The sequence below is a fragment of the Urocitellus parryii genome, chromosome 9, assembly GCF_045843805.1.
Source record: "Urocitellus parryii isolate mUroPar1 chromosome 9, mUroPar1.hap1, whole genome shotgun sequence".
In the NCBI taxonomy this organism is placed as follows: Eukaryota; Metazoa; Chordata; class Mammalia; order Rodentia; family Sciuridae; genus Urocitellus; species Urocitellus parryii.
The window spans coordinates 26443036-26720441 of NC_135539.1; the positions used below are offsets into that span (position 1 = coordinate 26443036).

Consider the following 277406-nt stretch of genomic DNA (forward strand, 5'->3'; position numbering starts at 1 on the left):
ACTGCTGCTGTGACAACTGCTGACCAAGTCGGTGGCCTCAGCAACACCAGTTAGAATTGAAAACATATTCAAAAAACACTTGTCCCCTCGTGTTCACTCGGACAATAGCCAAAACGTGGAACCAGCCCTGACATCCGTCAGCTGATAAAGGAACGAATAAAAGAGGAGTCTGTGTTTCATAAATAATGATATCATGTGGGATTGTTTTATCTGTTGTGATTGCACAACATGGTGAATGTACTCGCTAAACCGTGCACTCTCAAATGACTTCCATGGTCTATAAAATTGACCTCAATACAAAACAATATGCACATTCAAATTTATCACCCAACAGCACCGAAGGTCACTGTCCCAAGTTCATCTCACCAGCTCACCACGTCGAGAGGTCAACAGGCTGGTTCTTCCTCAAGCTCCCGAGACAGTTGCTACCTGGTCTTCCCCAGCCTCGAATGTCACCTGCGCCCTTCCTTCCTCAATGCCACCTGCGCCCTTTATTCCACTCCTCCCTCTCAGGAGTCTGGGCAGAGCCTGTGACAGGCCTGGCCTCCAAGGGCTGCTGAGCTTTCGGGAGCCCCAATACTCCTGAGAGCCAAACATCAGGCACCATCAGACCTCCAGAACCCGCCTTGCCAATCTCTCACCTCCCAAGCCAACTTAGCGGACAGCCAATTGTATGTGAGCTCAAGGACATTAGGAAGGATCTGCAAACATCATTTTACCCAGCTGTGTGGTATTTCACCTCTTAAAAAACAAAAGTCAACAACCGATAACTCACAGGACTCTACTGCAAATTAAGAGACTGGGAAATTTTTTTATTCCTATTTGGAATCTTCTTTAGACATACAGTGTGCACAGTGCTGGGCAGCTTCTCCAGCCTCCGCGAGCTCGCCTTTCAAGGCCTTTCAAGCGAGGACAGCACTGGTCCCCCCCCCCGCCCCGCCCACCGGATCTCGTAAGGATCAAAGAAAATATTGAATGCAAAAGACACATGTGCACCCAACTTCCTTCGTAGAGGTGGGATCTCAAGCAGAGTGGAGACACAGTTCCCAGGGTCCTGTGTGGCCTGGGCAGTGCCCACCTTCTTCCTGCCCTTCCCCACCACGAGGACAAAGAAAGAAGAGGCCAACAAAGGAGTAGAAAACAATGCAAATATGGTAGACATTAACGCCATGACGTCACTGATCGCTTTCCACATCCGTGATCTCAATACTCCAATTAAAAACAGAGGCTGCGGGTGCATTCTAAATATAGACCGACTCTAAAAGAAACCCACTTCAACCATGAAGACACACACGAGGAGCTGGGAGCGTGGCTCAGCGGTAAAGGGCTTTCCTTGCCTGCGTGAGACCCTGGGCCCCGACCCCAGTACTGAAAAAGAAAAGAAGAAGAAGAAAGGCAGAGGTGAAAGGGGATCTGCATGGGTTGACCTCTTCCCCTCCCCACACCACCACCCCCACCCCCCGTAACCACTATTCTACTCTCAACCTCTATGAGACCCACGTTTTTAGATTCTGCTTGTAAGTGAGATCGTGCAGTGTTGGTCTTTCTGTGCCTGATTTATTTTGCTTCAGAGAATGTCCACAAACACTCTGTGTCCATCAAAAAAAATTTTTATCATTTTTTTTTAAAGTAAAAGAAGGACTACCCGGGGTGATCCGCATAGTCCATATATTCTCTACCCAAGTCTCGAGGGTATCGGTTACAGAAATAGAAAACACTATCCGGAAATTCACATGGGATCTCAGGGGACTCCCCATCGCCAAACTGATCTTGAAAGAGAAGATCAAGCCTGGAAATCCCCCTACGGGGTGAACTGGAAACGCAGGACAGGTCGCCAGCCATCGAGACGGCATGGTGATGGCATAAAGACCGACCGTGGACCAGCCGAACGGGGAGGGAGCGCCCGGAAAAGAGCCCTGACCTTATACAGGAGCTGGACATTTTACAAAGGGGAAAGGACAGTCTTCAAACATGGCCTTGTGGAAATTCCATGTCCACATGCAAAAGAATGAAGCAGACCCTTGCCTTAGAACAAATAAAAATGAACTCAATAGGGTCCACAGCCCTCGGTGCCAGACCCAAACTAGAAAACTCCAGATCATAGCGGGGAAGATTCCTTATGTTGGATTTGGCGATCCCTTCTGGAACATGATACCGAGAAGAGCACAAGAAAATGCAAAAGATAAACTGGACCACATCAAGATGACAATGTCCAGTGGGCATCGCTACCAGTGGCCACGGAAGTTCTCTCTGGGGTGATGACAATGTCCTAAGATGGACCGTGGACATGGTCACACAACTCCTTGACCACATTCACAGCCAGCAGCCTTGTACACTTTAAATAGGTGAATTACATGAGATGTGAATGAATCAATGTCTGTTTTAAAAAAAAAAAGATCTTATAATTTTTTAAAAGTTCGCCTGTGTAGCCAAAATCACAACCCACACAATGAAAGTGCCACCAACAGAATAGGAGAGAATATTTGCAGAGCACACCATATTAGGATGGATATTAAAAATACACAAAGAACTCCTATAACGGACCACAAAGAAACGAGTCATCTGATTTTAAATGGGCAAAGGGCTTGGGACAGACAATTCTCCAAGGAAGACACTCAGTGATCAAGATATAAACTCTTGATTAGCAAATGCCTTCAAAGTCACAATGAGATACCACCTCACGGCCATCCGGAGAGCTCCTGTCAACCAAGTCTTGGCAAAGATGTGGCGATACTAGGACCCTGGCACCTTGTTGGTGGGAATGTAAAATAGTCCGGGAAACAGAAGGACAGTCTTCAAAACATTAGAGACAGATCACTGTGTGATCAGATAACTCCTTTCCATTCTGGATGGATGCCCAAGTAACAGAGGGCAGGCTCCTGAAGATATCTGTGCCCCCAGGTTCATATCAACTCACTCACCATAGCCAACAGGTAGAAGCAAATCAAGGGTCCCTCAGTGGCAAAGAAAGAAGCAAAATGTGAGATACACCTATATAAGCACTTGAATATTGCTGTTGAGGTCAGCTTCTTTGCTGCTGTGACTGAAAAACCTGATAAGAACAATTGGAAAAGGAAGAGTCAAATTTGAGACTCATGGTTCAGAGGTCTCAGTCCACTGAAGGCCGGCCTTAGGGCTGGCGGTGAGGCAGACCACCATGGCGGAAGGGTGTGGAGCAGGAAAGCCACTGGGAACATGGTACCAGGAAGCTAGCTTCTCCTCCTCAGCAAAAAGGCTGAGGCAGGAAAACAACACGGTCAGACCTAGCAGCTCTGTGAATTAGCTGGATCTAATGGCTATCACCGAACACTCCATCCAACAGAAGGGGACCACATGTTCCTCTCAAGCTCACACCACGTGTTCAGCAAGCCAGGACACACCCCAAGCCAGGAAACACACTTGACAAAGTATGCTCCCAGACCACCATAAAGCGAAACTAGAAACGATAGCAGAAAGACAGTTAGAAACCCCCAACAGAACAAAACAACAACAACAACAAAAAAACAAACACACTTCAAAAAAAGTAAATAACACACAGGTCAAAGAAGAAGTCTTAAAAAAAAAATCTGAAAATATTTTGAGCTAAGCCAGGCATGACTATAGTCATTAAAATCCCAGTGACTCTGGAGGCTGAGGCAGGAGGATCACAAGTTCAAGGCCAGCCTCAACAACTTGGCCAGGCCCTATCTTTAAATAAAATAAAAAGAGGTCAAGATGTAACTCAGTGGTAAAGTACCCCTGGGTTCAATCTCTAGCACCAAATTTACATATGCATATATGTAAACACACACACACACACACACACATATATTATATGCATATATAATATTTTTATTTTTATATATGGGCTAAATGCCAATGAAAACTATCAAAATTTGTGGGATGCAGTAAGAGAAGTACTTACAGGGAAATTTGTAGTATTAAATGCATATATTAGGAAAGAAAAAAGATCTAAAACTAATCATGTATGCTTGCACTTAGTAAATTAGAGAAAGAAGGATAAATTAAACACAAAGGGAACATAAGAAAAAAAATAATAATAAAAATTGGGGTAGCAAAAATTAAATGGAAAACAAAATCAACAGAGAAACATCAATGAGATCAAAAGTTGTTTCTCTGAAATGAAAACAAAATTGATAAAGCTCTGGCCAGGTGAGCTAAGTCAAAAAGCAAGAAGACACAGAGTCCCGGTATCAGCAATGAAAGAGGCCGAGTACCCGTCTCAGGGGCACGGAATGGGAACTAAAAGGACATCGTGCACAAGCCATGCCCCCAGATCTGGTGTCATCGATGAAGTGGGCAGATTCCCTGAGAGTCTCCAAACTCACATAAGGAGGGACAGATCATCTGAATACGCCCCTGCTGGAGAGATTCACCAATAATTAATAATGTTCTAAAACAGAGCCCAGCGCACCCAGATGGAGCCACAAACATTGAAGGAGGAGATGATGCCGATTCTCTACCATCTCTTCGAGGAAACAGAAGCAGAGGAAATACTCCGTTTATGAGGGCAGCGCTCCCCTAATACCAAATCAAACAAGCCAAGACAGGCAAGAAAGAGGAAGTAGAAGCCCCCCATCTCATAAACACAAATGCAAAGATCCTCAACAAAATGTGAGCAAGTCAGATCCTCCAAACTGTATAAAAATAATCACACATCATGACGCCTGTGGTTAGTGTGGTTCGTCCCCACCAAAACTCACGTCAGGGCTGGGTCGTCAAAGGGATGGTGTTGCAAGGTGGTGACCTTGACAGGCCTTGGGGCCTTCTAAAGGGACTCATGCTGTTCTCATGGGCAGGTGAGGATGAGTTCCTGCAAGATCCGGTTGTTGCAAAGGAGCAAGTCTGGCCCCTTCCCTGGGCTCTCGCTTCCCCTCTCCTTATGGGATGCCGTCCACCATGTTGTAGGATGGCCAGGGAGTCCTCACCAGAGAACAAAGCCACTCAAACCAATGGAAATCGGGGAAGAACTTAGCCAAACGCCCCAGTCGGGGGGGGGGTGAAGAAAGCCATCAGGAGGCAGCATGAAGAAGCTGAAGATTTCTCCGGCCAGTGCCACCAAAGCAGGTGCAGACACGTCAGGCCAGAAGAGATGACATCTGGCCACGTCCACCGCAGAGCTGCTGTGGGAAGTGAGACGTATTGCATTTTCCAAAGATGGCCATGATGACCTCTCCCGCCTCCCCCACCAGGAAATGGGGTCCGCCAATAGAGCGTGGTGGAAGTGACTGTGACCCTCCAAGGGTGAGTCAGAAAACGCCATGCAGCTTCCTCCTGGCTTTCATGGACGCTCAACCCCAGGGAAACTATCTACTAGGCAAAAACTGGCCCCACGAAGACTGGCACACTGGAGAGGTCATCCGTAGCAGCCTACAGCCAATCAGCATCGACTGCCAACCGTGTGGGTGCGCCATCTTGGATGACCCCTTCCCAGCCCATGTCAACCCCAAGTTGATGTGGAGGGGAGAGGCCAAGCAAGAGAGGCCCAGCTCAGCCCTCCTCCAATCCCTGACCTACCCAGTCGTGCGCAAAACAAGAACAGTAGTTGCTGAGGCTGATTTTGAACTCTCGATCCTCCTGCCTCAGCCTCCAGAGCTGCTGGGATTCCAGGCATGCCCAGCTCCAATCTTTCCTTTCTAATCAACCTTCCCATCAGGCAGTGGGCGTGGCCTGTTCCTTTTGGTTAGGCACCTGGTGCTCTTTTTATATCCTGATATTCATTTTATTTGGAAGGGGGATGCATTTTCTGGCCCATTTTCTTTTTTTCAATCCCTTCCTCCCTCAACAAAAAACTTTACAGAACCCACACTCCCCGTGGAAGCCGGGAGAGACAATTTCCACTCCCCTGGTCACCCTGCTGGCCCCCTGGAGGCGGCCAGGCCCGGGAGTGGACACAGGCAGAATTCCAGCTCCTTCTTCCCCTGTGTCTGCATCCATGAGCACATGGACAGCAGGCATTCTCCAACACGCACAAACCCAAAGCAAGGACAAAAGCTGGATTAGAGACGATCAGAGAAGAGGAGTGGAGATGGGTGAGAAGGTTAAGTGGGTCTTTGGACAGCACAGAATGGGTGAGGTTCAAAAGATGCCCTTTGCAAGTTGAACTGCCACTTTAAAATCCTCGGGGCTCAGGGTGGGGCTCTGAGTCTGGGCACTTGCTTAACAAGCCTGGGGCCCTGGGCTTCATCCCCAGCCCTGGGATGAAAGGGAAAGACCACCTTCTAAGGAAGGCCGGAGCCCCGTCTCTGGTGGGAGCCCAGCAGAACACAAAGGAGGTCAATCATTTGGAAATGGCATTCCATATTGTCATTGTCGTACTGTTTTATTTTTAAATTTTTTTCTTATGATATGTCTGCAATTTGCTTTAAACCGTCCCAGCCAAGAAATGTCGGTGGAGGGACATAGATGAAGTGCTTGGCAAAATGCTCCCCAGTATTTAAGCTGGATAATGGGCCTTTGGGGGTTAATTGTACTCTTCTCTCAACTTTTATGAATGTTTAAAAAATTGTTTTCCATTATAGAAGACTTTTAGCAGGGTGCAGTGGCCACTGCAGGCACCGAGAGTTCCAGCTGCCAGGGAGGCTGAGGCAGGAGGACATCTGGACCCCAGGAGTTCAAGACCAGCCTGGGCAGCATAGTGAGATCCCAGTTTAAAAAAAAAAAAAAAGGCAGGAGGGATATTTTTCTTTTCCTTTCGCTAGAAAAGAAGAAGATGTTTGGTTTTAAATGTTAAAATGTACAAGCTACTTTGTTGCAATAGAACTAAATGTATACACAGAGCCACTGACATCAGAACCTAAGGCAGTCATCCCTCGTATCCACTGGACACCAAAGGCCAGATGCAGGCACTTCCTCCAGTGTACTTTAATCCTCTCTTGGTGACTTATGATACCTGATACAATGTAAATGCTTTGTAAATAGTTGTTACAGGTATTGTTTAGGGAATAAGGACAACAAAGGGGTCTGTCCATGTTCAGTGCAGATGCAACTGGGTTTAAAAATGTTTTTGATCTGCAATTGGTAGAATCCACAGCCGCAGAACCTGCAGATCTGAGCAACAGTACCTCAGGCCTTCTTGGTGTGATGCACTTAATAAACACATACTAGAACTTAATATCTCCAGTTCTAGTACATTCCTGTCCCATGCACATTGTCAGTGACCTCTGGGCCACAGTTCTGGTCTAACACAACCAACACAAACCCTCAGTGGGTTTAGTTCACCTGCAGTGACATCATCCATACACACAGCTCTGGGATACCCCCACGGTTAAAATTTAGAGCTTGATTTTATATTTAATGTTTATCACAAATTGACTGCTTAAAAATGGGTCCTAGTTGGGTGCTGTGGCTCACACCTATAATCCCAGCATCTCAGGAGGCTGAGGCAGGAGGATTGCAAGTTCAAAGCCAGCCTCAGCAACGGCAAAGCCCTAAGCAACTCAGTGACACCCTGTCTCTAAATAAAATACAAAAAAGGGTAGGGGGTATGGCTCAGTGATGGAGCGCCCCGAGTTCAATCTTCAAGGAAATGACACCAGTGTGTGGAAGAGATCTCTGTGCTCCCAGGTTGACCTCAGCATTATTCACAGTAGCTGAGAGACGGAAGCAACCTGGAAGTCCATCAATAATGAGTGGAGAAAGAAAACATGGCAGACATAGACATGGGGGATCTGGTCAGTCTCTACAGAAGAAAAGCACTCTGCATGTGTGATGGCAGTGTAGGTGAGAATGGAGGACATGCTAAGTGGAATGACCCAGGCCCAGGGGACAAGCCGTGCCTTTGCTGTTACACATGGGGTCCAAACGCGTTGAACTTGGAGGTGGAGAGTATACTGCGGGCTCCCAGAGCCCAGGCCTGGGGTGGGCTGCACGGGGTGATGTTGGCCAAAGGGTAAATGAAGTTTCCACTGACAGGAGGAATAACTTCTGGGGACCTTTTGCACAACATGGTGAATACGGTTAACAATAATATATCACATATTTCAAAACTGCCGCAGAAGTAGATTGTAAGTATTCTCCCCACAGAATTAATGAGCGTGGTGATGGAATGCTAGTCCAGTCTACTTCCTCTTGGTGCATTGGCTACATATATCAAAGCAGCATATTGTACCCCATGAATCTATATGATCTATTCATCAATTCAATCTCTTCTTTCTAAGTTCCAGAGGTCGCAGGCTGAGGGTATAGTTCAGTGGTCAACCCTTTCCTAGCTGCACAAGGCCCTGACCCCCATCCCCAGCACCAGGGGGAAAAAAATCCTAAAGCCCCATCGTTTTTACAGCAATGCACATAGAGTTAAGAACACCCTGTCGTACACATAAAATGTTGTCACATTACGTATTCTTTACCATGATAAAAATAAATAAATAACTAAGCAGGCGATCGGTTGTGCATATGGAAATGGTAAAGTCCACCACCAACCCAGGGAGCTGTCAAGTGCTCGAATGCCTGGGGACCATCGGCCGGCCGTGTGCTGGAAGCTCTTTTGCACCCAAAGAGATAAAGAGACTCTCAATAACAATGGCGGAGCCCAGTGGGCGTGATCATGAGCCACCTGCTCCCAGGACAGACAGGTGAGGGCTTTAGCCATGGCTCCAAGCAGTTGGGCATCCTCACCGCCAGTTGCCCTAAACAAGCAGATGGTGATCCTCACACTGATGCATCCGCTGACATCTCCTATGGTCAGGCCCTGTTGGAGGTGGGGACGTCGGGAGGACAACGGGCAGTGGGCACAGGTGGAACCCGTGCTGTGGGGCTATGAGCAGGTCCCCACCTTCAAAGAAGACTTCCCTGGGGAGCCCTCAAGGGCTGTGGCCACCTGGATTCTTCAGAGTCACTTAGTTCAGCAACTAGAGGACTAGCTCAACCAGAACAGTTGAAACTCAAAGCGGTCGATTTCCAAAAAGCAAAATAATGAACGGCCACAGATGAAAAATGTCCTTTTTACCCATTTTACTGTTCATAACTATGCAGCCTCATCTTGCTTATCGTTTAAAAATCAGACATTTTCCTGCAGCATTAAGTTAGCTTAAACAGGACAATGTCATTGCCCTACTCCTGCTACCATACTAAAAAGACGAATCCTAAAAAAAAAAAAAAACAAGGGCCAAAAGTTCTCCCTGATAAGTGGGTGCTGCTCCCTAATGGGGGGCAGGGGGCAGGAAAGATGGCGGAATGAGATGGATGTCATTACCCCAGGGACAGGTGTGACTGCACACGTGGTGTGACGCTGCATCGTGCACAACCAGAGAAATGAAAAGTTGTGCTCCATTTGCGGACAATGAATTGAAATGCATTCTTTATGTATAACTAAATAGAAAAAAAACTTTTAAAAAATAAAAATACTCTTACCAAAAAAAAAAAAAAAAGAATCATTCAAAAATCCAGGTGTTTTGTAAAACAAAATGTTGATTAAAATGAATCACTAGAAAGATTTAAAAAGAGGGGAGTCTCTCAAGAGCAAAGAACTATGGAAGAATTGGGATAAAAATTCCTTTTGTTCTTGATTAAGTGTTAGTTATCATGCGGAAAGCAAAGCCAGATGGGCTCACCCCCAGGCCTGGTTGGAACAGCGGGCCTCTCTGGCCAGCAAAACGCCCCTGTGTGGCCACAAAACCCTTCAGGGCAGGTGCTACCACTCGTGACCACGGAGAGCTGCAGACCCAGTAGCTGAAGTCCCATGTCACTTAACGTTGTTTTAGAGAGGTGCATGGACACCCATTGATTTAAGGCTTTTAGGGGCTCAACTGCATCTCCCCAAAATTGACATCTTGAAGTACTAAGCTACAGTACTTCAGAGGAAAGGTGGACCTGGGCTCACGGTTTCAGAGGTTTCAGTCCATGGAGCTTGGCCCCATTGTCCCTGGGTTGTTGAGCGGGCTGGGAGCCAAGGGGAAGGAAGAGATGGGACTCGGGGTCCCAGGGCCCCTTCAAAGTCCTGCCCCCCGTGATCTGAGGCCTCCACGAGGCCCAGCCTCCGAAAGTCTCTACCAACTTTGAACAGACCACACTGAAGACCAAGCCTCCAATGCAGGAGAGTCCGGGTGCACAGGTAGCCTGAGAGGGTCCAGGTGCACAGGTCGATCGGGAGCCCAGGGAGACACTGAGGCCTCGCTGAGGCCATGAGGGTGGATTCCCATCGTGGGAATGACATCCTATGACCTAGAGGGCTTGTTCTCCTCTCTCCCTGACCATGTGAGGACACAGCGAGATGCTGGCCACCTGCAGACCAAGAATCAAGCCCTCTTCAGACTGGGTCTGCTGGCACCTGGGCCCTGGCACCCCAACCTCCAGGAGCCTAAGAACAAATGTGTATTTTTGCCGTCACCCCATCTGAGATATTCCGTTACAGCCACCCAGTCACCCCTGGCCGGGGGGCCTGGCCACCAAGCTCGCGTGGCCAGCCTAGCGGACAGCAGAGCAGAGAGCGTTCCCCTCACTACCCGCAGCTCGATGGGTCAGCGCCGCTCTCAGGAGTCTAAACGTGGGGGTCACAGCAGCGGCCTCTCCAAGGCAGGGGGAGCTGGACAGACAGAGAAGTCTGGGACTAACAGTGGGGACAGCTGCCGCCACCTCCCACTGAGCATTTGTCCCCGCAGGGCAGGAGTCAGAGGCCTGTAGGCCTCCGGGGCACCCCCTCATCTCTGTGGGGGCCACACTAGCATCAGCTAAGGAACCTGAGGGTCAGGGGTAGAGGCCCCGAGCAAGTGGCCACAGGGAAGGGAGCCCGCCAAGTCTCCCAGATGGCAGGAGGGCGGCAGCACCGGGGGAAGCCAGACCACCAAAGGGCAAGCTGAGGCCAGAGCTGCTCCCCAGGCCGCCAGGGGAAGGGGGGTTCACGGGTGCCAGGACCCCGCAGGCCCACTGGCCACTGCACCTGAGGTCAGGAGACCAGGACCAGCACTGGCTTCTTGGGGAGCTGAGGCTGCTGCCCAGCGCTCCACCCAGGCCAGGGCTGGTGCAGCACTCCCAGCAGAAAGGCCTCAGTGACCCCAGCTGCAAAGGACCCAGAGCACCAGGGACAGAGTGGCCCGGTGGCAGGGCACCCTTGAGAGCCAAGGACAGCATCGCCTGAGCTTCCCCATCGAGAGCCACTCCTGGCCTGCTGCCCAGCTTCACGGTTTGTGGGTGACATTCCTGGGCCCCGTGTCCTCCTGGCTGCCAGGGGTCCCCGCATCCCTGGACAGGAAGCCCCCAGCCTCAGCAGTTCTAGGTTGTCTCCTGAGACAGTCGTGGGAGGAAGAGGTGACGATGGCAGAGGTGGCCCAGGGATCTGTCACCAGAGCTCCAGGACAAACAACTGTGACTCCAGGTGTGACCCCAGGAGCCTCCCTCGGCTGCAGGGTGGGGGTGGGGACATTCTGCCCCATCTGGAGCAGCCTGGGGACCTGCCCTCACTGTGCCCTGGCAGAGGCCCTGAATGTGCCAGACAGCCGATGGCAGGAGACCGCGAATCTGCCCGAGGTGTTACATGTCTGTTTTTAGAACCAGAACGTCACATCAGTAGGAACCAGTGGCCAGAGCTGGGAGGACGGGGGGTGCCAAACGAGGTGGGTCAGCGCTGGCCCACTGCTGCAGGTATCTGGGGCTTGTTTGCACAGTGCCCGGGGCCCCCAGCCTCACCTCGAGGAGGTCCCTGCTCCCCAAAACTGTAGGGCCCCCAGGCTACGCTATCGGCCTGGAGCATTGTCCCTGCTTTGCAAATGGAGCACCAGCGTCTGGGTCACGACCGGAGCCTGGGCCACCCTCCAGGCCAGCCTCACAGCTGGCAGTAGCCTCCGCCCGCAGAGCAGGAACAAGCACCCCAGAACTAAGGCCTCCCACTCCTGGGGTCACCCTTACCGATGACTGATGAGAATGGCAACTCTGAGCACTGACGGAGCCACTCCAGCCCACAGGTGGGACAACTCGGGGCCCTGCCACCTGCAGTGTCCTGGAAGTCCCCACGGTTTAAGCTCAGCCGCCTCCTGGCACTTGCTGGGCATGGCTCCTGTCCCCCCCCCACCTGGGGCTCTAGGCTGCCTCACTGGGGATCCTGGGAGGGACCCAACCAGGCTGTGGGAAAAAGAGAAACCTGAGAGCTGCCGGGCCACCACTGGCCACCTCCACTGTCCCGCCTGGGGTCAGGGTGGGGGTGCAGGGATGCAGGAGCCTGGCGGCAGTGGGCTGGAGGTGACATCAGGTGGACGGGTGGGGGCTGCACCCAGCAGCAGTCTCCAGGGAGCAGAGCAGCTGGACTGTACTCTGGGCGGCCTGTCCAGGCTAGAGAAGGACCTGAGGATACGGAGTCAGGGTCCAGCCCTGGGAGAGGGGTCAGGGTGGACCTGGGCACCCAGGCAGGGCTCGGAACTGAGGTGGAACCACAGCATTCATCAGGGCTGCAGCAGAAACCCAGAAGGATCTGCTCAACACGGGTCAGAGGGGAAGTCAGAGGTGCAGGTCACAGGCTTCTCCAGGTCTCCGACTGAAAAGGGTCCCCAGGAGTCCACCTGACCTGGCCCAGGAGGGGCAGTCCTGGGCAGGGCCATCGCACTGGACAAGGATAAGCGAGACAAGGATTTGCGCCCCAACCTCCCCCCTCCAAGTGGCAGCTGAGCCCCAGCCTCCCTCACCCCTCCCACCATGCTTCAGATGGCCAGGCTGACGTCAGTCCCCGAGAGAAACCCCTGCGGACCCCATTCAGATGGACCCTCTCTGTGCCAGAGAGGTCCTGACCTACAAGAGGCACTTCAAGAACTGAGTGATGAACTATGCAAGAGCCCAAGGAGGAGAAGGGGGGAGGGTGGGGGTCCCGGGGGGTCCCTATCACGGTAACACGGGTTCCAGACCAAGAGGAAGGAGGAAGGTCGGCAGCAACGGGAGCAGGAGAGCCAGCAAGTGTCTCCAAGAACCAGAGAGACGGGAGTCCTCCCTCCAAGAGTCCTCCCACCAAGTGGCCCTAGAACAGAGAGCGCTGTCACATGAATGTAAGGCCCGTCACTGCTCAACCATGTCAAATCCAGGGCAAAACGGAAATCTTCAAAGTCATCCAAAATAAGGCATACCCACAAAATAAGAGAGATACGATCTAAATCTTCCAAACCAGCAAAGGTTAAGTAGATTTCAAAATATGTGTGTGTAGCCTGATGTGGTGGTGCACACCTGTAATCCCAGCAGCTCGGGAGGCTGAGGCAAGAGGATCGCAAGTTCAAAGCCAGCCTCAGCAATTTAGTGAGGCCCTAAAATAACTTAGTGAGGCCGTAAAATAACTTAGTGACAGCATGTCTCTAAATAAAATATATATTTAAAGGGGGAAGAGCTGGGGATGTGGCTCAGTGGTAAGCACCCATGGTTTAATCCCCAATATATTAAAAAAAAAAAAAAAGTGTGTGTAAATATATCCAGAGCTGACAGAAGACAGAGAAGATAAAAGGAAGGAGAAAAAAATAATGTGAATAAAAAACATACAAGGAGATAGTATAGTACATCTAAATGCATTTCAAATAGTAATATGTCATATGAACTTCACAATTAATATATTTTATCATATATATGATGTGCTATCCTGAAAATTAAGAATACTCATCATCTTCACATATACATTAAAGACCTATAAAATAAATCATGCATTAGGTCACAAAGGGAGGTGTGACAAAGTTCAAAAGTGTGTATCCTACAGACCAGGTTCTCTGACCACGATTGAATTAAAATGGATCTCAACAATAGAAAGTTGTTTTTTTCTTCAAAGTTTGGAAACCTAAAACTTCATCCTGAATAGCTCCCAGGTGAAGAGGAAATCATACTTGGAATTGCAAGTATGATTTTTATAATTAAATGAGAGTCGGCTCGGTCCTGTGTGACGCAGCCAGCACCGTTTTTAGAGGTCAATGTGTAGCCTTTCACGCATGTATTGAAAAAGCAAGAGAGGGCTCAATGAATTAAACATGAGTTACATGATCAGATATTGGAGCTATAAAAAGGAGATAGAATATTCAAAGATGGAAATAATAAAGATGGATCCGAATAACAAGTTAGAAAAGAAAAAATAAGAAGGAAAAATTTTTTAAAAGCTTATGGCAACAGTTGCTGTTGTCTGCAGTTTTCATTTTCTTCTTACCCACAAAGCAATAGACCCTTGGGGGGGGTGGCCACCCAGTCACCCCGCAGCCAGACGAGAGACACAGGTGTGAGCGTAATCCTCCTGCCACTCGGGGTCCAGGCTTTAGAGTGAGTTTCCCTTCCCTCCCTCAATTCTGCTGGCTGGATGCAGGCGTGATGGAGGTAGACCAGGGTGACTGGGCAGAGAAGGACAGAGGGGACCTGGGTGACAGCAACCTCAACAGATGTTTGCACTTCTCTGAGCGACACTGGGCCTGTTTGTTGGGGCAGCCGCACTGAAACAAGGCCACTGGTCGGCTGGAACCACAGGGCTCTCTGCTCTCTCCGTCTTAGCTACAGGAAAAGCATTTGATAAAATGTTACCCTCATTTACACCGTTAAAGGGAGAAAGAGCGATCTAGAAATAGAGAAGAATGTCCTTCCCGTGATAAAGGGTATTTGTTCAGAACTCACTGCAAATATTATATTCTAGAATAAAATTTAGAGGCAACTCATTACACTCAGAGTCATCAAGAGAATCCACACCTTTTAGTATTAGACCAAAGCACCTCACCAACGAAATAAGGCAAGAAAGACACTGAGCACAGAGAAGATAAAATTCCCTGTATCCAAAGAAAGTCTGTTTTTGTTGTTGTTTGTTTGTTTGTTTGTTTGTTTTGTTTTTTGAGGGATAATTGTTTGGTTATTTTGGTACCAGGAATTGAACCCAGGGGTGCTTAACCACTGAACCACATCCCCAGCCCTTTTTATTTTTTGAGACAGGGTCTTACTGAGTTGCCTAGGGTCTGGCTAAATTGCTGAGGCTAGCCTCTAATTTGCAATCCTCCTGCCTTAACCTCCTGAGCTGCTGGGATTACAGGTATGTGCCACTGCGCCCGTTGAAAGTATATTTGTCTACACAGAAAATCTGAGAGAATCTACACATAAACTTGTCACCAGCAAGACAGCTGTACACAGACTGGCAGGTAAAAAGCAATGGCATCCCTATGTACCACTAATAACTACAGCATGCTGCGTTTTCTTTTTAATTCCATTCGCCATAGCAAAAGTAATAATATCAAATTTAAAACAATAAGGTGCTTAAAGTGAAACCAGCAGAAGTTACACAGGCTTTTCTAATGCAATTGACACAATACTCTGAAAGATTCAGAAAACCCTCTGAGTCAATAAAGAGATGCCAGGGACAGGAGACTCTGATGTGACAAAAGTGCCAGTTCTATCCAAGTTTGTCTACAAATTAAATAGAATTTTTAAAAATCCAAAGGTCTCTTTTGGGAACTTGATGAACTGCCTCTAAGATTTATTTAGAAGAACAAAGAGCCAAGAATAAGCCCAGACAGATTTACTGGATAAAGATTTACAATAAAAATAAGAAGTATACAATAGATATAAGAAAGATCAGTAGACCAATAAAAATAGAATAGAGCCCCAAACAGATTCAAGCTCATATAAGTCAGTGGAGAAAGGATGGGATTTTCAATAAATGATATGGAACTACACATATGGAAAAATAAAATGTACATCATACAGAAAGATCAGTTCTGCATAAAGAGTTAAGTATTTGAAAAGCAATATACTTTCAACAGGCACAGTACGTGCCTGTAATCCCAGCAGCTCAGGAGGTTAAGGTAGGAGGATTGCAAATTAGAGGCCAGCCTCAGCAATTTTAAAAGTTCATAGGGAAATATACTTTATGACCTTGTAGCAAAAAAAAAAAAAAAAAAAAAAGAGGATTTCTTAGGACACAGAAGTACACTGGGTTTGGTCCCCAGAACCACAGGGGGGAAATGTGACAAAAATAAATAAATAATAGTAAAAGAACAAATTGTAAAGAAAAAAAAAAAAAACACCTACTAAATCCAATCACAGTAAAGCTACCAATCTCTATCAAGAGCCCAATAATTCAGAAGCAGAGGAGGGGAGGAGGGAGCTCGTAAAAATCAAAGAAAATATATAACTCAAAAGAGGAAGGGAAAAAAAATCAGGCAAGAAGAGGAACAGGTTGCCTCCCCAAGGAAAGACCCATAGGGTTGGGGCCCAACTTCACAGCTAACCAGGAAGTCACAAAATAGAACAGCCATGAACCAGACTCTTCCAGCCATCCGCGGGGCCAACCCGCCTGCTGGTACCCACAGTGGACAGGATGTGCAGCCGAGATGCTCAGGGGCTGGCAGCGCAAGCAAGCCGTCTCCATCTCTGCTCCAGCCTCAGTTAAATACCCACCAGAGAAATCCCAGCGAGGCGGGTAGAACAGGTCGCCAGTCTGTTTATTGCAGCCTTGTTTAAAATAGCAAGGAACAGGAGTGAACGACCATCAGGAGACTGGAGGAGCAGGTTAAGATACAATGTATACAGTTGTAGCAGCTGAAATGCATGAACCAGGGCTCCACCCCATAACGATACTTGTCCTCCACACAGTATCAACTTGAACCTTTGAAAGCTTCATGGTGAGCCCCCAAAGCCCACAGCAGAAGGATGTGATGATGGCAGTCAGACAACATGTTGTGATTCCATTTATTTAAGGTCTGGCTTTTTGAGGTGTAATTGGCAGAGAGTAAAATGTACCCACCGTGGGGTCCAGTTCTATGAGTTTTGGCAAATGTATATTGTGCAGTCATCATTACAATCCATGCAGAATGGTTCCATCGCCCACCCCAAGTCCCTGGTGCCTCTTTGTAGTCAGTTTCTCCCCCCTCTCCACCATAGCGTGCATAATCATACCACGCATGGCCTCTTGAGTCTCTTCTGCCATTTAGCATAGTGGCTTTGAGATTCATTCATTTTTAATGGCTGAATAGTGTTCCATTATATGGACATATGAATGCTAACCTTTCCACTCACTAGTTGTATTATGTTCAACTATACATAATATACATACATAATCTACAACTATACATAATCAAGGAGCTTCATCTGCTGTAAACATTTGTGGGCTACTGTTTACCTTTCTCTATAAATACAAATCTCCCTTTCTCCTGGGTAAACTTATAGAAGTGGAATTGCAAGGTCATGGGGTAAATGTATGTTTACTTTTATCAGAAATACCAAAGCATTTTCCAAATTGTCTGAGCCCTGTAGGAGAGTGCTACTTGGCTCTGCATGTTCCCTAGCACTTGATATTGTCAAGTTTGTTTTTTAAGTCACTGTAGAGGGTATCTAGTGGCTTCTGACTGTGGTTTCAGTTTGCATTTCTCTAATAATAAAGTCCCGATGCTAAGCAACCTTTCCTGTGTTCGTTTGCCCCTTCCATGCGTCTTCTTAGTTATAGAGTTCTTTGGTCCATTGGCCATTTCTAATTTAGGATTATTTGTTGTCTTATTATTAAGTTTTCCAGATTCTTCTTTGTATTTTGGATACAAATCCTTTATCACATATGTGTTTTGCAAATATTTTCTCCCAATCTGCAGCTTGTCTTTCTATTTTCACAAGATGTTTTTCATTTTGACAAAATCTGATTTAGCATATTTTTTGCATTTATAGCTCATGGATATAGATGATGCTATATATAAGAAACTTTTGCCAGATCTAAAGTCACAAAGATTTTTCTCCTTTCCTTCTGGAAGTATTTTAATTTTAGGGTTTGCACTTAAGTCTGGGATCCATTTGAGGTAATTGTTTGTATAAATTGTGAGGATTAGGAGATCAACATTCTTTTTTCCTTATTGATTTCTTTTTTTTCCCCTTTTTTAATGTCAGTCATTCTAGCACCATTTATTGCAATGGCTACCTTTCTCTATTGAGTTGCTTTTGCAATTTTGACCATGTAGGTGTGAATCTATTCCTGGTTCATAAAGTTCCAAACCCTAAGAACACGATAGGACTTTGACTGCTGGGGAGAAAAAGAAGGAGAATCTAGACAGATGAAATTATTCAAATTTTTAAAAAATATTTCAGCCGTTCTAAGTTGATGTGATTGTCATTAACACCTGTCCCCGCAAAGCAGGGAGTGAGATGGATTCCACATAGAGTATTTACCAAGAAATGAAAAGATCATCAGAATAAAGAGAAAATAGCAGAATGGGAGAAATTATTTGAAAGCTATTATTCAGACAAGAGATTAATATCTAGAATATAAAAGGAACCCAACAGCAAAAAAATAGAAATAATAATAATATGATTTTTTAAATAAATAAAGAGAGGCTGGGAATGCAGCTCAATGGTAGAACAATTGCCTAGCATGCCCAAGGCCTTGGGTTCAATCCCCAGCACTGATGATGATGATGATGATGATGATGATGATAAATGGGCAGATGATCTGACTATAAATTTTTCAAAAGAAGACATACACAAATAGCCAAGAAATATGTAGAAAAAGTGCTCAATATTATTAGCCAGGGAAAATGCCAATCAAAACTACAAAGAGTTATCATCTCATCCCAGTCTGAAAGGCTGAGGAACGAGGATCCCAAGTTCAAGGCCAGCCTCAAAACTTAGTAAGGTCTGAAGCAACTTAGCAAGGCCCTGTCTCAAGATAAGAAGAGCTGAGCATGTGGCAAAACGTCCCTGGGTTCAACCCCGAGGACCGACAAGAAAGAAAGAAATCCCATCATTGAGACAACACAGGTAGGATTTGAGGACATTAAGTGAAATAAGCCCAGCAGAGAAAGATGAATACTTCCTGTTCTCACGTGGAAGTGGAAAGCATCGCTCTGTGGCAGGACAGTGTGGAATTGTGGTCACTGGAGGCTGGGCAGGGGCAGAGAGGGAGGTGGGAGGACCGACACCGAGGTCCAAACAGACGGTAAAGGCCACGGGGCAACTGCATTTTATAAAAAAACCTAGAACAGAGGCGTTCAAAGGTCTCCAGCACACACACACACACACACACACACACACACACACACACACGCACGTACACCCGCACACACACATACAACATGCACACACACATGTACACACACATACACATACACACGCACGTACACACGCACACACACGCAGGTACACACGCACACACACGCACGTACACCCGCACACACACATACAACATGCACACACACATGTACACACACACATACACACACACATGCACACACACGGTCACACACACACACAATCATTAAGCCGACAGAAGGCTGATGACCCCGTTTTATCGCCACACGTCGTCCACACGCAGTGCGTTGTCACAGCGTCCCCCATAAATATTCACACATGAATCAATTAAGATGTTTTTAATTAAAAAAGAAGAAGGAGGAGGTGGCGAGCAGGAGGGGGGGCAGGGGCAGGGACGTGCTCCTGGGAGCAGCAGGACAGGAAGCCAGAGGGAGCAGGGGAGGCGGGTCTCCACGGACCCCAGAAGCAGAACCAGGGTGGGGACAGTCCCTTCAGGTGTCCTGAGTGGGCCAGGACAATGAGGTGGGACGTGACCTTGGGGAAGGAGCGCTCTGCCCTTGAGACCATTCCCGTGGTGGGCACTCCTGCTCCTGGGGGGGCCACCGTCCTTCCTGCAGGATGGCCAGCCCAAAGCTCCGTCCTCCGGTCCCCAGCATGCCGTCCTGCGGACAAGCTGCCACCTGGATTTTGAGGGGTGGGGGGAGAAGCCAGAGCTGTGTCCTGCCCCACAGCGGTGTTCCCTTAAGGCCACACGCAGAGGGAGACCGGCCCCTGGGGAGTGTCCTCGGGCTGAGAGTGATCCAGATCAAAGTCACCCGAGGCCCCTCTCGGTGGTCTCTGAAGAGGAGCCTCGCTGGGACATCTTTGGACACTGAAGAGTCTCCCTTGGTCTCTTGGAAGGACTTTTCTCTTCCCACCTGCTCCAGGCCTCGGGGAGAATTGCAGGGACCGGGACTCGAGGTGGGGGGCAAAACGGAAGGGAAGGAGGTGGCCCCACGAGATGCCCCCCCCCCGGGGGTCAGCTTGCAAGGGTGACAGGCGAGCCGAGGTCACGGACGACAGGGCCACCTGCGCCCCAGGGCCTGGGGCGAGCATGTCACCGACTGGCTCCCTGGGCCTGGAAGTGGAACAGTGACGTCACTGGGGAGTGGAATAAGGAGCTCTGGGACGGCCCTGGTACCGACCGCCATGCCGTCCTGGAATGTCCCCCGTGGCCGGGAGGAACGTCCCTCTTCACCATGAGGTGGCTTTGTCCCCTGAGCGATCCCAGCTGCACCAGGCAGAGGTTGTCTACCTCGTCACAAAGGATTTTGAGAGAATAGAAAAAAAAAAATCACCTTTTCAACACCCAAAAGATGCCCTGAGTCACTTTCCTCTGCAGAGACCGCCCACCCCCGCCCCAGAAGGTCCCCGAGACGCGTTGACCTGGGGTTGTCGGAGCCTCAGGAGACTCCCCAGTGGCCGGTCACCAAAGTCCTTCCACAAGCCTCCAGTGAGTAGCCTAGGGGCTGGGAATGCGGCTCAGGGGCACAGCGCTTGCCAGGCCCCGGGGCCCATCCCCAGCACCAAAAAAAAAAAAAAAAATAAACTAAACTAAAAAACTAACATTTGGGGGGGAAACCACAGCTTTGGTTTGAATATTATGCCCCCCTCAAAAAAAAAAAAAACTCACGTTGCAGCCTCTCCCCAAATAACAGTGCTGGGAGGTGCGGGGCCTTTGAGAGAAATCAATACTTTTCTTTTATTTATTTTTTTTAAGAGATCAGGACTATGAGGAGAGGAAGTTATTTTATGGTTTTTGAGAGAGAGAGAGAGAATTTTTAACATTTATTTTTTAGTTCTCGGCGGACACAACATCTTTGTTGGTATGTGGTGCTGAGGATCGAACCCGGGCCGCACGCATGCCAGACGAGCGCGCTACCGCTTGAGCCACATCCCCAGCCCCCATACTTTTCTTGAAAGAGTGAATCCTTCTGGACTGATCCAGAGGAGGGCTAGCCTGGGAGCCTTCAAGGTGGGTTGTTATGAAGTGGGGCCTCTCCACACCCACCCCAGCCGCTTTCACAGGTGTCAGGGTGCAACACGAGCCTTCGCCAGAGGAGGCAGCCTGCCCTTGGACTCCTCAGCCTCCCAAACCATGAGCCAACAGAAACCTGTTTTCTTTATAAGGTGCCAGCCTCACGCGTTTTACTAGAGTGACACAAAATGGATGGAGACCGTCATACGTCACCCCGGTCCTGCTCTCCCTGGCTGACAAGCTCACAGGACTCCTTTCTGATTCTCCTGTCCTCATGATTTCAATGACCAGCATCTTACCACCTTCCTGGTGGGCAGACATGCAGAGACCTGCGTGGTACTGACCACAAAATCAAAGCCCAATTTACCCAAAATCACTCCCTTGGAGTCTCGGCCCTGCCCTCTCCCAGATTGGAGTCAGCCTCTGCAACAGGCAAAATGACTACAACAGCAGTCACCTCTGTGGGGCTCTTCCCACTGGCCAGGCCTGTACTTGGCCTATCACCTCACATCCTTACGACAGCCCCAGGACTGAGGCACGGGGTCCCAGAGAGTGGCGAGGAGGCCCCACAGCCCCTGTCATCCACCGTGTCAACATGTTGGTCCTTAAAAGTTTTGCAGTCTTAACCCTCGGTTATAGATGATGACCAAAAGGAAGGGGACAGGGCAGAAGGTCACAGGCTGAGGTCACAGCATGAGGCAGGTAAGGCCACAGGCAGAGAGGGCAAGAGGAAGGGAACATGGTGGCCTCTTGTCCTGCCATCGCCCAGCCCAGGGATGGCCCAAGAAGGAGGCTGGGGCTCCGGCACTCACTGCACAGTGCTCAGGTTGGATTCCTCCCGGTGCTCCTTCAGTGCGTCCGTGGCGTGGCTCTGGAGCAGGCCTTTGGGAGACCCCAGGGCAGACCTGTGTGCACCGGCCCCTCTTCCTCCAGCCCCCAGCTCTGGTTTCCACATCTGTAGGAAGGGTGTGTGAATCCCCACCCTCCAGGGGATCAGATGTGACGTTGCATAAGTGGGCAGCAAGGAGAAGCCCCTGGACACGCCCCTCTGGTGTGGATTAGGCCGGGCCTATTGACCCGAATCCAGTCCACTGCACTTTGAGAACCAGTAATCCTTCCCCCAGGGGGAAGCAAAGGGGTGTCATCAGAGAAACGACTACTTTCTGCGGCCCTGGAGAAAAGTGTGGGGAGGGGAGGTGGCTGAGGCCTGGGCTCCCTCCGAGGGGACAGAGGGGCATCCGTTCAGCTGGTCTCTCCTCTGCTGAAGACCAGGACTCCCGTGGTGCTCGGCATTGACCAAACCCAGGGAAGGAGCTCATCGACGGACTAGAGGAGGATCCAGAAAAAACCGAGCCCCAGAAAAAGACACCCCTTGGCCACACAGAGTCCTCCTGACCCTCCTCTCCTCTTCTGTGCCCACCTGATCAGCCGATGCCTCCTCACCCAGCCCTTCCCAGGAGCCCGGGGGTCTGGGGATCTTCAATCCCAGGCAAAGCCCAAACTAGACCCTAAGGACACACAACTTGGCTCCATCCCCCTCCTGCTGGAGACCCACTCTGCTTGCTGGCCACCATTCAGCTTCCGTGGCATCCTCCGGGCCACGGGGAGCTCACTACCTCAGAAGGGGGTCCGGGGCTCACCACTCTGTCTACCTGCAGACTCTTCTTCTAGACCTCTGCAGGGGGTCTCAGCTCCAATGTGGCCTCCTCCACCCACCTGACCTCACAGCACCCTGTCGATGTCTTCAGAGCCCGCATCTGTCTTTACGGCCTTCTGGACCATCCCCGGCCCCGGCTGAACTGTCAATCTTGCTCTCCTAGAGCCCCAGCAGGACCTCTCGGCTCCAGCCTTCCTCCTGCCTCCCAGAGCGACCTTCTCACCCAGGACGGCAGACTCCATCCAAAAGGTGTCCACCTACACTTGTGTTTCACCAGGGTGGCCACACACCTCCGCCCTGACCTGGTGCCACATGCCAACGCAGTCCAGCTCTCCCACACCAGCAGAACTCACCGGCCTTTCTGTTCTGTCTGTCTGTTTTGTAAATTTGCACAAGAGGTGAAGAAAAGTCAAAATAAAGTATTTCTGATTCCAAAGGCAAATCCCCAGAATGGAGCTCAGATTAGTTTTGAGCAATAGGGATGCGAAACTGTAGACCTGGAAGGAGGGTTCGAGGTCATCCAGGGGTGGGGAAAATGGGTCTCAGAGAGGAGAGTTGTAGAGATGGGCGTCCTCCCCCCGCTCCACCCCTGCCGGCTCCTTCTGCCACCTCCAATCATCTCTCCATTCCATAAGCATTCACTGAGGCCGTATCTGTGAACTAGGCGCTGGGCTCCAGCCCCCTGTGCAAGACAGACAAACCCAGCACCTCCCAGGCAGGTGACCCGGCCAGTCACTCACCTTACAGCGCTCTCCTGTGGCCATTTTGAAATCCTTAATAACTTTCCAAAGAGGGTCCTCAGGTTTCCTTTTGCAGCCAGTCCTGAATGTCAGGCCAATCTGACAGGGGAGGAAACCAGGCCCAGAGGAGCAGACAACCTAGAGTTCACTCAGCTTGCAAGCAGCGAGCCGCATGGGACACCTAAGCGATGGCTCCAGACATCAGAGCCTTCCTGCAACCCCATGGGCTGAGAGAACAGACTCCTGGAGATGCGTTGTCCTAACTGTCCCCAAGGAGAAAACTTAGCCTCCGAGGAAGCAAAGCTTCCCCAGCACGGGACTCTGAAAGAAGACCCTCATGTGGACCCAGGTGGCAGGAACGTATGAGAGATGGCGGGGGTGATCCGCTTAGGAGACTGGAGCCCACTTGGACCGTCGGGTCAACTTTGAGAACCCAGAGATCAAGAGGAGGTGGCCCTGGCCCCCTCCCGGAGCAAACCAGCGAGTGGAGATGAAGGGGCACTGTGGTGTCCCCTGGAGTCAGGCAACTCCAACCCCACAGATGACGGCAGGTAAGGCTCCGGGGCCTGGCGGTGGGAAGGTCTCAGCTGACGTGCCTCGGGCCTACTCGGGGTCCTGCATGGCGTGCGTGATTCCCAGGGTTACGTGCAGTCCCGGTGACAACCCAGGATCGAGGAACTCTCCTGATCCTACTTTGCACAGAGGGCAACGGGCACCCAGAGATACCCAACAATCTGCCCCAGACCACACGGCTGGAAGGAGACGGAGCCAGAGCTCAGATGAGTGGAGTCTGCCATCAGAGACCGCATTCTTCATGAGCGGTCACACAGCCCTGGCTTGCAGAGCACGGTCATGCAGAGAAGGACACAGAAGGCTTCCCAGGGGACACGGTGAAGTAGGGGGGGGGTGTGCAAGGCAGAGGAGGGGACCTTCTGGCTGGGGGAGGGGACGGCAGATGGACGGCGTGTAAACAGAGCCCAGGCCACAGGCGAGCTCTGAATGCCAAGTGCTTCCATTATGGACCTTAGTTACAAGCAACAGACTCCACTCTCTTCCGTTTACACAGAAAAGGAATTTCTTTTTAAAATATTGAATTAACCATCACGGCCAAAGAGAAGCCCAAGGAGATGTGACAACGAAATGACACCGGGTGTCATGGGTGGGATCAGGGGACAGCCAAAGGACGTAAGATAAAAACTAAGGGACGCGGATAAAGCATGCCCTTCAGTTAATAACAATGTATCGATTTTAGCTCCTCAAATGGAACCCATGTGGAATACTGTCAGATGTTAATTATAGGGAAAACTGAGGGCAGGGTCTCTGGGACTCTTCACAACCTCTCTGTAAATGGAAAACTTCCCGAATGAAGAGCATATTTTTAAAACAGTGGAGGTAAATGGCGAAGAACTAAGCACGTACGAACTCACAATTACAGAATTGACAAAAATATGAAAAAGCTCAGTGAATGGTAACCCAAGAAAACGTGCAGGTTGCGAGGTTAGACTCTGGTCTTAGAAGTGGTCACCCCAGGAAAACTGGGCGCAGGATCCAGGGCCGGCTGCCTGGGAGCCACAGTCATCTCAAGACGAAAAGCTTCCTTTAGAAAGACTAAGTGGAGAGCAAATCTTGGGGAGGCTGGAGGAATGGGTCCTGGCTTACACTTCCAGACCCTCACCCAGCACAGGGCAGCTCTGGTCTGATGAGAAAAGGAAGTTCCTCAGCTTCAACAGGCCCCACCCTCTAAGGCCCGCACATGACTTCCAGAACTGGCTACAAGAGTCACTGCTCCCAACAGCTCCCAACAGTCCCAAAGGGGACTTTGCCACGCCTCTGTCAGGGGATGGAGGCCATGACCCCACTCCTTGACACAAGCTAGGCACGTGACCACTCCCACCAAGAGATTACCATGGAAGCCACGCCCTTGTGATTTCTGAGGTTAGGTCATAAAAGGCCCTGCGGCTCTCACAGCTGGCCCACTTGGAACCCTTGCTCCTGGACCCTCTTTGCCGTGCCCGCTCTGGAATCCAGCCACCACGAGAAGCCCAGGCCACATGGAGAGGCACACCAGTCCCAGTCCCAGCTCAGTCCTACCAGGCTCTAGTCACACAAGCAGAGAAGTCTCCAGACGATTCCAGTCCCAGTGTTCAAACCTCCCCCAGCCTTCACATCTCACCAGGCAAAGGCCAGCCACCACGGGGCCAAGACAAACTGTCCCCACGGGCCCTCTCTGAACCCACGACCTGCAGAATTCATGAGTGAATTTTTTTTTTTTTTTAAATGTCACTTGACTCCTCTACACGTGGGCTGCGTGTTACTTGGTAATAGCCACCACAGCGAATTCTTACTGCCTCCTCTGGAAGCCCAGCACTCTGGGGCCACACACACCCTGCGTTCACTCTTGACCCTGAGTCCTGCATCTCAGCCCCAGGGGACTGAATAGACTCGGGGGCCCAGGAAGCAAGAGGTAGCAGGGGACTCTGGATACCCTCACCACCACCACCAAGCTACTCTGAAGGTGCTCAGTTTGTTGACTGCTACTTAACACCCCAGAATGTGGTGGCTTAACACAGCAATCATTATTATTCTTGCAAAGGCAGGTCTCATGCGTGGGAATCACCACTATAAGTGCTGGGTAACCACTGCGGACAGGTGGGACCCCCTCGGTCCCAGGAAAACCAGGACATTTGGTGGCTTCCTTCCAAACACACTTGGACATTTTCTGGTACCTGAATTTTATATCAGGTTCTAACATAAGTTAATAAAAATGAAGCAAAGTTTAAATGTCCATTGCTCATGGCACTAGCTATATCTGAAGCACTCAGCAGCCTTATTTGTGTAATGGCTACCATATTGGAGACAGTGGCTCTTGGAGCCAGGAAGCCCCGTCTTTTGACACAACCTGGGAGGATCTGGGCTTGGTTTTAGTTTGTGTTCGTGGTGCTGGGGATTGAACCCTGTGGCACTCCACCACTGAGGTGCATGCATCCCCGGCACTTTTTAAAATTTTGAGACAGACAGGGTCTCCCTAAGTTGCCCAGGCTGGCCTCAAACTTGCAATCCTCCTGCCCCAGCCTCCTGAGTCAATGGGATTACAGGCACATGCCACTGTGCTGTGTTGAGCTTGGTTTTCTTGAGATGATGTTTTGTCTCCTGGGGAAACGGGCAGAGAGTTGTGGGTAGGGCCACAGTATTCAAGAGCTACCCTGGTGACACAAAGGAGATGGAGCAGGCACTTGGAGGCCACGGTAACCATCTAGGACAGGAGAATTATGCCCTGATATGGGACTGTGGTGGTCAAGGTGGAGAGACAGACCAGAGATGTACAGTGGATAAGTCATTAAGACCTGAAGACTGAATAGACTCAGGGGCCCAGGAAGCAAGAGGTAGCAGGGGACTTCGGATACCCTCACCGCCACCACCAAGCTGCTCTGAAGGTGCTCAGTTTGTTGACTGCTACTTAACACCCCAGAATGTGGTGGCTTAACACAGCAATCATTATTATTCTTTCCTGGGGCTCTGAGGTCTGTGAGGCTCCGGTGTCTCTTGCTCAGTGTCTATGGTGAGATGAGCGTGTCCCCACTCCTCATCTGGCACTGCTGGCTCCCAGTTGGCACCTCAGGTGGTGAAGCCGTGGTAGGACTTCTAAGAGGTGGCCTCTGCTGGGTGGTTAACTCATTGGGGGCATCACCCTGGAAAGGGGTTGATATCATTCTCTCTGGACCTTGGTCAGCTCCTGCCAGACCGAGTTGTTATAAAAGAGCAAGATGGTTCCTCCCTGTCTCTGGCTTCCTGTCTCACCATCTGATCTCTTCTATACCTACTCCTTCCATTGCAATGCCATCCCCCAAGAGGCCCTCAGCAGAGGCCAAACCAAGGGGGCTGCTCAATCTTGGACTTTCACCTTCCAAAACTGTGAGCTAAATGAACCTCTTTTCTCTATCCGTGACCTAGCTTCAGGTTATTTTGATACAGCAACAGAAAATGTCCTAAGACAGCAGGGTACACGTTCGTGCAGTTGCCAGCTGGAAAGTCCAAGATGGCCTCACTCACATTTCTGACAGTTGGTGCTAGCTGTTGGCAGGGGCTGGGTCCAGCTGGGTCCCTTTGACCTACTTTCCTTCTCTACATGGCCTTCCACCCAGACTTCTTGACAGCATATGTGTCTCAGGACAGCATTTCAAGAGGGCATGTTCCAAGGCACAGGACTTCCAAGCACATATTCTGATATTTCATTGGCCAAACCCATGAAAGCCACAAGGTTAAAAGCAGAATCAGTGTGGGAGGACGGATCTGGAGCCATAACTATATACCATGGGAAGGAACACCAGGTGGGCTTTCATTCATCTTGGAGTTTGGCAGAGAAGAAACCAGTTAGGAATCCAGAAACCAGAGAAGGACCAGAAGAGGGGACCAAGAGAGAAGGGAATTCTGGGATATCAGCTACCCAGCACTCGCAGGGTCCAGGGCCCAGGGCACCCCACAGGCCTCACTTAATCCCAGCCTGAACCCACTCTCAGGACTTAGGAACCTGAAAGACAGTTCCTTTAAAATCTGAATATTAATTTCAGTAACTAGTTTCAGAGAAACCTTAACCACCCAATACAACTCCATGAGTGCAATTCTGCAAGTCAAAGCAGTAGGGTCTAAATTTGCAAACTCTCTGAGGCACTGAGTTGCTACATACTGATAAAGCCCACAGTGTTTTCAAATATTTTTGACCCAGACTCATGAAATACCTTTATATCACAATTCAGTAGACACCCCGAGTTCAGACATACACCTACATGCATGTGCACACACTCCCCCAGGGTCCAAACAAAAGTCTCTTGAGACACAGAAAAGAGAATAGTCCCATTTCCTTATATGCAATGCTCTGTGCTTTTTGCATTTGTTTTACTGCTGGCCCATTCATGGGTTGTAGCCTGCAGTCTGGAAAGTACTGACTTGGGCAGAGGTCAGAAAACTGGCCACTTTTTGCCTGTAGCCTTGTTTTTTGTTTCGTCACCTGGGTTTGACTTCTTCTTCTCCTTTTCCTTCAGGCCTCAAATGCTGTGACTTCAGACGGGCTTCTTTTCTCCTATAACATTCTGACTGACTAACACCCAACTGCTTCACACATCTGTCTGTGACTGGTCTGGAGTTTCTATTTGGTCCTTCCAGAATCTATACATTCTAAAGCATGGATGGATGCATTCCCCGAATATTGAACGAGTGCCTCTTGTGGAGGGTGGCTATGGCTGATAAGGAGAACACAGCAGAGGACCAAAATCACTGTCTATGGAGTTGAGATTTGGGGTAAGGGGGGAGCCAGACAAGTCAATAAATAAATCAGTAAACGGACAAATAAATGAATTTTGTATTAGGGATTGATAAATTCCTTAGTGAAAATAGACATGCCCAGAGATCTACCCCAGACCACAGGCTTGGTTCATACTTTTTGTGGAGTAGAAACCACCTGATATGTTCCTATCTAAGCAGAAGAGGCTTGGGAGTGTGGAAGAGAATAGCCCAGATTTTCCTCAAAAAGCTCCCAGCCTGCCCCAGCAAGTGGACCTGACCCATCATGTCCCCAAATCACTGTGCCAAAGGGCAAAGCACCAGTAACTTTAACCTAGGAAATTTCAAAATCGGCCATGCCGCGGGGAATGTTGCGGGATAGGGTCCAGCACACTGGCCCTGGGGTTGGAAGCACTTCCGATGTGGTTCATGTTTTTTTTCCCCCACTCAGCGTTCGTGGTCGCCATCACCCCTTCTCCCGGGGGATAAATGGCCACCTCATTAGCTCTGCACACATGACCCTCCCGACCCGAGTCCTGGTTACTGTGCCTGCCTTATCTCTCGCCTCTCCTGCCTCAGATTTTCCGCTGCAACAAAGCCAAACACAGCGTCGTGGGGGCTTTCACGCTTCCGTGCCTTTGGACACGCTGTTCCTTCTGCCTGCAAGGCCGCTGCCCTCCACCCGCGCGCCCCCACCCGCTTCCTGCGGGCTCCCATTCACCCTTCAAAATCCAGCCTGCCTGTCCTCTGCCGGGGCTGCCCTCTGAGACCCCACGACCACCTCTCTGTGCTCCACACCCTCCTTCCGTTGGACTTCCCTGCACTGTAATTACCTATTTCCCTAAACCTCTCGCCTCCCAGACTCAGGCCTCCACTAGGCGCTGGAGTTGTTTGGGGGACACTCGCTGGGTACCCCAAAGCGCTTTAGCCCGGAGCCCGAGTGAGTGACAGAGCGTGCACCCAGGCTCGGGCGGGCTCCAAAAGCCGGGTGGCTCCCCTCGGCCTCCTCTGCGGCCCTAGGGGACCCCGCGCTGCTGCATTTCCCGTGCACCGGTGGCGCAGCCGCCCAGCTCCAGACAGCCGCAGCCGCGGAGCGAGGACTACAAGTCCCGGCAGGCCGCGCGCGGCGGCGCATGCGCAGCGGACCTGCGTTTGAGTGGCAAGTTGTTTGTTACAGCGAGCACCAGCTGCTGCCTGCGCCGGGCGCCGCGCGCCGCTGCCCCGCCGCTCCGCCGCTCGGCCGCTCCGCCGGCGCTGCCTCCTTCGCCCGCCGCCGCCGCCGCTCGCGGCCCCTCGCAACTTGGCGGCCTCCCTGCCCGGGACGCGGCCGGGCCCGGCGCCGAGCTCGCGGTCCCCGGGCCGGCTGCCCGCGGCGGCTCGGTGCCGGCTGGGCGCGGAGGGGGCGGGGGCCGCGGCTCGCCCCCCGCCGATGAGCCGCCGCGGAGCGCGGGCGGACGATGGAACTCCACATCCTGGAGCATCGGCTGCAAGTTGCCAGCGTCGCCAAGGAGAGTATCCCGCTCTTCACCTACGGCCTCATCAAACTTGCCTTCCTGTCCTCCAAGACCAGGTGAGCGCGCGGGGACGCGGCGCCGGCCGGGGACAGACAAAGGGGCGCTCCCGGCGCTGTCCTCGCCGCCGCGCTGCAAAACAACTTCGGCCCCGAGCGCCCCCCCGCCGGCGCCCGCCCGCCGGCCCCGCGGGTCCCCGCGGGTCCCCGCCGCTGTCGTCCCCGGCCTCGGCCCCCTCTCCGAGACCCGGGCCCAGGGACGCAGGGACCGGGCGGAATGAATGAGCGAGCGCACGAACGAATGAATGGAAAACAGGTGTGGGGACGGGGCCGGGGGACCGGCTCGGCCCGGGCCCGGCCCCTGTCGCCGCGGCCGGGGAGGCGTGCGCTGAGCGCGGCCACCGGGGCAGAAAACCGAGAAATCCTTAGTGGACGCTCGTCCCCAGGTGCCGGCGAGGGTCGCGCGCCGGGGGGCAGGGCCGGGGAGGGGCTGCCGGCGAGGGTCGCGGCGATCCTTTCTCCTTGGGGTCCAGGGAAGTGGGGGGTCGAGCCGCGAAAGGGGAGGAGCTGGCGTGTTTATGGATCAGCCTCGAGGCTGGGCTTGGAGGCTGCAGGGGGAAGACAGTTGAAGGCCTGGGAGGTATAAGGAGGAAATGGGAAGACCGATTCTCCAGGGCTGGCCGAGGGTTGGCTTGGTGAGCCCCCACAGGGCTTCGGATCAGGGTTTTTGTTTTTCTGTTGTTTTTGGTTTTTTGGTGTTTTTTTTTCCCCCTAGGAGTCTGAGCCCGGTGGAGTGCCAGCTAGCTGCTGTAACTTAAGTCTCTTGTTTGCCTACCATTGTGACAGTTAAAAGGGATAATGAAGTTGTTGCTGTTTTGTTTGTTTGTTTGTTATTTGGGCAGGGGAGGGGTTTGGGGGCAGAGATGGTTCTCCCTCTCTGCAAAATGAATGAATACGTTACAGGTCAAGGTTAAGTTGAAATGACAGCTCCCCCCCCCCTGCACCCCCCTCCCCCGGCTGTCCCCTTTGGCACTGAGCTCAGGGGACACAGGGAAATAATTCATTCCAATCCTGTTATTTGCCTGTTAAAGTTCTTGCTTGAAAATCTCACTTTGATGTGACTGAGCCCGGAGCCCAGGCCGGCCATTGTTTGGGAGACAGAGCCAGATCTGCCCGGGGCCCTGTTTACTTTCTACTGGGCTGCCTCCTTGGTGGGGTCTGAGGTTTGGGAGCCCTTTGCCTGTGGAGAGGCTGGCTTCTTTGATTGCAAAAGGTAATCATTAAACAGGTCATTTGAAAACAAAAGCCTGCAGCTCAGACTCCACACACCCCCCCAGCACACAAAGCCCCCTTTGGCTGTTTGGATCCCGCATCTACCTGCCCTGTGTCCCCCACTCCTGGCCAGTCTTGAAGGTCCAAGAAATCTTTGTTTTTTCAACTCCTTCCCCAAACCCCATGTCCCCCCCACCCCCCGCACCCCAGTAGCCTCCTGGCTGATTTCCTGGCCACCATTCTAAAGGGGGGATGGTATCCAGGCCTGGGTGCTGGGAGGAGGGGCACTTGGGAGCAACAAAAGGTGGGCTCCCTCCTGTCCCTTTCCCTTTGTGGAGGGACTGGCCCGGTCCATCACTCCCCCACACGGGGTCCAGTTTGGAGGACTCAAAAATAGGCCTTGCCCAGGGTGAGCCTCACTGGCCTGTCTGACCACAAAGAGACCTTCCCTCCCTGGGTCCTCCTTCTCCCTCTCCTTCCAGAGGCAGGCAGGCAGAGGAGGCCCAGGTGAAGGGTCTGGTCTCTAGATGACTCAGAGGTCAAAGGTCATCTTCGGGTCTCCCGGGTCTGGCTCTAGAAGGTGCTGAGCACACTTGTCAAATGACTGAGGACCTGCCAACGCTCGCACTCTGAACCCAGGCGTGGCTTCAAGCTTGTGGCCAGCCCTCCCTGCCGAGTGGCCGAGGCCAGGTCTTTCTCTTTCTTTGGCTCTCGCTTTGTCTCTCTGGGTCCACTAGTTTCCACAGAGCTGCTCTGGAGGGCTCTTTAAATGGCTTCTTAGTGAATGTAAAAGGGGTGCTGGGGTTTGGACCTATTAACTGAACTGTTTCCAGTGATCAGCCACCCAGGTACTACTTTTGTTCCCTGTGAGTCTTCCCACAGTGCCTGTCCCCACACGGTGGCCCAGAACCCTGTCACCACCCCACTCCTCAAAACCTTTTTAGCCCGAATTAGTACAGCATCCACTGAGATCTCTGAGCTGCATGTTTAAAATTTTTCAAGCTAGGTGCTGTGGCACACACCTGTAATCCCGCTACTGGAGACCCAAGCAGGAGGATAGCAAATTCAAGGCCAGCCTCAGCAACTTAGCAAGACCCTGTCTGAGAATAAAAAAAAAAAAAGACAAGTGCTGGGATGTGTCTCAGTGGTAATCACCCATGGGTTTGATCCCCAGTACTGCAAAAAAGAAAAAGAAAAGAAAAAATTTCAGTCACTCTCTATAGGATCAAACCCTCAGCGTGGCACTCAAGGCCTTTGGGAATCTGGATCTTCAATCCTTGACTTTAGCCACCCCCCAGCAAATACTCCAGTGACCCACAATTCACTTCCTTTCCCTTCACACTTCCATGCTTCACACCTGAACATCTTTCTTCTCTTCCTGTTTCAACCCTTAAGATCTAGCACACTGTCACCTTCCTGATCCCTCCCCCCTCTGGAGTCTGCCCAATGGGGAGGAAAACGGCATGGGGGACCCCACTTTGTGCTGGGGTACAGCTGGGTCCTTGAGATGCTGAGCTATCCTGCCCCTGCCTCTGCAAGACCCAGAGCCTGGTTCAAAGAAAGAACTAGGCCCTGCAGTAGAGTGGGGTTGGGGGCGGGGCCTAGCAGGGTTGGGAGGAGCCTGGGAGGCTTCCTGGAGACAGCTGAGCCTGAATCTGGACTGAAGGGCTTTCATTGAGATTAGCCAGGTGGCAAAGGGTTTGGTCCAGCATGCCCAGGGCAGGACAGTCGGTGAAAGAGGTGTGATACCTGCTTTTCAAAGAAGGGACCTGGGGCTCAAAGTTACGTAACTCACCCAAGGTCACATAACAAGCCATAGAGCCCGGGACTCAACCTGCATCCAGGTGGCTCAAGCGCAAAGTTTTCATAATTGAAAGTTGCAGGTGGCACCCAGGCAGTGATGGCCAGTCCCTCTGTTTGCAGTGCACAGTTTTGAAAGATTAAGGAGCGCAGACTTGAGGAGCTGACCCTCCTCTGTTTCCTAGCCCCAGCACCCACAGGGCTGGTCTCTCGTCACCTGCAGGTAGACGCAGGACCTCTCTTGCCCCTGCCTCGCTCCCCAGCTCCGGCCCTGGGCGTGTGTCGCCTGGTTGTCTTATCCTCCCCCTGAGATGTGCCTCATTGTCCACTCCCCCTCCGTGGTGGGCGATGATGGGGGCTACCCACTTTGCTGTGCCGTCCACGGAGGTGAGGACACTAGGTCGGGAGGAGAACCACTGCTCAAGGTCTCAGGGCTGGGGAGAAGCAGAAGTGGGATTTGAACCCGGCCCTCCTCCACTGCCCAGGCACCGGGCTTTGTGGGCACTTAGTGAGTGCCTGGGGGGTTCCAGCTCACACCCAGGGACCCTGGTCTCAGCCAAGTATTTGCCGGAGTCTCTTATGAGTGCCCAGGGCTGGAAGCCCCCTTAAGGCAGGTCACCTCGGGAGCACTCCCCGCCCTGCCCCACTCTGGACAGCTGGCCCACCGTCATGGTCGCTGGGTGCACTCACTCTTGGCCTGAAGTTAGGGGTGGAGACCAGGGGAGGGAAAGCAGAGCCGTCCCCAGATGGCCCCCTTGCCCTCAGTGGCCCTCTGTGGCCCTCCCTGCTGGGCTCTCCAGCCCCACGATTGTGCTCAGAGCCATGGATCCGCAGAGTCCAACCTCTGTGGCCTTCAGGCCTCCATCCCATCTGCCTCCTGTGCCGGACACTGTGCTCCTCGCGCACCCCCTCGGCCTGCCTGCTCGTCCTTCAGGTCCCGGGTAGCCCCTTCCTCTAGGAGGTCCCCTGCACACCGCGGACCCGGCTCCATCTCTGGAAGATGAAAGGCAGTCTCGGAACCTCAGTGGGAGGCCCTGGCTGGACTGACCTAAAAAGAAGTTGGAACCTCGAGTGACAGATGAGACACCGAGAGCCAGGCTGTCCTGGGGGCCATGGCTTGGATCTTCCCACCTCTCCACTTGGCCAACCTTGACATGGCAGCCGAGCTCTGGGGTCACAACTGGAGCAGCCTGTGGCGTCAGGGACCATCGGGAGGAAGCCCCACCAGGGCAAGGGCTGCTGCCCCTGAGAAAACCTCTCCAGGGGCCCTGTCCTGCCCAGGCTTCCTTGCTCATTGGTTGGAACCAGGTCATGTGAACTCGCCTCAGCCAATCACTGGCACAGGGAATGAGACCATCGTGGGCCAATCAGGGTTCCCTGCTGAAGGGGGGGCTGCTCCTGGGAACCTCTGTGGCTGTGGCTGAGGCGGGCTGTGTGTGCCGCTGTGGCTGAGGCGGGCTGTGTGTGCCCCCGTGACAGAGACCCCGTCCCATTGAGGCCGAGCCCGAGTGCTGGCACAGAGAAGCCTCCACACTCAGGCGGCATGCGAGCTCCTGACCAAGGTGGGCCCACAGTGCCGCCCCTCTGCCTCACTTCCTGGACCCCAGCCTCACCCAGGCCTGCAAGTCCAGCCACCACAGGGAGGGCCTCAGAGCCTGGGGACCCGCTGGAGGGACTGGAGATGTTCAGCCTGGATGCCAGGCCCACTCAGTCTTCATGTGGAGTAAGGCTCTCTGGAATTGGAAGTGCTCTCTGTACCCCATGAGGCAGGTGTGAGGACAGGTGACAAGACACAGCAATGACAGGCACTTAGTTCAGCTGGGCGCTACTCTGTTGCTCCTTTAATCTTTACAGCAGCCCATAGAGTGGGGGTCCCACTTTACAGATGAGGAAACCGAGAGAGTCAAGGGCCCAAGGGCACCCGGATGTGGCAGGACTGAGACTTGATCCCTGGAAGGAAGCCTGGCTCAGGACCTGCCCCAGGACCATTCGGCCCAGCGTCCAAGCAGAGTGGACTGGACTCCCGTCCAGGAGCCTCTTGACGGAGTGTTGTGGAGAAGCCATGGCAGTGTGGCTGGGGAGACTGTCACCTCCAGTCCCATCCTAGAAAGTGTGTCACACTTGATTGGCAGGAAAGGCAGGTGGGCGGCTGTGCAGGGAGCTGTGCCCTGCGAGCCCCTCGCATGGGCTCCTGTCTATTGCGGCCTGAGCTTGTGCCCCCTGTGGCTCCTGCGCCCCATTGTGCCCTCAAGCCAGAGTGAGCGCTGGCTACTAACGAGGCCTTTGTGGGAGAGAAGCTGAAAGCTGCGGAGAGTTTTCCCAGATGCTCCTTGCTTCCCCAGGTGCACAGGCCAAGGCCACCAGCCACCGTTTGATGGCTGTTGAGGGAAAGACGAGCTGACAGGGATTTGGGCTCCAGGGAGACTTCCGGGGAACCAGCGCTGCCGCATCCCGGCACTGGACCTTGAGCCAGTTACCCGTCCTCTCTGTGTGTTCAGCTACCTATAGCACAGGGATGGTGACCGTGCCCCGGGGATTTGATGAGGTGCAGCCCATCGACCGCGTGGGGTGGCACCTGCTGCTGTGTGCTCCAGTTAGAGATGGCCCAGAGAGAAACGTCCCGGCTCAGCTGGCTGGCGCCAGTCTAGGGGGCAGAGCTGATGCCACGTTCTGATTCTAGGAGGTAGACATTCTGTCCCTTCCCTGGGAGGACAGGCTCATTTTTAAGCAGAGGGGCACCAAAATGCTCTGGGACCTCAGCGCTGCCAGCAGGAAAGGCTTCCTAGAGGAGGTGGCGCCAACTGAGCCGAGCTCGCGTTGGGATGGGAAGACATCAGGGTGCGGGGGTGAAGGGAGACAGGCCTGCAGGGGGTTGGAGGGAGGGGGTTGGAGGGGTGGGCTGGGAGGGCCCAGGCAGGGGTGCAGATGGGAGAGCATGAGGCTGGTCCCACATGGGGTGGCTGTCTGGTCAGCCCACCGGATCCTTGTGATGGGAAGAGCATCGTGAGCAAAGGTCTGGACGCTGGAAAGAAGGGGCCTGTGGGGGACAGGTGGCCAGCCCAGGGTTGGTGCAGATGGAATGTTCATTCAGGAAGAGACCCGCAGGTGGCTGCTTGCTGTGTGCAGAATGAGTTCCTGTCCAGGAGGCAGAGAAGACGTGTGATCCCACCAGGGGAGGGGAGCAGACACCCAGGGGAGGCACTCTGAGGGCAGGGCCCGGCAGGGCAGGGCAGGGCGGCCCACACGGAGGTGGTGCGGGACCGGGCTTCTGTACTCTGTCCAGCTCCCTGGCCGCATCGCTGCCTTGCTCCCATCCTCAGGCCGCCACTGCTCCTGGGTTGCAGCCCTGCGTGGCATGTGAATGTTCTTGACGTGATGTCTTCTGTCTTCTCTGGCCTTATCCTGCCCCTCCCCCAGAACGTGCCTCATTTTAGGACAACCGTGGGAGTTTTAAAATACCCCAAATTCTGCCAATGTTGCCTTTAAAGCTAGACCCCTCCTTTTCCCCTCCCACCTTAAATGTCTGCCTCAGTGACTCTTATAACAGGAGAAGGTGGCAGAGTGATACCCACAGTCCCCGGTGGCTCCGCCTGGTGCTCTCTGTCTCTCTGTCCCTTGTCCTATAGGAAGCAGCCGCCATGCTGTGAGGATGCTCAAGCAGCCCTGTGGAGAGGCCCAGGCTGCTGCCCCAGGCAGGCCCTCGGTGGATCATGCAGCCCCATCGGCCTTGACTGTAACCTCCAGAGGGATCCTAGACCAGAACTTCCCCCACTGAGTCACGCCCAAACTCCTTACGCCTAGGAATTGAGAGATTAAAAAACCTGTTGTTTCCAGCACTGAGATTCAGGACAGTTTGTTATGTCGCAGTAGATAACTCAGGAAGTGACTGTGTCATTCCTCTTTCAAATGGGGCCATTTCAAGAGCAGCAGACAATAACAATAACTGCCCCGGACGGACAACAGGGCAAGCCAGAACGTGTCCTGGCCCCACCATCCATCCCCCTGGTCCCCTGGAGTCCTGACGCTTAAAGAGTCACCTACTCTGGGGCTGGGGATGTGGCTCAAGTGGTAGCGCACTCACCTGGCATGCGCAGGGCACTGGGTTCGATCCTCAGCACCACATACAAACAAAGATGTTGTGTCCACCGAAAACTAAAAAGTAAATATTTTTTAAAAAAGAGAGAGTCACTTACTCCAGGGAAGCCATTCGGGGTGGGGACCATAATGCTCAGAATGTAAGCTGGGACAGCTAGTCCCATTCCATCCTCACCCAGGTTCCTGTCCAGGCCCAGGACTGGTGTTCCGTGGTATCATCTCCCAGGGATCCAGAGCGGTCACCGTAAAGGCTGCGAGGTCTCTTCCGCTGGTTTCTGTAGCACCAGAGCAGTCAGCTTCTTGATGTCCCCAGGCTAACCTTCTGCGGTGGCCCAGCACCACACCTTGGCACAGAAGATGGGCCGCCGAGGCCCACAGAAACTGCCCACCCATCTCTGTGGCCACTCAGTTTGTATTGGAGGAGACACGGGCCTCGGCAGTCACGCTCGTCCTCCAGCTGACACTGGGCAGGCCTGAGCCCTGGGCTCACTGGCCCCGCGGGTCCTGTTCTGCAGCCACGTTATCAGCATTACTTTAGTCACGGGGACCAAGAGACAGAATGGCCCTCCGTGTGCCATGACTTGAGCACCTGACCCACGAGGGCCAGGACACGCCTGCACCTACCACACCTACCACGAGGGCCCGAGGAGTCCGAGTGCAGAGATGGGACTTCGGGGCCACCGACCGTCCAGCTGCGTGGGCCTACAGCAGTGCCTGGCAGGAGGGGCCTGGAGACAGTGGTAGTGACGTTCCTTGGCAGTGCAGACTTCTGGGTCCACAGCACTGGACGCCTCGACAGCAAGGGGATTAGCGCCTATGCGTTTTACCATCATTTTTTTTAAAAATAAGAAATTAATTTTTTATTTTATTTTTTTTAGAGAGAGAATTTTATTTTAAGAGAGAGAGAGAGAGAGAACTTTTTAATATTTATTTTCCAGTTTTCGGCGGACACAACATCTTTGTTGGTATGTGGTGCTGAGGATCGAACCCGAGCCGCACGCATGCCAGGCGAGCGCGCTACCGCTTGAGCCACATCCCCAGCTCAGAAATTAATTTTTTAAATGAGTGTTCATTGAACACCAGTTTTGGGGGGGGTGGTACCAGGGATGAACCCAGGGGCCCTCGACCACTGAGCCCCACCCCCAGCCCTATTTTGAATTTTATTTAGAGACAGGGTCTCACTGAGCTGCTAAGGGCCTCACTTTTGCTGAGGCTGGTGTTGGACTTGGGGTCCTCCTGCCTTGGCCTCCTGAGCGCTAGGATCCAGGTGTACCCACTGTGCGGCTATTGAATGCCATTTTATGGGTGCGTCCCAGGGCTGAGGTGCACGGGTTCCTCGCCACTGTATCGGTGGCCCCAGAGGACAGTGGTTCCTGCGTTTTCCTCCCCCCGCTGTCGAGGGGCTGCCCTGGCTTCTGCTGCCGCAAGGAAGGGCTGCAACTTGCAGCTATCAACACTTTGAGACCCACAAGAGCTCTGGGTCTAGACATGCTCAGGGGGACGTCCTGGCACTGCCAGCCTCGCCCTTCATCTGAGGTTTGCTGAGACACAAGGACCAGGCACTGTCCTGGCCCCAGTGGATACCAGAAGGAACCAGGTCACAGTTCCTGAGTTTACGGGGCTTGTCTTCTTCTTGCCTAAGATAGTGGACAGATCAGGGAACCTCAGGCAGTGGCCAAGTGCCCTGACGTCACTGCAGCAGCGAGTACCAGGGTTGGGAAGCAGCTGGTTGCTGCTGGACCTCCGGGCCACCTGCAGTGGTCTGTGAACTTCCCAGGTGACAAGCAGGAGCTGGCCATGAAGATGCAGGGGAAAGGTAACGGCCAGCACAGAGGCGGGAGCCTCCTCCCGGGTCAGGACAACTGCTGCCCGACACAATAGCCTGTGCTGGTGGGGAGCAGGGCCGGGGGCGTGACTGGCCCACCCGCCGCAAGAACAGCACGACAGCTCCCCTCGAAGCTGAGGGTAGACCGACGTGGGGTCCAGCAGCTCCTTCCACGCGTGAACGTGACCCCAAACCAGGAGGCGGCCTCGAAAGCCCCGGGCACACCCATGCCCTGGCAGGACACGCACAGCAGCCAGAGCCAAGGCTCCCCGCCATCCCTCGGCGACAAGCGGATCCTCAGCGGGCGGTCCCCGTGCACCCGAGGATCATCCAGCCTTGAAGAGGACCTGCTGACCTGGGCCACGTCGGGACAATCCCTGAGGACACTGTGCCAGGCACTGAAGGACGCGATGCCCGGTTCCACGGTTGTGGGGGCCTCAGAGCGGTCGGATCCACAGAAATGGAAGCAGGTGGCGGTGCCCGGGTCGCAGAGCCGCGTGGAGCTTCAGTTTCCTAAGACGGAAGAGCCCCAGAGACACGGCAGCCACAGCTGCCCAGCGGTGTGAAGGGCTTCACGTCCCTCAGGGTGGCAACTATGGCGGTGCCCTCACGATGGCGGGTATCTCTGCTCCGCACACTTTGCCTCGATTTTGAGAACAGCGCAAAAGGGAGCCTGGCAGGCGGGCAGAGCCAAAGGGCCGTGTGGCCACCGCAGATGGAGCCAGGGGTTGCCCGGTGAGGCCGGAGCCCTGGGCGTGCCAAGTACGCACGGTGACCTGCCCTGCGTCACCTCAGGGAAACCGAGGCACCACATGCTTTGACAACTTGTCCGAGATCCCAGAACCCGGTAAGAGGAGGAAAGACGTTCCTGTAACAGCTTTACGAGGTACAAGTTGCCGCCGCGTCCCCTGCCTCTCAGCCTTTTCAAGTCTGACTCGTGGCTCCCAGCAGTCAGTGCTGCACAACCAGCTCCATGTCTAATTCCAGAACATTCTCACCACCCAAAAAGGAACATACCCAGGGAGCAGCCATTCCCCATCTCCTCTCCCCAACCCAGCAGCGCCCATCCACTTCCTGTCTCTCTGGGCTCACCCATTCTGGAAACTTCACGTGGGTGGAACTCTATCAGATGTGGTCTTTTGTGGCTGACCTCTTTCCCTTGGCAGGGTGTCCTCAAAGTTTGTCCATGTTGTGGCATGTGGCAGTACTTTTTATAGTTACATACTACTCCATTACGTGGATATACCACGTTCTGCTTATCCACTGGTGGATATTTAGATTGTTTCCACCTGTGAGCTGTTGTGCTGTGAATGGCCATGGACAGGTTTTTGGGTGGACACACTTTGTCTTTCTCTTGCACACATGCACATGGCACTGCTGGGTCATGTGTGGTAATTCTGTTTAAATTTTGAGGAACTGAGCATCCTGTTTTCCACAGAGTCCCACGTGCCCAAGGAGTGTGGATTTGAACCCACATCTCTGGTTCACAGCCCTTGCGCTAAGCCAGGACCACCAGGAACTTGGAAGCCCATGGGGCCTGGGAGCCTTCCCAACTGAGGGCCCCCAGTCTGGGGACTAGACTCCTGTGGGACCCCATGGCCCTGCCCTCTGCCCTTAGCCTCCTCGGCCTTCTTGTTTCTGCCTCTTCTCCCCCTGCAGTGCCCTTACTCACTGGCAGTGTCACCCGCCACCACCCCTCCCCAGAGGGGGAACCCCCTAATGCAGCTCCCAGAGGCACAGGGGCCCACTTACAAGGAAACCTGTGGCCCTGAAGCTTGGGGACTGTCCCTTCTAGGCACCTGCGCAGGACTGGCTCGTGGGACAGGCAACCCAGCCCTCATCCACAATGGACGTCCCGAGGACCAAGGAGGGCGCTGGAAGGGGACGCAGACCCTCACACAGTGGGCCCTCGGGGCCCTCAGACTGGGCCCTCGCCCCGAGCCCATAGAGATGACTGGCCCCAGGCGGGAGGGCGGCTGCCCCACTCCACGACCCTGGAGCCTGGGGAATGGCAGGGTCCGGGGCCCCGCGAGGAGGTGAGTGAGGCAGCGTGACCTCAGGCCAGCAGGGTGAGTTGGCCATACTGGGGAACCAGCTGGGAACGGGAGCCCAGGTCACCAGCCCCAGTCGGATCTGGGGCTCAGCCACAGTGTCCTGGGAGAACTCAAGTGCCGGTGACAGAGAATGGCAGGCCGGCCACCATCTCCGCACTCAGGGAGGCACCCCTGACTGCGGATCCCGGGAGCAGAGCCTCAGCGTCCCTGAACCCCCTGCCCTCCCTGGTCCTCGCTGTGAGGGTGGCTCAGCCTGCTCAGGCCACAGGCCAGCCTGTGCCAGGCGCTTCAGACAGGTTCTCAGCTGAGGTGCCATGTCACCTCCCCACTGCACAGACGGGAGCTGGGGCCCCAAGGGGAGGGACCGGCCGTGCACCTGGCAAGAGGAGGAGCAGTCTGCCTTAGGAGCCCCGTGCCCCTCTCGCCCTACAGGGGGACAGAGACCACAGCTGGCCAGCTGTGCTCCTGAAGTGTCCCGAGTAGAGCTGGCCGTCAGAGCCCCTTGGTCACCACCTGGAGGAGCACTGTTCCCAAGAGATGGGACCCTGACTCCTGGCTGGGACAAAGGTCCCCAAGTCCCTCTAGGCCTGCTACACACATCCACATCAGCCTTGTCCCCTCTCCCACAGAGGGTGGGGACGGGTCAGGGAGTGCCCAGGGTTCAGGCCCCGGCATGGCCTGGCCTACCAGGCTGTCCCTCACCTGGGCTGGTCCCTCACCTGGGCTGGGTTGGGCGGGCCGGCTGCCCGGGGCGGAGCTCCGTCTTTCTGTCTGACTTCCCCTGGTGCAGGCCTGTCTGGATGCCCACCCTGTGCTGGGCGCTGGTGTCCGTGGGGCCTGGACCCTGCTGCCTGAGAGGAGGGCAGCTCCCCAGGCCTCAGGATGTGGCAGGAGGTGAAGAGGCTTCTAGGAGGAGGTCTAGGTGGCACGGGGACGGTGTCCAGGTTCAAGGAGGTAGAGCCAGGCTTGAAGCCAGACAGGAGGGCCGTGTCCATTCAGAGGAGGGACAGGTGCAGCACCAGGGAAGCCCCTGTGGCCACTCGGGGCTGGACATAGGTGTGAGAGGAGGGGACTGGTAACCACGTGGCTCCCGGCTCAGGTCACAGTGGGCTGAGGGGTACTGTGGCCTCCACTCCACCCGGCCTCCTGTCCGCTCTGACCCAGTGCTGCCAAGGGTGCCTTACCCTGAGGTCCCCCACCTCCCGTGGGGGTGAGAAGGACACCCTCGCCTGCCCAGCAGGGGCCAGGAGACTCACTGACCCTTCCGCTGGCCAGTCACACGAGGTACGTCCTTCCTGCCGGGCAGCTTGTGGCCCTTCGCAGAGAGTTGGGCTCTCAGGCCTCGGTTTCTTCATCTGTAAAAGGGACAGTGACACCGGCTTGGCCGGGCTGGCAGAACCTCATCTGTGGTTCTAGGCTGGTGACTTCATCTGCCCCTGTGTTTCCCTTCCTCTCGCCTTTCCTGTCTGGGGAACGTGGTGGCCCTGGGTGAGGCCCGGGGTGCTGGCCACGGGCAGGGGACACTTCATAAGACGGACTTGCTGTCTGGCCTCCTGGACCTCCTCCCTGCGGGCAGAGCTCCACCAGGCTGCTTGGGCAGCTCGAGGGGACGACAGGTGTAAGCCAGCTGGGAGGTGCTGGAGGGGACACTGGGTCATGAGACGCGGACTCAGCCAGCAGGCAGCCGTGTTGACTTTAGGTGTGAGTCCCCTGCTCCAGGCAGCTGAGGCCACCGTGGCCAGGAGTCCTGGACCACAGGACAGTGGGTCTCAGCCATAGCTTCACCCCAGGCCAGCAGGTGACCTCCCCCTGGCCAGTAAGCAGAGCCCTGCTGCCAGGAGCCCACTGTGGCCTGGGAGGCAGGGGCAGCTGGGGCCCAGCCCTGGGGACTTGAGGAAGAGGAGGAGGCACCAGGCTAGCGGTGGCAGGAGGCCTGGCCCTGAGGCCTGTAACAGGACCCTGGTCACTGGGGGCGAGCAAGCCTCGCCTACCCCGTCACCAACACCGCATGCTCGGGCCGGGTGCCACCACACTGGCTCAGGGGCAGGCCCTTGCCTGGTGTGCACAAGGCCCTGGATTTCCTCCCCGGCACCAGTACCTCAAAATTAAATAAATGCCCAGTACTTGTCCACTGCGGGCTGGACTGAGCCCGAAATAAAAACCAGCATTTTTCTTTCATGGATTAGGATCAAAAGAGGAAGGGACTCTCCAAGGCCCTGGGCCGGGCCCTGGTCCACGTGGGGCCCAGGGCCTGGTGGTGGTGTCCACCCACGGTGGTGTCTGGTGGTGGGGACTTTGCTCTGTGAGGAGGGACCTGTGGCCATGGCAAGGGATCTGGAGCTGCTGGCGATGGCTTGGGACGGGACCCGGCTTCTCTTGTCACCTGTGCTCTCTTGACACCACAGTGATGGGGGCAGGGACATCTGGGCTTCGACTCAGACGGAGGCTGCCTAAGCTGGAACCGTGGGTTGGAAAGTTCTAGAACCGCACTGTCCGCCCTGGCAGCCTCGAGTCACGGGCCGCTGTTTGTATTTGAATTAATCAAGATTTCAGACCCCCTTCCCTGGCCACGCTGGCTCCGCCTCAGCAGCCAGCACTCGTACTGGACAGTGTGAGTGCACACGTGACCTTCCAGAAGGTCCACTTGAGCTGTCCGGGCTCAGGGATGGGTGGGACAGGGGCCCACGGGTGCACCTGGGTTCCTTTGGGCAGAGCCGTCAGGTGCGGGGTGGTGAGGTGGCCTGTGCCCACAGGAGTTGCCAGCAGGCTGCCATGTGAAGCCCTGGCCCTCGGGCTGGCTGTCCACCCCAGCCCAGCGCCCCACCTCCAGGTGCCTTCCCATCCCGCCTCCTCTCATCACCACACCTGCATCCCCAGCCAGCCCAGAGCTGGACACTGTCCTGCCACAGAAGTGGCCTGGAGCGCAGGACAAGCCCTGGCTCGCCAGGAGCGGCAGGGACACTCCCCCCCTTCCCAGACTCCTGGGAAGCTGCTTCCAGGAAGGGCCTGGGGGGCAGCTTGCCCGGGCATGGACACTGCTGGGCGCTGCTGCCCAGGCTCCTGGCTTGCCTGCCGGAGGGTTCCGGAAGTAGCCCTGCAGGTCCTAGCTGGCGGCTGGCCTCATCCACCTGCGGTGCAGACAGGTGGACGCGGGCCACTGAAGTCTTTCTGGTCAGCCCTTTCCTGACCCCCACCAGCAGGCAACACAGGACCCTGGGGTTCTGCAGGCCACGGCTTAGGTCCCCTGGTGCTGCTGACGCTGTCCCCTAAGCAGTCACACAGCTGCTTTGCCCCCAGGAAGTTGCTCCTAAAGCCAGCAGAGCCCCTCTGGGGTCCAGGGAAGGAAAGCGGGGCACCAGGAGGCCGCGTGTCCCCGGGTCCACCCAGTGGGTTCAAAACCTCATCAGCATTTGAACAGGAGGGCAGCCACAGAACCGGCCTCCATCTTTTATGAAACATCATGGGACGGTCCTGCTGTCCAGGCCCACACAGCGGCTGTCCTGGCTGGGACGGGGGCTCCCCAGGCACCGCCGTCCCTTCCCCTCCCAGTGTCCCCCAGCTGAGGCTGGTACTGGCTGACTTCTCGGGTACAGGAAAACGTGTCCCTGTTACAGTGTCCCAGGAGGGCAGGGAGGGAAGGGACTGGAGGCCCGGGGTTCCTTGGTGGAGGGGAAGAGTCTTCCCGGTGTTTGGGGGACAGAGTGTGTCGTGGGCCTGGAGTGTCCCTTATCCCGTCTGTCCCTGCAGTGAGCGCTACGCCCTGCTATGACCATCCCCAAGTTCTTCCCGGACTGGGTCCTTCCAGGAAGGACACGTTCGCCTCCCGACTCTAGCAGACACTGGGACTGAGAGAAGTGACGGTGACAGTTCCTCTCGGTGCTCCTGAGGTCCTCTCAGGAGGGGCCCCTCCAACGTGACAAGACATAGGCCTCCGTTGCTGGTCCTGCGAGGCAGTGGGTGGGGCCTGTGGTGGGGATCGCGGGTGTTGGGCTAGCCCGGTTTTTTGGGCGTGTCAGGGCGTTCACATCAGCAGACTGTGTAGGAATGTCCATCTCAGCATGGCCAGCCCCCATCCAGTCAGCCGAGGCCTGGAGGGGGCAGAGGACAGAGAGCAGGTGCAGCCACAGCCCTCCTGTCCTGGAGTGGGGCTCTCCACCCTTGGTGATGGAGCTCCAGGCTGCCTGGCCCTTGGACTTCAGGACTCACGCCAGTGGCCCCAGGTCCTCAGCCTTCAGCCTGGACTCAAGTTCCACCCCCAGCTTCCCTGGGTCCTCATCCTGCAGAAGCTCACCATGGGAACCCTCGGGGCCACCAGCCCGGGAGCCAGTTCCCTTCACAAACCCTCTCGGCTCAGTCAGCAGCTCTGTTGATCATCCATCCTGTGGGCTCTGGCCCTGGAGAGCCCTGACCAGTGCCCAGCCTGAAAGAAGATGGGCCCAGGCAGGAGCGGAGAGGGCTGCCCAGAGACGGAACAGCGTGTCCTCCTCTGCGGCCAGGGGCAACTCCTCCACGCAGCCAGGGCAAGCTGCTTACAAAGTACAGGTCAGGCTGGGCACCAAGGCACACGCCTGAAATCCCAGCGCTGGGAGGCTGAGGCGGGAGGATGACAGGTTTAAGGCCAGCCTCCGCAACGTAGCCAGGCCTGGTCTCAAAATAAGACAATAAAAAGGGCAGGGTGTGGCTCTGTGGCTCAGTGCCCCCCCCAGTCCCTGGTACCAGGGAATAAATGTAATGAGACATATTTGCATATGTAAACGTGCACATATGACTCACCCCCAGGGCTGGGTGGAACTCGGGGTACACGCGAGGCCCTGGGTTCAGTCCCCGGGTTCGGTCCCCAGCAGCACCAGCCACACACACGCAGGTCTCATCCCGCGCTCCAGCGTGCTCAGGTGCACAGTGACGCACTTGCCATCGTGATCCTTGGCAGTTGTTAATCCTGCTCTGACTCTATTTGTTGGAGTGACAATGTCCCTGGTGGCTACCTTGACAGGACAGAAATCGCTTGTCCCTGGATGTTTGTGAATGGTTTTGTTCCTTGGAGACTCTCCACTCCACATCACAGGACACAGTGTAGCCCACGCTCCTTGTCCGCGGGGCCCGACACCCTGACTCACCATGGCAGAGGAGTCCTCATCCTTGGCTCAGGGACCCTCTTCTACCAGGTGCCGCTCTGGGGGCCTCTTGGTTCAGGCCTGGGCTTTCAGTCCCTCCTCTGAGCCCTTCCCTGGACACTGTCCCAGGGCGGCCTGCCGTCCCCCGCCCCCCAGCCCTCTGTCTTCATGCCTCAGATGGGGAGTGTACACACCGAGGGAGTTTCTTGGGCTCAGGGCTGGAGGCTGAGAGGCTGGGAGGCCTTGGGGCTGAAGGCTGGGAAGCCTGAGGGCTGGAGGCTGGGAGGCCCGAGGGCAGTCATGGGCGCTGCCTGAGAATGTGGCGAGCTCTGGTCTGCCGCAGGAGAAGCTGGGCCGCCCACCCCTTTTGTCAGGAACAGCCCCCTGAGGTAAAGGCATTAATCCGTGCAAGGGACAGAGCCCTAGTGACTTGTCACCTCGTGACCTGTCACCTCGTGAAGGTCCCCCACGTCAGCGTCTCTCTTGGAGGGGACACTGGAACCACAGCTCTCTCCCCAGCTTGTTGGCCCAGCCCAGCCTGAGGGCCGCTTCCTGGCTCCCCTGGAATCCAGCGTCCGCACAGGGGGACGGGGCTCCGGTGGCCTGCGAACCCCGGGGCAGCACACAGTTCTGCAGTGAGCATGGGCCACTCGGGTGGAATTACGGGAATTTGGGGCGAAGGAAACGGCCGGGGGGTTTAAGGTCATCGCCGTGGTTTTCCTCATGATGGTCCCAAACTGTAGGCCACCAAAGGAAGGACAAACAGGTGCACCTATGGTGACGGTGTGGAGGGGCGTGTCCAGCATCGAGGATGGCGGCAAGTGGCACGGAATGAGAGGAGCGCCTCGGAAACGGCGCACCGAGCAGGAAAGGCCAGAAACAGGAGCTCACCTGTGTGACGCCGTGGCCCTGGAGCGGGAAAAGACCTTCACAGGACAGAGTCGGTCAACGAATACATGAAAAAATGCTCATCATCGCCAGCGATCAGAGAAAAGCCAATCAGAACCATCTATCATCTCACTCCAGTCAGAATGGCAGCTATCATGAAGACCAACAACAACAAGTGTTGGCGAGGATGTGGGGAAAAGGGTACACCGTACACTGCTGGTGGGACTGAAAATTGGTGCAGCCAATATGGAAAGCAGTTTGGAGATTCCTTGGAAACCTGGAAATGGAATCACCGTTTGACCCAGCTATCCCTCTCCTCGGTATATACCCAAAGGATTGTGGAGCCAACCTAGGTGGGTGAATGGATATATTACACACACACACACACACACACACACATTGGAATATTACTCAGCCTTAAAGAAGAATGAAGTGCTAGCAATTGCTGGTAAATGGATGGAGCTGGAGAATATTATGCTAAACAAAGTAACTAAAAAACCAAAGGCCAGATATGAGGACGCTAATTCACAATGGTGGAGGGCACTAGGAAAGAATAGAGCTGCTCTGGATCAGGCCGAGGGGAGTGAAGGGCTTCCACACTCTGCTGGTGACTGCACAACCAGGGGGATTCTATATCATGTGCTATCAGAAGAAGGAGAGACCCTGCTCCACCCGTGTGGTAGCCAAGTGCCTTCTGCCGTCACGTACATCCAATCAGAACAAAGCTTAAAAATTTTAAAAGAAGAGAATCTGGGGAGACAGCAGAGCAGCGGTCACCTCCGGTCGATGGGAGAGGGGTGAGAGGCCGGCCCCCTGCAATGGTGGCTGCGCCCCACCTCTTCCCAGGCCGGGGCTGACGTTGGCGTGTTTCTGCACCAGGATTCCAGGTCGTCCTCCCAGACCCTGCCCTCTTTATTCTAATAAGTTATGGCCCAGTTTTTAAAGATGAATTTTGGATTTAAAAAAACTTATAGACCTTCCTAGTGTCCCTGGGGAGTTGGTCCCAGGACCCGCAGGATACCAGATCCTGAAGTCCCTGGAAGAGGTGTGGAGTCCACGTGGAACCCGGGTTGGTTCTGGTCCCCTACAGTGCAGTGTCACACCAGGACTTGCAGGATGCGTCAAGTAGGGAAGACGACTCCGTGTCAGTGCAGGGGACGCGGGGACCCAGGACCCAGGCTTGGGTGCCAGCACCTTCAAAACGTTTCTCACCTGCGACGAAGAGCGCCACCTGGGGTCAGCGCCGGGCATGGCGTGGTGATGGCGCAGTCCTTCCTTCTCCAGCCCCGGTCAACTCCAGGCCCCTCTCCCCTCAGCCTTGGCTTCTGGGGACCCTCAGGGCCCACCCTGGAGCCCGAGCCACATGGCCACCAGCAGAGGACTGCTCGACGAGTCTGGCTGAGGCCCAGAGGAGCCCCGAGAGAAGGAGGAAGACCCGGGGACCGTGACCCTGCAGCCTTCATCTTCATTCCCAGGGGGCAGGCAGGTGACGTGGTGGGTGGTCCAGGGCTCAGCACAGGGAGCCAGCACACAGACAAGACCTGCCAGAGAACGAGGCCCGTCTCTCCTCCCCCACCCTGGCCTGTGTGCGATTCCACCTGAGTCCTTTTCCCCGGGCTTAATGTGGCTCCCAGCCACACCTTGGTGACTCGACCACCAACAAGACCTCACCAGGCTTGCTGAGTTGGAGGTAGTGGAACCCACAGGCTCCGGGGGCCGTGAAGGCACCTGCCTGACTCTGCCAAATCCTCCACACCACAGCCCCCACACGTCCATGGGGATCGAGTTCCAGGCCCCCCATTGGATGCTTGAAACCATGGAGAGAACCAGTTTAAATGGACACAGTTTTCTTAGATATGATAAGGTTTTATTTATAAGCTAGCAACAGATGACAATAACCACTAATAAAAGTAAACAAATATAGCAATCGACTGTAATGAAATTGCCAGCGTCGCTCCTGTGGTTCTTCAAAACCATTAGTGAGTAACATAGGGGTTACTTGAACTGTAACAAGGACAGCAGTGTATCTGATGACACAGACGGCCACTAAGACTAGCCAGGTGACTAACAGGCAGGTTGTATAGACAGCATGGATACACTGGACGGGACGATTCACATCCAGGGTAGGACACAGGGGGACAGCATGGGATAGCATCATGCTACTCAGAATGTCGTGCAACCTAAGATTTACAAGCTTTTCGACTCTGCCCTCCTCCCGTGGTGGACTCGGTGGGATGTTGCCGCAGCCCTCTGGACCCTTGGAGCTGTGAGTGGGGGTTGCAGTGGTGAAGCAGCCTTGGTCCCCACCCATGTAAGCACCCAGTATCGGGGCAGGGGCAGTAAACTCAGCAGAACGGGCTCTCGTTCTGCGCATCCCACTCACTGAGCAGGCGCTGGCCATCAGGAGGGGAGGTATGGGCGGCACTGAGAGGGCTTCCCATGGAACAGAGGGCGGCCCACGGCAGGGTCCACCTGAAACGTGAAGTTTGAGGAGCGCAGGGCGGAACATCCCAGGCGGGGAGCAGAGTGAGGGGCCATCCCAGAAGTGGCCCCGCCGAGCTCTCCGCCACCCTCCCAGCTGCGACACCCACGTTCAGGTGAGCATCGGGGGCCCCGAAGGACAGAATGAAGATGAGCCAGGTGAACCCTTACAGGAGGCCTCATTGGTGGAGCGTCTAGAATCAGCTGCCCCAGAAAGGAAGGGTCACCTCACGGAGGGGACGCTGGCCTCCTGGGGTCTGAGTGCAGCCTCACCAGCCTCCAGGGTCTGGAAGATGGCACAGCTGGCCTCCCAGCCCTGCCTCTCCCTGGCCCTGCTGATTTTATCTGGTCCATAAACCCCAAGTCTCAGCTGTGGGCCTGGCCTGACCAGCTCCCCTTCAGCTGCCCTCTGCTCCACTCCTGGTGAAGGGGTGTTGCTGGCCGGGGCTCGGGCTGGCCGGGGCTTATGGCCCCGGTGCCCAGGGGAGGCCGCCGAGGGCCTGCCCTGCAGAGTCGGGAACTCAGAGTAAACAGATCGGGTTTCTGGTGCCGCCCAGCGGCCAGCGCGCCTGCAGATGGCACTGTGCTTCTTGGAGGTGACTCAGCTTCCAGGCCTGCACAGGGCAGTCCCAGGCCTTGGCTCTGCCCTGGCCGTGGGCCCTGATCCAACCCCAGGGAGGCAGGACAGGATTCTAGGGTGGCAGTGGGCATGTGGCTCCACCTCATCCTCTGGGGACAGGGACAAGCCACCCTTGGGGCCCGCTGCAGCTGGACCCGTCTGGTCACTCAGTCTCCCTAGGCCTCGGTGTCCTCGTCTAGGGAATGGGGAGAAGCAGTTCCCATCTCGGAGCAGGGCTGTGAGGAAGGCGAGGCTGGGGGAGGCTGGACCTGGAGGGGGAGTGGAGTCCGTGGGGCCAGGCAGGCCTGGGTGCCCTCGAGAGCGGCCACCGCTGGAGGAGTCCCTGCAGGAAGCAGAGCGATGGCAGCAAGGACCAGCCGCCGGCCAGGGTCCTGCCCCCAGGTCTGGCTGGTGGAGCAGCCAGGGCAGTGCTGGGCCGGCAGAGGGCGACGGGGGGGGAGGAAACTTGAGCCTGTGAGAGAAGCTGAGGTGACAGTGGCCTCAGAGAGGCGAGGGCAAGACAGGAAGGAAGGCCCTGTGAGGACCCGGCTTCCTGAGGCCAGGACGGGGCGGGGACATGGCCCTTGGACGTCTGAGGACGGCCCTCGCCGGCTCCTTAGGGAGCCCGGGCCCTGGGCCAGCCGGCCGGGGACAGGAGAGGCCTGGGGGAGAGTGGCCAGAGTCGTGTCCAGGACGTTGCCAGGCTGGAGGTCATTTCTTCAGGGGCATCTGAGGATGGGGTCAGCCGTGGGGCTGCCAAGGACACCCTGCCCCATAGACGGAGGGGTTGGGGTGGCCGGGGCCCTGGATCGCCAGGCAACAGGACAACACCTCCAGGTGATGTCCCCACTGGGCCCTGAGGCCTTGCAGTGACACACTCAGGGGACTTGGGCACAAGAGGCTTTAGACCAGGTGTCCAGCTTATGTGTTCTGGTTACAGGACTTGGGCAGTGGATGGGCTCCCAGTGTCAGGAGGAGACCAGAGGTGGCTGCCACGGGCACCTGGTGGTCCTGTTGACAGGACCAGCTCCCCTGAGGGAGGGACATGCCCCTCTTGGAAAATGGGCACAGGCTGGGCTGGCACCTCCACCAGAGCCACGTCGGGGCTGGAAACTGGTCCAGGGGACCAAGTTAGGGGCTGTAGGTCCATCTGTGGAGCCACAGTGAACACCCACGTCGCTGCCCAGCCCTGGCTGGAAAGAGTGACCCAGACCCCGTGGGCCTGGGTGGGGGCTGTGGCCTTGTCCGCCCGGGGTCCTCCTGACCCTGTCCCTCTGGCCTGCCCTCTGGTGGCCAGTGCCTTGTCTCCTCTGCAGCCGGCAGCAGCCCTGGTTCTGTGGCCCAGCCCTCCCCGCCCTCTGCCAGACCCCAGGGCCACCGCCTGCCCCTCCAGGCTCCCCAGGGGACCAGGCAGGCCGTGGTTCCAGCTGGGTCCTCGCACGGCCTCCTGGTCCTTCAGCTAAGGGCAGGTGTTAGGGGTACGATCAGTGTCTGCGGGGCCAGAGAGGAGGGAGGGTCCACTCAGCAGCCTGCCCATCACCGGCCGGTGTCCAGGGCCCTGTGGTCACCTCCCACCCAGGGTGACTGTGATCTCGGTCCCTCGGGGACAGTGACTAGAGGGACCCTCAGGGGCGTTTTTCAGCTGCCTTAACCCTGCAGGCTCTGTGTGCACAGAACCCTGGGGACGGTCCCCTGTCCTCGCAGGATGCTGCTGAGGCGGCCTCCCTGTCACCTGGGCAGTGATGTCCCTCTGCCGTCGTTCACCTCTCCTGCCATGGGCCTCTGGCCTGCAGCCAGGTGGTCGTTACTGAGAACAGGCCGTTGGGACCGTCCTCCTCCTGCCTCCCGTTACATCAGTGAGAGGGTGGACGCCCCTGGACGGAGGCTCACGGAGCCCCCATGGGAGGCAAGGTCGGGGTTGGCCGCCTAAGCTGCTGTCCATATGCCCATCTGTGGCAGGAACAGGGCAGGGAGGGACCCAGAAGTCCCCAGAGCAAGACTTGAACCTGCTGTGCACCTAGTGCTGCGGGTGTCGTGCAAGTGAGGAGGCCACCGTGTGCCACCGTGCGCCCAGGGGATGTCCTCCGGTGTCCAGAGACAGCGTGAAGCGAGATGGGCGCAGACTCAGCACGGGTGCCAAGCCACTCTGTGGAGGGCTCTTGAGCATCGAAGGACTTGGGTGTCCGCGAGGGTCCCATGACCAGTCTCCCAGGGGACTGCCATTCTACGCCTTCCTTGTGTAACGGACCCTGTGCCAGGTGCTGTGTGGCGTCGGGGCACTGGGGGCCGGGCTGAGAGAGGAGAGGCCGTGGCAAAGGCAGCCCTGGAACTGTGACCTCAGCACGGTGACGGAGCTCCTCACAGGGAGGTGACCGCTGGCAGGCGCGGGCGCTCATGGGGAGGGGGATGGCGAGTGGCCTGGGAGCCCCCAAGTCAGCGAGCACCTGGCACCAGAGACGCCACCAGAGACCCGGGGCCCCCACAGGGTGGGAGTGGGCCAGCTGGGTCCCCGGGCATTTCCAGATCTTCCTGTCCCTTCTGCCATCCGCGGTCCTGCCCCTGCAGGTCTCCCCAGGTGGCCACGTGCCTTCACTGATCCCCCAATGGCCCCCGTGACACAGCAGGGTCTGTCTTCCATCTTACAGAGAAGGCAGTGCCCGTCGGGTCCACCCTTTGGCTGGCAAAAGCCGGGCAGGGCTCGGGCTCGGCCACGGCTCGAGCTGCCCCCTGCGCCTCCCGTGGCCAGGTGCTGAGATGAGGTGTCAGGGACGCGGGAGGCGGTGGGGAGGGGCTACGCCCGCCAAGAGCAGAGCCCGCCTGCCACCCGCCAGACTCTGCCTGGCACAGGAGGCCCTGTGGACATGGCCAATCAGGGCCCCTCTGTACCCCAGCGACCTGGCGGCCTGAGTGGCCAGCAGGGGCAGTGTGTCCCCGGAGGAGGCTCAGCTGGTCCCTCCCTGGTGGCTGCAGAGATGTGGCTGAAGCCCTTCTTTCAGACTGCAGGGGCCGCGCTTGGTAAGAAGCCCCGACTCTGCACCGGGCCGGGACCTGCGTGGGTCGTTGGCAGAGCCGCGTCCAGGCCCTGGGCTCCACCCAGCCACCCTCCCTGAGCCCTGCTCTTTGCAGCATTGGGGGGGGGGGGCGCATCAAGCCCTGCGGTGCTCTCAGGCCACCTGCCTAGCTCTGCTCAGTCCTGCCGAGAGGCTGACGACTTCCTGAGGTCTTGGCCACAGCTGTCGGGAGCCAGGGACCAGCCTGGGTCATGCTCCGGACTGCGGGTTTGGCTCGGTTCCTGTTCTGTTATAAAGGAGCGTCCCTGTCCTATCCCCAGCCACCTGGGGGCAGCTGGAAGGTGAACAGGCACCTTGCAGCTGAAGGGTGTGCTCGGGGCAGCTCGGGGCAGCTCGGGAGAGGTGGGTGTTTAAGGAATAGAGGGTGGTGGGTGCTCGGTGGTGCAGTGTTTCATCACATCCGCGAGGCCCTGGGTTCCATCCCTAGCATGAAAAAGAAGAGAATTAAAAACCCTTGTCCACCAGGCATGGAGGTGGCTTAACCCATCCGTCCTCCCTGGAATCTGCAGCTCGCCTACCCAGGGCTTAGAGTGGACGACTCCACCTCCAAGCCAGCTGTGGGGTCAGCTTCTGTTACTGTTACGAAACACCTGAGACCATCAGCTTAAAAAGAGGGAAGGTCTGTTGGGACTTGTGTTTTCAGAGGTTCAGTCCATGGTCCTTTGGGCCTGTTGCTCCCAGCCTGTGGTCAGGCAGGAGCACGTGGCACAGCCCTCACCCCCTGGACCCAGGGAGAGGAGAGGGCGGGAAACGTGCCTGAAGTCACACAGCTGGCGTCCCATGGTCCCTTCAGAGAGTCCACGGTGTGACTGGAGCCTCCCCCAGGCTGGTGGGGACACAGTATAGGGTCCCTTCGGCCCCCCTGGGCATGCTCTGTGTTGACTGTGATGCCCTGAACAGACCTGGGCTTCCTCGAGCTACCTGCCCTCCCCCAGGACCCGTGTTCTCTTCCTAGAACCCCAGGGTGCTGTGGTGCCCCTGAGCAGGGGACCCTGATTCTTGGGGTGTGCCCTGAACCACAGTGAGCCACAGCTGCTGTCACCGTGGTCTCCCTCTCGTTGCTCGGGGCTCTTGGGTTCGCGTCGACCTGACTGCTTCTGCGGAACCTGCCAAGTGACCGTCACACACAGTTGCACGGGGTGTGTACTGCCCCACACGAAGGACACTCTCCACTGAGACATGACAGTGCCCTCCCCTCCAGAGTCGGGCTGCGCCCCCGTCCCGTCGTGTGGGAACAGGTCTGTCACTCGTCCAGTCCAGTTTCCTGGGACTGGATCAGCACTGGTTGGGGGATTTTCCTGTTCTTGGGAGTTTTCCGGACAGACTGGCTGGTTCTGGGATGACCTGTCTGGTCCCCCCCAGTGGCCAGGGCTGGGGGTCTGCCTGCTGGGGGGCTGGCAGGGTCCCTGAAGGCTGGGCACTGCCCAGGCTGGAGCTGGACAGCACCTGGGCCACCCTGGGCCTGTCCCTCGTGGTGCAGGATGAGGCAGGTCTCCTGCAGCCCCGAGCACCAGGCCTGGTGACAGGTCTTGCCCCTCAGCTCTCTGTAGTCAGGGACCCGTGGCCACCCACACTGGGCTGTGCGTCCAGCCGTGGCTTGAGAGAGGGCAGAGTAGGGACTGGAGACTGTGGCCTCCCCCAGAGGAGAGGGGTCCATGCAGACAGTGCCACCCGGGGACGGGCAGAGCTGGTGCAGGCCACGGCTTCTCCAGCTGCCAAGGTAGGTGTGGGCCGGGCCCGCCTGGGATCCCCGCAGCTCAGGAGGCTGAGGCAGGAGGATCGCGAGTTCAGAGCCAGCCTCAGCCATGGTGAGACGCTAAGCAACTCAGTGAGACCCTGTCTCTAAATAAAACCCAAAATAGGGCTGGGGATGGGGCTCAGTGGTCGAGGGACCCTGGGTTCAATCTCCAGTACAAAAAAAAAAAAAAAACCCAGCAGTGTGTGACCCTTAGCTTAGCAGTCACCAAGTGCTGATTTTATACCAGCCAGGGGTGGGTTCTGGATGTGTGTCCAGAGGACCCACTGCCCTAGCCTCTGAGAGCTTACAGCCTCCTGGGAGAAGCAGACCCCCCTTCTCCTACAAAGTGTCTGTAATAAGTTGTGGACAGCACTCGGAACTGTTATGTGCAGTTGCCCGGGTTGTGTACTGCCCAGCTGTCAGGGCGTATTTCATGTAGACCATGAGGAGAATGAACTCTTAGAGTTGGGAAGCAACTCTAAGCCATCCATAGTGTCCTAGACGTCCCCTCCAGGACAGGGGCGAGAACCTGAGGCTTTGGCCTCCAGGAGGACCACTCTGGGGTAGCTGAGGGAGAAAGTGGCTGGCGCTGACTGGGAAGGGATTTTCCTGAGGAGAGGCTGGGACTGTTCCCGGAGGCTGGGCAGGGAGTCGGCAGCCAAGGAGGAGAGGAGGACGTGCCGGTCAGTGGAAGGAGCCCTTGCCAACCCTGGAGGCGGGCGGAGCATGGACGGCGCGCCAGGAGCCAGGGCAGGACGGGCCAGGACAGGGGCAGGACCGGGCAGGACCGGGCAGGAGGCCGACGCAGCCTCCAGCCAGAGCCGCGCCGGGGGAGCAGAGCTCGGGGACCCAGGGTCACGGGGACGTGGAGAGCCCGTCCGAGAGCCGAGTCTGGTCACCCGGGTGATGCAGCTGGTCCCTCCACTGCTCTGCCCTCCGGGGCTGCCACCTGTCCCTGAGGCGGGTGTCCCACAGCAGGCAGGCCGCGGGCACTGCCCGGTCGGCTCACCCAACGCCTTCTTTATTCAACCCTGAGTGCAGGGGCCTGGTGGCCTTCTGCCGCAGTCTGTGTCCCGCGGAGCCATCTGCATGGTCTCTTTCTGGAGTGTCCCCAGCCACGAGGGTGACAGGAGCAACCACGGGGTCCCTTCTCCTTCCTGGGGCTCTGGGACGGCGGGAGGCTCCTCGCAGCATGAGGGGTCCCCGGGAGGGCCAGGCCGGGCCCCTGGTGGCCACTTACAACTGTGACCCCTGGCTGTTGTCCAGGAGCCGTGAGGGCTACCACCTGTCCAGGCAGCCACGGCGATTGGCCTGGACCTGGGGGGAGGCTGCTTTAGGGAGTGGAGGCTCCGCCCGGCCTCCCCGGGGTCGGGCTCCCAGGCGTGGCTCAGGGCCTCCTTTGACCTGATGGACAACAGGGTCTTGCCAGCGGCCACCCTGGAGCAATGGAGCCGTCCCGGCCCCACAAAGGCTCGCTGGCCTGTCCTCTTCCAGAAGTCACGAGGACAGACTCCCAGTGTGTGACCCCACAGGGGCGCAGGGTCACTAGCCCTCCTGCACGTTGCGTGGAAGGAGGGTCGCGGGGCCTCTGCAGCTCGGGCCACGAGAGGCGGTCAGGAGACACGTGCGCACGTCCTGGTGCGGAGCTTCTGTCCTGAGCAGGTGGCGGCCTGGCGGCTGGACCGCTGGGCCTCCAGGAGCCACCAGAGGCCTCTAGGGCCCTGTGGAAGGTGCCACGGGATGTGGCCCAGAGGACCACAGGGTCTGGCTCGGGTTCTCAAGGACCGGGGAGGCCAGGGGACATTCAGCATCTGTAGGCCTCTCTGTGACCACCCCCAGCCAGTACTGGGGGTCCGTGGGGACATGGAGGGTGCGAGTCCCCACAGCCCAGGGTCGGGGCTCTGGGGAAACAGAGTCGCACCCCACTGGGTCCAGCCAGGACTGACCACCGTGTCCCTGTCTGTCCCCAGGTGCAAGTTCTTCAGTCTGACGGAGACACCGGAGGACTACACCATCATCGTGGATGAGGAGGGCTTCCTGGGTGAGTGGCCGCCCACCCCGTCCCCTGCCCCTGAGGGGCCCTGAGGTCGGGGACCTGGGGGGAGGAGCAGCGTGGCCCTGGTGAGCGTGACCTGGCTCCGTGGAGGACGCCCTCCGTCCCCCGTCGTTCTCATTTCCGTCCTTTGAGAGGGGTGTCGCTGTGTCCTGAAGCCCCCGGTAGGCACCTCGCCCGAGTGGCACCCCAGCCCCAGGGTCACCTTTGTGCGGTGTGTGCCTGTCACTCGATCTGATTCCAGGCCTCGCCCCCTCCCCAGGACGCCCGGTCCCCACTCCCTGTCCCCAGGTCCCTCGAGCTGTGCTCTGAAAGCCTAGGCTGCGCCCAGCTCTCGGCTGCAGGCAGGACACCGACGGGCGAGTTCACTTTGTCACCTTCTACCCTGCAGTGACAGGCAGAGGGCAGCCTGTGCCTTCCCACGGGCGGGGGCTGGACCCCTGCAGGGACCCCCAGCTACTCACCCCCACGCTGTGGAGGGGCCGGTGCAGCCCAGCAGCAAGGCGAGGGCCCGGTCCCCCAGGCCCGTGGACGCTGCAGGAAACGTGGCCAGTGGACGTCCGAGAGTCCGCAGGCTGGCCCAGAGGGACGAGTGGCCTCGCCTTCCGTGTCCGGGCCCAGGTGGCTGCTCTCAGACTGGAGAGGAGCTGCCTCTGGCGCCAGGCCCTGTGGTCAGTCCCTGCTGACCCCCGGGTGGACCGAGGAACCCACCTCAGCACACGAAGCCACTCAGCCGGGCCCCAGAACGGCACCAGAAAGGGCGCCCATGGGAAGCTGGCTGCGTGGCCGTCTGGTGGGGCCTCGGGGCAGCAGTGCAGCCTCGCGCCACTGATGAGAGGGTGACGGTCACAGGAGGGGACAGGCCATTTCCCCCCCTGGGTCCTTCAGAGGCTGGAAGCCAGGGCAGGGAACCCGGCCCACTTCCCCATCTCGGGCGCAGTGTCCCTGGCCACCTGCAGGGGGCAGTGCGTGGCCAGGGCAGGGCCAGGGCCTCCTGCTCCGCAGGGAGGGGCGTGTGTGTGCAGAGGGCAATCGGGCACCCGCCGCCCACTCCCGGTCGTTGTTTCCGAGCAGAGGAAACAGGAGCTCCCGGGTTGACCACAGAGCGCGCCCTGGGGACCCTGTGCCCTGGGAATCCCGAGCCCGGCAGCTCAGACGCATTCTCATTTGTTTGATTTATTCACGTGACGTGACCGTGGAGTGTGCCTAACGTATTGTGCACACGTGGAGTATGACATATTCTAATCAGGATCCCACCCTGTGGTTGTAGTGACGTGGAGTGTCACCGGTCACGTGTGAACACAGGAAAGTGGTGTCCAGTTCATCCACCGTCTTTCCCAGTCCCACCTCCCTCCCCTTTGTCTAATCCAGTGAACTTCTTTCCCCTTCACCCCCGGTTGTGGATTAGCACCCGCGTATCAGAGAGAACGTTTGGCCTTTGGTTTGGGGGGGCTTGGCTTATTCACTTAGCGTGACAAGATGAACCTGTCTGTCAGTGCCACGCCTGCACGGTCATCTCCAGATCCAGCCATTTACCAGCAAATGCCATGATTTCATTCTTCTTCATGACCGAGTAATGTTCCGTTGTTTATGTGGACCCCAACAGTCCCATTTCTTCCGCCACTCACGGACCTTTCTACCCAGAGCTGCAGCTCGCAGCACCCCAGAGGCAGAGGGAAGTGGCGGGGCCTCGGCTCCCTGGAGTAGATGGTCATTTTAGTCCACCCCCAAGATGGGGCCAGGCAGTGGGGGTGAGAGGCCAGAGGAGCAGGGAGACAGGGAGGCTCCCCCCCCCCGGGGGCCACATTCCAGGGACCATCTGTGGCCGAGAAGATGTCCTGTGGCCAAGGCGCTGCTCACCCGAGGCCACTGGCCTCACAAGATAGAGGCAGCGTTTACTGACAGCTGCTGTGCCCAGCCCTGGACCAGACCAGGGAGGGGAGGGTCCAGCCCAGCTCCACAGGCCGCCGGCCAAGTGCACAGAGTCCCTGAGCCACAAGAACTCCCCACAGGGGTCCCTGTGCAGGGGACCACAGGAGGGGCCCGGGATCTGGAGGAGGAAAGTCACACCCGGGTTCTCGTTCCCTCCGAAGGGACCGCCCCAGAACCCTGTCGTAAGTGGACACAGCGCACGTCCCCAGCGGGGCAGCCAGCAGGGCCCACGGTCCCCAAGACCAGGGTGACTGAGCCAGCCTGCCGCTGGGCAGAGTCCCCAACCCAAGCCTGTTTCGTGCTAAGCGTCGAGCGCCTTGGCGTCCAGTGGACACAGTGCTGACCTGAGCAGCCAGGGAGGTGCTTCCCACCTCGGTGGAGTCAGAACCGGGAGCAATGTCCCCAAATGTCCACCTCTCTCCAGCCTGGCACGCTGCCCTCTGCAGACGCCTGGAATGGCTCTTGTCACCCAGCTGTGTGGAGGAGGGTACCGAGGCCCGGAAGGTCACAGCTTGCCCAGGGCCTCACACCTGAGTCTAGATGCTTCCGTGGGCCAAGCCCTGGGCAGAGAGGAGAGGTAAGGGGTCCAGCCTCGGCCTCTAAGAGACTTGGGAACAGCCAACCGATGATTGCGTCAGAGGGCAAGGGTGCAGTCCCAGAGGGCTTCCTGGAGGGAGCAGTCCACAGTGAGCCCTGCAGGGGTGCCACTCGGAGGGGCTCTCCAGACAGTCCTGGGCTTCCAGAGACGGGGGGCTGGCCGGCAGCCCCAGGGAACCTGGCAGGAAGAAGAGAGGGACAGCTGAGGCCAGGAAGGCTGGGGCCAGGGAGTGGGGGGCCTTTATTCTGAGCCATCAGAGGATTCCCTGGCCCTCGGCGCTGGGCACTGAACCCCAGGGCGCTTGACCACTGAGCCACGTCCCAGCCCTTTTTACTTTTTATTTTGAGACAGGCTCTTGCTGAGTTGCTTAGGGCCTCACGGAGTTGCTGAGGATGGCCTTGAACTTGAGATCCTCCAGTCTCGGCCTCCCAAATAGCTGGGATCACAGGTGTGCGCCCCTGTGCCCGGGAAAGGATCCTCGTGGTGCTGGCGGCCTGCGCGGAGGAGGAGAGGGTGTCCAGGTCTGCGTTCGCCTGGAGGCTTTCCCTGACCTCTCCGCCTGGCCAGCAGCAGCCCCCGCCCGAGCTCGCTGGGGTGTGGGAGAGCAGTGTCTTCCCTGGCCCTTTCTGGGGGCTAGGAAGGCTGCTTCCAGTGGACCCACGGTCAGGGAGGACATCTGGAGGAGGGGGCACTTTTGCTGGCCCTGGAGGGCTGGGAGGCCGGGGAAGGGGAGGGGGAGTCGTGTGAGTCGGTGGGACTCTGCAGCTGGCCGAGTGCTCCAGCCGCCCCTGGGGCTGCGCTTGCTCAGAGGTCTCCTGCAGGTGTCCAGCGGGCTGTGTCCACTCTGAGGCCTCAGGCCCCTCTGAGGCTCCTCACTGCCCACAGAGGGAGCCCCGCAGCTCCTCCACCACGGCCTCTCCCCAGAGCCATAAGGGTGCCCTGAAGGCCCCGGGCGCAGGTCCTGTAGGCCTGGCCTTACTCCTCTGCGGCCCTGGTTCGACCCCAGAACTGACCCAGGGGCTCCCTGAGCAGCCTTGCGGGCCCCGGGCCCATCCCGGTGGCCGGAGCAGAGTGGGGACGACATGGGGCCTGGGCTCAGTGCTCTCTCAGAGAAGGCAAGACAGAGGGCAAGCAGGCGAGGCGTGCCCCGCGGGGGCCGGGAAGGGCCAGCCCTGGGTGATGGCCTCCTGTCCAGGCCACAATTGCTGGGCCGCGAGGGTGTCCGTGACCACCTGAGAAAAGACACTGGGTGTGTTTAAGTCATAAATGTCCCTGGCACCGTCACCAAGGAGCCACAGGTGGGGGAAGTATGAGGAACAGGCGCCCAGTGACCGCCACCAAGAGAGCTGGGAAGCCACCTGGGGCCAGCCCATCGCTCAGGTGAGCTTCCCTGGGGTCCCGGGGGGCAGCCATGGGGCAGTGTGGCACCTACAGACCGAGGCTCCAGAGCACCTGGGGGCAGGGGTGGCTGGTGTTCCTGGGTACGGTGGAAGGTTCTGGAAGGACTGAGGGGAGTGTCTGTGGGTGAGGGTTCTGGCCTGGTGGCCGCCCCGAGGGACCAGGGGCAGTGGTGGCCCCGCTGTGCTGCCGAGAGACAGAGTGGGGCACCCCCAGCTCCGAGAGCTTTGGTTGTCACCCAGGGCCACCTTGGCCCCTCTTGCCGTTGGCCAGAGCATCTGGTGACCGACAGCTGTCTCGGCAGAAGCCAGCCGCCGTCTGCAGGTCGCAGTACGCAGGTCGCTGAGCCCCCGGAGGGGCTCAGATGGTGGCAGCAGGAACCAGCGCGGTTCTTTGTGACCTGGAAGTCGTAGGGGCTCCTGGCTCAGGTGGGCGCGTGTGGGCTGGGTGGCAAACGGCGGGTGAGCTGTGCGCACCTGATCTTCTCTGTGTCTAGCAGGCGCTGGCCACGTGCTGTGCGTCCTCAGGGACCACTAGAGCAGAAGCAGCCCCCGGCTGGGGGCACCCCTAGGCCAGGTGCTACGGGGCCAGGTGCCGAGCTGGCTTCACCCATCACCGAGCAGTGGTGTCCACGTGACCCGTAGCACACATGGCCAGGGAGTGGTCAGTGGGTGGAGGTCAGACAAAAGTAGGAGGAAGGAGGACACTGAGCTTCAACTCCTGCCGGACGCGGTGGCACACAACCGTAATCCCAGCTACTCAGGAGCCTGACACTAGAGGATCGCTTGAGCCTCAGGAGTCTGAGGCCAGCCTGGGCAGCAGAGGGAGACCCTGGCTCAAGGAGTCACCTGCGGGTCAGGTGCGGCCTCCTGGGAGGGTGCTGCTTAGCGGGAACAAGACCTTGGGTTCCACCCAGCACCTCAAAAATCAACGGCAGCCGTGACTCCTGCCTCCCACCCAGCCGGGTCACCCAGGCTCTGCCGTGCTCCTGACCGGGGACGAGCTGCCCAGCAGCATGGAGCCAGTGACGGCCCCCTAGCCCGAGGTCCGCAGGGTCCCTGGGCGCTGTCTGTTGCGCACCTGCCCAGTCAGCAGCAGAGCCTTGGCTCCTGCCGTCTCCTTCCCGGCTCAGTGCGCAGTTTGCCGTCTCCGTGAGCCAAGGGGCAGAGGGGTCCCCCAGCGGGGAGTCACCTTCGCCCCCCGTCCAGCACAGTGGAGGAGCTGGTGTCCTGGTTAAGGTAGAGGCCCAGCCTCGGGGCACGTTCTTCCCGCTGTCCCCGCACGGCAGGCGGCCCAGGCACCGTGCACCCTCACACACGTCCCGTACCCCAGACTTTAACAGAGCAGCTTGGCCCAGAGCTGAGGCTGCGCTGCCCAGAGTGGGCAGCGGCTGGAGGACAGCGAGGGACAGGAGGGGTGGACCTGAGGACCGGGACACCCGGCTCCCACCCACCCGCTCCCCTGCGGGCCTCCCCAGGGTGGCTTTATGGACGGCTGTCCCTGAGCCACCCCACCTTCACTCGTCCTCTGTCACCATGTGGTGCTGGCTGGAGTGGCCCCAGGGTCAGGGCTCAGACTTGCAGAGAGGTCAGGCCCACCGTAGGGACAGCCGCGCAGCCTCCCCGAGGCGGGACTCGCTGCTCACCTCCGAGGACAGGTCCTCCCTCTCCTCCATAAACACTGAGCCCTAGGACACAGGCAGGTCACCCTGAGCACAGGGCTAGGGTCCCCCACCGAGACGTCAGAACGTCACCTCTGACATGAACGTGACACTCGGGTTTTCTCTGTTGTCTAAAGAGATGTTTGGTGCATGTTTTGACCCACGCATGGCATTCTGCCCGGGTGTCTGTTGGAAGCCCTCTGGGCCGCGTGCTCCTGCCCGCGATCCGCACCCCACAGAATGAGCCCTCGAGACCCTGATGGCACCTGGGCACCCGGGCACCGGAACCAGCAAGGCGGGCAGAAGCCACGAGGTCACAGAAGCTCTGTGGTGCTGGCTGAGCCCTGGGGTGACGGCACTTAGATCAGCTGAGGGACTCTCGGTGCCCTCTGCCCTCAGCCCCTCACGTTGAACACAAAGGAACCCGGGGCGGGGACCTGGCCATGTCACACAGCTGGATTCAGCCCACCCGCCTGACCTCAGGGTGCACCCTACACTCCGAGCCACAGTCCCGGGGCCAGGGCAAGATGGGGAGAGGCCTCGGCCCCGGGAGGTTACTTTGGGGTCCTGGATGACGGGAAGCGGCAGGAAGAATGCACTTGGCCTTGGAGTGGTCTGCTCCCCGCAGGAGGCCTGGCTGGCTGTGGCTTATCCCCAAGGCCCCAGAGTGACACCGTGGGCGCCCTGAGGCTTGGCCCGGGGTGAGGAGGGGGCACAGGAGGACCTCCCCTCCCCAGGGCCAGGCAGTGTTCAGGTGGGGGCAGCGAAGCCCAGGGTCTCTGTGCCTGTCACCTGAAGGAGCTCAGTGGTGTCACCTGGGCTGAGGCTGAGAGCAAGGTGGGCAGTGCCCGCCGGATGGCAGGCCTTTCAGATGGCAGCTGCTGGCTTGGTCTGAGCTCTTCCTGGCAGTGTCCCCCTGTGGGCTGCCAGACGTCACCCCGAACCCTGTGTCCCCATTTCTGGCTGTCTCTGGCTTGGACTTCCCCTAGAGACCCCCCCCCCGCGACTCCTCCAGGCCCAGGAAACTAGTGGCACCTCAGTGACAGCAGCATCTCCACAGATGACATGTCCTCCCGTCTAGGAAGCAGCAGCCTCTGGGGGCCTCTGTGGGGAGGGCAGCCAGGGCCACACCGTTAAAGCCCATGGCCTGGGTTGTCGCCCTGCCCCCGCACCCTGGGGTACGGGGAGACACCCAGCTGTGAGTGGTCTCTGGCTGAGCGTGGACGGGCCGTGCAGGCCTGGGGAGGGGCCATCCACAGGTGTCCAAGCTGACCTCCCCCTCAGTTCTGGAGCTCAGCCCCCACCGCAGGCTGGCAGCCAAGGTGGGCAGGGAGGGCTGTCCTCGGTGCCTGGGGGACCCCCTCACCTGTGCCATGACCTGTAGCCGGTCAGCCTGCCTCTGGCCTGTTCTGTGACACCGGGAAGGAGCGGCTTCTCGGGGCCATCAGCTCACCCGTAAGCAGAGGGTGACGTTCCCCCTGCCCTCCCTGTGGGTGGAGAACTCAGAGAAGGTGGCCTGGGTCAACTGCCAGACCCAGAGTGGTGTGGCTTGGATGTCACCCCTGACCCCAGCCTGCCAGGCTCAGGAGGTATGGCCACAGAAAGCTCCCCGGGCAGCCCTGGGCAGCACTTCTGTGGACCTTGGTTTCCACTTGGAAGGAGACGGAGCAGCTGGTCAGTCTGGGACTTGGAACTGACAGGACAACCATAGAGGGACTGGCCAGCATGGACGTGGCCTCGAGGTGTGAAGAGCCACACCAGGATTGTCCCAGGAAGGCCCTGAGTGCCCTGTGCTCGCGGAGAGGGACACTTTTTGACTCCATCAAATATGTTGACATGGCATCTGTCGGTGACTCGCCCCCCGCAGGAGAGTCGGGGTTGGCCCAGGAGCAGAGGGCCAGCTGTGGGCCAGCGTCAGGGCAGCCCAGGTCCCAGGCCTTTGTCCTTGTGCACGGCTGAGATGGCAAGGGGCCCCCAGTACCCACACCAAGTGCCTCCGTGGCCAGGTTCAGGCCCCTCGGGGTCCCACCCTGAGATGAGGCTCTGGCTCTGGTCCTAGAGAGCAGGTGAGGTGTCCCTCACCAGGACAGAGGGCCCTGTAGGCCACCGCCAAGCCCCTGCGCTCCTCCCCACGGAGGCTGGCCGCTGGCCCTTCCCAGCCAGCAGGACCAGGGGGGCTCCCGGGCTGCGGTCACCATAGCAACCAGAGCTGGGCTGGCGGGCCTCTTGCCTGAGCCCAGCACAGCCCCCTTCACTGGCCAGTCTCTGAGCCCCATCTTCCTGGGGACCTGGTCCTTCTTCTCACAGGTGCCCAGGCCCAAGTGTGAGGCCTGGTGCTGTTCGTCCCCACCTCGGTGACCTTGGACAAGTCCCCGACCCTCGCAGAGCTTCTGCATTGGGGGATGTCCAGTGAGAATGACCTGTCCCCACTGCAGGGCCTTGCAGGGCGCAGAGGCCGCCTCCAGGTGCCTGTCCCCCCTCTGATCCCAGGGCCTGTGAGTCTGTGTCCTGGAGACAACGCCTGTGCCACACCCCATGTGCAGGGTCTCTGGGTGCTGTCTGCAGGACCAGCAGGGTGGCCCTGGCATCTGGATTCCAGGTCTCCGCAGGCTAGACACATGGACGTGGTGACTCCTGCTGTCAGAGCTGTCCCCCCGCCCATGCCAGAGTCACCCTGAGCCTCCCGGGGCTGCGTGCTCTTCCTGGGGAGCCCAGGGGAGGCCTGGCAGCAGGGGTAGCCTGCAGGACCCCCGCCCGCCCTGCGCCAGGCCCCCACCTGCCCAGGGTCCATTGCAAGGCCCCCTGGAACTCAGTTTGAAAACCTGGGCGAGTTACCCTGGGGACAGGGAAGATGGTGTGACAGCACCTGGCAGGACAGAGAACTGGGGGAAGGCCGAGGTGTCCCTGCCCACGTGACAGCCAAGGAAACCAGGGTGCCCACAGATGACCTCTTGCCCGCAGAGCTGCCCGGTCCTCCCTGGAGGGACCTCAGAGGCACATCCCATTCTGTTGACCAGTGGGGAGGCCCAGAGGGGGGCAGAGCTGGCCAAGGCCTAGAGGGAGCTGCGGAGGCGCAGGGTCACAGGCTGCCCTCTATCCCCACAGAGCTGCCCTCCTCGGAGCACCTGAGTGTGGCAGATGCCACCTGGCTGGCTCTGAATGTGGTGTCCGGTGGCGGCAGCTTCTCCAGCTCCCAGCCCATCGGAGTGACCAAGATCGCCAAGTCCGTCATCGCCCCGCTGGCCGACCAGAACATCTCCGTGTTCATGCTGTCCACCTACCAGACGGACTTCATCCTGGTGAGCCGCGGCCAGGCCTGCCGGGCAGCCACAGGCAGCTGCCCACGCCCCAGCACCTGGTGCAGCCCACCCCCCTGTCCTCTCCAGGTCCCCCCCCAGAGGCCACCCGGAGAGGGAGGGAGCTGGCTCTGGGGCAGGGTCTCGGCCCACGGCCCAGGGCTTCCAGGGACTCAGGGCCCCGCCTCCCATCCCCAGGTGCGCGAGCGAGACCTGCCCTTCGTCACCCACACCCTGTCCACCGAGTTCACTATCCTGCGGGTGGTCAATGGCGAGACCGTGGCCGCCGACGACCTCGGCATCACCAATGGCTTCGTGAAGCCCAAGATGGGTGAGTCCGGCCGGGGCTGTGCCTGGGGATGTCCCAGTCCTACTTCCCACCAGCCCCACTCAGAGTGCATGGGCTTCCGTGGGCGCCAGGCGTGACGTGGGCCGGTCCTGGTCATACCTTGCTGCTGAGGTCTAGCAGAGGTGGTGGCCCTGGATGCAGGCGAGGTGGCCAAAGGCCACTTCTACCCTGGCCTAGGATATCAGAGGGACTTCCCTGGGTCCAGAACTGTGGGGCAGAGGCTTGGGCACAAAGGAAAGCTGAGCCAGCGTGAAGGTTGGGACGGCCATTCCACAGCTGGAGAAGCATGTACAAAGGCCCTGAGGCCGGGGTCAAGCATGGAGAACTGGCAGCTCGGGTGGTAGTGGAGGCTGGAGAGGCTGCAGGGCCTCCCACAGCAGCTGCCCTCTCCCTGAGCCCCCACCGTCCATACGCCTTAGCATCATGTCTTGGTGTCCTCACAGTCCAGAGGCCGGTCATCCACCCGCTGACCAGCCCAAGCAACAGGTTCTGCGTCACCAGCCTGGACCCCGACACGCTGCCCACCGTGGCCACCCTCCTCATGGACGTCATGTTCTACTCCAACGGGTAGGTCCCCGGGGCGCGCTGCTGGCAGACCGTGGGAGACGCAGAGTTCCGGGAGGCTGTGGCGCAAGGGCAGGGGTTGTCCAAGGTGCCCAGTGGGGGGCGCCACAGCAGGGCAGGCCGAGGACGTGGGCGAGACTCTGCGTCCTTCCTCAGAGTGTTTTGCTCAGGTCAAGGCAGGTGGGGCAGGGTCTGGTGGGTTGGCAGTGGCCCTGGCCTGTGCCCTGGGCAGCCTGTGACACGGGCAGAGAAGCCTACGCAGGACACCCGTGGCCCGCGTCGAGGGCCGGCTGGCCTCCAGCACCGTGCAGTGAGGTGCCCGCCTCTGTGAATGCAGCGAGGCCTCCCAGGCCCTGGCAGATGTGAGGAAGGGTGGGAGTGTGGGGGCCCCGGTTTCCCAGGCTGAGCTCCCCCCGCCTGGGCGGGGGCTGCTGGGTAGGGGGGGGGCAGCAGGACCCCGCTCACAGCTCCCCGTCCCCAGAGTGAAGGACCCCATGGCTGCCGGTGACGACGGAGGCCACATCCGCTTCTTCTCCTTCTCCCTCATCGAGGGCTACATCTCCCTCGTGATGGACGTGCAGACCCAGCAGAGGTGAGCCGGCGGGGCAGACGGTCAGCACGGGGGCTCCCGCTGTCCCTGCTGCAGCCTCCCGGGGCAGCCCCTCGTCCCAGGTGCCTGGCAGGCGCCACAGTGGGGACCTGAGCCGCGGCGGTGCCTCTGCTCCACCCTCGCCCACCCTGCACGACCCCCCCCCAAAAGGAGGAGGGCGCGAGCAACAGGTCGAGGACCCTGGGGGGACTGTCCCCGCCTGCCCTGCCCCTTCCTTATGGCTGCCAGTGGGCAGGGAAGGTCTGAGCCGGTGATGCCCGCCGGCCTCCTGTCCCCTAGGTTTCCTAGTAACCTGCTCTTCACAAGCGCCTCCGGGGAGCTCTGGAAGATGGTGCGCATCGGAGGGCAGCCCCTGGGATTCGGTGAGCCTCCCGGGCGGCACGGGGCGGGGCGGGCACTGCCGGGCTCACACAGGGTCCTGGGGGTGGGTGGGGGTGGGTGGTGGGAGGCTGGGAACTGCCCCTGCTCTGGCCAGTCCCCGGCCACCACCTCTGGTCCGAGCCGTGGTGTGGCTGCTGGGTGGTGATGTGACGCGAGGGCCAGAGCTGGGGTTCCTTGTGGCCCTCTCCTCGCCCCGCCCTGGGCCACCCAAAGGAGCAGCCAAGTGTGGACGGGGCCACGGGGCCGCGAGGCCCAGCTCCGGCTCTGCCAGCCGCCCTCCTCCTCGCCCTCCACCGACTTCCTGGCTCTGCGCCTCCCATGCCGCGGGCAGGGTGTGGAGAGCCTCTGGCGACCGGGCTGGACAGCTGAGCACAGCACCCTGTCCTGCCCCCTGCCCGGGCTACCTCCCCGCCCATGTGCTGCTGCTGCCCCCTATGGAGGGCAAGCTGTGGGGGCCCTTGGTCTGGTGTCAAGGCTGGTCCCCTGCGGCCATGAGCTGGCGGTGCCCCCCACCTGTGGTCTCTGCGCTCTGGCCCAGCTGCAGGAGCCATCTGGAGCCGTGGTCACCAACACATGGCTGGACAGGCTCCACAAGACCACGCTCCTCCTGCCTCCGGAGCCTCGGCCTTTCCCTGGTCTGTGCCACGTGTACACGCTGGTCACCAACCTTCCCGGCTACGTCACGGCCCACAGTTCAGAAGGAGCTAAGCCTAGGGTGGTGGCACATGCCCATGATCCCAGCAACTTGGGAGGCTGAGGCAGGAGGTTGACACGTTCGAGGCCAGCCTCAGCCACTTAGCCAGGCCCTGTCTAGTGACGTGGCTCGGTGGCAAAGCACTCCTGGGTTCAGTCCCCAGCACCAAAAAGAACCCTCCTGGGCCTTAATCCACTGCCCGCTGTTGATAGGAGGCGCCGTGTCTGCAGCTGAAGGTGTCTCAGGACCCAGCCAGGCTGCACCGCAGGAGGAGTGGACGGTCACCAGACACACGGGCCGAGGCCTGCACAGGGCCAGGGGCTCTGGGTTTAGCAGGAGCCCCCCACCTGCACAGATCAAGCAGAACGCAGGGGACTTGCCCGGCCCTTCCTGCCCCAGTCAGGCATGAGCTGAGGATGCAGAGTCAGGGACGTGGCCAGGGCCACAGGGGTGGGTCCCAGGTCCGTTCCCAGATGGGGCTTCAGGATCTGTGGGGACCTTGTGGCCAGACCTGCCCCCACCTGCTGAAGAAGCAGGCTGCCCCGGTTGACCACAGCGGGGTTCTGGGGGATCGTCCAGGAGAGCGGCCCCGGGTCCTGGAGGCCTCCTATAGGGGGTCCTCCGGTGGGATCCTCACATCATGGTGGGAACAGAGTCGAGGAGAGGACGAGGCCGTGGTCGCCCCAGGGTGTCTGCAGAGAGCTCGCGGCTTGGCTGGGAAGACCGTGGTGGGGGCGGCTCAGCATGGGCCGGGTGGTCAGAGCAGGCAGAACCGGCCACGGGGAGCCCCTTGGCGGAGGCGCTGGGAGCCCGGCCCCAGGGCGTGGGCTGGAGCCTCCCTGCAGTGGCCTCCCGGAGGCTGAGCACAGGCCTTCTCCCCAGATGAATGTGGCATCGTGGCCCAGATCTCCGAGCCCCTGGCCGCGGCGGACATCCCTGCCTACTACATCAGCACCTTCAAGTTCGACCACGCGCTGGTGAGAGGGGGCCCCAGGACCAGGGCCGGCGGGGGGTGGGGGGCAGGTTCCTGGAACCTCAGGCCTTTGCTTGTGGCCTGCAGGTTCCAGAAGAGAACATCACCGGGGTCATCAGCGCCCTGAAGGTCAGTCAGGCGGAGAAGCACTAAGGGCTCCTGCCCTGCGGCCGCCGGGCCAGCCAGCCCCTCCCTGAAGATTGTTCTGCAGTATTTCTCCACGGACTTGCCTGGACCCTGAGCACGGGGCCTCTGGACACCCTCATTGCCAACCCCTCCTGCCTCCCGGAGCCCCCAGCCCTGCCAGGAATGACCGGCCTCCTGCCCCCAGCCCCACCCCAGAAAATGGTTTCTGAGGCCCAGGGACCTGGACGTGACCCACTGCGCATGTGGCCTCACAGGGCCTGGGGCAGGCGCCCGAGGAAGCCAGCATGTCCTAGGGGGTGCGGGTGTCCCATCCCCAGAGTCGCCGTGGGGGCGGGGGGAGCGCGGCTGAGTGTGCGCAGCTCGGGGAGACCCCAGGGGACGGGGACAGGTGTCCTGGCCGCTGGTCCCTGGTCGTGAGCTCAGGGCTGGTTCCCTCAGATGGACACCTGTGGCCCAGCGGCCGGAGAGGCTCGGGCAGGAGCAGGCCGAGCCTGGGGGGACCCGAGCCGCCCGGACCCGCCTGCCAACACAGGGCCTGCGCCCAACGCCCAGCGCGACTGCCAAGAGGGGCCCCGGCCCCACAAGCACTCCCTCCTGGGGAGGAGGGGTCCCGAGACCACCAGCCGCCGCCCTGCCCTCCCTGCACCCGGCCTGGGCAGGTGGGGCCTGGGGCTCCCGGAGTCGCCCACCTCCCCAGCAGCCGACTAGACCAGCACAGGGCTCCCGGTGTCCTCCCTGCTCCCCTGCCCACTCCTGGGGGCCTGGCTGCCCGCCCGCCCCTGGGTGGATGGCGGCGCCCTAAGTACTTGACCCGGGAGGCAACGCAACTGAGCCTTAATAGAGAAGCCGTGCTTTGTTTTAGTTTTATTTAATGTATTTGCGCCCGGGCTGCTGTCGTGTAGGGTCCATCCAGAGACGGGGCCTGTGTGCGTCCTGTCGGGTCTGAGGCCAGGGACAGGGTGAATGCCAGGCGCTGCCTGCTGAGCGGGAGCTGGGCCCTGGTTCAAGACACCGCGCCCCATGGCGCCCATCAGGGCCTCCAGCCAGCGCAGCTCTGTCTGGGCATCCAGGGGGCAGGGGGACCCGAGGGCAGCCGCGTCCCAGGGGCAGGGCCAGCAGGACCCCAGGCTCGCTGGGGCTTGGCTGTCAGTGCTGTTCCCAAGCAGGCCAGGAGCAGGACGTCAGCGTGTCCTGACAAGGGGTGGTGTGGACCCTGCTCCCTGCTTCTGTGATCCCAGAACCCACCCCCAATCATGGAGGAAGTTCTGGAACCCGGGTGGACGCCCAGGGCGGGGCCAGCACACGATTAGAAACACCCTGTTTTTTGAAGTTAAGTCATTTTGCACAAAACAACCAGATCTTGTAAATGGCTGGTCCCAAGAGGGAGGCGGCCAGGCGTCAGGGCCAGGGTCAAGGCCCGAGTCCCCTCCTGTCCCTGGAAGGCCTGGTTCTCCGTGGTGCACTCCCCTGCCTGTCTGCTTCCTGGGTCCTCTCCCCGGGCCCCTCCTGCGTGCGGGTGTGTGGCCCGGCCCAGGACCGTCCGTGTTCCCCCTATAGATACCTGTGTTCTGTCGGTAGAGGTCCGGACTGTACCTGGCACATAGACTGCAGCAATATCACGTAACAGATTCTCTGTGCGGCCGTGGGCACGGACACGAGGGCCCCACCCTGCCCGCCTGGGCCTCCGTGTATCTTAACCCCAGTACATAGGGCAGCGCGACAGGGAGTTGCCGTCTCCAGGAAGGCAGAACCAGCAGCCGGCAGAGCCAGGGACGGCTGCGGGGGTGGCCCTGGTCACTAGTGGTCCCTGACCCAAATCCCACAGCCAAGGGCCCTGGACACCCTGATTGGCTCCGGGGACACAGGTCCAGAGGCAGAGGAGGAGTTGGATTCCTTGCTTTTTAAGAGAATGGCCCCTCCCCAGTGTCACCCTGAAGACGGAGGCCAGTGGACGGGTCACACTGTGCCTTCCTGGGTCCCTCTCTGGACGGCTCTTGTGCAGGCGGCTGCCTGATTCAAGCTTAGCAATCTCAGGTTCTTCTCCCAGGTGTCCCCTGGGAACCGGCCCCTTCTGTCCCAGAGAAGCACGGGCGGCCTTGTGTCCAGGGAGGGGCGAAGGCAGTACCCTCCAGCCGCCTCCCCAGGAGCCCTGCTGCCTGGCCGCAGTGGCCCCTTGTCCCCCATAGTCCTGCTTGTGTCCGTGTGTGACGAGGGTGTGAAGTGGTCTCTTGCTCTGGTGGATGGGTGCCATTCCCGGTGACCGTCTGTCCCGTCTGCCCTTGTCCTTTCCCATGGCCACCACCTCTCCTGGTCTGCTGGTGTGAGGTCTCTCCAGACCCCACCTGGAGGGCCACGCGTTTCTGGGGGCCCACATGCCTGAGCTCCCTGCCCACTGCCAGCCTCCGCCGGCCCAGCCTCGGGCAGCCTGAGGAGCCTGCTGGTCAGCACCAGGTCCGCTTAGCTCCAGCCCATGGGGCTCTAGGAATGCAGCCCGGCCACCCGGGCAAGGCGGCCACGCAGCAGGTGAACAGGCCCAGACCCACCACCCCAGCTCCACGAGTGTCCGTGCCCCAGGAGGCCACCTAGTGCCCAGTGCTGCCCAATGCCGCTGGCCTTGGCCCACCCCTGCCTGATCCCTGAACCACAGACCGTGGGGGAGCAGGGACCACCTCCCCTGGGGACAGAACGCCCTCCAGCTCAGTCCCCAACATGGGGCTGCCCCACTTCCCACCAAGCCCCTTTGCCCCCAGCCCCGTCCTGGCCCTGCGGACAATGGGCCTGGCCAGCCCTCCCCTTCCTCCATGGGGGTCTCCAGCCCCCTGAGAGGCGCTGCCTGCCCACCGTCCTGCCCTCTGCTCGCCTTTGCGGAACTGGAGAGTTGACCCTGTAACAGCCCTGTCCCAAATTCAGGGACCCAGGGCTTCCCGAACCCCCAATTCCCAGCAGGCAACCCTGGTGGGAAGGGAAAGAGCTGACCCCACACTGCCATGTTGGGGGCATCAGAGGACACCTGGGGGTCAGGAGAGAGGACTCGGGGAAGGTAGGGAGGGCCAGGGCACTGAGCCACCAGCCCCTGCTGACCGCGTTCCCCAGGCAACCGTTAGGAGTCCAGGGCCACCTGGGTCCTTCTGAGCCTCTAGATTGGACATGGGGACAAGGTCTGAAGGACTCTTGGGGAGCATGGAGCACCCTGGCCCAGTGGCCAGGGGTGGAGGGCCCTTGCATGGTGAGGCCCAGAGCGGGGGGTGGGAAGAGGGGCCACATGCAACAGCGTCCACAGCGGGCAGGTGGGCAGACAGGGCACCCGGCGCCCACGCAGAGGCTGCCCTGGGGCCCCTGAAGGTGTCAGGGTGCTGTGGCGGGAGTAGGCTCAGCCTGGAGGGGAGATAGCCAGGGTGGCTGCCGGTGGCCCGAGGTGGCCCCAGGACAGGCGGGGGGGGGGGGGGCCCTGGCTGCTGGATGACCTCTCCTGCCTCGGAGGCTCATCCAGCTCTTCTTCCACTTTCAAGTTAGAAGTGATGTCCCTGTGACCTCTTTCCACGGGCGGGGAGGAGGCCAAGGGGTGGCCTTCCTATGAGGGCTGCTGTCCTTGGGAAGGCAAAGGCGGAGTCGCCAGCCGAGGCCGTGGCATGTCCTGGGCCAGGGCACCAGGTGTGCCTGCACTGGGGTCCCCTGAGCAGCCTGGGGGGCAGCTGGTGGCTTGTGGGGACTGTCCTGTGTGTGACCCTTCGTGCATGTGTGTGGGCGTGTCGCGTGGGAGCCCTGTGCGCCCGTGGACGGGGCCCAGGTCCCAGCCAGGCTCTGGCTCGGGCAGTACCGGGCCCCAAGCGTCCCTGCCCAGGGCCATGTGCAGAGGCAGGAGGGCAGCAGCCCCCCATGGGCCCAAGCTCCGGGCGGGAGCGGAAGCAGGACTCCCTGGCCCTGGTATTGAGACCACTCTGCAGGGAACCGGGCGTCCCTCAGGCCATCCGTGCAGCTGGCCTGAACTGGACCCTGCGTCATCAGGACCTGCAGACGGTGTCCACAGGGAGGCAGGGGTATTTCCCCTCACCATGGGGCTCGTCCTAGGAGAGGGTCCAGTGAGGTTCAAGGCCCGGTGGGGACAGGGGTGCCGGAAGGCCACACGGAGACATCCGGACAGTGGCCTCCTCCCTGCCTTGGTTTCCCTGCGTTCAGAAGACACCCAGGAAGAGCAGGCGTCACATGGCAGGGGCTGCCCACAGAGGACCGGCCCTCCTGCGCTATGCCAAACCATTTCCGTTACCTTGAGGTGGGCGAGTGGGCATGGGGGGGGCGCTGCTGGCCTCCACCCCGGGCCTCACTGGGGAGCCTCGCTGGGGAGCTGGGCGTCCTGCCCACAGCCCCTTCTGGGCTGCACCTGGCCTGTTGTGCCCGGGTTACCAGCAGTGGCACTTTGTCCACCCAGAGGCCTGGGCGGAGGGGAGAACTGGAAGCCCCGCCCCAGCCCTGGGGCCTCACGCTTACTTTCTTTGTCAAAGAAACACAAAACCCTCGAGATTCATGTACTGTATGGCGGAGAGAAAAGAGTACCTAATGTTCCCCAAAAGACAGTATATTTTGTACTTTGTAAAGTGTTAATTAAATGAAGGGAAAAAACAACGTCCAGGTCCGTGTCTCATCTCTTCCCCTTTCTCCATATTGGGTCAGGGGACACAGTCGGGCTAGAGGGCAGAACAACCCTTTGGGTATTACACCCCAACTCTTGAGAAACTGCCCCCAGCGTGTATTAGTTACCTGATGACCATGACAAGTTGTCCTAAAACAGAAGATACATCATGGTTTCTGGGTCAGGAATCTGAAGGTACTTGGCTCAGCAGTGCTGGCTGAGTCCCTGTAAGACAACAGTTACCTCCAGTCTTGGTGTCTTAGTCTGTTTTCTGTTGCTGTAACAAAATACCTGAGGCTAAGTGCTTTACAAATAAAAGGGTTCATGAGTTACAATTTTGAAGACTGCAAGCCCAAGAATGGACAACCCATCTGCTTGGCTCTGGTGAGGGCCTTCTGGCTACATCACCACATGGCACGTGCAAGCGGGAGCAATCATATGGCAGGACGGGAAGCCAGAGGGACTCAAGGGCCAGGCAGAAGCAAAGTGGCTAAACTAACAAGGGTCCTGAGAAGTGCACTTTATCAGGACAGCGCCTGCGACCCAACCTCCTTCCTCTGGGGCTCCACCTGCTGCAGCCTCCCCACATCACCACACTGGGGACCCCTCCACTGAGGGGGCACTGCTTCCACGGGGGGTTATCCCGGGCCTGGCTGTTGGCAGGGCCTCGGTTCAGCCCGCGGGCTCCCGGGGCTGCTCGAGTAGCCTTCTAAGCAGGAGAGTCCAGGGCCACGCAGAGGCGACACACCCTGCCTTCGCCACGCTGCGGCCACCACGCTGCGGCCGCAGTCCAGCTCTGAGTCAAGGGAGGAAATGCACAGGAGCTGGAGGCCCGGGGCTGGGGACTCCTGAGGCCATCCTACAGGCCAGCCAGGTGCCCGCCGTCCCCTCCTGGCCATGGAGCTTCTGCCCTGAGCATGAAGCCTGCTCTGGGCTCGGCTCCAGGACGGGTGCCTGCAGAGCTACCCAGGCACCCCTCCCACAGGCTCTCGGGCCTTTGGCTCCTGCCCTCCTAGGTTGGCGCCATAGGGCTGCCCGGGCAAGAAGCAGGGCTGGAGCCAGTGTGGTGGCCGGCACCCGTAGTCCTAGCTCCTGTGGAGGCTGAGACAGGAGGATTGTGAGATGGAGGCCAGCCTGGGCAACACAGCAAGACCTTAACCAAAAAAAGGAAAAAAGAAGAGAAGATGGGTTTGGCTGCAGGTTCTGACCTTGAATGCCCTTGGCCCTGCTCCTCTCTGCTGTCCTCCATGGGGCCAGGTGGAGCTAGGCCGGGGCTCACTCCAGGCCCCCTCGCTGCAGGAGATGGGGGCAGACCGCGAAGCACCAACCAGCCCACACCAGGCGCGCCCGGCTCCATGGGGAGATTCCCTTCTGGGGTCTGCAGACAAGGTCAGCCCTGGAAGTGGCCCAGCAAGGACGAGACACCCATGGGGACTCAATCACTTCAAAGCCTTCTAAACAGCCCCAAGGCCCCCAGAGCTTAGCTCCCACTTCCCACCGCACACTCAGCCCACTGTGCTGGGTTCTGGGGACCCAGGGACCCACCATGGCCTCCACATCTGGGCCTGAAGCCATGGGCACCAGCCACCAGAGGGAGTGCAGAGCCAGGACAGACCACAAGGGGGTGCTCTGCACCTGCCCAGCAGCGGGGGACAGACCTCAAGAAGCCAGGGCATGGGGAGGAGCCTGGTTGGACCAGAGGGACCCAGGAAGATGGACCAGAGGGACCCAGAAAGATGGACCAGAGGGACCCAGGAAGATGGACCAGAGGGACCCAGGAAGATGGACCAGAGGGACCCAGAAAATGGACCAGAGGGACCCAGGAAGATGGACCAGAGGGACCCAGGAAGATGGACCAGAGGGACCCAGGAAGATGGACCAGAGGGACCCAGGAAGATGGACCAGAGGGACCCGGGAAGATGGACCAGAGGGACCCAGGAAGATGGACCAGAGGGACCCGGGAAGATGGACCAGAGGGACCCAGGAAGATGGACCAGAGGGACCCAGAAAATGGACCAGAGGGACCCAGGAAGATGGACCAGAGGGACCCAGGAAGATGGACCAGAGGGACCCAGGAAGATGGACCAGAGGGACCCGGGAAGATGGACCAGAGGGACCCAGGAAGATGGACCAGAGGGACCCAGGAAGATGGACCAGAGGGACCCAGGAAGATGGACCGGAGCGCAGAGGCTCAGAAGCAGAGGGAGCCAGGGCTGGGGGAAGAAGTGGGGGGTGGGGAGACAGAGAGGCTGGGCGAGGCCGAGACTGGCATCCAGGGGGTGACCCAGCCAGCTGACCTCCTCAGGCTTCTGTGCAGAACAGTGGGTTCCAGGTTGCTGAGACGGATGAGGGGGAAAGTGGGATGTCCAGGTCCGGCGTCCTGCCTCATTTCTCAGGAGACAGGCTCCGACTGGCTCAGGGTCATCTCCTGGCCCTTCCCAATGCAGGTCAGGGGTGGCAGGGCCTGTTCTGGAGGCAGAAGACCAGCGGGCGTCCAGCCAGCCGCTCAGAACCATTATTTGTGCTTCCCTCCCTGGGTGGGGTGAACTCTGGGATGGAGCCTTGGCTGCTCCTTGGCAGGGGCTCAGCCACAGCTCATGTCAGAATCCCTGGGGAGGCCAGGCACGGTGGCCCACGCCTGTCATCCCAGGGGCTCGGAGGCTGAGGCAGGAGGATGGCGAAGTTCAAAGCCAGCCTCGGCAATAGCGAGGCGCTAAGCAACTCAGTGAGACCCTGTCTCTAAGTAGAACACAAAACAGGGCTGGGGACGTGGCTCAGTGGTCAAGAGACCCTGTGCTGGAACCAACCAGAGACCAGATCTGCTGGCCTTGGTTTCAACCCAGTGTTTAAAGCTCCCCAACTTCTCTCAGAAACAGGAAGCTGAGGCCACGGCAGGAGGGCGTCGTCTGGATCTTTTGCTGTTACATGGCCTTATGTGGCCACATCTCAACATCTCAACAAAGGGCTGTGTAGGGAGAACAACAGGCCTGGACATGCGGCATGGGGGCGGTCTAGAAAGCAGGGTTGTCCTATTAGGGACACAGCGAGGGGAGGGCAGCGCAGAACGGGACGGAAAGATGGAGGAGCCCTACAGCGGTTGGTGGAGGGACATCACATCTTAGACGGTCCCCAGGACTCCACCGACTACAGGGGACGCAGCCAGCAGCTGTCCAGGGGCATCTCCGCCCACGGGAAGCCCTGCCGGGAGCTCCCACGTGACCTGGGCACCTCCTGGTCACCACGGGGCCTGGCGTGGAGGCAGGGGCAGGCAGTCTCCCGCCAGCCGTCGGGACAGCCGGGGCTGCAGTCAGGGGGGGCCGGAGCGCTGTGGACCCCAGAGGCAGATGTCAAAACTTCAGGGACAGACAAGGGGCCCAGCAGTTGCCCTCTTGGTGCACCAGAGTGGGAAACAGGTCACACGAAACCTGTGTGACCCAATGGGCAGGGTGGGGGGGTGGCTGAGTGGCAGGTCCCTTGCCAGGCAGGCACAAGGCCCTGGGTGCCATCCCTGACACTGGGAAAAAATGCCCAAAACAGGTGCTGAGCGCTCAGCCAGTGTGACACAGACAGGGGCGCGTGGCACTGTCCATGTCACCACAGCTGGAAGGGACCCGACTCTCCACTAAGGGACGAACGACAGAGGAGCTCCCAGACGTCCTGTCACCAGATGGTCTGGTGCCAGCGCGCAGCAGGGGTGAGCACCCAGGGTTCATGGGCACACTCTGCCCGAGGCGCCCCAGGGCACCGCTGTGCACACCGTTCCCGTGGCCGCTCCCAGGGCAGGAGGCCGGCTGGTCAGAGGCCAGCCACCCAGCGTGTGGGCTCCCAAGACGGGCGGCTGCCCACCCCCTGGAAGCACGCGGGGCATCCATCCACTTCACCTTGGGGGTCCTCCCACTGGGTTGAGGTCTGGCTGCTGCAGCTCTAGAACCAGCTTGTAACCATCAACCTCACCTTGTCCAGTTGTCACCAAAGGGGACGCAATGAGGGCCCTTCCAAGATGGGCGAGGTTCCAGGTGAGCTCTGCTGGATTCCTGGCATTGGCTGCCATGCTCCCTACCAGAGCCCCAGCAGGACCCTCGATGGTCACCAGGAGTGTCCCCCACCAGGGACACCTGGACTGTGCCTTACCAGCAGGATGGCCAAGGCCTGGTCAGAGGTGACCAAGGGTCTGGGCTCACCCTTTTAAACCTGACTACTGAGCCAGGTGCCGTGGCGCACCCCATAATCCCAGCAACTCGGGAGGCTAAGGCAGGAGGATGCCGAAATCAAGGCCAGCCTCTGCAACTTAGCAAGGCCCTGTCTCAAGATTACAAAAATAAAATAAAAAGGGCTGTGGATGTGCTGGTGGTGAAGCAGCCCAGGGTCAGTCTCCCGGCCAAAAACATCACCTCAACCAGACAGCTGAGCGGGCACGTTGGTGCGCCCAGACCAAGAGGGGTGTGGCCAGGGAGGTCCAGTGCTGTCCCCAGCAGAGTCCACTTGGCCGCTGCTGATCCCGTTAAGCCAGCTTGTAAGGAGTCTGGAATCTTTGTGCAAGGGCGGGACTGGGGACTGAACCCAGGGACACTTTGCCACTGAGCTACACCCAGCCCTTTTTAAGCACCCCTGCCAGCCCCTGAGCAGCAGGGCCCAGACTGGAGTTCCTTCATGGGTGCAGCACGAGTCACCGAGGGGGCCGGGAAACGCACCTCGAGAGGAGGGGGCAACATGGGGTCCTGGGCAGGGCATGCTCCTGGCACAGAGGGCCGCCTCAGGGCTGTGCCAGTGCTGGGTGGTCCCCCAAGGCCATCTGAAAGGGCCTGTCACATGGGGCTGCGGGGGAGAAGCTGGGACCTGGGGACGGGTTCAACCCCAGGACCCAAAGCAGAACACACACGCCAGCGACACTCCAGACACAAGAGCCTCGGAGGCTGCCCCCTGGCCCCTGCGGGAGGGGCTCTGTGAGCTGATTTCAGTGTCGCCCGCGTGGAGCAGGGCCAGCATAGCGCTGGCCTGAGGGGGAGACCAGACGCCCAGGAGCCACTCTGCCCAGGAGGGATGACAGTGGCCCTGAGCAGCTGAAGCAGGACACACTGCAGCCCCCATTCCAGCTCCCCCCTGGCTGCTGGCCACAAAGGAAGGACAGTCTGGCCCTAGAGCGGCCAGAGGGCACAGGGCCGGCACGTGGCTGGGTCCCCCAGGTGTCCTTCCATTGCTCACTGACCTCCGGGTCCCCCAGTGTCCTTCCCTTGCTCACTGACAGGAGGTTGTAGCAGGAACAAAGGAGATCACAGCAACCGCCCAGGGGCATGGCGGAGGGTGCCTCCAGTGTGGGAGGGGATGGGAGGGAGGGCAACGCCAGAGCGGGGCAGACAACAGTGGGGCAGGGCCTGGCTCCCCGCAGAGGAGGCCCAACCCACCAGGGCAGGGCTGCCCAGAGACCCTGATACCCTGGGCTCAGGAGACCCGGGGGGCCACCATACACTGGGGCTGCAGCCAAGGTCATGCTCAGGAGCCTTCCTGACTCTAGCGCTCACCTGGCCACCCTTGGGACCCTCCAGGCCCTGCCCTCCAGATGTGCCGCCAGCCTGTGTCACCACCGAGCGCCTGCCTGTCACTGCAGCAACCTGAGCCAAACCAGCAGGGCATCAGCGCAGAGAGTCACACCACTACCACGGGCTTCCCAGTCCCCAGACAGCAGGGGCAGCTCGGCCAAGGAGGTCCCTGAAGCTGCGCTGGGCACTCCCCACACACTAACCAGCTGGTTCTCATGTACCCTGGGTGAGGCCAGGAATAAGCTGCCCGGTGACAGTGACACTCTACTTCCACCTGCAACCCTCCCACCCGTCCCCTCCTCCCCGCTGCTCCCGTCCCTGGTCCCCTCTCAAGGTAAGGCTCCCATCGGCACGTGTCCCAGAGCACAATGGCCGGGTCACAGAGGACTTGCCACAAGTATCTGCGCAGCGAGTTACAGCAGCAGCCGGGCGTCGCGGGTGGTGGTGGGTCCCCACCTGACCACGGCCCCAGGACCTGGGAGCAGGACTGGCTCGGAATGTCCCAGGCAGGGCCGTCCACAGGCCTGTCCGCTGGCTTCCATCTGCCTCTTGACCCAAGTCCTGCTCGTCACCGCTGACCTCTTGGCGGTAAGAGAGACCCCTAGGAGACCTCAAGAGGCAGAAAATAGACTTTATTCCAAAAATATCTGTAAATACTGTTCTAAGGGAAAAGGCCAACAGTGACCAGGGCGGACATGGCCGTGACTTCAGATCCTCGTCCGCTGGCCTCCAGCCAGGCTGAGCCCCCCGAGTCTCCTCCAGCAGGCGGTGAGCGCGGGGTCTTGGAGGCTGCTCACTGTCCTCGGGCTCAGTGTGGCAGCGGGCAGGTGGCTGTGTGCACGGGGTCATCCAGCACAAGTTTCACAGGAGCCCGCCTGGCTTACGACCTAACCGAGGCTTACCTGGGTCACTAGGACACACCCAGAGCCCCTGGTCGCTGTGTCCTGGCAGGCCACCGCCTGAGACCAGACACATCCTGAGGCTGAGCCTCCCTGGACAGCCGTCCTGGGCCAACCGGGCCCCGGAGCCCTGAATAGGTGGGTGTGCCAACAGTCGCCCCACACCCTGGCCAGGACCCCTCGGGAGCGTGGCCTACAAAGGGCAGTGGTTCAACATCATTCAAGAGCCCTACCAGGCACTGTGTCCCCACCCTGCTGGGCTGCCTCCGACAGCCCTGGGAGGGTCAGGCAGGAGGTCAGATGAAAGACTTGGCCAGGGTCACCATGTGGTCCACACCACAGGCCATGTCCACGGGCTCACCGGGCATCGTCACCTGAAGGAACAAGAGCAAGACACCCTTCAATGTGGGCAGCGGCAGCAGGGCCACCAGCCTTGTCAGCCTCTCGGGAGGCCACTCCCTCACTGCACCCTGCCCACAAGGGCGGCCATCGCAGCTCACGTCCACACCTGGGACACCTCTGGGGAAGCGAGACGTGTCCTGCACATGTGCATCCCAGAGGCTGCGGCCCTCAGGCCGGTGTCATGTCTGTCCTATCAGAGCAGCTCAAGAGGCCCTCGCTCCTACCCTGTGAGTCCAGTCTGGGGCAGCCCCGCCAGCCACTCCACCCAGCGACCCCACTGCAGACACAGGCTGTCCTACTCACAGGTACCTTCAGGGTACACACGCAACACATGTGCATACGTGCACACACGCACACACACATGCACACACACATACGCACACATGCACACAGCTCTGCAGAGACTCCCAGAGGGAACGGGAGACACCAATACGGGCCACTGTGCGGATGGGGGGTGGCGCAGGAGGCCGCCCTCCACAGCGCGGCTGTAGTGACTTTCGAGGACACCTCCTAAGCTGGCCGTGAGCCACAATGAGACAAGCTACAACTGAAGAAGGACCCCCGCCCCTTAAGATTTGAAAACGCCTCCTGCCTGCTGCATCCCCACTACAGAGCCTGGATGCCCCCAGCAGCTGTGGACAGGCCGTTGACCCTCTTGGACCACCTAGAGCGCACTCCCGGGGCCACGGGTGAGGACCTGCTCCAGGCCTGGTAGCTCCCCTGCCCAGGACAGGCTCTGACGGAGATTCTTGCAGGGACAGGAACACCCGCAGGGCCACTCCCTCCAGCCGTGCCCTCACCAGGCCCCCACAGAGAGCTGACCTCACGGGAGCCGAGGACAGCGAGCCCTGAAATCTGGGAGCCTGGCCTGGCCCCAGCTACCCCTTCACTGCAGCAGGGGGGACAGCCCCCAGCCCAGCCCTGCCCTGCTCCAGGCCCAGCCCCTCTGCATGCTGGGCAGGCACCGGCTCAGGCACCAGGCACCAGGCACCAGGCACCGGCGGCACCGAGGCTGCTCCCCGCCCGGCCTTACCCTCCAGGGGAAGTACTGGTCCTCCAGGCGGCCGATCCCCAGGCACCCGCGGAGGTTCTTGCCCCATACGAACAGCTCGCCCTTGTCTAGAGGAAGAGGACAGCAGCTTGGCAGGAGCTGGCAGCTGGCAAAGAGCCCGTCCCAGGAGCCCGGCCTCGAGGACAGACCTTCTGCAATCAGGCACAGATGGCCTGTCCCCACCTCGTTCCCTCAGTGCTTCCTGGGAAGGGAGAAGCCAGTGTCTTAGGCACCGTCCCCACCCTGCCGTCTGACCCCCGGGAGGCAAGTCTGAGGGGTATGTGGCCCTGCCCAGCCCTGCCGGGCCCTGGTGACCCTGCCACACACCCAGGCCACTCCTGGCTTCCTAAGCCACAGAGAGGCTGCTCTTTCTGGGTCCCCCGGGGCCTGCCTGAGCCAGGCCTGGGCCCATGTGCTGTGACCTGGGGACAGGGCGGTGACAGGACACAGTGATGGGACCCGACCTAGATGAAGAGCTAGAACTAAACCGCCCAACCCACCCATGACTGCAAACCACAGAGGCCACAAAGGACAGGGACGCAGTCCACGGAAGGGACCCGTGTACTGCTCAAATACAGTTTGTCCCCCAAATCCATGTGGTGGACACCTGGTCCCCCAGGGTAATGGTGAGGACAGTGGAGGGGCCCGGAAGGAGCAGGCGGTCACCAGGGCCTGGCCTCATAAGGGGCTGGTGGAGCTCCCACGAGGGCTGCCACAGACGGACTCAGGCCGTTCCCCGCGTGTGCCCCGCCAGGGTCTCAGGGACCCGCCTTCTGCCAAGTGACAGTGCCAAGCCAGGGAAAGCCCCCGGGTCTGGCTCTGCGTGGCGCCGGGAGCCACCTGTCCTGCCCAGCACTCATGCTCACGGCCACTCTCAGGTCATGCTGCCACTGGGAGCAAAGAAAGAAGGACAAAGGAAACTGCCCAGGCCTGGGGTCCTGTGGCTCGGGAGGCTGAGCAGGGAGAGCACGAGTCCAAGGCCAGCCTCAGCCACTTAGCGAGGCCGCAGTGACGTAGTGAGACCCCCTGCCTCTAAATAAAAACCCAAAGGACGGGGTGCAGCTCAGCGTGAAGCACCTGATGGCACCTCCCTGAGGAAAAGGGGCCTTTCCCAGGAGAGGACTGAACACAGGGGTCATCGACAAGTGAGCCGCCTGGTGCAGTCATACTGCCCAGGGAAACCCACAACCGGGGCACCCAGAGGCCATGGGCTGTGCCAGCCCGGAGGCCCGTGGGAAAACTCGTCTCTGACAGCTTGTCATCTGGCCAGGCCATCCTGTGATGGCCCCCAGCACTTTGGAGCAAGGAGAGCTCCACCTCCAGAAACCACAGGGGTCTCCAAACTGCCTCTGGCCACTGCGTGCCCAGGGCCGAGCGGGGTCTTGGCCTGCGGGGGTGGCCCACCCACACTCTCCATGGACTCGCCCACCTCTGCCAGGGTTTCTCGCACAGCCAACTGGTGCCCTCGAGAGTCACCCAAACATCAGCCTCACCACAAACCACAGAAACCGAGCCCAGTTCCAGGGGAGGAAGAGACGAGGTTGTTCACCCGCAAGCCACGGACGGCTGCTAGCTGTTCCCGGTCATCCCGTCCTGGTCAGCCCACCAAGGCACCACGGGCACACAGAGGGAAGGGAGCATGCGGGGGAGCACCTGGGTCCTGCCAGCCGGCCACTTACTAGAAAGGGCAGCAAAGTGGCTGAGCCCACAGCGGATGAGGGAGACCTGGACGTCCGGGTTGAACTCAGTCAGGCCGAAGAGCGTGGGCGGGATCCTCTCCGGAAGGGCAGTTTCCGCGAGGCTGGGTCCTTTGCCAAGGATTCCATAGCCCCAGACAAACACGTGTCCTTCCCCTGCGCACAGCAGGACAGGGTCAGCGGGCCACCCAGTTAAGGCTCCCACACACCCTGCTCACTGTGCCCACAGGGACAGGGGTAGCCTCCCTGGTGGCAAGAAAAGGCTGAAAACACTCCTCCTGTCCTGGCTTCAGTTCCTGCCTCGGCATCCGCCCAACTGCTGGCCACCCTCGGAGCCCAGAGCCCATGTCATGCGGCAACCTGGGCGGGGGCAGCCCCTAAATGACCCAGGAAGCCCACATGGCCTCCTGAAGCTTGGAGACAGCTGTCCCTACTAACGGACCCAGGTCCTCGCTGAGCAGACACATAACACAGACAATTCCTGGCCAGACCCTTAAACTTTAAGGAAAAAACGTTTTTGTTGGTACCAGGAATCAAACCCAGGGGTGCGCCCCCATGGAGCCACGTCCCCTGAGATGGGCACTCTCCAGGTCCTCTGCGGTCTTGCAAAGTCGCTGAGGCCGCCTTGAGCCTGGGATGCTCCTGCTTCTGCCTGGATATGGTTTTCTGACACCAAGTTCTTGCTTTTCTCCCCAGATGCTGAGAACCGATGGCTCAGGCCAGGCAAGCGCCCCTCAGGCCTGCAGCTGGGGTGCAGCTCGGAGAGTGCACGGCACAAGCGAGGCCCCAGGTTCCAGCCCTGATACCCATGCCAAGGTTGGTGCTCCTCGGTGTGCCACACACTCACTCTCAGGGCACAGACCTCGGTGTGCGACACACTCACTCGCAGGGCATGGATCTCGGTGTGCCACACGCTCACTCGCAGGGCACGGACCTTGTGTGCCACACGCTCACTCTCAGGGCACGGACCCTGGTGTGCCACACACTCACTCGCAGGGCAGGGACCTCAGTGTGCCACACACTCTTTCACAGGGCACACAGTGGTAGTGCCTACTCTGTATTTACTTCCTGGCCGGAGAGGGGATCTGGCCGGGATGAGGGAACAGGGACCCTGCACCCTCGAGGTCTGCTGGAGTGACAGGCTGAGCAGCTCTCTGGCCACATGTGTCACAAAATTCACCAGGCTCAGTCCAGCGGATCATCCCATGGCCACGTGAACCTGACAGCCTGGTGGACATGCCCACCAGTCCCCAATGACTACCCAAGGGGGTCTCACCGTTCAGTAAGGCACAGCCGGTGCCCCCGCAGGCCGCCTGCTTCACAGTCCCCACTCCTGAGAAGGGCAGGCACCGAGGGACGTTCACCTGCAGCGAGAAAGGGCTCCAAGTAGGACAGGCTACGTGGGGAGTGGGCCGTGGGCAGGGCCACACAAGCTCTCTGTCTACTCCAGGGCCATCTCCTGAGTACCGCACAGGCACGAAGCCGGGACCTAGGGACCTGGATGCACAGGGGCTACAGGACCAGCCCACCCTCAAAGAGCACTGGCTGGCCCAGGGGCAGCAGTCAAGGTCAACCTCAGACCTCACGAGCAAAACGCAAGGGGGATCCAGGAGTCTGAGTGGCAGAGCTGGGCAGGCGGGGGAGAGGCAGCCAGGGGGGCATCCGTGCCTGAGGCCTGAGGAGAGGCAGGAACCAACCAGGCCAGGGCGAAGCGGGGAGCAGGGCGTCCAGCTGAGGCAGGAGAGGACAGCTGGGCGTGAAGCCACGAGGAGCTCACGGGAGGCCAGAACAAAGGGCCCACGGCCGTGAGTGGCACGGGTGGCCGAGGAGAGGCACTCTGCACAGGCCGTCCTCTGGAGAGTGCACAGGCAGCGCTGGAGGAGCCCAGGGAGCCCTGGGGAGGCCAGGGAGAGCAGCACTCAGGAGCCCGGGGTCAGGGGCAGGTGAGCGGCAGAAACACTGAAGCCACAGGAGAGATCATCTAGTGGGAGACGCAGAGGCCAGGAGGGGCGCCCACACCTCAAAGGGCCAGCGGGGGAGGAAGAGCAGGGGCCAGACCAGGGAGGATGGGGAGGGCAGGGGCACGAGGACAGCCGGGAAGGAGTGCGTCCCAGCAGCGCCACGGCCAAGGTCAGAGATGAGGCGGGAAAAGGCTGTCCAGTGCCCTCCTAGTGCCTCTGGCCCCAGGGAGGTCGCTGGTGGCCCTCACGGGAGCCATGGACAAGCTGACAGGCAGAGGCAGACTACAATGGACTGGGTCGAGAACTTGGGGACAAGGTTGAGAACTCGGGGACAAAGACATGGGGACAGGATGCAAGCATGGCTGAGAGGCCCCCTGGGAAGGGCAGGCCAGAGGGAAGGAGGGAGGGAGGGAGGGAGGGAGGACAGGCACAGAGTGGACAGGACCCAGCAGGTGCACTGAGGTCGAGGGGAGCCAGCCCCAGGGCAGCCCCTCGGGGGCTGACACAAATAAATAAGTACAAGTTGTCTCAGCCACTTGTAAGGCGGCTTGGTGACCAGGTCTCCTGCTGTTCCAGCCCCCCCCCCCCCCCCCGCACGCACCTGAGTGGACTCGGTGACGGAGGCCAGCTGCAGGTACTCCGAGTTCCCCCAACCAAAGAGGCCTCCGTCCGCTGACACAGCCAGGCAGCAGTCCCCATAGGTGGCGACCTGCACGACCTTCACTCCGGCAAGGTCCCCTCCCAGCTTGGTGGGTACGCTGGTGACATCGTAGTGACCGAGACCTGGCAAGGGAAACGCGCACCTTCAGTTACTCGCCAAGCACAACGCTGGCCCCAACAGCACCCGCACAGAAAGCCTGGCCTGCCCTGCTGGCCGCACCCCTGCTCCCACGAGGGAGGACTCGTCACACACAGCTATTCTTCTTTTTTCTGATTTCTTTTTAATATTTTTCAGGTGATGGAACTTTACTTTATTTGCTTATCTATATGAGGTGCTGGGAATGGAACCTGGTGCCTCACACGTAGGAGGCCAGCACTCTACCACTGAGCCACAACCCCAGCCCCACAAATGGCATATTCTTAAGACCCAAAAGGCGGGGCTGGGGATGTGGCTCAAGCGGTAGCGCACTCGCCTGGCATGTGTGCGGCCCGGGTTCGATCCTCAGCACCACATACAAACAAAGATGTTGTGTCCGCTGAAAACTAAAAAATAAATAAATATTTAAAAATTCATTTAAAAAAAAAAAAAAAAAAAAAAAGACCCAAAAGGCATGTTTTTAGGGACCCTGGAATTTTTTAGGTCAGAATCAAGTTAGAAATTTTGTAAGATAAGCACCGGGCAAGTGGCCCACGCCTGTGATCCCAGCGACTCAGGGGGCTGAGGCAGGAGGATGGGGAGTCGGAGCCAGCCGACTTAGGGAAGCCCTAAGCAACTCAGCAAGACCCTGTCTCTAAAAAGACGTAAAGAAAAGAAAAAGGGCTTGGGATGTGGCTCCGTGGTTCGGTGGCCCTGGGTTCAATGCCTGGTGCCCCAGATACACACAGACACACACAGATACACGTAAGAGCAGAGGCTGGGATTGGCCCGTAGTAAAGAACCCTGGTTTAGATCCTAGTGAAGCAAAAACATGAAAAAGGAAATTCAGAAAAATTAACATTACTAAACACCTAAGGAAGGGAGCCTCCACACACAAGTCGGGGCCTCAGGAGCGAGTCGCCCTGCAGGCCCAGAGCAGGACCAGCAGTGGGGGTCAGGGCTGGCCAGCTGCAGGCTGCATGTCCATGGTCACAGGCAGCAGAAAGGGGGTCACAGGCAAGTGCAGGGGACAGCACTCCCCAGGAGCAAGGGGGTCACAGGCAAGTCAGGGGACAGCACTCCCCAGGAGCAAGGGGGATGGAGCCCAGTGGGAGGCGGTCCTGGCCCCCAGGGCCACACCACGGCCTCGCATCACGCACCTGTCTGCCCATCGGCACCCCATCCACAGGAGTAGACCTCGCCTCGATCCGTGAGGAACAGGCTGTGATCCTGTCCGCAGGCCACCTGGAGGACACCAGTGGGCAGAGGAGACCCTCTCTCAGAGAGTTCCCAGGCCTGCTCTCCCCTCTGCGCAGCCAGAGCAGCAGCTCCTGAGGCCAGGAGGGGGCCAGGAAGGGGCAGGGGGGCAGGGAGGGGATGAGGGAGGGCCAGGGAGGGGGCGAGAGGGGGCAGGGAGAGGGGCCAGGGAGGGGGCCAGGGAGGGGGCCAGAGAGGGGGCCAGGGAGGGCCCACCCTCACCCCACCCCCCACCCCACCCCTGCGTCCCCCCCACCACCACCACGCCCCACCCTGGCCAGCTCCAGCTCAGCCTCAGCCCCAGTCCCCTTCATCCCCTTCACCGCTGGAGCCCGAGCCTGTCCTGGGCCTCCTGCCTCTCCCTCTCCCCACACCTGGCTGCTCTATTCCCAAGGCCCACTGCCACCCCACGCTGGTCTCCAGACCTGGTCTCTAACTGCCTCAGGAGAAGCAGGCCACAGCAGGACCACCCAGGACAGACTCAGGAGGTCTGGTGACACCCGAAGCCACTCATCCATGGGTGGAGGACGGGGACTTGAGCCCACAGGCACCTGGGGCTGCGCAGGAGGCTCTGCCTCTCCCGTGACCCCTGACCAAGCCCCGCGTCCCCCATTCTGCTGGCCAGTCACTCTGGATCCCAGGGTGCCCTCCCTGCTCCTCTCCTGACCCCGAAGCCTGGCTGTCCTGGGGGTCTATGCCCCCACCCTCCCAGACTCCCCTCCTGGCCTCCACGCCTCTCCCCTCTACTTCCCACCAGGGCTAAGTCGTCTTTCTGGAAGGTCACGACTCGGCAGCCACCTCCCCTGGAACACATTCCTTCGGAGACGCTGGACATGGACCTGGGCCTGGCACACACCACGCACCCCCCGCCCTGCTGAAAACCTCACAGCCCACTGCCCAAGGACGAGGCCCTCAGGGCTCCACTCCCCACCAGTGCCCAGACTGTGCGTCATCCACTCCCGCCTGCCCTCCTGACCGCTGCAGAGCGCACTACCACGAGCACAGCAGTGACCACCAGCCACACCCCAGGCCTGCTTGGGCCTCCAGGATGCCCCTCCCCTCCTGCTGGGCAGCACCCCAGCCTCAGCAGGAACACCCGAGGCTAAGTGTTTATCCTAAGTGGCCATCGGGTGCCTGGGTACCGCCCCACAGGCCCCCACTCCAGGTGGACACAGCTGAGCAGGCAGCCTGGTCTCCACGGGAGCCTCACCCCCGCCCCAACTCTTCTAGACCCCCATCCCAGGGTTCAGCAGGAGCCTGGTCTCCAGCGCAGGCCAGGAGTCCTGACCAGAGTAACCTGACCCTTCAGGAAGTTCCCCTAACCGCCTGCCAGCACCCCGCCCAGTGTCGATCCTTCCAAAGCATCCGGGGACAGGAGGAGCCCGTCTCTTACCTGGACCACCTGCCCATCAAAGTCCTGCATCCTGTGGATCTTGTGACTTTCACTAGAGCCAAGAAGAGGAGACGTGGCCATCAGCCCTGCACAGGCCGGGCCCCTTCACCCTGGCCGATAGCCCAACCCCATGTGCACAGGGCCACCTTCAGAGCACAGCAGGCCTGGGGGGGACAACCCACACAACGAAACTCAAGGCGTCTCTTCCTCCCCGCGGTACTGAGGACTGACCCAGGGGCACTCTGCCACTGAGCCCCTTCATTTAGTTATTTATTCCGAAACCAGGTATCGCTAGGTTGCCAAGGCTGGCCTCCAGCTTGCGCTCCTCCTGCCTCAGCCTCCCACACAGCTGGGGTTACAGGCGTGGCCACCGCACCAGCTTGATGTGAGGTTTTTTAAATATTTTTAGTTGTTGGACAATAATTTAATTTTACTTATTTTTTTATGTGGTGCTGAGGATCAAACCCAATGCCTCACCTGTGCTGGACAACGCTCTGCCCCTGAGTCACAGCCCAGACCTCGACATGACTTTTTTATGAGGCCAGAGACTAGCACTCAGGCCACCAGCATCAAGCAAGGAACTAGTGGAATTTTTTCTTTTTTAATACAAAATGAAAAAACTGAAATGAAGGTGAACTTTTTAAGTTAACCAATTTGAAAACGTGGTTAATTTAAATAATTCCCCTTCATTTAAAGTAAAAAGGTTATAAAAATTAATTCGGCCGGGCACGCCTGTGATCCTAGAGGCTCAGGAGGCTGAGACAGGAGAATCAGGAGTTCAAATCCAGCCTCAGCAATTTAGCCAGGTGCTGAGCAATTCCGTGAGACCCTGTCTCTAACAAAATTCAAAACAGGGATGGGGATGGGGCTCAGTGGTCAGTGCCCCTGAGTTCAATCCCCAGTACTCCTCAAAAAATTAGTTCAAAAGGTTTGTACACATGACGACCAAGGCTCACCCCTCACCCCCAAGCTCATGGCTGAGCCCACCCCCAGCAGAACCGCCCCAGGGCTCCCCCCAGGGGTACGGAGCCCCGGCTCTCACCCTGCGGCCACTCAGGTCTGGGGGCAGAGCTCGGCACGCACCTGTACACTTCATTCTCCACGACCTTCCGGCCACACTGCCCATACGAGTTGTTCCCCATGCTGAACACTGGAAGGGACACAGCCGACCCAGTCCACCCAGGCCACAATCCACTGCGCAGGCTCATGGGATCCCAGCAGGCCAGGGCCACCAGGGTCTCCGGAGCCATCCCCCACAGCTGCCCATCCCGACTGCCACGGGCTCCCTCCTGCAACACCCGCCTCCAGGGACACCTCAGGCCTTCTGGGTCCCCGTGCCCTGGTCCCACCTCCTGGGAATTCCACAATGTGGGCAAGTCCCCGTCCATGTGCCTGTGGCCAGGCTGCACGGACACCAAAGGCCCTGGTGAGGGCCTCCTAAGGCCACTTCTGCCTTCCCCCATCAGGCACCTTGGCCAGGAAGAGAAGCGGGAACAAAGCGGCTTTGCTGCCTCTCCCTGGACACAAGCCCTCTGCAGAGGGACCTCAGGCACAGGGACCTTGGCCTGAGAGGCCACACTAGGGGAGGTGCAAGCAAACAGACCCTTTGTGCGTGCACACAGCCCAGTGCAGAGACCTCCCGAGGAGCTCAGCAAGCCCACCAATGGCCCTCCCGCAGGGAGGGCACTCACCTCCCTCGCTGTCTGTCAGGACCAGGGAGTGCGCCCTGCCACAGGACACCTGCAGCACCCGGGTCTCCTGAGGCCTGTCCAGGGGCAGCGGGATGGGCGACGGCTCCAGGACGTACTCGTAGCCCCTGGCTGCAGAGGACCGCAGGTCAGAGCGAGGCAGCGGCCAAGGCCACCTCCGGCAGCAGGAACCGCTGTCCACCCCGTTCCCCACAGAGTCAGGCGGGAAGCTCCCAGTGCCCGTCGGGGCCAGGAACCCAGTGGTCACTGAACCACACGCTGGGCCTCCTTGGGAATCTCCTGGGGCTCCAGAGGCTGCGGCCGGTCTGGACAAGTCAGTGATCCGCTAAGGGAAACTTAGGGTGGGGAGGCTCAGGGTGGCACCTGCTCTGCATGCGCCAGGCCTGGGGTCCCCCCAGCGCCGTTCAAGGCCTAGTGGGCCAGAAACATGGAGGGCGGCCTCTCAGGGCCAATGAGGCCCGACCCTGATGCCAAGCTTCTCTGATACAGAGTCTAAAACAGCCCAAGACAAAACACAAGTGCGCTCTGACCCAGGCAGAAACAGACTGCAGGTAGACGGGGACACGGGAGGCCGCCTGCTGTATAGGTGGACAGGGACTCGGGACGTGGGAGGCCTGCCCGCTGGCGTCGGGCTGATGGCTCCTGTCTTAAGAGTAAATCTGGGGCTGGGGATGTGGCTCAAGCGGTAGCGCGCTCGCCTGGCATGCGTGTGGCCCGGGTTCGATCCTCAGCACCACATACAAACAAAGATGTTGTGTCCGCCGAAAACTAAAAAATAAATGTTAAAATTCTTTCTCTCCTCTCTCTCTCTCTCTCTCTCTCTCTCTTTAAAAAAAAAAAAAAAAAAAAAAAAAAAAAGAGTAAATCTGCTCTGTAGTGGCACCTCAGCTCACAGCCACCTTGGTTCCTGTGGCTCTCGTGACAAGGCCTGCTTCCTAAACGTCCTCGTCGGCCGTTCCTGACCCTTTACATCTGAAGCCCCAAACGCGGGGACAAGCCCGGGGTCTGGAGGGCCCACTGGTCTCCTCCCAGGCCACGTCCAGGCATGGGCACCCGGGGCCAAGCGGGAGCGGCCATTGCCCACCCCGGTGCCCACCCTACTGCCGAGGGTCCCCGCTGCTGCTGACCAGGGTGAGCTCCAGCTGGCCGGGGTCACGAGCCAGCCTCTCAGTCCCACTCCGGCCAGAGGTGCCCACGCCAGCGCAGGCTCCTGTGGCCCCGCACCTTTGTCCCTCCGGCTCCTCTGAAACCCGAGCTGGGAGTCCTTGTTGAGTCCCATGCCCCACACCTTGGTGACATCCTTGGTCCTGGAGGACAGCAGTGTGAATCCATAGCCACAGGCCGCAGAGGAGATCTGAAAGAAGCCCCGAGCGCAGAGTGGTGACAAACCACAACCATTTGACCGGCACTGCACCTCGTTCACCCCCGAGTCACCCACAAACCAGCACTCCCATCCCACCCAAGGCCATTAGAGGCCTCGGCCTGCTCTCGGCCTGCCATCTGTGTGGCCGGGGGGACGCTGCCTCTCCAGGGACTCCGGAAGCAGGTGTCCGCTGGGTGGCCCTGAAGACAGGTGCCACAGCAACTAGGGTCCCGCAGCGACAGCACCTCCTCAACCATGGGGCACACAGGTGACCGAGGCCCTCAGGATTGGGCCCCTGGAGGCTGCCCCTCGCCCTAGGCTGTGCTGCGACCCCAGATGAGCAGAGGGGAGGCTGCCCCAGGGTGTCACAGGGACAGAGAAGACAAGATCCAAACAAATGGGAGACAGTCCCGCCCACTGAGGGGAGGAGCACAACAGTTTCCACGGCAACTCCGCACACTGAACCCCCTCAAAGCCCCAGTGAGAAGGCTGTGGAGGGATGTGGCCCAGGGTCAAGTGCCCGGGTCCCATCCCCAGCACAGCAAGACACACAGGGCTGGCTGGAGCCCACGGTCAGCACCTGCCCAGCAGGCACGAGGCCCGGTTCAACCCCAAGCACCATAAAAATACCTAAGAACCCCAGAAGGGATTTCTGCAGAAACGGACAAGCCAAGCCTAAAATTCAAAGGACCCAGAGGAGGCAGATCATTTTTTTAAAAGGACAAGGACCAGGCCCAGTGGCACATGCTATAACCTCAGCTACTCGGGGGCTGAGGCAGGAGGATCACAAGTCCAAGGCCAGCCTCAGGAGCCTAGTGAGAACCTGCCTCAGAAGGGCAGAGGGTACAACTCAGTGGTAGGGTGGCCCTGAGCTCCGTCCCTGTCCCCCACACACGGGGAGGACAGGGCTGGGCAGAGCTCCCACCTCCAAAGAGTCTGAGGGCGGCCTCCTGACTGCAAAGCTCACCACAAGCCATAGCCATCCAGACAGTGACCAAGACGGGTCATTCTGACGTGAGGGTGGACACAGCTTCATGAAGACAGCTGGGAGTCCAGAAGTCAATCCTTGCCTTCAGGTCACCCCGTTTCCCACCAAGGGAAGGGCAGGTACGGTTGCTTGGACAAGAGACCTCGGACCCTGCCTCACCCCACAGGCCCAAAGCAGCTCACAGGGGCTCAGAGACTTAAATACAAGAGCCAAAGCCACCCAGTGAACAAGGGCACAAACTTGGGTCTGGCAGATCCCTTGGATGAGCCACTAAAGCACAACCTGCAGCAGAAAAACCGGTTGAGGAAATTCATCAAGATGGAAAACATCCGCTCCTCAAGACACTGCCCAGAAAACAAGCGCTGCCCAGGAAAAGCCAGGAGAACCCTGCGGTCCCGTGCCCAGGGCCCAGGACTGAGGACTCAACATGGCCAATTCGCCAGGGGGTCAAGTGGGGAGGCTGAGGCAGGAGGACTGCAGGTTCCAGCCAGCCCGAGCTTGGCTCAGCTCCCATCCCCAGCCCCTGGCTTTTCACCGGGTTGGAACAGAAGTCCCCCTTTCTCCGTCCCCCGTTTCTGGTCCAGAGCTCACTGGCGGACTTGGCAGAGAAGTCAGAAGCCCAACTGGACAAGGTGCCTCCTTTTCATGGCCTACCAGGGCCTCCACAGCCACACAGGCAGGCCCAACCTCATGTCAGCTTCAGGGTCCTCTGGCTGCCACCCCTCCAAATCTAGGACCTGCCTCCTTCCCAGGTCAGTCATTCCACCGTCCCGCTGGGCTCGCTCCTTCTTAATGCCTTGTCCCTAAGGAGTCCCCAGCCTGCCCCCAGCAATCCGTGCTGCACGCCTCCCGGTCCTCCCTGACCTCCCCGGCCTCCTCCCTTCCTCACTCCTTCTCCCCCGCCTCCCCCTCCAGTTTTTCCTCCCTCCCCAGTCTCCCTCTCCCTCCTCCTCGGCCTCCCTCTCCCTCCTCCTCCTCGGCCTCTCCTTCCCTTTCCTACCTCCCTCCCCAGCCTCCCTCTCCTGCCCCCCCCACCCGCCTCACTCCCCGGGCGCCCCGCGCACCCTCTGCGGCAGCTCCAAGCGGTAGGGCAGCGGCTGCACTCTCCGGCGCGGAGGGCGGCCGCGCGTGGCAGGCGCGAGTCTGGGCAGCACGAAGCTGGGCACGCCTAGCGCCCCCGAGAAGCTGAAGCCCCACACGAAGACGCGATCCGCTCGGGCCGCGCGCTCGCCCACATACTGCAGCACCGGCGCCTCGGCCTCGGCCTCGGCCGCCTCGCGCCGGCTCCGGGAGCGCCCGGCCGCCGTCCAGTGCCCGCGCCCCTGCCCCGGGCCCGTCAGCCGCCGCCCCAGCCGAACCAGCGCCGCCGACGCCATGCTTCGCTTCACGCCTCAGCCGCCGGCGGGCGCCGCCATCTTGCGTCACCCTTGACTTCCCGTGTGGGCGGAAGCGGCCGCCGCCATGTTTGCTGCTGGCGGAAGGCGGCGAAGCGGACCAGTTCTTGAACCCAGGGCCCAGGGCCACTCATCCGTCTCGTACTGCTCCGGGCGGCTCGTCCTGCCTCCTGGGCTCCCTGCCCCTCGTCCTTTCTCAGCTGGCTCCTTGCAGCCGTCCCCACTCCCGTCGCTCTTCTCAGGCTCTCACCTTTAAAATGAGAGGCTGAAAAACTGCACCGACTGCGCGGGCCGCGGCGGTGCAGCCTGGAGTCCGAGACTGGAGGCCGGCGGGGCGGAGGCCGGCGGGTCCTGGTGTGCGCTGCGCCACCGAGCCCAGCCCTTATCTCGCTTTCTGTCTGTTGCTGGTCCTGGAATTCACCCAGGGTCAATGTGCTCCCAAGGCCAGTTAAAAGGATTCCCCTGTGCGGGGATGCTCCTTGTACTCCTCCTGTGAAGCATGAGCCACCTCAGTGGGGCTCAGACCTCAGGTGACAAGCCAGCGGGGACAAGCGTCACGGTTTTCACTGTTAATGCAAGATAGAAAGCTCAGCCGAGCCGGGCGCAGGGACTCGGGAGGCCGAGGCAGGAGGATGGCAAGTTCAAAGTCAGCCTCAGCAACTTAGAGAGGACCTGTCTCAAAACATTTTTAAAAAGACTGGGGATGCAGCTCTGTAGTTAAGCACCCCTGGGTTCAGTCACCCGTAGCAAAAAAAAAAAAAAAAAAAAAAAAAAGTCTCTTCTGCGAAAGAAGTCCCATTAGAGGGTAAGGGTGCTGAAAGCCCTCTTGGAGCACAGCGGGCTGTGACTCTGGCTTTATCCAAGTACCTGCTTTGGTGCCACCACAACAGAATCAAGCCTTTCTCAGAACGTGACCCACCTCTCAAGACTGTAGGCAGGACCTGGTCCCTGGCTCTGGGACATGTGGATAAGGGAGACTGTGAACAGGGCTATGGAACATACATGTTTATTAAGTGTATGTTGGAACCCAGGGCCCCCCACACACCAGGCGAGCCTCTCCCGTAGAGCCCCCCAACCTGTGATTTTTTCGGTCCTGGGTATTGACCCCGGGGCCCAGGGGCACTTATCCACTGAGCCACATCCCCACTCCTTCTAATTTTTGAAGCAGGGTCTCACTAAGTTGCTTAGGGCCTCACTAAGTTTGTTTGGGTTTTTTGTTTTTTTGTTTTTTTGTTTTTTTTTGGTACCAGGGATTGAATTCAGGGGCACTGGACCACTGAGCCCTGCCCTCAGCCCTATTTTGTATTTTATTGAGAGACGGTCTCACTGAGTTGCTTAGCACCTCACTGTTGCTGAGGCTGGCTTTGAACTGTGATCCTCCTGCCTCAGCCTCCCTAGCTGCTGGGGATTTCAGGCACCACCACACCCAGCTAGGGTCTCACTAAGTTACTGAGGCTGGTCTCCAACTTGTGATCCTCCTGCCTCAGCCTCCCGAGGAGCTGGGATTACAGGCGGCACCACCATGCCTGGGCAATTCTTCATGGTCCTTTGGGAGCAGGACTGTCCTTTTATCTGTGCTTATGTTTTTTCTGATTCATTTGGTCTTAAATGTCTGTTCCTTCACAAAACTGGAAATGATGGAAAATAGTAAGCTTTTTGAAAAATCTTTGTCAAAATTTAAAATCAACAGCCCTAGATAAGACTTCCAAATTTCTAAAACATTTTGCTTTTAAGGAATATCCAAACAAGAAAGCCTTGGTTTAGTAAGATTTGAGGACTAAAGGACAAACTGCAATGTGAGCCCCAGCCACCAGGTGGCAGTGTGTGCCTGCGGATTCTGTGGAAAGGATCAAAAGTCTGGGGCCAGTTGAGATTGGTAGTCACAGCCCGGATTTTATATTTACTATTGAAACTTAGTGGGTTGATCCCCCGTATGTCTAAATAAATAAATAAATTTAAAACTCTTGTTGGCTTTATAGACGCTCTATGGGGGGCAGGGACTTCCATCTTTGTCTAAAATTTTGCTTGGAAAAGTTGATTCCACAGCAAAACATCAGATTTCGAAATGTCTGCTAATGTCACCCAAGCTAAATTTTACCTCCCACACCGAAGGGACTTTTTCTTGTACGTTTTCTATTTTTTAATTTATTTTATTTGTATTTGTGGTCTGTTTTGCTTTGCTTTGTTGAGATGGGGTCTCCCGATGTTGCTCAAGGCTGGTCTCCAGCTCCTGGACACAAGGAATCCCCCTGCCTCAGCCTCCCAAGCAGCTAGGACCAAAGGCTCCTACCACTCTGATATTTTGAGGCAGTTGAAATTCTTTAGTCTCCCAAAGAGGGAACTTAATTAACCTTACGTGTTTTCATGGTTTACTGGGGATTGAACCCAGGGCCTTGTGCATGCGAGGCGAGCACTCTACCAACTGAGCTGTATCCCCAGCCCCATGTTTTACTTTTTATTCATTAACTTTAATTATACCACTGGTAAACTAACAGTTCCTTTGTTAAAAAAAAATATGGATAAGACCAAAAGCCCCTTTACTCATGTAACTCCACATATGCATTACCATGGAAAAACATTATTTTTGTCGTGTGTTTAAAGAAAATGTTGTAATATGTATCCCATATTGCAGTTTCTTTTAACTCCAAATTAACTTGGAGACACTTCCCTAACTGTTCCTTTGGACCTGTCCCCAGCTCTCACATTTTTGCACATTAATGTAAATTAACCACTTTTTGGGGGGGACGAGGGGTACTGGGGAACCCAGGGTCTTGCACATCCGAGGCTCGCACTTTAGGACTGAGCTGCACCCTTAGCCCTGAGCTAACCGCGTCTCATTTAGCCATTGTTTTGGTGAACATTTGGTTTGTGTATGAGTGGTGTGAGGCCAGGCTACATATTTATTGATAATTCCAGAGGTTGTCTGAGGAGCCAGGCGCTAAGGCGCACCCTGTAATCCCAGTGGCTCGAAGGATCAGAAGTTCAAAGCCAGCCTCAACAACAGTGAGGCACTAAGCAATTTAGTGAGACCCTGTCTCTAAATAAAATACAAAAAATACGCTGGGGATGTGACTCAGTGGTCAAATGCCCCTGAATTCAACCCCAGATACCAAAAAAAAAAAAAAAGGTTGTCTGAATTTATGATAAATGTCCAATACAGCAGTTTTGTTTTTGTTTTTTCTGTGCTGGCATTGAACCCAGGACCTTGTGCATGCCAGGCAAGCCTCTGCCCCAGAGCTGCAGCCCCAGCCTCACAGTGAATGTGCTTGAACATGATTCCCTGTGCATCTCTGTGAGAACATCTCTTGGGTTGATGTTGATAAATAGTAATTCAGGTTTATAGAAAAGGTTAGTTTTAGAAATTCTTAATAGACACCTTCAATTTGTTTTACATGAAATACATCAATACAATAAGATTTGCAGGGCACGGTGGGACACGCCTATAATCCTAGTGGCTCAGGAGGCTGAGGCAGGAGGATTACAAGTTCAAAGGCAGCCTCAGCAAAAGTGAGATGCTAAGCAACTCAGTGAGACCCTGTCTCTAAATAAAATACAAAATAGGGTTGGGGGTGTGGCTCAGTGGTCGAGGGCCCCTGAGTAGTTCAATCTCCAGTAATCCCCCCCCTGCAAAAAAAAATTATTTTGATGTAGCCTGTTTTACTAATCATATCTATTGGAACTTCTGGGTTTTTTTTGTTTGTTTTTTAATTTACATATGACAGCGGAAGGCATTACAATTCTTATTACACATGTGGAGCACAAGGAACTTCTGTATTCTGCCTTGTTTAGGAATACTATCTTTACCCAAGGTACAGTGTTTTATACAATGTAAAACATTTAATGTAACTCTTTTCTTTTTGTTTTATATTCATTTCATATTAACTCTTTAGGTTTTATATTTAAGTTGATTTTTGAGTGGTTGAAGCCAGACTACATATTTATAGGTATTTTTTTTCCAGAGAAATTGCTGATTATCCTTAAATATTTTTTTGGCTAGCATGGACATTATCTGAGGATTGGAAATGTTGTTTTTAGAAAACTCTTTTTAGAATATATGATAAATTTCCATAAATTCTCTGGTCGGTTTCTGGAAGCTCCTTGCTCCTCCTGCCCTGTTCTTGCTCTGCTGTGACAATGTCTCACCTGTGGTGGCTTCACGATCTGCTCTGATTTTTGTTCAATCAATTCTCTTTGCATTTCTTCCCTGTTCTTTTTACAAAATTGACTTTGCGATTCATAACATTTACTGCTATATAAATTTTAAAAATTGCCTTGTCAGGCAGCATAAAAAATCCCACTGGGATTTTGAGTGAAACTGCATTAAATTAATGAGCTAATTCAGAGAAATCAATGAGGAGAAGTGACATTTACAATGGCAAGTCTTCCTATCCATGAAGGTGGTACTCTCTATCATTACCGCTGGCTTCTGTCACTGAACGGAGCCAGCCCTCTGCGTGTGGATGATACTGTGCACTGTTGAGAACATACTTTTTGAGATCCCCACTTTTCAGGGCAGTGGTCTCCAAATTATTTTGATTACATATCCATATGAGTGAAATTTGTAAGCATGAAAAAACATACATATTGATATAAATACGTACTTTATGAAAAGTTTTAAAAACTTATATAATGAGGTAAGAATCAACAATACTTTTTTTTAGACAAATGTTTTGTTATTTAAAAACCATTTGTGCTCATTAAAAATAGCAGTGGTTCCCAAGCACGGTGGCACACACCTGTAATCCCAGGGACTCGGGAGGCTGAGGCAGGAGGATCACAGTTCAAGACTAGTCTCAGCAACTTAGCAAGGCCCTAAGCAACTCAGGGAGACCCTGTCTCTAAATAAAATATTAAACAAAGGGCTGGGGATGTGGCTCAGTGGTAGACAGCCCCTGAATTCAATCCCTGTTACCAAAAAAAAAAAAAAAAAGAGGAAACTTGATCTGAGGTGGGGCTTTGGGGAGGGCTAGATGATGTCACTAGGGTGGAGCCCCTTGACTAAATACTGGTGGCTTCCTAAGAAGAGGGAGAGAGACTAGAAGAGAGACATTCATGCACTCTGTCTCTTGAAACGGGATGATCTGCTCCACCTTGGGACTCTACCATTAAGAAAGCCATCCCCAGCTGGGCATGGTGGCCCACACCTGTAACTCCAGCAGCTCGGGAGGCTGAGGCAGGAGGACCAAGAGTTCAAAACCAGTGTCAGCAACAGCGAGGTGCCAAACAACTCAGTGAGACCCTGTCTCTAATAAAATACAAAAAATAGGGCTGGGGATGTGGCTCAGTGGTTGAGAGCCCGAGTGCAGTCCTGGTACAAAAAAAAAAAAAAAAAAAAGAAAGAAAGCCATTCCCAGATGTGAGCCCTCTCCTTGGACCATAAATATGAGTCAAAATAACCTTTTTCTTTGTAAATTCCTCCACGCACGTGTGACGGTTTGGACAGGAGGTGTCTCCCCAGAGCTCCTCTGTTAATGCCGAAGTGTTCAGAGGTGAAGTCACTGGACTGAGAGCTGTGGCCTGACCACCCATCCTAGTTTTAATGAATTGACTGCAGTAACTGTAGGCAGGTGGGGTGCTGGAGGGGAGGGTCTCGGGGGCTGCCCAGTAGGGGCGCATCTTCCCTGCAGCCCCCTCCGGTCTCTCTGCTCCCGGCTGCCACGAGGCCAGCAGCACTCCCGCTCCCCCATAACACCCTTGCACCACGATGTTCTGCCCAGTCACGGAAGCAGAGAGCTGGGGACTAAACCTCCGAAACCATGAACCAAATAAACTTTTCTCCATTTAAGTTGCTCTTATCAGGTATTTTGGTTAGAGTGATGAGGAGCTGACCGGCACAACAGAAAATGGACCAATGCAAATGTCCCTCTACAGGGTCTTGATGGAGGGAGTCACCCCCTTTTCTGCACCTCCATTCCTTCTCCACGTGAGCACACAGCATTTCTCCCCTCTGAAGGAGGTGGCAACGAGGCACCACAAAAAAAAAAAAAAAAAAAGAAAGAAAGAAAGCCACAAGCGTTCCAGAGAGGATGGAGCTGGAGCCATGGGTTACACAACAGACAAAGTGACTCACAGAAGACTCAGACTACAGGATTTACAATAGGTGGCCCTTGTGACCCTGGGAGACTGTTACCCAAGTGGTGGGGATTAACTCGAGTGAGCTCATGAGAAAGACAGGAAGTCGAGGTCGTGTGCACACACTACCTTCCTGGCACCAATTAGAGATTCTAACCACTCAGAAAACATGTTTTTTTTTTTTTTTCTTTTTAATGAATGGGTTATCATGTAGATTTTAAGGCACATTAGGCCATCACGTCCAGGTCTAAGTAGAGAAATATAAGAGTTTTGTCCTCTCATAACTTTTGGCAATACAGTTCATCCTCATTATTCCTGAATTCTGCATTGATGGGTTTGCCTACAGTTTATTGGTGCTTCCCCAGGCATTCGAAGACCTGCCCAGGGGTGAGGTGCTCGCCTTGCAGGTGCGCAGCAGAGGTCACAGAGGCGAGGCTCTGTCTTCCTGTAAACTACAAACAAGATTTGCTTCTTGGTCTAGTTAATGTTACATTTTCCCACATACTTTTCTTGCGTGTATGTGTGTGTGACAGAGACAGACAGATTTCAGGGCTTTGCTGCGATGTGGCCTACCGCCTACCGAGAAAGAGATGGACTGGATGTGGCATGAATTACAGTGCTTTGGGCTCTAAGTTCAGGGTCAACAATGCACATCGACTAGAGTCCTTCCATAGAAACCCACAAACACATGTATTAGCAGGTTCACAGAAAGGCCCCATCCAGATCTGACGCCCAGATCTTTAGGAGCAAGGGTCCCAGGACTTCAGGGAACAGCTGTGAATCAGGATGGACTGTAACTAATAAAAGCTTTGCAAACAGCTCTTGTTAAAATGCATAAAGAGCAGACACCTTCCCCGACAAACTGCTCGGTTGTTGTCTTTGCTTTGAAATAACTTTTTTTTTTGGGGGGGGGGAGGGCATCTTCTAGTAAATAAATCCTCGACAGCCACTAGAAAGAAATGCTAGCAATGCGGGAGCCCCTGTCTCTTTGCAAAAGAAACATGCACCTTAGCACGTGCACGTGGACCTGGGAAGCTGCCGCCAGGGACGAGGACAGGAGGAGCGTCGTCGCACGGCCTGGGGGGACGCCTGCGGTCCTGGCCCCTCGGCAGGCTGCGGCGGGAGGATGGCTTGAGGCCACCGGAGCCGCACAGGAAGACCCCATCTCTCATTTGGGGGGGACAGTTCCGTTCAGCTGTGCACGCATCGTGAGGTTTCCTGAAAGTGTCAACGAGGCGCGACGTTACATCTAGGCAACGGGTAAACGGCCCGCCGACCCTCGGGGACCGCAACCTAATCCGAACGCCGCGACTGCGACGTCGAGCGGAGGGGCCTGGCGGGCGGCCGAGGCCTGGCGGGCACGCCCGGGCCGAGACCGACAACCGGCGGCCTTCCTCAGGGTTTGCGGCCGGGCGCCAGGCAGCGCGGTCGGGCAGCTGGCGGGACGCGAGCACCGGAAGCGGCGCCGCCCACTTGGGGCGCTGCGGACACGCGCGCAAGGCCGCCTCCGGACGCAAACAAAAAGGGGCGCGGGGAAGGGGACGGACGCGCACAGCAGCGCGAGCCAGGGCCGCCGCCCGCACGCCTGCCGGCCGCCGCCCCCGGTTCAGGACCCCGCGGCAGCGCGCATCCCGCGTCCCCAGGTGCGTATCCAGCCTCGCCGCCGCCGCGGAGCGCGCGCCCGCCTCAGTCCCGCTCCCGAAGGCGGGGGAGGTCAGCGCACGGCGGGCGCGAGCCCTCGGCCGCCCCGGCCCCCAGGCGCGCCCCGAACCCCATCCCCGCAGGCAGGCCGGGAGTGGGGGTGGGGCGGGAGCCCTGCGGCGGGGACGCGGCCGCACGCACGCACGCACGCAGCGCGCGGCCCTCTCCTCTCTGATTGGCTGGGCGAGGGCGGGGGTGGGGGTAGAGACTCGCCAGGCCGCGGTGCGCGCGAGGTCACGCTCCGCCTGGCGTACGAGGGGCGCCTGCGCTGCGTGCCGACGCGCCTGATTGGCCGGATGGGGAGGCGGGGCCGTCGTCGTTGCTCGGGCTCCGCCCCCGGCGTCAGTTGCTCCCAGGTGGTTTTGTCTGGGTCTGCTGCACGCCGGTCGACCGGGGAGCTGGTTGACGGCCGCGAGCCTGGGCCGACCCGGGAAGGGAAAGGCTCAAGCCAGGAGCGGTTCCGGCTTCGAGTTTCAGGGGGACAGAAGCCTCCGGGGCTGTGTTGTCCGCTCCAAGCCCATGCTGTTTGTCCTTTGTGTTCCTTTTGTTTGTTTTGTGGTGCTGGGGACGGAACCAAGGCCTGTGCCTGCGGGGCAGGCGCTCTACCAGCTGCGCTGTATCCCCAGCCCTGTTCTTAATTGACGCATAATTGTATTTGTTTAGGGGTACAGTGTGACCTTTTCATACGTGTCTGCAGAGTGTGGTGATGACCAGATCAGGGTGAATGACTTCACCCCAAGTACTTATCCTTTCTGTATTAGGAACATTCGGGATTCTCTGCTGTTTTAAAATACACAGCTGTTGTCAACCGTAATTAAGCTTCTGTGCTACAGAGCATTGGAAGTTATTCCTTACATCCACCTACTGTTGGCCGTCCCTCTGTCCCTCCTCCCACACTCTTGCCAGCCTCTGCTGTCTACTGTGAAATCTAAGAACATTCCTTTCCGTGCTTGGCCCATTTCACTTAACATAGTCTTCCAATTCCATCCGTGGTGCTGCAAGTGATGGAACGTCCTTCCTCATGACTGAATAATATTCCAGTGTGTATATGTGCCCATTTCCTTTATCCACCATCTCCTGTTCCACATCTGGAAGGGTTCCTTATTCCAGTTATTGCCAGCGGTGCTGTAGAATTGCAATACAAGTGCAGATTCTGATCTTTCGGATGTGCACCGAGCAGTAGGATTGCTGGAGCATATGGACCATATCGGGTTTCTGTTTCCAGATTTGGGGGGAGCCTCCATACTGTTTCCCACAGTGGCTGTACTACTTCACAATCCCACCAACAGTGTATGCGTTCCCCTCTTTTGGAATTCCTACCAGCATTGTACATTTTTCTTCTTTTTTAAAACGTATGTGTGTCCTGGGGTGGAACCCAGTGCCTCACACGTGCTAAGCAAACGCTCCACCACTGAGCGCCACTCCCAGCCCTTTCTTTGTAATTTTATTTTGGAAGCGCTTCTTCCTCCTTTGCCCAAGCTGACCTCCAACTTTCAGTCCTGCCTCAGCCTCCCAAGTAGCTGGGATTACAAGCCTAGCTATTTTTGTCTTTTTGATAATAGCCATTCTATAAAAGCATGTGAGTCGACCTTTGTGTGTTTTAAGGAAAAAAAAAGATGTTTTATTTTTGTGCTGATAATTTTAAAGTTAAACAGATGTCTGGGTATGAAATTGGAAATTGGCCAGTTAGAGACAGCTCACAGCTGCAGCTGAACGACTTGAGCAGACTTTTTCCTTTTTTCTTGGTGGTGATTTGCAGTGATAAACAATTCAGAGTGCATCCTGGTTCTTCCGGCCTTCCTGATTTTTTTCCCCCAAGTGCTGGGATTGAACCCAGGGCCTTGGGCAGGCCCAGCAGGCACTCCCCTGCTGAGCTGCACCCTGCCCTGCCCTTCCTGTGTGTTGCTTAGCCCCTGAGGTCTGCTGCCCTGAGCCCAGGGCCTCAGCCTGCACAGTCCCTTCCCTCCTCCTCGGGCTGCAGAGCTTGGAAGGTGCCTTCATTTCCCTCGCCCCCCACAGTTGCTCACTGTCCCCATGTGCCCTGGACGGGGTGTCCCGCTCTCTCTTGCCTCTGTTGCCTGTGATTCTGCCCTGGGTATGCAGCCTGCCTCGCTCGAGAGCACAGGAGTTGGATTCTATCCTCCTTTGTGTCTTGAGTCCCCTTCGTGCACCCAGTGTAAGTTGTCACCCATTTTAATCGAGTGGTGAACAGGTGCACTTGAGTTTGTAGCTTCATACCCTGTAGACCTGAGCTGAGTGGGAGAAGGCACCTCCAGAACTTGGTAGCTAAAACCAAGCCCTCAGAAACCCGAAGAATGGAGCTTTGGAAAAGAAAACATTGAAATAAATGTTAAAGACTCAACCAGGCTTCTCTTTCAAGATCTCAGAGATTTACTAGATGGAGCAGATGACCTTCCAGGGGTAAGTGACAAACTCAGTTTGTGTGAACTGTCAGTACTTTTGACCTCGGGCCATGGGGTCCTTGACACATGGCTGCAGGAAGGCAAAGGAGTGAGTGTGGCCGTGTTCTAGTGACATTTTATTCACAGAACCAGGCGGCCTCCTGATTTGACCCCCATGCTGCGGAGGGCTGACCCTGTTCTGGAGGTTTGCTTTGCTCCAGTGAAGTATCGCACAGAGGAGGAGGGAGTCCTGGGACAGCTGGGATGTCCAGGGGGCTGGCGAGTTTGGGTTCTGTTTATTTTTATTTTTATTTAGTTTTAGTTTTAGTTTACATTTCCAGTTTTAGAAGAGCAGAAGTTGGGCTAGGGCTCAGTGGTAGAGCGCTTGCCTAGTATGCAAGAGGCACTGGGTTCGATTCTCAGCACCACATACATATACACCAAATAAAGATCCATCAACAACTAAAAAATATTTTTAAAAAAGCAGAAGTTAATTACTATATAAAATCTGTGATCTAAATAAATGCACTGGTACCTTAGAGGTGATAGGAAAGGAGGTCACCACCGTAGCCTCCAGCAGATTTTATGCTGGAGTACAGACTCATTCCCTGCAGTCTTTAGCCTGATTAGAATGTGGGGACTGCTTCTTGGGAGAATGTTCTTGGGATGGGCATTAGCTCCCTTCAGTCATGTCATTGTCTCCGAGCTCTGTCAGGCCTGGCGTGTGCCTCATCAGAACAGAAGAGATGGGCTTCCCTCCACTTGTGGCTCTGCTAAGACTGCAGTAAACCCCAGGGATTAGAGCACACTTGTTACTTATTTATTTATTGCCCTGCTGGGATTGAACCTGGGGTACTTTTTCACTGATAAAGTGACCCAGCCCTTTTTTATTTTATTTTTGAGACAGGGTCTCACCAAGTTGCCCAAACTGGTCTTGAACTTGAACTTGCAGTCCTCCTGCCTTGGCTTCTCAGTGCTGGGCCTGCAGGTGTGTGCCACCTTGCATGGTTTGTTTTGTGGTACTGGGGTTGGAACCCAGGGCCTGGTGCGTGCCAGGCAAGACCACTACCACTGAGCCACACCCCTAGCCCTCTGCTTTTCTCTCTCTCTCTCTCTCTCTCTCTCTCTCTCTCTCTTTCAAGGATTTTTATTTTTGCTACTGGATATTGAAACCAGGGGCACTTTTCCACTGAGCAGCACCCTCAGTCCTTTTTATTTTTTGAGACAGGATCTCACTGAACTGTTGAGGATCTCACTAAGTTGTTGAGACTGGCCTCCAACTTGAGAGCCTCCTGCCTCAGCCTCCTGAGACACTGGGATGAGCTTGTGCCACCATGACTATATGTTGCTTGCCTGCTGGGTTTGGAACCCAGGGCCTTGCACCTGCTGGGAGCTGCTCTTACACTGAGCCCAGCCACAGTCCTCTTAGGGATCACTGTGATATCATTAGCAGAAAGTGGGGTCCTTCCTCTGCTGCCAGCAGGTGTCCATCAAGCAGCTTCCCTCTGTGTCTCAGAGGAAGGCTTTGCTGAGTTCGACAGGCGCCCCACCACACAGCTGTTAAGCCATGGTCACCTGCAGAGGCGAGGAGAAAAGGCTATGTCCACCCTGTGGGCGGTTCCCACCTTCAGCCTCAGGCACAGCTTACTCAGGGCAGGGTGAGTGGGGCCTGGGACATGCCATTCCCTTGATGGTCTCAGTCCTCCCGGGCTTCACGCATTGCAGCTCCTGACACCCTGCCCGGATGAGGAGTGGGAGACCCCGCTGGGTCAGTGTGGCAGCAGGGCTGGCTCTGGGGTTGCTGTGGACGCAGGCTCACATCGGCAACAACTGGTGGTCAGGCTGTGGCGTCTAGCAGCCCAGGACCTCTGAGGCCACCAGCCAAGTATGTGACGAGGTTTCAGGGAGCCTGAAAAGTGTCCGAGTCACCTTGCAGGTGAACTCTAGGGGCGCTTCTGTCAGTGACACCAGTCCAAGAGAGGCTGGGGTGCGGCTCTTTGGGGGGGGGTGTGTGCTCAGCATGCCCAAGGCCTGGCTTCCATCCAGCACCAAAAACAGACAGAAAATTAAACCCCCAATCAAAAATCCAGCAAAGGTCTTAGAGAAGAGCCAGCTGCCTCTCCAGCCGCCCAGCAGGGACAGGTGTCTGGCAAAGGCAGCTCAGCAGCCTACACCGGTGCTGAGCAGGGTGTGTCTTGCCCCCAAGACCCCCCCGCTGGAGGCCGGGCTGCCCGTGATGGTGGGACCCTAGGAGGGGGCTGTAGTGGAGGTGGGAGGTCTGCAGGGCGCTGCCCTCAGGAGGACTCCCTTTGTGTTCTCAGGAACTCACTTGGTTCCTACAAAACAGGTGGTTATTAAAGGAGCAAGGCCACCCTCTCCCTGCTTCCCACTTCCTGTCTTCCCACTCAATCCTCTGCTTATGCTCCCACCATTGTGATTACCATTCGCCATGAGGCCCTCATCAGAGACTGAAGCGATGGGGCCACCTGATCGTGGACTTTCAACCTCTAAAAATATGAACTAAATAAACCTCTTTTTTTAAAAATGAAATATCCAGCCTCAGTTATTTTGTTATAGTAACAGGAAACGACCTAATTCAGGTGGTTAACAGATTTCAGAACTAGTTTAACTAGTTTATCTGGAAAAATGCACAATGATGACAAGTTGTATTTACTGATAAAGGGCTAGAAAAACCTCTCTGAACAATTAAGGATCATAGAAGAAAAATGCTGTCCCTGAAACAGGTATCAGGTGCTCCCTAGGAGCCTTCCCATTCAGGGTCTCAGCCAGGCTCTCTGCGCTCTGCAAGGGTGAGCTTCTCAGTGCAGAAGGATGGTTTGGGCCACCTTGGTGGCCGCCTCACGGCTCTGAAGTGTGCTGAGTCCCTGGTTTCTGTCACTCATGTCCTTGTTGCTTCTTTTGCACAGGGATCATGGCCCAGGTAGCGATGTCTACCCTGCCCGTTGAAGATGAGGAGTCTTCGGAGAGCAGGATGGTGGTGACCTTCCTCATGTCTGCCCTTGAGTCCATGGTGAGGTGGTCTGTGTTTCTGCCACGTCCCTTAGTGGGTCCTTATTGACACAGAATTGAGGGGCACTTTCCTGTCATTTATTTTTGCAGGGGGGGGCACCAAGGATTGGACTCAGGGGCACTCAGCTACTGAGCCCCACCCCCAGCCCTATTTTGTATCTTATTTAAAGACAGGGTCTCACTGAGCTGCTTAGCACTTTGCTGTTGCTGAGGCTGGCTTTGAACTTGCGATCCTCCTGCCTCAGCCTCCCCAGCCCCTGGGATCACAGTTGTGCACCAACCCGGCCCGTGTCACTTTTGATGTTGACCTGTTTCTGTCTCTTTTGCTGAAAAGTATAATCCAGCCAACTTCTGAAGACGGAATTCTGACCCAGTGTTTACATTTTGTGTGTGAAAGGCTGTTCTCCGCAGAGGACGGCAGGCTGTCAGATTGCGACTTGTGAACGTGGGTGTGATCGTATACGTGTGGGCTTTCTGGACGGGAGATGTACTTTTGTTGACTTTTTTTGTATTTTGGTTCTGAGGATTGCACCCAGGGATTCTTAACCACTGAGCCACATCCCCACCCTTTCTTTAATATTTTATTTAGAGACAGCGTCTTGGTGAGATGCAAAGTACCTCACTAAGTTGCTGAGGTTGGATTTGAACTCACAATCTCCTTCCTCAGCCTCCTGAACCCTGGGATCATAGGTGTGCGCCACCGTACCAGGGTTCTTATCTTTTGAAAAATATTTTTCTTGTCTAAATTCAGAGCAAAATTGATGCCAAGTGCCATGGCACATGCCTGTCATCCCAGCGACTTGGGAGGCTGAGGCAGGAGAATCAGAAGTTTAAGGCCAGCCTCAGCAATTTAGGGGGACCCTGTCTCAAAATAAGAAATAAAGAAAGCTGGGGGTGTGTCTCAGTGGCAGAGCGCCCCTGGATTCAATCCCCAGTATTGCAAAATAAATAAATACGACATAACTTTGCCTGGGTGGTTAAAATTGGATGAGGAATTTATAAACCTCCGCGTCTGACAGAGACACTGATTTAAAAGGCAGAGTCAAGAGCTCACAGTTGAGAAACCTGACAGCCACCACCTAGGCAGGGATCAGAGGTCTGCAGTGCTGGGACAGAGGGACAGGGACACCAGCTGCCTCCTAAGCTGGTGCACCTAAGGGGAGAAGCACTGCCGTGGTTTCTGCAGCAGCAGGGACCTGACCAGGAGGCCTCTTATCAGCCCGACTGAGGGGCGTCCCACAGAGTCCCAGGGTCCGCAGGACAGACGGAGAGAAGAGAGCTGCCCGGGTCCCAGGGGGCTGAAAGGGGACAGCCAGACAGGAAGTGTGGCCTGGACTGGATCCTGGGCCAAAATACTGAGTTCAGAAAACAGAAAAAAATGCTGACTTTAATGTATGTACATACACTTTCCTTATCCATTAGGGACATCGGTGGGTCAGTTGGCAAAATACCAAATATGGAACTCCCATGTCCACAGGTGTGCGCACGTGCGTGCACACTCCCACACACACACACACACACACACACACACACACACACCCAGACCCGTCATCTTTAATCTGCTAAAATCAAATTAAGGCCTCAGAAGCAACCTTCAGTGGACTGACCTATGGCCCCAGAGATAACCACCAGGTGCTCGTCGCCAGGTCCCATGAATGTCCCCTCCCCTGGCCACAGGCACTTCACAGATGTGACCAGTTAAGGATCTGGAGTGGGGACCCTCGGGATTGGCCGAGGGCTTATTTGACACCCGAGGGGCGAGCTCCTGGGCCCTGTTCCCAGAGGGCCAGAGGTGCCCGACAGGCGCCAAGCAGGACTGGCCCCTGCTCCCATCCCGGGCTCCGCTGCCCTGGCCAGGCCCCCGCAGGGATGGTCCTGCAGCACTTGAGAGGACGGCGAGGCCCTCCCAGATCTTGGCTTCTGTGTGGGAAGGGGACAGTGATCAGCTCTGTGTGTGTGTGTTACCCAGGAGAGGCAGGGACAGGCTCAGGGGAGGGGCAGCCAGGCCACCACGGTGGGGTAGAGCAGGGGACGGCCGCCTGAGGCCCGAGCTGGAAAGGACATGGAGAAGGTCAGCCAGCTGCAGCAGAGCGAGGGAAGTGGTCAGGACAGGCTTGGGAGGTGCATGGTGGCCGATCGCCAAGCTCTGGGTGTGTGATGCGAAGCCCCGGGAAGTTGGGTGAAGGAAGTCCAGGGGCCCAGAGGCAGGGAGGCCGGGGGCAGACTGACCGCAGTTCATGTGGGGACTGGGTGGCTGGGGTGATGGAAACTGCAGAGGCGACTGTTGGTGATTCTGTAGTTCATCCTAACATTGGGTAATAGACATACACACAAGTTGCCATTTTAAGACTGCAGTTTAGCGGCTTTGGGGCCTCCACCATGCGGTCACCTCATCCATCTCCAGGACGTCCTCTTCCTAGGCACAAAGTCCACCCCCAGGAGGGGCAGTTGTGCATTGGCTCCTGCCCTAGGCGCTCCTGGTCCTCAAGCCTCCGGACCCAGGCTGGCCTCCACACGCGGGCTGTCCAGCTCTCAGGCCTCCGAGCCACACACTGGCCTGCGCTTGGCCAAGCAGCCCTGGACAGCAGATCCCTAGCCTGTGGCCCCAGCCCCGCCCCCGGCTGTGAGTCAGAGCTGCCCTGCACTCACCTAACCTAGGGTCGTTTCTGCCAGGCCGCACCTACACGGTGGGCGCAGGTCGTGCCCTGGGGATCAGGAGGCTGGTCCTGCCCAGCTTTGCAGGAGAGGAGGGCCCTGCCTCTCACCAGCCGGAGAGAAGACAGGACCCAAAGCCGCCCCCACACCATCCTGACGCTGGGAGATGGGGCAGGGATGTCTGCGCACCTTTCAGGGCTCCCGTCCATCTGTCTGCCTGCACCTTTCTTCACGGAAGCTGCTGGTCTTCTCTTTCCATGTTCTGTTCTTGGCCCACAAGTACTGGATCTCAGTGCTGGTGACCGCAAGGTGGCAGGTCTGTGATTGGGATGTGAGGCACCCTCCAGAAGCTCAGATGTGAGCCGGTGTAAGAATGTTCAGCCGGGTGCGGTGGCGCACACCTGTGATCCCAGCAGCTCAGGAGGCTGAGGCAGGAGGATGGTGAGTTCAAAGCCAGTCTCAGCAAAAGCGAGGCCCTAAGCAACTCAGTGAGACCCCCCCCCCCAAAATAAATTACAAAATAGAGCTGGGGGGGGCGTGGCTCAGTGGTCAGTGCCCCTGAGTTCAATCCCTGGTACCCCCTCACCCCAAAAACAGAAACGTTCAGAGGTGAAATGATCAGGTCACAAGAGATGCGACCTATTCAGTAGACAAAGCCACTGTCCACCTTGGGGGTTTATTAGGGTGGTAACTATAGGAGGCAGAGACGGGGAGGAGGTCATGGGCGGGGTGGGGGGCCACTGGCTTTGTGGTCTACATTTTGTCCCTGGGAGCAGAGCTCTCTGCCCCCTGGTTGCCGAGGCCCGAGAGCTCCTCCTCTCCACCGCCCTTGTCAGTGATCTGGTCGGAGTGACAGCAGAGCTGACTAACGCAGCCTCTCCCCGGTGTTGGCAGGAGTCACTCTCCAGAGTGCTGTCAGCAGTGTGTTTCAAGAACCTTTGTGTGCAGGTGTCCTGCCGGGGAGAGTCTGTCTCCTGGAAATGACCAAACATGCCCAGAGTATTTACCGTCACGGCCCTTGGTCGTAGCGCTGTTATTTATAACAGGAACAAAACCCCTCAATGATGTTACGGCTAAGCCAGGGTGTGCGTGGCGTAGAATATCATGTATTCACTTAAAGGTCATTTTTTTCAGGATCATTTAGTTGTATTTTGAGAAATGCTCAAAAATTAATGTTGGCTGGGGACGTGGCTCAAGCGGTAGCGCGCTCCTGGCATGCGCAGGGCACTGGGTTTGATCCTCAGCACCACATAAAAATGAAATATTGTGTCCACCTAAAACTAAAAAATAAATATTAAAAAAATAATGTCAAGGTAATAAATCTGAACACCAGCCTATGTTCAGTAGTACAATCCCGATTTTGTTTTTAAACATGTGTATGCTGTTCTTGACCAGCCTGGGCAACACAGTGTGGTCCCATCTCAAAACAAACTCGCATCTCTGCATGTGTGCATGTTCCCAGGTGTGTGTGGTGGCTCCTCTTGGTAAAGGGTTTACAGGTGATTTTTCTGCCATGCACTTAGCTGTGTCTGTACCAGGGATTGAACCCAGGGGTGCGCTACTACTGTGCTACATCCCCACCCAGCCCTATTAGTGTTTTATTTTGAGATAGTGTTTCCCTAAGTTGCTGAGGCTGGCCTCCAACTTGAGATCCTCCTGCCTTGGCCTCCCACCCGGGTTGCTGGGATTTTGGGTGTGCACCACCATGCCCAGCTACAGGGTATGGAGTGTAGAGGATCAAGGAGGTTTCCGATGCACAGAGGCCGAAGCTGGCCCAGAAGATTCTCCAGCCCCTAAGATAAAGTATCTGCAGGTGGAGGATCTGTAGAATCTCTGGGGATTCTTGTGTCTGTTGGGACAGGAACCTGCAGCACTGCCCCAAACATCGAGCGTGTCTGTCTGAATTCTCACACCTGGCGTCTGGGTTGTGAATGATTAGCGTGTTGGGCCATGTTGGAATAGTAGGTGCTCTCTCCACCGTCCATGCAAAATGATGTTGTGAAATTGTTGTTAAAGCAAGAGTCTGCGTCCAGAGGGTCAGGAGAAGCCCTGACGGAGGGACGCGTAGCACCTTAATGTACCTTCCTTTCCGGCTTTCGTGACATGGTATTTGCTCCATAATTTTTTTCATGGTGATTTTTCTCTTTCCAAACAGATATTCCTCTTGGAGGGAGGCAGTGACCAGGGGTTGAACTCAGGGACACTTGGCCACTGAGCTACACCCCCAGCCCTATTTGTGTTTTATTTAGAGACAGAGTCTCCCTGAGTTGCTTAGGGCCTCACTGTTGCTGAGGCTGGCTTAGAACTGACGATCCTCCTGCCTCAGCCTCCCGAGCCTCTGGGGTCACAGGAGTGGGCACCGCGCCCGGCTCAGATACTCCTTCCTTTACCTACTTTTGGTTCCTCTCCTGAACTCCAGATCTGCCCGTGTCTGGACAACGCCATTCGCTGCTTCTCTTGCAGTGTAAGGAGCTGGCCAAGTCCAAGGTGGAGGTGGCCTGCATCGCCGTGTACGAGACAGACGTGTTCGTGGTGGGCACCGAGAGGGGATGCGCCTTCGTCAACACCAGGAAGGATCTGCAGAAGGACTTCGCCAGATACTGTAGGTGTTCACGCTCCCCCTCGTGTTTCCCAGACCTGAACATGCGTGGGGGCCAGGCTGTGTCTTACGATCTTCTGAGCTTCACGTGTTGTCCTAAGCATGTTTGTTGTCGTGTTGTGTCATGTTGTGTCATGTTGTGTTGTGTCATGTTATGTTGTGTTTGTGTAGTGTTGTGGTGCTCGGGACGGACCCAGGGCTGCGCTACCACGGAGCCACTCCCCCAGCCCTTTTATTTGTTTTATTTGAGATGGGGTCTTGCTAAGTTGCTGAGGCTGGCGTGGAACTTGCAACCATCCTGCCTCAGCCTCCTGGGTCACTTTGATTACAGGTGTGCGCCACCGCATCGGCTCTTTGGGACTTTCAGGGCCTTGAGCAGGCCACGGCGTATTCAAGTGCCTGGGGAATTAGTGAGCACTTGTGGCCCTTGTCAGGACGACTTCAGGTGTGAGATGAGAGCTGACACCTATGCAGTGGCCATCTCTAGGAGGAGGGAGGGTCGAGTTGGCAGGTCGGTATTCCTTGGAATCAAAAAAGGAAAAACCCAGGTGTGGTGGCGCACGCCTGTAATCCCTGTGGCTCAGGAGGCTGAGGCAGGAGGACGGTGAGCTCAAAGCCAGCCTCAGCAATTTGGTAAGGCCCTAAGCAGCTTACCAAGACGCTGTCTCAAATAAAAAGTGAAATAAGGGCTCAGGATGTGGCTCAGTGGCTAAGCACCCCTGGGTTCAATCCCTGGTGCACAAAAAGGAAAAATATTCATCAGTTTTGTCAGAGGTCATAGGGTGAGTGTGTGTGTTTGCACATCTGTGCAGTTCATATAGCTGCCTCCAAAGGTTGGCCAGGGGTATGTGTGTACGATTTTACTGCAAAACACTTATCTATTCATCTAAGACATCCTGTCTGTGTTGTGTCTCCGTGTTTCGTAATATCTCTGCTGTCTTGTTTTAATGCCTGTATGTTGGAGATACATATCAATATTTCCACTTTTGTTTCGATATTAATAATTTGTTTCCCTTTTTTTCCTAAATACATCTTGCAAAAGATCTAACCACCTGGCTCTCCAATAGCCAATGTTTGGCTTGTTTATTTCTCTCTATTCCTTGTTATGTCTATTCTCCTCTTTGTTACTGACATACTGTATTTTTAATTGGGTTCAATTGCTTTTCTTTTCTTGGTTTGGTAGCTTAGGTCACTGACTTTTTCCCATTTCATGTGTTTAAAGTTAGGATTTTCCCTCGAGGTAATGTTTTAGCTGCCTTCCACTTGGGATAGGTTTTCGTGATCAGGTAGCTAAAAATATTTTCTGACCTTCACACTCTGGGGGTGGGGGCACCCCTGAGCTACTGGAAACCTCTACTCGGCCTCGGGGCCTGGGAGATCTTGGCCAGGCATGGCAGGTCATTTTGTGGCTTCTTTCACTTAATGGATCATGCAAAGCACATGGTGACCTCAGTCTTCCCTCGGCTAGAGAGGCTGCTCTTAGCTCTGGACCCCGGTGTTACTGCTGGGCGTGGACGGCCCTCCTTCTATCTTATTTGGCAAAAGAACATTCTGTGAAAATCCCTTGAAGCCCCCTTGTATAAATAAAGCAAATGCAGGCTCTTCTCTCTCTCCTTCCCGTTTGAAGCAGGACGCTAGGTCCTAGAGCCGTCCTGCCCCCACTTTTTGAGAATTACTTTCTGGGTCTGTGATTTTCGCCGTGTTTCTCAACTGGTACACTTCCCACAAGGGGAACCCAAAATCCATAGCCCTCACAGGCCGTGGGCAAGAGGAGTCTTCCTTTTTGACTTGACCTAGAAGCATTTTGCTTCATTTCTGACTACATGGGGCCTTTCTTCAGGATTGATTTCTAATTAAATTCCACTGTAGTCTAAAAAGGTGCTTCAGGTGATTTCAGTTCTTTTGAATTTATCAAAACCTGAGGTCTGGCTCAGCATATCATTTGTATTGGCAGACATTTCATGTGCACTTTAAAGAACATTGGCTTGTGCAGTTAATGGGCCAAACAGGTCAGTTGTCGAACATTGTTCTGCACTCTTTCTGGTTTTTGCCTACTTATTCTGTTCCTGACCAAGGGAGGATTAAAATCTCTAACCTGGGTGTGTGGCGCCTACCTACAATCCAGCTACTCAGGATCACGCATGTTTCCATTGTTGTGAAACAGATCTCTGATCTCTGAATCTTGCAAGTCTGAACCTCATACCCAGTAAACTACCCCTCTTCCTAGCGCCCCCAGGCCTGCCGGCTCCCAGCCCGCTCCCCATTCCTGTGAGTTCTGCTATTTTGACATCTCATACAACAGAATCATACACTAGGTAGAACCCTAACTTTTGAAGGGTAGTTTTTCCAAATACTAGGTTTGTTTTATTTTTTTCTTCTTCTTTTGGCACTTTGAAAACATCAGCCTGTTCTTGTTGGCCTGCAGAATTCCGCTGAGAAGCTGCTGCTGGTCTTATGGAATCTCCTGTGTGTGCTAAACCGCCTTCCTCTCCCGCCTCCGCCCTCTCCTGTGCCTTTGAGTTCAGGCGGGGCTCTCCAGTGCACCGGGGAGGGGCTCTTGGGTTCATCCCCACTGGAGTTCATGGAGCTTCTTGAATTTGAAAAAAAAAATATCTGATTTTCCTCCTCAGATTTGGGAAGCTTGGGGCCATTATTTCTTCAAATAAACTCTGTCCTTTTCTTCTTTTGGAATTCCCATTGTGCATGTGCTGGTCTGCTTAATAGAATTTCTCAACCCCCTTAATCTCCCTTTCCTTTCTCTCCTTCTTTTGCTCCGTTACTCGATGATTTCCAACAGCCTGTCTCCTTCATGCTCCCCCTTGTTTCTTTGGACCGGTCGTGTCTGCTGTTGAATACTTCTGATGAATTATTCAGTTCAGTTACTGTATTTTTTAACTCTAGAGTTTGTGTTTGATTCTTTTTATAAATTCTCTTTCTTGGTGTTCTATTTTTTTCATGCATTATTTACCTGTTTCTGTTTGTTTATCTGTACTCTTAGCTCATCTAGCATCATTATGATAATTATTCTCATTTCTTTGTCAGGCAGCTCATAGATCTGCATTTCTTTTGGATCTAGTTCTGAAATTTTATGTCATTATTTTGGGCCATGTTTCCTTGTTTCTTTGTATAGCTTATCAATTATTTCTTGTTGTTCTGGTGTTTAGACATTTTAAAAAACATCAACTTGTTTCAGTCTTTGCATGTGGACTTTGTGTAGGGAAGGCTTCACCAGTTAGCCTGGCTGGAGGTTCCAGGACCTCTCAAACCTTATTTGACCTTGCTCTCCCTATCACCAGATGGTGGAACTGCTGCTTTAACATTCTGCATGTTCTGTTTTCAGTGGCTTCAAACTCTGGTGCAAACCTCATCAGTATAAATCTAAACCAGTGCCTCAGGCAGATCCCAGACAGACCAGAACTCTGGGTACATAATCCCTTCTTTCACTTCTGTCCCAAGGAAGGAGCTTCATTACTGGGGTGGGGTCCTCCAATTGTTCTGTACTCCACCACGTAGAGGTAGGGGTACAATAGGTGTCCCAAATACTGAAAATTTTGATACTTCTTGCACTGGAATAACTTCCTTTTGGTTTGGTTTGGTTTGGTACCAGGGATTGAACCCAGGAATGCTTAGTCACTGAGCCACACCTCCCAGCCCTTTTTATTCTTTGAGACAGGGTCTCACTAGGTTGCTGAGACTGGCCTCAAATTTGTGCTCCTCCTGACTCAGCTTCTCCAGCAGCTGGGATTACAAGGCGCACAGTGACACTAGCATCTGGGATGCCCGGTGGCACTCCCCTCCCAGGGCTCTGCGGGGCCTTCCTGCAGCTTCTGCGGGTTCCCAGCCGGCCCCCCTCACATCTCAGGATCCCCAGGCACTCCAGAGCGGGCCTCCCCGAAAATCCCTGCAGCACAGAGCTAGCTGCCCAGGCAGCCTCCCAGCTGCGCCCTCAGCTGCCATGACTGTCCCTCACTCTTGTCACCCCTTGGCACTGATTTCTTATCACTAGTTGATCATCCTTTTAAGCTTTCCCTGCCCAAATGATTTCGCAGTTTCCACCCCCTGACTTCATCTTGATTAAAACAACCAGCTGTAAACTTGTGGAGCAGCGGTGGCTGGAGGCCCAGATGTTCAGAGGGGTGGTCTGCCTCACAGTGACCGCCACTTTCCACAGCATGGTAAACAAATTTCTGGGATGAAAATGTCTTCAAACTCTAGTCTGTCTTTCCAGGTTGGATTTACAGGTCTCTGTATCAGCAGATTCATTGCAGCGTGCGCTGTGTCCTGTTCATAAAAGTCTACACTAGTTTTTTTGTTGTTGTTGTTTTGTTTTGGTACCAGGGATTGAACCCAGGGGCTCTTAACTCCAAGCCACATCCCAGCCCTTTTTATTTTTTGAGGGAGGGTCTCACTGAGTTGCTGAGGCTGGTCTTGAACTTGGGATCCTCCTGCCTCAGCCTCCCAGTCCCTGTGATTGCAGGTGTGCATTTCTGCACCCGGCTCGCTCTTTTCTTTCTTTCTTTCCTGGTTTTGTTTGTTCCTTTCCAGCTTTCTTTGAACACCCACGGGGGGGGGGGGACTGTAGGTGGGCGCAGTGGGGACTGTAGGGTGGGTGGAGTGGGGACTGTAGGGTGGGCACAGAGGGGACTGTGGGGTGGGCGCAGAGGGGACTGTGGGGTGGGCGCAGTGGGGACTGTGGGGTGGGTGCAGTGGGGCCCACGGCAGGGAGCCGGTGGCCCCGTGTGCTGACCTTGCCCATGGTCTGCGGCAGGCCTCGTGGAGGAGCCGAGTGAGGCGAAGCCCCCCCGCCCTGCCTGCGGGCCACAGGCGTCCCCAGGAGAAGCAGAGACGCTCAGGAAAGCAGTCGGGGACCACTTCTGCCTCTGTTACGGTAAAGCCCGCCTCGAGCACGAGCCCTCTGGTCACTAAGGGATAGGGTGTGACAGCCACCAGCATGGCTCCCAGGGCGTTGTGGGCATTTTAAACCCACTTTCTAATCAGGTCCTGGCTGAGTGTCCTTCGGCAGCATCTGTCTCAATCCAGCCCCTCTGTGCTGACCGGGCTTCCTGCCCTGGTTTCCTGCCCTGGTCCCCTCGCAGAGCCCCCAGCAAGACTGGGTCCAGGGCCCCTCTCCCCCCGCTGTCTCTGTACCTCCCGTGCCCCCCAGGGTCCTTAGGACAGCCCAGCAGTGCCTGCAGGAGGCCCTGGGCTCAGCCCCCAGCACACAGGGAGAACCCTCGGCAGGCGCCCCCGCAGCTCACCTCCGTGACCCCCAGCACCCCAGGGCCTCGTTCCTCCTCCAAAGACCTCAGCATGTCCGTCCCCTGCAGGGGTCTGGACATTCAACTTTGGGGTCCTCCAGGTGACATCCCTCTATGAGGGGTCTCAGGTGACATCTCTCTGAGGAATGGGGCTTCATGCCTGGGGGCTCACCGCCCCTTCGGAGTCCGACACCACCCCAGCTGGGCGCCTCCCGGAGGTGAAGGCTGAGGGTAAAGCACTCGGGAGGGAGAGGGACAGGGGCTTTCTGCTTTTGATGTGTGATCAAAGCCAGTGCCACCAGCTGGGCTCACTGGTTACACCAAGTCCAGCCGCGGGTAGCGTCCTCACGCCGTCCACGGCTTGCCCTCTAGGGAAGGCGCTGGGGACCACGGCGATGGTGCCCGTCCCCTATGAGCAGATGCTGCGCGACCAGGCGGCTGTGGAGGTGCAGGGCCTCCCAGAGGGGCTCGCCTTTCAGCACCCCGAGAATTATGACCTCGCCACCCTCAAGCGCATCCTGGAGGACAGAGCGGGGATCTCGTTCGTCATACACAGGTGACCCGCCCGTGCCCTCCCCGCGGTGCACTTAGAGCTGCCTGGATGGCTTCGCTGACTGGCTGTTGAGTGTCCTGTGGCCCTGACGAGGGGACCGTCCGCGGTGCGACGTGCTGGTGTGCTGCGGTCGGGTAACCGGTGTTGGTTTTCTTGCAGACCTTTCCTAGGTCCCGAGAGCCAGCTGGGTAAGTGACAGCTACTGTCCCTTGGCTTGGCTGCACTGACCGGCCGAGCACCTTCTGCTTCTCCTTAAAACTTGCACCTGGGCACATCTTGTGCTTCCTCCTCGGCGAGCAGGGTCAGGGCGCCGTCTGTAGGGACTTGAGCTTAGGGAAGGACATGTGCAACCAGGAGAGCTGTGACCCTGCCCACAGGTCCCCGCTTGCCTTCCCAGAGGGCAGTAAGGCCACCTCTTCCCTGTCCACAGAAGCGTGTGGCGCAGGCACCCCCATATTGGCACTGCTGGCTTCCAGAGGGGACCTAGGTGTGCTGCTGTGGTCCAGAGGAGTGCAACCACCTAGCTGAGCCAGGGACAGCCTCTGTGCCAGGAGGGGCTGGAGAGGAGCTGGCCCTGGCCCTGGCCCCTTCGATAAGCCGGGGCTGCACAGGTCGGTTCTCGAGGGAAGCCACCCACAAACCAGCCAGAAAACTGTGTGGGTGCCTAGCACCCACTGGCACCAGGCCCCAAACGGCTCCTCGGCCTCAGGCTGAGGAGGGGACCATGTGCCCGAGCAGCTCCAGGCCGCACTTGGCCACCTCCCAGTTCCTCACACTGTCCTTCCGGGGCATAGTCGAAGCCCTTGACCTGGGGCTGTCACGGAGGACCAGGACTGAAAAGGGCGCCACACAGCCTCCACCAAGGCAGGACAGGCCAGCCAGGTTGGCTCTCCTCCCCTGAGCCACGGACAGCATGTCGGGGCCATCGTGCGTCCTGCTAGCTCATGCTAGAATAGGGCTGGACGAGGGGTGGCAGGTGACCAGGTGACCAGCCTCCCGGGCAGCTCGGATCTTCATTGCAGGACAATACCAGAGCTTAGTGGCTGGGCACTGTAAGTCCCTTCACGTACATAGGGTGCCCTGGGGTCCGTGAGGGATGGTGCCAGGACCCTCTGCCAGAGAAGCCCTGCAGAAGCTCAGCTCTTCCCCAGGCAGTGTCTGCAGAGAACCCCCTGGTGCTCACGGCCACCCTGGGCAGTGCAGGTGGTGGCTCTGCTGTGACGACCCAAGTCTGGGCCTGTCTGCTGCCGAATCCACAGCGATGGGTCTGGAGCCCGTGGCCTCGAGGGCTGAATGTGATCAGCCTCCACAACCACCATTTTCCCCAGGAGGCAAAGGGGAAGTTCAGGGCCTTGTCCGAGCACCCAGTGGCGAAGGGTGAGGCCAGCCCATCTGTCCCTCTCGCCCCAGAGCCTCTGCCCAAGTCCGTGGTCCTGGACACAGGGTCTGACCCGAGGGGGCCTCCTTCCCCGCCGCCCTCCCATGATGACTTGAGCCAGGAGTGTTCTGTTCTCCTGCATTTGCTTTCATTGATAGGACTGTTTTTTGTTTTTTGGGGGTTTTTTTAATATTTTTAGGACACAATATATTTTTAAAATTTTTTTTAGTTGTAGATGTACACAGACCTTTATTTTGTTTTATTTTCTTTATGTGGTGCTGAGGATCGAACCCAGGGCCTCACACTTACTAGGCAAGTGCTCTTCACTCAGCCCAGCCTCAGCCCTGTGTCTTTTTTTTTTTTTTAGAGAGAGAGAGAGAGAATTTTAATATTTATTTTTAAATATTCGGTGGACACAACATCTTTGTTTGTATGTGGTGCTGAGGATCGAACCCGGGCCACACGCACGCCAGGCGAGCGCGCTACCGCTTGAGCCACATCCCCAGCCCTCTTTTTTTTTAATATTTATTTTTCAGTTATCGTGGACACATGCCTTTATTTTACTTTATATGGTTCTGAGAATCAAACCCAGTGCCCTACACATGCGAGGCAAGTGCCCACCACTGAGCCCCACCCAGCCCAGGTGACAGAGCTCTGAACCCTGGTCACAGTTCCAGGGCTGAGAGGGACCAGCAGGTCTTTTTATTCTTGCACAGGTGCCCATGGGACGGTAGCAGACTCTGAGAGAGCAGTACTGTCACCAAAGGAAAGGTAAGGGACAAATGGCATCCATATCCAGCCACAAAGTGGTAACTTTTTAGAAGTCATAACATTTCCAGTCCAATACGAAGGGCTGTGTCGCTAGTTTTATTCTGAGTGGTTTCATCCAGGCTAGGTAACGGGCACCTCTGACTCTGCAGCGGGTCACCAGCATGTTTGTGTTAAGGCAGTTCCGCATTCAGGGTCGGTCGGACCTGGGGGCTGGGGATCCAGGGCGCTGGGGCTCTGTGGGCCCAGGAGCCTGTGGCCAGTCCTCACGTGGCCTGTTTTGACCAGACCCCTTCTCCTTTCAGCTGTGGTGCCATCAGCGTGAAAACCGAACCCATGGACGATTCTGGTAGGTCTTTAGAATCATGTGTGACCACTGGACTCTCTTTGGTTTTACTTTAAAAAGAGGAGGGGGCTGGACACTCATCAGCCTCGACCGAGGCCCTGTTTGAAGGATCCAGGTGGAGTGTCCCTTACTGGACATGCTGGGACCACAGATGTTTCCGACTTTAGATTTTGTGGGATTTTAGAATATGTGTGTATGACTGTGTGTGTGTGTGTTTGTGTGTCTGTGTCTGTGTGTGTGTGTACATGCACGCAAGCTGAGACAGAGAAGAGATATCTCGGGGACAGGAGCAGAGGTGAAACAGGAAAGGCGCTTCCGTTTTAAGAACATCTTTGCGTGTAGCCGAGGTGGTTTTACGTGGTGTCTCCGGCACGCCTGTGTTTCGCGTGTTGCCATCACGTGGGGTTGCGTGTGGAATCTGCCACCAGGGAGCTCATGTCAGCGCTCAAAATCCTCTGGATTCTGGAGCTTTTCAGAGTTGGATGTTTAACCTGTGATCATATTTGACCCAAATATCTGGAAGAGCGCCTTCAAGGTCAGTAGACGCAGCCACTCAGGTGTCCTTGAGCAGGTGTGTCTGGGGACAGAGTCTTATTTTGTCTCTACTTAGATGAAGCCTGAGTGGGGAGTGAGTGGAGCCCTGAGCAGGCGCTGGGAACCCCAGCCTGACCGACCGGGAGCAGCATCCATTTCTGGAAGCATCTTGTCTGCCTCGCAGGCCTGGCATCTCCAAGTGTTCTGTGACGTAGGAGCACGGAACGTTCTAGTGCCTGTGTGTATAGTGGCAAAGCCCCTCTGATGGACGAGGAGATGCCCCCAGCTCCTCAGGAAAAGACAGTCAGCACAAGTTACAGGAACATGTTAAAGACAGAAGGGAGACTTGTTAAGAACCCAGTGTTCAGTCCAAGGGTGGGAAAGCACGGAACGCCTTAAACATGGGAGTCAGAAAACTTAGACCAAAATCTCAAAAAGGGCCAGGCCTGGTGACGCACGCCTGTCATCCCAGGGGCTTGGGAGGCCGAGGCAGGAGGATCACGAGTTCAAAGCCAGCCTCGACAATTTAGTGAAATCCCAAGCAACTCAGTGAGACCCTGTCTCTAAATAAAATGTAAAAAGGCCTAGGGTGTAGCTCAGTGGTCCAGTGCCCTGGGTTCAAACCCTTGTGCTCCCCCCAAAATAAAAAAATAAATAAAGGAGGGGGAGGAGGAGAAAACAGGAGAATGGAGGCCTCAGTGGTTCTAAATGAGAAGTCAGCACTCCAGCCTCCCCCAGAGGACAGGTGTGTCCCTGAGAGGGACAGAGTGGCCAGCATCCCTGGCCAGGCTCCCCGTCTGTCATCACCAAGCGTCCTTTCTCCGTGAGGGGGCCCTCGTGTCCTGTCCACACGTAGCCTGGGCTGAGCTCCCTCTTCACCTGGGTCTGGAAACAGGCATGGGTCCCGCTGGTGGCTGTGAGAGCCTTTGTCATGACAGAGGCCTGAGGTCATCAGTTCCTGAGAAGAGACTTACGGGGTGCACAGTTCTGAGGATTTGGGTTCATGATCCCTTGGCCCCATTTCTTGGGCCTGTGGCAAGGCGGCCCAGCGTGGAGTGTGGTGGGGAGACGTGGCTCGTCCTGTGGCCAGGAAGCAGGGAACTGGAGGAGGACAGAGCCCAGCCCACGGCCTCCTGGGGCACCGCAGGCATCCAAAGGCCTCCCAGGTGGCTCCAGGGCCTCCATCTCCAGTGGCTCCTCTCAGGCCAAGCCTTTGACACTGGGCTTTGGAGGACATTGGAGACCCAAGCGCAGCAGGGGCTCTGGGTGAGGTCAGCGGAGGGACATGGAGGGACCCAGGCGAGCACAGTGGCTGGGCAGCACTCGGCCAGTCCCAACCTGAGAGCGGGACAGGCTCCTCTGAGATCCAGGAGGACCCGCAGTGGGAGTGGGGCCTGTCAGCTGCAGCGAACAACGTGGCCACTAGCAGATTCCAGCAAGGGGAGAAGGGGCACAAGGAAATAGAGACTCTCAGGCGCAGATGACAGCTGGGCTCAGGCGGAGCTGAGTGCTGCGCTGCTGGAGAAGCCAGCCTCAGGGTGACACCAGCCGTCATGTGTGTCTCACCATCAGCTAGAAGACTGACTGTCTAGCGTCACGAAAGCTACAGAGCTAGCAACAGTGGGCTGCTTGTCCCATCTGCGTGGACAGTCGCAAGTGTGCAATGTCCGGAGCTTGTGCGCCTCTCAAGGAAGCCCATTGTTGGAGTTACTGCCATGCGGGCAGGTTCAGGAGCAGGGAGCTGGTGAAGCACTGTGGTTGACGAGCAGGAAGTCCCTCCGTTCCCAGGAGCTGCGCCTGAGATCAAGGTCCCGCTGATGAGACTCCAGCCAGAGCCTCCTCCTACAGGCCATGGCCACAGCAGCTCGGCACCCTGCACTCTTGCACAGAGACTTTCCCTGGGCACCAAGCATGCCGCAGGCATGAGGTCATCCGAGACCCTAGTCTCAGACCCTGCTCCCCACAGTCGGCGTCTCCCCAGGCCCTGAGGGACCCTGGCCCCAGCTCTGCTGCCTCCTCCTCCCCACCTGCCTGGACGTGGGCCTCCTTGGTCGAGGCCTCTCCTTAGAGATGTGGTTCGACTGAGCAAATTCCGTTCCCTGTCAGTATCATCTGACTTTCCACCGAGGGTTCCACGGTGCAGCGAGAGTGGATCCGAGAGCAGGCCTCAGTCTTTCCCTCTGGGACATTTGTGCAAAGGCTTTGGCAGCTACAGTTTTGCATTCCCCTCCCTCCTGCCCTCCTCCCTTCCCTTCCTCTCTTGGCTGAATGAGCTTGTTCCTGTCAGCATCTCAGACACTCACTGTCAAGCGGGTTTCAGTGCTCTGGGTCAATTAGAAAGGAATTTTTCTTGGCAGCAGAGCTAGAACACACAGGTTTATTGATTGCTTTTATTAGAATTGTCTAATAAAAGTGTCTGATAACTTGGAACTTTAAAAAGTTTACTACCTGGGCCGGGGTCGTGGCTCAGTGGCAGAGCACTTGCCTAGCACGTGTGAGGCCCTGGGTAAATAAATGAGTAAAATAAAGGTCCATCAACATCTAAAAAAAATATTTTAAAAAGTTTATTACAAATACTGTGCATGTTTGAAATGAAAACCATTCAGGCTAAAATGCCAGCAAGGGAAGAAACACCTTCCCGTCACTAGGTTCATGGTGGAAGCTTCAGTAACAGAAGACAGATTAACACGAGAAAAACACAAAGTTACTCAGCACCAGGAGCCTTCAAAACTGAAGGCCCAACAAATGATGCTGTGTGCGTAGACAAGTGCCCTCCAGCGGGTCCCCCACAGTGTGGAGTTACCCGGTGGCCTTGACCCCCACCTAACCTTAGGTCTCCTTGCACTTACAGGGATTTCCCTGAAGACAGAAGCTGTGTCCGTCAAGAAGGAGTCGGAGGACCCCTGCTACTGCCAGCACCGAGTGCCAGGTACCGACCGCTGGGTGAGGTGGTGAATCGTAATTGCCCCCTCTGAACGGCAGGCAGAGGAATGGAGGCCTGTGTTTGCTGACCTAGGACCCAGCATGCGGCCACTCGGGTGAATAGCCTGACTTCAAAGATGGGCCTGATTTCCCCTAAGTGTACAGCATGGAGGTGCCTCAGGGCATTTCGCTTGAGCTCATTGTGAAATATTCTCTGTGTTCCAAAATACTTCCCACATCACCACTCAATCCTCTCTCTCTCTCTCTCTTTTTTGTCACATCCCCAGCTCTTTTTATTTTTTTAATTTGGAGACAAGTCTCACTAAGTTGCTGAGGCAGGCCTTGAACTTGTGATCCTCCTGCCTCAGCCTCCCGAGCCTCTGGGATCACCACTGTGCACCACCCCACCTGGCCGATGGCTTCTTTTTAAATTCGCATCTCTCCCTTGGTCATAGTTTTCTTTTTTCCTTTCAGAAGGAGACTGTTCTTCCACAAGCAATGAAGAAATGGAAACGGAATTACCAATGGAAGGTTAGAAAAATGAAGCATTTTCTTTTTTTTAAAGTCCTCCCTCCCCTCCTCCCTCCCCCTCCTCCTTCCCCATTGAGGTCCCAGGTCCCTTCGTGCATTTCCCCCAGAGGTGACGTGCTACATACCTACAGTACAGTGCCAAGTCCGTGGCACTTGTGTTGAGTGCTAGCCTTTCTGTCTTTAGTAAGAATTAGTATAATTTTAGGCCAGTCCTGCTAGAAGAGCCTGAGTTTGGGGAGCTAGTGTCTAATGTCTAGCCAGGTAAGGATTTTATCCGCCTTCTGCTCAGGAGGACTGGGGGGACAGTCCCTTTATAAGATGAGCCCTTAGAAGGGGATCCCATCTCCCCATGTGGACGATGCATGGAAGACACTCTAGATGCCGGGATCAGCCCCGTGTTGCTCAGGGAGCCGGGACCATGGGGACACCTGGAGGTCACTAAATAGTGAAGGTCATTTTAGACATTTTCCTTTCCAGAGTCTGCCCAGCTGGTCTGTGCAGACACAAATGAGGACCCCAAAGGCCACGTGAAGGTCGAAGGTGAGAAGCCTCGTCGTGGCCACACGTGGTCTTCATTCTTCCCAAAGGGCTTCCAGGGAAGACTGGAGGACACCGAGACGGGGCGTGTCCAGGCAGCCCACCCGGAGCCCCCAGGCACTGTGGGCAGCACAGCCAGGCCACGCACAGTGGCACCAGCCCTGGGCAGGGAGGACGGCTGGGGGCCAGGTGCAGGCGAGAGGGCGGGGGTTGGGCGGAGTGTCTCGGGGTCAGATTCCTCCAGAGCATGGGGGCTGCTTCCTATCCCAGCCACCGGGACCCCTGCGGTTTCCACTGGGGGACTGTGCTGCTAGCGCACTGGCGCTCGGTGTCACCGGGCCCGAGTCGGTCGGCTGGTGACCCAGAGCATCAGGGGCCCAGTCTCAGGCACTGCAAGGTGTCCACGTGACCCACGAGCTTCCTACCCACCGGTGCCTTGAGATCCGCTGCCCTCACCATGCTCAACGCCCTGGGTTTCACCCCAGCACCTCAAAAGGAAGAAGGGGAACCTCTTCATCACCCCAAGACACGCCATGAAGCAGCTGCCCGTTCCCCTGGCCAGCCCCTCCTGGCCTCCAGCTCGGGTTCCCTCGCTCTGAACCGCGCTGTCCTAGATTTCCCATGTAAATGTGACTAAGCAGCGTGTCTGTCTGCTGTCACTAATGTCTGTCCTCACGGTTCATCCACGTGGTACCATGTGTCAAACTTTTTCCCTCCCCCACCTTTTTATTTTATTTTTTTAGCTTCTTTCCTTTTTAAGGCTGATACATCACAGTTGGCCCCCACACCTTTTGGTGGACACATGGGTGTTTTCCTCAATGTACTTTTAAGAACGGAAGGAACAAAATTGAATGTCAAGATCCAAGTCCCACACTTACGTATTTATTCATGATTTTTCATTTCTTTACACTCAATGGGGGCGGAACCCAGGGCTTTGCACCTGCTAAGCAAGTGCTGACCACTGAACTGCATCACAGCTCCCAGCACTAACTTAAGTGGAGGCCCGTGGAAACATTCTCCAAGGCGGCTGTGTGCTAGGCTTTGGCCCTCGGGGGCATCGCAGCTGTACAGCGAGCACAGGCCTCAGCACGTGCTAGACAGACAGGAGGTGCTTGCGGTTTTTTTTTTTTTTTTTTTTTTAATAAGAACTAGCCATGAGTTATTTGCTGAATAACTTAGCCCCTATTGAGCATACGTCTGTGGAGGGTTGGAGCACTGGGAAGTCCATCTGTACGTGGGCTCTTGTCCTCTGTCTGACAAGGATCATGCTGGTGACTCATGGTCTGTGGAGCCCAATGAGTTGTAAACTAGCCTCTAAGGCAGGTGAGCGGTCAGCTCAGGGAGTCCTTATTGGGCTGGAGTTGTGGCTCAGTGATGGGGCACCTGCTGCCTTGAGGCACTGGGTTCAATCTTCAGCACCACATCAAATAAATAAATAAAATAAGGCTATTGTGTCCATCCATCTACAACTTTAAAAAGGTATATTAAAAAAGAGTCAAAATGGCATTATTTTTTTATGATTTCTTTTTTAAGGAAACACAAATTCATTCAGTATTACAAATTCTGCAGCTGGTGTTGAAGATCTTAAGATTGTACAGGTGGCAATTCCAGGTAAGGACACTGATCTCACTTTATCATAATTTGTACTGTACCTTCCATTCTGTCTTCACTGTTTTATGACACAGGTTGGTCTTTTGGAGCTGTTGATATTTGCTTATTAGTTCACCCTGACCTCTAAGGAACAACAATTCAGGAATATAAAATAGTGCAGGTCACCACACACCAAGTGCACTCCTATTATCATGATTACTGGGACTATAGTTTCACCAGGGTAGGGTAGGAACTTCAAGTAGCAGCTGTCATTGAATTGGAATTGGCCACAGAGGTGTAATTTATTTACTGCCCATCATTAAATAATCTTTTGTTCTAAATGTGTTGTAAGATGTATCTGAAAAGATAGCAAAGAATCTAATAAGATAGTTCCTCTAGGGTAAGAAACTGAGAGCTGAGGTAGGGATTTCTATATGCTGTTTTAAAATAGCATACAATTTAAACCATTTGATTGCTTTAGTTATTCAAAATCAAATAGAATAAAATGTTAACATATTGAGAAATAGTTCCTTCTAGTCCTACTATCTCTTATTCCTTTTTCTTGTTGTATTGCTTTGGCTACAATTTCTACTAATTAAGATTTCTAATTATTGAAGCGTGTTAGAGTTCACATCCTTGTCTTGTGTGATATTGAAAATGTTCCCTAAAAGTAGTATGGAGTGTATTTATATAGGATTATAGTCTGGAAAATTCTCTATTGTCTATAATGACTTTATTTACAAATTTCCAAAATGCCTGATTACTTATGAAAGTAAACTGATCAATAAATCAGGTGAAGTGCTAATGAGCATTTTCTCAGCAGCTTTCTTGGGGGAAAAATACACTAATAACCCTGGCTTATTTATGTACTTAATTATTTTTAGATAACGAGAAAGAAAAATTATCAAACATTGAAAAGACTAAACAGCTACGAGAACAAGTCAATGACCTCTTTAGCCGAAAATTTGGTAAGTTTTTGTATAGAATATTTATATGCTTGAAATGCTTCTTTTTAAAAGAATGTCTTATAAGAAATTGATCTGTGAAAAAGCTGTGATCGGAATCAGTCAGTATTCTCTTTTGTTGTTGACGGTGTCTTTTTTGTATGCTGGGGATTGGGAACAGGGACCTGTGCACACTGTGCATCGAGCTACATCCCAGCCTGTCAGTGTGTATTTGTAACCAAAGAGCTTTTCCATGTACCACTGGAGAATAAAGTAGCAATAGCTAGTCACCCAGGGTCTCATTCGAGGAGGATGAGTTTTAAATCCTGACATTAAAGATAAAGGATGGTGCCAAGCACCTTGGCATATGCCTGTAATCCCAGCAACAGGAGAGGCTACTGCAGGAGGATTGCAAGTTGGAGGCCAGCCTCAGCAATTTAGACCTTGTCTAAAAAAGTAAATAAAAAGTTCTAGGGCTGGGATTGTGGCTCAGCGGTTGAGCACTCACCTAGCATGGGTAGGACCCGGGTTCGATTCTCGGCAGCACATAAAAATAAAGGCATTGTGTTGTGTCCATCTACATCTAAAAATAAATAATAATTTTTTTTTTAAAGTACTGGGGATGCAGCTTGGTGATAGAGTGCCTCCACATTCAATCCCCAGTACCCCCCACCAAAAAAAAAAAAAGAGAGTAAACATGGTTTGGGAAGAGTAGATGAGGCTCAGCTTTTTATGTTGCTCATTGTGTCCCAGGTGAAGCGATTGGCGTGGACTTCCCTGTGAAAGTTCCCTACAGGAAAATCACCTTCAACCCGGGCTGTGTGGTGATCGACGGCATGCCCCCGGGTGTGGTGTTCAAAGCCCCTGGCTACCTAGAGATCACCTCCATGAGAAGGATCCTGGAGGCTGCAGACTTCATCAAATTCACAGTCATTAGGTGAGCGAAGTCTCCACCGTGGCAGGGACTGTGCGGAACCCAAGGGGCAGCCCAGGGAGCTCTGTCCGAGGGTGGCCCGGGGGCTGCTGGGATTCCAGGCCAGGCTGGCATCTTGCCACCTGCTCTTTGAGGTGTGAGCTCGTGCCAGCCTCTCTGCCCTGGCCTGCAGCCCACCTCAGCTTCCCGCCCTCTGCCCGGGCTGCGCCCTAATGGGGGACTGCAAGCTCAGTGGCCTTCACTAACACTCTCTCTCTCTCTCTCTCTCTCCCCCCAGACCGCTTCCAGGCCTCGAGCTCAGCAATGGTGAGTATCTGCATGAGGGGACATGCCGCGCCAGGGTGCCCTGGCTGGGTGGCAGAGACTCACGCGGGGCCTTTGCTTTTGGAGGCTAGAGCCTCGGATCGTACTTCACTTTTCCTGGCACAAGCTTCTAGACGCTAGTGCTTAAATTTTTTTATGTGTTTGCAGCACAGGGCGTGGCACACAGACCCCAGTCCTACTTGCTAAATATTTTTAATGTCCCCTGCAGCCCTGGCAAGGAAGTCCGTGTCCTATAGAGTGATCAAGCAGGAGGTGTAGTGATATTCCCCAGCTCTCTGGTCACTGGGGAACCTTCTGATTTAAAATTTGAAAACTAGGCCGTGTGTTTAAATGTTCCTATTCCTTAAACTCATCTGGCAGCCAAAAGATGTCCTCACTTTACTGAGGAACCATTTACACTTCATCACGTGGACTCAGTGGTCAAGCACTTTCCCAGGCTGTGCAAGGCCCTGGCTTCAGACCCCAGCACCACCCCAAAATCCACTTGTATTAAGGGAATTCCTTCATCCCTCACGTTGACAGCTGAGCTGCTGCTGCTCTCCCACGGGAGCATTCGGAGGCGAGGCTCCACCACTTTGGGTGCATCTCCAGAGTTGTGCGAAGGTCACCACACCCAACATCAGAACGTCCCCCCATCCCCCAGCCCATGCGTCCCTCCCACTTTCAGTCATTTCCCCTCTCCGTCCCCAGCCCTAAGCCACCAACACTTGATTTCTGTCCTGTAACTTGCTGGGCTTCTGTCAGTGAACCCTTCCCTTGTGCCCTCTGGAAGCACCTTGCTGACCTGCCCAGGGCCAGGCTCCTAGATCTAAACACCGACACAGGGAACAGGTGTACATGCATGAGCCCTGCAGGTCTGGGGCCCTCTGGTAATCGGCCTTCTGCACTCAATGCTCCTTACTTCAAAGTTCTCTTGGGGTTCAAATGAGAAAGCATATGTTGAAATGCAAACAAGAAGGCACAGTGGGGGCTGGGGATGTGGCTCAAGCAGTAGCGTGCTCGCCTGGCATGCGTTCGGCCTGGGTTCGATCCTCAGCACCACATACCAACAAAGATGTTGTGTCCGCCGAGAACTAAAAAATAAATATTAAAAAAATTAAAAAAAAAAAAAGGCACAGTGGCACGTGCCCCTAATCCCAGCTACTTGGGAGGCTGTAGCAGGAGGATCACAAGATCAAGGTCAGCCTTAGCAATTTAGCAAAACCTTGTATTAAAAAAAAAAATGGGCCACTTGTCGTGGGGCACACCCGAGATCCCAGCAATTTGGGAGGGTGAGCAGGAGGATTGCAAATTTGAGGTCAGCCTTAGCAACTTAGCAAGATCCCTTAGCAACTTAGCAGGACCCTGTCTCAAAATAAAAAGAACTAGGGACGCAGCTCAATGGTAAATCATCCCTGGTTCAATCTCCAGCACTACAAAAAGGTTAAAATGTAGACATAATACTCCAGTTCATCCTGTTTGAAGCAGGTGTAGCAAACACAGCTATGCTCTGAACAAAGATTTTGTGTGTGGTGCTGGGGAGTGAACCCAGGGTCTCACACGTGCTAAGCCTGCCCTCTTCCACAGCTCCGCCCCAGCTCCTAATTTTGGCCCATATGCCTTTTTATGTTTTGTTTTGTATTTACTCATGGGCAGCCTGCCTTTATTTCATTTGTTTATTTTCACTCGGTGCTGAGGATCCAGCCCAGTGTCTCGCATGCCAGGCGAGCCCTCCCCAGACCAGCCCCTGACCCTGCCCCAGCCCCTGCCCAGGCCCAGTCTCACACCAGCCCCTGCCCCAGCCCCTGCCCCAGTCCCAGCCCCAGCCACATCTACCTTTTAAAATGGAAGTTATAGGTCATGGTGCAGCGCGGGTGGAACCGTATTTCATCCTTAACACCACACACAAAGAAAGTCTCACAAAAATCCTTCCCCAGGTTTTCTTGAGACGTGACCCCTCCGACCACAGCGGGCGATGTCCACTGGGCAACAGTGTGCACGTCCCCTCTGCAGGGGCCATTCCTGCCCCAGCCCCTGTGTCTCTCGGTTCACCATTGTGCTTTGATCCCGGTGGTACCACGAAGTCAAAGGGTGACCTAGTTTTCTTCCCCCCACCCCCTGTCTCCCGGGAAGTGGGAAAGCGGAAGATCGACCAAGAGGGCCGCGTGTTCCAGGAGAAGTGGGAGCGCGCCTACTTCTTTGTGGAGGAGCAGAGCATCCCCACGTGCCTCATCTGTAAGCAGAGCATGTCGGTGTCCAAGGAGTACAACCTGCGGCGACACTACCAGACCAACCACAGCAAGCACTACGACCAGTACACGGAGCACATGCGTGACCAAAAGCTCCGTGAGCTCAAGAGGGGGCTGCGCAGATACCTCCTGGGCTCCCCCGAGGCCGGCGCCACTGAGCAGAAGCAGGTGCTGCCCAGCGCAGGGCGCCTCGACAGTGCGACCGAGCAGCCTGCTGAGGACGTGGCCGGCAGCTTGTGGGGGAAGCTGCGTGAGAAGCTGCGCTCGTTCGTGGCCTACTCCCTGGCCATCGACGAGATCACGGACATCAACAACACCACGCAGCTGGCCATCTTCATCCGCGGGGTGGATGCGGGCTTTGACGTGTCGGAGGAGCTCCTGGATACGGTGCCCTTGACGGGTACCAAGTCCGCCAATGAGGTCTTCTCGCGCGTGGAGAAGAGTCTCAAGAAGTTCAACATTGACTGGTCGAAACTAGTGAGCGTGGCCTCCACGGGCACCCCCGCCATGGTGGATGCCAACAGCGGCCTCGTCACCAAACTGAAATCCAAGGTGGCCACGCTGTGCAAGGGCTCGGATCTGAAATCAATCCGCTGCATCATCCACCCGGAGTCCGTCTGTGCCCAAAAGCTAAAGATGGACCACGTCATGGACGTGGTGGTGGACTCGGTGAACTGGGTCTGCTCCCGGGGGCTGAACCATGGCGAGTTCACTACGCTGCTCTACGAGCTGGACAGCCAGTACGGCAGCCTCCTCTACCACACCGGCATTAAGTGGCTCAGCCGCGGGCTGGTGCTCAAGAGGTTCTTTGAGTCTCTGGAGGAAATCGACTCCTTCATGTCCTCCCGAGGGAAGCCGGTGCCCCAGCTGAGCTCCAAAGACTGGATCCGGGACCTGGCCTTCCTGGTGGACGTGACCATGCACCTGAACACCCTGAACGTCTCCCTCCAGGGCCATTCGCAAGTCGTCACGCAGATGTACGATCTACTGCGCGCCTTCCTGGCCAAGCTGTGCCTCTGGGAAATGCACCTGGCCAGGAACAACCTGGCCCACTTCCCCACACTGAAGTCCGTGGCCAGACACCAAGGCGACGGCCTCAACTACGTCCCCAGGATCGCGGAGCTGAAGACGGAGTTCCAGAAACGACTGTCCGACTTCGAGTGCTACGAGAGCGAGCTGAGGCTCTTCAGCGCCCCGTTCTCCACCGGGATTGAGAGCGTGCGCGAGGAGCTGCAGCTGGAGGTGATCGACCTGCAGTGCAACTCGGCACTGAAGGCCAAGTACGACGAGGTGGGCGTCCCCGAATTCTACAGGCACCTCTGGAGCACCTACCCCAGGTACCGCAGCCACTGTGCCAGGGTCCTCTCCATGTTCGGCAGCACCTATGTCTGCGAGCAGCTCTTCTCCATCATGAAGCTGAGCAAGACCAAGCACTGCTCCCAGCTGAAGGGCTCGCAGTGGGACCCCGTGCTCCACGTGGCTTCCTGAGGAAGGGACAGCTGCTGGCCAGGCCCCAGGGCAGGAAGCTTAGGATGTCCCTGGCCCTGGACTGGAAGACGAGGATATGAACTATTAAGCATTTTGATTATTCCAGGTTTTTTTCTTTTCCACTTTGAAATGGAAGTGTAATTTGCAGCATCATACCTGTTTGTACGGCATTTTATGCTTCCCTGTAGTTGAGTAAAAGCCAACCAAGTTTTACTGAATTTCTGCTCAGTGACTCCACTGGCCTGGCCTGCTTCACCCACGAGCCTGACCTGCCCTTCCCCCCAGGCACTGTGGTCGGCATCTTCAAGCCTCAGAGAGTCAACAGGTAGAGGAATGGGTGACCTGCTGAGGCTACTTGCACATCCACTGGTCATCCTGCCTGTTTGCATGGTGTCCCACGTGGCCTGACACATTCCCAGGCATCAGGAGGACGGCTGGTGACCTAATTACAGAGTATAGCCCTCCTGTGCAGGATGCCTCTGTGAAGCAAGAAAGGTCAGGCTTAAAATGGAAACTGTCCAAACCAGTAACACCCATAGCCAAGGCAAAATAAGCTGAGCTTTGGAGGTTGTTTTTTGTTTTTTTTTTTTTTTTAAAAAGAGAGAGAGAGAGAGAGAGAGAGAGAGAGAGAGAGAGAGAGAAAAGAAAAAAAGGACTTTATTTTGAATAATTTCAGATTTATGGAAAAGTTTCAAAAATAAAAATAGCATGAAGAACACTCTCGCACCCACATTAGCGGCAGCCCACAGTGAGCCTCTCAGCCCGGGGTCCCCCCCCTTCCACTCATCTACAATTGGTGCCTGTCAGCAGGAGGAGTGACTGTGCCTGCACAAACACGCATTTTTAACTAAGCCATTTGAGAAAAGGTTACATACATCATTTATCCCTAAATACTTCAGGGAACATTTTCTAAAAATAACAGTGTCCACTTATATAACCATAATTGGGAGACCGAGGTCAGTAGGTTGAACATTGGGGTAGCATTTTATCCAGCTCTCCACGATCCTCCGGGTCCATCTGTTAACCGGGTGACCACCTTTCCTTTACAGCACTTTCCTCCTGGCGTTGACCTTCGAAGTCAGGTAGGTAGGTAGGTAGGCGTGCATCTGTGTCCAGAGTCTCTATTAATCACTGGAATTAGCGACCCCAAACTCAGAACTCTCCAGATCCGGAGGAAGGCACTTGAGTAAGGGGGGCCCCCAGCCTGATGGCCGCCTGGGGAAGCTGTGCAGATCGGGCTTTGACAGAGACAAGGCAGGAGCTGGAAGGAGAGACCACGCCCCACACTGCACCTGCTCCCAATGGAACCCAGTGCCTGTCCTCATGGGAAAATGGGATGGGCAGAGAAAAGAGCTAGTCACGCCTCCAACACAGGCCCTAGGACTAGGGGTCTTCAGAGGGCCATGAGGGCCAGGCCACCTCCCCCAGCTTCCCTAGCCCAGTGCCCACCACAAGGCCTGACTCGCCTGCATTTCCTAGCTTCAGTTCCCTCATCTATAAAATACCCACCTGCCAGGTTGTTCTCAGAACTAGAGATGCTGAAATGAGCCCAGCACTGCATTCAGCTTTGAGGAAATCGTTGGCCGACAGATAGTGCAGGCCCGACTGGAGCGGGCCCTTATAGGATGCAAGTGCAGGCTTGCGGGTGACTCCCTGACCACCCCACACACACAGAATGCTACTGCTGACATGTTACTTGGAGGGGGCCAGAAGTATGGAAGAGATGAGGTCAATGTTTAATCAGGATTTCAACTTAGGGGGTCTACTATGAAACTTAAAAAGGATGAAAATAAGTAAGATATATTTAATAAAAAGATAAGAGCCACTGAACAAGCAGGGGTTGGGGCTGCCGTTGGATCTCCCACAGTGCGTGTGATAGTGATTGAAGCCAGACTTTTCCAGCAAATAAGATCTGCAAAATTCCTAACCAGGTAGGGGCTCCGGTGGCTTTCCCAAGGCCTCTGTCAATCCTTTGATGGTCGAATGGTTCTAGAAAGATTTGTCCTTCGTGCACGCTCATCTCCAAGGGGACCAGCTTTGCCCCTCCTCAAGTAGCCACTGCCCATGTAGGAGGAGCAGCTCTCCACACACCCCATGGCCTCTGGACAAGAGAATCTTATGCAAGATTTGCAACTCCACTCGGCCCCACGGTGGCTTTGCATTTGGGGAAGGACCCACCAGGAGAGACCTGGAGGCCGTGGGCCAGCAGCAGTGTTTGGGGAAGTGGTGAGGCCGTGTTCATTAATGAATTTAGCCTTCTGTTACACCCTCTTAACTGGGACCCGTCTCAGGAATCATCGGAGGAGCCTCCATTCCTAAATCACCTTTTTTTTTTTTGTCCCGGGTCTGCATAGGCACACTTCACCCTGGGCTGCAACCCTTATCCTGTCTCGAAGCGGGGCTGCATCCACCCACCTTTAGGACTGTTCTGTGTGTAACTAGAGTCAGAACGGGAGGTTTCTGTACAGGCAAAAGATCAGCGAGGGACTCAGGGTTCCTCTTGCATTTGGCCTTCTGCAGACCTGTTCTTGGCCAAGGCCAAGGCAGTGGGCCCTTGGCTCTTGAAACTTCCACCCAGCAGAACTCACTGCCTCCTCTCCGCGTCCTAGAAACACCCTTGGGGCGGAGCCTATCTCTTCGGAGCCTCGGTCCACTCTAAGCAACATTCATGCAGGATGGCGGATAGCCACGTGGGGAGGGGGCCAGGGCTGCCCCAGCAGACACCAGGCTATGTACACACACAGACAGGGTACGGGACGGCTGCCCCGCCTCAGACGGCGGACGCCAGCTTCCTCTTGGTGCTCTCGCTGCAGCGGTGCAGGATGAGGTCGGCGCTGGGTCGCGGGGGCACTGCGGGCTGCGGCTTCGCACGCTGACTCTGCGGATTCTCCCCTGCAGGAGGACCTCAGGCGGGTCAGAGGCCCCGCCCTGCCTCCCAGCCCTTGGCTTCGCCCTCCCTCCGCTCCCGCCTTCTCGCCCCCACACTCCATTTGGCTCCGCCCCCTGGGTCGCCCCGCCTATCGCGCCCTCGGGCCACGCCCCTAGCCCCGCCTCGTCCTGTAGAGCTCGCTCCGCCCTCTAGCCCCGCCCTGTCTGGCCCCGCCCATGGCTCGCGCCGCCCCAAACTCACCCCGAGGGCTCCCTGCACTCTGCGGCCCTGGTTGCGCCAAGCGGCGACGCTGCTGCAGGAAACGGACGCTGTTGCGACGATAGGAGTCCTGGCTGAGGCGCTTCCGCGACCGCTGGTGGATACTGTGCGCGTTGCGGATGGTCGACCTGGCCCAGCAGGAGGGGGCGTCGTCAGAACGCTGGCCCCGCCGCGCCCGTGTCCCTGCTGCCAGGGACACCTAGTGGGCACCTCCCCGCCCCGGGGTCCAAAGACTGGCTGGAAGGAGTGGGGAGCGGCTGGAGGTCCCGCACGGCCCGGGCGGGGACATGCACCTGCCTGGGTCTTGAACACTTAGCCCTGACCCGCTGCAGAGCCCAGGCCACCTCCCACGCACCTTGCTGGCCTTCCCCTTCCCCGGGAAGCCCTCCGGGGCTTCCCCGTGTTCACCGACCACCCCTAAGGCCAGTGAACATCAGCGACGTCGCCTCTATCTCAAGTTCCCGGGGCCCTCCCCGTGCCTGCCCCGCCCAGCCCCACGATCCTCGCACACCTGCGGGGCGGCGCCCCTCGGCCCTTGATCTGGCGCTGGGCCTGGGCGGGGTCCTGTCCCGACTTCTGCAGGTACATGGACGGGAAGTAGCCAGTGACATCCTCCTTCCTGCAACAGAGGCAGCCCTTGAGGCCGGGGCAGAGGTGGGGGGCTCCGGGAAGGCGGTTTAGGAGGCTGCGGGCAACCCAGGGCCCCGGCCCGTTTCCCCACCCGCGCTGCGCAGCCCCCTCCAGCTCTTCTTCCAACGGGGAAGGGGAACGACGTTAAGGGAGGGTGCTGGTCCCCCAAGGGTCTGGCGCTCGCTATAGGACATCTGCAGAACTGTATGGTCAGCGTTTCCTTTTGTGGTGATGACCTTTTGTGTCCTATGAAAGTCACATTCTTCTCTGCCAGCTTTTAGGTTTTACCCTGGGTGAAACCTTGTGATCCGTTCAAAATGAACGTGATCATGTGAGGCGGGGTCTCGGCTTTCCTGCCTCTCCCCATAGGTCTATCCAGCTGTTCCTACAGGTTCCTGGTAGGGCTTCCTCTCCACCCCCAATACTGGATTTGGGAGTGAAAGCAAAACTCTGCACAGCACAGAAGATCCAGGTGAAGCCTAACCCTTCTTGCTGGGGAGAGACTCACAGGAAGACTCCTGGGGTGCGAGCTGGGGTGTTAACTGGAGAAATGCTGCCTCAAAACGAGCCCCCAGCCCAGGGCCAGGTTCGGATGTGTGTTGTGACCACAGCCTTGAGCCCAGGTGGCCCAGGGCTCTGAAAACACAGGCTCTGGGAGGCCCCCTGGTTCCAGAGAGTCTGTTTTCCTCAGAACCAGAAAAAATACTATTGACATTCCTTAGGAGAAGCCTGGAGAGGAATCCAATGAAAGTCTTCAAAGCAAGAGGAATGACTTGATCATCTGTGCCTTTGTCACACATGACACAAACAGCTGTGCTGCTAGAGGAAGAAAAACTGGTGGACCAGCCAGGAAAAGACCCCAAGTCACAAAGGGACGTGTACCCCTTTGGACCAGTACAGTGAACCCCACAGGACAGGCAGGATGAGCTCATCCCCCAGCCCTGGCTTCTGTGATGAAAACAGCCCAGAGAGGGGTGGTGGCTCACCCAGAGTCACTCAGCCAAGCCAGCTCAGAGCCCACGCAGGTTATGCCCAGGCCAGAACTGACTCAGGTAGGCACTGCAGTGGGGAGGTGCTCTCCTACCTGACCACCCACCAGCCGTCCAGGAGCTTATGAATGACCTCGATGGTTTCCCCCTGGGACAGAGACATCTCGTCCTCCTCTACGGCAGTGTAGGCTTTGATGGTGATGTAGGGCTCACCTGGTGGGTGACAGGGCCACAGGACATGATATGAGGTCCGCCCAGCATGAGGATCACCATCCCTGTCCTCACTCCTACACCCTGCTCCTTCTTGGTCTCCCTCTGTAGGTGCCTCCTGCCACCCACTGCTGGGGTCCACTCTGGCCTTCAGCCCTCTGCCCACTATGCCCAGTGAATTGCTTCCCACCCACCACCACCCACACCAGAGATGAGGAGTCTCATAGCTACCAAGGCCTGGCCAGGCACCCAGATGTGAAAAATGGGTAGGGGAGCACCCATGCCCGTGGCACTCAGAACCATGCAGCGCTGGCCCAGGGTTGGCACCTGCGGCCGGCAGGCCTTTGCTAGGCATTGGGTTGTTTTTTTTTTTTTTTTTGGCGGGGGGTACCAGGGATTGAACCCAGGGACACTCAACCACTGAGCCCCATCCCCAGTCCTATTTTGTATTGTATTTAGAGACAGGGTCTCACTGAGTTGCTGAGGCTGGCTTTGAACTTGAGATCCTCCTGCCTCAGCCTCCGGAGCCGCTGGGATTACAGACCTGCGCCACTGTGACCCTGGCTGACCTCCTCCCAGGTCCCCTGTCTCGGCCAAGGACACCATGATCCATGAGGCCCCGAGCCAGAGGATGGGCCTCCGCCTCTGCCCACCTGGCAATCGGGCCCAAACCCAAAGCAGTCACCCTGGCCTCTGCACATCCCGGGCCCTCCCACCCCTGGCCTCTGCACATCCCGGGCCCTCCCGCCCCTTCCTCCGGCAGTCCCGTGGCCTGGCGGTCACCTGCATAGTTGGGCTCTGGGTCCTCTGCCTCATCGGGACTGTCCAGGGGCTCCAGGAAGGACGCTGGCACCCAGCCACGCTTGGCCTTCATTTGGCAGAACCACCAGCCTGTGCCAGGGACATGGGGAGGTAAGAGGTGGGGACGCAGCCTGCCTCGGCCATCAGGGTGAGGACACAGACCCACAGACACCCAGTGCACAGATCCCGCAGTGTCACCTCCATGCCCACAGGCTCCGCGTGACAGCGCCGAGCCCCCTTCAAATGAGCTGTGTCCCCCATATACGGCCCCTGTGGCCCCCCGTGGAACATGGGCGTGGACATGGCAGGGGCCAGGCCCGGGGGCCCCAGGCTGCCCGGCCTTGGTGGGGTGGTGGCTGCGGGGCCTGAGGCCTGCAGCAGGGTGGGGAGCTGACCGCTCTCGCTCTTCTCCACGACCTCCACGATGTCCCCTGTGGCCACGGCCATCTCAGAGGCCGAGTTCTTCCCGTGGTCGGCGATGGCCCGGTACGTCTGCAGGATGATGGGGCTCGTGATATCTGGGGCAGGGGAGGGTGGGGTGAGGAGCAGGGAAGGTGTCCTCCGCACAGGTCGCCAGGGCCGCACAGTCCGCCCCCCACCCGGCAATGCCAGGCTACCAGGCGGGTGGAGGTGGACAGAGAGCCTGGCAGCCCTGCGTCACCCAGGGACCCGCCTTCCCGACACCGGCCCATCCCCCGGGGCCCTTCTCAGCTGCTGGAGGTGACCCCCAGTGGCCTCCTCCAGCATGAACCAGGGTCCACTGGGGTCCCCTGGGACCTTGCAGGTCAGGTGCCTCTGCAGGGACTTCAGTCCCCACATCAGCCAGCCCCAGACGCTGCCCCCGCTGCTGCTTGCTAGGAGCTCAGCCCTCCCCCAAATTTTAACTCTGGGCCTCAGAATGCAACATGTGTGGACATGGGGCCAAACTAAAATGAGGCCACAGGGTGGACCTGCCGCAGTCCACCCGCGTCCTTGCAAGGAAAGATGCCCGGATGTGTAGGGAGCCCAGGGAAGGCCGGAGGGGGCCCAGCAAGCTACGCAGAGCCCCCAGGAGACCAGCCTGCTGACCCCTTGACCCTCGGCCTCCAGCCTCGGAACCGGGAGAAAGTCCACTCCTGCTGTGCACGTCCCTCGGGCCACGGTGCCTCGTGTCACAGCCAACAGGCACCACTGGTCTCCGGGCCTCGTGGAGGCCTCGCTCGGCTGAGGATGCTCCAAGGCTGAGCTGCCCAGGCCACACTCAGGAGCCCAAGTCCCACTGCACGGATGGGTGGCCTGGGCAGGAGTCTGAAGTCACGTCAGACTCAATGGCACAGCCGTTCCCACCTCCTGTCCCTACAGAGGTGGTGACTTGGCTGGTATTCTTTTCTCTTGTTCTTTCTTTCAAGACGGGATCTCATCACATTGCCTAGGCTGCCCTTGAACCCCCGAGGTCACGTGCGCCCCCACTCAACAATCCAGACTAGAAACGGTCACACCCTTGTGTCACCCCTGAAGGCCACTTTGGCTCCCAACACCTGTTCATTCACTCAGTCACACGTGTCCCCCAGGCTGCTGGGAGCAGGGGCTGTGCGGGGCTCTGCAGCCACGGGGTGGAGACACACCACCACCTGCACAGTGTCCCCCTGAGACCCAACTCTTCCATGGGACAACACGAGCCGGCACAGCCCACTCTCCCCAGCTGCTGTCTCCCCTGCCGGCCCCAAGCTCTGGGTCCCTGACCACGTGGGCAGTACCCAGGTACCCCTGCTCCTGACCCCGCCCTCTCACCTGCCGCGTTACTCTTGCCATCTTTGGGCATCAGGTATGTCTCTGGCTTCTTCACCCTAAGAAGAGAACAGTCTGGGTCAGACCCTGGGCCTCCCACTGGGGAAGGGAAGGCTCTGGGCAGACCTGCAGGAGGACTTCCCAGGAGCTAAGAAATGAGGGGAATTGTCAACGCAGGGAACAGTAGAGGCTAGATCCGGGAGGGAGGCCTTGGGGAACCACCAGGGCTTCTGCTGGGTCAGCCCAAGGGAGGGGCGCGCAGAGGGCTGGCAGCCCCAGGGAGGCAGAGGCCCTCCTCTCCCGGCTGGGTGACCCCACACACTGGTGGCTGCAGGTGCCCTTCCCCTGGGGCCTCAAGAGCCTCCTCGTTCCTATCACCTCCTCCCGCCATGGAGCTGCCCTCCCTTGGACCAAGCCGCAAGTTCAAGGTCAACAAGTGCAGTCTGGGGCAGTGCCATCAGGCTCTGCCTCCCTTTAGAGACAGACCTGTCCTCCAGGCCCGTCCCTGAGTTTGGTGATCAGAGAGAGACTGGTAGAGGCCCCTCGCCCCAGCTGCTTGGAACTCACTCAGCCTCCCAGGTGGCTCCATGCAGGACCTGGGTACAGGAGCCCAAGACCCGCTCAGCACCCTGCATCCCTGAAGGACACTGGAGATATGCTGTCACTGCACCTGGCATGACACCCATCCCTCCATCCTCACCCCCCATCACGAATGCATTCAGAGGGTGGAGGGGCCACTCCTGGTCCACAGGCCGCAGGGTCAGGACGAGACCTAGGACTTTGGGCTTCCCTCAGCACCAGGGGCTCAGAGGAGTCCCAGGCCAGATGACACCACCTGGGTTGGCACCTGCCTCCTCCTTTCCAGCTGTGTGACTGGGACAGGTCACTTGCCCTCTCTGAGCTTGGAGCTTCTGATCTGTAAAATGGGGCAGACCCCACTGCCCTCCAGGCCCACTCCCGCCTTCCCGCTCCTGCCTGGTGGGCGGAGGCGGCCACTTACTGGCTGTCCGAGGGGAGCTTGAGGTCATCCGGGCGCACCTTGAAGAAGTCCAGGAGGTGTGGGCAGCGGGAGATCTTGGCGGGCAGCCCCATGAGCGCGTTGCAGTACTCGGTGAGCGTGCCCTGGCGGCTCTCCGCCGCCCGCTGGCCGTCAAACCACCTGGGAGCTGGCCGGAGGGGCGAGAGACCAAAGGCGTGAGCGCACCCACAAGGTCAAGTCCAAGGGGAGTGCGGGCAGGGGCCGTGGAGGGGGGCAGGGGCCGGGCGGTGGCCAGCGCCCTCACCTGGGAGGTGGGGGATGATCCTGTTCTCGGGGTTGATCTCTCCGGCCTCGATGGGGAACATTTCTTTTAACAATTTCTAGAAGAAGAAGGGAAGATGCCGAGGACCTGGCCCCCTTGGACCCCTCGGGCCAGGGACGCCCAGGCCTGGATCCCTCCTCCTCGCCTGCCCTCCCCCAGGTCACCAGGGAATCCTTTCCCTCCACCCCCGGCTGTGCTGGCCCCGGTCAGGGCACCTGGCCATGCGACCTACACCCCTCCTCCTTCTCTCTCCCACCCACCCGCCCGTGCTGTGAGTGCTCCCCGCAGTGGGGACACGCAGTGGCTAACATTTCGACACCCGAAACTGTGGGTCAGGGACCTGGGTTCCCTTGTTCCCCAGGACGGCGGGCAGGACCCTCCCAAGGACAGAGCCGGGCGGACCAGTGTCCCCTGCCCACCCCACACTCACGTGGAACTCGTAGATCTCGGTGAAGCGCCGGTACACCACCTTCTCAGACAGGTCCTGCCACTTCACCAGGAACATGTACACCTGCGGGGACAATGGGGACAGTCACCTCACTCAGCCTCCCGGGTGGGGCTGCCCTGAGCCCTGGAGGAAGCTGAAGGTTGGGGTGTGGGTGCCCTGGGGGCCTGGGCCACAGAAGCACAGCCTCGTGGACGGAGGAGTGTCACTCTCCAGAGCTGGGACGGGGAATGTTCCAGAATATTCCAGAATATTCCTCCAAATCTCAGGCAGAAGGCTTGGTCCCCATGCAGCACTGTCCTGGGGTGGAGCAATTGGATCACGAGGGCCCTGATGTCCTCGGTGGACTGACCCGACAGCTGGATGGAGTCCCCTGTTGGTGGGAACTGCAGGCTGTCGGGAACGGCTGGGAGCGGGTCCGTGGGCCACGCCCCTGGGGACCATGTCCTGTCCCTGGCTCTCTTGGGTTTCCGCCCTGCTTCCCAGCGCCAGGAGCACAGCCGCTTGGCTCTGCCGCGTCCTTCTGCCACGATGGCCTGCCTCACCCCAGGACGAGGGTCATGGCGTCTGCCAATCGGGGACCGAACCTCCGAAACCAGGAGCCCCAGATAAACCTCTCCTCCCTCTTGGTCACAGTGACAAGAAGCTACTGACCCATGAGGCAAGACAGGCAGCTCCCTCTGGGGTTAGGATGTGGCCTGTCCCCGAGGGCTCAGTCCCCAGTGTGAGGGTGTCAGGAGCTGGTGGGACCCTTAAGAGGTGGAGGCTCGTAGGAGGGCGTAGGCACTGGGAAAGGATGAAGATGGTTCTTGTGGGACCTTTTGATTAGTTCTTGTAAGACTGAGGTCGTTCTCTGGCTTCTTGTCCTGCCATATGACCTCTCTCCTCTCTCTGGCGCTGCAACCACTGTGGTGCCATCCGCCATGACACCCTCCCCAGAGTCTACGCCAAGATGTTTGGACTTTCAGCCTCCTCACCTGAGAGCTCAGCTAATCCCTCTTCTTCCTAACTACCCAGCCTCAGGCATTTTGTTCTAGTAATGACAAATGAACAGATATAGTGTCTCTGACATTAATTCGGATTCCTCGTCTTATAAATTAGAGAGAAAAGTAGGCCCTCACCCCTAAAGCTGGTGTGGGTGTCACACGAAGTTGGGAACGAAAAGGGGTGTGCCTCAGCCGTGGAAGAACTCAGTAAGATGATGTACAACTGCATTCCTACGAAATGTCCAGACCAGACAGATCCAGAGAGACAGACAGGAGAGGCGTGTGTGGTCGATGGGGCTGGGCTGGGGGGAGTGGCTGCCAACAGGTGCAGACTCTTCTGGAGGGAGGTGTGGCGGAGAGGTTTCAAGTTGACTTGGGCAACGATTGCACAACTGCGAACACACTTGAAACCGTCAGATTGGGTGCCTGTGAGTTACAGCTCCATAAAACCATTCACAAAACAATTCAGTATAAGAACACAACTCTGCAAAATGTTAGGAGGACATTCTTCAGCGTGCCAAGGAGCAAATCAATGATGTGTGTCACAGTGTGGCGGGGTCTGCAAGTCACTGTGCCAGGCACGAAAGGCCACCGCTGGCTGTCTGATCCCACATCTAGGATGTCCTGCATCAGCAGGGCTGCCGGGAAGGGCAGGAAGTAAGGACAGGGATGGCCGCTGGGGTGGGGAGAGATGGGGAGTGAAGCACCTTCTGGTCACACAGAGACCAGCCCTCTCCAAACCCAGCAGAGGCACCTTGGAGATTGGTGGATTTCACTTGATGTAAATTTGGGATCAGAACAGAAAAAACTAGAATACTGAGCTGTGGTTAGTGACGTGCTGAGGGATCCAGGACAAAGCCGATGGTGTTTGCGATGGACTTTGAAATGCACCAAAAATAAAATGAACAGACAGAAATGGGGTGTCACTCAGATGTGGAGCCCTGGTTCAGCCCTCAGGAAGCCCTGGGCTCCATCCCCAGGCACCGAAAAGAAAAAAAGTGTACACAGGATGATAAAACCAGCACAGGAAAGTATTCACGTGTGTGTGTGCGTGTGTGTGTATTTTTTTTTTTTTTTGATACCAGGGATTGAACCTGGGGTGTTCAACCCCTGAGCCCCAGCCCCTGTTGCTATTGATTTTTGAGCCGGGTCTGGCTGTGTTGCCCAGGCTCCGGGCGTGGTCTTGAACTCCTGGACTCCAAAAAGCAATCCTCCTGCCTCAGTCTCCAAGCAGCTGGGACCACAGGTGCACAGCAGTACGACCCTGAACCCAGCTTCAATGGGTGTTTGCACACGAACTTTCATATGTCAACAGCAGGGAGATAGAAGGGACCCAAATGTCTAAAATATTTATGTGGGTAAACAAAATGTGGTCCAGGCGCATAATGGAAAGTTATTCGACCATGACAAGAAAGGAAATTCTGCCCCATGTCACAAAGCAGATGGACCTGGGGGCCGGCATGCAGAGGAGGCAGCCAGGCGCTGGAAGTCAGGACCGCACACTTCCGCTCACGCCAGGTTCCTAACAGTGGCCAAAGGCAGGCCGCAAGCTATAGGTGGTGGCTGTGGGGCCAGAGGGGGACACCAGGAGGTGCTCTTTACTGTGTGGAGGTTCAACCTAAGATAATGAAAGCCTCTGTAGACGGGTGGTGGCCCCGGGGGAGAGGGAACAAGAGAGTGCGCTCAACCCTGGGAGCTGTGCCCTTAAAGATGGTTGAAATGGCAGCTTTCATTTAGTGAGGACCTAAGAAACTCAGCAAGACCTGTCTCTAAATAAAGTATAAAAAAGGGGGCTGGGGATGCGGCTCAGCGATTAGGCACCCCTAGGTTCAATCCCCAGTACCAAAAAAAAAAGCAAAAATTGTGAATACACACACACACACACACACACATACACACACACACTCGATGTCCACAGCGCCCCCATGCCTGGCTTTAAAAAAAATTTTTTTTTTTTGAGAGGTTCTTGCTAAATTGCCAAGGCTGGCCTCAAACTTGTGATCTTCCTGTCTTGGCCTCTGGAGTTGCTGAGACTACAGGCGTGCACCACTCGGCCTGGCTAATTGTTGTATCTTATTACTCATGACTGTTAATCTCTTACTGGGCCTAACTCATATGTCAAGCTTTATATCATAGGTATGTACGTATAGGACACGTCAGGTTCTGTTCTGTCCCCAAATTTCAGGTGTCCCCTGGGGGTCCTGGAATCCATCCCAAAGGACTAAAGGAGACTTGCGTAATGAAAGTAGTTGTAACCCACTGGGTGAACCAGGAACCTAGGTGCCCATGTGGACATAAGTGAGCAAACAAATGAGGAGGGAGATCTTGACAGTCAAGTGCAGACAGAATGGCCGTTTATGAAATCACTCTCAGGAGGGCTCCCGTCATTCGGGCAAGGGTCCTCGGGAACAGGACAGTCCCATCATTTCTGACACTCTCTCCAGAGGTTGGCTACCAATGACAAAGGGGAAAACAGAAGCTCGACCACAGACGACCTTGGAAGACAGCCCAGAGCTGGAGCCAAAAGTCCAAAAGTGGGACCAGCTGAAACTGCAGGCACCTGCCAGGTCGAAGGAGCCTGGAGTGGCCTCCAAGACGTCCCTGCCCAGGCCGTCCAAGCCAATCTCATGGAGGCTTTTGATGAACCCAGACGGACATTCCACAGAGCACCTGGCCTGCCCTCTCCAAAGTGCCAAAGTTGAGAAGGACAAAGACCTGTGAAGAAGGCTCTGGGGATCTGCTCCATTGGCCAAGTGGCCACCTCGATGCACAGGGTTTGGTCCCCACCCCCCAAAAGAATGATCCAGATTAAAGAAGACGGTGATGGCTGATTGGTCACAGACGTCGTGCTGAGCCTGAAGACACTAACACGGAGGACACCTGCATGCAGTCTGTGGCCTGGGGACTGGAGCCTGTCAACACCGATTCCTTGACTTTGGCTGGCGGCCACCGTCGTCATGTAACACGGGGCACCTAGAGTTCATGGCCACCCTGAGATAACTCAGATAATCTGGGCTCAGAGGCCGGGGAGGAGGAGGGTGCGGGAGGAAGAGTCGTGGTCTTGGCCCCTGTGCTAAGCTGACACAAGGGTCACAATCTACTAAGCAGGGGACCTCCCTGACTCCTCTGGGCTTGGGGACCCAGTGACAAGGTGGCATGTCTGGGCAGGACAGGGACATTTTTGCTCCCCCTGTTGGTGTGGCCCTGAGGAGTTAGACTGTATGTAACTGACACCAGGAGCAGCTGGGACAGCCTGGCTGGGGGCCACCGGGTGCCAGGCTGCAGGACAGTGGCGGGCGGGAGTGTCTGCAGCCAGGACAGCCCATGTCCACCACGACCTGGCCGACCATGACCACCAGCCCAAGACCCTGAGACCCCATCCTCACCAGTCCAGGTGGCCCCTGTGTGGCGAGGTGACATCACCGTCCCCCACGGCCGCCCACCAAGTGGTCACGCGCAGTGCTGCTGGGTACTCACGTAGTGCTGGCTGGGGACGAAGCGCTTCTCGAAGCCCAGGAGGGCAACGTGGCGGATGAAGGTGTCCCCCATGGCTGTCAGCGGTGCAGGCTTGGCCTCCCCAGGAGCCGCCCAGGCTGGGCCTTAAATGTGCTGGAAAGAGGAAGTTGGTGGCGACTGTCCCCACTGGGCGGGGACGGGGAGGGCGCAGGAAGGGCTTCGCTGCTTCTTTCAGTTTCTAGGGAATTTTTTGAAGCTCCGACAGGGGGGTAAGGGGACGGGGACAGAGATGGGCAGCCACAGGGCATGGGCCAGGCACTCGCAGCAGGATGGCTCGACCTCCCCGACCTCCCAGGGAGGCCCACAGGTGGCCCTGGTGCCCATGTGGCCCATCCCAGGGCCTGTCTCCTGGGGACACCCACTGCTCCCACCTCAGGGCCCTGGCACTGTGACAACCTGGTTTCATCTTCCCACATCTGTGACCCTATCCTCATTTCCTGCACGTTGGCCAATGTCACCTCCACTGAGAGGCCTTCCTTGATAATGTCACACAGAACAGGACGCTTCGCCCCCCACCTTCCTGCTCTACTGTTGTCCCCAGCGCCCATCCTGATGTGTCACCAACTTCACTTCTCTGCTGGCCAGAGCGTGCGTCCTGGAGGGCAGGCCCTGGCCCCTCAGTCAAGGGCTCTGGTCCCACCCCTATGCACAGAGGGCCCTGCAGTTCCTGGGCTGTGACCCCCTGCTGCTGAGTGACTGAGCCTCTCCTTGGAGTGCATGTGCACACGTCCCCTGAGGAGCATGTGGGACTGTCACAGCCGGGACATGTCTGGCACAGCTCTGAGTGAAGCCCAAGTTCTGATTAGGGAATCTGTCCTTGTGAGCAGTTTCCTGTGTCCCTTCTCTGGGTGTGCCGGTGTGCCGGGGATCCTGGCACCTGGGTAGGCAGGTCCCGCCACATGGAAGAGCAGCTTCCTGGAGCACTCGGGGGTCCGGAGGTGAAGGCACCCCCTGTAGCACTCAAGGCCTGGCCTGGAAACCACCTAGGCCAGCCTGAGGTGCTGGGAGCCAGGTGACCTCTGGCTCTGGGGCGGGGACAGCAGCAGGGGCTGGACAATGCGCCCTTCCTTGAGAGGGATCCTGGTTCCCTGAGTGAACTCATTGTCTGAACTTCGAGTAAGGTCACAGCTGTCCTTCTGTAAGAGGTTGAAAACAGGTTCCGTGGCCCACGCCTGTAGTCCCAGGGGCTGGGGAGGCTGAGGGAGGAGGATGTGAGTTCAAGGCCAGCCTTAGCAATATCGAGGCCCTAAGCAGCTCTGTGAAACCTGTCTCTGAATAAAAATGCAAAATAGGGCTTGGGACATGGCTCTGTGGTCAGTGCCCCTGAGTTCAATCCCTGGTTACTGCCCCCCCCCCCAAAAAAAAAAACACAAAAAAACAGAGGTTGAAAACAAATGGGAGACTGAGCAGACCCCAGGCTGGTGGCTTTCCTCCTGCCACCTCAGCTCCGCGTCCCCTCTGGTCCCGTCGCAGGTGCCGTGGCCTAGAAGGACCTAGGCACAGGACTGCTGCAACTGGCCTCTGGCCTCAGCACTTCCTTCCCCTCCCAGGCTTCCTACTCTTGAGTAACTGCCCAGCCAGGCCTTTGGGTCCTGGGGACACCAGGCCTGGCTCAGCTGCCACCCTTCTGCAGCCTCCGGAGACCTGGCCTTGTGCCTATGTAACCCCTGGCACAGGCCAGGTAGTGCCAAGAACATTTGACCTTGTAGTGACCTCTGTGAGCAGGCCCTAGGCCTTTGTCAGGGTGACATGGGATTCATGTGAACGCACAGATGGAGCACTTTGGTGACCAGATTATTATTATTTTTTTAAGGAACTGAAGGCCCGGGATGTAGTCCAGTGGTACAGTGTGCACTGAGGACATGCTGGGCCCTGGCTCGGAGCCCCAGTACAGTGGGTGAACCCCTTCCCTGCCCCACAAAGAGGGATGAACAAATAGGGAAGGAGATGATGAATACAGACTTTTTGTGGGGGAGGAGATAAAATTTTTAAAAACTTTAAAAAATTGTGAAATAGGGCTAGGGCGCGGCTCAGCGGCAGGGCTCTTACCTAGTGTGTGAGGCCCTGGGCTCCGTCCCCTGCACCACATAAAGTCATTTAAAAAATGTGAAATATGTAGAAAACTGCAGTTTAGCTAAGCAGTATGAATTATGACTGCTACAGACATCCAGGGAGCTGTCACCTGGGCAATGAAGCAATACCCGAGTTCCCCAAATCCCTAGGTCCCCAGCAGGAAGGATTCCGGGTCAGGTGCAGTGTTTCGCACTGTGATAACAGCGTCTCTCCAGGACCCTTAGTGCTGCACTTCACAGATGGGAGAGGCAAGGGGGAGGGGTCACAAGGTGGCCCAGCTGGCAAGCAGAGCCAGAACTGGAACCCAGGCCCGTCCTCCAACCCCACAGCCCCCTCCCAGCCAGCCTGCAGGAAGGAGGGAACTTCTCACACCAGGCCAGACGGGAGGGGAGGCAGGGAGGACCTTGGCTTCCCTCAGGCCACTCGGCTTTCCCCAAATGGGCTGGTCTGGTCATTTCCTTACCCAGGAAATCCCCGAGACTGGGCCCGTGGACAGTGTGGAAAGGGGCTTCACGTCTGGAAACCAGGCCCAAGCAGGGCCCTCTGGGATCTTGTGCCAGGGGAGGTGATCTTTGTGGCGGGACAGTTCTTTTGAGGCCTAAGACCCTTCTGGTGCCCTTCTTAGGGTCTCGACATCCTGATCCTCTGTCAGGCCACTGGGACAGCCCTTGGCCAGCCCACAGAACAGTTCTAGACAGGCCCAGAGCAGCAGGAGGGGCCCCAGAGCCAACTGCTTGGCGGGACACTGGCTCTGTGGGGCCAGGTCGCAAGGGCAAGAGGTTTCTCCAGGTTACTCATAGGGGCTCCGCCTCCCAGGGACCCCAGTTTCCCTTCAGCACAATCATGTGGGGGGTGCCCTACTGAGCAGGGATAGACACCTGGCCACTGCACAGAGGACACAGGCTCAGGCCACGCCACTGGCCCCGCTGCATGGGACTCTTCTCTAGGGCAGCTCACGGTCTCCTTGGGTCTCTGTTCAGGGGCACTGGAGGGAGGGGGACCCAGGCCCCCGACAGGCCCAGTGGGGAGGACACATTGCTGGGCTGTGAGCACTCCGACCCTGAGGCTGGTCCTGACAATCCCTGGCCAGTCTGCTTAAGCCCTCTGGGCCTCAGTTTTGCCAACTGTACAAGGGCAACTATGCACAACTGTGCCCACCTCCTGGGCTCCTGTGAGGACTAAACAAGGTGAGGTGCCAGGGCTGCCTCCGTGGTGCAGGGACGCAAGGGGAGGGGCAGTTCCAGGCCAGGGCTCAGGGGGTCTTGCTGCAGAACGTGGGCCCGTTTCAGGTTCAGCCGGCGGGGCAGCAGCACCTGCGGTGGGGCAGATCTGCCCAGGCTTCCTGGGCCAAAGGCCAGGCTGGTGGTGGAGGTAGTCTGGAGGCTGCCCTGGCCACGCCTATCCCACTGCGCTTCTGTCCTCTGGAAATACCTGTGGGAGAGATGGGGACTCTCCAGGCAGCCCCACCCAAAACCTGGCTCCCCTTGCCCTTCCCGCTGCCCTGCGGCAGCACTCCCAGCCAGCCCAGCAGCTCGGTACCACCCAGGGCTGAGTGTGAGCCCAGGGTCCAGTCTTCAGGGTGGGTTGGCCACTTTTGCAGTTGTCCCCAAGAGTGCAGAGCCAGCAGTGGTGGGATGCAGCCTGTCACTACCCAGGGAGACCCAGGGCGCAGCTGGCGCAGGGCATATGTGGCTTTGAGGGACGCACACCAGGGTGTCCTGCCAACCAGACCTTTTGGAAACCTGCCTGTGGCACACTTAGGTCCTGGCTCCTAGAGGGGCCGCCACTGCACAGCAGAAGCCCCAGTAACGCAGCCCTCTTCCTCTGTAACCAACGAGGCAGGAAGCACCTTCCACAAACAGGTGTTGTGTCACCGCCTGTGTCACTTCCCCAAAACCAGACCACCAGCAAGGTACAGTGGCCTCAGGCACAGAGGGAGCACCGCAGCCAGACAGCCCTTGGTTTTGGCCAGTGTGCAGAGGGAAGGAGCCGGCTGGCTAGGCCCACAGCACCTGCCATGAATCAAACCCGGAGCAGAGGCGAACCCCGGGATAAGGGAGCAGGGCAGCGGAGTCCACACTAGAAACAGATGCCTGAAGGGTCCCCTCCTCCCTGGGAGCACATGACATCTTCAAAGCATGCACCCCAAGTCCAGAAACTGGGGCTCCCTTCCAGGGGGGTGACTGCTGGACCCTGAGTGTCCGGAGGTGCACACTTGGTGACAATCATCTGCCCACTAAGAGTCAGCAAATGCCAGAGCTGGTCGCCGTGTGGACATGGCCGGGGCTGGGCGCTGCATGGGTGTGGCCAGGGCTGGCTCATACTGTCTTCCTCCCATACAGACCTGCTGGCTTCTGGGGCAGGAGGCAGATGTGGGGGCTGAGGAGGCCCAGAACCAGCACCTCCGTCCGAGGGAATGGAGGAGGAGTGCCACCCGGGCCCCAAGGCTGCGCAGGCCCAGACTCAGGCTTGTGTAGGGTGGGGCGTCAGCTTCCTCCAGAGCCCTGGACCTCACTGCATAGGACAGTTTGTGCAGTTGCCAACGCCCGCCTGTGTGCTGTGGCTGGGGGCAAGGGCAGTTGTTTCTGGTGCCAGGTGGCTGGCTGCCCTGAAGGCCCTAGGCAAAGGCCACTCCAGGACAGAGCTTGACCCTCAGGCTCTCCCCCAGGGCTTGGGGGCAGTGAGATTTACCCTACTTGGCCAACAGGACTGAATTCCTACCGTCCAGGGACACAGACCTGCTCTAGGAGTGGGGTCTGCAAGGGTCCCAAAGCCTTGTCCCGAGTCACCTGACCACACTGGCTGGTCATCCCATCCCACCTTGAACTACCACGGAATCACGTTGTCCCACGAACAGGAACACGTCAGATCTACCTCAGATCCCAGACACGTTTTTTTTTTTCAAATTCAGACCTAAAGGCTAATGGGCAAATCTCACCCTCCCACCTCCTAAATAACCGTGCTCCTTCCCACCGGCCTTCTCAACAGGGGGGCCAGGCCTCTGTGGGGGCTGCTGGGCTCCAATCAGGCCACAGCTTCACTGTCACCATCTTAAACAGGCCTGGCCACTCTGCCATGTGCTGTGGCTTGGGCAAGTGCCCCCGAAGGCCATGGTGCTGTTGAGGTGGGTCCTTAAGGAGGTGGGGCCCCAGAGTGGAGTTGGCCACCGGGGCTGTGTCCTTTAGGGAATACTGGGACCCCTGCCTCTTCCCGTCCCTTGTGCTTCCCAGAGTCCACGAGGGCAGCTTCCTCCCCCAGCCCACCAGCCAGGTGTGGCCTCATGGCCTGACCAGCAGCAACTAACTGGGTTAGATGGAAACCTTTGGAACCACCAGATAAACCCTTCTCCTTCCAAGCTGATCATCTTCAGTATTTTGTTATGGAAACAGAAAGCCAGCACAGTGTTGCTGCTGAGGGGCAGCCTGGTAAGGTGGCCACCCCGGGACACACAGACGGCCAGGAAGGGAGCTGGGCAGGCCTGCCCCTCCACGCCTGTCCAGGTCACAGAACATGCAGGAGGTTGGAGGCGCTCCTCACACCTGAAGACCAGCGGCCTGAGCCTGGGCAGACTGCTCAGGAGACACCTGTCACTAAACCCTAACGGGGGCCTGTGCATAAAGCACACAGGGGCAGACCTCTGGTCTCACAGGGAGGCTGCCCCGTTGTGGGGCGGGGCGGCAGAGCTGGGCACAGGGAAGCTGAGATCCTCCCAGAGCAGCTGGCCTCCCCATGCGGCTGGCAGTGCCCTCCCTCTGCAGAGAGGGGTCTGGCCTACGAAGCGCTCAATGCGCAGGGGCTCCACCTGGAACCCCACCACTTGGGAGGCTGGAGCAGGAAGAGCATGTCATTTCAAGACCAGCAGAGGCAACAGTGAGACCCTGCCTCAAAAAACAAAACAAAAAAACCCAAAGGAACCTGAGCACATCTACCTAAACTACGCTTCTTCCCCCACGGCTGGCACACCCCAGGGAGACTGGAGGAGGACTGGTGTGACAGAGGCCTCAGGAACACGAGGGACAGCTGTGTCCACCCACCAGGTACCACAGGCTCTGGGCAGCACCAACCTGGCCCTCGTCCATAGATCACCTGCCACGACCTCACCCACTGGGCTCCCAGACACTCAGGAAGACACCTCAGAAAGAAATGAAGGGGTGAGTGAAAGGCATGGATGGATTTTATTTATTACCCTATATCTACAATTTAATTTGAGGTAAAATATAAGTAACACATAAAAATGCCTATTTTGCTACCGTGTATATGATTCTCCATGTGAACATCGTGATAAGTAAAGAGAGCGCTATGCCTCCCCGCCTCCAGCTCCACAGCCGGCATCGAGACCCACAGTCTGAACTCCCCACACACCAGGACTCTCCTATGTATGGCGCAGAATAGCAAGGGTGCAGAATCAATCAACCTGCTGGCCCTGCTGCCCACTGGTGCCTCAGTGTCCCACGCAGAATTAGAAAATGACAGACGGTGACAGCCCACGCCACAGATTCCGAGGCGCAGCTTGCCTGAGCGCTCAGACCCAACCCTGACTCCCAGGCTACGCTTTGGACGAAGCGTAGAGGTGGAAGAGGGATCTGCAGGCCGTCCACCCACGCCGGGCCTCTCACCGACCGTCAGGCGTCCACACGGTGGTTCTCTTCATTCTGATAAAAACGCAGGAACCATGATAGATAGCTTAGGAAAAGGTCTAGTCAAATGTACAGATGACTACTATTCACTCGGCCTTCAAGGACAGCGGTGAACAAGGAGCATTTAAATGATTCTTCCAATAGAAAAACTAAAGAACTGACTATCACAGGAATTTTCTTCGATGCAGAAGCTGAGATGTTCCCGTAGGAGATATCTTCTCTCAACTGGAAAATACACACCACGCCGAAGGCTCTGCTGGATACGTCCAAACATCTGCTGAGAGTCGTCCCTGTCATTTCCCTGTCGTGTTCCCAGCATTGCTGAAATCCTTAATATACATTCCAAAGTAAACCAGCCATTCCAAATCTACAGTCACTCTGCTCTTTAATTCAATTCACAGAACTGCTGAAAAAGTAGACATTTCTATCTAAAAGTAGAAAAAAAGGTTTGTATAGAAGGTATTTCTGTTATACAAGTATATTACACAGCTTGGGGCAGTAACAGGTCCAAAAAGCTCTTCTCAACCACTGACACCTTAAGCTAAAATGAGAAAGAATAAACAAGAAGACAGGTTAATTTGATTAAAAGAAATTTCACATTCATACATATTAGAACACAGAACTGCAATTTTTGATTACAATTACTTGGACTGAAATGCACTTATGAGGTGACATGAGACCTGAAATCTATGAATTGGCAACAAAAGACAAATTTCAATCAAGTGGCTGGATCCAACAAGCCACAGTCAGGGTCTGCACATCAGAACCAGCTGTTTCCGGTAGCCACCAGCGCATGGACAGAGGTGGTTCAGGGGTCCAGGAGGAGACTCCCATTTTCCTGACTCTTGGTCTAATCTACACCTGGAACAGTAAAACTGGACTTGTAACTCAACATGCAGAACTAAGAATGCACCTGAGGCTCCACCACACTCTGCAAAAACTGTTTGGTATTTTTTTTGGCATCAGGAATTAAACCCAGGGGCACTTAACCACCGAGCGACATCCCCAGCTCTTTCTATATTTTATTTAGAGACAAGGTCTTGCTAGGGTGCTTAGGGCCTCAATAAGTGGCTGAGGCTGGCTTTGAACTGGAGATCCTCCTAACTCAGCCTCCTGAGCTGCGGGGATGACAGGCGTGTGCCATGTGCCCGGTTGACTATTACTACAGGACAGAAGTCCAGTGATAATGCCTCAGAGGAATTCCAGTGGCTGGGGGCAAATGCAGCCTTTACCTCTTTGACTCGGAGAGGGATATCGATACAAGGAAAACCTCTGCTTTAAGCTCCTAGCTCAAACAATCCTGCAGACCTTGCACATGGCCCTGCATCCCTGAAGGTGGTGCCCCATCTCCCAGGAGAAGGAAGGATGCTGATGGGCAGATGGACATGCAGCTGGTCTGAATGGACAGGGAACAGCAGAGGGGACACAGTGGCAACTCACCCTGGGAGGGAAGAGGTCTACCACGTGGGATCTGGTTCTTGCTTGATCTGAGAGTTTCCGTCAGTCTCCTTAATTTCTATCAGGAACAATAAAAGGGTGCTGATCAATCACTTGCTAATGAAAGCCTGCCAATTACCCATCCATTCACAACTGACATGAGTTAAATTGTATATTTTATTATTTGTGTTTTCTCTACTTTTTTTTGCAGGGCTTGGGATTGAACCCAGGGCCTTTGCATGCTAGGTAAACCCTCTACCACTGAGCAACATCAACAAGCCCTTGTTACTCGTGTTTTCAAAGAGAAACATCTGATTATGTCTATGCACTCAATGACGACCATTAAGCACCACCTCAGTTACAGAGCAGTTATTCAACTGCTCTAGAATTTACCAAAGTATCTAGGAAAACAAAGGAATAGCAGCCATGGGTCAGCTCTAAATGTCTCCTGGCATAAACTATGACTCTAGTTCACTCACAAACAAAAGAACAAAACCACCACACAGTTTTATAAACAATTTATCATCTGTCCTAATAAAAGCCTTCAGAATCTTCAGACTTTCCCAAGTGGACCACGACCACCCTTTTACCTTCCGTTGCTGGTACTTCCAACTGGCTTGGCTCAGCTGATTCTAAAGAGAAATACATGAAGACATTTTAATAGTGTTCAAAGGATGCTTTCAATTATTTAAGAATCTGGAAGGAGGACAAGGGAGAAACCTTCTAATCTTTGTAAGCAAACCACAAGCCCAAGAAGAAACCATAACCAGTGTCTGGGGATTCCTCCTAAAATTATTCAACAACATTTTCAAATTCGTACTTTTCTGAGACGTGTTAATAAGTGAGAATATACAACCAAACAAATGAAGTCTTCGGTAACAATTTTTTTTTTTTTAAATGTTGATGGATCTTTATTTTATTCATCTATTTTATTCTGGTGATGAGAATCGAACCCAGGGGCTCACGCAGGCTAGGCAAGTGCTGAGCCACAACCCAGCCCTTCAGAAGCATTTTTTTAAAAATATTTTTTTAGATGTTGATGGACCTTTATTTTATTCATTTATTTAGATGTGGTGCTGAGAATTGAACCCATAGCCTCACACATGCTAGCCAAGTGCTCTGCCAACGAGCCACAACGAGTGTGCTGTGAACGGAGCCCAGGGCCTCATACATGCTAAGCACGCACCCGAGCAATGCCCCCACAAGTAAATAACAATCTTTTTTTATTTTTATTTTTTAATTTTTGCAGTACTGTGGATTAAATCCAGGGGTGCTCTACAACTGGGCTACATCCCCAGCCCTTCCTATTTTTTGAGTTAAGGTTTCCCTAAAGTTGCTGCAGCTGTCCTTGAACTTGGTGTCCTCCAGCCTCAGCCTTCTGAGCAGCTGGGATCATAAAGAAGGGCCACCGCGCCCAGCTCCAAGTAACAATCTTTTTTTTTTTGGTACCGGGGATTGAACTTAGGGGCACTCAACTGCCGAACCACATGCTCAGCCCTATTTTGTATTTTATTTAGAGACTGGGTCTCAATGAGTTGCTTAGTGCCCTGCCGCTGCTGACGCTGTCTTTGAACTCGAGATTTTTTTTTTTTAATTCTTTCTTTTTAATTTCTAGTTGTAGATGGACACAATACCTGTATTTAATTTATGTACTTATTTGTATGCGGTGCTGAGGATGGAACCTAGTGCCTCACACCTGCTAGGCAAGCGTCCTGCCCCGGAGCCCAGCTGGTCACCAATCTTGATGTGGCTGTGAACAGGGAGCAGGAAGCTCCTTCTGTTTTCCATCAATTCTTCCCTGGGTTGCCTTCAATAAAAGCTTTTCATTACTTTCAACAATCTTAACACTAGCAGCCATTCCCCATTTTTGAGGAAATCCAAAAAGACAACTCCTACCCAACACAAGCTGGCTCACTGATTTGCAGCAAGTGCCAGAAAGTGCCAGCAGGAGACAGGTAGGTGGCACATGCCTGTGACTCCATTGACTTGGGAGACTTTGGGAGGGGCATCTCAAGCTCCAGGACAGCCTAAGTAAAAAGACGAGTCTTTCACCCTGTCATTTCCTTCCACTCCCCACACCTTGCGGTTCCTGACCTTGCACCTGACCCAGGGCAGTGGGCTCAAACGATTTGTGGCCCCCAGTTTTCAGTCAGGACCCACAGCTTCAATTAGTGGAGAGGGAGAGGAGAGGGAGAGGGAGAGGGAGAGGGAGAGGAGAGGGAGAGGAGAGGGAGAGGAGAGGAGAGGAGAGGAGAGGGAGAGGAGAGGGAGAGGAGAGGGAGAGGAGAGGGAGAGGAGAGGGAGAGGAGAGGAGAGGGAGAGGAGAGGGAGAGGAGAGGGAGAGGAGAGGGAGAGGAGAGGGAGAGGAGAGGGAGAGGGAGAGGGAGAGGGAGAGGGAGAGGGAGAGGGAGAGGGAGAGGAGAGGGAGAGGAGAGGGAGAGGAGAGGAGAGGAGAGGAGAGGGAGAGGAGAGGGAGAGGAGAGGGAGAGGAGAGGAGAGGAGAGGAGAGGGAGAGGAGAGGGAGAGGAGAGGGAGAGGAGAGGGAGAGGAGAGGGAGAGGAGAGGAGAGGGAGAGGAGAGGGAGAGGAGAGGGAGAGGAGAGGGAGAGGAGAGGGAGAGGAGAGGGAGAGGAGAGGGAGAGGGAGAGGGAGAGGGAGAGGGAGAGGGAGAGGGAGAGGGAGAGGAGAGGGAGAGGAGAGGGAGAGGAGAGGAGAGGAGAGGAGAGGAGAGGAGAGAGAAGAGAGAGAAGAGAGAGAAGAGAATGTATGTGTGTGTGTTTTTCACACACACTTGGTGAGCACTCTGTCCCTGAGCCTGAGCCCCAGCCCCAGCTGTGAAAATGCTGTGGGCTTCCAAACACAGGTGTCCAGAAAACCCAGACGGTGTTTGTGTCACACTGCAGAACTGACAGTAGGCCGCAGCTCAGGGAGCTGCCCGGGCGGGGGACGTTCTGTCCTGCGGCTCCTCTTACCTTGGATCACAGGGCCTTCTGACTCGTTCTGATCAACCAACTCTGGGGAAAAAAAAAAAAAAAAAAAAAAGCAGAGAGTTCAGACAACAACTTAGTAACATCCAGTCACATCTGACGGGTCCACGGGTACAACTCTGCCACATGACGAGAAAGAACAGTGATTAAGGATTCCGGTATATTCCACCAAACCATGAATGTCACAGTAACGACCACAGAACTCCAGTGCCCACTGCTGTACGAGGATGAGCTCAGAACCATGCCCTTTCAACCCAGTTGGGGCAGGCAGCTAGAGACATGCTGCTCCTTGGCTCTTAAACATCATGAGGGTCAGATGAACTGAGATCCATAAAAAGAATCAAAGGGGAAATCACTGTGGGATTCCCTCAAATGGCAAGAGTCCCAGTGTGACCAGAGCTGAGGTCAAGAAGGCAGGGTGGCCTCTTCTGAGTGACTGCCATCACCACATACTAACACTGCCCAGTAGAAGGCACACTGAGGGGGCCTTGACAGGAGAGGAGCTGGGGCTTCCATCAGGAGCCAGCGAGGACATTATGACTAAGTCACACTCAAAACCCGGAAGGCGAAGAGCCAGAACCCATGCCCCCACCAGGGGAGGCCACTCTGCAAAGCAGGTGCAACAGCCCCAGCTGCTCAGTTTCCGGGTGACGGGGACCCACAGAGCGCAGCCCTGGGGTGGCTGGCTTCTAGGGAGTGAACACAGAGCAGATGGAGTTCGGGAGAGAACAGCGACTCTAATCAGAAAAGATGGAGAAACTCTGAAGGGTCTCAGAAAAGAATGGGCACCATGTTCACAACCTGCAGCGATGAAGTCAACAGCACAGCGCAGAACAGACCAGCAGAACCACAGTGCTCCGAGCACTCCTGATGACATGGACATAGGGCACTGGGAGGACACCCACATTTGTCTACTGAGCAGCATGCGAGCCCACGTGGGCAAGACAAATCACAGTTTGTGGCCTATGCAGTCAGTGACATCCTGCCCTTCGGTCTGTGACACCACACACAGAAGCTGAGGATCGGGCACCTACTTATGGCCTCCGCTGCAAAGCTTTCCTCATGGAGCCAGTCAGTGAACAGTCGGGCCACACCGCCCTGCTGCGCCCGCTCAGCTCTGCACCCACCATGGGGGTGCCCAACACGGCCGAACCACGCAGGCTCGCTGACCCACTTTAAATTGTTTACATACCATAAATAAGTCATTTAAATCTGAAACATCCAAAATGGGGTCTATCCTATCACTCATGACCAAGCTTGCCGAGGGTTAAAACAGTAAGATACGCCCCCCAATGAGCACCCACCACCCACCACCCACCACCAACTCCGGGATCCCAGCAACATACCACCAGAATCTGTGAGATACTCACGGTTATTAATCACGAGTCCGGGAAATGGCCTAAAGAGAGAAACAAATCACATTTTAACAGTACAAGAATACCTGTACATTCAACTAACACTTAACCTGTGTCACTAATTATCCACTACTTTATAATCTTTTAGAAGAGATGGGTGTGACAGGCACAATGCCAATGACTCCTGAGGCTGAGGCAGGAGGATCACAAGTTCAAGGCCAGCCTCAGTAACTTCGTGAGGCCCTGTCTCAAAATAGAAAATAAAAAGGACAGGGGACGTGGCTCAGTGGCAAAGCACCCTTGGGTTCCAATGCCTAGTTTAACCAAAAAAAAAAGAAGCATGTACGTGCGCACGTGTATCAGGCATATGTGTGCAGGAACACACACACCACTGTCATAAAATGCTCCACTTAAGTGGAGACAGCAAAAATATGAGCAGAGACAGGAACAGAGAACCCAGTGATGGCTACTGGGAAGGCGTTGCTCAGTCTCTGGCTGCTGAGGACATGAGTGCACGAAAAAAGGCCCGGGGTGCCTGGGGCCTGCCCTGAGGAACCTGCGTTGCCAGAGACAGGGCCGTGGCAGTAAGTGATGGGCTGAGGTGGCTAGGAGGGAGGGGGTCACTGTGGGGTACAAGGAGCTGGTGTTCTAGAAGGGACGACATCACTCCATCTCGCAGGGGGAGAAACAGAAGTGACGTGGCTACAAATGGCTGGTTTGAGCCCAGACTGTGTGCCGTGAAGCCCACAAGGACACGCCAAGATGGTGACACTGCAGGCCTCGTGGGCCCCAGTGTCTCCCTGCCAGCTACGCACACTTCCCACTGTAGCCGGAGAGCAGACAGAGGGCACGCAGTCAGAGCTGGCAGGCGGGATGGGGGCTACAGGCCTCCCATGATCGGCCAATGGCTTGCCTAAGAACTGGAGAGGAAGCCAGCGCAGGGACAGGGCACCGGTCTGCCTGCTTGAGGCTCTGGGATTGATGCCCAGCACTGAACAAAACAAACACCCGTCGCTCCTCACTCAGGACCCCACACAACTCATGGGGCAGGGGTATGTCTCAGCCTGGCCATCTCTAGACTTGCCCCTGTGACTAAGCAGGGACCCCACTTACCTAATGACTGTGAACTTGATGAACTCAGCAGAATCTAAGATCCTCCTCATGGAGCTTATCTCCAGGTAGCTGGGGGCTTTGAAGGACACCCCGGGGGGCATGCCATCCACCACCACGCACCCAGGGTTGATGGTGATCTTCCTGTAGGGCACCTTCACAGGGAAGCCCATGCCGATAGCTTCGCCTGTAACGAGGCAGCAAGAAGCAGAGGACCTCATACCTGACGCCGACTTTAAGAGCACAAAGTAGCATGCGCTGCCAAGGCCACCCTGTCTGCTAACTAAGTTCTCTGTATTCAGCAAACAAACAGGAGTCTTGGGGTTATTAACTTTGATACAGACCATTAATAGAACAACACAATAAAAATTTTCTTATTGGAGCAATTTTTAAAATTTTACTTCTTTTCCATCAGGAGGTTATGACTACATGACAATGGTCTACTGAACAGACCTTCTTAAAACACAACCTCCAGACTGGGGAGTAGCTCAGGGGAGAGCACCCTGGGGTTCAATCTCCAGTGGGGTTGGGAGGAAGGGGGATCCCTGGTTTACTGCAAACTATCTCACAATACAACACCCACCGAATTTCCGACTGAAGAGGTCGTTCACTTGCTCGCGCAGCTGTCTTGCTTTCTCAACTTTTGACAGTCTCTCATTGTCATCATCTGAAAACAGTCCAGAGAAAACTCAAAACTTAAAAATGCACTTTTAATTTCAAGTAGATCACGAGCAGCTCTGTTAGTCTCTGGAGCACTTCAGTCCTGTGAACAAGTTACAACCCGAACTGAAAATAACTGAAAGTGCTGCGTCCCTGTTCCAATGACGACAGGTGCTGTGCAGGGCAGAGGGACACAGGAAAAGCCCCAAGTGTGCAGCCTAGAAGCACCAACAAGCCACGGGACCCGAGCCCTGGACCTCCTCTTGGGAAGCAGCAGCCTTACCGCCAAGCCTCTAGACATGGCCTGAAGGGCCACAGGTGGTCATGATGCATGGCAATGCCACATGGCCCAAAAGTACACTTTCATCTAATAGAAGATCATTTTTTGACTGAGAGGCGGGAGCTGGGGCAGGCAGGCAAAGCACAGAGCACAGTACTGGTTGAGGGCCTCTGCGGGACCCAGGGACACAGGGCGACCTGTAGGATGTGGGACCTCCCTGAGTGACTAGACAAGTCCCAGTAACCTGCGCTCAGAGACCCGGAAAAGCCACAGAGACCCACAAACCACGATGAAGGCAGAGAAAGGATACCTGGAATTGTCACTTGAATGATGTTCAGATCCTCCACACCTGACGCAGTTGTGTTAACATTGGGCGACGAATTTATTTTTCCTTAGGTTAAAAATTTAAGATTAGAGATTAAGGAGAACAAACAGCACCAACGTTTTCTCTAGGGACCTGAAGGTGAGGAGCTCCCCTCCAGCAGATGGCACAGGGCCTCGGGCCTCAGGGAAGATTCCTCCCCTCCAGCCACACTCTGGGTTCCACCCGGGTTTGACCATTCCCACTAAGGCCTGTTCTCCTTGCGAGCACTGCCACTCAGCACTTGATCCAAAAGACCCGGAAACCAATACCCGCCCTGTGGGGAGAGCACTGCGGCCGTCCCGGGGACACTCACTGGGCGGGCTCTTGGAGGAGGAGGTACTCTCCTTGATCGCCGTCTCAAACATCTCTGGTCTACAAGCAAGAGAGAAAACATGGCTAACCCAGGGTAAAAGTCATCACCGACGATTAAATAAATAAGATTTTAGAAGCCCTGTGCAAGCATATTCAGCTCCTAACCATAAACAGAAACAATGTGGTTCCATGAAGAACACATCTCAAAAAGCCCAATGACACCTGAGTTGACACCGCCCATCCCTCTGCTCAAACCCATTAGTGTCCTAGTTTGACTTTGCATTCTTCCATGCTGGGGGCATGTCCATGAGAGAATCAGGGCAAGATGCGAGAATGAAAACAGGAAAAGCCCCAAGTGTGCAGCCTAGAGACACCGATAACCTTGGACCCGAGCCCTGCATATCCACTTGGGAAGCAGCAGCCTTACTGCCAAACCTCTAGGACAGGGCCTAAAGGGCAGCGAACAGTCATGAAGTGTGGCAACGCCAGCTCTGATTGACATGGCAAAACCATGTTGCCCAAAAGTACACTCCTACCGAGTAGAACTTCATTTTTGGGACTAAACTCAGGGGCACTCAACCACTGAGCCACACCCCCAGCCCTATTTTGTATTTTATTTAGAGACAGGGTCTTGCTGAGTTGCTTAGCGCCTCACTTTTGCTGAAGCTGGCTTTGAATTAATGATCCTCCTGCCTCAGCCTCTCAAGCTGCTGGGGAGGCTGTTATATAAATGTACATCAATAATTCCAATTATTCCCATTTATTTCAATTAGCCTAATTAATTCATAGATGGTCAGGCAAACATAGGTGAAGTTAAAAATACTGTTTAAGTTGCAGGGGGAAAAAAGACCTTTGAAAAACTGAACCACTGGTAAGAGTTAGCAGCACCACCCCATAGAAACCTGAGTGTGAGCACCTTCTGGTAGAGGACCTGCTCCCTCTATGTACCTTGGTAACTCACTAAGAAAAAGGCAAACTGCATGAAAGGAGGACTATTTTGACCTTGGTATCAGAGTCCCAGCACAAAGGGGAAACCATGTGCCTGTCCCTGGCTTCACTGTACTCGCTTACTTCTTAATGATGAATTTGATCTTGGCCTTGTTGCGCAGTATCTTCTCCAGCCTCGGAATGCCAAAGGTAGAGGGCCTTCGGAAGGGCACGCCCTCGGGTAGGCCTTCCACATAGAAGTCCTCCGGGAAAGACTCGAACAATGCAAATGGCACCTTCACCGCCTGCTTAAGGCCAAGAGCTTCACCTGTGGGACGCACACGAAAGACAGTTCGCGCCTTTCCCCCTGCACACTATTCACCTTCAGCTCTAGGGATGCACTGTGAGCATTTCACAGACACTGAAGCCATCTTTACTCAAAAACACAACTTAGTTTTAGAAAGCATCCTTTGATGTCTTGCAAGGTGCCCAGTAAAATGTTAGAAACTGAAACTTGAAAAACCCACAGATTTCCAGAGATAATAACACTTAATAACTCTGAGATAATAACACTTAATAACTCTTAATAACTCTGCTCCCTGTCTTTTATTGAAAGCTACTTTATATTTCAGTAAGGTTTCAAAATAAACCTACCGCATTTTTCATTGAAAAGATTCTCGACTTTCTGCTTCAGGTCCGTGATCTTGGCGTTCCAGGCCTCTGCAGAGAAACACGTGGTTAGAGTGTCGTTGACGGTCACAGACAGGGTTGCTCACCTTTCACTGTGCAGCTTTAGGAGGCACAAAGTAAACAGTCCTCAGTTTCTAACACGTCCCGGGCTGGCAGCACACCCACCCTGCTACACTACAGAAGTGTTTGAGTACAATACTGACACCCTGGCTGAAATGACATGCACTGAAATAAACAAGAAATGAACCCATTCCCAATACAGCATCTATCGAGCACAGGTGAGGAGCTGACGCTGATGGTCCTCACAACTCCAACGTGGGAAGGCAGTGCTGTCTCTGTTTTACAAATGGCACCCGAGAAGCGGAGGCCCAGAAAGCTAGCTGCAGACAGCCAAGTTCCAGCCCTTCCCGCTGCTCAACTTGGAGGCGGTTTAAGATCACAGCAACTGAGAAGGTGCAGCCCTACTGCCATCATAAGGGCCTCACCTGCTGCCTGACACGTGTCCTTTAAGGCCAGACTAGACATGGGGGTGATGAGCAGTGTGAGCTCACACATAGGTCAGACAGTTGGCAACCTTTGTCACGGCCGGTGCCAACTTAACAGAAAAAGCAGTGGGTCACCTGGACCAAGAGGCATTCCTTTGTGTAATGCGGTGAAGTGAGAAAACCCACGACACACTTACCAAAGGAAAACTCTCTCCCACGAGGCTTGAAGGGAACATTGGAGCCATTAGTCTGGGTGGGAGTTCGAACGGCGGAGGTCTGAGGGTTATTGTTGTTAGAGCCTGAAGGAAAGTCAAGAAAAACCATGACTGGCATCTGATTAATCCTACTATGTAGTACCTCTGGTCCAGTCCAGCCTGTGCCAGAAACAGCCAAGTCTGGACGACAATGGCCATGCCCGCTGGTCATATCCCATCTCTGCTCCCTCCCTATCACCTGGCACTTCTCAGACATCTACTCAGACACTGCCCAGCTCACCCACGTGTCCCTGCTCAGGAGGCTGAGGCAGGGGGATCCTGTGAGCCCCAGCTCAGGAAGGAGTGGGAGTGAAGTGTCTGACAGGCTATGTGTGGTGCACGCACACAGTGGCGCTCCCTGGAGGAGTGTCTGCCACCAGGCACCAACACACAGCAAAGAGCGCCGAGGAGATGCAGAAGCAGGGTCCCTACGTACCACAGGTGGGCACAGAAGAGGTGCAGCTGACGCTGTAAGTCCTTGAAAAATGCAGAACTTACCAAGGACGCCCGTCTACCTCTGGCCACGTTACCAGAGAACTGATGGTAGGACCAGAACAGGAAGCAAAACAGGGCTTTGTACACCTCGGTGCACGGCAGCTTTTTTTTTAAACTTGTAAACTGTTTCTTTCTGGAATTTTCCAGTTAATATTTTTGGACCGTGGTTAACCATAGGTAACAGAAACTGAGTAAAGAAAAACCGCAAGGAGAACAGCTATGCAGGACAGACCCGCGCGGTGTAGCACGGTCATCTACGAAACCAGGTACTGGCCACGTGGTCCCTGGGGACCACTTTTCCAGCCATGTCTCTCAGAGGCACAGAGCCAGAGGGGCCGGCAGAGGAGCACAGTAGGGCCGCGCACGGTGGGCGTCACCACTGCCTGCACTTTCTCTCTTGCTTGGGTCCCAACCTCTCATGTCTAGTCTTACTTGTTCTGAAAAAAAGCAAGTTATTTTGTATATTTGCTATTCTTTATTAATGTTTGGTATTTATGGAATTTCTGAGACATAATATTTGTGTGTGGGGTGCAGCCAGGTGACAGGGACACGGTGTGGAAAACCCAGCCAGGGCACAGCACCTCTAGCTCCTGGGAAGGGGTCTTCTGTGGGGAGCGTCCCAATACCCCAGCCTAAAATACAATCCTGAAACACGCCCTGGATTCTTCTCACCAAGCATTACCCACTGGACTGGGCGGAGGCTCAGCAGCAGGGGACTTGCCTAGTGTGCGCGAGGCCTGGTTCAAGCCGCCCCACAGCCACGCTGTCCTGCTACAGAACACAGAACCCAGGTCTCCTCTCACCACTTTAATGCTCGTACTGAGGCCGGCGGCCAGCACCTCCCTTCCACACAGCGAGGACACGAGGCGCTCCCCTCCTGCACGTGGCCTGTTTTGCCCAACAAGAGGAATTCCACTCCTCCTCGTCACTGCGCATGGCAGGACTTCACTCATTTTGCGGCCCAGTGTTCCCCATGATGAGACAGTACCACAGCACAGTGCTCACAACCCTTGTCAGGGTCAGGGCTCAGGCGGGGAGTTGGAGTTGATGTCACAGGCCAAGGTTCAGCTGGGTGAGGTCAGGTGCTCTGGCAATGACGACAACGACACAATGACATGAACGTACTGAATGCTGCAGAAGTACACGCTTGGAGAAGTGGCCACACTGGTAAGCTCTGTGCTGTGTATTGATCACCACAATTTTTTTTTTTTTAAACGGAGGAAGAAAAATGGAGGACAGGCAGACAGCCCTGCCCAGAAGAGCCTCCAAACAGGAGGCCAAACCCTGGGCCAGAGACATGCTGCTCAGGTCCATCCACTCGGAACATCAGATAGAAAATAAAAGAACAGCCGGTGGCTGGCGGCTGTGCAGAAAGTGAGGAGGGACAGCCAGTGGAGTGGTCAGAGGCCCCTGGAGCCAGCTCTGGAGTCAGAGTGAGATGACACATAATTGGCCCACTCGAACCACCGAACAGGGAGACTTCACAGCAAACAAATGCCATCTCAATTTTTTAAAAACCCGAAGCATTAAACACTATGCTTAGTCCTGTTTTACAGAGCACGAAAAATTGAGTTTAAATAATTCTCCAGAGAATCCCAGGTCTGAATTCAATCTCTATATATTTCATTTCATTATTTTCAGTTCTTTTTTTTTCCTTTGAACTATAATACTCGGGCTAAAATCTGTTATGAAGCTGGGCATCAGGGCACAAGCTGGGAATCCTGGCGACTCAACAGGCTGAAGCAGAGTGTCCCAGTCAAAGCCAGCCTGAGCCCCTGAGAAGCCCTGTCTCCACGCCCAGCACTGCGCTACCCCGAGGATGTCCACCCCGCTAGGAGCTCTTGACGGAGGGTGCGGGCTGGGTGGATGCGGCCCCTCCGCTCCTCACACGTGTCCTACATGGATACAGACAAGAGGACAGGAGCACCAGGGTTCTAATGCACACAGGAAGGGAGGCCAAGTGAATCCCAGAGAAATCCTTTATCTTCTTCCAGCTACAGAGCCCACATTGGGACAAGCCTGCCTTCAGAATCATCTTAATGTGAGGAAAACAAACGCTCCTGCTAAAGTCAACACCGCCTGCCAGGGACACAAAACTGCTGCCCTGGGAGCCGGGGTGGCGCAGCCCTGCCCCTGTCATGTTCCACAAGCTGTGTTTCTCTATTTTTCTGTCTGAGAGTTTACAATTAAGTAAGCTTTGTTTCAACAGCATGAACAGACAAAAGCTAAAAACCACACGCCAGAGTGACATCCAGAAGCCTACCTACGAAGCACTGAGCCACACCCCAGTCCTATTTTTTATTTTTTTATTTAGAGAACGTGTCAGAGTTGCTTAGGGCCTGCCAAGGTGCTGAGGCTGGCTTTGAACTCACAATCCTCCTGCCTCAGCCTGCAGAGCCATTGGGATTACAGGCGTGCGCCTCTGCGCCCGGCTATGAATCAACCTATTTCCCCAGGCAGTGCCTACACATGGGGGCATGTCCACAGCCTGCTTCACTTTTTCCCAAACTTATATTTAACACCCAGAGGTTAATCCATTCGAGCCATGGCACCAGCACAGCACCCAGTGACTTTACACTGGAGCCAGAGGGACAGAAACAAATGGTGAACTGGAATGCCCTTGAGGGCAGCTGTCCTCCCTGTCCTGAGCCTTTCTTGGTGTTCTCAGTGTTTTTAAATGAGACTTTTTAACTCACTTAGGGCTCATGGACTCGATCTCTCATTGCTTGAGAAATACACATGGCTGTTTGTATTTCTGCCCTTTCTGCTCTTGTAGAGCACCCTTGCCTTGTCCCCAGGGATGTGTCCCCACTCGAACGCCAGGCCTGTAGCTGCACTCACCACCTCACCTGTCCTCCTCCGTTTCTTCTCTTTTCCTCATTGTAACCACTAATCTAAGCCTCCTTCAGTGGCCTTCCTCACCAACACATCACTGGTACACGACAGGGACCAGTCGTCTCAGAGGCCCTCGTGCTGTGACCTGGAGCCAGATGGTCCAGGCCCGCAGGCGCAGGCACAGGCACTGACTGAGATAGTGAGCACAGCTGGAACAGCACATGCGCATGCTCCCAGAGCAGGGAGCAGGACTGTGGACCTGGCCATTGGCACTTCCCTCCAAGGAAGACCTGCTGTGTGCCCTGCCTGGTGATAATCCTCTCCTGTCTCCCTGTGCACTTGTGTTCCCCGAGGCACTGTCACGGCTCACAGAACACAAGCCCTGGTGAACTCAGGCCTAGGTCTGCCTGGCGGCTGAGTGTGTCACTTTAATAAGGAACAGCACATGCACTTTCAAAGCAGTCACGAGTTCCTTCAGGGAAAGAAAGGTCGTGTGTGCAGGAGAGATCGCCCTCAGATTGATCCAAAGGGAGAAAGAGGACTGAGTCTATTTGTGATTCTTGGCATTTGTGAACACAAATTTTTAATCTGGTAATGGCGAACACGAATGAACTATGCAGGATGCCTGATGTCCTTCACGTGAGAAAACAGGTCCTCAGTGTGCTGGAGACCTAAACGGGGACCCATGCTCCGCTTGATAGCAGCACTTTCTTTTTTTAAAATATCTGTAGTTGTGGATGGACAAAATACCGTTATGTAATTTTATGTGGTGCTGAGGATCAAACCCAGGGCCCTACACATGCGTGGGAAGTGCTCTACTACCAAGTCACAATCCCAGTGAAAATAGCAGCACTTTTTTTAAAAAAATTATTATTAGTTTTTTAAGTGGACACAATACCTTTATTTTTCATTTATGTGGTGCTGAGGATCAAACTCAGTGCCTTAAGCATGCTAGCCAAGCACTCTCCCACTGAGCCAAACCCCAGCTCCACGCAGCAATTTCTTAATGCAAAACTGAAAACTCAGGCCTGGTGCAGGGGTACACGTCTGTAATCCAGCAGCTCAGGAGGCTGAGGCAGGAGGATCACAAGTTCAAAGCCAGCTTCAGCGAAAAGAGAGGCGTGAAGCACTCAGTGTGACCCTGTCTCTGAATAAAATACAAAACAGGTCTGGGATGTGGCTCAGTGGTTAATGCCCCTGGGATCAAACCCAGGACAAAAAGAATCCTCCCAATGCAGTTATTTCCTTCTCATTAATGCAGAGGCAGCAGGCAACACTCCCGCATAGCAGCGGCTGAGGAACACGTACGGTGAGTATTTTGTTGAGTATTTTAACACCATGGAAATGAGAAGACAAGAGACCCAGTTGGAGCAGAGAGAAGACAGGCAACTTGAGGGCATAGTAAAAACTATTTTAAACCAAAGCACTACTACTTAAACCATCCCTAAATTCCCCCCCCCCAAAAAAAAAGGCAGAAAGAGGGTGAAAAAGATAAGGGAAAAACTCCATGTGCTACTTTCTCCATTTTTTATTTTAATTAAAAAATTCTGAAATTGACCAGGTCTATAAAAACTCATTTGCATAAAACTACAACTAGTGAACTCACATAACTAGTACACTTCAGAATCAACAGAACGTGCCAAGGAATGGCCTTACCTTCCACCGTGACCTCAATTTCAGGAACCTTTGAGTTACTCCCAGGGCTCCGTGGTCTTTTGGGGGACTGCAATGCTGTAAAATAAGACACGATTACTTTTGTAAATTGTTTAAAAAAATTATAGAAGGGGATGCTTTATAAAAGCAGAGTATTAAAATTCATACAGTTTGGTTCTTTTCAAAGAAACCTGAAGAATTAAACTGGTAGTGTAATCCTCCATTGAGTCTCAACAAAGCTGTGGAAACACGAATGAAGGAGGATTGCAAACATGACATTTTCAATGAAATGTAAAGAAAAAAGAAAAAGAGAGAGAGAGAGAAAGAACAAGAGGAACATTAAATAAAATACCTAAATGACAAATAAACCAAACCCCACAAGACGGTGCATGCTCAAGTCTGACATAAGGAACTTGACAAGGAAGGTTCCAGAGCACTGAGCGCGGGAAAGAGCCACACGCCTCTTACCTTTAGTATTTACTTTGCCGGCCATTCCAGGAGGCAGGTAGGAAACGACCAGCTCAGGTCTGGAAAGAAAAGTCAGAATCAGGACACAGAGTCGGATGGTGGGCCACAGTTAGTGTAAATGACCACGACCAGTGGTTCTGGCTATGTGTATTCGTGTGTGACTGGTGCTGGGGACTGAACAGGGCCTTGGGCATGCAAGGAAAGCACCCGATAAACTAAGCTACAGCCCCAGCCCACAATCAGTGTTTTTGAAAAATAAAATTTAAAACTAAATTAGTTTCTTCAACCACTGTAGCTCTGCAAGAAGGTAAAGAAGAACTTGGGTCAACAATGTTCAGCCATCATAAGATGTATCAGGAACAACACAGCATATGGCATCCATACCAGGCAGTGGGACACACCTGTCACCTCCCCAGCAACCACAGGCCCAAGGCTGGCCTCCAATTTTCAAAACAGAAGGAGAAAAAAAAAAAGATTTACAGACAGGTGCACGCCTATAATCCCAGCATATTAGGAGAGAAAGCAGGAGGATCGCAAGTTCACAGCCAGTCTCAACAAAAGTGAAGCCCTAAGCAAATCAGTGAGACTCTGTCTCAAATACAAAAATAGGGGCTGAGGATGTGGCTCAAGCAGTAGCGTGCTCACCTGGCATGCAGAGGGTGCTGGGTTCGATCCTCAACACCACATAAAAATAAAATAAAGATATTGTGTCCACCGAAAACTAAAAAATAAATATTAAAAGATTCTCTCTCTTAAATTAAAAAAAAAAATAGGGGTGGGGATGTGGCTCAGTGGTCAAGTGCTCCTGAGTTCAATCCTCAGTACCAAAAAAAAAAAAAAGAAAAAGAAAAAGAAAAAGAAGATTTGCAGAGGAAATGGATAACGACAGGATTTCAGCCCAGAGCCAGGCTTTCCCAGCAGGGACTTCAAAATCCCACACTTCTAAGAAAAAAAGTTAAGTAGAAATACTCCACCAATTCCAGGGCTGGGGATGTGGCTCAAGTGGTAGCGTGCTGGCCTGGCATGCGTGTGGCCCGGGTTCGATCCTCAGCACCACATACAAAGATGTTGTGTCCGCCAAATACTAAAAAATAAATATTAAAAAAAAAAAAAAAAGAAATACTCCACCAATTCCAAAAAGGGCTGAGGTAGCCAATGACTTACTTTTTAACAACAAACTTAATTTTATTGCTCCCACGGACAATCCTTTCAAGTCGAGGAATTCCAAACCAGGTGGGGCTTCGGAAGGGAATTCCTTCTGGCAAACCCTCCACATAGAGGAACTCCGGGTTGGATTCGAACACAGGGTATGGTACTTTCACTGCCTCTGTAAGTCCAAGAGCTTGAGCTGAAAAGAGTAGGAGAACGTTACTTGTGGTGGAAAAAAACCTCACCTTGTTTTATTTGTGGCGACTTACTATGTTCTGCACATATTTAAGTCGCCACAAATATGTCCCTACAATCTACTCACATCCCCCTTAAGACTGAAGGCAATAGGCTTAGTATGCTATGAAATCTGAGAATCATCCTAAAACCTACGTACTTTCTAGAGAAGCATTTTAACACTCTAAATCAAAAGGAGGCCCACAGTTGTGCTGTCAATCAAAATGGCCTCTGTGCTCTGGGCCCAGCAGCGGCACCCCCGTCTCAGGACTGTCCTCCAGGTGGAAGCTGGCTACTGAAGCACACAAGAAGTTCAGGTCACATTTGTGCAGCACTCACAGCCGAGTGGCCAGAAGCAGAGGACACAAGGCTCCTCCTCAAGGACACAGCCAACACTAGGTATTACATGATGGACAGGAACGCCCAGGACACTCTAGCTCCCCATTCCTTACTTCCTTCTCCATGACAGACAGACCCAATCAACTGAACACTCTTTCTTGCTGAGCCTCCTCAGAATCCTTCAAGACAGCGCACCAGGAAACCGCTGTCAACAAATCTAAGTTGAAACAAATGAGGAGACCTATTTGCCACGCAGGTGTTAGCCAGATCAGAAGTAGAGACAATGGATCTGAGATTCCCCCACTCCTCCCTTCTCTCCCACAGTAACATTCAAGAACACTGCAGCCAAAAGAAATAATGATTTGTTTGGTTTATGTACCAAGTTTAGAGGAGAAATAAACACTATCACAAACTTCTGGAACTTTCTGTAGGTCCTGAACTTTTAATTCATTCAGAACATGGCCTTCATTTGTTTTTAAGCTCAGGAAGACATAACCAATGTGTTCTACTTACCAAATTTCAAATTAAAAATTTCTTCTACTTGCTTCCGTAGCTTGGTAATTCTAACATTCCAATCTTCTTTGACTGGGGAAAAAAAATTAGATCTAATCAATTAGATTAGATGTAGACACAGGAATGGAGATAATTTGTTTCCATTGATGCCCTTAATTTTGGTTTAAAATCAAAAATCCTGGGTAGTAAGGAAAAGAAGGCTTTCTTGTATTTGTCAAACATGAGAAGTGATGCAGGAAGGAGAATTCAAATTTAAATTTATGTTGTAAATGATGAAAAACCTATTCTTGCAAGAGCGCTCAAAACTCATGGTTTTCTTAAATCCCTTCTTGGTGCTGCATCAGGACACGTACAAGATATACCCGACTCTCACGCTGGTCACCTTGGTATTCACAAAGATGATTTCAAAAATTCAGGGACACCTAAGGCAAACTTGGGATTTACCTTGCTGTCCACATTCCTTTCCTGGCACATGGAACGCCACAGAAGACTGCACATGGCTATTTACAGATCCTTGACAATTGGTGTCCCCAAACCACAAAAGATCTATAAAGTACCATTCCCCCTTTGCTGACACTGGGCAACAATAAACAAGAAGATGGGAAGGAAAAACACACTTCCTCCACTGGGGCCTGGCCTCAGCCCTGCGCAGGGCGGGCACCGGGGGAGCTCACTAACAACAGGGCCCGAGGAGTGGGATACAATTCTGTGTGTGTTTGGTCTAACATGAAAAGTTACTGGCCATGTGGGCCTGTTGCACAGATGCACTGTGTCCAGCTAGAACCAAGACAGGCTCCAAGTGTAAAAGACCCCAGACTGTCAGAGGACACACGTTCCAAGTGGAGATTACAGAGGGAAACACACCAATCTAGCTACAGGGAAGCACAGAATGCACTGGCAGATGCACAGGTGGCTGCCAGACAGCATCAGGCTACAGCAGTGCCCAGCTGTCCACACTGCCTGTGCCTGTGCCCAGCTTCACAAGAGGCGTGGGCAGGGAGGCAGGAAGGAGGGCTCCATGGCTCTCCAAGACGGAGTCTGAGGGAAGGAGAGGGACGGACTCCACACTCTCTTACCTGGAGTGTTGGTTCTTGGCTGAGTGACTTCAGTTGTACTATGAGTCAGCAGTTCTGGTCTGTCAAAGTACGAATCATGTTATGACAGAGCATTTAGGAACAATTTGAAGACCTTTCTCAGGTAGCTGTACACTGCGAATTATTTTAAAATATGTCTTTGCAGTGAAATAAAACCATTTGGGTGCCTAGTTTTTCTTGGGGGTTTTTTTTTGTTGTTGTTGTTTTTTTTTGGTACTGGAAATTGAACTCGGGGGCACTTGACTGTTGAGCCACATCCCCAGCCCTTTTTTGTATTTTATTTAGAGACAGTGTCTCACTGAATTGCTGAGTCTGGCTTTGAACTCTTGATCCTCTTGCCTCAGCCTCCAGAGCTTCTGGGATTACAGGCAAGCGTCACTGTGTCCAGCTACTAGTTCATTTTGAAAATAGCAATCTTCACACACTCACATGGAATTACACGGAGGTCTTTAAAGGCACTCTATGCTTAAATGTGCAAAATAATTGCTTTCCTCCAAACCAAGGCAGACTGCTATTTCTAAATCTTCAAGGAGCTATACCACAAAACAGTTTCTCCCTTCTAACTCTCAGTCCCAATAAATACACACAACTACCAACAAGCGACAGTCTACCATTGCACAGTCCTTCTGTGAGTAAAGATGAGCCAAACTAACCCTCATCTATCAAACCAGAATTCTCTTTCCAAAGTGCAGACCCAAGCAATGACAAGAAGAATCTGTTCTAGACCTTTCATTGACTGTCACTGCATCTGTTGGCTTCCCTATGCTTATCGCCTGAGTATGGATCCCAGTGTCCACTACACCACGCCCTTGGTGCCAGGCATCACTCCTTCCATGCAGGACGGCTCCATGTAGAGACATGCAAGCAAGCTGACACCTCCCGTCTCCTTATGCCGTCTGGTGTCTGAAACACCCTTCTTCTATTCTGTATGCACCTGGAGGTGCTGCTGTCCTCACCGACTCCCCTGACCATGCTCAGGGACACTGAGCACTCTGTTGTGTGCATACGCCTATCAAGGGCAGGACAGACCCAGTTCTGTACATCTTGCACCAACACCTGCTAAAGATGAAGCTAAACGTCGTTTTCTGGTTTTAAATATATAGAGAAAGAGTTCTACTGAAAGGAAAACAAGGTCCCATCTTCATCAAATGCGTCTTAGGAAACACTTTAAAAACCTGTTTCTGCAGATGATAATCTTACCTTTTAATAACAAATTTTATCCGATTTCCCACTTGAATGATTTTCTCCAGCCTTGGAATTCCATACCAAGAGGGACTTCTAAAAGGAATGTTTTCTGGTAGCCCTTCCACATAGAGGTCATTAGGATGCGCCTCAAATTTTTGGTACGGTACAGCCTTGGCTTCAGTGCTCCCCAAGGCCTCAGCTGAAGAAAATTAAAGCAATGCAGGAAACTAAGTTTGTGTGGAAGTCATATTTTAATACAGTATATGTATTTTCTATCTTAGCAGGATCTGAAACAAGGGCCTCCCTCACATATACTAGGCAAGTGCTCTACCACTGAGCTATACCCCCAGCGGTTTTTATTTTTATTGTGAGACAAAGCCTCCAACTTGTGATCATTTCTCAGCTTTCCCAGCAGCTGGGATTGCAGGTCTGCCCTAACAAGACCAAAAATAAGCATAAAGGAAAGTTGAATGTGGAGAGGTAAGAGGAAGGAAAACTGAAGAAAAGGAGGAAGAAAAAAAGAAAAGAATTTTCAGCTAAGAACTGATGGGATGAAAAATAAAAACACTAAACTGAGACTGTTTTAGATTAAAAGAGGCACAAAACAAGTTTAAGCATGACCCTTGTTTAGATCCAAATTCAAAGCAAAAATATTTAAGCTATTTTCCAGATAAATAAAAAAAAACTCAATTAAAGATTGGATGAGCTGATACAGGAAATTGTTTTAATCTGGGGGTGGGAGCAGGACGGGGACTGGGCCTGGGGCACTCTACCACTGAGCCACATCCAGAGCTGTCCTCTCTCTGTCACTCAGATGGGCCTCCAACCTGCAATTCCAATGCCTGAAACAGCTCTTGGTTTTGTCAGATGTGACATGAGGAAATGTCCATGCTGCGTAGGCACACACGCAGAATGGCTAAGTGACAGGATGCCAGTGATCTGCTCTGTAATATTCATGCAAAGACAGAAGAAGAGGAACCTGGGACAAGAGAAGGAGATGTGACAGAATCTCAAGGATCGGTGGGACTGGACTAATGGGAATCTGGGGATCACTGTGCTATTTCTCTCTACTTTTGAATAGCATAAAATTACAACTAAAAAGCATAAAACTGAATTTATTAATCCCCGCTCTGAAACCATGTCCAGAGCTCTAAAAAATTCAAAGGATTTACATAACACCAGTACATATGGCCCTCCCTGCACGTGACATTGAATTTTCTGCACCTGGTAGTTTACACAGGGGCTCACTGCATTTCTTTGTTCTTGGCCTGACTTAAATTTCTTTCATCAAATTACCAGCACAAATAAAGCAGTCACTCAGGCTAGGATGGGGCTTTATGTGTGCCTTGCAGGCTCGAGACCTGGGGCTTGATCCTCAGCACAACAAGCCAAACAAAATTAAAATAAAATAAAATAAAAAATCCTAGGGCTGGAGTTGTGGCTCAGTGCTAGAGTGCTCATCTTGCACGTGTGAGGCATTGGATTTGACCCCCAGCACCACATTAAATAAAGGTATTGCGTCCATCTACAACTAAAAAGATCTTCAAATATGCTATGAAAAATCTGAAGGTGAGTCAGATTCATCTTACTTTCCTAAAATTAAAAAAAAAAAAATTGTATAATATGCTTCAGTTGGAAAAAAACAGACTTACCAAACTTTTTGCAGAAAAGTTGATCTACCATCTTTCTTAGCTTAGTGATTCTGGCATACCACTCTTCTTTGACTGTAAGAATCAGTACATAAATTTTCTCAATTTCGTGGCTTTAAGGGCTCAGACTGTGACATATCATGATCATAAAATGACATTTTTTTCCTTTTTGTGACTAAGCCATTTCTAAGATGTCAGAGTGCTTCATTACTAAAGAGATGCTGACTGAGCAAAAAAAAGAACCAATGAAACCAAGTTCAATAAAGCCAGGAAAAAACTGGTTTACTCGAGAACAAGCTTTATTCTGCAATGAAAGTCCAGGGGTGTGACCGCACAGGCAGAATACTTCCATGACACCAGCTCCAGCCGTGTGGCTTCCATCTTCCACCCCTGCCCCCCTCCACTCCAGACAAAGGCAAACACAAACATAAAGAAATACACTGTACTTCTTGCAAAGAAGGACTCACTCACAGGGCTGCAGCCACCTGCTCTGAAAAGCCAGCCCCCAGGCCCAGGAGCGGTCACCACACCCAGCCCTTCAATGAGGGGCCCAGGGACCAGGAGAGACCAGTCCAACTAAAAAAATGGTGATGAAGCAAAACTCTGCCTCTCAAAAGTAGAACACGCAGGGTTCCTTCAGTTCTGCCTACCCAGTAACAGGATGTCCCTCCCCACTATTCACGATGGGCCACCATTGAGAAAGAGAGCTATGGTGCTGGAGGACTCTGAAACACTTGTGCCTGCGGTGGCACCCCGCCAGTGGCCATGGTACCTTCCTTCCCCACAGGTGGCTCAAAGGAGAGACCAAGGCACACAGCCTTCTGCTGTTGCCAAGATTGGAGACCCACCTCCGGACGCGGGCTTGTCGAGCTGCAGGTCTTCCCGCGTGGAGTTCAGGAGCTCGTGTCTGAAAGGCAGAGTGAGCAGTGAGGACTACCAGAAGCAGGTGGCGAGATGGGAACCCGAGTACATACTGACGCCACGAAGGCTGGTGTCAAGAAGAAAAGACCTCCTGGACTCTGGGGCACAGTAAACCTAAGTTTCTGGGGTATCTACAGTGTGAACAGAACGGTAACTGTAAAGTCTCCTAAGGTGCCTTGGGGATCTTGTGTCCTCTCAGGAAAACAGGCACCTTCGCAACCCAAAGGCATTTTAATAAACATATTACAAAAATTTTAGGTGAGATTATTTAATTTGGGGGAGGGGGGTGCGACCAAGAGTCGAACTCAGGGCACCCGACCACTAAGCCATGTCCCTCACCCTATTTTATTTAGAGAGAGGTTTTTACTGAGTTGCTTAGCATTTCACCATTGCTGAGGCTGGCTTTGAACTCACAATCCTCCTGCCCCAGCCTCCCCACCCACTGGGATTATATGCGTGCGCCACGGCGCCTGTTGAGATCCTTTAATTTTATATTATTTTCAAGACTATCTACTTCCCAACACCTAACAACTGGTAACTAAAATTCTAAATATGTCAGAAATTCATATAGAATGATGTCAGCAAAATTCATAGTGTCTGAATAATATTAATAAACTGTGAAACAAAACATTTACTAAATTCTGAGATTAAAAAAATCCTACACTTTTAAAGTCAATGCTAAAAAATTTAGAGCTTTTCTTTTTCGTTATTAGGGATTAAAACCAGGGCGCTTTACCATGAGCTATACCCACAGCCCTTTTTTTGTTGTTTATTTGAGACAGGATCTCACTGAGTTGCTTAGGGCCTCACTAAATTTCACAGGCTAGCCTCAAACTTGCCATCCTCCTGCCTCAGCCTCCCAGGTGTGCACCACCACATACCTAGCCCTAGTTTTCCTTTTCATTCTTACTTCTACTATTTCGTTTATTTTATATTTTACACTTATATATTTACACATATGCTTTGAAATTTTTAGAACTAAAACTAAGACATACATTAGTATACCTAGCAAAAAATGGAAGGAAAAGGACAATTATAGGCCCACTGGTTAGAGGCAAGTGTTTGAAGTTTAAAAGTCAATTGTAGCATACTGAGGCAATTCTTCATGCAGACCAACTTAAAAGTGGAAGATAAAATTACATATAGTAACCCAAACATTTATACAACCCTCGTGGCTCATGAGTGTCGATCACGTCCTAATGAGAACAAAGGCAAGAAATGGTGAAGTGCACGCGTCTTACTTCTTGATCACAAAACGAATCCTTTCCTTTGCAAGCAATATCCTCTCGAGTCGAGGAATTCCATACGTAGACGGCCTTCTAAAAGGAATTCCTTCGGGAAGTCCCTCTACATAAAGATCTTCAACATGAGACTGGAAAAGAGGGTATGGGATCGTCACCGGACCTTTGGCTTTTATTGCTTGAGCTTTAACGATAAAAAGAGAAAGGGATCGTGTCATTACAAGACAGGGATCTGAGCACGCTGTAGAAAGTAATAATCAAACACACACTGTTCTTGGGTGCCTATCATTTTATCTTATTCCTGTTAGTAAAACTGAATCAGAAAAAAAAAAGTCCATGAGAACTAAAAGAACACCCAGGAACCCATATTCTGTCCCCCTAACCCTAACCTAAGGCACTGCAGACGGAGCCAGACTTTCTGCTGAAAATGGAGGCAGAGTGTGAAAGGGAAAGGAGCACCACCCGCTCCCGGGGTGGCTGTGCCGGGAACAACAGCAGCGTGTAGAAGACACACTTGGTCTAAATGCTGTGGGTTCACAAAGGATTTCTTTTATATAACAGGAGGGGAAACTTATGAAATGAAAAATTTCTGCTAATACTTATTTATTCAACAGTAAAATAATACAAGAGTTATGAAATGTCCAAATCCTGGGAAATAGGAATAATCAGATATAGCTTGCCCTCCCCATTAAGTCTCATTTTTTACTGGTATTCTGAACAGAAATCTATTTATTGAACATTAACTTTCAAGTGCCATGTCACACATGAGTGCCAAGGGAGATGCACAGCCCCTCCTTTGCTGATATGCTGAATCTAAAAAACACAATTACAGACCTGTGAAAACGTCTGCCCTAAAGAAACTGCCATTAAGGTGGCTTTGAAATTTTAAGATGTGAAGATTGTGATTGCAATTTCACAAGATTTAGTAAACAATTATTTTCCTTGCTCTATGCAAAATAAATGAATAAATCATATTCATAACAAAAGCTCAAAAACGTAACCCCGCTACACTTTATGGGAGCGGAAATCAATAACGTCATGTCAGCACCAAGCCATTCTACCCAGAACAGCCAGAACCGAGCGTGAGAGCAGGGCAGGGCGCGGGTCATGGGCTTCTGGGCAGGTGCCATGTGCAGCACTCTGCGGCCTCAGACCTGCAGGGCAGGTGTGCCTTCTCCCTTCACAGAAAGTTCAGAGGGCAGAGACACACTCAGGCACTCCGTCCCCATAGCCTAGATGTTGAGAGCCACAGCCAAAGGGGCCCTAGCAAACTTCCAGCTGCCGGCTGATGATTGGCTCACAGCGGCCCAGCAACATCTAGCTGATTGGCTCCTCTGCGGTGATGTTCATTGGGCTGTTTCCCTGCCCTTCAGACTACGGAACTGCTCATTGGGGGACTTCTTTGGCTCCGCCCACGCGACCCAGCCAATCGGCCTCAAGAGCAGGAGGATTGTGGGAGGTGGTGTGGTTGGTGTGGAGAGAGGCTTGTGGAAGCCGGTGGTGGCAGTTGGGCTCTGAGGGTTTTTCCTGAGGAGCTGTTTTGTTTGGCTATGTCACTATGTCACATGGCTTCCACACAAAGTATGTCAGGTGCATTCTGCTTTGAAATGGAGCAATTAAAAGCACATACAAAAACAGGCTTGAAACTCTTGACAAAGTGGGAGGAAACTAAAAGAACCTTAAGGAAATAACTGAAAGCATTTCAGAAAAGTTAGCAAACTTACTCTTAATTCTAGATTTTCACTGAGCAATTGGTTTGTTGCCCTGACAAAGAAACAAATGTTGGGGCTGGGATGGTGGTTCAATGTGTGAGGCACTGGGTTTGATCCTCAGCACCACAATCAAATAAATGAATAAGAAAAGGGTCTATCAACAACAACAACAAAAAAAAAAAAATTAAAGAAACAAATGTTGAGCCAGGCATGGTGGGGGACGCCTGTAATACCAGTGGCTCAGGAAGCTGAGGCAGGAGGATCAAAGTCAGGGCCAACCTCTCAGCAACTTACAGAGACTCTGTCTCAAAATAAAAAGACAAAAAAGGGCCAGGGATATGGCTCAGTGGCTAAGCACTGCTGGATTCAAGAAAAACTATGTTCAAGTTTCTTAAGGTAAATAACAGTAATATAAGTTCTAATGTTACAAAACTTCACATAAAGAAATTCAATGCCAGCTGGACGCCATGGTGCAGGCCTGTAATCCCAGCAAGTAGGCAGACTGAAGCAGGAAGATCACAACTTCAAAGCCAGCCTCAGCAACTTAACAGAGATCTGTCTCAAAATAGGAAAAAAAAAAAGGGCTAGGGATATAACTCTGTAGTAGATTACTCCTGGGTTCAATTACCAAGACAAAAAAGAAATAAGAAATTAAATGATGCAGGAAAACATTATAATAGATTTGCAAGCTAAATTTCAATATATTGAGCTGGGTGCAACGGTGCACACCTGTAGAGTACCATCTACTTGGGAGTCGGAGGCAGGAAAATTGCTCGAGCCCAAAAGTTTGAGATCAGCCCAGGCAACTTTATAAGACCCCTGCTCAAAATAAAACAACAAGAAGAAAACCAACTGTATTACAGAATTTTGCAGCCTGCCTCATAGGAGGCAAGAGCCCTTGTCTGGCATGAATACAACCCTGGGTTCAATCCCAAGGACTAGGGGGAAAAAATAAAACACATGACATTTTTCAATGATTATTGCTTTTTTTAGATGAGCATTTGATATATACCATCTGGTGATAACAAATCGCTTTTCTTTCACCATTACATAGAATAACTACAGGATAAAGCAGGAAAGTAAAGAAGTAAAGATTCTGAAATCTAACAAACTTATTTAATTATCAACAACAGAAAATACAGGCATCTCAATGAATAATGAACTTATTACACAGCAGACCAGAAGCAGCTCAGGAAAACCATCTTCAAGTAACTTTTAAAATCCAAGACTTTGTCATGATATGTAAAGATATCCACAAATGTGGATACTCAACATTTAAAAGAAATGTTAATAGACATTTAAAGAAATTAAAAAATAAAGTTTCCACTATCCAGCCTCTGAAAGTGACCTCTGTAAATGACCTTGTTGGGGACAGTGTGTGAGGGAGGCACGGCTCCAGGACAGCCCTGGCCATGCGCTCCTCAACCTGCGATGGTGAACACTAACTCCACTGTTTAAATTCTTCCAACCAAGAATTAAAAGAATTCTTCCATTTAGACATACCGTATTTTCTTTCAAACAACTCTTCAACTTGTTTACGTAGATCAGTAATTCGCGCATTCCATTTCTCTGAAAATTGAGAGGACCGGTCAGTATCAGATGTGCAGGCGGGTGTCGCTGTGCCCTCCATGACCCACATCGCCTGCTCTGAGCCCACCCCAGAGCCCGAGTCTCACCAGTCCCTCGGGCTGCACTGCTTTCCCAGGGCTTCTCCCCCTTTTGTGGTTCTTAGAATGATTTCAAAAGGAGATTATAAGGAACGTTTTGAAGTTTATTTTCAAACCCCTTCCCAATGACTACCTCCCTGTTTTAAAGCCTTTCAGTTTCTGACAAGGAGGTGGTCAGAGAGGAACAGTCCAGTTAAACACCACAAGACAAGGGCAAGAGAGCAGGGCCTTCAGGGGACTCAGGAATCCTCCAGGGCGGGTGCTAGCTAGGCGGAAATAAGATTTGACAAGTGCGTAGCTGCGACTTCACAGAGTCTTAAAGAACATAAGCGTGAATAAATTTGTGTAGACAAAAATTCAATCTCCATCGAGTAGTTGTGACTTTAACAAGGGAGGATATTAAAGACACTGCCTCCAGGGCTGGGGCCGTGACTCCGTGTCGAGCACCTCCCCAGCATGGGCAAAGCCCTGGGCTCAATCCCCAGCACCACAAATAAATAAATAGAAAGATAGAGAAACAAATGAATGAATGAATAAAATGTTATTTTCAAACATAAATGAGATAAGCATTCTCTTTATTGGAAGAACGGCTCACACATACAATTCACCATGGATATTTTATTTAGTCCCTTAATCTACTGACTGGGAACTGGGGGCTGGTGTATTAGCAGGTGGCAGTCACACAAAACAAAAATGAAAATCAAGAAGTCAAACAGTCCTTAAATAAAAGGAGATTTTAATGCTAAGAGAAATAATTGCTAAGTCATCAACAGAGTCCGCTCGCTGTGCTTAACGCCAGAAGCTACATTCTTAAGGCTTCAGCGAACCCAACTGACTGGGCCCACTTTCCAGAAGAGACCACAGCGCTGCTGTCCCTGCTGAGGGCCTCCGCCTGTCACCACAGCACAGAGCTGGAGAGGCCCTGCTCCACGGGAACTTACCGAAGTTGAACTCCCTCACTTTCCGCTTCCCGGCATTTGCAGGCTCTGCAACAGGCGGCTGTGGAGGCTCGTTGCTCTTTGGTCTCTTGGTGGGTGGAGAGTAATCATCATCTTGAGAAAGAAAACTGTCATTACTAGAGGAACAGGGTACAGGAGTGACAGCCCAGGCCTGTCAACCTCTCAGCACCAAAGGCACAAGGGGCATCAAGAACCACTCCTAGGACCCCTGCCACTACAGTTTTCCAGGCCAGGCCGCCACCTCCCACTCCTCTGGCAAGTGAACGGCTGCAGCCTGCTCCTCTGCCTCGCTAGTGTTTTTAGTTCACTCCATCTGAGATGCCACGTTATAAAATTCTTCCATCTCCTCAAGTATTTTTCAAATGGCTGCCTAGAATCTTACTCTAGATTTTTCAAGAACAAGTTCTAACAGAGACATTCACCTAAATTTATCCAAACACAGCAGGAGGAAAAATAAGGCTCGAATGAAAAATACTCACATTGAGTTTATAGAAAACCCAAGCATGTATCAACAAGGGAGGGTGGATTAACTGTATATCAAACACAAAATTTACAGGATGAAAGAAACAGGGCCATATTACTTATGAAACAAATGCTGGTTCACGCAACAAAGGACACATGCATAAATGGGCCATCAGATCTGCACACAGACGGCTGAAGACACCTGTTGGAGGCCCATGCTAATTTCCTGCAGACTATGTCTGCAATACCAGAGTCCTCCCTAAGAACCCCAGGCAACCCATGCCACTCGGAGTTCTATTTAACATCATCTGTAAATTGTGAAAAATACCATTTTAATAACAAATATCGTATGTATAAAGTGAAAAACAATTGCTGTTTAAAAAGACAATAGCAATGACAAGACGGTCAAATGCGGCAAGAAACTGCTTTAGGGCAGATGAATTTGCTCTCGCTTCACAACTACATGGGTGCAGAGACTGTGGGGTGATCTGATCACATCCCACCACTGCACACACAGTGCAGCCAGGACCACACTCTGGGGTAGTTACTGTCCACTAACCACGAGGTCAACTCTCAGAAATGGAAGGAATGCACATCTGAAGCAGGGCACAGCGCCACACACCTGTAAATCCCAGCAACTCGTCGGAGGCTGAAGTCAAAAGGATTCCAAGTTTGAAGCCAGCCTGGGCCACTTAATAAGACCCTGTCTCAAAATAAAAAAATGTATGAAGGGCTGGGGGTGTATCTGGGGGCAGAGTGCCCCTGGGGTCCATCCCCAGTACTGCAAGGAAAAACCTGCCCATCTAGCTCCATGTACCATGTTGCCTGGCACAGCGGCAGGCCAGCTGCAGTACTGTCTGTCTGTCTGTCTTTTTAAATCTCTCTTGCCACGGGAGAGCTTTTCCCCCTCAGTGGTGAAAAGGATTGAACACAGAGTCACTCTACCACTGAGTCACATTCCCCAGCTCTTTTTATCTATTATTTTGAGACAGGGTCTCACCAAGTTGCTGAGGCTGGCCTTGAACTTGGCTCTTCCTGCCACAGGCATGCAGGTGCACCCAACCAAGTGCTGGATCTGAAGGGGAACCTTTGAGTGGAGCTGAAAATTCTGGCACCTCCTTGCCCTACGGCAGCAGGGAACACAGACGACACTACTGTCCTGCTCGCTGCCACCAGGCCTCCCTGTAATGCCAAAGTCACCTGAGAGTATCTGGCAGCTGTTACAGTAAAAAAACGGTACCAACCCAACAGGCACCAGATAAAACCCCACTGGAACCTAATTATGTGTCTGGCAAGATGAAACTGCTTTTTGAGGATGATACTTTTATTTCAGGAAAACATATTAATAATTTCCAACATTCTAAACACCTTGTTGTGGTGAAGCCATTTTAGAAACCCTGTTTCAAGGAAAATCAAGGAAAGAAATCTGAAAATAACTTAAAAATTACAAACCCTCAGTAAAGTAAGACCAGACTGTCTACATCACCTCAGTTTATAAACTACTGTAAGGATTTCAAATAGTCAAAGGTGATATAAATAGATTAAGTGAAAATATAATGGCAAATATACTGGGTATTATTTTTAAGTTTAACTCTCAAATTATACTTTGAAAATTCAGGCCACAGGGTCCCTTACTTGAAATTTCGAGAGGAAACCTGTTTTCCTTTCTACAAGCCACTTGCACACCTCGGTTCAGAGCAGGCGCTCAGCCACCATGTCTGTGTTTGGCCAGCGCTTGCTAAACAGTGTGTGACAGGACTTTGATGGCCTTCCCCGCCCCCCATACTAGGGATTTGACCCAGGGACACTCTCACTGGACTGGACTCCCCAGATCTTGTCATTTTTTATTCTGAGACAGGATATCCTTCACTGCTGAGGCTGGCCTCAAGCTGGCCATCCAGGGTAGACTTTCATCATAATCAAATTGTCAATTTTTTAACATCCAAACTTACATCCGTTCAAAGTTTAAAAAAAAATGGGTATACTGTGTCTTTTGAAAAAGTTAGAGCCACTAATTACACTGCACAGTTCAAATAAACAGATCCCATTTCTTCACACAAGCATCCAATTTAAAGTAATTCACCTAAATCCACATTTTTACATAAACAATTATGTATTCACCAACTATTTAAAAGCTATAAAAATTTACAACACAAACTTTTAAAATGCTGACCTACGCAATCTACCCCAGTAGCACTCCTGAGAAGCACAGTAACCAACCTACCTAGAACTAGCAAGGTACGCGCTCTCTTTCAAACCCACCCAGACACACTCACTCCTACCTCTACTGCCCCCGCCTGCTGGGAGCACTTCTCTCTGTGCCCTGCGTGAATGCCATGGCCCCCTGAACGAGTTCTCTTTCTACTGTAAGTTATTCTGAGTGCCTTCAACACTGTGGCTATGTTTCTTGAAATAAGCAGCAGGTCCCGTCATTCCTCTTCAAAGCATGCCAACTGATCCACCTGTTTTGCCCACTGTTAAATCTTCAGCACCCAGTACACTACTTGGCACATACAAGGTCCCCAATATTTGTGGAAAATTTAAGTGAACATGCCTAGTATAGGGCTTATTTATATGCAGCACTAATTCTTTGACATTGCCAAAGAATGAATTCCACAAAAAGTTACCAGAGAATGACACATACCCACTGTCAATTGTAAATCCACCATGATATCAAAACTCTAATACAACAGTGACCCAATTTGTTGTATGCAGCTTCTCTAAAACACTCATCTGTGTATAAACAATTGGGTCTTCATTAAGTGACTGTCTAGCAGGTATAAAAAGAACAAAAATTTTCAAATGTTAAGTTTAATCACAGATTCTCTGATTGCTATTGTAATAACTGTAGGACATGTAATCAAATACATAAGGAAGGATGTACGTACACAGTACCAGTATAATACCAGGACCTGGTGCCTGCCAAGCAAGCAATCCATCAATGAGCCACTCCCCTACCTCTTACGTACACCTTTAAAATAGACTAAAAATAAAAATTTAAAAAATAGTTGACATAGAGAAGTTGACATAGAGAGATGCAAAATAATTAAAAAAATAAATTTACTTAAAATCACTTAAAGAAAACAGTGAAAGAAAATCATGACCTGGATTAGGCCATAGCAAAATGAACGCACTTGAATGACTCAGGATTATTAAAAACAAACTGTGCAATAAGGAAACCCCTTTGAAACCAAAAAGTCCCCTCTATTAGCTGAACCTAGAGTAAGTATATGGTAACAAGCCCTAAAAAGTAATAAAATTTGAGTCTGGGGTTGTGGCTCAGCAGTAGAGCACTGGCCTAGCCTGTTCAAGGCCCTGGGTTTCATCCTCAGCACCACATAAAAATAAATATTTTTTTTTAAATGCTAAGATTTTCTCATCACATATCACAGATATCAGAACTGATAGCAATCACAATGATGCTTATGAAATTGAGGCTTGCAGTCGTCCTGCCCCCAGGGGTCCAAGCTTGAGCTGCCATGTTTTCAAGGCTACCACTGACTCCAGATTTGGGTGGGTCAGCACAAAGAGCACACCCAGCAGAGGGTAAGAGCACTCTACTAACTGAGCCACAACCCCAGCCCCCCAAATTTAATTTTCTGTGGCTATTAAATGGCATCTACCATTCTGCAGTCATCTTTCCAGAAAGAATAAATATACATACCAACCAGATGTCACAGCAAGTTCTTATCTGACCTTCCCTGTTAACATTAACACTTAAGTTTTACCTTCCTCAATGGCTGGCTGAAAAATGGCTGGCGAGGTGACAAACAGCCCACATAGAGTTTACACGGAAACTGCATACAGAGACCAGGAAAATGTCCCTTGTGTTTCACTGGTTTTTTGAATGTGAAGAATCAGCCTATACAGTAAAACTCGACTCTCCAATCACAAATTTGGATGGTAAATAAGATTTATTTTACCGTGTTTAGTTTAAAAGAAATGAGATTCATCACTCCCCCTTAAAGATTAAAGTTGAAATGACTGGTAAATGCTTTAGATTTCAGTTATTTATTTCCTGGTTTTTATAACATCTCGTGGAGTCTTAAAAAAGTGTTTTCTAAATTTTTGAAACAGCCTATGCTCTAAATTTTGATATATCAACTTGATTATTAGTCTTATCCCAAAGTTTCACTTGTATAATTTTAATAACCACCCACTTTTATCATTTCTGTAAATAAAACAAAGTTGTGCTATTTATATGCTCTTATAAATGTTCTCCTCTGACACTTAATGAGGTCTTTATAAAGTAATAATATTTCAATTATTTAATGGGAGACTACAAACAATATAAAGTACCCTTCAGGTTAGTAAAATTCTGTTAATGAGAAAAGAAATCTGTACAGTAATCAACTGAGATAAGCACGTTAAATGTGAAAGGATTTCCCACCCTGGACAGAAACTGCAACCAGCTTACGCTTTAGAGGAGGAAAAGCAACCGTCTGGAGCAGCCTGGAGTGGCCAGACACCCCCATTCCCAAGTGACACCAGCAAAGTACAGGGACAACGGGGAAGGGGAGGGACATCCAAGCCCCTGAGACAAGAAAAGTTCGTGCAGCAGTTAGGAGGAAAGAAGTGAGTACCCAAATGGGTGGTCCCAGGGGTGGGCGCTACGGGGAGCCTGAGGGGAATCTGTTACAATGCATGCAAACAGCCTCTGTGTACTTTCACAAAACCACACGCACACACAGACCGCCACACACAAACCACGCCCTGCTGCCTGCTCCCGAGCCCAAGGCAGAACGGGGTGAGGGGAGCACAACTCCTACACAGCTGCGACACCGCGCTAGAGGAAAGGGTTGCACTGATGGGGGAGATCGTGCGTGAGCACTGTGAGACACTATTTAAAAGGAAAACGATCCAATCCACATTTAATAATTATCTAACATGAAAAGACACACTGTCACCTTCATTACAAACTGGCTCATCCGTGCTCTGCCTACCTTTGAAGAAAAAATTAGGTTCAAAGCAACTTCAGCTATAGAGATATTTTCAAATAAACTTGTAGCTATTGCTTAAAAACAGCTTAAAGAACAAATCCCAGGTAAATCACTAAGCAGCATTTCAAGGGGTAGGCAGCAGCTTTAAAGATTACTGACTGGAAGAGCAGGGGCCCGCACCTGCAGGGTGGGCCAGGTGCAAAGCTGAGGAGGGGCGCTCGCTGGAGCCCGGGAGAGCAAGAGCAGCGTGGGAACAGAGTGAAGCCCCTTCTCAGAAAAACACTACTGACAGGCCAGGAATGGTGGGCATGCTCAGCTCCAGCTCCTCAGGAGCATGGCCAGTCCAGCAGCTCCAGGCCACCCTGGGCCACAGAGGGAGACCCTTGCCCCCAAAACAAAACCAAACACTGAAGGGAGACTCAGTACCTTCTCCTACACTGTGCCTTATGAGATACCAAGGGTTCCAGCTCTATCGTGCCTCTACCACACCCAACAGGTCACAGGCTGCTTCTATAGGCACCAAGTCTGGCCATAATGTCCTCGTTCCCACGGACAGAGGGTGTGCTCTGGTCAACTGTGGGCCAACGCTATCTTCTACGGCTCAACTCTGCTGTCCAAAACTCCCAAAGCACCGGGTGCATGGCTGGAAGTGGGCTGCCTGGTCACACCAACACACATACATATACGTATATATGTATCAACTCATTTCAATATAAAGTTTCCTTTATATTGTTTATAAGGTTTCCTTTAAGAATGAATGAAATGCATACTTAGCAATGTGAATGTGACACATTTTATGACCAGAAGTCAACCTTTGGAATCAAGGCTTTTAGACAACTAACCTTCAATAGTCACCTCAACTTCAGGGTCCTCACTTGTTTCTGAAGGGACATGTTGAGTAGAATCTTGAAAAAAATAAAATTCTAAAATGACATTCATTATTAAGCATTTTCCATATGTTCCAACATTTTACTGATTTGATATCCAAAAGCAGCCTACAATAAAATGTAACTGGCATTTTAATTCATTTCATATGTTAAAAATATTTGACCCTGTTGGTTATAAATAGGGATAAAAGAAACGAAACTAGAAAAACTCTAAAACTATTAAATAAAACAAAGTTATCTGCATTAATTAAGAACTCAAAAGAAAAAAAAATATTTCTTGGAAGCATAAAATTACAACAAATTCACACTTGTTTTCCTGCTATAACTAGAAAATGCCAGGATAAAAATAAACGCTTCACACTTGAGATTCCATCTCTCCTCTCCTTGTAAGCACCCTATGGGGGTTTGTAACTGTTAAGTAAAACCACAATCCATCTCTTGTGATGGAGACCCCCTCATCTCAAGGAAACGATTGGGGCAGCTGCATACATGGCTAGACCCTTTCACTCTGTGGCAAGGACTTTCAGCGCTAAGTAAGTGTCTCATTGTATTCAGCAAATGTCTGTTGGAATGTTAGTGCCACAAGCTCAGCTATAGGGTGTTTTCAGTAGCTTGCCTTCATTTTGCAGAGGTGAGAGATTAATTGATTTGCCAGAGATTATGATTACTTGTTAGTAAAGGAGTAAAGACCAGAACCCAGGTTCAATACAATTCTGCTAAGAGTAGAATATGATGATAAAAATATCCCCAAAACAAAGTCTTTCAAAGCCTAGCACCTGGGGCAAGTCCCATACCTGTGAGCCCTGCCCTACTGCCTGTAGCCCTGCACCTCGCAGTCTCTGTCCAGGTCGCTGCAGCGGGGAGGCTGCCCTTCCAAAACCACAGTTTTGAGGCAGAGAGAGTATCAAATCACCTCCGACATCAAAACATGGGCTGACTGCCCCCCAAACAACCAGTACAGAGTTTGAAATTAGCACATCAACACTTCTGAGAGAATGGATTCCAATTAGAAACTGTCAGTCTGCGCCTGAATTTGGAAAGACTGGCCTACAGTTCAGAAACTTGAAGTTGTTGTCTCCTTCACTCCAGGAAGGCAAAAGGTCAAATTCTTGATTTTTAAAAATAAACATAAAGCCACAGAACAGATTCCCTTTTTATCTGAGAAAAATAATGCACAATATGACCTGTGATCAGAGCGCTCTGAACCCTTACCAGGCGCCCTCCGTGAGCGACCTATCAGCCTCCTGGAGAACCACTTAGTCTAGCTGCAGGAAGCCATCCCACCTGGCCCCAGCTCACCCCCGAGTCTACAGGTAAAAGCTGCAGCACACTGCAATGCTGAGTCCCCAGTTCCAAGCCAATACAGCCGGGACACTGGTAACGTGGCTCAGGAGGCACTCATGGGTATAAAAATAAGAGACAAACTCCTTCATTAATATATTTATAGTATGTCACCCAACTGTAAACTGTAAAGTATTCAATAGGACATTTTAAAATGAATATTGACACAGCCAGTTCTGATTTTATTTCTAAAACACTTGAAGTTATTTCCCCTTGACAAATTTTTAACATGGCACAGAAAAACCAGAAGAGAACAGCACCACCCCGTGCACACGGGGTGAGAGGAGCGGTACTCACCACAGGGCGGCCAGCCCACCTGCTCTGCTGGCCACACAGAGAGGGAATGGCCGGTCCTAGGTCTCTAAAAAGAAAACTGCTGGCCGGGAAGGCAGACGGCACAATTGTCTTTTTTTTTATCTCCAAGACAGTATTTTAAGGATGGAATCATCTATAAAATACAACATACAACTATAGTAAAATTAAAAATCCTTCCCCTAACCTTCTGCAGGCACCTCCATTTCTGTTCCCTCGTTGCCTTCCGAAGAGTGATGGCTTCCTAAAAAGAAAATAAACAATATGTACTAGACCAACCAAAACCCACACAGAAGAATGAAGAACTAGGTAACAGCACAAGCAATTTAACACATAATGAACACACACAAACCATTCTTAACTCTTAGTAATTATTTCAAACAATGTTCTCTAATTCAGAAAAACATACAACACTTCTACTTGGAAGCTAACTTTTTTGGAAAATACAAACACATAGATGAAGCTAGGGGGCTTAGGGGCTTAACATCACTTGTTCCAGATTGTGCACTGCGATCTCTGGTAGGTGCTGGGGTCTGAGAAGCACAGTGGCTTCGGGTCCCGTGCCCATCTGTCAACAACCCACAACAGCAACAGGAAGACAAACCCAGGAGACCCTGTTCGCTCAAAGACTGAGCGCGGGGCTGGCCTCGCGTGTGCAGCCCTCCACTCACTACCACAGAGGCTAACGAAGCACCTTCCCCACCACCTGACTGTAGTTGCACTTCAGGAAACTCAGAAGTTAAAATTTAAGATACTACCTTGAGTCTCAAAAGCATTCTAATTCAGGTAATATAATCTGCCTGCGTCTAAACACTGGAACATAAACAACAGGTCAGGTTAGGCAGTCACGGTAAACAGGCTCATCCTAGGAAAGAAAGGACCTCAGATGCCAGAGAGCCACGAGGTGAGTGCCCCAGCTCCTGAACACCTATGCCACCAGCAAGGGACAGGTGCTGAAGTACTGCCTTCTAGTGAGGGCAAAAGACACCAGCAAGACGGAGTTGCAGAGGGGGAGAGAGCAAGCCATCCACCTGTCCCATCTACTGGTGACTCAATTCAGTCATGAGCTTACTAAACAAAGGCCTCAGCTAGGAAAACATTCATCTTGATTAACTGTAGCCTCACAATGGCCATGAAGCTGTGTTCTAGGTCAAACTGCTGGGTTTTTTTCTCTGGCTTTAACAAGCCATAATTATCTTGAGGTTCTTTTCTACTTTATCCCGTGAACTTATCTGAACTCACAACTACAGGCAAATCTACACCACTCAGCTATTCCAACTGAATAAAATACCTCTCATACCCACTCCTTCGCTTGGCTTTTACCCTCACGTTTGCGACTTGGGACTCTTAAGTTCTTTGACTGCAAAAGTCAAAGGAAACAAAGAGGTCAAGTCAAAAGGAGGAGAGGCAGTGGAGCAGAGTCCAGGAGTCAAAGGAGAGCATGGGTCAAGAGCGAGGCCGGCCAGGGTGGTGGCTATGTAGACCAGGCCGTGTCCTCTATGCTCTGTTAAATCTTAGACAGTGACACTCACACAACAGAGGACATCTAACAAAGTCAATCTTAAACTCCCAAAGCCCAGACAGACAGAAATAAAAGCCATCACTACAGCCTATGATTGTCAACTTGGGACCACTACACGACAATTCCAAAAAGGCAATTAATAAACCCAGAGATGAGTGATATTTTACAATCCTTTCAAAAACTAAGTATCAGTATGACCTTATCAATATTTACATCACTGACTTTATACAATAACAACCTTATTCTGACTATTCTGATATAAGGTATAAATGTGTACTTTACCTTAAATAGGAAAGTGTGTCATGTACCCATTTCGAGATTCATTACTAGATTCACAAAAGGGAAAATTGGTTTTGAAAAATTGTTGCTTGTGAAGTTCATTTATATGTTTAAAAAAAAAAAAGGCCAAAACATTTTTCCTTTTCCATTTGGAAAAGTAATAATATAGTTATAAATAACAAAACAGTCTGTCCAATATAAAGCAACATCAAATACCAACAGGATATGGGAGAATGGAAGTGAAAAGTTTATACCTTGCAAAGACTTCGAAAGGGGCAGTTTTTCATCGACATCATCAGTTTCAGAAGGGCCTGCTTTGGGGACAAAAATAATACTTCAAAAGTAATCCCCAAAATATATTTTGGGTCACTTTGATGAAAGAGTTTGGTGAGATATGGGAAATAATGGCCTTTTTACAAGTAAAAAAAGGTCAAAAAAAAAAAAAAACTAACAGAAAAAAACTAAATAAAAAAACCCGACTAACACAATGAGCGGTGTTGACATGTGGTCTCAGTGGGTGGGAGGGCATGTCCAGGTGGATTCATGCATAGACAGTCAAGAAAGATTCTGAAATGGCCAGACACATAGGCTGGATGACAATGGTATGTCTGAAGTGGTGGGAATGTTTTTTTTTTTTTAAACAGCAAAATATTCAACACAGTAAACTGTAACTTCCACCCCACATGGATTACAAATGCAGGTTTATCTGGTACATATATTTATTTTTTCTATTATTTATGAAAGATGCAAAACCAAATTGGTATACCTTCCTTGGAATCACAACACGATGGAACTACCAGTGAACTTAAATAACCATTGAAATAAATGAACAACTAACAGGTATTAATTCAGATCCCCCTCTGCCACTCCCCCATCATAAGCACTTCTTCATGAGTGGAAAAGGTTCCTTCCAATTATCAGTAGAAAATACTTTGGAAGCCTTCACAAAACACTACAGAGACTTTGAAGACACATTTCTGTTTATCAACAAGTTTTTTAGTGATCAATTTAAAAGAAACAAAAATTGTATTTTCAATGCTTACTTTTTGGGAATGCCGGCGGGGGTGGGGGGGTACTTGGGATTGAACCTAGGAGGCTCAACCACTGAACCACATCTCCAAACCTTTTTGGTATTATATTTAGAAGCAGGGTCTCACTAAATTGATTAGGGGCTCACTAAGTTGGTGAGGCTGGCTTTGAACTCCTAATCCTCCTGTCTCACCTCCCAAACTGTTGGCACCATCTAGCTCGGCTCAATGTCTATTTCTTTTTTTTAAACATTCTTTAGTTGTAAATGGACAACATCTTTATTTTATTTATTTTTATGTGGCGCTGATGATTCAATGCAGTGCCTCAACACATGCCAGGCAAGCGCTCTACCACTGAGCTACAACCCCAGCCCCCAATTTCCACTTAACATAAAATGTATTCTTTCACTGATGTGTACACAAACCAGCTATGTCTAATTATCATTTGGTAAACATTCTAAGACATCTGAAAGGCTTTATTAATGCACAAAGTTGCATAAAACTTCACATTACAAGCAAAGGACATAGCGTGAAAGAAAAACTACTGTTATGGTGTGGATGTGAGGTGTCTTCCAAAGGCTAGTGTGACAATGCCAGAAGGTTCAAAGGAGAAGTGATTGGGTTGCGAGAGCCTAACAAATCAGTGCATCGATTCTGTGATGGGATTAACTCAATGCGAGCTGAAGGCAGGTAGGCTGTGGTTAGAGGAGGTGATAACTGGGGGTGTAGTCTCTGGGATATTTAAATATTTTGTACTTGGGAATGGAGTCTCTCTCTGTTGTCTGATCATCATGTGAGCTGCTTCATGCTGCCACACTCCACTGCCTCACCACAAGCTCTGAGGAAGGGAGCTGGCTGTCTACGGACTGAGACCTCTGAGACTGTGAGCCCCTAAATAAACTTTTCCTCCTTTACAATTGTTTTTGTCAGGTCTTTTAAGTCACAGGCATGAGAAAGCTGACCAAAACGACTGTGGGGCTGAGAGGGGTACTTCAGGGGTATGGTGTTGCACAGCAGGCACGAGGCCTGGGGAGCCATCTGCAGCACAGCAAGAAATAAAATCTCAACTAAGATCAAGACTCTGAGATCAAACACCACACCCACCCCTTCCTAGTCATGCAACCTGGATACAAAACAGAATTCTCATCAAGAATGATGCTCATGGGGCTGGGGCTCAGTGGCAAGAGTGCTTAACTAGCATGAGTGAGGCACTGGGTTCAATTCCCAGTACCGCATATAAATTAATAAAACAACCTTCCATAGACAACTAAAAAGAAATTGGGACAAAAAAAAAAGAAGAAGAATGAACCAGAGAAATGAAAAGTTGTGCTCGATTTGTGTAAGATGAATCAAAATGCAGTCTGCTATCATGTATAACTAATTAGAACAAATGTTTAAAAAAAAAAAAAGAAGAAGAAGAATGGTGCACCGCCAGGCACAATGGGACCCGCTGTGATCTCAGCAGCCTGGGAGGCTGAGGTAAGAAGATGGCGAGTTCAAAGTCAGCCTCAGCAGATCAGCAAGGCACTGAGCAACGCGGCGAGACCCTGATTCTACACAAGTACAAAGAAGGTGGTCTGGGGATGTGGCTAAAGCGGTAGCACACTTGCCTGGCATGCGCAGTGCACCGGGTTCGATCCTCAGCACCACATAAAAATAAAGATGTTGTGTCCACCGAAAATTAAAAAATAACTATTTTTGAAAAAATTCTCTCTCTCTCTTCTCTCTAAAAAGTCTTGCCGGCCAATACCTACTTCTTCCTTAAAAAAAAAAAAAAAAAACAAGTACAAAGAAGGGCTGGGGATGTGGCTCAGTGGTTAGGCACCTCAATCCCAGGACAAAAGAAAAAAAAGAATGATGGAAACACTTGGGTTGGGGGTGGCAGGGCAGGGAGGCAGGCACAGGCCTGGGTTCCAACTGCAACACAGAAGGTAAGGGGAAAAGAAAAACAAGAGACAACAGTCAAGTGTGGCAAATGACTTCCAAGTACTACTATAGCTCCAGGGCAAGACGTCAGCCATGTGGCTTTCTCCAGATTCTATCCTCAAATTTAGGGGTGGGAGGTGGGAGCCCAGGCCTCCACCTTGGAGCTGGAACCCAGCCCTGCCTTGAGTATTTTTAAGAAGGTCATCCTTAGTCATCAGCATATCTCCTGGGAGTCCCAGCATAGAGCTTTTCTGTCCAACACTGGGGTTTCTAGTTTAATGAATGCATCAGGTTCAGGTAAGCTGTTAAGGCCATCTGTGGATAAGTACAAAGTTTATCTTTATAAATGATCCACATTTTATAAATAATAATTATTTACTGGGTACAGAATTTTCTATATATATATCAATTAGCTTACCTTTATTAGCTAGAGATAAAATATCTATTTCACATTTGTAAGCATTCATCAACTTGCTATATTTTCCACGTAATTACATGCAGACATGTTTATAAAATTATCATAATTAATTTTTTACTTTACTTATTGGATACACGGGGGGGTGCAGTGGTGCATGGCTGTAATTCCAGTGGCTCGGGAGGATGGCAAATTCAAAGCAAGCCTGAGCAACTCAGTGAGACCCTTCAATCTCCAGTACTCCCCCCAAAAAATTATTAATGGTTTGAATATCAATGCAGTGACTTATTTCTTATGTTTTTCCTTTCGTACGTTAAATAATCTCACCCTTTATCCCCACCTTTTTGCTTCAAATTAATATTGCTAAACTAAAGCCAGGCACAGTGGTGCACACCTGCAATCCCAGCAGTTTGGGAAGCTAAGGCGGTAGGATCACAAATTCAAGGACAGCCTGAGCAGCTGAGGGAGACCCCATCTCAAAAGTAAAAAATAACAAGGGATGGGATGTGGCTGAGTGGTAACGTTCCCCTGGGTTCCATCCCAAGTACCCCCACAAAAAGGGAGGGGGCAGGAGATTGCCAAAGTAGGATTTCTGGTTTCGGTGCCCTTCTCCCAGCATACCTTCATAAAAGGTTATACTTTCAAATCCATGCTACTCAGTAGCACCCTTCACTCTTACCCTTGCAAGGCTAGAGGTGCCCACCAACCACCACAGAAATGGAAGCACCCCCAACCCTCATGCTGGAGTGCTGCCTGCAGAACCTGCAGAGAACACAGACATCTCCTAGGGCATTGTGGTGGACAGCAAAGGTTTGCCAAGAAAACACCAACGTGATCCTACAAAAGCACACAGTACAGCAGAGCAGTGACCATGGTAATACTACTCTACTGGTAACAAAAATGAAAACCTTGACAGCACACTGGACAACCACACAATAGCACACACAGGCCAACCACTATGGTAAACTTAAGAGATTAGCAAAAGGATGCACGCACGCACGCACGCACACACATACACTCACACATACACACGGTGGAAATGCACATGCAGGGAAGTCTTCAGGATGCACCATCCTTGGTTTTCAGAACAGTGGCTGAAGAGGAATCAGGAGAAAAGCAGGATGTGGAGCGCCCAGGCTTGGCTCTAGCAACAGGGCTGAATGGTTTCCTCGAGGACGGAGCAGCCCAGACCTCAGCGTCACCAACCTAGGCTGGTGGCCTAGGTGAGCAGGGTTCCACAGCTCACTGAGAGCCAGGACAACCCACGGGAGCGGTACACATATGCACAACGGCCTCGGGCCACCAGCAGGGAGGAGGCCCACCACAGAGCACGCCCAACACTGACCAAAGTTCTACAAAACCCATGATGGGAAACTGATATATATCAAAACCAGAAATGCAAATCTACTGCCGGGCGCAGTGGCACATGCCTGTAATCCGAGTGACTTGGGAGGCTGAGGCAGGAGGATGGCAAGTTTAAGGTCAGCCTCAGCAACTTAGCAAGACACTGTCTCAAAATAAAAAAATAACAAGGACTGGGGATATAGCTTAATGGTTGAGTGCCCTAGATTCAATCTCCAGTACCTAAGAAAAATACAAATCCATAGAGAAAAACGGAAAACTCCCAACTCTCTCTTCATAGTAAGTGACAGAAGGAGACTGAAACCTCAGGACGCAGGGAACCTGGGCCTTCACCCATCCTCACCCGACCTGTCACTGCAGGGAATCCCCACAGCACTGGACTTCGCTGGACTGCATGTCTGCCCCAGCTCACAGGTGGCATCATCAAGACTGCATTCTGGGCACAAATCAAAGTTAGAGCAAGCGCGTTCACACAGATGACATAACAGAAGCCCCCAAGCGAGTGGCGGAACAAGATCTGAAAAATACACAAACATATGGATGTCATTCCTAAGTGACCCACAGGACAAGGAGCAGCCACAGCAAATTAGTTACTTTAATAGGATGAAAATAATGACAAATCAAATTCTGTGGGGCAGCAGTGCCCGTCGGCCGCAGAGCACTGGCCCAGTGGGCCCAGGGTCGGACCAGGCACAGGAAGGGAGTCTGCAGGGCAGCTGAAGCGGGGCTGTGAGGACAATGGTGGCATTAAAAAAAGAGTTTAATCTCTCACCTTAAAAACTAAAATAGAAACAAAATTCACCTGCAGAAGGCAAGAAATACCATCAGCGAAAGTCAAAGCTGCTCCCTAAGGAGAGAAAGAGCGTTAACGAGTTTCTCTGGGCCAAGGACTGAGGTGACACCGTCCAGTGAGCCACGTGAGGACCGTGGAGACCTTTTTTATTTTAACCACTGAGGATGCTCTGGAGCATGTGCGTGGAGGCCAGGAGGTGACCAAACACACCACTGCACAGCCTCAGACTCACGAGACAGGAGCCACTCCAGGTGAGGGCACCACCAACACCGGGCCCGAGTTCGGCACAAAGCTGGAGCTTTACAACGTGGGGGGGGGAGGGGGGGACAAAGAATGTTTTGCCAAACTCTGTGACCTAAAATCTGAATGTCTGGCTGAGCACATAGTGCACATTTAAGCCCAGCTTCCGCACCTTAGCAAGACCCTGTCTCAAGAAACAGAAGGGGCTGTGGATGTGCTCAGCAGGAGGGCTCTTGCCTGGCCTGCTCAAGACCCACAGAGTGAGCCCACGCATCAACCATGATCCCAACACTGCTTCTCGGCCAGGTGGGGCTGTTCAACATTTGCAAACTAACGCACAGGAAAAACCATCGAATCACCTCAACAGACGCAAAAGTCTGTTCACATTTAAGCTTCTTGAAAATCTTAAAATATAAACACCCAAGAACTTTCCCAGCCTGATGAAGCACCGGGGAGGAACTCAGGCGTCAAGCTGAGCCACTTGCTCCTCCAACTGCCAAGATGGGATCAAGCAGATTCCCGCCACTGCTCCCCCCCACTGCTCCAACCCCAGGAGAGGAAAAGGTAAACACACAGAAAAAAGGAGGAATAAAACTGTCCCAAGTCGCAGAGAATGCAAGTATCTACACAAGAAAATCCCAGAGATTTCACCAAAAAGTCACTAAAATAAGTGAAGTTAGCCAGATCACAAGATAGAAAGTATGTAAAAATAAACTGTAAGCACATGCACTAGCAATAAATAGAAGTTAAAATAAAAATTTAAAAAGCACCCTGTATGCTAACACCAAAGCCCATGAAAAGCATAGATCTTACAAACCACGTACAAGATCTGAACACTGAAAACCCCAAGTGCTGACCAAAGGCCAGGAGGAAGAGTCGGACAGCAAGACACAGAGTTACTAGGCTAGAGCCAGACCACTCCAGACTCAGCACAGTCTCCGTCAAGAGGCCCACGGGCTCTGCCAATGAACTCACAGCTGAATGTTTTTAAATTTACATTAAAAAATAGTTGTAAAAAAGAATAATGAAGTTGGAGGATGCTTGTGACCTGATTCCATCCAAGAACCACTGTACACCCAGAACTCAAAAGGCAACGTGACATCAGCAGAGAATGGACAAGTAGATCAGGGTAACAGAATATGCTCTAGAAACTGACAGATGCAAAAAGAACCCAAGGGGAAGACAATTTTTTCAAAAGGTGGTGCCATAAAACACGGGATGTCACTGTGCAAAAATTCACTGAAAAAATGGAAACGCACCTAAATTTAGAAATACAGAATTTTTCGAAACAGAAGAAAATCACTGTCACTTTTAGGTTAGAAAAAGATCTCTTAGATGACACTTAAGCACAATTCATTCAAGGAGAAAAATACCTCAATAAACTGGATTTCACCAATTAAACTACTTGCAAATCACATGACAAAGGGCTTCTATTCAATAACTTCATTATTTAAAAAAAAAAATCCAGGGCTGAGGGTGCAGATGAGTGGTAGAATGCCCCTGGGATCAATCACAAGTACCATTAAAAAAAGGAAATAAAGAAGTCGTCAGAATTCACTCAGTTTACTGCCAATGACAGTAAACTGTTCAGAACTGACTGTTAAGAACAAAATGTAAAGCGGAGGAGCACCTGCCTAGCATGTGTGAGGCTCTGGGTTCAATCCTTAGTACCATTTCAATAAAAAAAGGAAAAGAAAGAAAGAAAAGAAAAACAACGACATTCACTAAGACATGATCTCCCCCTAGCCTGCATACTGAGGGCTGAACTCGGGGGTATTTTACCACTCTAAGCTTCATTCCAGCCCTTTTTATTTTTTGAGAAAGGGTCTCCCTAAATTGCTGAGGCTGGCCTCAAACTCCTAAGCCTCCTGCCTCAGCCTCCCAAGGAGCTGGGATTTCAAGTATGCACCACAGCGCCTGCCACCATGACACAATCTAATACAGGCATACAGATATTCACATACTAAATTTATTCCGAATGCTTTATAAATGCTCCAGAACTAAGATGTATCATTTAAATAAAATACACATATTAGGCAAATACAAAGTAGAACCACAATGGTGAATCGTAACACACCCACTGAAAGTGACCGACACTAACAAGCACCACCCAAGTGCTGGCAAGGACGCGCAGTGACTGTGACTCCATATGCTCCTGACTAGAATGTAAAGCCCACAAAGCACTCTGGAGAAGTCTGGCACCTGCTGAAAATCTTAAAATACCTTCCAGCTACCCAGCTACCCATCCCGAGGAATCTGCTGGAGAGCAGGGAAGGCCGAGCCAAGACCTGAAGCAAAGGTTCCCAGCAGCTGTACTTGTGGTGACTTCGAAGTGGAAAAACCAAATGGCCTCCCAGAGACAAAAGGATGCCAAGCTGGTCCAGGCACATGGCAGTGTGACGTTCCACAGCGCAGTGGCATCTGACCCCACAGCACTGCCCGTGACTCTGGGGAAGGGGCAAGTCCACGCTGTCCCCAGGCCAAGGTGCACCATGTGTTTTGTTTTAAGATGCCATTTGTGTAAATGCTGAGAAAATATAAACTGAATGACAGAAAACGTGGTGGCTGCCTGAGGACGGGAAAGGACAGATTACAGAAGGACACAACAGAAGGACAAAACTCAAGGGGTGATGGACATCTCACTAACTGGTTGCAGTGAGGTGGTTTCTGAGGAGGCTCCTCATAACACCAACAAAAAGTTCACACTTTCAATATTTTCCACACATTTTATAAATATCACTGAAAACAAACTGAGCCCTAACTTTACCACAATTTTTGCTCGTCCACTTAAGAATGTTATTAGCTATTAAATTTTCCTTACAGATTATTTTACAACCCATTTTCTGGCTGTTTTATTCCTGTGATGAATTACAAGTGCATATGCCAATGAAGCACCAATCAATAAAAAAAAAAATTTTTTAAGAAATTTCAGTACAAAATAAACTGATTTTTAACCACTAGTAACATCCAGGAAGCAGAGCTGCGCACAGGCATTACCTTGGACGTTGTACTGATAGTAGTCAGGGTCTTCTGACTCCTCCTTGACCGTCACAGCTGCCATTTCCAGAGAAATGCCTATAAAAGCAAATGACATTCCAGGGCTAACGTCAGGGCGTCAGCCAGACTGCGCACAACACAGATATGACTCAACGATTCTGAAAGAACAAAAGGTTAAGAGACAGCAGGGTAGGAAAGAAAATCAAACCGAAGTTTTAACAATTATTAATATTCTGAGAGTCTTTTCTGTAATTTTTCCCCATGAATTCTTGACTTTGAAATTGAAGAATATTGGTCCACTTACAATTGAGACACTTAATTCAAAGCACATATTTAGGACCAGACCAAAGATTACATATTTCATCATTCCATTAATAGGAATGTCCAAAATAGGCAAAAGAAATCTGTTGCTAAAACCATCAAGCAAGTGTGCCAGGCCTGGTGACACACACCTGTCATCCTGGCAACTCAGCGGGTCGAGGCACCAGGATCACAGTGTCAAGGACAGCCTGGCCAATTTAGCTAGACCCTCAGCAACTTAGAGAGACCTAGTCTCAAAATAAAGAAGACTGACAAAGGGACACAAGGAGCCACGGCAGGCAATCAGGAGCAGTCTCTTGGATGGGAACATGCACTTGGGGACCCCCAGATTTTAACTGTGGTGACGTGTTGGAGTGCACCCAGAAGGACCTAGTCACAGGAGCGCATCCACCCTGCTCAGACTTTACTGGGTTCTCAGAGCAAATGCTGGACAAAAGGAACCATATTCAAACAGGTTCAAGCACTGAGCACTCATTCAAGAAGCCTGTCCTCCAAGGGAACGATGTCACCGCACCCTTCTCCGCTGGGCAGATCCCATCTGGCCTGGGGAGGGGAAACTCCCAGCTCCAGTGCTGGCAACTAACCATGTATGTGGAACCACAGTGTAAAAGTGCCCTGCCCTGCAAAGGCATCTGCCACACAGGAACACAGCAGGGAGCTGGCAGGCCAGAGGAGAAGGGATGAAGGGATGAAGGGATGTGGACTTTCCTCTGGCTCCGAGTCTGCTTGCTGTTTCTGTCAAGCTCACTCCTCCACACACGCCTGCAACACTGCAACAAGCAGGCCCTTCTGGTTGCAAATGCCAGGCCCAGGCCTCCAGGTTTCCACCAATACCCTGGAAACGGTCCATGAGGCCATCGGGGCTAGGGAATGGCTCACAGTGGGACACTTGTGCAGCACGCACCAGGTGTGGATGCAATCCCCAGCACCACAACAATTTTAAAAAAGGCCCCAGGTACCAGTGCCAGGAAGATACACCAACTTAGAAGTCAAAATTAAAGCCAAGCCCAGCGGATGGCACACACACAATGCCGGAGCTTCAGAAGGCTACGGCAGGAGCATAGCAAGTTCAAAGTCAGCCTTGGCAAATAAGTGAGGTTGTGTCTCAAAGTAAAAAATAAAAAGGACTGGATGTATGGTTCAGTGGTTAGGTGCCTCTGGGTTCAATCCCCAGTACCAAAAAGGGGGAGGGGGCAGAACCCAAGGGTGCACTACCACTAAGCCACATCCCCAGCCCTTTTTATATTAAGACTTAGCCTTGCTAAGTTGCTGAGGCTGGCCTTGAACTTTCGATCCTTCTACCTTAGCCTCTGGAGCCACTGGGATTACAGGTGTCTGCCACACCTGGCCTGATGGAATATTAAATATGAAGTTAACTATTTAAGATATTTGTTGAGTGATCTGAAAGCAGAGTAAAAGATCCACAGGCAGGCTCTGCAACACTAAAGACTGAGAAAAAAGTGACAACTGCTTCCCATCACCTGCAAGGGGTCAAACCCAGGAAGGCCACTACTGTGCTAAGACAGGAAGACTGTGCTTTATACAACTGAAGAGTCTGTGCCCACTCACACCCCATGGCAGTCTACTCAGTTTCCTTAATAAGCAAACCTCGTGCATGCACTTTGGTGCTTCCCAGATGCCACGCACGGTGCAGACCACACTGCCAGTGACGATACACTAGGTTTCTAGTGACGATACACTAGGTTTCTAAGTGAAAATTATATTTAAAAGTTGAAGTTGCTTGACTTTGAAATTGAAGAAAATTAGCACAGATGTGGAAAAACAAAACATGGTTCCAACAAAACTGAAATCAAATCAGGAAGAGCTATCATCTAAATAATCAAAAATGCCTTTGCCCTAGAAATGGACCAAGGCAAGAAAGCAGGTAATAATAACATGACAGAGATCAGACTCGGATCTGAAACATGAACTGCAAAACTCAACTCAACCACATGGAAAAAGCCAGAAAAGCAAAGAAGCAGCATACTTACATCTTCATTTCTCTAACATCGTAAATAAAAAAAATTGAACTTTAAGCCTCCACGAAAGGCAGAGCTGTGGGAGTGGAAATGCCAGCATCACAGTCCTAGAAACCCGATGGAGGGTGGGAAGGAGAAGGCATGAGCAAGATGCGTGGAGACAGAAGGTCTTTTAACAGGGAGCTGGTCCTCCACATGCAGAACCAGGAATCCACATGCTCCCTCCACAACCACCACTGATGTACAGTGGATCTCAAGACTTATATAAAAACTAAAATGATAAAACTTCATGAAGGAACAAAGCTTAAGTATTTGTGACCTCAGGCTGGGAAGCATTTTCTGCATACGGCCACAACATAAGCAATGAATGAAAGAAAAACTTGAAAAATAAATTTCATCAAAATGAAACACATTTGAGCCAGGCATGGTGGCAAACAAATGTAATCCCAGCTACTTGGGAGGCTGAGGCAGGAGGATCCGCCCCAGCAACTCAATAAGAACCATCTCAAATTAAAAGCATTTGCCTAGCAACCATGAGACCCGGACGGAGTTCCATCCACATACCATCAAAAAAAAAAAAAAAAATAGAACTACAAAACAATACTTGCAGGGCTGGGGCTGTGGCTCAGAGGCAGAGCTCTTACTTGGTTGGTATGTGTGAGGCATTGGGTTCAATCCTCAGCACCACATATAAATAAATAAATAAATAAATACCTATCAACAACTAAAAAAAAAATTTTTTAAATAAAGGTATTGTGTCCATTAAGAAAAAAAAAAACCACTGAAAGAGTATAAGCATAGTATCTTAAATTAAGCAAGTAAATACCCAAGTTTACAGATAAAAATGGTTCTTTTGCAAGTATAAAATGGGAGAACAAAGGAAAGAGAGTAAGGGTATTATATTAATTTCTACAAAAAACACTGTATAACCAGTTGACATTTTATATGCCTGTGTCACTGAAAAATAAAATTTTTATTATCAAATGGGTAACAAGCAATGAACGTCTGGCTACCACTATTAACAAGTTCTTTGCGGATCTTGGTGTAACAGGACAACATCAAAAAACACTGTCACAGTTGAAAGATATTTATAGGGAATGCCCATTACACATCAAAATACAGTAATTTATCATTCAAATATAAACTTGTAAATTAAGGAACATTCATCTTTACTTTATAATTAATTCCAAAAGCACTATTACATACCAGAATCTTCTGTGGGCTCCGTTTTCACTTTGATGGGGCCACAACTGAAAGGAGGAGGAAACGTGATCAAGCTGTGCAGTAGTGACAACCACATACACTGCGTTCATAGTGGCACTACGATTCACAACTCCCAAGTCAAAAGAAGCATTTCCTCAAGATCCCCGGGTGACATGACTGCATACTGAACTTTGAGCTGTTTTAATATTCTAGTGACTGCAACAAGTACAGTAGTTTAATAGCAATGACCAAATTATGCTTTACCTTCCACCTGGAGACAACAGGGACCTTTCAGCATCTGTTACCATCACACGACCACCTATGAACAAGAAAGAACCTAAATTTAGGTCTCCCAACCCTTTGAGGTTTTTTTTTTTTTTTTTTAAAAGAGAGAGGAGAGAGAGAGAGAATTTTCAATATTTATTTTCTAGTTCTCAGCAGACACAACATTCTTGTTGGTATGTGGTGCTGAGGATCGAACCCGGGCCGCACGCATGCCAGGCGAGCGCGCTACCGCTTGAACCACATCCCCAGCCCCCTTTGAGAGGTTTTATACTTGCAACATGACTAATACTTCCAAAGGCTTTAAATACTGAATAATCTGGGGGAGGGCTGGATTAGTAAATAGTACAGTAACAACACAAAAGTGTATCTGGGCTTCCATATGAACATAGAGATGGCAGTCCTCTAACACCTTGCAACCCCAAACCACCACCACCTTTCTTTTTATGAAAACACTCCTATTTTTGTCAGTGAAGTTAATACTAAAATATACCACTTATTGAGGAGGCCAGGAAAAGCCTGTGGGTGTATAAGGAATGATGATGATGTACACTGTTATTAAGAATGGGTCTGAGGGGCTGGAGCTGGGGTAGAGCACTTGTATAGCATGCGTGAGGCACTGGGCTCAATTCTGTGCACCACATCAATAAAGAATAAAATAAAGCTACATAAACATCTGAGGAAAAAAAAGAAAAGTAGATCTGAGCCAGGTGCAGTGGCACAAGCCCATAATCCCACTGGTTTGGGAGACTGAGGCAGGAGGATCATAAGTTTGAGGCCAGCCTCAGCAACTTAGCAAGGCCCTAGGCAACTTTAGAGACTCTGTCTCTAAATAAAAAATGCAAAAGGGCAAGAGATGTGGCTCAGTGGTTAAGCAACCACAGGTTCAATCCCAGGTACCAAAAAAAAGTGTGTGGGGGGGTACTGCTCAATTTATACCACTTGCCTACCATTACCAAGGCCCTGGATTCAATTGTCAGTACTACAAAACCAAAAAATTTTAAATCTGAATTTTAACTGAAGTATGACAATAACTCATCTTTCTCAATCTTAAGAGGTCATACAGAAAAATAGAGAGGCCAGTTAACTGCCAACCTAATGATAAAAACTGACAGCATTCCTGCTGATACAAAGAACAAGACTTCTACTGTCACCATTATTGTTTGATATGAGTCCAGCCAAGGCAATAAGTAAGAAATAAAGGCACTCAGACTGCAAAGAAGAGGTGAATTATCTTGATGCTCATATAGCACAGTTCTCTATAGAAAGCCCAGAAATAGAGTCAGGGTCAGCTGACTTCCAACCAAGTTGCCAAGGCAACCCAGGGAGAAAGGACAGTCTTTCCACTAACTTATTCTGAAATAACTGGATACACTCAAAAAAAGACTGATTAACACCACCCCCTCATGTCACATGCACACATTAAACCAAGAGTCGACAGACTGGGGCTGGAGTGCAGCTCAAAACAAGAGTGCTTGCCTGGTATGGGTGAGGTCCCAGTTTCAATCCCCAGGCAAAGAAAAAAAAGACTGATCTAAAGGTCGGTCCAAAAACCTTACAGGCAGCACATGCCTGTAATACCAGTGGCTCAGGAGGCTGAGGCAGGAGGATCAGGAGTTCAAAGCCAGCCTCAGCAACTTAGCAAGGCCCTAAGCAACTCAACAAGATCCTGTCTCTAAATAAAATATAAAAAGGGCTGAGAGTGTAGCACAGTAATGGAGAGTGCCTCTGGGTTCACCACCACCACCACCATCACCATCACCAAATGCAAATCAAAGCCAAGATGAGATAATACTTCACACCCATCAGAATGGCCAAAATACAAAACAAGCCAGCAGGGACATGGGGAACCTGGCACGTCCACACTATTGGTAGAAACGTAAAATGGTGAAGCCACATGGGTAAAAAGCTTGGCATTTACTTGCAAGTGAAATGCAATTTTACCCTAAGATCCAGCAGTTCCAGTCCTACAAATATCTCTACAAGAGAAATAAAGGTACATGTCCAGACTAAAACGGGCTCCAGTATGTTTATAGCAGCATCAATGCTAATAGTGTGAACAACTGGAATGTCTTTCAAAGAGAGAATGGATAAATAGGAGGTTCACTACTACATTCAAGGGACAGTTGATATACTACTGACTCTCAAGGTAATTAAACTCAGTTTAAAGAAAGAAAAAGCTCATCTCAAAAGGATATATGTTGAGCTGGACATGGTGGTGCCCGCCTGTAATCCCAGTGGCTCAAGAGATTAAGGCTGGAAGATGGTGAGTTCAAAACCAGCCTCAGCAAAAGCAAAGTGCTAAGCAGCTCAGTGAGACACTGTCTCTAAATAAAATACAAAATAGTGCTGGGGGTGGGGCTCAGTGTTGAGAGAGCCTGGGTTCAATCCTCAGTACCCCCCCTACACCCCCCAAAAAAGGATATACGTTGATATTGCACAACCATTCTACTCAGGCACACTCTGAGCCCCAGCCCCAGCCCTTTCTATTTTTTATTTTTTAAAGATGGGGTTTCACTTAGTCACCCAGGCCTTGGCCTCCTGAGGAGCGGGAATTACAGGTGTGAACACCCCACCTAGTGTGCGCTGTCTTTGTTTTCCTTTTCTTGGGGTGTTAGGGCCTCACACATGGTAGCCAAGCACTGGTCGGTCACTGAGCAACACCCCCATCCCTGTTTTAAAATTTTAAAGACTGCAAACTAACACCATGGAATTCTACATTTGAAATGACTGAGTTTCCAACTACACCTTAATAAAGATAGCAGACACAGTAGTACACACCCATAACTCCAGCTACTGGAGAGGCTGAGGTAAGAGGATCATAAGTTCAAGGCCAGCCTGGGCAATTCAGCAAGACCTTATCTCAAAGTAACAAACACTAAGGGCTGTGGTCAGGTGCCACCAGGTTCAATCCCTAGTACTGCGAAATTAATCATTTTTTCACCATTATAAAAATATTTTAAAAGATCGTATAACAGAGAACAAAATACATGTGTGAGTGTGTACACACATGACTCTTTCTTTGCATTCTGTTAGAGCTTTCCAGTGATACTGGTTATCTTTTTTTTTTTAATATCTTTATTTTATTTTTATGTGGTGCTGAGAATCGAACCCAGTGCCTCATGCATACTAGGCGAGCGCGCTACCACCTGAGCCACATCCCCAGCCCCAGGTTATCTAACTTTTGAAAAGTCTCAAATAACTGGCCCCACAGCCCACGCCTATAATCCCAGAAACTCAAGGAGCTGAGGCAAGAAGATTCTCTCTTCAAAGGCAATGGCCACATGCTCCTAAAGGAAGTCCTGCTGTTCTCCCAGGCATGTCTTCCCGCCCTCACTGAAGCCCTTGCTGAACTGTGAGGGATCCTGCCTCTGGTATGCTCCTTTAGACCGGCACCTGGTGGGGATGTTATTTCTCACCACAATTGTCACCTACCTGGATGTGTCCCTCCAGCAGATGATAAGCACTCAAAAGTTTTTTTTCTTTTTTTTAATTTTCTTTTTAGATGTTGATGGATCTTTATTTTTTTCATTTATTTATATGTGGTGCCAAGAATCGAACCCAGTGCCTCACACATGCTAGGCAAGTGCACTAACACTGAGCTACAACCCAATCCCAAGCACTCAAAAGCTTTAATGCTGTACGCAATTGTGTCTTCCTTGCCGTCCAATTTGGTGCCCAGTGATGCGTTGCCATTTCAATGAACATAAGGTAAATTTAAGTCCCACTCACATTCCGAGCAAGAGGAACAGAGCCAGTAGACGATCTTACCCACTGCCAACATAAAACCTGGGTCCAGCACAGAGCAATGAGCAGAAAATAAAAAACTAGCCTCTACTTTTTCAGCTCATGAATCTTTCACTGTTTACTCAGAAGACACCACTCCCAAGTGTCCTAAACCACAGCCTCAAAGAGAATAAGGGAGAAAGCATCATGATGTATCAAGATCTGGCAAAGGGGACCTAGAGACCCAGTCGACTGTCGTGTGAACCAAGCAGTCACTTACCCAGGTGTTTCCTTGGCTCTAGGAAGGGTCTGCATTAGAACAAAACACAAACCATGTATGAGCACACAAGAGGCTTATAAAGCACAAATATAGACATCTGCAGTAAACAATTTAAAAACTATTAAAATGAAGTGAATATTCAACTTTATGTGAATAAACTGTTGATGGGCCAGAAGGAGGAAAGCACATCACCTCTTGATGATAAAGGAAATCCCTGCTTTGTTCTCCAAAATCCATTTCAGGGTTGCAAGGTCATAATTTTCAGGGTGTTTGAAGGCGACTCCCTCTGGAAGGCCCTGCACTACCACAGCCGACTGGTCTCTAAGCATCTTCTCATACGGGACAGGCACCACCGTGGATTTGCCTAAGGCTTTCCCTGAGGAAGAAGTAAAGAAAATAAGCATCATTAAATGACTAAGAGTAAGAAACTATCAAAAGCTTATCACCAGGGGCGGGAACTGGGTTCCATTCTCAGCACCACTTTGAAATACTACAGGGTCTTAGTCCTGTTAGTTTTAAATATGATACAGATCCAAAGGGTCGAAATTTAACCCTAAAATTTACACAAAAGGAGAGCAAAAATGATTTCTTGCAATATCTGTCATAAGATGGTCCATGCTGGTTTAACACATTCTGGTCATATGTAACTCAGTTTCAGGACATAAAAACCTGACAAATCCAACTATTTCCATAAGATAACTTGAAAATTTCAGCTAATATTCTGAACACTTAAGTAGGTAAATAAAACTTTGGCCCCGAGAAGGTGTATCTGTCAGCCTGTCTGTGCTGACCGGTGATGAGTCCCAGACTGAAGACTCAATCTGCAGCAGCTTTGCCGACACCCCCCCGCCACCTCTGACTATTTCCTTTGACAGGCTTTGCAGAACACATGATTAACAGAAGGCGATTTTGCAGGAAATTGGGGAGATCAGCATTACTGTCAAAAAGGAACAACTCTAAAAGCTACACCTGATTCTGGGTTCCTTGAAAATGGAAACAGAGGTTCCAGTGGCCTGGGAGGCAGAGGCAGAAAGATCACAAGTTCAAAGCCAGCCTCAGCAACTTAGTGGGGCCCTGAGTAACTTAGCAAGACCCTTTCTCAAAATAAAAAGTAAAAACAAGGCTGGGGATGTGACTCAGTGGGTAAGTACCCCTGGGTCCAACCCCCAGTACCAAAAAGAAAATGGAGAGCTAAGATGTGACTCAGTGGTACGTATGGCACCTCCCTGGCGTGCCCAGTCTGTCCCCAGCACTGCACACCCAGGGAAATGGAGATGCAAAGAAATGCTGTTTCTACTATCACCCCGTTATCTGAGAATCAACCTGTTCAATCTATAAGAATGTGTGCAAGAAGTGCTGAGCCAAGGACAACATCTAACATTTAGAAAACTCCCACATGATGTATCTTACAAAATCAAGGGGCATGGCTTTTACCATAGCAAAAGCAGAAATAGTCCTCAACTGTTTTCCTGAGCGTCTCGATCTCTACGGCATCCACACTCATCCGGCTGGCCTGAGGTGTGGACTTCATCTTATGCATCTCGGCTGCCTTTTCTTCTTCTTCAACACCTGGAAAACAATGGGCGACGTGAAGGCCATGACTCTCTCATCCCACTATCTGGCTGCTAGTAGGAATATTTTTCCTGTATTCTAACATTTACGATGAAGACAAGGATAAAGAGGAAACGTTTAAAATAAAAACCTAGAAGACTTGCATGAAATTCATATGAAATGGCAAACAACTCTGATGTAAGTGTAAACTAAAAATACTACACATTAGCTACTAGCGGTTTAAACAAAAAAGATAAATAATTTATTAGTTAAAAAATCTAAATCATCACAAAAAAATTCTAGATGTGCAAAGTCAAACTCAAGTCCACTAGATACCGTGGCACTGAGGATGTGGCAGGCGAGACCAGGGTGTGTGGTGAGCGCCAGGACAGCAGGTCTCAGAGACATGGGCTGGTGCCCAGCGGGGGAGGCAGGCCTGCCAGCACGCACCCCAGCTCCAGCCTTCAGCTGCAGCGAGAGCACCTCCTCAAGAGGTCTAGATTCCACTCCATGTTGAAATAATACTTTAGATAGTAAAATTACATTTTAAAAAAAATCACAAAAATGTGGGGCTGTGTGGCTCAGTGGTGGAGCACTTGCCTAGAATGTATGAGGCACTGGGTTTGATCCTTGGCCACATAAAAATAAAGAAAATAAAGGTATTGTGTCCATCTATAACTAAAAAAATTAGTTTAAAAATCACTAAAATGAATTTCAGTTCTTAATTTTAATGTCACCCCTACAAAACTAAAATTATGTGACATATATTTATTTGGACATCACTTCTCTAAATACTAGGAAAGGGACTCAACTCTCCTGAAGAATTTCTAACACTGACTCCTTGTCCTATTTATTAGGTTTCAGAAGACCTCAGTTGCTCCTTATCTGCAAAACCCAGTTACAAAAACAAACGCAGACTCCTGGTGTTCCACTCCTCACCTTTCTAAGGGCACGGAAGTGTACCCAAACCACCACTCCAGTTCTCATTTTCAATACAGTGTTTAATAAATGACATGAATACATCACGCTTCGTGTTAAGACAGGCTTGGTGTGAGGGGATTTTGCCCAGTGGGGTGGCCTGGGCAAGCTAAGTGCCCAGGCATATCTAAGGCAGGCTGGACTAATTGGGTGTGTAGTGAGTATTAGACACAGTTTGGACTTAACAATACATTCAATTTATGATGGGATTAATGGGACATAACTCCATCCTAAATTGAAAAAGACCGCCTGCATTAGGAACTTAAGAATGACATCCAAAGAAAATTTGCCAGAAAATATTGGGGAAGGGCAGAGGTTAGATCATGGGTGTATTGGGGCATACCTGTAACTGCAGGCAGGAAGATCAAGTTCAAGGACAGCCTTGAAAAGTTAGCAAGACCCTAAGCAACTTAATGAGACTGTCTCAAAAAAATAAAAAAAAAAAAGAAGTATAATGATGTCACTGGGAAACATGATGTCATCTACTTCAGAACATTCAAAAAAGCATGATAGCATCCTGTCTCTTTACTCTGGGAAGCAATCAGGAGGTGAAGACAGTCCTGGGTCCTTATCATCCTCTGATCTGGGGTCAGGAAATGAGAGGGAGGGGACCAAAGATGTCCAGGATGTCCTCAGTGGTGCGAACACCAAAGGGCTGCAGATAACCCTAATCCTCAGCTAGCCCCTGAAGCACCGTCCGAATAAGGATGTATGCAGAAGAGAGTACATGCACAGCTGCAGTGAGATCAGAGCACTCATGGGCAGACGGCAGCTGAGGAGCACCAATCAAAACAGCATCATCAGTACAAACTTAAATAGATAAATAAAATCGAGCCCTTAATGTTTCTCAAAATATAAAAAATATTGACAATTTTTTAAAAATAAATCACTACTGCCAGGCGCAGTGGCGCACGCCTATAATCCTAGCAGCTCAGGAGGCTGAGGCAAGAAGATCTTGAGTTCAAAGCCAGTATCAGCAAAAACGAGGTGCTAATAAAGCAACTCAGCAAGACCCTGTCTCTAAATAAAATACTAAATAGGACTAGGGATGTGGCTCAGTGGTCTACTGCCCCTGAGTTCAATCCCTGGTGTCAAAAATAGATAGATCAGAATTACAACTGGGAGTGAAAATACATAGTGGTGGGCTGTATGCTTTCCCCCCTAGGGCTTGCCAGGGTTCAAACCCAGGGCCTTATGCGTGCCAGGGGAAAGCTCTACCACTGAGTCTCATCCCCAGCCCTAGACACATCTTTCTTGGAGGGAGGGGGTGATATGGGAGATTGAACCCAGGGCCTCCCACATACCAGGCAAGTGTTCCGTTCCACCACTGGGCTACACTCCTTGGACTTTTGAAAAGGATTAAAAATGCAATTGAGCACCTAAGTTAACGAATTAAACCTGTTTGTATTCATTCCTGATCTTCCACAGGTGTTGTGGATTGGATCTCAGAGCCTGTGCTTGGCTGTGAGCACTCCCTCCTTTCCTCTCCTCCTTCTATGTTTAAGACACGCTGTCACGCCGAGTGGGTGCAGGCTGAACACTAATACAACACTCACGCTGTGCAAGTGTGCGAGGATTAACACCTCTGACAACTTTTGCTACTGTTCTCACTCCACGGTCAAACAAGCTCCCTGAGGCCCCTGAAGGAAAGACGACAAACTCCATGAAGACACAGTCAGGAGCGCCCACCAGGGGACGTGGGCAGTGTGGGGAGCCCGGCTTCACTCTGCTCCACGCTCAGGCTCAACTCCATTGAGACACTTGTTTCCCACACACCAGGCATTTACCATAGCAGGAAGGGCCAAAGGAAGGCCACATCTTGGCACAGGCCTGAACCTCAGAGCTGAGCAGAACAAGCCCCTTACACTGAGCAGTGGCTGAGCAGCAGAGCTCACCAGGAACCAGCCAGGCCCTGGGTCTAGGGAGTGGGGCGAGGAGGGAGGAAGGGAGGACCTGCTTATCTGAATAAGACTTAACCGCCAGGGTCATGGCTCAGTGGCAGAGCACTCGCCTAGCATGAATGAAGTACTAGGTCCGATCCTCAGCACCACATAAATATAAAATAAAAGATATTGTGTCCCCCACTAAAACTCAAAAAAAAAAAAAAAAACCCCACTAAAAAAAAAAAAAAGACTTAACCAATTCAGAACTTCATCTTCTTTCTAATGTGTTCTCACAATCCAGAGTAATGCCTCACTAGGAACATAGTACATCAAACAATTACCATTTTTCTTAAACTCTTCAGTATTTGCACCAATATATTACCATGTCAGTGATTCAGTTTGAGCATCTTGAAATGTTTCCATAAACATGTCAGGAAGGTTTTGTTTTGGTTTTGCTTTTTTAGTATGAATCTCTTTCTGCATTAGAAAGAAAATATGATGTCTTACCTATAAGTATATTTAAAATTTACAAGATACTAAAGAAAAAAAAAAAAAGACATTGCTTACAGTATTTTACAAAATCTTTCTGGAAATCCTTTCTGGAGTTGACGAAAGCACGACCCCTCTCGGTTCCGACCACAAACACGTCTGTCTCGTATACCGCGATGCAGGCCACTTCCGCCTTGGACTTGGCCAGCTCCTTACACTGCAACACAAGCAGCGAACGCTGTACGTCAAGAGCTGTTGGAGCACAGTGTCTGCAGGCTGGACACAAGGACCTCGTGCTAGAAACTGTCCTCCGCCCTGTGAGGGGGATGGCACCCAGGGTACCCTAACACTGACCTACAATTCCCAGGTTTCTTTTCTATTTTTCTTATTAAGACAGGACCTTGCCAAGTTGCCCAGGCTGGCCTTGACCCTGCAATCCTCCTGTCTCAGCCTCACGTGTTGCTGGGATTACAGGTGCCACCACAACCATCTTAAAAACTCTTAATGCATAATCGGGACTCAGGGAAATTCCTCTCTAAAATCACATACAGAAGTGTCTCCATTTTAATGTACCTATCTTTATAGGTAATTTTCATAACTAGTTCCAAGCAGAAGAAAACACAAGAATTTTTAAGGAAAAAAGCAGAAATATTCTGCAAACTGCTATAGATGAGATTCTTTAAAAAAGAGATTTGCATACATTCTTGCTGGGGAATTCTCTCCATCACATCTGAGAGGTACAGGAGAGGCAGGAGTGGGTAGAGCTATGAAGGAATAGCCATGGAGGAGTTTGGGAGCTGGGGTATCCTATCAAGACAAGGGCTGAGATGAGGAAGGGGACTCTAAAGCTAAATGCAACTGTGAGAATTTAATGACATCAGCCCTGAAATAGGAAGCCAGGGGTTCTAAATCCCACCCCATTAACACGCACTACAGAATTTCACCTCCAGAAATTTTTAGGAGTGCATACGCAACTGAAACCACAGCGAGGTGGGTATGCTACCTACTAACTTCATATGCACCCTTTATACGCAGGGTCTGGTGGTGGTACCTGTGATCAAGGCAATTTGGGAGGCTGAAGCAAGAGACTCTCTTGACTTGAGCCCAAGTGTTCAAGGCCAGCCTGGACAACACAGCAACATCCGTCTCAAAAAGCACACAAAAAAAGCCCATTTTACAGATGTATCATGATTCATTTAGTGCTAACATTACTGAAAAGGCAGCTAGATTCCATTTTCTCTCCTAAAAATAATACTGCAATAATAATCTGGTAAGAAAACATTCATATGCAACTTGAAAAATTTCCTCAAGAATCAGTGCTACTGCTGGGCATGGTGGCCCACACCTGTCATCCTGGTGGCTGGGAGGCTGAGGAAGAAGGATCATGAGTTCAAAACCAGCCTCAGCAAAAGCAAGGCGCTAGAAAACTCTGTGAGACCCCGTCTCTAAATAAAACACAAAATAGGGCTGGGGATGTTATGTGTCCAAGTCCAATCCCTGGTACCAAAAAAAAAAAAAAAAAAAAATCAGTGGCATGAAAGAGAGCAAGAACTAACACTGGAAGCATAAACACTGTCAGGATTCTTACCATCTACTGAAATCTGCTTTCTAAGAAGGTTCACCTCATTCTACCAAATGCCAGTGTGCAACTATGCTAAAAATCCTAATATCATAACCAATACTCCTCTGGTTGGTAATAAAACTAATGAGTATTGTGGTCTAATTTTCTACAAACTATCATATCCTTTCTTTGCCCATCTTTCTACAGTATCAGGATTTCAAAATTTGTCTTAGAGTAATTATTTTTCAGTCTAGAATTTACCTTGGAACATGATGATTCCATAAACTGAAGCTTTTTTCCGTAATAGCTTATTGTTTCAGTATCATTTATTAAAAACTAGCTTTCTTCTGTTTTTGGTTTATACAATAATTAATCTCTAATTTTCTAAGTGGAAGTAATTTCTACATAATACTTAGTTCAGCCAGGTGCAGTGGCACACACCTATAATCCCAGCAGCTGAAGAGGCTGAAGCAGGAGGATTGCCAAATTCAAAGCCAGCCTCAGCAATTTAGCAATGCCCTAAGCAACTTAGTGAGCCCAGGTCTCAAAAGTTAAAAAAAAAAAAAAAAAAAAGGCTGGGAATATGGCTCAGTGGTAAGGTGTCCCTGGGTTCAATCCTTACTACCACTACCCCCGAAAAAAAGAACTTACTAAAACAGCTGGGTATAAAGAACTGAGTGCTTTAGCTGGAGGGGTAGTTTAAGGGAACTGATGAAGGGTTAAAATCCAGAAAGAAACCTTACCACAAAGAAGAAAAAAAAATTGGGGAGTGATGTTCATGAAGTTACAGCATATGACTATTCATCATTCTTACTTTTCTTCAAGAGGTAACTTTAATTTTTTCCTTGTGGTGCTGGGGATCAGTCCTAGGGCATCGCCCATGCTAGGTGAGTACTCTACCACTAAAATACACCTCCAGCCAGAATGGGCTAGGGATCTGTCCAGTGGTAAAGTGCTTGCCTAGCACACATGAGGCCCTGCGGTTAAAAAAAAAACAGTAAAGGAAGAAAACAATGCCCTAATGGAAAACAAAAGAGAATCTACCAGCAGGAGGCAATGGCGCAGCCTATAATCACAACAGCTCAGGAAGCTGAGGCAGTAGAATCACAAGTTCAAAGGCAGCCTTAGCAACTTAGTGAGACCCTGTCCCTAAATAACATATTTAAAAAGGGGCTGGGATGTGGCTCAGTGGTTAAGCACCCCTGAGTTCAATCCCCAGTACCAAAAAAAAAAAAAAAAAATGATACACCAACACTATCAACTGAGCCCTGTGAGGTATCTGGTGGTGGTCAGCCACTTAAAACAGGGAAAATGCACAACTTCTTCCAGCTTGGAATATTTCATTCTAGTTTGTCAGAAATACCTAAGTCTGATGTTTTTTGAATCAAATATTTTATCTCCAGCTATAAGCCTATAAAAACATAATAAACAAATAGTACATGTACATCTACTGTCCTAAAAATATAAAAACCCAGCAAGAATATAAAATTTCATTATAATTGTGTGTGGTAGAAAAAAAACCTGAGTAAAGAGTTAACACATGAGCTGGGAATGTGGCTCAGTGGTAGAGTGTTTGCCTAGCATGCATGAGGTCCTGGGTTTAATCCCCACATCACCACCACTACCACTACCACCACCACCACCCTAAAAAAAAAAAGCACACAGTACAAAATTTAATAGACAGTGGCAGAACAGAAACAACTGTGTAAATGCATAATAACCAAGATGATGAGACAGAGAAGAGCTACGGGCCTTATGGCCCAAGATCCGAGTGACCCACACACAGGTGCAATGAAACACCAGCAGCACACGCCATGACTTATTTGGAACAATTTCAAATATTATGAATAAATTCAAAGTTAACACTTTGCAAAACAATGGACTGTCCACAAAAACTGGCAATAAATGTAAACAATTAAATATTCAAGGTCATTCTAAAGCTCGGTAATAAAATGTAGTTTCAAAAGCTTAAATTTATAACAAGTAAAAAAAAAAACTATTCTTTTTAAAATCAAATTTAATGTTTTATAGAAAACAAATCCACCTTATCCAACAGACCAATCCTATCCAACTATGGCAGAATCACAGACCACCTCACCATGGACTCGAGGGCAGACATGAGGAAGGTCACCACCATCCTGCTCTCCGAAGACTCCTCATCTTCAACGGGCAGGGTAGACATTGCTACCTGGGCCATGATCCCTGTGCAAAAGAAGCAACATGGACATGAGTGACAGAAACCAGGGTCTCAGCACACTTCAGAGCCGTGAGGTGGCCACCGATTGCTTAGTTTCCCTTCTTCAGTCATCTACTTTCCCCAAAGCTTTTACCTCAAAGAGACCCTTCCTCTTCACATCCCATCTACCATTAATTATTTCCATGAACTCAGCTTGGCATCACACCCAGACTAAATCCAGAGGACGCCCAGCTGGGCTGGGGTGCAGCTCAGTGACAGGCAGAGCACCAGCCTCCATGTGCAAGGCTCTGCGTTCAATCCCCCAGGACCAACAAAATTTGTAAATATCAAAGTGCATAAATGCACTCTACTGTCACATATAACTAATTAAAACAAACAAACAAACAAAAAAAAAAAACAGAAGGTGCTCAGAACTGGTTAAAATTCTCCCAGTGGGAGAAAAAAGAGGAGGTGAAACTTCCCACACGGGGACACTCTACCACGATCCAAACAGCAAGAGACACAAAGTTCTGTCCTGCCCTCCCCTCCTGCAGTGCACAGGAGTGGGTGAAGTGGCTAGTCTGGTGAAATTTTTACTAGAAAAAGAAAGAATCCACAGGGCCTCAGGGAACTCTAAGTGTCTTCTACCATAAAGATTATTTTTCTCATTAGGAAACATTTTCTGATACTTTTGTATTAGCAAAAATCCTCTGATAAATGTCAAACACCATAAACACAACATATTAAAAAAATATATAACTGTTGCAAAGACATGCAGGAATGGGAACCTTCATGCATATTGCTTGCAATGTAAAGGGTGCATAGCTGCTGGGGAAACAATTTAGCAGTTCCTACAAAGATGGAGAGGATCATCACATCATCCAGCAACTTCACTTCTGGATACACACACAAGAACTGAACACCCGGGGCTCCAGCACCTACATGCACCTACGTTCACAGCAGCATTTTCACAACCATCAGAAGGTGAAACAACCCAGAAGTCCAACCAGAGATGAATAAACAAATGTGCCGTGTGCAGATATGAAGCACTACTCTCAGCCTTCAAAAGGCAGTCTGACACAGCCTTCCACACAGTAAGTCCTGGGAGCGCTGCACTAGTGAGTAGATTAAGTCAGACACAGGACAGCTTCTATATGTGTGGTGACTGGAAGACTCAAATTCAAAGAACGGTGGGTAGGGGGTTAGCTGGGCGCAGTGGCAAACACCTGTGATCCCAGTGGCTCAGGAGGCAGAAGCAGAGAAGATGGCGAGTTCAAAGCCAGCCTCAGCAATGGTGAGACACTAAGCAGCTCAGTGAGAACCTGCCTCTAAATAAAATACAAAATAGGGCTGGGATGCGGCTCAAGTGGTCAAGTACCCCTGAGTTCAATTCCCCGTAACCCACTCCAAAACAATGGTGGGTGCCAGCAGGTGAAAGAGGCAGTAAAGGGGAGTTATTGATTAACAGGGGCAGAGCAGTCGGGAATGATGAAAAGCTTTTTTTTTTTTTTTAAATGTGGTGCTGAGGATGGAACCAGCGCTCTGTACATGTTGGGAGAGTGCTCTACCACTGAGCCCCAGCCCAGCCCCATGAAAATCTTCTGAGATAAGACAGTGGTGACAGCTCCCTAGCAACATGAATACACTCAATGCCAGTGAACTGTTCGATCACTAATAGTGAACACACAAACTTTTACAATATGTATATTTAACCAAAGTAAAATTAAAAACCTACATAAACACACTCAAAGGCAAAATCTGAAACAATTTTTAAAATCTGGTTTCCTATAAATAGTATGTAAATTAGACGCTTGTTAAAACTATTTCTTGCAATTTAATTAAATTAACCAATTTTCCAGATCAAGTAATAAAATAAAACAATATACAAGGATGATGGAAAAATTAAAAGACTAGAAACATAATGGGAATCTAAAAACATCTCTGCATGTACATTAGCTCACTGGAAACTCCTGAATATCTGACACCAAACCTCAATATTCAGAGGACCCTGACAAGCACTGGCAGAGCTGGGAGCGGGCATACACCTTGGCCTAAAAACATGTCAAACATCCCACGAGGACAAACTGTTTCCATGAAGTCTGCAATCCAGATTTAACACCTGTTACCAAAAGAAGCAACTGCCAAGCCAGACTTTAGGCCTCAACAAATAATGAAGAATACATACTTAGGAAATATATCTTTAAAATAAAAATCAGGTGCAGTGACACACACCTATAATCCCAGTGACCTGGGAGGCTGAAATAGGAGGATCTCAAGTTCAAGGATAGCTTTGAATGCATAACAAGACCCTGTCTTTTGAGAAAAAATTAAAACTGCGGGTGTACCTCAACAGTGGAGTCCCAGTAGGTTCAATCCCCAGTATAACAAATAAACAAATAAAAATCAACTGACACTTATTCCCCCATATCTGTGGACAAATAGAAGTAATTTTGTTTCTCAAAACAAGATTCTGCTTTCTGGAAATGGGTGCACTGGATGACTAGAGAGAATCAGACAATGCTTCAGACAGGCAAGTGCTGGATCCCGGAAAGCCGCTTTCTTTTCTCTTGGATAAGGAAGCCTCAGTGAATTGTATTAAAATATGGTTTAGTCAAAACAGACAGCAAAGGCCTATTACTTTTCAATAAGACACTTGTTAGAATATACTGTCATTATTTCTGAAAACACATATTTATTCATATTCTCACTTTTCCTCTAATTTCCCAGCAAGAGAAAAGAGAGATGTGTTCCCATTTTACAAATGCAGTGATTCTCCAAGTCACAGAGCCACTACCAGAGTCAACACATGAAACCAGACAACTTTCTGCTGACTGTTGTCTCCCTTCTCTCAGGGCACACACAGGCAGTCCAGCTCCATCACTGGAACTCCTGGGGCCAGATGGCCAAGTCAAAGCAAGAAAGAAAGCATCTTGGAGGTGCCAGCTCAGTGGGGACAGGGGAGGCGGCCTGTTGCTCAGAGCTGTCCACTCTCCTCATGGTGCACCGGGTGACAACAGAATCTCACTGGGCTACTCTTGGCCGATCCCAAGAGGCCACCTCCCTGGAGAGGGCTCAGTTGGGACCATGCATGGAGCACTGGCAGCTAACTATATTTCCCCTCTCTCTTTCCCAGAATCTGCCAGCCAGGACTCCCCAGAGGGCACAGCAGGCAAGCACAATGCTCTGGTCCTCCCAGAACCAAAGCCATAGAGCTGGTTCTGAGCTCACCACACCACCAGCTGCAGCTCAACCGCAGGGGCTGCGCTCACTGACTCTTGTGTAGACAAATACCTGATCGAGCACTTACCAGGAAAGTTCCTTTCACCTCTCACCTTTTACGAATGTTCTCTCGACTTCACATACAAGAGGAAAGCCTCATGGTGGCACACACATCTGTAAGATCATAAGTTTGAGGCCAGGGGCTGCGGATGTGGCTCAAGCGGTGGTGCGCTCGCCTGGCATGCGTGCAGCCCGGGTTCAATCCTCAGCACCACATACAAACAAGGATGTTGTGTCCACCGACAACTAAAAAAATAAATATTAAAAATTCTCTCTCTCTCTCTCTCTCTCTCTCTCTCTCTCTCTCTCTCTCTCTCTCCCCCCCCCTCTCTTTAAAAAAAAAATAAAAAAATAAGTTTGAGGCCAGCCTGGGCAACTTGCCGTCTCAAAACAAAAAGGACTGGGGTATGGCTCAGTAGCACAGTGTCTGCCCAGCAGGCACAAGGCCTGGGCTCCATCCCTAGCACAGCAAAGGAGGAAAGGAAAGGTCTGGGCTGAGAATGTAGCTCAGTGGTGGAAAACAAGAGGCTAGCCACACAAGGAGGCACACAGCTGTAACCCCAGCAATTCAGGAGACTGAGGCAAACTGGAGTCCAGACTGGGCAATTCAGTGAGGCCCTGTCTCAAAACAAAATAAATAAAAAGGGCTAAGAATGCAGTAGAGTACCTGCCTAGCACCTAAAGGCTCTGGGTCTGCCAAAAATCAAAGAAGAGCCATGAAACAAAAATTTAAAGCAAGAAAAATGGGGCATTTTGTTCTGCACTCAGAAGAAATGCAGCTAGCATGATTTTTATTTCTGAACTTCAACAACTCCTTGGAACAAAAAGGAAAAAAAAAAAAAATCAATGAAACTGTTGTGGACTCCATAAAACCTTAAATACAAAAAGATGGATCCCAGCCAGGCACGGTGGCCCGTAATCTGTGATCCCAGCTACTGGTAGACTTGAGGCAGGAGGATGGAAAGTTCCAGGCAATGCTGTCTTTTAAATATAGAAAGGGGGGCTGGGGTTGTGCCTCAGTGGTACAGCGCACGCCTAGCACATTTTAGGCCCTGGGTTCGATCCTGAGCTCCACACAGATAAATAAAATAAAGATATTGTATTCAACTACAACTAAAAAAAAACAAATATTAAAAAGGGGGGTGGAGGGGGGTGACTGGGAATGTGGCTCAGTGGTTAAGTGATCCTGAGTTCAATCTCTTGTACCAAAAAATAAATAAATATAGAAAGGGAAACTGAGCCAAGATGGTTCACAGGTAAGCACAGCATCAGGCTTTCAGCTCCTCAGTACTTAACACAAGGTACTCACTGTCCCACTGCGCAGCTTGACAATGGAGAGGTGGTGAGGGAGAGGGGGTGATCTCACTGTGTAAGGCAGAAAATCAGTCATCAACAAACAACCCAGAGTATCCGGTCCAGAGATGAGCCATCAGACATGTCAGCTGACAGCCACTTCAGTAATTAAGATTAAATGACAGTTCAGTTCCTCAGTGGCACTGGCCAGTTTCAGTGTTCAGAAGCCACATGTACCTATATATAGAACACTCTCGTCACCACAAGAAGCTCTATTGGACTACTACAGAGATTAAACTTTATCAAATACATTTATAAAAATCCTCATGACCCGAGAGCCATCGTGGTGGCAGTTGTCGTGAAAGGATCAGTCAAACAAGGGCATACAAGCCAGCAGAGTCCAGCCCAGCTCCCATGAATTCTTCCCATAAAACCTCCAGGGATTCCTGGTCCAAGAGTGCACCTACGGGAAAAAGACCTGGTGGGCAGGCTCCTTGAGAAAAGGAACAAATGTCTCACAGTATGCTAAGGAGGAAATCCACATGCGACACCAGGGACACAGATTCTCAATATAAATTAATAAAATCTCAAGGAACCCAAACACTCTCAGTGTCAGGAGCAGGCCTCCAGGATCCACTACACCTGCTACCTGCGGGATTATAGATTTCTTCCTCCCAGAAAAGCACCACTTACATATCTCCACACCACCTAACAAAATGGGACTATACCAGTCTCCCAACACCTCAGTGAAGTTACCTTGGCCTTTTTATTTCCATATTTTTAAAATTCTCAATACATAAAAGCATGCACATCTTCATAATTCAAGAGATGCCAAAAATTTTATATTGCCAGCAGAAATGATTAAACATATTGGTTCATATTGATTCCATCAGTCTCCCCAACATTTTGCAGAGCTATGACCTAATCACTATGAATGCCTCATTACTAATGACATGAATCTCTTTTTCATATTTGCATTTCTTCTTGGACAATTCATCTGCTACTTAGGTCCTAAGTCCATTACCAAACTGATGTCTGATGATGACTCTCAAATTCCAATCCTTGTTCCTTCTTTTGATCCTAATAGTTATTAGTGGATATAACTCAATTACTCAGTTTTGTGTATATGTATTTTAATGAAACACTGTTTTTTTAAACAATTTGATTTTAAGATTTTAAAACATTTATGACATTCTTTGCTTGTTCTTTCTTGTATTTCAGATACCCCTTCTGCCTGAAGCTTACTCTTTAGAATTTCCTCCTGGTGACACTCTATTTTTGTTTGCTAAAGATTCTTTTCTTGAATAGGAACCTGGTTGGCAACTACTTCCTCTCAGTACAGTGGTTCGTCCATGTCTCTGGCCAGTGTGCTCTGGCTTCTACTGTTGCCACTGACAAGTCCCTTCTGCCTCAGCCTTCCCAATAGAACTCATTGCTATTATTTTTAAGATGCTTTCGTTGTGTTTGGTTTTATACAGCTGCGTTGTGTGTCGAGGTGTGGATTTCTTCTTATTCAATATTACTGCCCTTCATCAAGTATGACACACCAACTATCCGCTCTACAGAGACCTCCCGTTTTCTACTACCTGACCTACGAGACTCGATTAAATGTCAGTTCTCCCTTTAAGTCTCTTACCCTCTTCCGTCTCTCATGTTTTCTTCTCTACAGTGAACCATGTTTCTTCTAACTTCCATTTCACTAATTCTCTCTTCATCTTATTTAAGAAAAAAATTTTTTTTTACTTGGACACAACATCTTTATTTTATTTATTTTTTTTACATGGTGCTGAGGATCGAACCCAGGGCCTCACACGTACTAGGCGAGCGCTCTACCGCTGAGCCACAATCTCAGCCCTTCTTTCTTCATCTTTATTACTCCGTAGTTAAAAATCAACCATTAGGGGGCTGGGGATGTGGCTCAAGCAGTAGCGCGCTCGCCTGGCATGCGTGCGGCCCGGGTTCGATCTTCAGCACCACATACAAAGATGTTGTGTCCGCCAAAAAATAAATAAATATTTTAAAAAAAATCAACCATTAGGTTTTTAATTTTGCTTCTAATTTTCATTTACAAGATTTCTGTTTGCTGACACATCATATATCATAGTTTGCTACTCCCTTAAGATTTTCAAACCTGTCCCATTTCTTCAAACATAAATAAGGTTAATTATAGTCTCCGGTAATTCCAAAATCTCAAGTCTTTGTAGGTCCACTTCTGCTGCTTTGGGTGGTTCCCAGTACTTATTCCCAGTACTTATTCCCATGTATGCCTATATTTTCCAATTCAATTCTGTGTGATCATTTTAAATTTAAAAAAAAAGAATTATATATATACACACACACACAAATGTTGTGTGCACACTTGTGGATTATGTGGATTACTTGTGGATTACCATGTGCCTATATACATACACACACACACACATACACGCGCGCGCGCATACACACACACACACACATATGTGGCTTTAACTCAGTGATACAATGCCTGCCTGGCATGCACGTGAGGCCCGGGGTTTGATCCCCAGCACAGGAAAAATAAAATGTCTGGAAGGAAAGAAGGTCATCCAGGTGTGAGACCACCACCAACCTGGAATCTCCACCATGATCCCAGCCCCCGTGGCACTCAGGAGCTGCTGTCCCACACCACAAACAGGATGAAGCTGATATGCTTCTCTAGGGTCTCATCTGGTTGAAGAGAAGATACTTCTATTTGACCCATGAGTTTTGTGCAGGCTCTAAGCTTTGAGCCTCTCACCCGAAAAAGCTTTCAAAACAAGTTCACGTGAACATGTAAAAGTAATTCCCGTTTCCATTATTTGAATTCCCATTCTCTCTTGTGGGTCTGCATAGAGTCCTGTGCATTCTAAGCACATGCTTTCCACTGAGGTATGTTTCCATTTTTTCCTTTCTCTCTCTTTTTTTTTTTTAAGAGAGAGTGAGAGAGGAGAGAGGAGAGAGGAGAGAGAGAGAGAGAGAGAGAGAGAGAGAGAGAGAGAGAGAATTTTTAATATTTATTTTTTAGTTCTCGGCGGACACAACATCTTTGTTGGTATGTGGTGCTGAGGATCGAACCCGGGCCGCACGCATGCCAGGCGAGCGCGCTACCGCTTGAGCCACATCCCCAGCCCTCTCTCTTTTTTTTTAATATTACTTTTTGGTACTAGGGATTGGACCCGGGGTCACTCAACTACTGAACCACATCCCCAGTTCTTTTTATTTTTTATTTCAGACAGGATCTCACAATTGCTCCAGGCTTTGCTAAGTTGCTGAGGCTGGCTTTGAACTTGCAATCCTCCTGCCTCAGCCTCCCAAGTCGCCCATGTCACAGGCATGTGCCACAGCACCCAGCTCATTTTCCTTTTACTACCAACCTTTCCTTCAAAATTCCTGTCTTGTCGATTATTTGGTAATTGCACACAAATTTTGTTTTAGAATTTTATTTTTTTATTTTTTTTATTTTTTTAGAAAGAGTGAGAGAGAGTGAGAAAGAGGGAGAGAGAGAGAGAACTTTAATATTTATTTTTTTCAGTATTTGGCGGACACAGCATCTTTGTCTGTATGTGGTGCTGAGGATCGAACCCGGGCCGCACGCATACCAGGCGAGCGCGCTACCACTTGAGCCACATCCCCAGCCCTGTTTTAGAATTTTAGAATACTCTTAGTTATTATTTCAGTAAGAATGACTGTCCCCAACAACTCTGAGAACCTTGCCTTCCATTTTCTTTATCCATAACACACTATGAATTGGAACTATCAATCTTGGATTACAGGATTATATATTCCCATTTCAAGCCAACTCAGGTGAAAAAGGGAATTTTTATTACTTCATTTAATTATATCTAAAGGCTGCACTGACCCCACACACAGCTTGATCCAAGAACAAAAATATATCATTAGACTCTTCTCCACTCCTTCCCCACAGGGCCTCACTTCTGCAGATGTCACCAGTCATGACATGTGACATCCGCATGCATCTTTAAGTTTACTGTACTGCGATTCCAGGCAAAAGACTACTACATCTTCCTGCTAAATTTTCTACAACAGATCTGGACATTTGTGTCTTGAGCCTACCTAAATCCCAATTACCAGTAGCTAGTCACAACAAGACTGCATAGGATATGCTGTGATTGACAGGCTAGCTAAAGCCCTGTGGACTAGGAAGGCAGAGCAGGCCACTGCTATCAAGAGGAAAAGGGATGAAAAATCGTTTATAGGCACCCAAAAAAACACCATAAGTCACCCCTTATCAACAGGGGTGTGCGCCAGGACCCCCAGAGAGGCCTGCATCTGCATCAAGTCCCCCCTGTTTCCTCTTACTCAGCATACCTACTGTGAGGCAGGAACTGGGCACAGCAGGAGGCTAACCCGGTCAGTCCACAGCAAGCAGCCACGTGGACCAGCCACTCCTCTCAGCACACCTGGGGCACTGTACTCACCCTTCTTCTGCCTGCTCTCATCACAGCGGGAGACTGGCTTTGGGTGGCATCCTCTATCCTTAACCAACTTTTCCCCCTCTGCAGGGAATAGGCCAGCAGCTTGCTCCTGGGCAGACACACCCTTTGGGCCTTTCAGTCCGAACCTGTTCCTGAACCTGTGCAGCCAGCCCTTGCTGGCCGTGAACGGCCTCCTCTCCAGCCTGCCGTCGCGCCTCTGGGGGGACGCCTGGCTCAGGTCCTGGTACAGGCTCAGCGCCTTCTGGCGCAGGGCGCTGCCGTCCACAGCCACGCGCCGGCTGTTCATGTCCTCCACCCACAGGCTCAGCGCCTTCTCCATCTTCACCAAGCACTTGTCCCGCACGGTGGCCGTGACCTTGGCGTTCTGGGGGGCCACGGCGAAGCTGGCCCGGATCTCCTTCTCCTTCTTCACGATTTCCCGGATGGAGGATTCGTTCTTACCGAAGATCTTGGCCACCTCCGCGTAGGACTTCTGCTCCTTCCTGACCAAGTCCAGAACCTTCACCTTTTCGCTCAGCGGCAGCACTTTTCGGCTCCTCTTGGGTGCATCCACATTACCGGCTTGAGAGCTCTTGAGCTTGGGCGGCATCGTTAAAAGTGAAGGAGAATTACTGGAACACAAGGCCGGCGACACCTGGGTGACACTGGACAGGGGCCCAGGCGGTGGCGCCGCCCCAGGTGGGCCAGGGCTGCCTCCCAACACCCACCGCTGCACCAGAGGCCAGACTTAACAACGGACTCCTTCTGAAATCTTCCATTTAACAAGTCCAGGCCATAGCTGGCCCGCGGGTCCCTGGGACTTGGGGCAGGACGGCGCCCTCAGTCCCAGCGCCGCCTGTCCCGGTTATTCAATTGCCTCTGTTTTTCCATTACCCATTATTTTTCCTCCACGTTTTCTTTCCCTGCTTTGATTTTAATTCTCCTTTATGAGTTTTAAAGATGAGCCTGGTTGGCCTGCAGCAGCGCCATTCTTCATCTTCTGCTGGTTCTTCTGCTGGTGGCTAGTGTTTAATAGATGTGGTGACTTCTTCTATCTCTGAAACAGACTCCGGCCATTCTCCAAGACCTTCCTGGGTTTCTCGTTGGAGATCCATTCCAGGGATTAGGTTTATTGTGTCCTTGCTGATCTGATCTGTTGTACCTCAAAACAAGTCCATAATTAATTCCATATAGATTTTTTTGTCTGACTATACTTCTGTTTTAATTTATCAATCCTTGCTGTTAATACCGAACAACACCAAAAAAAAAAAAAAGTATTTTATAATGAGTGAAAGGAGAGCACTCTTGAAGATTTTTCACACACCGTCATAACTAACAGAAGCTGAGGTTCTTAATATTTGTGAACATGCTGTTCTCTAAAATACTTCTAATTTTCAATATATTTCTGCCTCAAAACAAGTTTCACATTAGACTGGTAAATGAGGAGGTACCATGACACTGATTTTTTTTTTAATTCCTTAAACATTCATGCTGTATTTCTTTGGCATATATTATTTTCAACAAACATTTTTCCATTTCAGATTTACAACAATCATAAATCAACCTCTTTGTTCTAGTATTTTATAAATAAGCAAGCCCAGTCCAGAAAATCTTACTGTTACATATTAACATGCTACATTACATATACTTGATTTTATAAAATGAAATCAGACAGAATCTATGTCCATTTCCAAATTGCCATGCATAATAATAAAAGTCAGTTTTTTAAAAAATAATGAACCTGAGGTGAATAATTTATAGTGACTAGAAATGTAATACTAAATTCATGGCAACTCATCAGATTGCAACAAAGTTCATTTCCTTTTTGTCCATAAGGCAAATATTACAGTGGGCAATGCAGAGTGCTTTAATAAATCAACATAAATCATGTTGTATAAAGATAACAAACTTAGAATAAGTTATAGTCTATGTACATATGCCAAAATACACTCTACAGCCATATTTATCTAAAAAGAATTTTTAAGAAAAAGGAATTTGGTTCGAAGACAAAATTAGGAATGTCAGCCCAATCACATATATGAACATGTATGTCGTAAAACACAGGCAACTGTCAGGCAACATTATGCCCTTTAATAAAAACAGCCATGAGTTTAAACAGTCATTTAAATTAGTAAAATATTATACTCACCACCTAAACTGAAGACCCACTCTAACTAGTAGGAAATGCATTTAAATAGCTCACAAACACCGTGATTTCATTTTCTTCTACACAAAGTTCTGCAGACTGCTACGTTTTCTGTTATTTTTACTTATTATAAGCAATTAAGATCTATCCTGCATATTTACTTAAATGTGGAGAGATAAACTTCAACACTATAAAAATCATAAATATCCTAATTCAATGTTTTGCACTAGAACAATATCAGAACCCGATGCTTTTCTCAATTAACACTGACAAAATCTTCAAAATTAGTTAAAATAACTACCACTAAGATACTGTCCACAGAAGGAAGACAAAAGACACTGTTTAAGACAGGTGATGAGGTCTGGAGTTGTAGCTAGTGGTAGAGTACTTGCCTCCTACGTGTGAGGAACTGGATTTGATTCCCAGCACCACATATAAATAAGCAAATAAAATAAAGGTCCATCAACAACTAAAAAAGTATATTAAAAAAAGACTGGTATGATATTCATAAATCCATAAATAATTCAACAGGTTTAAGGTTTTAAAAAAATGGGGAGAGGAGATTTCTGCCAGAAAAATCTCATTCAAATTTAAGGTTCTGACTTCTACTCCAAAAAAATGTCGCATGATATTCCTGTGCTGGCAATACCTTCCTCCTGGCCAATATGGAAGGCAGGCCACAATGCCTTGGTTTTCTGGTATCCTCAAGTTGTCTTCCTTCTTCAAGGTCTCGTCTCTAGTTACGTTTTGCAAAACTATAAAACTTAAATTTTACCAATTCAATTTATATTAAGAATCACTAACGCCAAGTTTCAACAAAAATATTCTTGAATTGTCTCCACTAACAGAAACATCACTAGTGAGAATAAAATAACTTCAAATATCACTTAATTCTACAGTAAAGTCAAATGGAATTTTAAGCTTTAAAATTTTTAAACCTTTATTTATAAAAGAAAGTCATTTCTTCAAAATGATGAGCACCCAAAGAAAATCTTAATCTTCATCTACAATGCTCCATATTTTTTCCTAAGATGGTGCCTAAAATGAAAAGGATCTAACTCCACTCAGCTGACATTATCCTAAAAAGGTCTCAGTTTCATTAAAATTTGTGGGGGTTTTTGGGAGGAGTGTTTGTTTTTTAGTACCAGGAATTGAATCCAGGGGCACTTAACCTCTGAGCCACATCCTCAGCATTTATATTTTATTTAGAGACAGGAATTTGGTAAGTTACTGAGGCTGGCTTTGAGCTGGTAATCCTCCTCCTACCTCAGCTTCAGGAGTAGCTGGGATTATAGACAAGCACCACTGTGCCCTGCTCATTAAAATTAGTTTAAATTAACCTGTAATACTATATTCTAGCAATCTTTTAGGGTGCTGAAAACATTTCCCTCTAAAATTAATGGTACTTAATAGCTAGCTCCATGTTCTACCTTTATAGGTACAAAGTACTAAAGGCCAAAAATTTTTTTTTTCAAAAGGAAACTTATTCATCCTTAAAACATTAGTTAATATACTTCCATTTCTTCAGTGTCCATTTGGTAATTTTGTAGAATGTTTTTAAACAATTTTTTAAATTTTGAAATGTTTAAGGTAGTTCATTGATCCTACTGGTTTGTCTTTTGAGTGATAGGAAAGAAATTAACCTACTCTCTTCATGTTTACAGAAGACTGACATCCGCTTGACAATGTGCAAGACAGACTTTTCTTTCCCCATAAGAATAACCACGAGGATAAGGCTACAGCTCTGCTCGAGCTCTCGCCAGCACACACATCCTGGGCGCAGCTACCAGGACCACAGCAAAAACAAACAAACAAAGAAAAAAAAACTTGATATTGCAATCGTCCAAAAATCACAGAATTCCTTTTTCTTTCTTGTGGTTCTGGGAATGGAACCCTGGGCCTTGTGCACACCAGGCAAGGGCTCTATCACTGAGCTACTTCCCAGCCAGAGAACTCTTCAGAATCCATTATCTATCGATTCTAGAAGGTGCTATCTTAGGAAACTTGCTGGTTGGTGTGTGTGGTCTTGTGAGAGTCCACTACAGCACATAGTGGCCAAGGCCAGAAATTCTACCAACCTCATCTTCAGATACTTGTAACACAGATCCCAGATTCAGGTATGGCTCTATGAGCAATAGAATATGAGGACAGAGGGGCTGGGGTTGTGGCTCAGTGGTAGAGCGCTTACCCAGCATGCAAAAGGCACTGGGTTCGAACCTCAGCACCACATAAATGTGATATGTGCAGTACTGTTTTTTTTATTTTTTGGGTGTGCGTGTGGTGCTGGGGCTTGAACCTAGGGCCTTGTGCATGTGAGGCAAGCACTCTACCAACTGAGCTACATCCCTAGCCCTATACTATTGGTTTTGATAAATATGTGAACCTTGTATTAGATGATACAGAAGAGATTTTTTTGGGGGGAGGGGTGCCAGGGATTGAACTCAGGGGCACTCCACCACTGAGTCACATCCCCAGCCCTATTTTGTATTTTTTTTTATTAGAGATAGGGGCTCACTAAATTTCTTAGCACCTCACTAAATTGCTGAGGCTGGCTTTGAACCCACCATCTTCCTGCCTCCGCCTCTGAGCTGCTGGGAGATTCATTCTTAAAGGCAATAAAACAACTAGGTTGGATCATGTTAAAAGGAGATAATATTACTCTGTTACAAAGTGGTTCTGGGAATGGAACCACTAGAAATGATCAATAAAGTGAGAAATTTACAGAGAAAGCTACCATCTTTTTAAGGTGTTCTTTGCTGGGAATACAGTTCTAAAACATCTGTTTTGATTACCCATTTTGATTACCTTTATTACCAGATGAAAACAAACACTGGGGGGTTAAGGGACTCTTTTTATTAAAAAAAATAAAAAATAAAAAGAATCTGGATCTACCTCACTAGATGCTCAATTCCTCAAGCACTTTCAAGGCCAAACCAGGTTGTAAAATTCAATCCCATTTTAGACATTTTTTCAAATCTCATCATCTACAATACTTAAGTTTCAGAAAAACAGGAAGGCTCTCTAGGACTCCGACAATAACCATAATGGTTAAATCCATTAAGTCCGGGCACTGACTTTCACCACCATCCCCCCAAATTCCCTGCTCTCAGAGAAAAAGAAGTAGAATTCCTCAATTCTAATAAGGAACAAATCACAAGAGACATTTCACTTTGTGTATCACCACACAAAATACTCATTAACAAAGGGCAACACGACACCCTATCTTAACTGAGGAGCCATGCTAACTGAAGTCTCCACACAGCAGATATTGTGTCCTACCCCAGACTAAAGGAAAACACTAATAATCCCACCCCAAAATGCTTCAGCAGAGTCTAATCATAAGAAATGGACAAATCCAAGTTAAGGGCCAATCTATTAAGTCCTGCCCAATAACCTTCAGAGGTCCAGAGCATGAAACCAAAGCCTGAAGAACTATTCTAAAATAGAAACAGAAATAAAAAAGCACCTCAGGATGGGCAAGACAGCACACACCTGTAATCCCAGTGGCTTGGGAGGCTGAGGCAGGAGGATCCCAAGTTCAAAGCCAGCCTCAGCAACTTAATGAGGTGCTAAGCAACACTGTGAGACCCTGTGTCAAAATAAATACAAAAAAGGGCTGGGGATGTGGCTCAGTGGCTGAGTGCCCCGAGTTCAATCCCTGGTACCCCTAAATGGGGGGGGGGGGGGGCACATCAGCCAGGTGCGAAAGGTACTACTCAAAGCTGATGCAGGAGATCCCAAATTCAAAGCCACGCAGGTCAACTTACTGAGACCCTTGTCTCAAAACTTAAAAAAATAAGGACTGGAGACAGGGCAGTGACTTCAGTACGCAGAACTGCTAAAGAAACACAGGAACAATAAAGCACACAGAGAAATAGGAAGGCTAGGTGGAGACCCCTCCTGGCCTGGACTCCTCCACTGTTGTGCACAGACATCTGGAAAGCCCAGTGGGAAGCTCTCAAGGATGTATGGGCAATTTTTATTCCTTTGCTGTTCTGGTCTCTGTTTTGCAAGTTTAAAAAAAGTTTCAAAATAATTTTTAAGGAAAGGGGATGTAGTTCAGTGGGAGAGCAAGTGCTCAGGATACACTAGGCTCAGGGTTTGATTCCCAGCACCACAAAAAAATAACAATTTTTAAAACACTAAGTACATATGTGTCAAGCTAATTAAAATTTTCTCCAAGGAGCCAGACACAGTGGTGCACACCTGTAATCCCAACAGCTCTGGAGGCTGAGACAAGAGGATTGCAAGCTCAAAGCCAGCCTCAGCAACAGAAAGGCGCTAAGCAACTCAGTGAGACCCTGTCTCTAAATAAAATACATAATAAGGCTGGGGATGTAGCTCAGTGGTTGAGTGCCCCTGAGATCAATCCCCAGAAGCCAGCCAGCCAGCCAGCCCCCCCCCCAAAAAAAAAATCCTTCAAGGGCTGGGGGTACAGCTCAACAGGTGCTCCCAGGGCTTTGACTGGTTACATTTTATCTGTATTGGCTACATAAAAAAGCTGGAAATGGGCTGGGATTTTTTTTCTTGCATTTTAAGAACTACAGCCAGGTGCAGTGGTGCACACCTGTAATCCCAGTGAGGCTAAGGCAGGAGAGTTGCAAGTTCAAAGCCAGGTTCAGCAATTTAGTGAGGAGGCCCTGTCTCAAAATAAAAAACAGAAAGGGTTGGGCATATGGCTCAGTGGTAAAGCATCCCTGGGTTTAATCTCCAGTACCTCCTCCCAAAAAAATAAAATAAAAACACACAGGAGCCTAGCACTGTGTGGGAACTGTCCCCTGAGCTCGGTCAGCCTTGCTTTCCTCAATCTCGAGATGCACACAGTGCCCACCTTCCCCACAGACTGCTGTGAGCACTGGAACAGCAACCTCAGGACCCTCAGAATCATTACCTCTGCAGGGGACTCCAGCCCCACACTCCCCTCTCCAGCTCCCACATCCTCCCACAGAGACCTGGTTACTTTTAAAGTATTATTTTTCTATTTTTGGACTAGTTTAAAATTAGTTCTTGTAATCAATCAAAATCTGTCACTTCTGCCTCTGAGGAAGAGACTTCCAAAAAAGTTCTTTAAATGCACTACTTTCACTTCACCAAACTAAGCACTCAATAGTGCACCAAGATCCACCTGTAACTTGATTCTCAAACCCTGCCCAGCCTGGCTACCCTCTGGGCACTCTGAGTCTGACTGTGTAAGCTCAATCCACCAGAGACCATATCTGGACCTGTAGCTCCCAGGATTTCTACATTCTTTGCTTATTTAACCCAGAGGATCATTGGAATCCACATTCCTAAGAGCTCATCTCCAAAGGGTTAACAGGTACTTCCCACATGAAATAAATCAGGTTGGTATTTCACTCAGAGAGTCTGTCTTACATATGTTACATATGTGTAATAGGAAGGTAGGAAGTATCACTACTTACACTAATATATCCACTTCAGTGGACAGCATAAACTGAACAAACGAATCCACTTTAGTTCATTTAATCTTTAGAAAATAAACATTTAACGACAGCAAGTGCTTTAAAATAAAAATTAGATATCCCTAAGCCAAACCCTTTGATGAAGACAGATTTTTAAATCAAGATTCTGAAATTTTTAGGCTGAGACTGGTAGGACATCCCTGTCATCCCAGATACTTGGGGGGCTGAGGCAGGAGAATCACAAGTGCAAGGCCCTGAGCAACTCAGTAAGTCTCAAAATAAAAAGGGCTGGGGGTATATTTCAGTGGTAAAGCACTACTAGGTTAAAATACCCAGTAATAATAATAGAGCCAGGCATGGTTGCACACATCCCAGCAGCTCGGGAAGCTGAGATAGGAGGAAAAAAGCCAGTAGTTCAAAGCCAGCTACAGCAAAAGCAAGGCCCTAAGCAACTCAGTGAGACCCAGGCTCTAAATAAAATACAAATAGGGCTGGGGATGTGGCTCAGTGATTGAGTGCCCTTGAGTTCAATCCCTGATACCAAATAATAATAATGATAGATAGATATGAATAGATATATGCACACAATAGATATACGCTGTTTATAGCAGCACAATCAATAATAACCAAACTATGGAACCAGCCTAGGGGTTCATCAATGCAAGATGGGATAAAGAAAATGTGGTACAGATACACAATGATTCAGAAAGAAAAAACAATTAAACCAGGAGCAGTGGCACACGCCTATAATCCCAGTGACTCAAGAGGCTGAGGCAGGAGGATCACAGCTCAAAGCCAGCCTCTGCAGCTTTGTGAAGCCCTAAGCAACTCAGTGAGACCCTGTCTCAAAAATAAAAACTAGAAAGGGCTGGGGATTTGGCTCAGTGACAACACCCCAGGGTTTGATCCCTGGCTTTCCCCTCCCCCCAAAAAAAGAATGAAAGTGTGTCATTTGCAGCACAGTGGATGAAACTTGAGAGGACATGTTAAGTGAAATAAGTCATGTTTTCTCTCATGTGAAGTCTGGGGGATAGGAAGGAAAGAGGAACAAAAAGGTGTGGAGGAGTGTCTCGTGAAAAATCAAAAATCAGCAGAGGAAAGGTGGGAGAGGAGAAGGGAAGGGGAAAAAAACGGGCTGGGGATGTAGTTCCCTGGTACAGCACCTGTCCAGCATGTAGGAGGCCTGGATTGGGTTCCATCACCAGTACCATACATAAATAAAAACAAAATAGAAGAAAAATCTCATCAGCCATTCAGGAGAACCTACCACTTTTTCTGGCACAAAAGTTTAAGAGAAAACGTTTCTAGGCATTCATTAAACTTTTAAACTGACAGTTCAGAATTCCAAGTACAGCAGCTTGTTCTGCCAACACACAAAGAATGTGTCCCTTTGACCTTACTCCAGATTTAAAAATCATTTGAAAGAGGAAATGAAAACCAAGTCCCTATCATGTATAAGTTCACTTTATTTTTTAAAATGTATTCTTCACAGAAGGCAGGTGATAGGAAAAAGGTGTTTTGCCAGAACTGGTGTCCTGTCTCCAAATACTATCCATTTCAATCCTAAATTTACTAAAAATGACCATAAACTATGTCCTTACCACATAAGGGTGTTACCAGAAGGTAGATAGGTACTTGATAAAGCGCTTCATAAAACACTCAGCAAGCTGAGTGTGGTGACACACACCTGTAACATCAGCTGCTCTGGGAGGCTGAGGCAGAAGGATCACAAGTTCAAAGCCAGCCTCTGCATCTTAGGCCCTAAGCAACTCAGCAAGATCCGATCTCAAAATTCCAAAAAATAATAAAAAGGGCTGGAGGTGTGGCTCAGTGGTAAAGCACCCCTGGGTTTAATCCCTGGTACCAAAAAAAAAGGGGGGGTTGGGGGATGTAGCTTAACGGTACAGCTCTAGCTTACCATGTATGAGACCATGGGCTCAACCCCAACACCAAAAAAAAAAAAAAAAAAGTTTATACTATACATGCTTTAATATTTTTTTTTAAATCACTCCCAAGAAACCACTTAATGTTTATTAGCATGTGTGAGGGCCTGGGTTCAATTCCCAGCACTGCAAAAAGAAGAGACCACTTGGAAAAAAGAAACGGAGTGGAAGTGTTGATGATGGAAAAGGCAGGTGCAAACTCCTCTCACATGCTTCTCTATGCTAGTGAGAGATGTGTGCAGAGCCATCCATATTCTTCTGCCACAAAGAAGGGTTAAACACACATACAAGGGCTGGGGATGTGGCTCAAGGGGTAGCACACTCGCCTGGCATGATCCTCAGCACCACATTATTATTATTTTTTTTTTAAAGAGAGAGTGAGAGAATTTTTTTAATATTTATTTTTTAGTTTTTTCGGCGGGCACAACATCTTTGTTTGTATGTGGTGCTGAGGATCGAACCCGGGCTGCACACATGCCAGGCGAGCGCGCTACCGCTTGAGCCACATCCCCAGCCCCTCAGCACCACATTAAAAAAAAAAAAAAAGATATTGTGTCCACCAAAAACTAAATACTATAAAATTCTCTCTCTTTTAAACACACACACACACGCACACACACAATGACAGCAACTCTTGCTCCCAGGTGTAGGTAAGAAAGATGTGAAAACAAGGACTCCAATGACACCAGACAATGCAAAATTCTTATGCACAGCTGCCAGAAGGTGGAAACAATCCAGGTGTCCATCCACAGACGGGAGAGACCAATAACAGAACATTACTCAGCCTTAAAAAGGACTGGCGTTCTAGAACATTCTATAACTTAAAGCAACAAAAACATTATGTTAAGTAAAATAAGCCAGACACAAAAGCACAATTACTGTGATTCCAATTATGTGAAATATCTAAGCCAGGATGGCTGTAATCCCAGCTACTCGGGAGACTGAGGATGGCAAATTCCACACTCACCTAGGTAACTTAGTTAGAACAGATCTCAAAATAAAAATTAAGAAGGGCTGCAGATGTAGCTCAGCATAGAGCACCCCTAGGTTCAATCTTCATGACCAAAAAAGAAATGTGTAGGAAGGACTGGGGTGTAGCTCAGTAGCAGAGCACTTGCCCAGCACCATGAGGCTCTGCAAAAGAGAAAAATAAAATAGGCAAACTCATAAAATCAGAAAACAGATTAGCAGTTACCAGGGGCTAGAAAAAGGAATGAGGCATTTTTATTCCATGGGTACAGGGAGTTCTCTTTTTGGGGTGATAAAAAAGTTCTAGAAATAGAGGTGTGAATGGAATTAACGCTACTGAACTGCACATTTTAAAATGCTTATTAGGAAAGAAGGAAGGAAAAGTGGAAGAAAGAAAACAATGAAAGAACAGGTGGAAGGAAGGAAGCTGACAAATCTCCTTGTAAGATCAATTTCTCTGCCATTTCCCCTTGTAGATATAATATGGGCCATCTGTCATCCTCCTTTGTCAAATCATTTCATAAATGAGATAATGAAATGTAATTCAGTGTTTTAAAGTCTTAAGACCAGAGTGGGGGTTGTAGCTCAGTGGTAGAGTGCTTGCCTAGTGTGTGCAAAACCCTGGGTTCCATTCCCAGGCATGGCAAAAAATAAAGTAAAAAGACTAAGACAGCCTGGTGATACACACCTGTGATCCCAACGATCTGGGAAGCTGAGGCAAGAATATCACAATTTCAAGGCCACTCTCACCAATTTAGGGAGATCCTCAGCAACTTAGTGAGACCCTGTCTCAAATTTTTTAAAAAGGGCTGGGGATATAGCTCAATGAATCAATCCCCAGTACCAATTTACAAAAGTCTACAACCAAGAGCAGTTATTCATTCTAGTTCAGTTCCAATATTTCATTTTCTCATTGAAAACAACTTTTGATCTGAGAACAATCTATAGATAAGCTCTATTCACATTTACATGAGAGTAAATAGTAAGGCCTGTACCCACATAGAGCAAGTTATTTACAACAATGTATTAAGCAACATTTTCTCAGTTTCATTAATCAAACTATCAAATTTCTTTATATATATATATTTTCTTAGTTATACGTGGGCACAATATCTTTATTTTATTTATATTTATGCGGTGCTGAGGATCGAACCCAGGGTCGCACATGAGCGAGGCGGGCGCTCTACCGCTGAGCCACAACTCCAGCCCCAAATTTCTTTTTTTAGTATTGTTTTTCAGTTATAAGTGGACACAATATCTTCACTTTGTTGTTTTTTATTTTATTTTTTAGTTTTCGGCAGACACAACATCTTTATTTGTATATGGTACTGAGGATCAAACCCAGACCGCATGCATGCCAGGCGAGCGCGATACTCCTTGAGCCACATCCCCAGCCCTTCATTTTGTTTTTATGTAGTGCCGAGATTCGAACCCAGTGCCTCACGCTTGCTAGTCGAGTGCTACCACTTGAGTCACATCCCCAGCCCAAAACTGTCAAATTTCTAATAAAACAGTGGGGCCTGATCACAAATAAGGTAACTTTTCTTACTTCCTTAATTAAGGCAAAAAAATCTTCAATTATTCCTAACTCCCTTACTCTAATTTCTATTTCAAATATATGAAGATTCCCAATGGAGAAAGAAGGCACTACCTTTAAGACTTATGACAGCGTAAGATAAAAATAGGAGTGAACTTATGTGTTAGGCAACTAGCTCCAGAAAGCTAGTTTTCGATTGTAAATTCACTATTTACAAAATAGACATGATTAGTCCCCATTATACAAATATATCAGCTCTAACCTAACTAACCAGATGTCATTTCAACTAGCTACTCTAAATAGGATCACACTCCACTACTCTCTGCTTCCTCAATTATACCCTACTATGTTCACATACTGTGCTTCTTTCAAAAATAATTTCAGAGGGCTGAGACTGTAACTCAGTGACAAAGTGCTTGTTTTGAATGTGTGAGGCACTGGGTTCAATCCTCAGCACCACAAAAATAAAGATACTGTGTGTTCATCTACAACTAAATTTTTTTTTTGAGAATTTTAATATTTATTTTTTAGTTTTCCGAGGACATAACATCTTTGTTTGTATATGGTGCTGAGGATCGAATCCGGGCCGCACGCATGCCAGGCAAGCGCGCTACCGCTTGAGCCACATCCCCAGCCCTACAACTAAATTTAAAAAAAATATTTCAGGGCTGAGAATATAGTTCAGTGTTTGAACACTTGCCTACCATCTGTGATGCCCTGGGTTCAGTCCCCACCACCACAACAACAGAAATGTTCTCCTTAGCCACTGTACACATGATGTCATATTCACAAAGGGAGAAGCCCATGAAGAACTACGCCCTTGTCCTTAGAGTTTCATTAGAGATCAACACTGTACTCAATGTTAGAAGTTATTACTGGCTACTAATTTTTACTTCCTCAATAAGTTTAATTTGCTAAAGTATCCAGCATGTATTTTCATAGCTACTGTAAACGTTGGCCTCCTGTAACACAGTTTGAGTGAACAAAATTATTTGAAAGCCACCTACACCACCATGCCTATAATCCCAACAACTTCAGGAGGCTGCAGCAGCAGCAAGACAATGGCAAATTCGAGGCCAGCCTGGGCAACCAAGCAAATCACTGCTGAAAAATAAACAAAGGGCTCAAACCACATGTGATGGCACATAGTAATCCAAGTAATTTGGGAGGCTAAGGTAGGAGGATCACAAGTTCAAGGCCAATCTCAGCCAGTTATCAAGGCCCTCCCTCAGCAACTTAGGGAGATCCTGCTTCAAAATTAAATAAATAAATAAAATCTGAGTATTTAACTTGGGGGTAAAGAGCCCCTGGGTTCAATCCCCAGTACCAAAAATTAATTTCAAAAAACATTAAAGGGCTGGGTATGAGCTCAGCAGTGGAACACAATGGGGTCTAGTCCCAAGATCCCCCAAAAAAGAGAACCTATATATAGTCAAATTTTTTTGGGGGGGGGGTGTTCTGGAGATTGAACTCAGGGCCACTAGACCACTGAGCCACATCCCAAGCCCTGTTTTGTATTTTATTAGAGACAGGGTCTCACTGAGCTGCTTGCTTAGCAGCCTCCCTAAATTGCTGAGGCTGGCTTTGAACTCGGGATCCCCCAGCTGGGATTCCAGGCCTGTGCTCCGCGTGGGGCCCTGTATATAGTTCTTAATGAAGTTAGAATCCAGGACAGCGAAGCCAGTCCTCCAGCAACTCTGACATTCTCTGGCTGTATCCGACTACTTACTCGCAGTGGGGGGGGGGGGGGAGCAGACAAGGAGGGCCAGACACAGGCAGGGGACACTAAGACACAGACTGCAAGAAGAAACACAAAAACTGCAGCAGAGGTGAAGAGGGAAACGGGGAAAGACAGAAGGACAAAAAATAGAGAATGAAGATCAAAGTACACCCTTCACACTTCCAGTGTCAGGGCCAAGCTCTGCAGGGCCACCCAGACCTGAGACTCTGAGGAGGGTGAGAGGGAGAAAATAATAAAACAAGTGTCTTAGGGGGAGGGAGAAAATAATAAAACAAGTGTCTTAGGGGGAGGCTCAAGGGTCCCCTCCGCAGTACCCAAAAAAAAAAAAAAAAAAAAAAAGCTTGTACCATGGATAAATTAATAAAAAATGAGTGGGAAAATTAATCAACTATTTAGATCTCCAATTTAATTCTGCATTTAAATCCATTACCCCCCTTTGAAACTGGAGGTTAATTAGTTTAATTCTGCACTTAAATCCATAGCGCCTCCTTAAACTGGAGATTAATGTAATCACGACTAACAAAAAAATTCTTTAACTCTGAACCAGTTTTCCAAGCAATCTACAGTAAGCCGCTCAACTTATTTTTGGTTAAGATCTAAGTTTAAAGTAAGGAAGAGCAAACATCTAGAATAGATTTACCTCACTTAACTCTGCACCACCGTGAACGGTTCCCCAGCGCAAACCCGGGAAAAGCAGTCCACAGCACCACCTGGTAACGAGTGGAAACGCGAATTCCCAGGCATCACCCCAAGCCCGTCTGCAAGCCGCGCAGCCCAGCCCACCGCGTTCACCTGCAGGGCAAGCAAGTGCAAACTGCCACTTCTCCTGGCCCGCTCCTCATCCACAGAGTGGAATTTCAGGGTTATTACGACACAACATCTCTGGCACAGGAGACGCACGAGGTCGTTAGCTGTGGTTGTTACAAGTACGCGTTAGACACTCGGGCAGAACCGGGGGAGAAAGGAAGAGACGAAAGGGCACCGCACACCGGCGGCTGGGCCAGACCCCCGCGGAGGAGAGGCGGACAAGTGAACAGGGGCGCGATGCAGCGGCGCGTCCTCACCGGACACTGAAAGGAGGCCTCCCAGAAGCGAGGGCAAGGAAGTTTTCCCGGCCTCGACAGAAGCAAAGTCAACGCTGTCTAACGGTGCGAACCCAGACCGGGAAAGCAGGCGGCACGGGAGCCCAGGCAATGCTCGCCATCGAAAGGCAAAAAGAAAGAAAACTCAGCTCCTGGAGTCGGGAGCCGGCCTCGCGGGGCACTCTACCTGCGTCCGCACTGCAACCCAACTCCCCTCACTCGGGCGCCCTGCGGGCCTGGCCGGCCATTGTCTGCAGCGCGGTGGCACTGCGAAGCGGCTCCCGTCGCGCTCGGGAGGAGCGTCGCTCCACCGGACCCCGCGTCCCGCTCTCGGCCGCAGAGGAGCGCAAAAGCCGAACGCGGGGGCGGCGGCTTGAGAAAAGGCAGAACTTCCCAAAGAAAAGTGCAGGGACCAGAGGGCACCGCGCTCCTCCTCCGCCAGGCGCTCTGCACCCCGCCGTCCGGGTGCTGGCGGAGCCAAGCGGCCTTATGCTCAGGGCCTTTCGGCCGCGGTCTTCCTTCCGGTCATTGTGTGTATTTCCACCACCCCCCAAAATCCGACGGGTCCTCCGGGGCGCCGCGCCCGGCCGGCCCGGGACAAAGCCCACTGCGGGCTGCACCTGGGAGCGGGGCGGGGCGCGGCGCGCTGGGCCACCGCTCGGGAACCCGCCCGCGGCGCCCGACCCCGCTGCAGTTGCTAGGCAGCGCGGCGCCGCCCCCGCGCCCGCCGGCCAATCCCCCGCGTCTGCTGCCCCGGCGCAGGAGCCCCAGAGACACCCGACGGGCGCGACCCCACGGCTCGGGCCTGGCACCGCGCGCGCCCCCGCACCGCCGGCGGGCCAATCAGCGCTGTGAGGCCCGCGCGCTCGCTCACGCGCGGGGCCGCACGCGCGAGGCGCCCCCCCACGCCGGCGGGCGCGCGCCCATCCCCCACGGCGGCCCGGCGCGCGCGTGCAACCGCCGTCCCCCGCGACCGCGGCCGCCCCACCCCCACGCCCCGCCGCACGGCCACCGAGGCCGTCCGGCCCGGGTCCGCCGCGCTGGGGGGCGGCCGTGCGCCCCGAAGGCCGTCGGGCCGCACGCCCCCGGCGCCCCAGTCGCAGGCCCCAACGGGGCAAAGTCTCGAATAAAGGCCCTGCTCGCCATGGCACCCGAGGCGGGGGCGGGGGTCCAGGCGTGCGGCGAGGGGACTCACCCGAGTGCAGCCGCCTCCGGGCAGCGCGGGGCCGGAGTACGAAGGGCGCGAGTGGGGGCCGCGCGCGCTGAGGCCGCCGCGGAGCAGCCTCGGCTGAGGGAGCTGTGAGCGGGCGGGAGGTGAGGGCGAGGGGCCAGTGCGTCTCGGCCGCGCTCCTGTCACCGCCGCATGGCCGCCCCGGCAGGGCCTCACTCAGCGCCTCGTTCCGCTCTCGGGGGACAGAGGGGAAAGGCCGGGGTAACTGCTGCAGGAGGGCGGCCCGGCTGGAGAGCGCGTGCGGGGAAGCGGGGGGGGGGGCGACCGGGTGGCCCCTTTTCTCTGCTCTCCGAGCTTCTCTCTCACCCTCCTCCTCCTCCTTTTTTTTTTTTTTTTTTTTTTTTTTGTTCCTCGAATGCTCCCTGCGCGTGCGCATCCGCAGCACAGCCGAGCGGGAATTGTAGTTCCTGATTGGCCCCCGCCAACGCGGCGGCGGGCTTTGTGGACTACAACTCCCAGAAGGTTCCGCGGAGGGGAGCCCCGAACCCGAGGACGAGGCGAGCGCCGCGGTGCCCGGCCCTCTCCGGCAAGGGCTGTCAATGGAGGCGCGGGTGGTGGGAGCAAGAACATGGCTGCACCTGGGGCCTGCGCGGCTGCCCGGGTGGGGGAGGGGAGCTAGGGCGAAGGAACAGAAATGTAGACCGGCCGTGGCCAGGGCGTCCGCACAGCCGCGCCCCAACCGTCCTCCGCAGCCGAGCAAGGCTCCAACCTCATTCTTGCACTGCGATTCCCTGCAGATTGCAAGCCCGGCACGCGGAATAGGCCGGGGAGCCCGGGATGGCCTGCGCCCTCTCCGCTCCGCCAAGGGAGCCCCTCCGCCCTGCACCACCCTCCGGGACACAAAGGAGTCCTGTTAGGGTTTTTCAAAACTTGCCTCAAAGGCGGCTAAGAATGACTTGCCCCAACTTGGGGCAGGCGAGGGGAAAACACTGTTCGAGTTTCTAGCTGCCCCCTCCCCATCCCTTTCCTCTGCATAGCTCAGCGTTTGGAAGGAAAGTCGAAAAGCCAGAGTGGGAGCGGAAAACCTGACTCTGGGGCCCCGTTTGTTCGGTCAGCAGCAAAGCAAATTAACTCAAATCTCATGATCCACGCCCCCCTCCCCATTATTTTTTGTTTCTCAACTTTTCTGAATTCAGCATATTTTCAAAATGTGAGATCTTACTGTTCACCCAAGTTACACTCCAAAGTTAAACAACAAACTGGCTCGAGTTGGAAGACTAGACGGTCGCGGACAGCGCTAGATGCAGCGATTCTCGGGGTGTTTCCGCGCCCCCCACGCGCCCGCCGCCCTCCAGCCCGCTCCTCGGTAGGGGGCGACCAGAGGCTCCGGCCAGCCTTCCAGCCTCTTTGTCGCTGGCTCTCTGGAAAACTTTCCGAGCAGCCAGTCTTTTGATGTTGGTCCAAACCCTGCCTTTGGATCTGGGTCCGCGGATTGCCGTTCCCTTTTCCACTCTTGCATGGACCGCACCCAGGAAGCCACCTCCGGATCTCCATGTTGGATTTCTTTGAAATATGAAGAATTTAAAGATCCCTGGGATAGCAGAGGCTATCTACATGCTTAGGACCCCCGCCCTCGCAATCACAGTCATTTTGACCTTGCCTAATTCATTCGTGAGTAAAATTTTGTTACTCCATTCGGAGCCTTTCTACAAGTTTTCATAAAAAGAACTTTACTTTTGCACTCAGACTTCACATGCATTCTGTCATATTTAGTTCAATCCCATATTTGCATTACAAGAGTCGCCCTTATCAACAGGGGTGCGCGCCAGGACCCCCAGAGAGGCCTGCATCTGCCTTCCCCGGGTACCAAGCCCCCCTGATTCCTCCTACTCAGCAAACCTACTTGAGGCAGGAACTGGGCACAGCAGGAGGCTAACCCGGTCAGTCCACAGCAAGCAGCCACGTGGACCAGCCACTCCTCTCAGCACACCTGGGGCACTGTACTCACCCTTCTTCTGCCTGCTCTCATCACAGCGGGAGACTGGCTTTGGGTGGCATCCTCTATCCTTAACCAACTTTTCCCCCTCTGCAGGGAATAGGCCAGCAGCTTGCTCCTGGGCAGACACACCCTTTGGGCCTTTCAGTCCGAACCTGTTCCTGAACCTGTGCAGCCAGCCCTTGCTGGCCGTGAACGGCCTCCTCTCCAGCCTGCCGTCGCGCCTCTGGGGGGACGCCTGGCTCAGGTCCTGGTACAGGCTCAGCGCCTTCTGGCGCAGGGCGCTGCCGTCCACAGCCACGCGCCGGCTGTTCATGTCCTCCACCCACAGGCTCAGCGCCTTCTCCATCTTCACCAAGCACTTGTCCCGCACGGTGGCCGTGACCTTGGCGTTCTGGGGGGCCACGGCGAAGCTGGCCCGGATCTCCTTCTCCTTCTTCACGATTTCCCGGATGGAGGATTCGTTCTTACCGAAGATCTTGGCCACCTCCGCGTAGGACTTCTGCTCCTTCCTGACCAAGTCCAGAACCTTCACCTTTTCGCTCAGCGGCAGCACTTTTCGGCTCCTCTTGGGTGCATCCACATTACCGGCTTGAGAGCTCTTGAGCTTGGGCGCCATTGTTAAAAGTAAAATAAGGCCTAGTGCATTTGCTTATCTCTGTAATTCCAACCACTTGGGTGACTGAGACAGGAAGATTGCAAGTTCAAGGGCAAGCTTGGCCTCTTAGGGAGACCCTGTCCCAGCCCAGCGAAGTGGCGCAGGCCTGTAATCCCAGCAATTGGGGAGGCTGAGATGAGGATCAAGAGTTCTAAGGCAGCCTTAGCAATGAGAAGCACTAAGCAACTCAGTGAGACCCTGTCTCTAAATAAAATGCATAAATGGGCTGAGGACGTGACCCAGTGGTGGAGCGCCCCTGAATTCAATCCCTGGTAACCCCCCCACACACACAAAACACAAACACACACACAAAAAAGTCCCTGTCCCAAAATAAAAGGAAAAATGCTGGGAATGTATATAGCTCAATAGTAGAGAACTTGCCTAACAAGCTCAAAGCCCTATACAAAAGTACTTAATCCTCAGTACTGAAGGGGGGAAAAAAAAGTGAAATAAGAGTTACTTGAATGTGCCTATTGAGAAACCATGACTCCCAACAAAATATCTAATAACTGAGACAACTGCTGACCAGAGGGCAGGTAGCATATACAAGGTGGATACACTGAACAAAGACACGGTTATGTCCGGGTGTGTTGGAACTAGATAGTATTCAAGCTACTCGAAACCATGAACATTTTAAGGGAGCCTCCAAAAAGGGAGCAGCTACTGTACTACATGCAGCTGACATATCTAGGAAAAACATAACTTTTGAGAAGTCCACAGCTCCATTTGTTAGAGCACCCAGCTTACTGGATGCAAACATTCAGCCCTTTCGGATGTCAGTGTGTATATTTTACAGAGAGGATCATTTCTGGATTGGTGCCTTCAGGTTGAGGTCAAGTGAAAGGAGAGTTCACAGGAGATGATGGAGTTACAGAGTAGCATTTGGGAGTGTGTGGAAAGTTAGTGAGTCAGAAGTCCATTTAGTTAAGATGACCTTTGTCATGAAAACTTGCTTAGGGGCTGGGGATGTGGCTCAAGCAGTAGCACGCTCACCTGGCATGCGTGCGGCCCGGGTTCGATCCTCAGCACCACATACCAACAAAGATGCTGTGTCTGCCGAGAACTAAAAAATAAATATTAAAAATTCTCTCTCTCTCTCTCTCTCTCTCTCTCTCTCTCTCTCTCTCTCCTCTCTCACTCTCTCTTTAAAAAAAAAAAGAAAAGAAAAGAAAACTTGCTTAGAAGATAGTCTCTTTCTTCCATGAATACTTTGCTTAACTGTTCAGAGTGGAATTTTTCTGCGTCTTCATAAACAGCTCCAACTTCTTCTTTATTTATTTATGCAGTTTATTTATGTATTTTTTGGTACTGGGGATTGAATCTAGAGGCACTTTAATCACTGAGCCACGTCCCCAGTCCTTTTTTTTGAGGGGGGTGCTGGGGATTGAACCCAAGGCCTTGTGCCTGTGAGGCAAGCACTCTACCAACTGAGCTACATCCACAATCCCCCAGCTCTTTTTAATTTTAAGACAGGATCTCACTGAGTTGCTGAGAGTCTCCCTAAGTTGCTGAGGCTGGTCTAGAACTTGCAATTCCCCTTCCCCAACCTCCCGTGTCTCTGAGATTACAGGTTTACACCACCCCACTTGGCTTCCAACTTCTTTAAGGTTGAAGCCATTCCCAAAACTGTTAAATCAACATTAGCAGGGTTTAAATCACTTATAATGAAAAAGGTGTCCTTTTGTGTCAATGAACGTTGACTTTGTAGAGACGATGTCTTTTTCTCAAAGCTCTGCCACTGAAGCTTGTAACCTTCAAAGTCATGTTGCACAATCATCAATTCCAGGGTTCTTCAGCCTTCACTAAGACCCAGCTCCCCAGGACAGTTGCCGGAACACTGTAGCTGCTCCTTGACCATGTCTCCCTCACCTCACTGGTTCAAGTGCCACATTCTTGGGGCCATTCTGTAAGCTACTCTGGAAAACATCCCTCTATACAGCCAGGTTTTTTCCAAACTAGAATCAGATTGCTGTGTTTTGGTTTGAACAACAGATGAAAAATTATAGTTTTGTCTAGGAATGGTGTGATATTGAGTCTTCCTTGAACACTAGAGTCAGCAGGATGTAGGTTCTAAGTCAGGTACACCCAACTGAGAGGGCAGGAAAAGCAGGGAAGGTGCTGGGGAGCAAACCCCCAGCTGAACACACAGTGGGCAGGTGCCACCATTGAGCCCCACCCGGCCCAACCTTTGTACCAGGGATTGAATTCAGGGCCACTGAGCCCCATCCCCAGCCCTATTATGTATTTTGTTGAGAGACAGGGTCTCCCTGAGTTGCTTAGCACCTTGCTTTTGCTGAGGCTGGTTTTGCCCCCTGAGCCGCTGGGATTACAGGTGTGCACCACCGCGCCCGCCTGCTAGTCTCTTTTTCTGAAGTTTAGCCTGATGTGTGCAGTCCTGCAGGGAAGTGTCCATATGATGTAACATCTCCCATCTTCTGTGCTGTGTGAGGCAGCCCCAAGCCGAACAGACTGTGGCCGAACCAGAGGTGGTCCAAATGTGACCTCTTCCACCAGCTCACACACGCATCTTCAGAGACTCAGAGTCTGGCCTTGGTCACTGCTTTCAAATAGCAAGTGACCATGAGAGCTGGGGTAGGAAACCCCATGTGCCTGCACCACTTTGTGAAGCTTAGGTAGAATTATATTGCGGGTGGACTTTTTAAAGACGCTCATTTGGACCCAAACTGAATAAATTTTCTGTGACTCTGTCATATATTTTAAACTGTGCAAAAAAAACAAAACTCTTTTTTGAGATCTGGGAATCCCACCCTAGGCCTCCCATATGCTAGGCTAACACTGTACCACTGAGCTACTCCCTCAGTCCCAATTAAGTGTTATGGGGATAATAGATAATACTATTCAACATTTGAAACATCATTTTAAAATATGTTATGAAGCCGGGCATGGTGGTGCATGCCTGTAATCCCAGCAGCTTGGGAGGCTGAGACAGGAGGATCAAGAGTTCAAAGCCAGTCTAAGCAACTCCGAGGTGCTAAGCAACTCAGTGAGATCTTGTCTGTAAATAAAACACAAAATAGGGCTGGGGATATGACTCAGTGGTGGAGTGCCCCTGAGTTCAATCCCTGGTATCTGCCCCCCAAAAAAGGCTGGGGATATGTCTTAGCAGTTAAGCACCCCTGAATTCAATACCCTGTATCAGTAAATACATAAATTATGAATAAAATGCTCATGATTCTTTTGTCACTAGAGAATAACAACTCTGCTTTAAGGAAATAAGAAAAGAGCTTATTGTGAAGCCCAGTATGATGGCCCATGCCTGTAGTCCCAGGGACTCCAGCAATTCAGTGAGACTCTCAGCAACTTAGCAAAGCCCTGTCTCAAAAAAAAATTTTTTTAAAAAGTGGCAAAAAGAAAGAAAGGATGGAAGAAAGAAAATAGTTTATCCTGAGCCAAATATGAAAGACCCAGGAACACAAATCCATCAGGTTACCCTGAATGGCATGCTCCACTGTGGAAGAAGTCACATGAGCTTTCACAGTCACAGAACCAAGAAAAGGCTCAATGAATACGTTACCAGTTCCACCGGTGAGAGCATCAGATTGGGGCCACAGCTAGTCAGGGGCACCTCTTCTGGAGGGTTCAGGGACCCAGCACTCTTGGCTTCAGGTAGTGGAGGCTAGAGTTCTGCTAAGCTGAGAGACACATCCCCAGAATTTTATCTGTTAGCCAGGAGAATGTCAGGCCAGATACAAGTTAAGGTAATTGGTTCCTAAAGGGCTAAGATAGCCCCAGATAAGTTTGGTTCTTGACCCACAGCATTCCATGGCTCTGCAGTTGAGATGTCCTAGTCATCCAAGATCAAAGTGAGTCTGCAGAGATCCTCAGCACAGATACAGCTTCTCTCCAAGAATTTCCGTTCACAGACTGATACTTATCATGGGTGAAAGTTGGACTTGTTACATCATCTGATCAAGAATGCTGCTGGTCAACGAGGAATAAGGAATCCCAGCAGCCCATCTTTTCGGAGGCTGCCTCGGTCAAGAACATTGCATGGTGTTCTTTCAGGGAAACATTTTCATTTTCATAGATTAGAAAAATGGAGTCAAGAAAAACTTTCCAAATAAAACACTTGACCTCTACTCTTGCAAGATATCATTCCTAAGATCAAGAGAAGGAAAATCTTGGTTGAGAACTGAACAAATATCCGCATTCCTCCTCCTCCTCCCCTTAGTGTCCAGTTTGTTGATTCTCTTTCCCTTTACCCTCCTCACCTTTGTTATTTATTAAACCTTTCCTCTTTTTCTAGTGAATCATAGCAACCTTTTCATCTTTTTTTTTTTAAGAGAGAGAGAGAGAAAGAGAGAATTTTTATTTTTATTTTTCAGTTTTCGGCGGACACAACATCTTTTTTTGTATATGGTGCTGAGGATCGAACCCGGGCCGCACGCATGCCAGGGGAGATGTGCTACCGCTTGAGCCACATCCCCAGCCCGCAACCTTTTCATCTTGATTTTATTTACTCATTTATTTGGTACAGGGAATTGAACCAGGGGTGCTCTGCTCTACCCTAGCTCTTTTTATTTTATTTTATTTTTTGACGCAGGGTCTCCCTAAGTTGTTTACGACATGGCTAAATTGTTGAGGCTGGCCTCAAACTTATGATCCTCCTGCCTCAGCCTCCCAGGTCGCTGGGATTATAGACATGCACCACTTGTCCCTGCTCCATAGCAATTTTTTTAAACCCCTTTAACCTTGTGTTTATTAATATTTGTATTATCTTATTTATTATTTGTGATTTATTAATTGCAGGACTGGGAATTGAAGCCAGGGGTGCTCTCCCACTAAGCCAGCCTCCCCAGCACTTTTGATTTATTTGGACTCAGTCTTGCTCATTGCCCAGGCTGGCCTTGAACTTGGGATCCTCCAGTCTCAGCTTCTGGAGTCCCTGGGATCAAAGGTATACAGCATCCAACCTGCTTGTGTTTATTATTTATAAGGTAGATACATGGGTAAAGTTTTCAGGTAAGAAAAAAGGGACTTTTTAAACAAGGGATTGGGGGTGGGGGAAACAATAAGCACGGTATTGTACTCTAGTGCACTTAGCCCTGGGCTTTGCTTAGAACAGTCGCCATTGTTTTTCAGGCACTGAGAAAGTATTATATCAGCCACCCTGGGGAGGGACCTGGCCTTGGGGTTCACACAGTGGAGTTCACACAGGGAGGAAGGGAACCACAGGGGAATGCTCCTGGCCTGGCTGACCACCTGTGGGAAGTGCTGGAAACCAGCCCCCAGGCTGCAGGGCAGGCAGAGGCTAAGTGACTTCACCTGAGAGACTGAGGGCAAAACCAGTCCCTGATCTGTCCTGGGCATGCCATGCACAGACTGGAGGGTTGGGTTTGTTGTTGTTGTTTTCCTTGGTGCTGCTCAGGACGGCACTGGGGGCCTTACACACTAGGCAAGAGCTCTACAGGAGCTACACCCAGCCCCTAAAGCCTGAATGTCACCAAGACAAATGGAGACTACATCCCATCCAAGCAGACCTGATAAGGGAATCTGACACTCTGTATACTCCTCCAGTGGACAACACAAGAAGGATAGAGATGGGCTGGGGATGTGGCTCAAGCGGTAGCGCGCTTGCCTGCCATGCGTGCGGCCCGGGGTTCGATCCTCAGCACCACACACAAACAAAGATGTTGTGTCCGCCAAAAACTAAAAAAATAAATAAATATTAAAATTCTCTCTCTCTCTCTCTCTCTCTCTCCCTGTTAAAAAAAAAAAAGAAGTATAGAGATAAGGAGCCAAGATTAGATTGCAGACGTGACAGTGATTATATATATATATATATATTGGTGCCAGGGTCACTTAATCACTGAGCCACATCCCCAGCCCTTTGTATACTTTTTCTTTTCTTTTGAGACAGAGTTTTGCCAAGTTGCTTAGGTCCTCAATAAATTGCAGGGACTGGCCTTGAACTTGTCCTACCTCAGCCCCTGAAATCCTGGGGATTACAGGCCTGAGCCACCAGGCCTGGCTAAAGCAAATTCTTAGCAGCAAAATTATCACTTTAAAAGATCAAAGGTATAGATCACCTGCCCCGCTGGTGTTTATTATTTTTTTGGTAGCAGGAACTTTGACCCACACTGCCAATTTGCCCCGCAGAGATGCACCTCTATGCACCCAGACTGTGTGTTTGCCCTGGACAGGGTAGGGACACGCCCCATCCCTGCCCTCCTGGTGGAGAGCAACTTCAGGCTGTGCTGAGGGCACAGGAATCACAGCCAGGCTGAGCACCTTTCCATATTTCTATTAGCAACTTGCATTTCTGTTTCTGCAAACAACATTCACATCTTTTGCATTTTCACAATTAAGTCTTGGCTTTTTTTCCTTATTCTCCTGTGTAAGCCTTTTAGATGGGAAAGAAATTTTCCTTTTTTTTTGTTTTTGTTTGTTTGTTTGTTTTTTGGGGGGTACCAGGGATTGGATTCAGGGGCACTGGACCACTGAGCCACATCCCCAGCCCTATTTTATATTGTATTTAGAGAACAGGGTCTCACTGAGTTACTTAGCACCTCACTTTTGCTGAGGCTGGCTTTGAACTCTAGATCCTCCTGCCTCAACCTCCTAAACCTTTGGGATTACAGGTGTGCACCATCTCGCCAGATGCACTCTACCACTGAGCTATATCTCCAACTCTTTTCAGTTTTTCTTCTGAGACAGGGTCTCACGAAGTTGCCCAAGCTAGCCTGGAACTTTGTGATCCTCCTGCCTCAGCTTCCAGAGTTGCCAGGACTATGGTGTGGGTCACTATCCCAGCTAGTTTAATGTTTGTAATGCCATATGTTTTAGTGTGCGGCAGAATGTCATTCCTTTATAGGGGTGACTAATATTCCATCGGGTGTATATGCTGGATCTAGTTCCCATTCATCCCTGGACAGACCCTTCAGGTGTTTCTGCCTCTGGCCTGTTGTGAACCATGCTGCTTTGAAAGTTGACACACGAGGGGCTGGGGATGTGGCTCAAGTGGTAGAGCACTTGCCTGGCATGCCTGCAGCCCAGGTTCGATCCTCCGCGCCACAAAGATGTTGTGTCCGCCGAAAACTAAAGAATAAATATTAAAATTCTCTCACTCTCTCTTTAAAAAAAAAAAAAAAAGTCTTTATTTAAAAAAAAATCTCTCTCTCTCTCTTAAAAAAAAAAAAAAAGACTTGGTTTAAATCTTGGCTCATGTGACCTGGGTTAAGCGGAAGTCGGGCCCCTTTTTCATGCCCCCTTGTGGGGGCTGCTCCAAGATGAAGCTGAATATCTCCTTCCCAGCCACTGGCTGTCAGAAACTCATTGAAGTGGACAATGAACGCAAACTTCGTACTTTTTATGAGAAGCGTATGGCCACAGAAGTTGCTGCGGATGCTCTGGGTGAAGAATGGAAGGGTTATGTGGTCCGAATCAGTGGTGGGAACGACAAACAAGGTTTCCCCATGAAGCAGGGTGTCTTGACCCATGGCCAGTAGGTGTTCGCCTACTACTGAGTAAGGGGCACTCATGTTATAGACCCAGGCGAACTGGAGAGAGAAAGCGCAAATCTGTTCGAGGTTGCATTGTGGATGCCAATCTGAGGGTTCTCAACTTGGTATTGTAAAAAAAGGAGAGAAGGATATTCCTGGACTTACTGATACGACTGTACCTCGAAGACTGGGACCCAAAAGAGCTAGTAGAATCCGCAAACTGTTCAATCTCTCTAAGGAAGATGATGTCCGCCAATAGGTTGTCAGAAAACCCTTAAACAAGGAAGGTAAAAAACCCAGGACCAAAGCACCAAAGATTCAGCGTCTTGTTACTCCACGTGTCCTGCAACACAAGCGCCAGCATATTGCTCTGAAGAAACAGTGTACTAAGAAGAATAAAGAAGAGGCTGCAGAATATGCCAAACTTTTGGCCAAGAGAATGAAAGAAGCCAAAGAAAAACACCAGAAACAGATTACCAAGAGACGTAGGCTGTCTTCTCTGAGAGCTTCTACTTCTAAGTCTGAGTCCAGTCAAAAATAAGAATTTTTTTTTTTAAAGAGAGAGAATTTTTTAATATTTATTTATTTTTTTAGTTTTCGGCAGACAACATCTTTGTATGTGGTGCTGAGGATCAGCCCCGGGTCGCACGCATGCCAGGCGAGTGCGCTACCGCTTGAGCCACATCCCCAGCCCCTGTGTGTTTTGTTTTCTTTCCAAAATGGTAACTGTCTCACACAGGGTGAAGGGGATAGGTCTCATGTAGGTGCAGGTTTTGACTTGCCTTCTCCTGGGGACTAATGGTGTGGGACATCTTTTTCTGTGCTTATTGGTTATTGTATATCTTTGGGGAAATGTCCATCAAATTCTTTGTCCATTTTGAAAATCGAGTTCCCTTTCTCTCAGAGACTTTTGCACTTTATACATTCTTACCAGAAATATGATTTGCAAATATTTTTTGCTTTTTTTTTTGTGGGACTGTTATTGAACTCAGGGTCACTCTAGCACTGAGCTACAGCTCTAGCCCCACCATTGGGATTTTTTTATGTTTTATTTTTTGGTACTGGAGATTGAATCCAGGGGTGGTTAACCACTGAGCCACATCCCTAGCCCTTTTTTTTACATTTTATTTACAGACAAGGTCTCTCCAAGTTGCTTAGGGCCTCACTAAGTTGCTGAGGCTGGCTTCAAACTCAGGATCTAATCCTCCTGCCTCAGCCTCCCAAACTGCCAGGATTATAGGCATGTGCGGCAATCACTGGGATTTTGATAGAGATTGTGCTGAATCTATGCATCACTTTGCGTAGTAGTGATAATGTAGAGGGGAAAAAATAATGGTCCATCTGCCTTCCTGAGTTCTTCGCTGGGACCCCACGGTAACACAAGACAAATTAATAAGAGAAAAGCAAGTTTATTAACATGTGCATTTCATATATGCACAGGAGAAAACTCCAGGAAAGAGTGACCCTCTGGGCTGGGGATGTGGCTCAAGCGGTAGCGCGCTCGCCTGGCATGCGTGCGGCCCGGGTTCGATCCTCAGCACCACATACCAACAAAGATGTTGTGTCCACCGAAAACTAAAATAAATATTAAAAATTCTCTCTTTCTGTCTCTCTCTCTCTCTTTAAAAAAAAAGAGTGACCCTCAAAGAGCTTGCTTAGAACTCTGCCTCGTATAGCATATTTCACAGAAAGAAAGAAAAATTAAAACTAAGCAAACAAATTTTCAGAAATGTGACAGGAAAAGGACTTTGAGCCTCTTGGGGCAGCAAATTATGGGAAGGCAAATATATGGGAACCCGAGGGCAGATAAAGGTTAGTTCACACAACTTATGTGGATACCTCTTGCTCTCTCTCCAGGCTGATAAGGGCCTAAAGTCACATCTGGTGACAAACCTTTGTCCTTCCTGGTGGGGGAGGGGAGCAGACATGTTCATAAATTTATGTCCTGCTTCAGGGCAGATAGAGGTCAGGCAGAGAGCTTTCTCTGTGTTTGCTTTTCTTTGGTTGCCTTCAGCTCAAGCTAATCCCCAGGCCAAACTGGCATATTTGGGGGAAGCATATTCTGATCTCTTCACGGTACTGGGGATTTTAAACTGGGTGCTTTAGCACTGAGCCACATCCCCAGCCTTTATTTATTTATTTATTTAGGTACTGGGGATTGAACTCAGGGGTGCTGAACCACGGAACCACATCCCCAGCCTTTTTTATGTTTTATTTTGAGGCAGGGTGTCAATAAGTTGCTTAGGGCCTCACTAAGTTGCTGAGGCTGGCCTTGAACTTGGGATCCTCCTGCCTCAGCCTCCTGAGTTGCTAGGATTAGAGGTGAGTGCCACTGTGTCCAGTAAGTATTTCTCTGTTAAACAAGAATCTCAGAGCAAACTGAAATAATCATACTGAGAAGAGTCCTAAGTCATCAATTATCAATTAAAACAGATGCAGGTAATTTTGTAGATTTTACAACAACAGTTCTAAAACATTAACTAAAATAAATGAAACCTGGGCTGGGGATGTGGCTCAAGCGGTAGAACGCTCACCCGGGTTCGATCCTCAGCACCACATACAAATAAAGATGTTGTGTCCACCGAAAACTAAAAAATAAATATTAAAAAAATAAATAAAAATTAAAAAATAAATGAAACCCCTCATTCAACAATAGAGAATTAAAAACTAAGGGGTTGGGGTTGTGGCTCAGTGGTAGAGCACTCACCTAGCACATGCGAGGCCCTGGGTTGAATCCTCAGCACTACATAAAAATAAGTAAATAAAGGTATTGTGTCTAAGTACAACTAAAAAAATAAATATTAAAAAAAAAAAAACTAAAAACTCATTCTTTCCCAGTGTTACTACTTGCTGGTTTACAGAAGATAAAGGGCAAAGGAATAAAAATCCCTAATTGTCTCTGGAAAAGACACTAAAATTTGGTTTCATTGTGGGTTTTTGTTTGTTGTGTGTGTGTGTATGTATTATTCACCATGCATGTAAGAAAGAGTGCAAATAGTGAATAGCTCTATAAATTTTCAAAGTGGCAGGTGTGTTGACACGCACCTGTGATCTCAGCGGCTTGGGAGGCTGAGGCAGGAGGATCACAAGTTCAAAGCCAGCCTCAGCAATTTAGCAAGGCCCTGTCTCTAAATAAAATATAAAAAGGGTTAGGGATGTGGCTCAGGAGTGGAGGGCCCCTGGTTCAGTCTCCAGTGCTGCCAAATAAAATTTTTTTTTGTTTTCCTTTTCAAAGCAAATATTTTTCCGCATCCAGCCCAGTTCCGGAAATTAAACAATGACAACGTAGCAGAAGCCCCCGTCGCCCTTGCAGTCTACCCATTGGGATAACCTGAATACTGACTTCCTTCAGCACAAATCCACTGTATTTTTCTGAACTTAAGTTTTTTTTTCTCTTTCAACCCTGTTTATGTTTAAGATTCATTCTTATTGTTACAAACAGCAAATGATTTGGATACATCCTGTTTAGATGTTAGTTCTAATTTTTTGTTGTTGTTTTTTGTTTGTTTGTTTTTTTTAGTTGTAGTTGGACACAATACCTTTATTTCACTTATTTATTTTTATGTGGTGCTGAGGATAGAACCCCAGCCCAGTTCTAATTCTTATAAAAACTTAGAGTAAAACATAGGCACTAATGCTAGGTCCTACTGTTTTAGGTGGTATACCGTGAAATAAAATATATGGCCCAATTTTGTCTGCTGTACCAATGAATTGAAAATGAGAAGAAAATAAGGGTTATTTGGCTCCAGATAAAAGGTTATATTTTGTTTCCAGGTAAAGTGAAATGATCAGTGAGGTATCCTACAGACAGGACATTTAAGATTTATTTTTTTTCTTTTTTTTTTTTTTTTTTTTAAAGAGAGAGTGAGAGAGGAGAGAGAGAGAGAGAATTTTTTAATATTTATTTTTTAGTTCTCGGCGGACACAACATCTTTGTTGGTATGTGGTGCTGAGGATCGAACCCAGGCCGCACGCATGCCAGGCGAGCGCGCTACCGCTGAGCCACATCCCCAGCCCCAGGACATTTAAGATTTAAAAAAATAAAACCTTGGGGCTGGGGATATAGCTCAGTTGGTAGAGTGTTTGCCTAGGGTTCAATCCCCAGCACCAAAAATAATAATAATAATAATAATAATAATAATAATAACAAATAAAACCTAATTAGGAAAGTTCATTGTCTCAAAATCAAGTTTCCCTTCCCTTCAGGCACTGTGGCCCTTGACCATAATTCCAACAACTTGGAGGCTGAGGCAGGAAGATCACAAGTTCAAGGCCAGCTTCAGTAATTTAGTGAGACCCTGTTTCAAAATTAGAAAAAAATACAAAGGGTTGGGGTGTAGCTCAGTAGTTAAACTCCCCTGGGTTCGATCTCCAGTACCAAAAAGAAAAGAAAGTTTTAAAAAGGGCTGGGGATGAAGCCCAGGGGTAGAGCTCTTGCCTAGCACATGTGAAGCTCCCAGTCCTCTCTCTAGTACTGGGGAAAAAAAAAAAAAAATCAAGTTTCTGAAAACAAAATGGACAAAAGTTATTCTGAACTTTTATCCAGTTCCAGCATTGTTCTAGGCATCAGGGAGCCACAAAGTGGTTCCATTTATAAATGACAGGGACACAGGGACACAAATGTGTGTACAGGGACCATGGGATTCCAAAGCCAAATTCAAGCAAGAATATCAACCACTGCCAACATAAGCCTCGTTGATAAAGTTAACCAGATTTATATAGTAAAACACAAAACAGCCGGGACTCTAAGTTCATCAAAGGAGTCCAAATCCACTGGCCAAACTCATCTCTCAGATCCAGAGCAACCGACCTCCTGGGCCACCTCCATCCTCCAGGTGGGCTGTGCTAAGCTTGCAGGGATTGGGTCCCTGCAGAGTGGAAGGGGACAAAGCAAGGGGTGGACACCGGCCGCCCAAACTGGAACAAGGCCTTGCAGAGTGGAGGGCGGCCGGGCAGCAGGCGCCCCTTGGCTCCGGCAGCCACCTGTGCCTCTGTCCCACTCAGCCCGGGGGGCTCCGGGGAGGCGGGGGCTCCCAGCCCAGAGCCGTGCTCAGCGTAGGTGGGGGGACCTCAGGACACACCCCAGAGCCAGGAGCTCAGGCTAGGAGCCTGCCCCCACACCCACATCTGGAGACACCAGCCCTGTCGCAAGTCGCCTACGCAAATTGGGGAGGTTTCTCGGGGGCCAAGGGCGGCCAACCCACCTCGAGAGATATTTAGGAGTGTGCTGAGTGCTTTGCACTGACCTTGGTCCCAGGGAGTCACCATGTGGCCAAGGGGACAGTTGGTCAGGAGTACGGTATGGTGCGACAGGGGCAGGAGTGACCGCTGGCCAGGGCCGCCTGGGAGAACACAGGCTGGAAGTCCTGAGTTGTCTCCCTCCAGCAGCGGGAAATATAAAAAGTCCCCAGGAGCTGGGGAGGGGACATTTAAACAGCCCTCTAACGATGCACAGACCTTTCCTAACAGGAAGATGGATGGGGCTGGAGAGGAGGCACAGGGGGCAGAGGTGCGCAGGGACACAGACATGTCCGAGTGCGCACACGTCAAGGGAACGGCTGTGCTGGCCCCGCGTGGGTGAGCTGCTGAACCCGGCCCCACCTCGGCCTGCCGAATCTCTGGCTGGATCTCAGTGGCCTTGCGGGCCTGCCCAGTGGTTTGTGCAGGACACTTGCTCAGGGCACCTCTGGCTCCAGCCTCCCGTTCCTGCTGGCACCCACTAGGGGGTGGGAGGAGCGGAGCTGGCTCTATTTTCATAAACAGGTTTATTCAAGTATTTTATTGACACAATAAAATGCATTTGTTTCCATGTGCCTCCTATGCCAGGCCTTATCCAGGGTTCTCTCAGGTAGCCCCACCGCCATGTGGCACTCACGTTTCCTGACCCCTCCCTCCAGTAACCTCCTCTATCTGCCTCAGGCCCTGGCCATCTCTGATCAGCTTTCTGTCACTACTTGGCCTCCTCTAGAACTGTGTGGGGCGACTATGTCACTCTGTCTAACTTGGCTTTTTTTTTTTTTTTTTTTGGTACCTGGAAGTGAACCCAGGGTGGCTTAACCACTGAGCCACATCCCCAGCCTTTTTTTGTATTTTATTTAGAGACAGGGCCTTGTGAAGTTGCTTAGAGCTTTACTAATTTGCTGAAACTGGCTTTGAAATTGCTATCCTCCTGCCTCAGCCTCCCAAGCCACGGGGATTCCAGGCATGCGCCGCGGTCCCTGACTAGTTAGAGATTTTTGTGGCTAAAGCTGCTGTGAATGTTTTCATGTTAATCTCTGTGTGGGTGTCTTGCACTTTCTTGGCAGCTGGGAGTGGAATTGGTGGGTCTTTATGTTCAACTTTTTTAAAATTGGCAGGCTGGGTGTGTGGCTCCGTGGGGGCCTGGGTTTGATCCCCAGAGAAAGAGAGAGAGAGAGAGAGAGGCTGACTTGGATTCAGTTTCCTTTGGCCAGTGGAAAAATGAGAGAAGGAGAAAGGAGCCAGGTGCCCTGTGGAGGGGAGGAGGCAAGGGACCTGGGTAGGATGCCCCACTTTGCCTATCCACCCACTCCTATCTCCATGCCAGCCCAAGGCCACATTCAATATCACAGGGACCCCAGAAACCCTGTTTAAAAAAAAAAAACCCACAGGTGCCTCCAGTCCTGGGAAGGCTGAGGGCGCCCTACAGGTTGGTTGGGATGATCAATTCTCCCCAGCCTGAGCCCCTGGGGAAGGCGGTCCCCTAGGGAGTGCGGTGGGGCCTGCAAAGACCTGCAGCTCCACAGGCACCTGTTTCCTGCAAGCTCCTGGGTGTAGAAGGGCCCTTGAGCCGCCCAGATCAACAGCACAGCAGGGAACTAAGGGGAGCATGTGTCCTCCCATGCACATTCCTGATGTCCTGACACCACGAACAAAGGGGGCAGGCCTGGGAGAAACCAAGGTCAGACCTCAGTTGTACAGTATCCTCAGGTGGCACACCACACCCAGGCTTCCAGCTGAGGTCCCCAGGCGGGCCAGGCCACCAGCAGGCAGCCAGAGACACTGGCAGCAAAGCTTCCAGAACAGAGCACAGCGGTTCCAGCCAGAGACTGGAGCTGAGGCTGACTGGCTTCCTGCCCCAGCCCTCAGGGCACCTGCTCTCCTTCCCTCCCAGATCCAGCCAGCCCTGGGCCTGGCCAAGCCTAGGGGCGGGTGTGGGGATAATCCTGGGGAGGCACAGGCAGGACACACCTCCAGCCAGACCTGCAGAGCCGGCCCAGCCTCTCCTGAGCATCCCGGGCTGGGCTGGAGGGGCTGGAGCGCTGAGCGCGGGCCTCTTTGCACACCTGGCCAGGCTCTGGTCTCAGAGGCGGCTGCTGGACCCTCTGGAAGCTCCAGGTCCCTCCTGGGCTCCACGTCGTGCCCTGAGCAGCCTCTTGCACATCCCTCCAATGCAACCCCAGGACCTGTCCTTCCCAGTGCCACCAGCCCCTGCTGCTCACCAGAGCAGACCTGGGCGGCAGGCTGTGGAGACAGGTCTGAAGTGGCCCACAGGGGCCCAGCCAGGCTCAGCTCGGGAAGAAGCACAGGTGTGCATATGTGGCACATGTGTGAGAGTGTGTGTGGGTGTGTGTGCATGTGTGTATATATGGCACATGCGAGAGTGCACCCGTGCGCGTGTCTATGATGGCCCAGGTGTTTGTGCTGTGTAAGTGAATTCGTGTAGGTGTGTGTGTGAGAGGGTACGTACATATTTATAGGTGAAGATGTGCGAGTATGTGTATGGATGTGAGTTAGTGAGCAAGTGTGTATGCTTGTGTGTCAGTGTGAATGTACGTGTGTGTGAATCTGGGTATGTGAGTGAGCGTGCTATACGGTGGAGTGTGAACATGGTGTGTTTGTGGGTGTGCAGGAGAGGTCAAAGGGTGTATGTGTGTGTGTGTGTGTGTGCGCGCACAACTGTTATGCATAACTGTGAGCATGGCGTGTATGCCAGCATGAGTGTGAGTGTGTGGATGCGTGCGCATATCTGTCCAGCTGTACGTACATAAACCTCTGTGTATGTGTGAGCGTGTGTATGTGTATGGCCATGTCTGTGTGTGTGTGTGTGTGTGTTGTGGAGGGCATGTGTGTGTGTGCATACATGGGGCCATGCATTATGATGAACATGTATGTGTGTGTGTCATTGAAGATTTGTGTCTATGAGCATTTGAGCATTGTATAGGTACATTTTCCTGTTTTTTTTGTGTGTGTGTGTGAAAACATGTTTGTGTGGGTGTGTGTATGTGGGAGTGTCTCTGTGTGTGTGTGTGCATATATGAGTGCATTTTATCCACTTATGTGTAATGTGTAAAGTTCAAGTTTCCAGATCTCCTGCTTTCTGGCCACGAATTTCCCATGAAGAAACTGTGGTTAAAAATTGTTTGCACGGGGCTAGGTGTGTGGCTCAGTGGTAGAGCGCTTGCCTGGCATGTGTGAGGCACTGGGTCCAATCCTCAGCACCACATAAAAATAAATAAAATAAAGGTATTATTATTATTATTATTTATTTTTTTAGTTCTCGGCGGACACAACATCTTTGTTGGTATGTGGTGCTGAGGATCGAACCCGGGCCACACGCATGCCAGGCGAGCGCGCTACCGCTTGAGCCACATCCCCAGCCCTATTATTATTTTTTGTTGGCGGTGTCCATCTACAACTAAAAAAGTTTAAAAAAAAAATTTTGCTTGCAAACCGGGCATGGTGGCACAGGCCTGTAATCCCAGCGGCTTTGGGAGGCTGAGGCAGGAAGATCAGGAGTTCAAAGCCAGCCTCAACAAAGATGAGGCAGTAAGCAACTCAGACCCTGTCTCTAAATAAAATACAAAATAGGGTTGGGGATGTGGCTCAGTGGTTTCGGTCCCCTGAGTTCAATCCCTGGTATCAAAAAAAAAAAAAAAAAAAAAATCCCTCCACTCTCATCTGCAGCCCGTGTAGCAGCTGCACTCAGGACAGGGAGTGGCTCAGTGGGCTCCAGGTGGGCTGCAGGATGAGTAGGACCCTTTTGTTTGAACTGGGGATTGGGATTGAGGGCAGGGGCAGTTAACCACTGAGCCCCAGTCCCAGCCCCAGCCTTTTTCTTTATTTTTTATTTAGATCCAGGCTCTCACAAGTTGCTCTGGGCCTCACTAAGTTGCTGAGGCTGGCCTCCAACTTGCAATCTTCCTGCCTCAGCCTCCGAGTGGCCGGGATGGCAGGCATGCCCCTTAGCCCCCATCCTCCTTTCATTGTTTTCACATGCTAGGGTCGGAACCCAGGGCTTCCCACCTGCCAAGCCAGGCTTTGCCCCCAGCCCCCCAGCCCTGTACTTAGCACTGCTGTACCCCCCACAGGGGTGAGATGGGCCAGAGGGGGAACTCCCTGGTGGAGGGAGTACTTAGGGAGTACTTGGCATGCTCACAGGAGGCCTGACTTCCCTCTCCAGATCATGCACACGAAAAAGAGAAAAGGGAAAATGCTCACAGTGACAATTTTTATGTGTGTTTTACCACAATAAAAATCTTTTTTTTTTTTTTTTTTTTTTTTGCGGATGGATTGCGCCCTGGGCCTTGCACTTGCCAGCCAAGTACTCTGCAAATGAGCTGTGTCCTCAGCCACAGGAAACTCCTTTTTTTATTTTTAATTGTATTTACTTAGAAGCATTTAGAATGTCAACAAAACAGCTGCAACTTTTTTTTTTTTCATTTACAGAGTGGTATCCAGTTAACAATTATTTTGTATAAACTCCATCAGAGACAACTGAAGATGAACACTACTGTCCCCATTTACAACTCATTTTTTTTTGTACCAGGGATTGAGCTCAGGGGCACTCGACCACTGAGCTATGTCCCCAGCCCTATTTTGTATTTTATTTAGAGTCAGGGTCTCATGGAGTTGCTTAGCATCTCACTTTTTGCTGAGGCTGGCTTGGAGCTCAGAGATCCTCCTGCCTCAGCCTCCTGAGCTTCTGGGATCACAGATGTGTGCCCCACCCACCGCGCCCGGCTCCACATCTCTCCCAGTTTCTTTGCAAATCACTCATGGATAAGCTGGAATGTTCTCCTTTGATTTGGGGGCGATACTCAGAACAGAACAAGAAGGTGGCTGATGGAGGTCTCTTGGGTGCATGAGATCCTTGAACCTCTTTTTGCTTCCCCTTTAGGAGGGACGTAGTTCTCGTTCCTCTTTCATCACGGGCAGTATAGCGAGATGGCCAGCACTTTGCCAGGGTAATTTTTCCTGCTCAGGAGGGGATAAGCCACCCGAGAAAAACCCAGTCGAAGACCTAAGAGAAAGTCAGAATCCGTTTTAAAGCAGAGCGTCTGACGGCTGCTTCAGTCCTGGTAGGAGCAGGAACAGAACCGTTGGAAATGGCTCTGGTGGCTCACTCCAGGGCCATCAGAGGCAGGGATGAGGTTTCAGGGGCGGCGTCTCGCCGTGAGGTCTTGCAGTCGGCAGGTTGATTGGCATCTTGGCAGGCCACACCCATCTCTGAGAGGCTGCGGGGCTCTGTGGCTGAGCTGTGTGGGACCTGGCAGGAGCTCACCTGCCTCTGGGCGGTGTCGCCTGCAGGAGTGCCCCTCCTTAAAGTCCCCAGATTCCAGACTTCCCTCTTCACCGGCTGCGATGCCGGTTGGGTCCACACGCAGTTCACAGATGGCTCTCCACCGGGCCGTGTCCTCAGCAGACATGATCTGCCCCCCTCTCTGAGCACGTCTTAGAAACTCTGGGAACTTGACGGGAGCATCTGGGTGCTTCTCCTCGGGCTCCTCCCGGCAAGTTTGCGCAAAGAATGCACCTGCGGGCCTTTGCCTCTGGGCTTCTTAGGACCTCCTTTGCCCATGTTCTTTTCCTCAGTGAGGCCCAAAGTGGCCGGTCCTGCTCTCACTAGCCCTGTGCTGTGTCTGCAGAGCTCAGTGGGGAGGGGGCAGACCCAGCCCCAGAAGACCATTCTTGATGGGATGGTGTATGTGTTCATTATTCTAACAGAAGGCCTACTGGGCCCGATGGCCCACCCCTGTAATCCCAGTGACTCGGAGGCTGAGGCAGGAGGATCCCAAGTTCCAGGCCAGCCTCAGCAATTTAGTGAGACCCTGTCTCAAAAAGAAAGGCGGGGTGTGTGTGCTGGGGATGTTGCTCTGTGGTCAGGCTCCCCTGGTTTAATCCCCAGCAGCAAAACAACAACAATAACAACAAACCAAATGCCTCCCCACCTTTTGGCCTTCCCACTGAGCATTCCTGGGCCTAGTCACCCGGCAGGAAGGAGAGAGATTGGGGGAGAGAGCAGGAGAACAAAGGAAACCTATAAAAAGTCAGAACACCCTGGTTTTCCTTCTCCGGATACCAGGATACCAGCCCTGGCCCCCTTCTCCCTCCCGGGACAAGTCTATGTTACCCCTTTTTAAATAAACCCCCCTGCTTAATATGCTTAAAAAACAAACAAACAAACAAACAAAAAATCCTGCCAAAGACCTCAGTGAGGCTAACTCCATAAAGAAGAGAACTTTATTTAGCACACACTTCTGGAAGTTCAAGGGCAGGGCAAGGGCATTCTTGATTATAGAGATGTCCTCCTTGCTGGCAGAGTCCCAAGGTGGCAGGGAGCATCACAAGACAGAGACAGGACCCACACCACCGTGCCACCCGTGGGTCCGGTCTCTGCAAAGCCACCAGGATCCAAGCCTGGGGCTGAACCCCAAAGACCTCCACTAAACCTAACTACTCCCAAAGGCCTCACCTCTAAACAGCCGGGTGGTCAGACCTCCTCCCTCCCAACTCCAGGCCAGACCTCCCCCCTCTCCATCCATTAACATATGACTTAGGGGTCAGATTCCTGCTTGAGTCCAGGGGGAGGAGGTGGGAGGGGATGTCACTCAAATGCTGACCCCAGCAGCTGCGGGGAAATTCCTTGACATGCTATTCCCATCTGAAGATGCCATACTAATGAATGACTTTGACCTAAAACCTACTGATGTTTTCATTATCGAGGCTTAATAAGCCCCACTGCAACAAATAAATTAGTAAAAAAAGAAAAAAATAAAAAAACAATAATAAAACCAATGGGGTGTATCTCTGTGGTAGAACACTTGCCCAGCAAGCCTTGTTCTATCCCTGGCACTGCTAAAAAAAAAAACAGTGTGTGTGTGTGTGTGTGTGTGTGTGTGTGTGTAAATTCTGGGTTGAAGCATCATTTAGGGGAAGAGACATGAAAGAGAAAGGAGGAGGAAGAGATGTACTTGAGCAGTCATCTGGAGGAGCCTTCAGTTATTTGGACGTGAATTTTAGGAGTATCCTTATAATTATATTAAATTAAAGATCTCACAAATTATGGGTCACAGATAACCACTTGCCCTGTGGGGCACTTGTACAAACATGCAGTTAAACCGGGTGGGGTGGTGACACATGCCTATATAGTCCCAGTGACTCAGGAGGCAGCGGAGGCAGGAGGATCTCAAGTTCAAAGCCAGCCTCAGCAATTCAGGGAGGGCCTAAGCAAGTTAGCAAGACCTTATCTCAAAAAAATAAAAATAAAAATATAAAAAGGGCTGAGGTTGGGCTGGAGATGTGGCTCAGGCGGTAGAGCGCTCGCCTGGCATGCGTGCGGCCCGGGTTCGATCCTCAGCACCACATACCAACAAAGATGTTGTGTCTGCCGAGAACTAAAAAATAAATATTAAAAATTCTCTCTCTCTCTCTCTCTCTCTCTCTCTCTCTCTCTCTCTCTCTCTCTCTCTCTCCTCTCTCACTCTCTCTAAAAAAAAAAAAAAAAAAAAAAAAAAAAAAGGGCTGAGGTTGTGGCTCAGGGGTAGCCCCCCCCCCAGGGGTTCAAACCCTGGTACCCCAAACTAAAAACAAATAAAATAAAATAAACAACAAAGATGAAGTAAAAATGGTGTCCTAGGACCAGAGTGACAGTCAGCTCATTTCACTCCACCAGGCCCTGCGGCCTCCCACCCTGGGGATCCCTTAGGTCGAATTGGAAGTTGGTGTTTAGCAGACCAAAGCCAAAGCTTTGGTTTCTCGGCTGGCAGTGTCCCCAGCTAGAACTCCACGTGACCACCCAGGGACCGGCAGAGTCCCTTCAAGGGCGGTCAGAGGGCTGAGCCAGTGGCTGCTTCCAGTTCACGCCCCCACCCCAGAGCGACCAGGGCGACAGCCCCCAGTGGGGGGAGGGCTCCCTGGGGAATCTGAGATGAGGTCCTGGAGCTGGTGCAGAAGAGGAGAAAGACCCACTTCCACTTCCTTTGTCTCTCTGGTGGGAAAGGCAGGCGAAGGTGGAAAAAAAGATTGATTGGATTTAAACTGGGGATGCCTCACTGCAGAGCACAAAGGGGCTTCAGGCTAGAAACAACGGTGGTGCCCCAGGGTTACCCTGGCTCCTCGGGAGGCTGAGGCCGGAGGATCAGAGTGGGAGACCAGCCTGGCAGATTCAGCAAGACACTGTTCAAAAACAAAAAGAAAAAGAAAGTTTTTCAAGAGTCTCCCTGGCGGTTCTTGCAGGCCTTTGAGCGGGTGTGGTTGTCACTGTGGTTATTGTTGAAAACAGAGGCTGAGAGAGATCAGGTGAGGGGCCCCCCCGCGGGGACCCAGGCTCCCTCTGGCCTCCTCCATGCAGCCCTTTGTTCCCAGACACTAAACAGTTCCCTTCTGGAAGTGCCCATCCAGCTGCCCTGGGTCCTCTGAGCAATCCAGCTAGCTCGGTGACTTCCTCATTCTTCCCCTTCCTCACTCTGTAAATGGAGATCAGGGTAATTCTTGAGAAAATGGAATTTAACAGGGCAGCCAGTCTGGGAGAGGAGAAGGAGGGACGAGCCGGTCGGTGCTGGAGCATGAAACGCTTCCAGATGCCAAAATCACTTACCGCTGGCTCCATTTTGCTGGCAGCGCTAAAATTAAACACTGCTTTCCAGTAGCTGCGGTGGGAATTGGATTTTGCATCTTTTATTAAATCCTTTGGAAATGACCTTGAAAGGTAGGAGAAGCTCAGTGGTAGAAAATAATATTGTCAAGAAAACAGTGACTCTTGAAAAGAGTTTCAACATTTTTAAATCGTGGGTTTTAAAGTCAGGCAAAGTTCAAGTGTCTGAACAAGGCCTCTTTAGTAGCCAAAAAAAAAAAAAAAAAATTTAATTTAAAGCAAGATCTTTTCCACAACTACTTGAAGAACTGCTGCCACCTCATGGAAAACTCCTATAAATTTCCAGCTTAGGCAAGAATCCATGTTTGCATTTTTTTTTCTGGGTCTTTCTCACATTCCTGCCACCCTGTTGTTATGTGCCCTTGGACCTAAGCCCCTGGGAATCTCTGGCCTACAAATGGCAGTTTTATATGATTGTAGGCCAGTTTGAAAATGTTTTTTTTTTTTTTTTTTTTTTAAACATTTTATTTCTTAGTTATCAGCGGACACAACATCTTTGCTTGCATGTGGTGCTGGGGATCGAACCCTGGCCACACGCATGCCAGGCAAGCGCGCTACCGCTTGAGCCACATCCCCAGCCCTTGAAAATGTTAAGAAAACCAGAACAATGGGTTTAGAAATCAAGAGATGAGCCGGGTGTCATCCCAGCAGCTCTGGAGGCTGAGACAGGAGGATCTCAAGTTCAAAGCCAGCCTCAGCAAAAGTGAAGTGCTAAGCAACTCAGTGAGACCCTGTCTCTAAATAAAATACAAAACAGGGCTGGGATGTAGCTCAGAGGTCCAGTGCCCCTGAGTTCAATCCCCAGTACCCCCTCCCCAAAATTAAAGAATATTTAAATGACATATGAACATAAAAACCCCAGAGCCCTACTCTAGGTGCTGGATTCCGGAGGATCAGTTACTGTCTTGGGCAAGTCACTGGTTCTGCTCTGGGCTGCAGACTCGCCCTTGTCCATGCTGCCCACCTGAGGGTGACTGAGTCTACACTCCCTACATCTGGGACATGTGGACATGTTGGGGCTGGACTGGACCCACGGAGGTAGGACAGCCAAGGGCCATGGCTTGGACACCTACACATTCATCCAAGATCATGACTGTGATAATATGTATGTGGCAAATAAGTTTTCAGATGTCTCCTTCATGAATGAGCCCTGCTGTGTGTTTCACCAGAAAAGTGGAGATGAACAAGCCCTGTCTTCCCCTCAAGAAGCCAGTCTGTCAGGGTGACTGGGCACGGACAGTTACAAATCAGAAAGTGGTCGCAGGCATTCATGCCCGCTCTGGGCCTGGTACTGTTCTACATGCTTGATAAATATAAACTCATTTAATGTTCACAATGCCCCTTTGAGGTGATACTATTTGCCTTAGTCCATTTTCAGATGCTATAGCAGAATACCCTGAGACTGGATGGTTTATAAAGAATAGAGGTTGATCTTGGCTCAGGGTTCTGGAGGTTGGAAAGTTCAAGAGAATGGCACTAGTACCTGCTTAGCTTCTGGTGAGCTTTGTGGTGCTTCAACTAATGGTGGAAAGTGGAAGGGAAATTTGCAGAAGAAAGGAGAAGATAAAGGGAACAACCCATTTGAAAAAAATTATTAGTTGTTGATGGACCTTTATTTATTTACATGTGGTGCTGAGAACCGAATTCAGAGCCTCACACAGCTAAGCAAGCGCCCTACCAATGAGCTGCAACCCCAGCCCTGTGAACAACCTATTTTATAACAACCCACTCTTGTGTTTGTTTGTTTGCTTGTTTTTTTTTTTTTTTTTTTTGTGGTGCTGAGAATCAAACCCAGTGCCTCACATGTGCGAGGCAAGTGCTCTACCACTGAGCTACAGCTCCGGGTCCTCTTCAATTTTTAATCCACACATGGTGAGTGTATACATTTATGGTTTCCAGTGCAATATTTCCAAACATTTATGTTTGGAATGATCAGATCAGGATACTTGCTGGACCCATTGCCTTAAACACGTATCTCATTTCTTTGTGTTGGGCACATCCCCTCTGCTAGCTCTCTTTCTTTTTTTTTGTACTGGGGATTGAACTCAGGGGCACACCCCAGCCCTATTTTGTATTTTATTTAGAGACAGAGTCTCACTGAGTTGCTTAGCACCTTACCATTGCTGAGGCTGGTTTTGAACTCCTGATCCTCCTGCCTTAGCCTCCGGAGCTAGTGGAATGACAGGCGTGTGCCACGGCACCTGGCTTCTACTAGCTATTTTGAAAAGCGCAATTAATTCTTGTCAACCGTACTTATTCCGCTGTTCTCTGAAGCATTAGAGATTATTCCTCCTACCAGGCAAAGTGGTGCACACCTGTAATCCCAGCGATTCAGGAGGCTGAAGCAGGAGGATGGCAAGTTCAAGTCCAGCCTCAGCAAAATAAAAAGGGCTGGGGATGTGGCTCAGTAGCAAAGCACCCCTGGGTTCAATCCCTGGTACAAAAATAAATAACTAAATAATTAAAAGAGGGGCAGCGTGTGCTAGTGCAATGGCAGCAGTTGGCACCACCTAACCCTGAACTGTCATCCGAGAACAATGGGCCTCATTTCTTATTTAAGGCGCTGCTGGTAGGCGCTGAATGCAATCCTGCCTCAGTAACCTATGCTGGGTGGTTTTAATTTAAAGGAACAGAGGGCAAAAAATTGACATGTGTGCACGTTTGTGATTAGTTTCAGGAGCATGAAGGTGCTGAAGAGCACAGATCATCCCAGGAACAGTGACAATTCACACCAAGGGTGAAGGCTGCGGGCCACAGAATATGAAGTTCGCATTTATGTGGTTCATATTGTGGGATCAAACATCTACCAGTAGTGGTAAAATACAATAAGGTCTAAAAGCTTTATTAAAGGGCTGGGGTTGTGGCTCAGCGGTAGAGTGCTGGACTGGCATGTGCGAGGACCTGGGTTTGATCCTCAGAACCACATAAAAATAAATAAAATAAAGATACTGTGTCCACCTGAAAAATAAATATTAAAAAAAAAGATTTATTAAAAAGCCAGGTGTAGGGCTGGGGATGTGGCTCAAGTGGTAGCGCGCTTGCCTGGCATGCGTGCAGCCCGGGTTCGATCCTCAGTGCCACATACCAACAAAGATGTTGTGTCCACCGAGAACTAAAAAATAAATATTAAAAATTCTCTCTCTCTCCTCACTCTCTCTTTAAAAAAAAAAAAAAAAAGAAACATATAAAAAGCCAGGTGTAGCCGGGTGCAATGGCACACACCTGTATTCCCAGTGGCTCAAGGAGGCTGAGGCAGGAGGACCGGGAGTTCAAAGCCAGCCTCAGCAATTTGGCAAGGCTCTAAGCAACTCAGTGAGACTCCGTCTTTAAATAAAATCCAAAATAGGGCTGGGGATGTGGCTCAGGGGTCGAGTGCCCCTGAGTTCAATCTCTAGTACACCCCCCGCCCCCCCCCAAAAAAAAAAAAAAAGTCAGGTATGAGTGTACACACCTGTAACCCTGGGTACTCAGGAAGTTGAGGCAGGAGGGTTGCAAGTTCAAAGCCAGCCTGGGCAACTTAGGGAGATCCTGTCTCAAAATAAAAAATAAAAAGGGCTGGGGATGTGGCTCAGTTGGAGAGGGGCCCTGGGTTCAGTCCTCAATACTGGAGAGAGAGAGAGGGAGAGGAGAGGAGGCTGGGACTTTGCTCTGTGTTAGATCACCTTCCCAGCATGTGTAAGGCCCCGGGCCTGATACCCAGGCTGTCCTGGCTCGGGGTGTGCCGGGGGGAGTCTCAGGGAACCAGGCCTGGGAGGCAGAGGAGAGGACAGGCAGAGGTGGCCTCCGGTTCTGCAGTGTGAGTTGCTCTGTGCACAGTGTGTGGAGGGTCTGGCCCCAGCCTGCCAGCCCAGCTCAACAGGGACAGCCTCTGCTGGGGACACGAGACCCAGAGGGGCCCTGCAGCCTAGCAGGGGAGGGAGGTGGTCAGGGCAAGGGGAGGTAGGGCAGGCCGTGGTCCTGGGGCCTAGGCCAGTCAGTCAGAGGAAGGACAGCAGTGGTAGGTAGCACTGGTCCCCATTCAAGGGTAGGTCCCAGGCCCCCTGCTCTGGGATTGGACCACCACACAGGGAGCTGCACACAAGGGGGGCCCTGTGGCTGGCACCAAGAGGCAGCCCACTGGGCTCAGGACCAGGGCTCCCTAGGGGCCCGCCTGGCTCCAGCAGGCCCTGCGCAGCGGGGCAGGGGGTGGGGGAGCCCTCTGCAGGCACCCTGGGGGTGGCATGGGGCGACAATGCCTGCCAGGCCCCTCTGTTCCTGCTTCCTGTGGCGCTGGCGCTCCGGTCTTGTCTTCTCTGCTGTCTGGGTGGCTTCCTCAAGCAAGGCTCTTCTCAGGCAGGTGCCTGGGTCATTTCTGCTTTTGCAGAACTTGGCTGGGATCCTGCAGAGAAGTGGCCATTCAGCTTCACAGGGCCCCAGGGGCTGGGGTCTGGGGAGGGAGGCCACTGTTTCCCAGAATCCCCATCCGACTGCATTTTCCTCCTCCCCCTCCCTCCTTCCTGAATGAGGCCTTTTGAAAAAAATTCTCTTTTTTATTGGCGCATCAAAGTGGGATTCATTATGTACACGGAACATAACTTTATCAATCTCATTTCTTAGTACCTCCAGGCCTCCCTTCCCCTGGCCTCCTTGTTCTACTCTGCTGGGTACTGGGTCTTCCTTCTATTTTTATTGTTTAATTAATTAATTAATTAATTTAGGTACCAGAGATGGAACTCAGGGACACTCAACCACTGAGCCACATCACCAGCCCCATTTTGTATTTTATTTAGAGACAGGGTCTCACTGCGTTGCTTAGCGCCTCACTAAATTGCTGAGGCTGGCTTTGAACTCATGATCCTCCTATCTCAGCCTCCCCAGCAGCTGGGATTACAGGCGGGTGCCTCTGTGCCTAGCCGACTTCTTATTTTTTAGCAGCAAAGATTGAATCCAGGGCACTTAACCACTGAGCCACATCCCCAGACCTTTTTATTTTTCACTTTGAGACAGGGTCTTGCTAAGATGCTTAGGGCCTTGCTAAATTGCTGAGGCTGGCTTTGGAACTCTCTATCCTCCTGCCTCAGCCTCCTGAGCAGCTAGGATTACAGGCGTGCAACATCTCACCCAGTTTATTTTTAAATAAATTAATTATATATAAAAGTGGGATCTGTGTGACATATTCCTACGTGGATTTAGATAAATTTATTTCATTCCTCAGAATCTCTCAATGCAGTTTCTGTCCAGGGACAAATGGAACTGAGAAAAGTCATGGCCCTTAACTGGGCACAGTGACACCAGCCTGTAATCACAGCTGTAATCCCAGCGACTCAGGAGGCTGAAGCAGGAGGATTATAAATTTGAGGCCAGCCTGGGTAATCTAGTGAGACTCTGTTTTAAAATAAAAAATAGAAGGCCTAGGGAATAGCTGGGTGGTAGTGTTACCAAAAGCTTGGTCCTTGTCCCTGGTGTCAATCCAATAATGAGGACACAGTTTTGACAAAAAGGAAAAACAAGGTTTATTGCTTTGCTAGCAAAGGAGAAACACAGGGGACTGCTGTCCCAGAGGCTGGGATTCTGCCCATGAGCAGGAACAAGGGGGCTTTTAACGAGGTGATTCAAAGGCCACCTTCCACGTGTTCTAGGTCTGAGCTGTAATTCACTTACTAATTTAGGAGAGGGTCATTTCTGAGATCTTCTGGTGCCATCCCCAAGTCTGGATGACTTCGTGATGGGTGGTGCTCAGGACAGAAGAAAGGTGATCCTTTTTCCCCTGAGACTGGGGAGGACAGGGAGGGGAAGTGAAAGAAACAAGTCCGTTTTTAAAAAAAAGTCACAGTGGCTGGCGGGGCAGCAGGGACTGGGTTCAGAGCATCAGGTGGACCCCGTGCAGTGAGTGCCCTGGGCTCAGTCTGCAGGAAGGAGCACGGTGGTCCCTAAGGTAGGGCCGCGCGAGCTTCAGATGAACAACACATTTTTTTTTCTTCTCTTTTTAGTCTAAATGGCGCTCCAAGGATTGCTTTCGCGGAAGGCCGGCTGGTGGTGGAGTGGCCCCCTTGGGGACGTGGCCTCTGTTCTCTGATGCAGAATCTGGCCACGGGTCCACCAGGGCTCAGCTTTCCGAGCTCATCAGATTTCCCAGCAGGAGGAGGGAGTGGGAAGGAGACAAAGGAAAGGCACTAACCCCTCCGAGGGCCTGGGCGTGGCTGGGCCCCGAGGCTCCCCGGGAGGGGGACCGCGGGAGGGTCCCCAGGTGCCAAGCTGGCTCGGCCGCCACTTCCGCGGTCTCCAGGCTGCGGCAGGACCTCCCCGGGGTCCCGGGTGCTGCCAGCTCTGGTCAGCACGTGGCACTGTTCCCAGCGCCCGCACTGGCCCTGGACAGGTCGCCACTGCTCCGCGGCCCGGGGTCCCTGCGCCGCCGCCCGCACCTGCCTCTCTCCGCGCCGCTGCGATCTGCGGGCCGCCGGCAGGTGGCGCTGCCGCCTGGCAGCCCGCGGCGCTGTCCCTGTCCCCGACTCCGCGGAACCCTCGGCGGCAGGTTCCAAAATGGAGAAGGTGGACGCCGCGAGCAGAGGGCGTGGGGCGGCCCCGGGTCGCCCTGGAGCTGCCCGGTCGGGGCGAGTGGAGGCGAGCGCGGGGATCGGACGCCCCCGACGGGCTCAGGAGGCTCGGAGCACCTGGGCGCCCGGAACCCGCCCAGGCGGGGTCGTCGCAGGGTGGGCGAGGGTGCCCCTGTGATCCTGAGGGCCAGGGCCACCGGGGTCGCCACCCCCCACCTTGCAGCTGGGCACGGACATTTTTAATTGGAGTAAAATATATATGACATCATGTTCCCTTTGAACTTTCTTCAAAGGGGGGGGGTCCTGACCACTGAGCGACCCTCCCAGCCTTTTTAATTTTGAGACTGGGTCTTGCTAATTGCTGAGGCTGGCCTTGAACTTATGATCCTTCTGCCTCAGCCTCCCAGGTCACGGGGATTGCAGGTGGGTGTCACAGGCCTGGGCTAATTTTGCAGGGCACATGAACCCACTGTGTTAAGGGTCCCCAGAGCGCTGCGGGGCCTGGACCTCTCTGAGTCTCTGTACAGGAGACACTTCAGTAGGAGCAGGAAGCAGGAACAGAACTTAGGCAAAGGGAAGGGAAGGGAAGGGCCTTCCCAGGCGGAGGCATGGAGGCCAGAGGGGCTCTAGAACTTTCTGACCACAGTGGAGGCCAGAGTCTGAGGAATGCTGGGAGGTTCAGGAGGGCACTGTTGGGCCTCTTGGGGGCAGGCAAGGCCAGCAGAGCTGCACTAGGTGGGGACAGGCTGTCAGGACTGTCAGGACCCCAGTGGCAGGATGTCTTTCTCTGTCTTTCTCTCCTTTCATCCCTCCCTTTCTTCCTGTGGTGCTGTGGATGGAACCCAGATTCTGGGGCCAGCGCTAAGCTCTGTGCCTGTTTTCAAATGTTCCTTACTCCTCTCTTTCCATTATGGGAGGGGGAAATGTTGGTCCCCAGCCCCAGGCTGCTGGTCCACCCCTTCACAGTGCCTGCTGCAGTGAGGAGGGTGCTCCCTGGGGCAGTGCTGGGTGGCCCCATTCTGAATCCTGGCTTGGTGCTGAACCTTAGTTCTATAAGCCAAGACACAAGCCCTGCCTTCCTGAACCTCAGACTCTTCATCTGTGAAATGAAGAAATACTGACTTAGCCTTGTTTTGAGAATTCGCAGAGCACAGAGGAGACCTTGCAGAATCGAGTGACAGTAGAGCTTTAGTAGATTTTTAGAATATTGTGGTCTTAGTTTTTACTTTTTCACTTTTGCAGGGCTGGGGTTCCAACCAGGCCCTCCTGCATGCTGGACAAGCCATCTGCCCCTGAGCTGCTCCCAGGCCCTGAGGGAGCTCTTAGCTCTTTAAAGCCTCAGGCTGCAGTGATAGCTCTGGGCTCCCCAACATGCCTGAGGCCTCCGGTTTCACCTGCAGCTCCGCAGAAACAAAAGCAAGAACAAAACAACAGAAAAGAGATGTCTAATTTTCTGCTTCTCAGGGAGACTGTGGTTTGTTCATTCATTTCTCTCACATTTAGTGAGTCCCTTTAAGTCCCCAGCTCTGTGGAAGGTGCTAGAAGGTACTGGTGAATGGGATAGACCCAGTGCCTGCCATCATCAAGCCTGAAACAGGGTAAACCAGCAGAAAACAATGACATAGTTCTTACAACTGGTAGTAATAATGTGATTTTTAAAAATTCTTTTTTGGGCTAGGTTTGGTGCCGCACGCTTGTAATCCCAGCAGCTCTGGAGGCTGAGGTAGGAGGATGGAGAGTTCACAGCCAGCCTCAGCAAAAGTGAGGCACTAAGCAACTCAGTGAGACCCTGTCCCTAAATAAAATACAAAATAGGGCTGGGGTTGTGGCTTAGTGGTTGAGTGTCCCTGAGTTCAATCCCCAGTACCCCTTCCCCCCAAAAAAAATTCTTTTTTGGTACTGAGGATTGACCCCAGGGGTGCTTAACCACTGAGCCACATCCCCAGCCATTTTTATTTTGAAACAGGATCTCACTAAGTTGCTTAGGATCTTGCTAAATTGCTGAGACTGATTTTGAACTTTCAATCCTCCTATCAGCCTCCAGAGCTTCTGGAATTACAGGTGTGCACAATGCATTCAGCGATAATGTGATTTTTTTTTTGGGGGGGGGGGAGGTACTGGGGATTGAACTCAGGGGCCCTCGACCACTAAGCCACATCCCCAGCTCTATTTTGTATTTTATTTAGGGACAGGGTCTCACTGAGTTGCTTAGTGTCTCACTTTTTGCTGAGGCTGGCTTTGAACTCATGATTGTTCTGCCTCAGCCTCCCGAACTGCTGGTATTACAGGCGTGCGCCACCGCACTTGGCAATGGGATTGTGAAAAAGGAGTTGAAATCTAAAAATCATGAAGAGGGGGCTGGGGATGTGGCTCAGTGGTAGAGCACTCGCCAGACTGCATGAGACCTCAGAACTGAAAAAGCAAATTCTGAGGTGGGAGATACCTTCTTTAGATCGGGGTCTACAAAGGCATCTATCTTTGAGGAGCGGAGACCAGTGAAGGGTAAAACTGGAAGGAGCCACAAGCAGAACTGGACAGGTGCAGAGGGGTGGAGACAATGAGAAAAGGGTCCTCAGCCTCCTGGGACAGATGGGTCGAACTGCAGAAACAACCTTGAAGATGAGACCGGAGCCGGGAAGATGGCCCATCCCTGTGATCCTGGTGATTCAGGAGGCTGAGGCAGGAGGATTGCAAGTTCAAGGCCAGCCTCAAAGAAAGAATCAGAGAATCCTGTGATGGGGACCAAATCACAGAGATTGAGAGTCCTTCACCAGCTTTTTTTTTTTTTTTTTCCTGGGGGTGCTGGGGTTTGAACCTAGGGCTTTGTGCATGCCAGGCAGGCCCTCTACCAACTGAGCTATATTCCACACCCCAGGTTTTTTTTTTTTTTTTTAGTTTACCTTTTGGTACTGGAGATTGACTCCTGAGATTGACCCACTGACTTTGATTCCTGCAGGTCTCTTGCCTCCAAGGTTCAGTGTCCCCACTGAAAAATTATGCGTATTATTTTCCTAAGCAACATTCTGCTTTCAAGGAGCTACTACATGAATGATTTAGAAGAGGGACTCCCTGGGGTTGGGGATGTGGCTCAAGCGGTGGCATGTGCGGGGCGCTGGGTTCAATCCTCAGCACCACATAAAAATAAAATAAAGATGTTGTGTCCGCCGAAAACTAAAAAATAAATATTAAAAAATTCTCTCTAGGGGCTGGGGATGTGGCTCAAGCGGTAGCGCGCTCGCCTGGCATGCGTGCGGCCCGGGTTCGATCCCCAGCACCACATACCAACAAAGATGTTGTGTCCGCCGAGAACTAAAAAAAAGTAAAATATTTAAAAAAAAAAAAATTCTCTCTAAAAAAAAAAAAAAAAAAAAAGAGGGACTCCCCTTCTCCACCTGAGACCTGCCCCCTAGCCCTATACATACCATTAATCAGCTTTTGGAGGGGAGAAGGGAGTACTGGGGATTGAACCTGGGAGCACTCAACCACCGAGCTACATCCCCAGCCCTTTTAATATTTTTATTTAGAGACAGGATCTTGCTGAGTTGCTGAGGTCCCCGCTAAATTGCTGAGGCTGGCCTTGAACCCTTGGTATTCCTGCCTCAGCCTCCTGAGCCACTGGGATTCCAGGTGTGTGCCCCTCACCCAGCACCATTAATAAAGCTTTAATTCCTTAAAGGATGAGACCGGGCAGGGTTGTTGGGAAGCTCACCTTCCTGGCTGAGCCCCCAGGGAGCCACCTGGGCCGGGAGGGAGGTGCCTGGGGGAGGGGGTGAGGCTGAGCCCAGATCCCCTTCTTCCCTCCCCCGCCTCCGTCTTTGTCTCTGGGC

At 52.1% G+C, this 277406-nt stretch overlaps 5 protein-coding genes and 1 pseudogene across 17 annotated transcripts; 3 read left to right on the forward strand and 3 right to left on the reverse strand.

Annotated features, from left to right (window-relative positions):
* Window positions 1-29997: 29997 nt before the first annotated feature.
* Window positions 29998-70604, forward strand: Castor2 (cytosolic arginine sensor for mTORC1 subunit 2). Its single transcript, XM_026396924.2, has 9 exons — window positions 29998-30191; window positions 57059-57129; window positions 65835-66028; window positions 66224-66356; window positions 66818-66941; window positions 67420-67530; window positions 67828-67910; window positions 69506-69600; window positions 69684-70604. Exons 1-9 carry the CDS (start codon window positions 30079-30081, stop codon window positions 69747-69749), a joined length of 990 nt encoding a protein of 329 aa, XP_026252709.1. The 5' UTR covers window positions 29998-30078; the 3' UTR covers window positions 69750-70604.
* Window positions 70605-80522: 9918 nt separating this feature from the next.
* Rcc1l (RCC1 like) lies at window positions 80523-94828 on the reverse strand. Of its 3 annotated transcripts, none has more exons than XM_026396923.2 (11): window positions 94782-94828; window positions 92297-92426; window positions 91055-91183; window positions 90447-90513; window positions 89364-89415; window positions 87874-87958; window positions 86519-86700; window positions 85233-85320; window positions 83939-84112; window positions 82242-82327; window positions 80523-81180 (listed from the first exon to the last, which is right to left on the reverse strand). In XM_026396923.2, exons 1-11 carry the CDS (start codon window positions 94797-94799, stop codon window positions 81103-81105), a joined length of 1089 nt encoding a protein of 362 aa, XP_026252708.2. In that variant the 5' UTR covers window positions 94800-94828; the 3' UTR covers window positions 80523-81102. The 3 variants fall into 3 exon arrangements, with proteins under 3 accessions (XP_026252708.2, XP_026252706.2, XP_026252707.2); XM_026396921.2 differs by having other exon boundaries at window positions 94488-94799; XM_026396922.2 differs by lacking the exon at window positions 80523-81180 and adding an exon at window positions 82409-82461 and having other exon boundaries at window positions 82247-82327; window positions 94488-94799.
* A 7625-nt stretch (window positions 94829-102453) lies between these two features.
* Window positions 102454-134192, forward strand: LOC113188528 (general transcription factor II-I repeat domain-containing protein 2B-like). 2 transcript variants are annotated; one of them, XM_077802624.1, is made up of 16 exons: window positions 102454-102532; window positions 107920-108023; window positions 113141-113279; window positions 118045-118164; window positions 118907-119090; window positions 119247-119275; window positions 121182-121236; window positions 121539-121582; window positions 124965-125042; window positions 125510-125566; window positions 126044-126106; window positions 127637-127714; window positions 128578-128661; window positions 129391-129574; window positions 129849-129877; window positions 132008-134192. In XM_077802624.1, exons 2-16 carry the CDS (start codon window positions 107925-107927, stop codon window positions 133609-133611), a joined length of 2847 nt encoding a protein of 948 aa, XP_077658750.1. In that variant the 5' UTR covers window positions 102454-102532; window positions 107920-107924; the 3' UTR covers window positions 133612-134192. The 2 variants fall into 2 exon arrangements, with proteins under 2 accessions (XP_077658750.1, XP_077658749.1); XM_077802623.1 differs by lacking the exon at window positions 119247-119275 and having other exon boundaries at window positions 113097-113279.
* A 133-nt stretch (window positions 134193-134325) lies between these two features.
* Ncf1 (neutrophil cytosolic factor 1) lies at window positions 134326-147437 on the reverse strand. The gene is made up of 11 exons (XM_026396890.2): window positions 147366-147437; window positions 142888-142968; window positions 142440-142515; window positions 142157-142322; window positions 141160-141215; window positions 139785-139907; window positions 139372-139479; window positions 138474-138591; window positions 137271-137378; window positions 136742-136887; window positions 134326-136503 (listed from the first exon to the last, which is right to left on the reverse strand). Exons 1-11 carry the CDS (start codon window positions 147435-147437, stop codon window positions 136382-136384), a joined length of 1176 nt encoding a protein of 391 aa, XP_026252675.2. The 3' UTR covers window positions 134326-136381.
* A 6203-nt stretch (window positions 147438-153640) lies between these two features.
* On the reverse strand, window positions 153641-243406 carry Gtf2i (general transcription factor IIi). Of its 10 annotated transcripts, none has more exons than XM_026396838.2 (35): window positions 243060-243406; window positions 217944-218047; window positions 214363-214501; window positions 210818-210952; window positions 209576-209759; window positions 209384-209412; window positions 205360-205414; window positions 205099-205142; window positions 201593-201670; window positions 193086-193145; window positions 191218-191274; window positions 189333-189395; window positions 183071-183181; window positions 181966-182031; window positions 178751-178934; window positions 177437-177495; window positions 176592-176663; window positions 174955-175138; window positions 173737-173795; window positions 172661-172732; window positions 171590-171773; window positions 170426-170484; window positions 169961-170035; window positions 164918-165019; window positions 164200-164265; window positions 163690-163873; window positions 162620-162678; window positions 162253-162333; window positions 161586-161669; window positions 161006-161189; window positions 159908-159936; window positions 158523-158564; window positions 156142-156183; window positions 155555-155630; window positions 153641-154655 (listed from the first exon to the last, which is right to left on the reverse strand). In XM_026396838.2, the coding sequence occupies exons 2-34, from the start codon at window positions 218040-218042 to the stop codon at window positions 155572-155574; spliced, it is 3000 nt and encodes a 999-aa protein (XP_026252623.1). In that variant the 5' UTR covers window positions 218043-218047; window positions 243060-243406; the 3' UTR covers window positions 153641-154655; window positions 155555-155571. The 10 variants fall into 10 exon arrangements, with proteins under 10 accessions (XP_026252623.1, XP_026252625.1, XP_026252616.2 ...); XM_026396840.2 differs by lacking the exon at window positions 243060-243406 and adding an exon at window positions 242052-242324; XM_026396831.2 differs by lacking the exon at window positions 243060-243406 and adding an exon at window positions 227030-227689 and having other exon boundaries at window positions 193086-193142.
* Window positions 243407-252934: 9528 nt separating this feature from the next.
* On the forward strand, window positions 252935-253693 carry LOC144256936 (small ribosomal subunit protein eS6 pseudogene; annotated as a pseudogene).
* The last annotated feature ends 23713 nt before the right edge of the window (window positions 253694-277406 follow it).

Coding starts and splice junctions, on each gene's coding strand:
- Ncf1 (XM_026396890.2), bottom strand. CDS start 147,437: ATGGGGGACACCTTCATCCGCCACGTTGCCCTCCTGGGCTTCGAGAAG. Junction 137,379..138,473: donor GACGGCTGGTGGGTGGTCAG/GTAGGAGAGCAC, acceptor CCTCTGTTGCAG/GAAGGAGGATGTCACTGGCT. Junction 136,504..136,741: donor GAGTGCAGGGAGCCCTCGGG/GTGAGTTTGGGG, acceptor GTCCTCCTGCAG/GGGAGAATCCGCAGAGTCAG.
- Gtf2i (XM_026396830.2), bottom strand. CDS start 227,636: ATGCCGCCCAAGCTCAAGAGCTCTCAAGCCGGTAATGTGGATGCACCC. Junction 172,733..173,736: donor GCCAAGAACCAACACTCCAG/GTAAGAGAGTGT, acceptor TTTTTTCCCCAG/TCAAAGAAGATTGGAATGTT. Junction 159,937..161,005: donor ATCAAGTTCACAGTCATTAG/GTAAGTGGGGTC, acceptor TTCTCTCTTTAG/GCCATTTCCCGGACTCGTGA.
- Castor2 (XM_026396924.2), top strand. CDS start 30,079: ATGGAACTCCACATCCTGGAGCATCGGCTGCAAGTTGCCAGCGTCGCC. Junction 66,942..67,419: donor GTCATGTTCTACTCCAACGG/GTAGGTCCCCGG, acceptor CCCCGTCCCCAG/AGTGAAGGACCCCATGGCTG. Junction 67,911..69,505: donor AGGGCAGCCCCTGGGATTCG/GTGAGCCTCCCG, acceptor CCTTCTCCCCAG/ATGAATGTGGCATCGTGGCC.
- LOC113188528 (XM_077802623.1), top strand. CDS start 107,925: ATGGCCCAGGTAGCGATGTCTACCCTGCCCGTTGAAGATGAGGAGTCT. Junction 119,091..121,181: donor ATCTCGTTCGTCATACACAG/GTGACCCGCCCG, acceptor ATTCTTGCACAG/GTGCCCATGGGACGGTAGCA. Junction 129,878..132,007: donor AGGCCTCGAGCTCAGCAATG/GTGAGTATCTGC, acceptor TCTCCCGGGAAG/TGGGAAAGCGGAAGATCGAC.
- Rcc1l (XM_026396921.2), bottom strand. CDS start 94,799: ATGGCGTCGGCGGCGCTGGTTCGGCTGGGGCGGCGGCTGACGGGCCCG. Junction 87,959..89,363: donor TTGATGGGCAGGTGGTCCAG/GTAAGAGACGGG, acceptor GGTGTCCTCCAG/GTGGCCTGCGGACAGGATCA. Junction 86,701..87,873: donor GGGTGCCGATGGGCAGACAG/GTGCGTGATGCG, acceptor TTCCCTTGCCAG/GTCTCGGTCACTACGATGTC.